Source organism: Neurospora hispaniola (genome assembly GCF_033458365.1).
Source record: "Neurospora hispaniola strain FGSC 10403 chromosome Unknown B0T23scaffold_7, whole genome shotgun sequence".
In the NCBI taxonomy this organism is placed as follows: domain Eukaryota; kingdom Fungi; phylum Ascomycota; class Sordariomycetes; order Sordariales; family Sordariaceae; genus Neurospora; species Neurospora hispaniola.
The window spans coordinates 2997984-3210728 of record NW_026944412.1 but is presented as its reverse complement, the minus strand read 5'-3'; the positions used below and the strand labels follow the sequence as shown (position 1 = coordinate 3210728).

General features: G+C 49.9%; 60 protein-coding genes and 2 non-coding genes across 62 annotated transcripts; 34 read left to right on the top strand and 28 right to left on the bottom strand.

Annotated features, from left to right (window-relative positions):
• The first annotated feature begins 25221 nt into the window (after positions 1 to 25221).
• B0T23DRAFT_447402 (phosphoribosylformylglycinamidine synthase) lies at positions 25222 to 29707 on the top strand. The gene is made up of 2 exons (XM_062841003.1): positions 25222 to 27155; positions 27219 to 29707. The coding sequence occupies exons 1-2, from the start codon at positions 25427 to 25429 to the stop codon at positions 29561 to 29563; spliced, it is 4074 nt and encodes a 1357-aa protein (XP_062690354.1). The 5' UTR covers positions 25222 to 25426; the 3' UTR covers positions 29564 to 29707.
• Positions 29708 to 30134: 427 nt separating this feature from the next.
• Positions 30135 to 31565, bottom strand: B0T23DRAFT_225053 (uncharacterized protein). The gene is made up of 2 exons (XM_062833800.1): positions 31336 to 31565; positions 30135 to 31261 (listed from the first exon to the last, which is right to left on the bottom strand). Exons 1-2 carry the CDS (start codon positions 31336 to 31338, stop codon positions 30227 to 30229), a joined length of 1038 nt encoding a protein of 345 aa, XP_062690353.1. The 5' UTR covers positions 31339 to 31565; the 3' UTR covers positions 30135 to 30226.
• A 308-nt stretch (positions 31566 to 31873) lies between these two features.
• Positions 31874 to 34249, top strand: B0T23DRAFT_225042 (uncharacterized protein). The gene is made up of 3 exons (XM_062833799.1): positions 31874 to 32007; positions 32071 to 32781; positions 32849 to 34249. The coding sequence occupies exons 2-3, from the start codon at positions 32173 to 32175 to the stop codon at positions 34112 to 34114; spliced, it is 1875 nt and encodes a 624-aa protein (XP_062690352.1). The 5' UTR covers positions 31874 to 32007; positions 32071 to 32172; the 3' UTR covers positions 34115 to 34249.
• Positions 34250 to 34614: 365 nt separating this feature from the next.
• On the bottom strand, positions 34615 to 36583 carry B0T23DRAFT_225038 (ribosomal protein S5 domain 2-type protein). Its single transcript, XM_062833798.1, has 2 exons — positions 35694 to 36583; positions 34615 to 35626 (listed from the first exon to the last, which is right to left on the bottom strand). Exons 1-2 carry the CDS (start codon positions 36323 to 36325, stop codon positions 34657 to 34659), a joined length of 1602 nt encoding a protein of 533 aa, XP_062690351.1. The 5' UTR covers positions 36326 to 36583; the 3' UTR covers positions 34615 to 34656.
• A 330-nt stretch (positions 36584 to 36913) lies between these two features.
• B0T23DRAFT_447392 (uncharacterized protein) lies at positions 36914 to 39861 on the top strand (the record flags this gene model as incomplete). Its single annotated transcript, XM_062841002.1, has 6 exons — positions 36914 to 37061; positions 37203 to 37267; positions 37507 to 37665; positions 37701 to 37850; positions 37911 to 39074; positions 39206 to 39861. The coding sequence occupies 6 exons, from the start codon at positions 36914 to 36916 to the stop codon at positions 39605 to 39607; spliced, it is 2088 nt and encodes a 695-aa protein (XP_062690350.1). The 3' UTR covers positions 39608 to 39861.
• On the bottom strand, positions 39479 to 43636 carry B0T23DRAFT_224996 (phosphatidylinositol-3,5-bisphosphate 5-phosphatase). The gene is made up of 2 exons (XM_062833797.1): positions 39792 to 43636; positions 39479 to 39561 (listed from the first exon to the last, which is right to left on the bottom strand). Exon 1 carries the CDS (start codon positions 43530 to 43532, stop codon positions 39951 to 39953), a length of 3582 nt encoding a protein of 1193 aa, XP_062690349.1. The 5' UTR covers positions 43533 to 43636; the 3' UTR covers positions 39479 to 39561; positions 39792 to 39950.
• A 1361-nt stretch (positions 43637 to 44997) lies between these two features.
• Positions 44998 to 46691, top strand: B0T23DRAFT_224977 (uncharacterized protein). Its single transcript, XM_062833796.1, has 3 exons — positions 44998 to 45230; positions 45287 to 45631; positions 45697 to 46691. The coding sequence occupies exons 1-3, from the start codon at positions 45220 to 45222 to the stop codon at positions 46640 to 46642; spliced, it is 1302 nt and encodes a 433-aa protein (XP_062690348.1). The 5' UTR covers positions 44998 to 45219; the 3' UTR covers positions 46643 to 46691.
• A 1308-nt stretch (positions 46692 to 47999) lies between these two features.
• On the top strand, positions 48000 to 49460 carry B0T23DRAFT_422944 (uncharacterized protein; the record flags this gene model as incomplete). The annotated part of the gene is made up of 2 exons (XM_062839813.1): positions 48000 to 48162; positions 48202 to 49460. 2 exons carry the CDS (start codon positions 48000 to 48002, stop codon positions 49458 to 49460), a joined length of 1422 nt encoding a protein of 473 aa, XP_062690347.1.
• Positions 49461 to 50409: 949 nt separating this feature from the next.
• B0T23DRAFT_224959 (serine hydrolase-domain-containing protein) lies at positions 50410 to 51687 on the top strand. Its single transcript, XM_062833795.1, has 2 exons — positions 50410 to 50750; positions 50841 to 51687. The coding sequence occupies exons 1-2, from the start codon at positions 50654 to 50656 to the stop codon at positions 51680 to 51682; spliced, it is 939 nt and encodes a 312-aa protein (XP_062690346.1). The 5' UTR covers positions 50410 to 50653; the 3' UTR covers positions 51683 to 51687.
• Positions 51688 to 51879: 192 nt separating this feature from the next.
• Positions 51880 to 55895, bottom strand: B0T23DRAFT_387572 (uncharacterized protein). Its single transcript, XM_062837691.1, has one exon. It carries the CDS (start codon positions 55630 to 55632, stop codon positions 52222 to 52224), a length of 3411 nt encoding a protein of 1136 aa, XP_062690345.1. The 5' UTR covers positions 55633 to 55895; the 3' UTR covers positions 51880 to 52221.
• Positions 55896 to 56071: 176 nt separating this feature from the next.
• Positions 56072 to 59035, top strand: B0T23DRAFT_344792 (uncharacterized protein). Its single transcript, XM_062835947.1, has 3 exons — positions 56072 to 56753; positions 56836 to 57981; positions 58061 to 59035. Exons 1-3 carry the CDS (start codon positions 56563 to 56565, stop codon positions 58617 to 58619), a joined length of 1896 nt encoding a protein of 631 aa, XP_062690344.1. The 5' UTR covers positions 56072 to 56562; the 3' UTR covers positions 58620 to 59035.
• Positions 59036 to 59539: 504 nt separating this feature from the next.
• Positions 59540 to 62035, bottom strand: B0T23DRAFT_224936 (heat shock 70 kDa protein, mitochondrial precursor). Its single transcript, XM_062833794.1, has 3 exons — positions 61902 to 62035; positions 61610 to 61739; positions 59540 to 61542 (listed from the first exon to the last, which is right to left on the bottom strand). The coding sequence occupies exons 1-3, from the start codon at positions 61926 to 61928 to the stop codon at positions 59693 to 59695; spliced, it is 2007 nt and encodes a 668-aa protein (XP_062690343.1). The 5' UTR covers positions 61929 to 62035; the 3' UTR covers positions 59540 to 59692.
• Positions 62036 to 63899: 1864 nt separating this feature from the next.
• On the top strand, positions 63900 to 66916 carry B0T23DRAFT_387567 (uncharacterized protein). Its single transcript, XM_062837690.1, has 3 exons — positions 63900 to 64800; positions 64864 to 66273; positions 66345 to 66916. The coding sequence occupies exons 1-3, from the start codon at positions 64016 to 64018 to the stop codon at positions 66427 to 66429; spliced, it is 2280 nt and encodes a 759-aa protein (XP_062690342.1). The 5' UTR covers positions 63900 to 64015; the 3' UTR covers positions 66430 to 66916.
• Positions 66917 to 67677: 761 nt separating this feature from the next.
• B0T23DRAFT_224890 (uncharacterized protein) lies at positions 67678 to 69216 on the bottom strand. Its single transcript, XM_062833793.1, has 3 exons — positions 68798 to 69216; positions 68073 to 68732; positions 67678 to 68000 (listed from the first exon to the last, which is right to left on the bottom strand). The coding sequence occupies exons 1-3, from the start codon at positions 69012 to 69014 to the stop codon at positions 67843 to 67845; spliced, it is 1035 nt and encodes a 344-aa protein (XP_062690341.1). The 5' UTR covers positions 69015 to 69216; the 3' UTR covers positions 67678 to 67842.
• Positions 69217 to 69759: 543 nt separating this feature from the next.
• On the top strand, positions 69760 to 72522 carry B0T23DRAFT_415079 (DAO-domain-containing protein). Its single transcript, XM_062839580.1, has 5 exons — positions 69760 to 69943; positions 70055 to 70120; positions 70603 to 70836; positions 70919 to 71704; positions 71785 to 72522. Exons 2-5 carry the CDS (start codon positions 70089 to 70091, stop codon positions 72104 to 72106), a joined length of 1374 nt encoding a protein of 457 aa, XP_062690340.1. The 5' UTR covers positions 69760 to 69943; positions 70055 to 70088; the 3' UTR covers positions 72107 to 72522.
• Positions 72523 to 77803: 5281 nt separating this feature from the next.
• Positions 77804 to 80155, top strand: B0T23DRAFT_407378 (uncharacterized protein; the record flags this gene model as incomplete). The annotated part of the gene is made up of 1 exon (XM_062839182.1): positions 77804 to 80155. One exon carries the CDS (start codon positions 77804 to 77806, stop codon positions 80153 to 80155), a length of 2352 nt encoding a protein of 783 aa, XP_062690339.1.
• A 939-nt stretch (positions 80156 to 81094) lies between these two features.
• Positions 81095 to 82850, top strand: B0T23DRAFT_224788 (translation initiation factor 3, RNA-binding subunit). The gene is made up of 4 exons (XM_062833792.1): positions 81095 to 81118; positions 81184 to 81430; positions 81578 to 82226; positions 82428 to 82850. The coding sequence occupies exons 2-4, from the start codon at positions 81411 to 81413 to the stop codon at positions 82650 to 82652; spliced, it is 894 nt and encodes a 297-aa protein (XP_062690338.1). The 5' UTR covers positions 81095 to 81118; positions 81184 to 81410; the 3' UTR covers positions 82653 to 82850.
• Positions 82851 to 85384: 2534 nt separating this feature from the next.
• B0T23DRAFT_224714 (phosphatidylethanolamine N-methyltransferase) lies at positions 85385 to 89136 on the top strand. The gene is made up of 4 exons (XM_062833791.1): positions 85385 to 85990; positions 86078 to 86677; positions 86733 to 88765; positions 88831 to 89136. The coding sequence occupies exons 1-4, from the start codon at positions 85798 to 85800 to the stop codon at positions 88894 to 88896; spliced, it is 2892 nt and encodes a 963-aa protein (XP_062690337.1). The 5' UTR covers positions 85385 to 85797; the 3' UTR covers positions 88897 to 89136.
• A 184-nt stretch (positions 89137 to 89320) lies between these two features.
• B0T23DRAFT_431812 (uncharacterized protein) lies at positions 89321 to 90424 on the bottom strand (the record flags this gene model as incomplete). Its single annotated transcript, XM_062840343.1, has 4 exons — positions 89321 to 89356; positions 89431 to 89891; positions 89975 to 89991; positions 90117 to 90424. 4 exons carry the CDS (start codon positions 90422 to 90424, stop codon positions 89321 to 89323), a joined length of 822 nt encoding a protein of 273 aa, XP_062690336.1.
• A 1180-nt stretch (positions 90425 to 91604) lies between these two features.
• Positions 91605 to 92667, top strand: B0T23DRAFT_224656 (uncharacterized protein). The gene is made up of 3 exons (XM_062833790.1): positions 91605 to 91796; positions 91910 to 92178; positions 92290 to 92667. Exons 1-3 carry the CDS (start codon positions 91760 to 91762, stop codon positions 92617 to 92619), a joined length of 636 nt encoding a protein of 211 aa, XP_062690335.1. The 5' UTR covers positions 91605 to 91759; the 3' UTR covers positions 92620 to 92667.
• Positions 92668 to 97688: 5021 nt separating this feature from the next.
• Positions 97689 to 100822, bottom strand: B0T23DRAFT_447342 (fungal-specific transcription factor domain-containing protein). Its single transcript, XM_062841001.1, has 3 exons — positions 100435 to 100822; positions 100256 to 100379; positions 97689 to 100201 (listed from the first exon to the last, which is right to left on the bottom strand). Exons 1-3 carry the CDS (start codon positions 100481 to 100483, stop codon positions 97951 to 97953), a joined length of 2424 nt encoding a protein of 807 aa, XP_062690334.1. The 5' UTR covers positions 100484 to 100822; the 3' UTR covers positions 97689 to 97950.
• A 2273-nt stretch (positions 100823 to 103095) lies between these two features.
• On the bottom strand, positions 103096 to 104363 carry B0T23DRAFT_415073 (uncharacterized protein; the record flags this gene model as incomplete). Its single annotated transcript, XM_062839579.1, has 3 exons — positions 103096 to 103982; positions 104184 to 104230; positions 104275 to 104363. 3 exons carry the CDS (start codon positions 104361 to 104363, stop codon positions 103495 to 103497), a joined length of 624 nt encoding a protein of 207 aa, XP_062690333.1. The 3' UTR covers positions 103096 to 103494.
• A 4405-nt stretch (positions 104364 to 108768) lies between these two features.
• Positions 108769 to 110933, bottom strand: B0T23DRAFT_387533 (uncharacterized protein). Its single transcript, XM_062837689.1, has 5 exons — positions 110648 to 110933; positions 110397 to 110566; positions 109761 to 110330; positions 109360 to 109693; positions 108769 to 109223 (listed from the first exon to the last, which is right to left on the bottom strand). The coding sequence occupies exons 1-5, from the start codon at positions 110838 to 110840 to the stop codon at positions 108847 to 108849; spliced, it is 1644 nt and encodes a 547-aa protein (XP_062690332.1). The 5' UTR covers positions 110841 to 110933; the 3' UTR covers positions 108769 to 108846.
• Positions 110934 to 111863: 930 nt separating this feature from the next.
• B0T23DRAFT_324065 (uncharacterized protein) lies at positions 111864 to 112269 on the top strand (the record flags this gene model as incomplete). Its single annotated transcript, XM_062835390.1, has 2 exons — positions 111864 to 111964; positions 111996 to 112269. 2 exons carry the CDS (start codon positions 111864 to 111866, stop codon positions 112267 to 112269), a joined length of 375 nt encoding a protein of 124 aa, XP_062690331.1.
• Positions 112270 to 112487: 218 nt separating this feature from the next.
• On the top strand, positions 112488 to 113138 carry B0T23DRAFT_323322 (uncharacterized protein; the record flags this gene model as incomplete). Its single annotated transcript, XM_062835349.1, has 2 exons — positions 112488 to 112809; positions 112864 to 113138. 2 exons carry the CDS (start codon positions 112488 to 112490, stop codon positions 113136 to 113138), a joined length of 597 nt encoding a protein of 198 aa, XP_062690330.1.
• A 628-nt stretch (positions 113139 to 113766) lies between these two features.
• On the top strand, positions 113767 to 113852 carry B0T23DRAFT_t311. Its single transcript has one exon. It is a non-coding gene; the product is annotated as a tRNA-Gln (tRNA).
• Positions 113853 to 116308: 2456 nt separating this feature from the next.
• B0T23DRAFT_224525 (uncharacterized protein) lies at positions 116309 to 117768 on the top strand. Its single transcript, XM_062833788.1, has 2 exons — positions 116309 to 116954; positions 117014 to 117768. Exons 1-2 carry the CDS (start codon positions 116508 to 116510, stop codon positions 117326 to 117328), a joined length of 762 nt encoding a protein of 253 aa, XP_062690329.1. The 5' UTR covers positions 116309 to 116507; the 3' UTR covers positions 117329 to 117768.
• A 650-nt stretch (positions 117769 to 118418) lies between these two features.
• Positions 118419 to 119818, top strand: B0T23DRAFT_224443 (uncharacterized protein). The gene is made up of 3 exons (XM_062833787.1): positions 118419 to 118895; positions 118960 to 119154; positions 119305 to 119818. The coding sequence occupies exons 1-3, from the start codon at positions 118889 to 118891 to the stop codon at positions 119451 to 119453; spliced, it is 351 nt and encodes a 116-aa protein (XP_062690328.1). The 5' UTR covers positions 118419 to 118888; the 3' UTR covers positions 119454 to 119818.
• A 443-nt stretch (positions 119819 to 120261) lies between these two features.
• Positions 120262 to 123382, bottom strand: B0T23DRAFT_422927 (uncharacterized protein). Its single transcript, XM_062839812.1, has 3 exons — positions 122916 to 123382; positions 122667 to 122837; positions 120262 to 122611 (listed from the first exon to the last, which is right to left on the bottom strand). Exons 1-3 carry the CDS (start codon positions 122964 to 122966, stop codon positions 120341 to 120343), a joined length of 2493 nt encoding a protein of 830 aa, XP_062690327.1. The 5' UTR covers positions 122967 to 123382; the 3' UTR covers positions 120262 to 120340.
• Positions 123383 to 123732: 350 nt separating this feature from the next.
• On the top strand, positions 123733 to 125155 carry B0T23DRAFT_447326 (vacuolar ATP synthase subunit D; the record flags this gene model as incomplete). The annotated part of the gene is made up of 6 exons (XM_062841000.1): positions 123733 to 123747; positions 123829 to 123941; positions 124023 to 124033; positions 124106 to 124490; positions 124556 to 124596; positions 124657 to 125155. 6 exons carry the CDS (start codon positions 123733 to 123735, stop codon positions 124884 to 124886), a joined length of 795 nt encoding a protein of 264 aa, XP_062690326.1. The 3' UTR covers positions 124887 to 125155.
• Positions 125156 to 125205: 50 nt separating this feature from the next.
• On the bottom strand, positions 125206 to 126141 carry B0T23DRAFT_407364 (uncharacterized protein; the record flags this gene model as incomplete). Its single annotated transcript, XM_062839181.1, has 3 exons — positions 125206 to 125603; positions 125675 to 125988; positions 126110 to 126141. 3 exons carry the CDS (start codon positions 126139 to 126141, stop codon positions 125206 to 125208), a joined length of 744 nt encoding a protein of 247 aa, XP_062690325.1.
• A 787-nt stretch (positions 126142 to 126928) lies between these two features.
• On the top strand, positions 126929 to 130371 carry B0T23DRAFT_224310 (uncharacterized protein). The gene has a single exon (XM_062833786.1). It carries the CDS (start codon positions 127036 to 127038, stop codon positions 130144 to 130146), a length of 3111 nt encoding a protein of 1036 aa, XP_062690324.1. The 5' UTR covers positions 126929 to 127035; the 3' UTR covers positions 130147 to 130371.
• A 224-nt stretch (positions 130372 to 130595) lies between these two features.
• B0T23DRAFT_407362 (uncharacterized protein) lies at positions 130596 to 131543 on the bottom strand (the record flags this gene model as incomplete). Its single annotated transcript, XM_062839180.1, has 1 exon — positions 130596 to 131543. One exon carries the CDS (start codon positions 131541 to 131543, stop codon positions 130596 to 130598), a length of 948 nt encoding a protein of 315 aa, XP_062690323.1.
• A 223-nt stretch (positions 131544 to 131766) lies between these two features.
• Positions 131767 to 133554, bottom strand: B0T23DRAFT_224305 (Elongator complex protein 4). The gene has a single exon (XM_062833785.1). The coding sequence runs from the start codon at positions 133323 to 133325 to the stop codon at positions 132156 to 132158; it is 1170 nt and encodes a 389-aa protein (XP_062690322.1). The 5' UTR covers positions 133326 to 133554; the 3' UTR covers positions 131767 to 132155.
• On the top strand, positions 133555 to 134488 carry B0T23DRAFT_224276 (uncharacterized protein). Its single transcript, XM_062833784.1, has 2 exons — positions 133555 to 134130; positions 134221 to 134488. Exons 1-2 carry the CDS (start codon positions 133784 to 133786, stop codon positions 134330 to 134332), a joined length of 459 nt encoding a protein of 152 aa, XP_062690321.1. The 5' UTR covers positions 133555 to 133783; the 3' UTR covers positions 134333 to 134488.
• On the bottom strand, positions 134389 to 135926 carry B0T23DRAFT_224264 (NUDIX hydrolase domain-like protein). Its single transcript, XM_062833783.1, has 2 exons — positions 135756 to 135926; positions 134389 to 135613 (listed from the first exon to the last, which is right to left on the bottom strand). The coding sequence occupies exons 1-2, from the start codon at positions 135800 to 135802 to the stop codon at positions 134644 to 134646; spliced, it is 1017 nt and encodes a 338-aa protein (XP_062690320.1). The 5' UTR covers positions 135803 to 135926; the 3' UTR covers positions 134389 to 134643.
• A 1341-nt stretch (positions 135927 to 137267) lies between these two features.
• Positions 137268 to 137948, top strand: B0T23DRAFT_323431 (uncharacterized protein; the record flags this gene model as incomplete). Its single annotated transcript, XM_062835355.1, has 1 exon — positions 137268 to 137948. One exon carries the CDS (start codon positions 137268 to 137270, stop codon positions 137946 to 137948), a length of 681 nt encoding a protein of 226 aa, XP_062690319.1.
• Positions 137949 to 138290: 342 nt separating this feature from the next.
• On the bottom strand, positions 138291 to 140981 carry B0T23DRAFT_387501 (nucleoside phosphatase family-domain-containing protein). The gene has a single exon (XM_062837688.1). It carries the CDS (start codon positions 140905 to 140907, stop codon positions 138652 to 138654), a length of 2256 nt encoding a protein of 751 aa, XP_062690318.1. The 5' UTR covers positions 140908 to 140981; the 3' UTR covers positions 138291 to 138651.
• A 1088-nt stretch (positions 140982 to 142069) lies between these two features.
• On the top strand, positions 142070 to 142405 carry B0T23DRAFT_322435 (uncharacterized protein; the record flags this gene model as incomplete). Its single annotated transcript, XM_062835295.1, has 1 exon — positions 142070 to 142405. The coding sequence occupies one exon, from the start codon at positions 142070 to 142072 to the stop codon at positions 142403 to 142405; it is 336 nt and encodes a 111-aa protein (XP_062690317.1).
• Positions 142406 to 142561: 156 nt separating this feature from the next.
• B0T23DRAFT_323193 (3' exoribonuclease family, domain 1-domain-containing protein) lies at positions 142562 to 143481 on the bottom strand (the record flags this gene model as incomplete). The annotated part of the gene is made up of 2 exons (XM_062835341.1): positions 142562 to 143289; positions 143349 to 143481. The coding sequence occupies 2 exons, from the start codon at positions 143479 to 143481 to the stop codon at positions 142562 to 142564; spliced, it is 861 nt and encodes a 286-aa protein (XP_062690316.1).
• Positions 143482 to 143839: 358 nt separating this feature from the next.
• Positions 143840 to 145188, top strand: B0T23DRAFT_387494 (uncharacterized protein; the record flags this gene model as incomplete). Its single annotated transcript, XM_062837687.1, has 4 exons — positions 143840 to 144157; positions 144325 to 144389; positions 144615 to 144671; positions 144983 to 145188. The coding sequence occupies exons 1-4, from the start codon at positions 144044 to 144046 to the stop codon at positions 144984 to 144986; spliced, it is 240 nt and encodes a 79-aa protein (XP_062690315.1). The 5' UTR covers positions 143840 to 144043.
• Positions 145189 to 146029: 841 nt separating this feature from the next.
• On the top strand, positions 146030 to 147831 carry B0T23DRAFT_447318 (Anp1-domain-containing protein; the record flags this gene model as incomplete). Its single annotated transcript, XM_062840999.1, has 5 exons — positions 146030 to 146107; positions 146140 to 146863; positions 146927 to 147246; positions 147303 to 147398; positions 147454 to 147831. 5 exons carry the CDS (start codon positions 146030 to 146032, stop codon positions 147700 to 147702), a joined length of 1467 nt encoding a protein of 488 aa, XP_062690314.1. The 3' UTR covers positions 147703 to 147831.
• Positions 147832 to 148610: 779 nt separating this feature from the next.
• Positions 148611 to 154355, top strand: B0T23DRAFT_387489 (uncharacterized protein). Its single transcript, XM_062837686.1, has 7 exons — positions 148611 to 149326; positions 149423 to 152007; positions 152060 to 152346; positions 152400 to 152751; positions 152813 to 153329; positions 153396 to 153778; positions 153856 to 154355. The coding sequence occupies exons 1-7, from the start codon at positions 148858 to 148860 to the stop codon at positions 154141 to 154143; spliced, it is 4881 nt and encodes a 1626-aa protein (XP_062690313.1). The 5' UTR covers positions 148611 to 148857; the 3' UTR covers positions 154144 to 154355.
• A 402-nt stretch (positions 154356 to 154757) lies between these two features.
• B0T23DRAFT_447314 (uncharacterized protein) lies at positions 154758 to 156787 on the top strand (the record flags this gene model as incomplete). The annotated part of the gene is made up of 2 exons (XM_062840998.1): positions 154758 to 155730; positions 155800 to 156787. The coding sequence occupies 2 exons, from the start codon at positions 154758 to 154760 to the stop codon at positions 156624 to 156626; spliced, it is 1800 nt and encodes a 599-aa protein (XP_062690312.1). The 3' UTR covers positions 156627 to 156787.
• Positions 156788 to 157120: 333 nt separating this feature from the next.
• B0T23DRAFT_t310 lies at positions 157121 to 157194 on the bottom strand. Its single transcript has one exon. It is a non-coding gene; the product is annotated as a tRNA-Val (tRNA).
• Positions 157195 to 157644: 450 nt separating this feature from the next.
• Positions 157645 to 161863, bottom strand: B0T23DRAFT_224114 (PGAP1-like protein-domain-containing protein). Its single transcript, XM_062833782.1, has 2 exons — positions 160871 to 161863; positions 157645 to 160809 (listed from the first exon to the last, which is right to left on the bottom strand). The coding sequence occupies exons 1-2, from the start codon at positions 161699 to 161701 to the stop codon at positions 157903 to 157905; spliced, it is 3738 nt and encodes a 1245-aa protein (XP_062690311.1). The 5' UTR covers positions 161702 to 161863; the 3' UTR covers positions 157645 to 157902.
• A 3109-nt stretch (positions 161864 to 164972) lies between these two features.
• B0T23DRAFT_344724 (uncharacterized protein) lies at positions 164973 to 168775 on the top strand. The gene is made up of 3 exons (XM_062835946.1): positions 164973 to 165173; positions 165243 to 165339; positions 165397 to 168775. The coding sequence occupies exons 1-3, from the start codon at positions 165132 to 165134 to the stop codon at positions 168729 to 168731; spliced, it is 3474 nt and encodes a 1157-aa protein (XP_062690310.1). The 5' UTR covers positions 164973 to 165131; the 3' UTR covers positions 168732 to 168775.
• Positions 168776 to 169640: 865 nt separating this feature from the next.
• Positions 169641 to 171456, top strand: B0T23DRAFT_387475 (uncharacterized protein). The gene is made up of 5 exons (XM_062837685.1): positions 169641 to 169750; positions 169994 to 170046; positions 170134 to 170372; positions 170496 to 170908; positions 171013 to 171456. Exons 2-5 carry the CDS (start codon positions 170034 to 170036, stop codon positions 171218 to 171220), a joined length of 873 nt encoding a protein of 290 aa, XP_062690309.1. The 5' UTR covers positions 169641 to 169750; positions 169994 to 170033; the 3' UTR covers positions 171221 to 171456.
• B0T23DRAFT_224065 (uncharacterized protein) lies at positions 171423 to 172445 on the bottom strand. The gene is made up of 2 exons (XM_062833781.1): positions 172132 to 172445; positions 171423 to 172048 (listed from the first exon to the last, which is right to left on the bottom strand). The coding sequence occupies exons 1-2, from the start codon at positions 172262 to 172264 to the stop codon at positions 171753 to 171755; spliced, it is 429 nt and encodes a 142-aa protein (XP_062690308.1). The 5' UTR covers positions 172265 to 172445; the 3' UTR covers positions 171423 to 171752.
• A 1664-nt stretch (positions 172446 to 174109) lies between these two features.
• On the bottom strand, positions 174110 to 175353 carry B0T23DRAFT_322668 (uncharacterized protein; the record flags this gene model as incomplete). The annotated part of the gene is made up of 5 exons (XM_062835311.1): positions 174110 to 174244; positions 174273 to 174282; positions 174496 to 174933; positions 174989 to 175134; positions 175240 to 175353. 5 exons carry the CDS (start codon positions 175351 to 175353, stop codon positions 174110 to 174112), a joined length of 843 nt encoding a protein of 280 aa, XP_062690307.1.
• Positions 175354 to 175377: 24 nt separating this feature from the next.
• On the bottom strand, positions 175378 to 176997 carry B0T23DRAFT_224005 (uncharacterized protein). Its single transcript, XM_062833780.1, has 4 exons — positions 176247 to 176997; positions 176051 to 176110; positions 175779 to 175956; positions 175378 to 175628 (listed from the first exon to the last, which is right to left on the bottom strand). Exons 1-4 carry the CDS (start codon positions 176505 to 176507, stop codon positions 175441 to 175443), a joined length of 687 nt encoding a protein of 228 aa, XP_062690306.1. The 5' UTR covers positions 176508 to 176997; the 3' UTR covers positions 175378 to 175440.
• Positions 176998 to 179608: 2611 nt separating this feature from the next.
• B0T23DRAFT_323841 (uncharacterized protein) lies at positions 179609 to 180022 on the bottom strand (the record flags this gene model as incomplete). The annotated part of the gene is made up of 1 exon (XM_062835377.1): positions 179609 to 180022. One exon carries the CDS (start codon positions 180020 to 180022, stop codon positions 179609 to 179611), a length of 414 nt encoding a protein of 137 aa, XP_062690305.1.
• Positions 180023 to 180722: 700 nt separating this feature from the next.
• On the top strand, positions 180723 to 180965 carry B0T23DRAFT_323842 (uncharacterized protein; the record flags this gene model as incomplete). The annotated part of the gene is made up of 1 exon (XM_062835378.1): positions 180723 to 180965. The coding sequence occupies one exon, from the start codon at positions 180723 to 180725 to the stop codon at positions 180963 to 180965; it is 243 nt and encodes an 80-aa protein (XP_062690304.1).
• A 3464-nt stretch (positions 180966 to 184429) lies between these two features.
• Positions 184430 to 186769, bottom strand: B0T23DRAFT_223939 (Cullin repeat-like-containing domain protein). Its single transcript, XM_062833778.1, has 2 exons — positions 186276 to 186769; positions 184430 to 186200 (listed from the first exon to the last, which is right to left on the bottom strand). Exons 1-2 carry the CDS (start codon positions 186484 to 186486, stop codon positions 184489 to 184491), a joined length of 1923 nt encoding a protein of 640 aa, XP_062690303.1. The 5' UTR covers positions 186487 to 186769; the 3' UTR covers positions 184430 to 184488.
• A 760-nt stretch (positions 186770 to 187529) lies between these two features.
• On the bottom strand, positions 187530 to 189104 carry B0T23DRAFT_431786 (pyridoxal phosphate-dependent transferase; the record flags this gene model as incomplete). The annotated part of the gene is made up of 4 exons (XM_062840342.1): positions 187530 to 187989; positions 188046 to 188299; positions 188359 to 188699; positions 188750 to 189104. 4 exons carry the CDS (start codon positions 189102 to 189104, stop codon positions 187530 to 187532), a joined length of 1410 nt encoding a protein of 469 aa, XP_062690302.1.
• Positions 189105 to 193127: 4023 nt separating this feature from the next.
• Positions 193128 to 196453, top strand: B0T23DRAFT_223851 (putative subunit of pre-replication complex). The gene is made up of 3 exons (XM_062833777.1): positions 193128 to 193409; positions 193493 to 196211; positions 196285 to 196453. Exons 1-3 carry the CDS (start codon positions 193337 to 193339, stop codon positions 196316 to 196318), a joined length of 2826 nt encoding a protein of 941 aa, XP_062690301.1. The 5' UTR covers positions 193128 to 193336; the 3' UTR covers positions 196319 to 196453.
• Positions 196454 to 196762: 309 nt separating this feature from the next.
• B0T23DRAFT_407342 (adenylate cyclase associated N terminal-domain-containing protein) lies at positions 196763 to 198755 on the bottom strand (the record flags this gene model as incomplete). Its single annotated transcript, XM_062839179.1, has 5 exons — positions 196763 to 197203; positions 197264 to 198079; positions 198116 to 198148; positions 198178 to 198415; positions 198712 to 198755. 5 exons carry the CDS (start codon positions 198753 to 198755, stop codon positions 196763 to 196765), a joined length of 1572 nt encoding a protein of 523 aa, XP_062690300.1.
• Positions 198756 to 199939: 1184 nt separating this feature from the next.
• Positions 199940 to 201846, top strand: B0T23DRAFT_387439 (Ribokinase-like protein). Its single transcript, XM_062837684.1, has one exon. The coding sequence runs from the start codon at positions 200158 to 200160 to the stop codon at positions 201634 to 201636; it is 1479 nt and encodes a 492-aa protein (XP_062690299.1). The 5' UTR covers positions 199940 to 200157; the 3' UTR covers positions 201637 to 201846.
• Positions 201847 to 204635, bottom strand: B0T23DRAFT_387437 (uncharacterized protein). The gene is made up of 3 exons (XM_062837683.1): positions 204113 to 204635; positions 203792 to 203987; positions 201847 to 203732 (listed from the first exon to the last, which is right to left on the bottom strand). The coding sequence occupies exons 1-3, from the start codon at positions 204286 to 204288 to the stop codon at positions 202059 to 202061; spliced, it is 2046 nt and encodes a 681-aa protein (XP_062690298.1). The 5' UTR covers positions 204289 to 204635; the 3' UTR covers positions 201847 to 202058.
• Positions 204636 to 205080: 445 nt separating this feature from the next.
• Positions 205081 to 206922, top strand: B0T23DRAFT_223775 (uncharacterized protein). The gene is made up of 2 exons (XM_062833776.1): positions 205081 to 205476; positions 205544 to 206922. The coding sequence occupies exons 1-2, from the start codon at positions 205192 to 205194 to the stop codon at positions 206840 to 206842; spliced, it is 1584 nt and encodes a 527-aa protein (XP_062690297.1). The 5' UTR covers positions 205081 to 205191; the 3' UTR covers positions 206843 to 206922.
• On the bottom strand, positions 206922 to 208277 carry B0T23DRAFT_223757 (putative electron transfer flavoprotein alpha chain precursor). The gene is made up of 2 exons (XM_062833775.1): positions 207827 to 208277; positions 206922 to 207748 (listed from the first exon to the last, which is right to left on the bottom strand). The coding sequence occupies exons 1-2, from the start codon at positions 208124 to 208126 to the stop codon at positions 207002 to 207004; spliced, it is 1047 nt and encodes a 348-aa protein (XP_062690296.1). The 5' UTR covers positions 208127 to 208277; the 3' UTR covers positions 206922 to 207001.
• Positions 208278 to 208797: 520 nt separating this feature from the next.
• On the top strand, positions 208798 to 211900 carry B0T23DRAFT_364768 (uncharacterized protein). Its single transcript, XM_062836353.1, has 3 exons — positions 208798 to 209288; positions 209390 to 209934; positions 209993 to 211900. Exons 1-3 carry the CDS (start codon positions 209174 to 209176, stop codon positions 211403 to 211405), a joined length of 2073 nt encoding a protein of 690 aa, XP_062690295.1. The 5' UTR covers positions 208798 to 209173; the 3' UTR covers positions 211406 to 211900.
• Positions 211901 to 212745: the final 845 nt, after the last annotated feature.

Here is a 212745-nt window from a genome sequence, read left to right as displayed (position 1 = left end):
ATTGTAATTAAATCCCTTACTAAGAAGAGAAAATTTACTTATATTACTATTAATATTTTTATAAACCTTACTATATTTTGTAATAATATTATTATAATTCGTCTTTATATTACGAAAGTTAAAGAATTTATTTACTTTCTTTTTAATAAGGTTAATATAACTATTATTAATATTATATATATTAGCAAAGGAATAATAGCGGTCCATACTAGGTAGGATAGCTTTAATACCCACTTTTCTACTATAGGTACCCTATATTACTTTTATATTAATATTTCTATTAACCTCCTTTATATAATTTATTAGTATCGAATAAATTATTTATAATATTTATGATTATATTTTAAATATAGGTCCGGTCGACAATTTAGCTTCTATCCGGCTCTATTATAGTATAAAGACGGTACTTATTAATATTATTATTAAGGATTTCGATAAGGATAATAATAGAGGTTCCGATTTAAAGGATAATTATAATTCTAAAGAGGTTGAAGCTTATAGTAATACCAATATAATATCGGATAGTAGCAACGCGGAATAATTAATTCCCTAATTCCCCTAATCTAATTGTAATTTAGTTTTCTTTTAAGGCTACCTTCGATACGTTTAGTATATATCTAGTCGGCTTCTTATCGGTTCTAATATAATTCCGTTCCAATTTAGTAGCTACCGGCTTCGGCCGGGTCTTTCATACACACAATTAAATACACTAGTCTATATCCCCGAACGTTTCTTCTACTTCCCTTGCCTTCTTAATTTTAATTGCTAATTTGTATTCTTATAGCCTCCTTAATTATAGGGCCTATTTTAGGATCCGTTCCGCGTTCGTCTTAAGCTCGTTGTAGAGTTCCTCCTCATTCGTCGGCTACGTAAGTATACCTTCGCCCTAAAGCCAGGTTTGTTCCGTCTCCCGGTATTCTAACGCTAGGTGCTCGAACGTCTCCTTCCCTACGCGATAATTAATATTATAATTAATCCGAGGCTATTTAATTAAAATACTAATATAAAAGAGTTTAGTAAATAAATTATAAGCTTTACGGGAGAAGTATCCTTCCCTAACCGTTTAATTAAGTAGCTACAGTAATTAGATATTATTAATAATAATACTACTATATTTAAAAATAATCTACCCCAACCCCCTTCCTTAGAAATTAATTAAATACTTCCGGTAAACCGGCCGATAAAGATCTTTAAACCGACTGTAAAAAATAAAGTAATTAATCTACTAACCCCCAATTTTAATAAGGAAAACATAAAATATAACATTTTATTTATAAAGCCTATTAAAGTAATTAATACCGATGCTATTACGAAGGAGGCTATTTAATAGGTAAAAGAATAATACCCTTTCGTCTCTAAAATTATCGATTATAATATTCCCTATCGAATTAGGGAATTATACCGTATAGATCGACGGTTTACAATTATACTTATTACTCTAATTTAATATAAAACTAGCCTAAATAAGGAGAATATTATTAGAATCTCCTATAAAGGTAGTACAATAATTAATCAATTTAAAGAAGCGAATTAAATTATTCCTTTAATTTAATACAAAATTAATAATATATTTATTATAAAAAACCTAAATAATAGTATAGAAAATCCAAATTCTACCGAAACTTCTATTTATTATTTGGATTAAAGATTAAATAGTACAATTGAACTTATTTAGGAGGATATATTAAAATCCGCTTTTAATTATATAATAGAAGTAATTACTTTTATATAATTATACGCCTACTTGTATAAACTCTCCTACCTATTGTATTTAGGGGATGTAATTAGAATATTTATTCTACTAATTTTATTTATTTCCCTATAATAAAAAGGGTTAAAGATTAAAACCCTCTTTAATACTAGCGTAGAAGTAAATACAATTACTTACAACTTAACTAAGGAATACGGATTAGCTATTATTAATATTAGAATATTAAATATAAATAGTAACGGCAATAAACGGGATTTCATTAGGGAAATATACAATTAAATATAATTAATTAATATTCTATAGGAAGTATATTTCTTTATTATTATTATTTATTTACCGTATTATAACGTTATATTTGGGTAGCCCTTCTTTAAAAATATTTAAATAAAATTAAATTATTTAATTAGCAGTATTAAATTAGTAGACATATTAATAAAGGAAATAATCGTTAAAGCCGCCCTAATTCTAAAAGAAAGAATAAAGTTAAGTATATAGGTATTATTGTATACCTAAGAATTCGCTAAGTAGCTATTTCCCCTAAATAAGCTCGCTAATTATTTAAGGATTAATTTTAAAATTAATATATTAGTTCTTACTTAGTATAATAGTAAAGCCTAAAACAATATCCTTAAATAGATAGAAGATTCGATAATTAATAAATTATTAAAATATTTGTAATATATTTAAAAAAAAACATTACTCATTAAGAAAGGCCGTTTTAAAATTCTTTTAAGAGTTTTTATAGGACGAATTATTCAATATTAAACGATTCGAAAGATTTTTATTTAGGGACTTTAATAATACCGACTATAACGAATTAAGTAATATACTTAGTATAACGATTATAGGGAATACTCCCTAATTTATAATTAAAGAAAAGAAGTTTATAGTAGAGTTTAGAAGGTAAATATATAACTTTATTCGGTATTAGGCGTCGGTACAACAATTGAAGCGTATAGACTAAAGGAAGAAAATTTATAAAAGTAATAAACTTATATCTACTAATAGGAAAATTAATGAATTGCTAATAAATAATATAATACCCTTTAAGAATTTCGCTATTTATACTATATATAAGCGAAAAAATTAGAAGGTATTACTAATCGACAACGCACCTTCTAATAAATTAAAATTAAAAAGAAACCTAGAATAGAAATTATAGCGTTTTATAACTTTAAAAGATAGATTAGAATAATAAAAGAAGACTTATCTATTATTATAGGATAAAGTTATTATACTACGTTTTTCAAAAATATTTAAAGGAGAATAGCTAACCCCTAAGCGCTTTCAAACTATATTTAATGATTTGTATAATAATTTAATTAAAGAGGAATAAGAGATGTTTATTTATATTCTTTATAATTGTAAAGTAGTTCTTACTTGGGATTTTAATTATATAGGGAAAATTAAATTTAATATTTTCCCTCCCTAAGAAATTAGAACGGTCCTATATTCAATATAGTAATATAAATTAATTTTAATACTAAAGGCTAACTATTAGAAAGTTTGCAAATTACTGAAGGATCGAGTCTAATAAGGAATATTAGAAGATAATTATACTATTTATTAGAATAATTGGTTTTTAGTATTTAAGAAAGATAGTAGCCTTCGATTAATTAATAACGCTCAACGGATTAACGCTATTACTTTACAGGATTCTAATATCCCTTTTAATTATAAAGAATTTAATAAAGAATTCAGAGAATTTAAAATACTTTCCCTCTTCGACCTTTTTTTTAGCTACAACTAAATTCCTCTTAATAAAAAGAGTAGGGATATAACTACCTTCTAAAGTATAATAGGAGTAAAAAGAATAATTATATTACTCTAAGGAGGAACGAACTCCGTTATTTAATTCTCTAGAATAATAATTAAGGTACTGTATAATCTAATCCTAATTGTCTATCGGCCCTACCTAGATGATATTTATATTAAATTAGCATGTATAGATTATAATAGACTTGAAGTTAGACTTGGAATACGAAAATATATTTTTGATTACTTAGTGAATATTAATAAGGTTTTAGTTAATATCGAGTTTAGTAACTATATTATTATAGCTAGGAAGTCCAAATGGTATTAGCCCGAAGTTAAACTTATAGGATACTTTTATTTAGAGAACGGTCGACGACCTTCTCCCTTTAAAGTATTTAAAATCCTTTAATAGGAAGATTGTAAATTTATTAAGTAGAAGGATAAAGAATTCTAATAATTAAGAGTTTTTTTAGGGATTATTGGGTATTATTAAATTTGGATTAAGAACTTTAGTACTATTGTTCAACCCTTATATATTCTATTTAAAAAAAATACTAAATAGTAATAAACTGAAAATAAATAGTTTGCTCTAGAATATTTATAGTATAAGGTTTTGTTTACTCTTTGCTTTATACTTATTATTTATAATAATACCTATTATAGCGAAATTTTCCTTATAATAAACGTATTATTAATCGATTGGGGCGCAGTCCTTAAATAAATTAATTTAAATGGCCGATACTACCCTTATCGGTTTGAGAGTAGTATTTGGTTAAATGTAGAGAAAAGATATAATGCTATTAAATAAGAATTTCGAAGGTTGCTTTATGCCTTGAAGCGGTTGAAGTATTATTTATTCGGTATTTACTTTATTATTAAAATTAATATATAGGTTATAGTGTATTAATTGAACGGTACAGCGTTTAATATCCTAATAGTAATAATTATGCGTTAGATTATTTAGATTCAATTATTTAATTTCGAAATTAAATATATCCTTAGGAAAAAGAATATTATTACTAATAACCTTTCCCATATACCTCCTTCGACAATAGATTAATAGGATAAAATTAATAAAAAAGATATTGATAATTATATGGACTAATAGATTTATATAGTTTAATTCAATAGAATACTAGATTAAGGGGAGAAAACCTAGGAACCTTTAAAGGGTTATTAGATTTATAATTTTCAATAGATTGTTAAATACCTTTAAATATTAAACCTACCTACTAATTTAATTACTAAATAGGAATAACAACACTTTAAAATAAAGGCTTTAAAGTTCTTCTTCCAAGAAGGAGCCCTATGGTTGCAGCCTGTATATATTAATCAAGCGCTACGTAAACTTATAGATAATAATATTAATTACAATATTATTTTCCGTAAATATTATAATAAAGTTAACTATAAGGGAAGAGAAATAATTTACTATTGTATTACTAATTTCTATTAGTGGAAGGGTATTTATTTTTATATAGAAAACTATATTAGGTCCTACCTAAATTATTAAAAATAGAATTCTAAACAATTTATTAATATCTTTTAATATATTAATCCATTATTATAACTATTTTATAAATAGACGTTAGATATCTAGTATATACCGGGTAAAAACGGAAAAAGGATAGGGATTATTAAAGCGCGAAATAATCTTACTAATTATATTAAAGTAGATATCTTCCCTATAGTGAATTCGAAATATATCGCTCGCTTTATTAAAGTATAAATCATTTATCGATAGGGCTTTCCTTTATTAGTTATTATTAATAGCAGATCCGAATTCCGTAAAAATTGCGAAGAATTATTAAAGAAATTCAATATTCCTTTTATTAGAATTTTACCCTATAATTCTAAAGTAAATAGAGTAAATAAAGTTGGGTATTTCCTAATTACAATAGTTCTAATAAAGATTATAGACGGTATAGGATTTAATTAGAAATTTTAATTATTTTACATCCTATTTATAAATCGGACTATAGTCCGGGGAAGTTATAGTTTTACTCCCTTCTATTTCGGTTACGGATATAATTCTATTTTATTAATTAAATTTAATTTACCTTCTTAAAGAATTATATAATGGGGTAATATACGGAACGATAAATTATTAGAAGCCCGGCTCAATTTAATATTTACTAGAACCCATTTACTTTAAAATAATAAATATATATATATATATTAGTCTTATACACACTAACTATATACATAGTCCGCCCAGTGGGCACGCGGTGCTACTTCGCTCGTAGTCGGTGGGAAAAACCGTACTGTAATGGCCGGGTGAAAACCCTCCGCTTCGCTATCGCAATAGTATTATATTGGCTCCGTACCTTCCCAATTTCCTTCCTCTCAATATAACCTTACCGTTATAACCGAGGCTATGAACTTGTATTGTGTACGTAGCCGACCCGGCTCCGGCCTATAGCCGTCCTTCCTTTATCCTCCTACCGTAGCTTCTCTACGGTTAGCAGTCTTTTATCCTATCTTTCCTTAATTATATTATTTTAAGCTATTTAAATATTTCTATAAAGGAAACCTCAACCCGGCTCTCTCCTTCCTTCCCTTCTTTCTTCCTTATACTACGTTACCGCCTTCGCTGTATTATATCCGTATTCTAACCGAATCCGCTGCTATTACCCGTTTGTACCTAATCCGAATTAATACTACTATTACTTTATAATATTGTATAAGAAACTTAATAGCGCCGTTAAGAAAACGCTTACTTTAAAAATGGTTAAGGCTATGAAGGTTGCGGCGTCCCCCGACAATTCGGAAGGTAGTACTACTTTAAATATAGTACTTCCTAATATTAGCCCTATTAATTCGCTATATAATAATACCCCTATTAAACCTATTATTTTTAAGAAAGTTCGAAAATATTTATTAAAAGAGATATTAGAGAAGAAAGGTACTATTATAGGGTATTTCTAAATTCTTATAAACTATAAATAATATAAGGTTTATACCCGTAGGCTCTAATATACCTTCCCTTTAATTTATTAGGATATAGCTACCTTTAAAATTATTTTTAATTAAGCTTAATATTTCTAAAATCTTTATAAATATTTGTACTATTACTATAGTATCTTTATTTCTAATTTATAAAATAGTCCGTCCCTTTATTCCTTATTATAAGTATTAGTCGTAGAAGAGGACCGAAGAATACCCGGACGTTAAATTTATTCTTTTAATATGTATTTTTATTAAGGCTATTACGGTTTTGTACGGTTATAATACTACTAAGGGCGATTTTAAGATTTTTATTAATAAAGTGGAAATTGCGATTATTATATAGGTTATAACGGATTATATTAGTACCAAACCCTCTTTTATCGGTAATTTCCTAATTTTTAATTTAATAATTATAATTAAATCCTTTATTAAGAAGAGAAAGTTTACCTATACTATTATCGATATTTTTATAAACCTTACTATACTTTATAATAATATTGTTATAATTTGTTTTTGTATTATGAAGGTTGAGGAATCCGTTTGCCTTCTTTCTAATAAAATTAATATAATTATTATCGATATTATATGTATTAGTAAGGGAATAATAGTAGTTTATACTAAGTAGAATAGCCTCGATATTTACTTCTCCGCCGTAAATACCCTGTATTACTCTTGTATTAGTATTTCTATTAACCTCCTTTATATAATTTACTAGTATTGAATAAATTATTTATAATATTTATAATTATATTTTAAATATAAGTTTGGTTAATAATTCGACTTCTATTTAGTTCCGCTATAATATAAAGATAGTATTTACTAGCGTTATTATTAAAGATTTTAATAAGGATAATAATAGAGGTTCCGATTTGGAAGATAATTATAATTTTGAGGAGGTTAAGGTTTATAGCGATATTAATATAATATTGGATAGTAGCGATATAAAATAATTAATTTTCCGATTTCCTTAATTTAATTATAATTTAATTTTTTTCCGGGGTTACCTTCGATATATTTAGTATATGTTTAGTCGGCTTCTTGTCGGTTCCAATACAGTTCCGTTCCAATTTAGTAACTACCGGCTTTAACCGGGTCTTTTATATATATAATTAAATATACTAATCTATATCCCCGAACGTTTCTTCTACTTCCCTCGCCTTTTTAATTTTAATTGCCAATTCGTATTTTTATAGCTTCCCTAACCGTAGGGCCTATTTTAAGATCCGTTCTACGTTCGTTTCGAGCTCGTTATAGAATTCCTCCTTATTCGTCGGTTATATAAGTATACCTTTACTCTAAAATTAAATTTATTCTATTTCCTAGTATTTTAATATTAAGTATTCGAATGTTTCCTTCCCTATGCTATATCGGTAATATAGCGTTATTACTTCTAGTACTTTTCTTTCGAAGAAGAATATTCGTAGGCCTATTTTCCCGGTTTTTACTTATATTAGTAGGGAGCTTATTACTTTCGATAGGTAGTATAATACGGGATTTTTATCTATATTAGGCCGTATATAGTACTGTAGTATAGTTTTATTAAATTATATTCGCGCTTCTATAGTATTAAGGCGTTTTCTCTTCCTTATAGTTTCTATTACTTTTATATATTACTTTACTACCTATTTCCTCTTTATTACTTTTTTTAATTATTTCTCTTTTTCCCTTAATGTAAGTTCTTTCACTTCTCCTTATAATATTAATATATTTTTAAGTAATATTTATTGTACGGTTTATTTAACCTTCGCTTTACTGTTAATTAATATTAGGTTTGGTAGATATTATATCTTTTAGTCCCGGACTTCGATTATTATTTATACTAGTATACCCCGTATAAAGGTTATAATTGGGGAGCGGGCTAGCCGTTCTTTAAATACCCGGACTCTCTTATTAAAGTAGAAATTAAAGAAGGGGTAGAAGGTCTCTGTCTTAAGGTTAAATATTAATATTACCTTATATATACCGGAAATTATTTGTAAATAATTATTTTAAGTTGCAATTAAGTCCCGTACTAATCTATAGGGTTCCCCTATTAGTTCTATTGGGGTATAGTAAATTAATACGCTATAAATTATTATTATTTTAATTACTTTAATATAAACTTCTTATATTCGTACGAAACTATACCCCTACGTTTTTATTATAATTCGCACTAGGGCGTATATTTATATCGATATTTTCTTCTTTACTATTTAGAAGTATATTCTATAAGTAAATTTATAGTTGAATTATACGTTTAGGAATTATACCGTCTCTATAAGTATTAATTAATAGCCTCCTAGGTTGATTATTTCTTGCTTAGGCTATTATATCCGTATAAAATAGATAAATTCCGATTTTACTATTTCGAATTCTATTCCCCTTTCCATTATTTATTCGTAGTAGATTCTTTATATAATTGCGAGTTTTTTATAATTCTCCCTTATTAATTTTAAAAAGGCTAGGATATTAATATTGTCGGCGAATCTTACTATAATAGTACTTTTAAACCTTTTTAGTACTTCATATAGCGTTGTAATAAAGAGGAGGAATAAGATTAGGGAGAGGGGGGAACTTTATAGTACTTCCGCGGCTATACGGAATTCCCTTAATATTATTTTATTGAAGTAAAGGTTACCTATTTTATTCAATAAGAAGTTTATTACCTAATATAAGAACTATATTGGTAATCCTTTTTCCTAGAGTGTATATAGGAGCTATTTGTAGTTTACCCGATCGAATACCCCTTTAAGGTCGAAGAGAAGTAGTAATATAATTGCTCCTAACTCTTATACTATATATATTATCTCTATTACGATCCTTATTATAAATTTAATTAACTTTTTTTTCTGGTTTCCTATTTAGCCCTTAAGTAGGAGCCTATATTCCTCCGCCGCGAACGTAAACTATTCTATAATTATAACCTCTAATATTTTACCTATATAGTTTAGTAGGGCGATAGGCCTCTATACGCTTATAATCTTTTATTATACCGCTATCTTACCGGATTTCTTTAGGATTATTACCTTAATATATCGCTATTATACTAGGAATAATCCGAGTATAAAGTTCCTTATTATTACTATTATTAGAGCTTCTACTAATTTATATTCGTATACTTTAAAAAGTTTATTAGAGATTTAGTCGCTTTTTAGCGTTTTATTAAGTACTATCCGCCGTATCGTCTTCGCTATATCGTTGGCGTTAACTATGTAGTTTATTATTAATTAGGTTTTTTATTCTATATACCAATCCGGTAGGTAATTTATCGGTATATTAACTGCTAGGAAGAACCTCTCTATTAGGATTTCTACTTTATTTTCGTAGCTTTTTAATTCCTTATTATTATTTTCGTAATGTAATGTTAGTATTTTAGGTAGTTCGGATAGTAAGTGGCTACGTATTTTTCCCTATTGTTTTAATATTTATAGTTTTTTCGAATCCTTAAATATATTTTCCGTAAATATATATTACTATTTTATTTGTGTAAATTATATAGCTTTATCCTATTTCCGTTTCGCCTTATTTAACTCTTATTTCTTTATTAATATTTTCCTTAGCCTCCACACGCAGACCGCCCTTTTCATATATTTAACCGCTTCCCTTATATCCCTATTCTACTAATCGGCTCTTCTATTAATGTTTCTCTTTTATTTCGGAACCGCTTCATTTACAATCTTAATTAACTAGGATATTAACTAATTCGCCGCTCCCTTTAATTCTTCTATTATTAAAATTATTTATAGGATTATAATATATTTATTAGTAAATTCTTTAATTTTCCTAGTATTTATAAATATTTAACTATATTCTATATCTCCCTCCTTCAATTCCTTTACAATTTTAATATAGATAATTACCGATTGTATTTAATAGTCCGACCTAATAAACGCTCCGTCTTTTATTATTTAATATATAGTATATAGCGATTCTGTAACTTAAATATAATTGATTATACTATAGAGCTCGCCTTTTATTATATTTCTTAGTCTTATTAATTCGCTATATAGTATTGCGAGAATTAATTAATAGTTAGTTGCTAACGTTAAGAATATTCTATTATTTTAATTCTCCTTCTTATAAATATCCTAATTCGGATAATAAAAATTTATATCGCTTACTATAATATCTCTTCCCTTTAGCCTCAACGCAATTTTTTTAAAAGGGGTCTACTAATACGCTTCGGGTCTAGTGTCCTAAATTAGTAAGTATATTAATTATACTTATATTTCCTCGGTACTTTTTCCTAACCGTATTATTATTTAATTATTTCCTTATTTGTAATTTTACTATTCGGTCGTAAATTATTTATTAATATATATTGCTATACGTTCCTAATTAGCACTATTTAATATTTAATAGTAAAATGTTTTAGTATTAGGTATATTACTTATAGTTATACTTCGGCCCGGCTCCTATATTATTATAATATTATAGTAGTCTTCTATTTCAAATATAATTTTTATTTTATTATATAACTTCGCTATATTCTAGTAGAGGATCTTCAAATTTATTAGGTAAATAGACGGAATTTAATAGATTTTTAATATAATTAGAAATTCGCTTTCTATACAATATTAATTATATTAGTAATTTACTATTACCGTTTTGCGCGCACTCTATTAAATTGGGCTTTAAATATCCTATACTCCTTTTTATAAGTACCGCGCCTCTTAAAAGAGCGAATCTTCTACTATTAAATTTTTAAATTTTTAAATAAAGCGTCGGGAATATTAATATTATTATTTTTTACGTCGGGGCGGGTTTATTAGAAAGTTATAGGGACGGTTTAAGTAGTTTCTTAATAATTCTAATTCGGGGCCGGTATATTATTAATAATAATCGGTATAGATTATAGGGTATATTTTCTTAATTACTCTATAAATACTATTAAGGCGTAGCTTTTTGTAATTCTTACGAATAGGTATTTATTCGATATTATAATATAGCTTTTATAATTATAAGGGAAGTATTTCCTAAATTCGGGTTGTTAATTAAAGGGGTAATTAATTTTGAATTCTACTATAATTACACTAGGGTATCTTTTTTTAGTATAGCGGGGATACTACGCCTTTTTCTTATTGGGGTAGAACCGGCCTAAGTAATTAAATTCCTAATAATTATAATATTATTAAGGAATTATATCTCGCTTAAAGGACTTATAATAGAAGGTATTACCTATTTAAAAGAGGGAGTCCTTTATTAAGTGTGCTCCTTCGTTTACTATTAGTATTTCGAATAGTAGGGAGCCCCTTTCGCTTTTATACTTCCTTTGCTATATTCTCGCCTAGATAATATTAATGCTATTCTTTTCGAATAAACCCTTTACTAATACTTTAGGCTTTAGGTTATTAATAAATACTTATAGTACGTTATAGGTTATTACTGAAATTATCCTAAAGGTAATTATAGTATTTTAATAGAAGATATATATTATTTAAATTTAATTCTTAAAATTCTAGTATTTACCTTCCTTATTAAATATTACTATATAGTCTCCGCTAAAACGTAATTTCATTATTACTTTAGCTTCGGCCTTAAAATATTTCTTATTAATTATATTAATAATTTTTATTATTATTTATCGTTCTTTATTAGCCGGTAGGGGTTTTCCATTTAATTTTATTATTAAGTACTATTCAACCTAGAGGGGAATAATAGTTTAAATACCTATTAATATAAAATAGGGTCTCTTTATATTCGTAGGGGGGGCGTTTAGGCCCGTAATAATTGCGGCCTAGGACTTCGGAGGGGGGGATTTCTAAATCTTTGCAATTTCGGCGACCATCTTTTTCAATTTATTAATATTATCCCGAAATTATTTTGTATCGTTATTAATAATCTAAGGGTTCTAGCTTTGGGTACGTAGGGTAGCTACCGCGATTTCGAAAAGTTTTTTAACCTATACCGTCCGGGTAATAGGCGGGCTATTAACGCTAGAAAAATTTATAACTTCCTTTATAAACTTCTCTTATTCTTCCTAAAATAAGCCTAAAGTTTCCGAAACTTCTACCAACGCTATACCGGCTCGGGGTATTATCGTTATTATAATAACTCCAGCCGCCCCGGGTACGTATTGGCTCGACGCCAACCCGCCCCCAACGTTTCCGGTCGCCCCGATACCCGCGCTTTCAATACGTAATTAATACGATATCGTAGAGGGGGGTAATCGGACGTCCTAAACACAATTCTAATGTCAAAAACGATTTTATCGCTGTCGTCGACTAAGTACCCGCGTTTCAACGTTTTCGCGAGCTTTTTTTTATACTTAATATAGACTTTTCGTTAATAATAATAAATATAGATTTACCCTTACGGCCGAGCGAGTTTCTATAGTACAATAGAAGGCTGTAGAATACTGTAATATAATAAATAAAGGAAAGATTAGACCCGATATTACAAAACTACAGGTAGGGGATCTTATATTAATTTACAATTATATTCAACGAATTAATATAAACTTAGTCCGAAAATTTATTTATTATTAGTTTAGCCCGTTTCGCATTAGAAAAATTACTTCCAAATATAAATATCTTTTAAAAACCTTGGATGGTATTAATATTACGAACCTTTACCCAATTAAGAGAATAAAAAAATACTTTTTATATATTAATATATAGCTAGAACTAGATTATAATATAATTAAATAGGAGATACTTCCTTTATTATATTCGAAGGAGACTTTAGAGGAACCTATAATTTACAAAGATACTATTAGAAAAATTATAGATTGTATAATTAAATAAGATAGTAGGAGGAAAATACGTTAAATAATATAATAGAATAATAGGAAATTTAAAATTATTTTACTTAAAGGGAAGCTTAAAAATTGGAAACCAATATATAGGCTAGGAAGTAAGGAATTTTAATTAGTTTACTATTTCGTACGAAAGGAACCGAATAAATATTATTATTCCTTTTGAAGGGAAGAGAAAAATAAAAAGGATTATATATTATTATAATACTAAGAAACATTCCCTATAGACTTTACTTACTATCTCCCTATATATTATTAAATTTACTTTATTCCTAATTAGTAATATACGAAAAATTAAAAAGAAAAATCAAAACGTTTAAAGACGTTTAAAATAACTGCCCTTATTACCCCTAGAAAAAAATTTTTTATATATTTCCTATATTAAAATTCCTATCCTAGAATACCGTATAAATATATTAATTACTTTATCGACCTTTATATACTAGAGGAATCTAACTCTAAACCCTTAATACGTAATTCCCTTTCCCATTAAAAATATTTAACCTAAGGCCTAATCTCACTCTTAAAGAATAATCTAGTACAAAACTATAAAAGAAGAATATTAACTATAGTCCAAACTTCCCAATTATTGTACTATCTAGCCTTAAATTTATTAGAATTATTTATTTTAGAAATAAATTCCAAAGAAATAGAACTTATAATATACTCTTTAGCTATTTTATAATACTATATATAATTACTATAAATACTATCCTTAAAATTAAATAATAAAAATAAACAATATTCTATAAAAAGATTTATAATTGTAGTCTATTTAAATTTATTGGAGGTACCGCAGAATATTAATATGTATTCTTTTTAGTATATTAAAATATAGTAATTATACTATAGCGAATTATTAATATTTAAAAAAGAAAATTAATAGAGAATTAATTAAGTAAATAAAAATATATACTTTTTACTAAAGATCTAAATAATTAGCGCCTTTAACCGTTTATTTCATTAAATTATATAATAGGTATAGCAATTAAAAGGTTAACCACCCTTAATATCAATTTAAATTAAATTTAATACTATATTAAGGGAAATTATTATTTATTTAATCTAATTTAAAAGTTATTCTTTAGCCCTAAAATTATTAAGTATTTATAAAAATATTTCTTAACGGTTAGGGAATCCCTATAAAAGAATAAAATACAATGTTTCAAGAGGGTAGAGTACAGTATAGATTTTTAAATAAGCGATAGCTAATTTTATACCCTCTATTAGCGTATAAATTCCCTAAATAGCGTTTATAAATAAAAGTCCTAGCCCAATCTATTATTAAACTTGTAAATAGAGAAATTTGTAAGTTTTAGGGCGGTCATTATATTGAATTTGGTAAGAAATAGAATAGGGATAAATTAATTTAGAAATATTATTACATTACGGCCGATAAATATTATTCTTATAGGCATTCTAACGAGTATTAATTAACTAATTAATAATAGCAGAAGGAAAAAATTATATAGGATTTGTACATCTTTAAAATTAATTAGAGCTATAAGTAGATATTTTAATAGTAAGTATTTAATGTAGAAAGAAGAAAATTAATAGAATAATAGGGAATTAATTAAAAAAGGAAGGAGGTAAGAAGGGAAATCCGATTAAGGGAAGTAGGTTTTTATACTCTAATAATAAATTATTATTAATATTTAATTGATTATTTACTATTTTAGGAAAAAGTAATTACTTAGAGAAAGTTTATTATTTTAAATAGTTATTAAAGTTATTACAACCATTAAAAATAAAAGAAATAAAAAATTCCTACTACTTTAAACTTTTATAGTTTACTACCTTTACTACTTAAGTATTTACTTTAAAAAAATAAATAAATCAATTATATTAGAGGTAAATACTATAAAGTTAGGTATTATACTACTAACTAAGCGAATAGTAACTTCGAAAAAATATTTTTAATATTTAAATTTAATAGTTAAATAATTTATGAACTATCTATATAATACCCTCTTCCCCTAACTTTTTCCCTACCTTCCTTTTCTTCTCCCTATAGTAACAATATTAAAAAGTCTAAAAACTTTTAAAATTTTTTCTTCTCTATTAAAGTAACTCTAATCCAGCCCGACCTATATTGTTAATTCTTTTACTATATATAATTCAATACGTTTTAAAATATTAAATATTAACTTTAATTTTTTCTTCCTTTAATGCCTATAGATTAATCATTTACAATATTACTTTATTAATATATCTTCTAATAACTATACTTTTTCTTATAATAAAGTTTAAACTACTTCAAATAATAATAATATAAATAAATCCAATAAAGTTAAAGGTAAAAAGCCTTAGACTACTTTAAACCCGACTAAAATAATAAAATTTAATAATATTAATAATAAACAACCCTAATAACCTACTCCTATTTATAGCCTTTAATTTTTATAAGGGTATAATAGAATGCCAATCCTTAACTAATTTAATAAGTAGGTAATTACACTATTATTAAATTTCCGATTTAAATAAATTTAAGAAACTTTTAAAATAACATTCAATTAGAATATTATTAATCGAATACTTCGGCTAAATACCAATATTGCGCCCGAACTATTAAAGACTGTATTCTAAGGCTTTACTAATTAGTACGTTTAGGACTATTAGGGATCCTTCCCTAGCTCATTGAAAATAATTAATAGATAGTTAAATATTATAAGAATAAATTAATTATATAATTGAATATTAAAGTATAATAATAAATATAAGGTTTATAAAGTATATTTTAGCCCTCCTCGAAATCCGAAATTAAAAAATAGGTATATATTTCTTAACTATCCCCAACTAAGCGGTATTTAGCCAAATTAGTACTTTAATCTTAACCTACCTTATAACGAATTAAACGCTAACGAACTATTTAGTAAGCTCTTCCGCTCTAAATTATAACTTAATTAAGTAGGCGCCTTCCTACTAAATAAGAATAGTTTTTATAATTAGAAGCGACTTACAATACGCCTAACCAACCTTTAATATAGTATTAATAAATATACCTTCACTTATATTAATAATCTAATTACCCTACTTTTATAAGTAATTAGAAAAGGGTTAAAAATAATCTTTATATTAAATAATAATACTTAATTAAATAATACTAATAAAATTCTAAAATATACAATTAATTCGAACGATATTAAATTACTTATAAAGGAAAAAAAGTTTTAAATAATCCTTATCTACCTATAAAATATATATTTCTCAATAACTATCTTTAATTAATTAGTAGGTCAATAGGATTATTACAATTCTAATCTACATAGTTCTATACTAAAAAATATAGAATTAACTTTAATTTCATTATTTTAAAAATTTAGCATTTAGAGGGTAATAAAGTCTAACCTAGGCCTTCTTATTCATCAAATTAACTTCGTTACCTAAAAATCCAATTAAATTTGTAGATTAATAGTAGTAGAAGTTGTATAAATAAAACTAATAGAATATAATCCAAACTTTTAGATATTTATACTTAAAATTTAAAAGTAGAGTATAATATTAAAGAAATATATAGTATTTAAATAAAAATAAAGAGAGAATATTATAGTATAATAATATTAAAGAATAATTTATAATACTTTATAAATAAAGTAATAATAATTTAAAGGCCTACTTAGGAATCCTTTAGGGGAAGTATTATTTATAATAAATAATAGATCTAACAATATCCTCTCCCAATAAAACAAATATATACACAGTATTAGAGAAAAACTTTGGCGTTTTATATAGCCTAAGGATTATATTACTTAGATTAAAGAGAACCGATTATAAAGGTTCGAAGGTATAAAGATCTTTCTTCGCTATTAATTATATAATAGCCTTAATACTATAATTAACCTTCCTCTATTCTAATATATATTAACTAAATTTATTAAGGAAAATAGTAGCGAAAATTCTTTATTATTTAACTCTTTATTATTTAATTCTTCCTCTCCTATTTTTATAGTATAACGAAAAGAGGTTAGAAGATTAATCTCTTCTTTAAATGATATTTATTTACCCCTAAATTCTTCCCGAAATTTAATTCCAACCCTAATTCTATTTTAATAAATTATAATTCGTTCTTAGAATTTAAAAATAATAAATTAGCCGGCCTTTATTCTAATTTTATTTTATTTAATAGTATCGTTACTTCTTAATCCTCACTCAATTAAGAAACGAAACATTTCTATTTAACTAATTATTAATAATCAAATACGCCGGAATTTAACACTAACTATATCCAACCCTCCTAGGGAAATTAGAACTCTTTCTATTAATATTCTAATAAATCGTATACAATTACAAACTCCTCTTCTATTTAGAAATATAAGAACTCTTAAACTATTATCAAAAAACAGAGTTCTATCGGTTCCGAGAAGTATTAACCTACTAAATACCTTAGAATTACCTATAAATTTAGTATAAATATTTATTTAAGTAAAGAGGATTAATTAATTATTAATCCCTTTAAATTTTAGGAGGCCTTCGAACCTATTTATTCCTTCTAATTCCTCTTAATATAGGTATATACTATTAAACCCTATACTTATATCGCAATAAGGATTATCCCTAGTATTCGAATCTAAGAACTTTTACTTAATTAGAAAAATTCTTATTATTAGCCAAAGCCCAGTAATTAATTAGTTATAAATAGTAGTACTATTTGATTTTAATTCTTATAAATTTATAATAAACTTTTTAATTTACTCTATTCGCTATATAGAGCGCAATTTAGATAACCTTTTTAAATATAATCTTAATAACCCTTCCTAAATTATAATAGAATTTAAGGAAAGATTTAATTTAAATATTTATTTAAAATTATAAAGACCTTTATAATTTATTAGAACAACCTAGGATAATATTATTCGGAGAATAAATAATTATCTCCTTACTAAAGGCGTTAAAAAAAGATATTTAATTACGAAAGGTAAGAAAGAATATAAGGGTAATAGAAATAATAGAGGAAGGTACTAATTATATATATATATGTATATAAAAGTAAATCTGCTTAGGGGACTTATTGTAGATTTAAAGGGAAGATTTGATTTAGGGTAGTATATAGGAACATATATATTGGTTTTTAATAGTGATTTTTTTTTTAAAAATTTTTAAAGTATATAGGATTAAGGAAGTACTTTCTAAATTAAACAAACCTAGACAATTAGTATAGAAAAAGAATAGAAAAAGAAGGAGATTGAATATAAGGAAATAGGATAGAAGATTAACGGAATATTAACCTTTCATTAAATTAAATAATTAATTTCTATCTCTTTAGCAATTCTTAGTTATATAAAATTAAATTTTAATAATCGTTAATTATTTATCTTTATTTATTTAGTATATTAAGTGATCCTTTATCCTTTTTAAGGAAATATTTATTTGTATCCCTATTTATATCCGAAAGAAAAATATAGAAAGATCCGATAATTACCCTCATTTTCCGGTGAAAACTAAATATTAAACTATTCAACAAATACGTAACTCCAATGAGTCGTATCTAATTTAATACCTCCTATCTCGACTATCCGAAAAGATTTAAAAATCATCTACTACTCTACCTAATTAGATAGTTAAGAATTACGGTCTTTATACATCGTACTGGTCGTGGTGGTGTTGGTGTTGTTGTTGTGGTTTTCTCGCCATTTCAGTAAATAGAAAAATAAGATAAAAGTAATAATTAGAAGGGGAAGGATAGGACGAATAAATAGTAGGGTAATTATAAAAAAGTAGGAGAAAAAGGCGGAAAATAGGAAAGTATATAATTCGGATAGTAGTAAGGAGAGTAGGGGAAAGTAATTAGGAATTATATTATTAAAACGGAAGGAATAATATAAGAAATAAAACGAAAGTAATAAAAGGGTAATTAAGAAGGAATAATATAAGTAAGGGAGGTTTATAGAGGAAGTAGTATATAGAATTAGAAGGCGGAGGAAGGAAATAAAGGTCCTAAAGACGGAATTTATAGGGAGGGGGATTATATTTAAATATTATAGTAGGTTATAATTACTTATTAATATTCTTAAATTTAACATAGTACTCCTCGGTGGGCAAAATGAAGCTTACTACCTTATACGCTTATGGGATAACGGTCTTGGTAATAGTTGGGAACCCGGCTAATTTTTTAAATCCGATGCTAATGTTCTAGCGGGCGGCTCGCCGTATTTAGAACTTATAAGAATAGATATTACAATGCTAATATTCTAGCGGCTAGCTTCGTGTTTGTATTTGGAATTTATAAGAATAGATACTATAATACCGATATTCTAGCGGACGGCTCGCCGCTTTAGGGGTTTATAAAAATGGATATTACAATGCTAATATTTTAACGGCCGGCTTCGTATCCGTATTTGGAGTTTGGGAGAATGGATATTACAATGCCGATATTCTAGCGGGCGGCTTCGTATTTGTATTTAGAATTTAGGAGAGGGGATATTATAAAGCTAATATTCTAGCGGTAGTTCGTTAGTAGCGAAGCGGTTATAATATTTGGGATACAGCATTAATAGCTATTATAAGTAATAGTTCGTCCGAATTAAAGGGCGAGGATATTATATTTTCGCTGGTAATATAGTCCGATAATATTATAATAGTATAATACTAATACCCTCCGCTACTTAATTGGGATTTATTGCGAATTGCGAAGGTTCCGAGGATAGAACTTATAAGGGGGGGGTTGTATTAGGAGGCTTAGAATTCGTATACGGAAGTACTTTAGCGGTTACTACTCCCCTTCGTTAACTAACGCGTAGGATTATTAATAATAATACCTATATTAAGTTAGGCTTACGGGAAGGATAATCCAGTACTACGCTAAAACGTTAAATTAATATAGGGCTCTATAATACTCGTTAACGGATGAATAGAGTTTATATAAGTATAAAAGAGGCTTAACGGAGCGTAATTTATTATAATCGGTAATTATTAATATATCTTTAGATTAACCCCTAATTTGCTATCCCTTATATATAGCTACAACCGTAGTCACCTTAGCCTACCTTTCGCCTACGTTCCTAACAGACCGCCTTCGCTATTTATTCGTACGCAATCTCCTTCCGCTCCGCCGTAAAAATCGCGTTAGTAAAATATCTAAAATTCTCGTTAATAATTTTGCTATTACTCTTCCTCTTCCTCTTCTTAGAGTCGGTTAATAAAATAGCTTTCCTCTTACCGTTGCGTATATAGGCAGGGACTACGAAATTACCTTCGATATTCTTATTATCCGAATTATAAGGTACATTTATAGGGGGGATCTCTCAGCGGGATAGGAATACACTTAATATTAAAATATAGGATCTAATAGTACCCTAATTATTAGAGAACGCCTCTTTTATAAGCTTATAGTACGGGAGCGATTTCGTTTTAAATTAGGTATACTCTTTATAATTCTATTATATTATTAGTATATATTTTACTAGTTTAAATTAATTAAAATATACTAAACTAACCTTTAAAAAGGAATCCTAGACAATTTCCTCTATTGTAAAGAGCCTACTTTTGTTATTGTAATTGAAGTTGGACTGGCTAACGAACCCGGTTAATATTTACTAAGTATACTATTTGCGTTTGAAATAATTAATTTTATTACGTATTTGAATAATATTAAGTTCGATACCGTATTTATTGTATAAAGTATCTATAAGATTATTATATACTATTTCTTTATACCCGCTTTAATTAATTAGACTATTATTAGCAATTATTTTGAATAAATAGAGTAGGGTCTTCTCCTAAGTATTAGTCTATTACTAGGCCTTCCTTTACGTTTTTCTCTTAGTAAGAGCCTAGGAGGCAATCGGCTAGGAGGCTTGATTAATTTAATTAGCCTAATTGGCCTAGCTTTAATTGGCCTATATAGATGGCGGTTGACTGGCTATTTCGCTGGTTGGTCGATATTAATAATAAGGGTAGTAAGAAGGTTACATTAATTATAGCATTAAAATTTCAGAGTCTACGGTTTTGGTGCGCCAAATGGCACTCTGAAATGGGGCTTTGAACTGGAATAGGGTGGGCCTCAAAATCTCGGCATTTACCGCCAAAATCCGGTTCAGAAGGGTCCGTGCAGTTCCTCTGAAAGGCCATTTCAGAATAACGTTTCAGAGCCCCATTTCAGAGTATCCAAACACGCCCCATTGGAAGGGTCGAGGCCGCCTTGACTAGCTGTTTTCCACGGTCAGAGTGTCCGGCGGCGTTTTCGAGATTCGACCGAATTGAGAACGGCGCGGACTCGGGAAATCTTCACAGACCCCACATGCGGTATGCTATGTGATTGGCTCCCAGTCTCTGGGAATCAAACAAATGTGGGGACGTACCTGCACCCTCTCACTTCCGCCAGCCTTGTAAGTCGATGTGCTACCTCTAGGCTTTGTGGGCATTTCGACATATTCTTGATGCCTGAGCTCGTCGACCATGGCATTAATCCTGCGCCGTCGCTCAGGTGATGGTATGTTTTCCCTATCAGGATGGTCAGCTCTGATCTAGCCGCATTACACTCCATTGACCATCACAACTAAAGAAAGAAAAAAATATCGGCATCAACTGTGCTGATCCTGCAAGTTCATTGTTTATACCAGCACGAAACTCTCAGTAAATCGGTCGAACAGCAAGGCCGAAACGTAGTAGACAGTAACATGCGACAGCTCCGTGAGAATCTGGAAAGGAGCGGAGAAGCAAGGAGCGCAGGTAGGATCAACACCAGTAAAATTGTCACGAGGGAACAAACACCATGATTGCTTCCTATATTGAGAACAGCAAAAAGCTCTACTGGATGTTGCGGCACTGAAAAGCATAGCTAACGCGATGCTGGCATGAGAAACAAAAGAACGATGGCAAGCCTTTGTTCACACGACGATGGCACCGAGTTGCTTTCTGCACTTGATAACTTTATGAAAGCAGGAGGATTATTCCAAACGGGACGAAGTTGAAGTGTGGACATCTCTACATTGTCAGAGGGGAGAAATAAAACAGGGAAAGATGATGAAAAGGAAAAAGGAAAAAGGGTTGAAAAAAAAAAAAAAAAAAAAAAAAAAAAAAAAAAAAAAAAAAAAAAACCGGACGTTGCAATTTACAGCTCTTGGTCCTGATTTTCTTCGCCTTGTTAGATATCACCCGGCTTTTGGCCGTGGTGATAGTCTTCGTCACCTTGTGAGAGACCTTTCGGTGCCTGATGGAGTTCTTTGCTGACATCGCCGACACCGGCTTCTTGGTTGCGGACACCATAATGTATGAGAAGATGTGCTTCAAAGCGTTGGTAGGTCGTTTTGACAAGTAAAGTTTGATGGTGTAGGTGTGATATGAGCAGGAATAGGGAAGTAGTTTCGGAAATGGAAAAGGAAAGACGGTCTGAGTGATGGAAGGTTTATCTGGCCTTGAGGTTGCCCTTATAGGTACACGCATGTAACGAGATCAGAACATGCAGGCGGGCTTGGATTACTTCGATCTAATTATTCTTTAACTGCAGTACCTCCGGCATATCAGCAGTCTCAGCGGCAGTGTTTGGAATCAGCCATTTCTTCTGCGACATTATGCCCGTATTAAAAAAATGGAACGGAGGGGCGCATGATGCAGTTCGGTGCAGTTTTGTCCCCGGAATTCGGTCTCCCAGCTTGCAACTGCTGAGTTACCCAACCAGATCGTGCCATATTTTCCTTCAACTGTAACCAGTTCAAGCCTTCAGGTCTTGCCAGGTTGTGGCTAAAGAATGCTGGGTTCCGGAAGTGATCCAGCGCGGAAAGAAATGGTCACCTTCGTTTCTGCTGGACTTTTACAGGCAAAGAAGGGAAAGGGTGCAAAAAAAGTCCCAGCAGGTTATACGGAGGAGTTGTTCGTGAAATTTTTGTTGATACAACACTGTGGAAGCACGCCTTTAATTTCTACCGAGCATGACACTAGAACGACATGCCGACTGCAGTATAATAGAATACGTTTCGCTCCAAACATGATAAGAAACATTGATGCCCGTCGGACTGACTTGACATCTCGTGGTTCCTCTTGCTTTGCCAACTTGTAGTTTCCATTTCTTGCATTCGGTATAACTATCATTCAACCCAATAGATGACCAGACCCCCAAAAAGCACATGTCGACAGCCTACTATGTCTAGATGCCTCTCACCTGTCCTCTCGGGCACCAGTTTTCGAGACTTTGACATCCAAATCTTACGACCTTGTTCTCAATGCATGGTATAAACAAAAATTGCGAATAATGATTGCTGTTAACTTGTATGCCCCTCGAGGTTACATACCTCCTTGAATCGGCGAGTAGGTTGAGGTATTGTGATGAACAAGACACCGTAACCGCGTTCTGGAAATTCTTCCGAGCCTCAAAACTATGCAAACAGACAGTCGCTTAAGCTTTCACAATAGGTGAGTTCGATTCTCAAATGATGGCGACATTGCATTTTGTGGAGAAAAACTAATTGCCTTGGAGGAAGGGGAGGGGGCGGGAGAGGGCCCATCATCCCCTGAGCTTCTGCAGGGACACTCGACAGCAGCAGTCCAGTTGTATTGAATACCTACCTATGAATGCATCTACACACTCGCTGTACAATCCAATTCCAAACTGATAATGTGATGGAATCTCGGATTGTGAACCATAGTCTACCAGAAGTATACCGAAGCCCCTTAGGATCGCGTCCTCTAAACGTGGATAGATTTCGGAAGACATATAACCAACAAGGAAGGGCTCTCTGACTACCCGTCACTAATCATGCTCGCAGGGGAACAGTGCAAATTCCAAGTGAAGCATGAGGGAACTGACGGCAGAAGGACGAGTGCTCTTCGTCCCGGCTTCTTGGAGGCGATAGAGGCTGTTCAAGTCGTAAGTAATGAGCAAGAGTATATCTTGGTGTCCTTCCACATCAAGCGAGTCCTCGAATACACCCGATACCTATTTGTTTGTAAAATTGTTGGGGTCGGCCTGGAATGTTGCCCGTCGTAAAAAGAGTCTTCTCCACGACGTATGATGAAGTCGCGAGTCGTGGAAAGAGTGAAGCATATCGCGGCAGATCCGCAACGTGATGTGGCCAGACGGGAAGCGGCCCAGCTACGCCGTACAATATTTCTTCCAGCAATTTTTCAAGATGATCGTCACACTTTGTTATCTTGCAACCAAAGGTAATGTGTCGCATCAGGGTTGAAGGTCTGGCGGCCCATTCTCCCAGCTGTCATAGTGCCGTGCCGCGGACACCTCTGGCACCACTAACCCTTGGGACAACTGGTGAGCAGACTTGAATTTCAGAAGATTACACATGATGTAATTCTCCTTCTGCAGAACTCAAAGGCAGCTTGATGCGCAGTCCTCGGTGCTTTGGTGGCAAGAAGCTGAACTGGAATCAGGGCAAACTTTCTCGAGGAGACGCGCGATGTGGAGGGTTAGGGTTGTGGCTCGGATGTCTTCCAGGTCGAATCGCTTGACACGCGCTTGCAAGCCTGTGTGCCTGCGCCCTTCGGAATGCCAAATATACTGGTTTTCCACGGACTGATTGGTGAGGCACTGGGAGGTCCGTATGATCAATAATGTGCTACATTAAGTACTTGTATTGTTCAGGCTGAGTTCAAGCCCCCGCCCTTGTTGTGAAATTCGGAAGACCGGCCCCAACGAGAGTGACGTCATCTGGGTTTGTTTGGATGAACGGACAGGATGAGCCCGAAGTCAATGTCATCGACGGGTCTGTTCTAGAACGACGTTGACGGAAGTGGTGTAAAGACTCGGTGCGGAGTGGCAGATGAAGCCGGACTCGGCCAGTCGAGCTCATCACTTGTCCGGTCCGGAGGCTAAGTAGATGGTGCGGTTAACGGCGGAGGACATCCCCGTCGACCGAGATGAACCGCGCAGGTCCAATGCCATACAAGGCGGCCAGATTCGCCGATCAGCGGACCACAAGCGGCCCCCCAAACGGAGCGCTCGCTCAGAGTGTTTCATCCAATCAGCAGCTCGGGATTCTGGTAAAACAGCCCCACCTAAAATTTTGAACCCAAGCATGATGGGATGATACTGTAACACCATCGCAACCCTGAAACTGGCTCCCATCACTTAGGTTTGTGAGTGTGACTCCCATTGTGTTTCCTTATCTTATCACCCCACCATCGTACCGTGACTCCTGTCTCGCCTCTCAGCCGACTCGCATCGAATTTTTGGAAGATCTTTTTCCTCCCGAACGCCTCTCCTCTTTTGGAGAAGCGTTTGGCTGTGTGCCAATCCAAAACACTCCAACTCACCAACCTCACCAACCCATATACCTACATTTCTCTTGGGTATTTTGCGCCGTTGCGCCTCCCCCCTCCATCCAACAATGGAGTTCCTTACTCTTACGGGCGGCTCCTGCTTCACGGCCTCCGAGGCCGTCAAGCTGATGGAGCAAATTAACAAGACCGCCCCCATCAAGGTCTCGTCCGTCTCGGGTGTCTGGGTCTATTATGCGCACATCGCTGGCGATGCCAGTGCCGCCCAGCAGAAGCTCGCCCAGCTTCTTCCTCTCTCTTCCGACCAGGCCGCTCCCCATCTTACACACATCGGCTATGGGCGCAAGTGGTATGTGACCCCTCGCTACCTGTCGCCATGGAGCTCCAAGGCCACCAGCATTGCCCAGGTCTGCGGCTTCGAGAAGGACATCCATCGCATTGAGCGCGGCCGTCTCGTCCACATTGAGTTTGAGCAGCCCTTCAACGACAAGAACATCACCTTCCGCGATGTTCTGCACGACCGCATGACCGAGACCTTCTCGGCCGACGCCCCCGACTTGGTCACCATGTTTGCCGAGGGCCAGCCCCAGACTCTGGAAGTCGTCGATATCTTCGCCCCTGGCAAGGACCCTATTCAGGTCCTCCAAGAATACAACAAGGAACGCGGTTTGGCGCTTGACCAGTCCGAGATCGAGTACCTGGTCGAGAAGTTCTCCCAGCTCGGTCGCCCGCCTCATGATGTTGAGCTCTTCATGTTCGCTCAGGTCAACTCTGAGCACTGCCGTCACAAGCAGTTCAATGCCAACTGGACCATTGATGGTATCTCCAAGGGCAAGAGCCTTTTTGAGATGATCAGAAACACCCATAAGGTCACCCCCGACTTCACTGTCTCGGCTTACAGCGACAATGCTGCCGTCATGGAGGGTGACCACGTCAACTTCTGGTCTCCCGACTATTCGACCGGCTCGTGGAAGTTGAACAAGGAGTTGATTCATGTTCTGGCCAAGGTCGAAACACACAACCACCCCACTGCTATTGCGCCCTTCCCCGGTGCCGCCACTGGCTCTGGTGGTGAGATCCGTGACGAAGGTGCCGTTGGCAGAGGCTCCACGCCCAAGGCTGGTCTTTGCGGCTTCTGGGTCTCTGACCTGCACATTCCTGATCACACTGCCCCGTGGGAGATTGACGTTGGCCGCCCGGCCCACTATGCCAGCGCTTTGGATATCATGCTGGAAGCTCCCATTGGTAGCGCCCGCTTCAACAACGAATTCGGCCGTCCCTGCCTTACTGGTACCTTCCGCACCCTCCTTACCGCCGATGACACCAAGGCAGAGGGCGAGTTCCGCGGTTACCACAAGCCCATTATGATTGCTGGTGGTGTTGGTACCGTTAGGGAGAACCATGCGCTCAAGAACCCATCCGACGTGCAAGAGGGCGCCCACGTTATCGTTCTCGGTGGCCCCGCTATGCTTATCGGCTTGGGCGGTGGTGCCGCTTCGAGCAACGACTCTGGCGAAGGCAACGCCGATCTTGATTTCGACAGTGTTCAGCGCGGCAATCCTGAAATGGAAAGACGCGCCCAGATGGTCATCAACACCTGCGTTGCTCTTGGTGTCCAGAACCCTATCGCCATGATCCACGATGTGGGTGCTGGTGGTCTTTCGAATGCCTTGCCTGAGCTGGTGAAGGATGCTGGCTTTGGTGGCAGATTCGAGTTGCGCGAGGTCGAGTGTGTCGACAAGAGCATGAGCCCTCTTCAGATCTGGTGTAACGAGGCTCAGGAGCGTTACGTCTTGCTCGTCAACCCTGATAGTATGGAGCGTTTCACTAGCATTTGCCGTAAGTTCACACCCATACCTCGAGTTGTTTGTATTTGCTGGTAGTTCTGACAAACCTATACAGAGAGGGAACGTTGCGGCTTCTCTGACGTCGGAACCGTCATCACCAAGGAGGCCGATGGCGTTTCTAAGCTCATCTTGAGCGACAAGCAGTCCAACGAGTACCCCCGTCCTATTGATGTCCCCATGGATGTCCTCTTCCCCAAGGGACGTAAGCTCGAGCGCATTGTCACTTCTAAGAAGCCCCAGTGGCCTGCTTTCAACCCTGTTGCCAGCCTGAAGGAGGCCTTTGGCGAGTCGACTAGCGACGAAGATCTCCTCAGACAAGCCGTTCAGCGTGTCTTCTGGCTGCCATCTGTTGGTTCCAAGTCCTTCCTGATCACCATCAGTGACCGTACAGTCGGTGGTCTTACCGTGCGTGATCAGATGGTTGGTCCTTGGCAGGTTCCCGTTGCCGATGTCGCTGTCACCCTCTCCTCATTTGGTCTTAACGGCGTCAAGGGTGGCGAGGCCATGGCTATGGGTGAGAAGCCCACTCTTGCTCTCATTTCTCCTGCTGCTTCTGCTAGAATGGCGGTCGCCGAAAGTTTGTTGAACCTTGGTGCTGCCGATATCAAGGCCGGGTCCCAGCGTGGTGATCTCAGGCGCGTCAAGCTCTCCGCCAACTGGATGGCCGCTGTAAACCATCCTGGTGAGGGTGCCGCTCTTTACGAGGCCGTCGAGGCCATTGGTATGGAGCTGTGCCCTGAGCTCGGCATCAGCATCCCCGTTGGAAAGGACTCGACCTCTATGAAGGCATCCTGGAAAGATGGCGAGGTCAAGAAGAGCGTCACTGCTCCTGTTTCCGTCGTTATCTCCGCCTTTACCACCGTTGAGGACGTTCGCACTACTTGGACCCCTCAGCTTCGTCGCGTGGAGGAAGTTGGCGAGACCGTTCTCCTGTTCGTCGACTTGGCCAAGGGCTTCAAGGCTCTGGGTGGCTCTGCTCTTGCTCAGTCCTTCGGCGCGATCGGCCACGAGGCGCCTGACGTGCGCGATGTGGATCTCCTCAAGGACTACTTCGATGCTCTTGCGCAGCTCCACGAGAGCGGCGTCGTCCTTGCCTACCATGACAGGTCCGATGGTGGCTTGATCACCACTGTTGCCGAGATGATGTTCGCCGGTCGCTGCGGCGTCGACTTGACCCTGGACGGCGTTTCTAAGTCCGGCAGCTTGGCCGATCTTACCGACGCGCTCTTCAACGAGGAGCTTGGTGCCGTCTTCCAGGTTCGTGCCGAGGATGAGACCAACTTCAAGCGCTGCTTCGCCACTTGCGGTCCTCCTGCTGGCCTGATTCGCAAGATTGGTGTCGTTCTGCCCACTACCAAGCAGACACTTGCTATTCGCTACGGCGAGGGCAAGCCCTTCGTGACCCTCGACCGGGCTGAGATGCAACAGTGGTGGGGCAAGACCTCGTACGAGATGCAGAAGTTGAGAGACACCCCGGCGTGTGCCGACTCTGAGTATGCTGCTATCCTCGACTCTCAAGACCCCGGTCTCTCCTACACCCTTACCTACTCTCCCGCCGAGAACATCGTTCCCTTCACTGCCTCCATCACTGGCTTCTTCGGCAAGACGCCTCGTGTTGCCATTCTCAGAGAGCAGGGTGTCAACGGCTACGCCGAAATGGCCTTCGCCTTCCGTGCCGCTGGCTTCGATGCGGTGGACGTCCACATGACCGACATCATCAACGGCCGCTCGCTCGCCGACTTCGTCGGTCTTGCCGCCTGCGGTGGCTTCTCGTACGGTGACGTCCTCGGCGCCGGCCAGGGTTGGGCCAAGTCCATTCTGCTGCACGAGAAGGCCCGTGCCGAGCTCGAGGCCTTCTTCAACCGCAAGGACACCTTCAGCTTGGGCGTCTGCAACGGCTGCCAGATGCTTTCCCGTCTCCGGTCGCTGATCCCCGGCGCCGAGCACTTCCCCACGTTTGTGCAGAACGCCTCGGCCCAGTTCGAGGCCCGCTACAGCATGGTCAAGATCGAGGAAGGAGAGGTAACCAAAAACTCGGTCTTCTTCAACGGCATGGGCGGATCCAGCCTTCCTATCGTCGTCTCCCACGGCGAGGGCCGCGCCGAGTTCGACTCGCAGGCTGACTTCCAGGCGCTTACTGAGCAGAACGGTATCCCCATCCGCTACGTCGATAACCGCCTGAACGTCACGGAGGAGTACCCCTTCAACCCCAACGGCAGCCCGGCTGGTATTGCCGGTGTGGCCAGCAGGGACGGCCGTGTCCTGGCCATGATGCCTCACCCTGAGAGAACCATCATGGCTGGTGTGACGAGCTATGCTCCTGAGGACCAGCTTGCTCAGTGGGGCGAGTTCGGCCCTTGGTTGAGGATGTTCAGGAGCGCTAGACGCTGGGTTGGTTAAGCCATGATCTGATGGGACGATGAAACCGGATAAGACAGAAACAGGTACACGTAGAAAACGTCAGCAGAGATGATCAAAATAGAGGGTCGGAAAGGGATAATCAAGGGTTAGGGACATTCAACATTTGCGAATTGCGGAGTATGTGGGATGGTTTAATCAGCTGGATGGTTGGCAGGGGAAAATGGGATTGTTTAGTATTTTGTTGGGAATTGTATATAAGGTATGGGTGGTAGATTCAATACTCAGAATAGGGGCTAGTAGCCTGACAGGCTCTTGAAAACATTGTGATGCATTCGAAGTTCATAATCGCAGACAAGTTGTGGGTTCTCGTGAAGCTCATGCATCAGCGCAGGGACCCTGTAGAGCACAAAAAGTATAGTTCAGTCTTTCAAAAAGGGGGCATGAAATCCAATCGTAGACTCCTGGTCTGCTTGTACACACTAGACTCATGCTATGCCAACTTGTTTTATTATACCTGAGCTAAGCGGGTAAAGAAATGCTGCAAGAATCATAAATCATCCCTCAACAGTTCTATCAGCTCGTTACCTTCCGCCAGCACCACCGGCACCGCCGGCACCACCACCACCCATGAACGAGCGCGCCCTATCAATCTTGTTAGTGTTCTCGAACTCCCAGAAGCTAAGAATAATCAAAGGAATAGACTTACAAATCGGCAATGTTGGGATCGTTCATGAGCGAAGACATGTCAGGCAGACCGCCGCCGCCCTGGAACTGGTTCGCCATTTCCCTGAGACGGGGGTTGTTCATAAGGTTGGACATCATATCAGGGTTGCTCATGAGGTTCTGGGCCATCTGGGCAAACATGGGGTTGTTCATGATGGAGCCGAAATCGGGCATGCCACCACCGCCACCACCAGCACCAGCACCGGCGCCAGCGCCCGCACCACCACCACCGCCGAACATGCTCGCCAAGCTGCTCAAATCAGGCATGCCACCGGCACCACCGGCACCGCCACGGGCGGCAGGCGCATCATTCTGAGCCTCGAGCTCCTCAACCCTCCTCTTGGCCGTCTCAAATCCCTTCTTCATCGCCTCACTACCGCCGTTGCCCTCGTACTCAATACCCTTCTGGTACGCCTCCATGGCGCCCTTGGCGTCGCCGAGCGCGAAGCGCGCAAGGCCCAGGCGGCTCCACGCCTTGGTGTACTTGGGGTCGATAGCGACGGCGGCCTCGGCATCGGCGCGAGCGGACTCGTGGTCGCGCGCGGCAGAGTGGGCGGCCGCGCGGTTGGACAGGTAGACGGCGTTGCCTGGGTTTAGAGTGAGCGCCTGGGTGTAGAGGTCGATGGCGGTTGGGTAGTCCTTTTGGGCCATGGCGGCGTTGCCTTTGGACTTGAGGGATTCGGCTTGCTTCTTGTCTTCTTCTGTGGGGCCATTGCTGCTGCTGCTGGCCGCAGCAGGGGCGGCGGACGAGGAAGCGGTGGTGGAGGAGGCAGAGGCGGCGGCAGGCTTGGTTTGCTTGAGCTTCTCGTAGACGGAGTAAATCTGGAGCAGGTTCTGGGAGCCGATGGCCTCGGTCACGGCGGCCTTATCGGAGGGGTCAACACCAAAGGCCTCGCCGATGCAGTTGACGGCAATGTCGATGTTGTCCTTGTCGTCGGCTTGGAGGGTGCCGTCGGTCAAGGAGGTGTTGAGGAAGTCGCAGATGGCGAGCGCGAGGCGCTGCTTTGTTGTCGTCTGTTTGAGAGGAGGAGGAGGAGGGTTAGCTTTCATCTAGTTCGAGGAAACGGAGGGAAGTTGATATGGCGTACCATCTTGTGTATGATGATGTGAGCGTTGTCGATCTAGGGGTATCTAAAAGAGAGAGAAAGAATGTCGTGAAGTTTGAGGCTTGGGTTATTTTGGTTGGGCCACGGGGTACCTTAAGAGAGATATGACCTGACAAGAAAGATGGATGCGGGCGGGCGGGCGGTCTGTACAATGGGGGAATGGGTAGGTAGGTACAGCACACTGGTCTGAATGGAGGGGATGGCAGAGGGGCTGCAACAGCGGGACGCTTCTAGAATTGGATGGGGCGGGCAATCAAACGCCCACCTGCAGTGTACAATATCCTTGCAGACGAGGGCAACTGCGGGGTCGGCGGCTAGCTTGAGCTGCTACAGAAAATAATGTGTAGCAGACGATGAAAGCCCCGGATAAGATCTCAGCACACGCTTAACTGTACAGATCCCCCCTCCAAAACCCGAACCCTTGGGGTTCCATTGCGATGCGCTCCCGGTGCCGTTGGGTGGAGCCTCGCTGATGTCACGCATGTGAAATGCACAACGCAACGCCCCGGTGACAGTCCGTCGCGGTCGCGATTGCGGTTCAAGACAGCGCCTTAGTTTTTTTAAAAACAGCCTTCACAGCTCGGGCTTCCCTCCCGCCCCTCATTAGGTTGACGGCGCTGCTTTCCATCGTCTGTCGTCCACTCCTTCTTTTAGGTACTACTACTTATGTTTCTCTCCGGATATAACAAGGCGGTCTGCTGACCTGAACCACACCAGATCAATCCATAACCATTTCTACAGCTTGTATTTTGTGGCGACGACGGCGACGACCACGACGGTCACCGAATCATTTATCCCCCGCATCCGATCAAGCACAAGATGGCGACGCCAGGCACCAGCTCACGAGCCGGCCCAGACCCCGTACCAAATAACCTCACACGTTCCAATACAGACAACTTCAAGCGATGCTGCATCTGTTACGAGGATGAAGGCGAACGCACTACCGAACCGGTCATCCATCCTTGTACATGCAGTTTGCCCGTCCACGAGACATGCCTTATACGATGGTACGAAGAGATCCAAAAGCGGAACAGCCGTGACGACGTGAGCTGTCCGCAGTGCAAGGCTCCCTTCAAGGTCGAGGAGCCCTTTGACTTTGTCGTGGCTCTGCGCGATACGATACATTCCCAGTTCAGCAAGGTGTCGCCCATTATCCTCGCGTCCATGGCCGTGAGCGGTACCTTTGCCAGCTCTGCTACATACGGTGTTGTCGCTGCCTCCTGGTTTGCTGGCTACGAGACTGCACTCGGGTGGGTCGGCCTTCAGATTACTTCTGGTCAAGCTGTTGCCGTACCCGTGGCAAGAAGTGCGGGAGTAGGGAGAATAATGATGAGGCTGTGGTCGCTATCTTCCATTGCTCCGGCCGTCGTCCTTAGTCGAGCTTTGCCGTTCCTGGCTAATTTCTTTTTTGTTCCATTTTCCGCCATGGTTTGTCAACCCTTTTCCTCATCCTATCTCCACGGTCGATACTGACTCTAATCTTTCACCTCATCAGTACGGCCTGGCACTCATAACCCAGGACGATCACCCAACATGGCCACCCTCACCCACGTGGGCAATGGTCATGATGCCTTATATACATATGAGTTATATCAGATTCTACGATTACTGGCTAAGGCCGATCGACGATCGCCTCAACCGGGCTCTACGGGGTCTCGAAACCAGCCTTCAGCCCATCGAGAGTGCCGCCGGCGAATCCGAGGCCGGAAACAACGACAACAATGGAAACCAAGACCGTGGAAGCCGCTTCAGCATGTCCGACCTCCTAGACCTGGGCCGCACCGCTTGGATTGTCCTCATCAACCCCCCAGACCAGAACGAAGCAAATCTAGATGATCCTTGGGGACTAGGCGCTAATGCCGTCAACGGTAACGATGGCTTCGACTTCGAAATAGGCGCCAATGCCGCCAACGGTAACGATGGCTTCGACTTCGAAATACGCGTTAATGCCGTCAACAATAATGCCGTCAACGGGAACGATGGCTTCGACTTCGATGATTTCCTATTTTCCGACCTTGACCGTCCGGGGCCTCACGATGAGGAGATTCCCACTGCCACCGACGGTGCATCAGGTGGGCTCTGGGATGTGCCTCCACTGCATCAAGGCGTACCAATTCGTATGGTTTGGGGAGGGGGTCTACAGTATCCAGAGTATATGCAACCACAACCACAACCAGCTCCACCCGAACCAGCACCAGCCCAAGCAGCACCAGCCCAAGCAGCAGAAGCCGAGGCTCGCACCCCGACCCCAGCAGTGCCAGCGCCCGCGCCCGCGCCAGCAGCAGTAGCAGCAGCAGCAGCTCCACCCCCACAGCCCGCAGCACGGGAAAGGAACGACGACGACCAAGACGGCGTGGAACTCCCCCCGGTTTCCTTCACAGATCTCACCAACAACGTAGTCACCTCTCTCCTCTTCCCCTTCATCTCGTACGGCATGGGCGAGCTTCTCCGCCTTTCACTGCCGAGGTCGTGGACTTCCCCACCCAGGCCCATTGGCACGTCAGGGTTCTTTAGGAGTGGAAAAATCATGCAAGGAGGGCCCGGCGGTCTGCTGCAACAGAGATGGGGACGCAGTCTGGCGGGTGGCTGTCTGTTCGTGGTAATCAGGGACGTGTTTGAGCTGTATGCCAAGTACAGGAATGTGCAAGCGAAGAAGGCGCGGAGAATTGTGAGAAAAAGGGGGGGAGAAGGAGGAGGAGGACAGAGGTCTAATCGGAGGGCTGCTGGCGCTGGCGCTGGCGCTGGCACTGGTAATCAGTAGGACTTTGCCAGTCTCATCTCGCGTTCGAGGCGGGGGTGGTTTTGGTCAGTACTTGACCAGACGTAAACTTTTGGAAGGGTAATAGTGTTGGGTGAGACGTGTTATTGATCCAGCGAGAATTGGGACAGGTTGGGCGATTGGCATTATGCAGCGAACTGGGTCGTGGTTTGGGTGTGCATTTACATGGGTTTTGGCGTTACAACTGCTTGTTGGTCTCCTTTCTGGCCTTTGTATATATATATATTCCTTTGGTTTTTTTTCATCCCCTCATGGTGAAATTGGTCAGGGGAATTCACATAGCGTTTTTCCGTGTACATAAAATTCTAGAACTGTATGGGATAACCGTGGTAGCGTTCATGGTTGTAAAGACACAGGTTGAGCGGTTAATTACTAGGAAAATTGACTGGATGAAGAACACAGCCTTCTCAACACTTTTCCTAACAGCCAGTGTATATTGAACTCTTGGTTTTTCCCCTCTGTATCATGCATGCTAAATCAACCACAGGCATCATAAGTAAACACAAACCCCTATTTAGCATCCATCAAGCCAACCCTTCCTTCCCACCCAAATAAAGCGCACTTCCAGATCCCGGCTTACTAACTACCACTGCCCCCTCCCTCTGCTCCTCCGTCAACTCCAACTTGCTATAATACTCCCTCTCTAGTGCCTCCTTGACATTGTTCACCTTGTCCGCCGGCACCAAATGCACGCTACATCCACCCCATCCCGCACCCGTCAACCGACTCCCGTAGCTGCCCGCCTGCCGAGCAATCGCGCAAATCCGATCAATCTCCTCGCATGAGCACTCGTACACCTCACGACACGAATCCTGCGTCTCGTTGAGTAGGGCACCTAGGCAGCTGTTGAGGTCTTCTGGCGTGCTTGTAGTTGATGATGATGATGATGATGATGACGAAGAAGAGGAAGTTTCAAGAAGGTTCATGAGCTTGAGTACCCGCAATGCTTCGCTGAAGACGTGGATCGCTCGTTGGCGCAGCTTAAAACGCTCGGCGCGCACGGGGAAACGGGAGGTGAATTTCTGGTCTAGTTCGGAGGTGGAAGGCAGGCCAAGGACGGCGGCGATTTCGGAGCGGGTGTAGCCCTCTTCCTTGGTGAGGGTTTGTTTGGTTAGCTCGAGCAGGTGTTCGAGCTGTTCAGTAATGGATTTGCTCGAGGTTGCGCCCGAGTTATGCTCGGAGAGGGCGAAATAGGTTTCGTGGAACCCGTGAAGGGAAATGCCCAGGGGAGAGGCGTCGCCGGGCAATAAAGTGCCGGGAGGGTTGAGCACGGCGTTGAGGTAGGCGGCTGCGAGCGTGCATTCGACGACGCGGAGGTTGTAGTGGATTGGACCGGTGACGAACTTGTCGGCTGTGACGAAGGATTGGGCGATCAGGAAGGTGAGTTCGGGGGTGGTGGGTGGAAAGGAGACGGGGCAGGCGAGGAGGGTGGGCGTGAAGGAGACGAACAGGGCGGAACCACGCTCGGAGAAGACGGAGGCTGATTGATCCATTCTGCGATATCGTGTCAGTTCTATGTCCTTGTATCAAATGAAATTTGATAGTTTGATGCTTGACATACCCTCCAGAGTTCACACCAACGGCTCTCTCACTGACAATAGCCAGCTCCGTCAACTCCTTCTTGTCAACCGTCTGCTCGCCATTGGCCGCCATGACAGCCAAAGCACTAGCCGTGACAAAAGCAGCACTTGAACTGAGTCCTCCACCAGCCGGGACGGTGCCGTCCATGAGAATCTGCATGCTCTTGGGTTTGAAGTCGGCCCCGTGCTTCTTGCGCAACAGCTCCAAAGCCCCGCGTAGGCCCGACTTGAAGTAGTTGGTCCATTCGTGAACGGTGGCGTCGATGTCGACGGAATCATAGGGAATGTCGAACTCGCGCGACTTGAACTTGGAGTCCTGCACGTTGGCGATCTGGATCCTAAAGGTGCCTTCCTTGGGAGCTGGTAGGTGTGTTGAGACGGCAACGATGGTGTCGGCAGTGATGGCCATAGGAAGCACAGAGTACAAAGAGTAGTCGATGTGTTCGCCGATGATGTTCACTCGGCCCGGAGAGCGAGATACGAACTCGGGCTGGTGGCCGTAGGTGGACTCAAACTTGGAGAGAAGGTTGTTCCATCGTTTTGTTTGCGTGTCAAGGGCATCACGGGTGTAGATGTCCTCGAGCGAGTTGGCGATGGGGACCGGTCCGGACATTGTGATGTTGAGTTTTTGGGGAAGTATCTTGAGAACTGGACCAGCTAATTGAGGACCGGAAAGGAGAAGGAAGGTGGAAGATGGGCTGGAATAATGGAAGAGGTAGAAAGAGGGTTAAGGTAATGAAAAGGGAGCTCTCATCAAGCTTGGAGTAGGTAGTTGCCCCACGAATCCCGGTACGAGCTGCCCCGCACTGCCGTCACTTACAAAGACCCCTAGAGGTAGGGTACAGCGACCAGGGTAGCGGGTAATTGAACTCGAATGGAGTTGCAAGATGGGGTTCGGTGGAGGTTACTCCGGGGTCACTGGCTGTTTCGGGTAGGTACCTCTAGTTTATCAGGTTCTTTGTAGACACTGCGTTTGTTTCACGATGAGTTAAGGAATCTGCTGAGAAGACCCAACTGCTTTCACCTGATCACTATTGAGTGTAAAGTCGTGGACTTGAGAGAGTGGATTTGAAACTCATAAAACAGCAGAGCAGATGATGAGCTTTCGGGGAACACAAATCGAACATGAATGATAGAAACTTGGGATGAACGCCACGAACAGCTCCAGTTCTCCTCAGTGATTTGTGCGGTTACAGACGGCATGTACACAGCATGGAGTGCTGCTTGGTCCCGCGGGGCCCCAGAAACTCTCCAGCTTTTTTACCCCGAGCAATTGGCCGATTGCGGGGCTGTCCAAGGTTCCAACTCTTGTCGTGATCTTGTTCGTTCTATTCTGTATCTTTCCCGAGGTTTGTTCAAGGATGCTCATCAAATCGTGCCCGATGGGATGCTTTCTACCCGCAAACCCTTTCTGTGTTTTGATGTTCAGCTCTTGGGGATTTGGGGTAGTGTACTGTGGTACTTAGCTATGTAGATACCTCTATGTACAGCGGTGCAGAACTACCTAGTACTGCTTGCTGAATCGGTGGGTATCCAAACTTGCACATACGATCTGGTAAGCAGTTTGTGTACCAACATGATATCCCATCGTATACGCCGAAAGAGAGAGTATCTGTGTCTCTATCCCAGTCTTAGACAAGCAGCAAAGGTGCAGAAAAGAAAAAGGACATTCGGTACATAGGTAGTAAAGATGGCACTTAGAGGTACACTACCGTCAGATAAGGTATCCACCTGAATGTCATCCATTAACAGAACCCACTATGTGGAGCTCTACGGCCGCACTGTACCTTGCAGCTTAGTTCACACATCCGTCTGCCAAGCAATCGAAAGCTCAACCTCGAACTCATCTCATCAGCACATGGATCCAAACTTCACAACACAACACGCACCAATCTCCGACAGAATGCCACACTACGACACGGAATGGTTCGATTCCCTAGTCACAGCAGCCGGGTCTGTACTTGATGAGAACCCGTCCATCTCGACAGACGAAGCCTGCCAAAAACCCCAATTCAGTGGGTCTTCCTCCCGCCCTCCGTCACTACCTCAGCAACGAATTAACTGATCTCAACGTAGAGGTTCCTGAATCATTCACTTTCAGGCAGTTAACAGGATTAGCTGGGAGGTACCTCAACAAGGTGAGCATCTAAGTTGCTGTAATAGCAAGCTGTCAAGTAGCAGCTAACCCAGAAAACCAGAACCTCACCACCAGCACCTCCGGAAGACCTACCCGACAGCAATTCACCCTAGCAGTTCTCACGTGCCTACTTCTCAAAGACCGAATCGCACCCGATCAAGATTCAACAAGTGCAGACGAGAACACTTCAGAAAACGAAGATGGCGAGGATAGCCTCTCACCAGGAACCCGCCTAGCTCGCTCCATAGCACGAGCAATCTCCCCCGTCTTCCCTCAAAAACCAAACAGCCACTCGAACGACCTCGACGACTCCAATACCCAACTCCGCGCTCACCTCACCACCCAATGCCTAGCAGCCGCCGACGCAGGCTTCAGAGTCCTCGAGCTCCTCGCCTCGCGTGGTCCAGAGAATCTTGACAACCCTGACGTCCTCGTCACGCTGATCGCCTACACCAATCCCACCGAGGAATGGACGACTCCCGAGCTAGCGGCTCGCGCCACCCTAATCCTTCAGCAACACCTCGATTCCGCCGAAAAGTCCAACTCTAAGAAACAAGACTTCATAACAACCCACATCCTCCCCACCTACCTCCGCCCCCTCTTCTCTCGCTCCTCCCCTTCCCAACCACTCATCACCCCCTCGGGCCGCCCATCCGCCTACGGTCAAAACCCCGACGCCCGACCTTCTGGCCTTCCCGATGACTCGAGCAAGACCAAACCGTGGAAATTCGTCGATCTGCGTGCCATTACTGTGTTTGACTGGACTGTTTCTGAAGCGGACGAGGAATCGACAATTACCAACTCTTGGCCGCTCTTCATTCCGGTGCTGCTGACGCTGGCGGATGATAACTCCACTTCCGTTCGAAGAAGAGGGCTGGTAATTCTGAAGAAATTCTTGGACAAGTTCCCGAATAGAATTTTGAATCAGACAGGGCTGAACAAAGTGTTTGAGGATACGGTTCTGCCTACTTTGAGTTATCTGCCTAGTATCACGCCGGAGGACGAGTCAGTGCAGTTGCTTGGGCCGGCGTATGCGGTGTTGAGGCGTTTGGCGGGGAAGCTGAGTGGAGAGAAGAAGAACAAGTTGCTGGATAGAGTGGTCAGGGAGGGAATATTGCTAGGGTATTTCCATGCTAAGGAGTATGTGAGGATCGTTGAGGTGTTGTGTCGGGAGATGGGAGAGGTACTGATGGAGATGGGGGTTAATGCGGTTAAGCATCTCAAGGTACGTGGTATTTATTCTGTGCTACTGATGCTGATGCGTGGACGCTCAAAGTTGAATTTGACAAGAGGGGAATGGGAAGACAAGAAAACGGAAACAATGCTAACCATTCGCGTCGTCAAATTTCGTAACAGGATATCATCCCCATGCTCTCGACAATCTTAACGGATCCATTCGCCTCCCTTCATCCCCCAACCCTACTATCAGCTATCAAAGCCCTTCAAGTTGTCCTCGCAACATGTTGGCCTCGGATCCCCAACTCGCCTTGGCAGGGTGAGATTATCAATTCCCTGGTGCTCTGCTGGCTCAATCTTCACGCCTCTGATTCCTTGGAAGACACCTTCCCGGCGATTAGACAGGCACTCGTTCACACAGCAGACGCCCTCGCAGCTGTCCTGGCTACGGAGGTGGAGGAGGGCAAGCCGGCCATCAGTCTCTCCGAAGTCGTCGAACCGCTAGTGGCGAAAGAACCTTGTCTTTCCCAGCTCTTCTCCGCGGCGTCGAACGAGGAACAAGATTCGGGGTTGGAGTGTTGACGTTGTCACAGAGGCCCTGGGTTCGGGTTCTCGCCCTGCCTCTGGATGGTGAGCGAATCTGTTGGTCATCTCCGGCTTGAGCCCCAAGGTCCCGTCTGCGTCTTCTGGAAGAACCCTCTCCGGGTCCGTAATCATCATCGTCCTCAGCAGCCCCGTCCATTCCATGATGAACACCGCGACTGGCCCCACACATAGTCAACACCCTCCTCGTCTCATTTGGCGAGACAACGACAAAGACCACCGACGAAGCCCGCCTGGTGCCATCCCTTTCCTTTTCATCCACGCCCTTGATCAGATACCCCGTAGTATCCTCGCCCTCTTCTGGCCCAACAACCACGGGCTCCTAGTCCACCGGCTGCTGCTTGAAAAGGCTCTTCCCCCTCAACCACTTCCTATAGGCTTTATACCTCTTCTTCTGCGCGTCTTCTTCCGTCACGGTGAGCGGGTTCTCGCTGATCCTGAGCATCTCAATGTAAAGCGCTTTGTCATCGTCCGCTAATCCACCACCACCACCACCAATAATTCCATTCCCACCACCAGGCGCACCTCCTCTATTGCCACCACCACCACCTCCCTCAGGAGTTCCATACCCACCATAACCACTATACACACTTGAAGCATACCCCGTAATCCCCAACCCATCCCCAACGCTACCATCCCCATAACTCCCCACCACCATACCCCCATTCACCTCCCCATCTTCTTCTTCCACAACAACAGAAGCAGGATACTGCCAACTTCCATTCACATACTCTTGGTACTCAGGCTCCACCTCCCCGGGCGCAATCTCGCTCGACACCACCAGCGGCAAGTGGTGCGGGTGGCTGACGTAGCGGGCGTAGTCTTCGGCCTCGGCAGCGCTGACGGTTGGGTTGAGCGAGGAGTGCACCACTTTGGTGAAGGTCGATTGGGCAGCCCGGGTTTTTTCTTGGGCGGAAAGGTGTTTGTTTTCTCCTAAAGGGGTGGTGGTGTAACCGTTGCTGTTTCGGTTGTTGGGGGTTTGTTGATACTGCTGGTGAAGGTTGGAGTGGTAGTTGTTGAAGGGGCGGTACGGGTAGTCGCCGAGTTCGGTGCTTTCGCTGGTGTTGTTGTTGTTACTTGAGGATTCGCGGCCGAGAGTTCGAGAAGGGTTGGTGGTAGTGTTGTTGTTGTTGTTGTTGGTGGGGTCCGAAGGGCCAGTGGCGGAGGTGGTGTTTGCGGCGGTGGCAGCTTCTTTGGTACCGCTGCCGGGGAGCCAGCGCTGGAGGGAGAGCCCACGGTGGTGACCTGGTGCGTTACCGCCGTTGTTGTCTGCGGCAGCAAGAGCGGCTTTCTCGTTCATCGCAGAGGCGTTATCCGCGGCATCTTCAGCTAGATGCTTCGTTCCCGAAAAGTGGTCGGCGCGGTTGGTGGCAAACGTCACCTCCTTCTTGACCTTCTTCCTGTCGTGCGTATGGTCGCTGTCACCGGTCCCGCCTACCTCGCCGCGCACGCGGAACGGGCTGAGGTCGTACCGGCCGTCCTGGGTGGACTTGAAGGGTATGTACCTGAGGGTCGAGTTCATACGGTACGCAAACATCTTGAGGAAGGACGAGAGCGTGGAAGGACGGTAGTACTCGAGCCAGTAATCGTCATAGCGGGACACGGGGATCTTGCTTTGGGGTGAATTGGGCTTGATGGCGGGATACGGCGGCAGGACGCGTGGTTTGAGAAACTCGGGCGTGTACCAGTTGATGTAGTGGCGCTTGCGCTTCTCCAGCCACTGCCGTGGATCTTCGTGGTGCAGGTAGTAGTCGGTGCCCAGATCCCAGAGCATTGGCTGTCCTTGGGCGAATATGTAGTTACCGAGGAACAGGTTGTAGGCCTCCTGGCGCTGACCGTCGAGAAAAGCGTTGTTGTAATACCGCTTGAAACTCTCAATCATGTCGCGCGAGTGACTGGTCCACTGATTGATCTTTCGGTATGTCTCCATGGTGTTAACGAGCTGTGAGCCGCCATACTGGACGGCAATGGTATCTCCATGGTCGTGGTACATGTGCGTGAACAGGTTGACGGCGTCGGTGTCGTAGTTGACGGTGGTGTCCTCCAAGATGCCGAGAGCATGGAGCTGGTGGCCAAGGGCACGCTTGCCAATCACGAACTGGGCCGCATTGGTTCGGTCCAGACAGTCGATACAGTTCGTCCGTGCGACTCCGTTCTGGACCCGGATCGGGGAAGTGTGGCCATCACCGTTGTGGAAGAAGCCGGTCGTCAGGACAACGTCCTCAGCGATACTTTCTAGTGTCCCGATGACATCCTGGTCCCGACTCTTAGCGGCTCGCGACATGTCCCAGGCACGGTAGATGATCTTGTTTTCCTTGGGCAAGAACTGGTTAAGATATTCTACGGCGCGGGTGTACTCGTCCAACAGTTTACTTTCGCGCGGAGTGCGCTCCCGCGCCTTCACCAGGTTCAGCACATAGATTGGTGCTCCGTACCGCTCAAACAGGTTATCAAAATGTAGAGCTGCTGCTGTGTAAAATGGGTCAACGAGGTTCAGCTCGATGGGTGGCTTGGGCGTCACGCCCGTGTTGTCTTGAGTCCAGTACAGTGGAATGGAGCCTCTGTGCTGTACATACGAGGTGTACGCTGGGCTGGCAAAGAACTTGGGGCCCGGGGCATGGAAAGAAGTTGTGAGTGACTCGGACACAATCTGCTCAGTCTCGACATCGTTTGCTACATATCCCAAGTCGTTGGCGCCGCGTTTAAGGAACCTTGCGCCGGCAAAGAATCTGCTTCTTCTGGCAATGACAGTAACGTGGACGGTTCGTCCGTAGATGGAGATGGCGGCTTGGTCAAAGTAGCCGTGAATAATGGGACGACACCAGTCATAGGGAGTGTTCAAAGCGTTGGCGACAGGTTGAAGCAGGTGGTTGTTCCAGACGAACATGGAGTTCAGGTCATCCTCCATAGGGCCAACCTGACCATTCAGCAACGCCTCTCGCTCTCTGGTGATGTTATACTGCAACGTGCGAGTGATATCATACGAGTAGCTGTAGTAGAAAGATCTGGTCAAGTCCAAGTTGTTGAGGATGCCCAAGAAGCGCGTCTCCTCGGTATTGCGCTGGTCTGTCTTGAAGCTGGGCGAGGTCAGGGGAATGAGATCGGTGCCATCGATTTGGTAGACATAGTGGCCGCCTATCATGGCAACTGTGCTCTTTTTGGTTATGAGCAGCATGTACCATGGGCCGGTGAACTTGATGAAACCAAGCAGACCCCAGGTAGTGCAGCGCAGCTTGAGACCACCAGTGCCCTTGTTGCCGTCGTCGATGGTGTCCAGCAGCTGGTTCATATCTTTCTGGGAGTAGATGGTCTTGTCATCCGTAATGCTAAGCTCAGAGGCGTCTTCTGCGGTACGGTCAATTTTGAGGATGCGGTAGCGTTTCTCAGTGACATCGCCGCCGACCATGTAGAAGCGACTAGCGGTTTCGTAAAGACTGAACTTGTGCATCTTGTGCTTCAGCCTGGACCGGGGTCGTTCGCCAGAAGTGCCATCCATCCTGCCCACATCTTCCTCTTCCTCCTCGGGGGCCAGGGCACCTGAACGTTGAGTCGGATCTGGACTGGTGGTGCGGTGGAAAGGCTTGGCGACAGCGGGCTCGTCATCGTCGTTGTCACCGACGCCAGCGCCGGCACGCGATGATTTGTCCTTTCTCGAGCCTTCGGCCTCGGCATCGGCACTGGCATTATTGTGAAGGAGAGGAAAAGGCGGTTTGGCCGACCCTTCGCTCTCGAAATCGGCCGGAATAGGGGGGGTCTTTGGGTTCTTTGGGTTGAGGTTGTTTGGGTCCCGATCGGAACCTGAAGGCGGCGGCGGCGGTGATATCGAGCTTGTAGCGCCCGGCTCGGGAGCGCCGCCGGCGAGGGCGCTGGCAACAGTAATGTCGCTTTCGGCTGCATCTGTCATCTTGTCCGCTATTTTCCCTGCCTGACAGGGAGTATACGGGCCGTCCTTTATGCAGCAATCGACATGGCTTGGTCAATGCCCAATGTTGATGATGATGATGCCGGTGATGACGTTGAGCAGAAGTTCGGATAAGATCTGGAGATGTACCCTGACGGCCACCTGGGGTCCCTGGCACCCAGGGCCTTCCCCGCTGTTTCCATTCAGGTAGCTTCAGTGACTTGACCACCTGCACAGACCTCTTCCAAGACTTATTCTAGATTAGGTAGCTCCACACCCTCCCGTTCATAGATTCCAACTCTTCCCGATTCTCTTACCGTTGGCACCTATCTCCATCACCTTCGTCACTCTTTAACTCGTTCCGATCTTTCTCTTGATTGATATCGGCACAAATGGGCTTGTGCCCTCTGTGTTCACGCAGTGTGATCCCAGCTCAAGCCACGTATAAATCACTGCTGGGAGACAATACGAGTTGTTTTTATTTTAATTCCTTTCTTCACATTTGGCCATCTGCTACATCGATCAGAGCTTCGCCTTGTCAAGTGGGCAATGGGAAGGAAGAGCCTCATGACGGTCATCACTTGTACACTTATGTTCGTATGCTTCTTTTCCCGTTTCACCCATTGCCCCAGTCTTCCAAACATGAATTATGAGGTACATATCCTCCTTTGAGAGGGATCATCATCTCAAGGAGGACTGTGTGCCTCCAACCCGTTCAAACGATCATAAGAATAAACCGACCACGTCACGGTCAGTAAATCACACCTTGGGTATACTCTTGGAAGCGCCCAAGCGTCTTGATTATACCCTTGAACCACAAATTCGAGGCATGACAGAATTTCTGGTGGACTCTGGCCGATATGTTTCCAAGTCGTTGTAATCCCTACCACAATTTCGTGATGGTCTTTTTCCAGCCACGACGAGCGGTACTGGGCTGTCCGTGTTTGTGTAATTCTGACCATCGCTCGCCGTCGTCGAGGTCGCCTGTTTCGGCAGAAGGCAAATCCGAAGAGCAAAGTCCTCAACATCTCACATGGGTATAGTAAACTCATGAGTCGCTCGAGACCTGGTATCATGAACCTGATTTTTAAGATGGCGTGCAAGGCTCGGGGTTCGACAGAGAGTACACTGACATTAACCTTCTTGACAGATCCAGGTCCCGAGATGCCATGCATCTGGGTATCCTCGGGTTGGGATGCTCCATCAAGGCCGCACGTCCGCTCGGCAAACATCAAGGCGGCCGTGATCTCGTAATGCAGCATCGATCAACAGATGGAACTCCAGGCATATCCTCACAGAAAGGAGCATGAAAACGAGATATTGGTCACGGCCCATGTTTGCCTTCACATTTTAGTTCCACCACAGCTTTGGAAGGAGGGGTTTATCAGTACCTGGGCGGCGTTCAGGTTCTCACGAGTGCTGCAGCATTGCAGTTTTTCATCCCAAATCATCCCAAGTCCCAACAGTTTTCGAAAATTTCTGCCGTTTCGTGGTCGTCTTCCTTTTCACAACCCCGCGTCACAGAGATCACCATTGCAAGATCCTCCTCCGTTGTTGCGCCAGACCCTAAAGATTCTGACCGTGAGCGTCTCGAGGAGGAGTGTAAAACAGCTTCTGATCGAGTTGAAGGAAACGAATTTTACCTCTGGCTTTTCCAGCGTCCCATCACTTTTCCACGGAGGATTACACCATGGCCAGCGTGTACGTCCCTGCCAAATTGACGCCAGTGTGATTCTTGAACTGACACCTCATTACAGATCACCAACCACTGTAGGGGCAACAGTGACGATGGAACAACCCTCAATTGTGGTCACCTCGTCTCCAGATGGTAGTGTCGCGGTCACGCATGAGCCTGGCGCAGGTTTGTTAACAGAGACATGCGCGACGCCCGAGTACACCTTACTTAATTTGGGACCATCTGCGGTTTACGCGCCCTTTGTTGGTTGCGTAAACACCAGGCAAGACTGCTGCCCGTTCCAGCCGCAATCATCGGTGGAAATAGGGTTCAATGACGTGTATCCTGAAACCTCCGATTCTGAACAGGCGGTCCTAGAACGCTGCCCCGCCGACTACTACTCGATCTCAGCCAGTTGCTGCCCCAGGTAGGCACCACCTGCATTTGAGAAACGTAACTCAGACTGGTATCATGCTGACCATGACTCCGTAGCGGTTACACCCCATGGACGACTGACCTAGGAGGCCAGACACCGTGCTTTAGTGTCCTCCAGGCAGCAATGACACCGCCTCCCATCACGAATGCGAATACAGTATCATCCAACGGGGCCAACCCCACCGTTGTCGTCTTCGACGTTGTCTATGCCATAGGTTACCCCGTTCAAGTGCCCGTCAACAGCTTTCCAGCGGAGGCCATCGCTGGTACTGTGTCGACCGTTCTTGGACTGCTAGCAATTGCAGGGCTGGCTTTGTTTTTTTACACACGGCGGCAGAGGCGGGAGTTTCTCAACCTGGGAAACGAGCTGAACGACCTCCATGGCCCTCAAAGAACTCTGGAGCCCACAAACACATTCCGGTCAGGAGTACAAATCAGCGGGTCCAGCAGTTTCAGGGATGACAGGACCATAGTCGAGGATGGAGCATATTCACGGAAGTCAAAGGAATCCGAACGGAGTCAGCAACGACACTCGCCCTTTGACGGACACCAATCCATGGCCCCACCGGTCAACACCCCTGAGAAGGATAGCCTCCACAGAACGTCAATCCGTGAACTGCAATCGGAGCAACAGGGACTAAATCAGAAATTCAACTTGCAGGTTGAAGAGCCCGACCAACAAATCCCTCAGCATGAAGAAAGCCTCTCGCACTTATATGCCAGCGAGCATGATCTTCCCATTCCCTCGCCATTCGAATTGGACAAGCCACAACTACCTGCACTCTCACATCAAGGGGAACTGAACGCAGACGACATAGTCATCGTGAGCAACTTTGGGGATGAAACGTTTGCTTCTGCTCACAGCAGCTATGACTCGAGCCTTTTTCAAGGTCTGACAGTTGGAACCGCCCGTCCAGAGCGTCTCTCACGTGCCTACCCAAAGGTTGTCTATGTAGAGCAGAAAGATGACGGAAAGTCTCTGTCGGGTGAGGCAGCGAAGTGAGCACTGCTCGTTTCCCTTCATCTGGGGGAAAATGGAAAGGAAATTGGAAATAGGCAGCGCTGTGAATGTTTTACAATTAGGTATCAGATGACGCAAGTTCACATTTGGCGCAAGTCGTACCTGTGGGTAGGTAAGATCCGGAAAAGAAAAAGGTTCTCGGTTGTGTTCAAGACCGGGGAAATCCGGGGTTCGGTCAAGATCACGAAGCGGGACTTGGGCCTTCTGGTGATGTCAATACGTCGCAAACATGTGTACTTACTGTTAGACAGACGAGACCACGGTGAACACATGTTACCAGTAGCTGCGCGTCTTTTGATTGAGGAAGAGAAACATTCGATTAATACGGTTGTGGAACCAGCCCTTATTCACATCATTCCATGTCCATGCCTTTCACCTCCTATTACGACGATCAAACACCTAGAGCGCACAAGAACAGAAAGTGGTTAGACACCTTGACTATTTTGTACAACAACCGGTAAAGATACGCTCGCTGGCAAGCCGAACCACATCGAGGTTCCTTGTTCTAGGCGCAATATCGAGTAAATCAATCACCTCCAACCGGTCTGTACCTCACGAGAGCTTCCAAAGATACGTACCACCACACTGCACAATAATATCGACCCCAACGGTCCATGCCATACAAAATCCAGCACACAGAGGTACAAACGACCAATACGAGGCATAATCACCAAGCTAGTGCCGTGGTGATGAGGTACAAGTACACAAGTGAGACTGTTACACGGGCTCGGTAGTCCGGGACTGGAGGAAAGGTCTAGAACCTACCGCGTTACCACACTTATACCAAACATCTGGGACAAGCCAATTGCCTCTCATATGACTTGATGCACTGTGACGTGCCGAGATACCAGCTCAGCAACGGGTCTGTTTGGTCAAAGGTTGTTTCTTGGTATGATGCTAATGTGCAAAGGAGCCCCATCTGAGTGGGAGGGACGGATGGGTAGTATGGTGGACGGAGGGATGGACGGATGGATGCCCGACTTGTGCTCAGCTACTGCAGGTACATAAAGCCATAGTCGGTCTCTGGGAGGGCTGCTTGGGTTAATGGGGGAAGGAAGAAGGGTAATTTGTTGTTGACCTCTGTGACCTGGCAAAGCTCTTCATAGAACAGATAACAACACGGTGATCCACAGACCTTAAACTTTGCACGAATCCGTCGTTGACTTGGTACGACAATACCTCAGCTACATCCTCGTTTTCTATTCATATCTAGGCTATTAGAGTGTTTTAACCAGAGCATTATTATTCTTGGACCAACTTGAAAATATACTCACCACTTTCATAATATCTACCGAGAACTGTATATCAACACGTCGTTCGGCTACAGTCACCCTTAAAGATGCATCGTCTCACAAGACGACCAAGCGAGTCTTGTCCTCCCGATCCCGCCCACCGTCCTCGTTCAGAGATAAGTTCTCGACACGATGACGGGAAGAGTTATCGAAGTCACCGGCGACAGTCCTCCCCGGCGTTGACACATCGCCGAAGAGAGAGCCAAAGAAGTACGTCAATCATCAGCGATTCACGCTTCTCGACCATAGATGAAGACCATAAAGATGATCCTGAATCGGAATTCGACCCCCGGGATGTTTATTACCTCACACACCCTCTTGATCCGAACAGGGACAAGGATGAAGAAAAGAGTCAATGGGATTTGGACCTGGAAGCAGGGGATGCCATGCCAATAAAACAAAAAGACGGGCATGATGAAGATGCACGCTCTACTCGTTCACGAGGCAGAACAAGACGACCATCTACCATTGGCACTCTCTCGCCGCGTACACGCTCACCAGTGGATCGAAGTCGTCGCCAGTCAGTGCGACCAGGCCACGGAACAGGTCATCACCGAAGAGAACCCATACGATCAAGACCGAGGCGAGAACCAGATCATGAAACATCAGACTCCGAAACAGCTATCTCTCCTCGCACCCGCCGACGCCGCGTCAACCGGTCACCAACACCTCCACATAGAGGTTCAGTTATTCACGACGTTTACTATCCCCGTCCACGTCGAAGATTCCGCACAACACCCTATCACCACCTCAACTACACCGACGACGAGCGGGAAGAAGACACATACCACAACAACTACCCCCGATCCTACCACCGCCGCGCACACTCCAACCCTCCGTCCACTTCTTACCATCACCAGTCCCGCCGTCCCTCGCTCAACCTCGCAACCCTCAAATCCTCCCCCAAGACCGCCTCCCTCCTCAAAGCCGCCTCCCGCGCTCTCGAAGCCGGCGCCGCCACCGCTCTCAAACTCCGCAAGGACTCGCCCTCCACCCCGCTTTTCTCCGCACAATCAGGCTCCAAAATCGCTGCAGCAGCTCTCGGCGCCGCGGTCGTGGACGGGTTGATTGAGCATGAGCAGAGGCGCCATCCGAAGCTGATGCGGAAGGGCGGGTTGAGGCATCATGTGGTTAAGCAGGTGGTGCAGAGGGGGGTGGCGGGGTTGGTGGGAGGGATCTTGGAGGAAGGTTTGGCTGGTGGTAATAATGGTGATGGTGGGGATGAAAAGGGGGAAGGGCGACAGAAAGGGGGACGGAGTGGGAGAAAGGAAAGTGTCAAGAGAGTTGCAAAGGGGATGGTGAGGGATTACGAAAAATGGGAGAAGGGGCAGGTCGATGATGGAAAGGGAACGGGTGGGAAGGAAGAAAAGGCGGGGAAGATTGAGAGGGGAAGAAGGGAGAGTCGTGAAGAGAGGGAGAGAGACACTGGTGGAGAGGAAAGAAGAAGGGAAAGGACGAGGGAGAGGGAGAGGGGGAGGGAGGAAACCGTTCGTGGAAGGAGAAGGTAGAAGAGAAGGAGTGATTGGTTAGGTTGTTCAACTGATAGCTCCCAACAATGCGGTTGATGTAGAGTATTCATCCGAGGAGATGAGTTTTCACCCAGATCTCGAAGACAACGAAAAATTCGGATTCCGATCGGACGGTCCAGGTATCAGATATGGTTCCGATCGGGATGCTTACCGATCAACATGACCGTGAGAAGATCAGCAATGCAGAATATGACAAGCCGGAGGGCTAACGTACCCGAAACATGTGAAAAGAAGTTGGTGACAAGGGCATTTGAGCATTTAACTGGGATTGAACTGCTGGGGAAAAGCGCCATCAAAAGTTTTCTGTCAGAACAATGTCAACATCTCAAATATGTATGTAATCATTCCTTGTTACACAACATCCAGCTGTAGACTGCAGCTTCCTGTCATCCAAGACTCAACTAACATGCGGAAGCAACCCTGGCATACAATCATGGCATGGGAAGTATGCATGGAATGGCGTGAAGTAGGAGCAATGTGCGTGTGTGCAATGGTTTTATTGGTGGCTTCTTTGTATCCAGCTGAAGTACCTCATAGCAGAGTCAGATCTGAGACAGAGTATAATAGCTTTACAGCTGCAGACATGCAACGAATCGGCTCAAGTACGCGATGCGGAATCGACATGTTGATGCAGAAGGACTAGAAACTTTAAAGTATCATCTCCCACTTTCCACCTCAACGTGACGACAAATCAAGGTGGACTGGAACTAATGAGCAGAGAAGGCGCCATTGACACTCGGAAATATTTCGGTCTGGACCAGCCGTGCCTCTTACACTCGGCTCGGAAACCGTTCCAGGCGAGCTTGATCTTACGCTCACCCATCGGACTTCCTCCAACGAATCCCCGGAGTACCGAGTTGTGATTGCCGGAACGTGGACCGCAGTACCCAAAGTAAACAGGAAAAAAGTTGGATGATACTTTCCCGTCAAAACATATTAAAAGCTGTGGTTATCAAGTTAGCTTGAGAAATACTTGTTCCTGCTTTGTCTTCTTAAGTGAAGGACTGCATCATCTCGCTTCTTTGGTTCTCACAACTCCTCTCTTCAGACATTTATTTCCACTTCTCCCATCTCGCCATTCAACTTGGATTTACAGCAATAAGAATTCAGCCCCGAAGCTAGAAACAAACCAACACAAGAAGACTTAGACGCAAGTTATAGCATTTGGCACTATGGGTTCCGTAATGCAAGAAGAAAAGCCTAAGATGACCCGGGTCTTAGCCCTCCACGGCTACGGCACCAGCGGTGAAATCTTTCGATCACAGACAGGTGAGTTTTCCTCCTCCTCCTCCCCCCTCCTCCCCATTCCCTTCCTCTTCACCACCTGTACCAACTCTAACACACAATCAACCCAAACAGCCGCATTCCGCTTCAAACTCCCCAAAGAAACATATACCTTCACCTTCCCCAACGCACCCCTGCCTTCGGCCCCGACCGTCGGCGTGGACAGCATTTGGAACCAAGTCCCCAAATTCTACGGCTGGTGGCCGGTCCAATCCTCCAACATCTCTGAGATCCGGACCTCGCACGACCATCTGGAAGAACTTCTTTCTTCCGAAGAAGGTCCCTTCGACCTAGTCATGGGTTTCTCCCAGGGCTGCACCTTGCTCATGTCCTACATCCTCTACCGCTACCAGGAACACAAGCTGACCCGACCAGCTGGTGAGAAATTCGAGTTGCCCTTCAAGGGGGCCATGTTCATCTGCGGGGGCCCTAGCCTCCATGTCCTGCAAGACCTGGGAGTGGACGTGACGGAAAAGGCGTGGAAGGTGCACAATGCCACTGCTGCCTTGCTTCACAAGCGTACGGAGCAATTGAAGTTCAAGGCGGATAATCCTGATACAATTAAACGCGGGGAGGGGCTGTGGGATGAGGTCGGGGACTTGATGCATGATCCGACTTCGAAGAAGGAGGTAGATCCGGAAGATGTGTTTGGGTTGGATTTTACCGACGAAAGAATGCGGATGGCGGTGGGGAATCTGGGAGAGATCGTGCCGACTGTGCATGTGTATGGTGGAAAGGATCCTAGGTGGCCGGCCAGTGTCCAGCTGGCGCAGATGTTTGAGGGCGGGATGAACGAGAGGTTTGATCATGGGGGCGGACATGAGTTGCCGAGGACGACGGAGTGTTCGATGAGGATGGCGGAATTGATGGAGAAGTTGAGGAGGAAGGTTGATGGGTTGGAGAGGGAGGAGCAGTAGAGAGGTTACCTTAATTACATGCTGTTTTGAACGGTCTCGTTTTCGTTTTAGGCCAGTCTCGCTTTTCATACTTTTGATAGACATGAGGAGGGGATGGCAGATGGTGGAACTAGACAAGAAACGAAGAGGGAAAAGCATATCATATCATAGATAGGAAGAACGAACCCCTAGTTAGCATGGTAGCATAAAATAACCATGTACCATATTGCCCATGTTCACTTTGCTTTACTTGTTCGCCATGTTATATCTTGTCTAGTTAGAAGACGACCTTCCAAGCACTTCACCCAGTGCCTCTACCTCAATAACGCGTCTGACTCCGTGCCCTACAAGAGGCTTTTTCTAGCCGACCATGCACTTTTCCTGCCCATCCCATTTTTTCTACCAGAGCCAATAGTCTATGTACTTCATCGCCCATATCCCAAACAACAAGATAACCATGCAGGCCAAGCAATTATGCAAAAAAAGTTCAAGCCCGTGATATCTAGACTCCGTCCCATGCTCAACTTCTTCAAAGATCTTTATACAAGGTAAGTGTCTGTTTATACTATACGTTTCGACATGAGCTGGTTCGCAAACGCCTGCTCTCTCTTCGCCGTCTCCCTCAACTCCCCCTTCGCCATCTCTGACCAGTTCTCCTCCTCCTCATATCTCTCAGCGTACCCCTCTTCCGTCGCCAGCACGTCCTCGGTCTCGTTGAAGACGCTCTTCTCCAAGTCCGAGTCCGCTCTGATCATGGTCTTGACGGCCTTGATGGTAAGCGGGCACTCCGCATTTACCCACTCCAGCTGATTGGCTGCCTCCTTCTGCCAGTTGGCCAAGTTCTCCAAGTCCATGTACTTCTTGGCCATGATGATCAAGGTGTGCGAGATGGGTCTTGGGCGTTGAGGGAACGAGCCGAGACGACGGAGCTCGAGCGGCAGCTGGTTCTTCGTGGCAGACCGCGCGCGAACCCGGTACCAGCCTGTCCAGTTGGGCATGAGACGCGCCTCGCACTCGCCGAAGGCCTCGCGGTAACGGTTCATGCGCGCAAGCGATTGGACGTAGTAGTTCCAGTTCTTGCTGTCGAGCTCGAAGCCACGGCTGCGGACGTCCTTGACGAATGCCATGAGCCCGTCGGCGTCGTTCTCGTCGTAAAAGACGCGTTGCATCGTCTTGATGGGGTCACACAGGATCCACTTGTAAGGGCCGACAAGATGTTGAGCTGGTGTTTCCGCGCCCTCAGCACCCATCTCCCGTGGCTCCTCGGCGACTTCACCGAAGGCTTGTAATGTCGTCTTCCTGAGAACGTGAGTCCAGATCTCTCTGACTCGGTCGAACTTGCGCTCATGGTAGTCGGCGAGCATCATATTGTTGAGCAGGCGGATGGGCAAGTTGCTGGGCTCCTTTGCAGATGGGAATTGAGTGGTGTATAGATCCATGATCTCTTCGAGGGTGCCGAAATCCCGGATCTGCGTCAAGATGAACAGGACGTGGGCGAATTGGTTCACCACGGGGCGAGGAGCCTCTTGCTGACCCTTTCCAGTCTTCTGCAGGGTCTGCTTGAATAGGTTGATGGCCTTTGTAATGTAGTACTTTTGATCCTTTTGCCACCTTTGGTGGCCGGGGAGCTGCTGCCATCTGCCCAAGGCGTCAATGACACGAGTGGTCCGCTCGGCCATCTCGGGTTCTTGACGCTTGGACAATATCTCGTTGAGTTTGAGGGCCATATGTGGTTCACGACTGTGAATGAAAGAGGCCATAAGGAGAACGTAGTGTTCAGGTGCGGGCTTGAAAAGATTGTCCTTCTCGGAAGCCCGCAAAAGGTTCAGAGCGTGGTGTGACTGTCTGCAGTACATCAAGCCGTACAAGAGATGGCTATAGGTCTCATTGTCGCTAGGAATCTTGTTCTCGTGCATGTATTCCACGAGGTTATACAACCCCTTGAGGTCTCGCCTCCTGGCGTGGTGACTGAGGAGGGTGTTAAAGAGAACAGTATACTTGCCGGGAAGTGTGCCCTTCTTCACCGTCTGCTTCACAATGACCTCGGCCTCACGGAATCGATCGTTCTGGCAGTAAGCTTCAATTAAGCTGTCCACCATTCCCACATCAGGCTTGATGCCGTCAGCCTTCGCGGCGTTGAAGAGCACCAAAGCAAACGAGAGGTCACCACGCACAGCGGCCATACCCATCACAGTTCCATAGGAATAGGAGTCCGGCTTTCCGACCTCGTCCAAACGCTCAAAGGCCTCGAGACAGCCACTGTAATCCGACGCTTTTGCGTAAGCATTGAGCAAGATATTCCAGTGAACCGTCTTTGGTTTGCCCATGCCCGTCTGCTCTAAACAGTTTTCCAGCACCTTGCGAGCCGCTTCAGGGTTGCCGTTGCGCGCGTGCACGTGCATCAGACTGGAGATGAGTGACATATCTCGCGCGGCTTCCGCTGGGAGGTGCTTACGGTACTCGTTGGCCAGACGTGTTACCGACTTTGTATCACCACGGCCAGCATAGAATGCCAGGAACTTTTGATAAACTCGCTTCTCAAGGGCGTCGTAGCGGCTGTACCAATCTTTCAGGACAAGCTCCATGCCGCCAGCGTCGGTAGGATAAAAGATGTCGAGCATGGCGCGCAACACCCAAATACGGACCTCGGCCTTGGGTAGTTGACGATACTTCTTGTAGGCCTCCGCCGCAGCTCTGGTCTTGCCCTGTTCGATAGCCAGCTTGATGAAAGCCTCGTATGCCGATGGATCCGCAGCATGGCGAAGAAGAACGACTGCGTCCGTTGGCGAGAATAAGGGTAGTGATTTGTTGGCAAGGACTCTGACGAAATCTGCGATCTCCGTATCGACTGCAAGTGCTGAGCTAGGCGCAGACTCTGTATCGGCCGGAGACTTTGTCTTGACCGACTTGGTCTTGGCGGACTTTTTGGCCTTCGTCGCTGGCACCTTGGGCGCAACAAATTCGACAAACTCGGCCAGCTTATCCCGAAAGCCGGGCACGGAAGCCAATGTCTTGAATTCGACAGTAAGCTTTTCAGAGCCCCTGAAGCTGCTAAATAACTTCCAAATGTCCAAGGCCAGCTGCCACGAAGAGGTGTTGAATGCGTGTGCCATGACATCGTCAAGTCCCTGATGAAGACCTTTCTTTTTGAGGGCATCGGAAAATAGCGCCTTTGCATTGTCCACGTCGTCCAAGGCAAGTCCGGCCTTGATAGCGGCTTTGATTATGGATTCCGTCCACTGCTCAACAGGCACGGTGGCGAACAGCTCGCGGATCCTCCAAGCATCAACCGACCGACCAGACTGCGCAAAGTTGACCATGACATCGCTCTTGAAATCCTCCTGCTCGTTGGGTTCGAGCTTGTTGTAAGCCGTCCATATCTGCTCGTACATGGGACCGAACTCTGACGGCTCGAGGAGCTCCCGAAGTACCCGAGGGCCAGATTTTTTGGAAACCTTCTGGGGTCTCCTGTCTTGGATGACACCACTCTCCTGCTCATTCCAGTACTGTTCGAAAAGGTCGGCGTTCATGAACGAGTCGTCCGCTTGCGGTTTCTCTTGCGGTTCTTGCGCAGCGCCGGAGTTGTTATTTATCGCTGAACTGTATAAACGTGTCGCATTTCTACGAGTCTTGTGCGCCGATTCGAGGGATGGTAGTCGAATGGGGAGAATATTCCGAAGAAGAGCGGCGGTTCCACTTGGGTATAGGAAGTCGAGCAAGAACATGGACGCCTTCATGGGCTCTATTCTGTTTTCGGTCTTGGTCGTCTGCGAGCTACCAAGGTTCTGCGTCGTTGTCGGTGTCGAGTCTCGCAGGAGGGTCTGGTAGACATCGAGGAGCTCAAGGTCGGAGGCGCCATGTTGCCAAAAGCCTGTGTGTAGCTGTCGCTGGCTCTTCAGCGAGGTTCTGGCGACGGGGAGAACTCTCTGGAGGCTGCATGTTTCGAGGCTCGCCGCCGTCCTCTCCAGCATCGCGTTGGAAGGCGGAGGCCCAGCCAGCTGGCGTAGTTAATGTGTGAGTCGTAGGTGTTGGTCGTCTCTCTCGGGCATGTTCCGCGCTCGTTTTGTTTGTCCCTCGCTCGTCTCGGCTTGTCTTCCTTGTTAGGGTAGTGTTCGACCTGGGATGGGCGTTCTGGAATAGAGTCTGGGGGCGTTTGGGAGGGAGGTGATAGCTTCGGAAAGCTACGTCGTATGAGAGCTAGGATTGCTTCCGAATCGGGGTAAGAGAAAACAACGCTGTCGGATTGCTCGGTCACAATTCGCCAAAAAAATACCTTGAAAGACGAGACTCTGGCTGTCGCAAGCACCAACCAAAATTTTTGAGCGCGATTCGACCATTTCACGGCGCGAAAGTGGGGCTCACCTACCTACGACATGGCCGCCCGCCCAGCCCGCCCGCGCCGCCGTCCACCAAAAAGCTTCGGTCCCAGCAACGTGCAGAGAGTGAGACGGCCGTGTGAGCTCTCCTGGTCCGGTGGATCCCCTAGGTACACACTATCTCAGATCTCGTCGGGGGTGCCAATCATTGAAATCCGACTGCTGCCAGCTGTTCCATGCTGGCCCGAAGCTCACTATCGATGATCAATCCCATGCGGGGCAATTGGGGGACAACACAAGTAACATGGACCTGGACACGGTGCTCCATGAGAGAGAGCTGCCCACGCGCCCCACACTTTCCAGGTTCAACCTCGACGTCGAGACTCACTGCAAGCCGCCAGACGTACAAAGAGGCCGTCTCCAACTGCTCTTTACATACTACCACGGCATTGATCGAAGCTACCGGCCCTACGCCAAGTTGCGCAACGGGTGCTTCATAACTCCTTTCTGTAGGACCCTCTAGTTGCGACCGGGGCGCATCACCTTGATTACACACACCCACTACACATAACCAACCTCAACACCATGGATATCACAAAGTTCGTGGTATCCCACCGGGAGAACGCCCTCCTCTACGGTGACTATGCGACATATCGCGCCCAACTCTCCAGGAAGCTTCTCAACTCCCGCAAGAAGCCCAACATTGCGACCAAGAGCCGAGGCAAATTCCACCCCAAGGCCCAGATTACCGCTGAGCAAATCTCGGACAACCATGAGTACGACTCCCTCTTGTGCCTGTCGTGGTGGCGCAATGCTTGCCGGCCGTCCTGCTAACCTCGTCTCGTGTGCTACTCTCAGATACCTCCACCTTGCGCTTCTCACCGCCGAGCGCACATGGGCTCATGCCATGTCCATGAAGGCTTCGCATGCTGCTGACACCAAGGGCATGACCGGCAAGACCAGGTCACACATTGTTTCTAGACTCGAAAAGGGTGCCCGCACGGCCGAGAAGCTCGCAGATGTGCTTTCCCAGGACGCAGTCAGCGGCGCCGGCCCTAACGACATCCTCGAAGCCCGCGCCTACGCCGCCTTGCTCAGGGGTGCCGCCAACTTTGAGAAGCAGAGCTGGGAGGATTGTATCGTCAGCTACGCCGTTGCCCGCATGATCTACAGTGCTCTCTCGACCTCTACCAAGGGCGACATCTACAAAGACCTCCTCACCGATACCATCGACCCGTCGATCCGCTATGCTGCGTACCAGGCCAAGATTCCTCGCACCCAACCGATTCCTTCGATTGCCAAAAAGGCGTTCGCCAAAGCCGACGATGACTTGGTGGACCGTGTCAAGGCTGTCAACCCTAGTGTTTTGGAGCAGGGCGATGTGACCATGACGGGCGTTACTAGCGCTGAGGGAGCACCGACTACCATCACATGGCGCTCACGGGGGGTCAAGATCGAGGACGCTTCTATTGCCGTCGCCTGGGCTTCGGTACAAACAGCAAAGGCCAAGCTGAACGAGAGGCTATCCTCTGCCAGCTCGCTGCCACCCAAGGACAAGGCCGCCGCCTACGATGACATTCTGGCCGCAACCCAGGATGCTGTCGATGCGACAAAGCAGGCCATTGACGAGCTCCGGGGAGAAGGTGTCACACAGAGCGATCCTCGCATGCAGAGCTTGCAGATCACAAGGACAGCCGTCAATTTTGAGATGATCAGCTGGCGAATTGGTCGTAACAGGGTGCTCGCTGGCGAGCTTGACGGTGCGCGCGCCACCTTTGATGACCTGTCCAAGAAAGGAAAGAAGGCTCAGGAAGCTGAGCAGGCGTCCGAGAGGCCCAAGGAGGAAGCCCCCGGCCGTCAGATTGCCAAGCTAAAAGAGAAGGTGGTTCTGTATGACGGTACTCTTCAGAGTCTGGAAACCATCACAGAGCTGCCTGGTGTTGCGAACGACCAGGAGCTCTTCACTCGTCTGCAAGCCACTTCGCAATACTTTACTGCTCTCAAGTATGTTCCCTTCCTTCCTTCCTCCATTCCCCATCTCCCAATTTTTTTCACCTGTAACTAACACGCGCCCACCCCCCAGGTCCCTAGCAATCGCCCGCTCCCACTCCCTAGCCCACAACGACGCCAACGCTCTCGCCCTCATCCGCCACGCCCTCAACCAAACCGAGTCCGCGCTGCCCATCCTTTCTTCTACCTCCTCCGAGGAATCTTCGCCAGCCCGCAACATCCTCGTCTCTGCCGCCGACTTCCAAACCCTGCACTCCCTCCTCAACGGCGAGCTCCAGCGTGCCCGCGCCCTGGTGGAGATTAGCGAGCACAACAAGAACAAGAAGCCTTCTGCCGGAAGCAGCAGCAGCAATGGAAAACCCCTAATCGGCCAACTAGCCAATTACCCCTCCAGCGGCCAGGTCAACCTGGAGAACATTGTTGTGTATCCGCCCCGCTTGGAGGCGATCCCTGTTAAGCCTATCTTCTTGGATGTGGCGTGGAATTATATTGATTATCCTGAGAAGATTCCTGCTGGTGGGGACAAGAAGCAGCAGCAGCAGCAGCAGCAAGTGACTGAGGAGGTTCAGGAGGAGCAGACTCAGGAGGAAGAGAAGCCCAAGAAGAGGGGATGGTTTGGGTTTGGCCGGTAGAGAATTGTCATTAGGGGGGCGGTGTACGAGATGTGTTTTGGAAGCAGCGCAGTTTTGTTGAAAATATAATGACGGCTGTTGTATGTGAAAGAAGACGGTCTGCTCGTGAACATGTTGCAAGCAATTGGGGTTGGGTATCTTGCCGCTATGACCATATTTACCTACAATATGTACCATCCACCCAGCGACAAGCTATGAACTCGGGGTCGTTGGCATGACGTATATACCACTAGAGGTAGTTACCGGCGTACTGATTGCCTCATTTCATCCGAGTGTTTCAAGTCTCGAAATTGTATGGTCGGCTTTTATATGTACATATATTGAGTACATCTGCATTTAAGCTGACTTGTGACTTGGGCAGCCCTTTGACCTGTTTTTTGTTTGTATTGGGATCACTTCAACCCTTTGATTGTGTATGGTACGAGTAGGTCCGATAACGGCTCCCGGATGTCGCTTTCGTATCACACTCGAGGCCGGCCGATTAACGGAATGGATAACAGCGGCATACTGTTATCACACAATCACATAGAACTACCACAGTAAATATGACACGATAGCCTGTTTGGTAGACGCTTACTATTCAATTTCATTTTTATCGTTAGGAGGGGAGGTTGATTACTTCGAACTTTGTCCCCTGTGGGTGGTGCATCGTGTACAATGAATATGATATATACACATACGCGCACCCCAGGCAGCCTCCCTTTTCCAGCACCTCCTGTTTGTCCTTCCCGTTGCCCATGCGAAAAACCGGTTAACCTATTTCGCATCTCATCGCATCATTTTTGTAGAATGGAAAGATGTCGTGAAGATAGATGAAGATTTTTTATTGTAACCCCCAAAAACGCAGGAAGTTTTGATGCTCAATAACGCCATCCGCCGCCCTCTGCGGTATTAAACACAAGATCCAGCATGATAGACCTCAAAGAGAAACATGACATATGAGTACAAGGGAGAAATACACAGTGGAGATCATTCCGCTCCAACCAAGCTACTTAGACACCGGGGAGAAAGAAGTATGTGGGTATAGTGAGAAAACGTGAAAAGGAAAACCTAAAAGCTGTTGGGCTTCAGATTTACTCCTTCTTCTCGCCCTCAGTGCTCTGCTGCTGCTGCTCGCCAGCCTCAGCACGGGCCTTGTGCATCTTGTCGAAGAGGTTCAAGCTGGCAACCTGGAGGTCGTCAATCTTCTCCTTGAGGGCATCGGCAGAGATGGCCTGCTCGCCAGACTGGCTCTTGGCGATGAACTCGCGGAGGCTGGCGATCTTCTCACGGATGGCATCAGCCTCGGTCTTGTCGAGACGGTCAGCGTACTCGTTGAGGGCCTTCTCGGTATCGTTGAGAACGCCATCAGCCTTGTTGGCGGCCTCAATGGCAGCCTTGCGCTCCTTGTCCTGCTCGGCATACTTCTCGGAGTCCTCAACCATCTTCTCAATCTCGGCCTCAGAAAGACCGGAGCCGGAGGCGATGGTGATGGACTGGTCCTTGTTGGTGGACTTGTCCTTGGCGTGGACGTGGACGATGGAATCGGCGTCAATGTCGAAGGTGACCTCGATCTGGGGAACACCACGGTGGGCAGGGGGGATACCGACAAGCTGGAAGTTGCCGAGCATCTTGTTGTCCTTAACGAGCTCACGCTCACCTTGGAAGACCTTAATCTCGACGGCGGTCTGGAAGTCGGCAGCGGTGGAGAAGACCTGGGACTTCTTGGTGGGGATGGTGGTGTTACGGTTGATCAGACGAGTGAAGACGCCGCCGAGGGTCTCGATACCGAGGGAGAGGGGAGTGACATCGAGGAGGAGAAGGTCCTTGACCTCACCGGAGAGGACGGCACCCTGGATGGCAGCACCGATGGCGACAGCCTCATCAGGGTTGACGGACTTGGCGGGGTCACGGCCGAAGATGCTCTTGACGGACTCGGCAACCTTGGGCATACGGGTCATACCACCAACGAGGATGACCTCCTGGATCTCCTTAGCCTGGAGGTTGGCATCCTTCAGGGCCTTACGGACGGGCTCAATGGTGCGCTGGATGAGGGGGTCAACCATGGCCTCGAGCTGAGCACGGGTGAGCTTCTGGTTGATGTGCTTGGGGCCAGAAGAGTCGGCAGTGATGAAGGGAAGGTTGATGTCGGTCTGGAGGGAAGAAGAAAGCTCGATCTTGGCCTTCTCGGCGGCCTCACGGATACGCTGGATGGCCATGCGGTCGCCAGAGAGATCGATACCGGTCTCCTTCTTGAACTGCTGGACGAGGTGGCGGACGAGGTGGATATCGAAATCCTCACCACCGAGATGGGTGTCACCGTTGGTGGACTTGACCTCGAAGACACCGTTCTGGATCTCAAGGACGGAGATATCGAAGGTACCACCACCAAGATCGTAGACGGCGACAATGCGGTCCTGCTCCTTCTCAAGACCGTAGGCAAGAGCGGCAGCAGTAGGCTCGTTGACGACACGGAGGACGTTAAGGCCGGCAATCTGACCGGCATCCTTGGTGGCCTGACGCTGAGAGTCGTTGAAGTAGGCAGGGACGGTAACGACAGCGTTCTTGACGGGCTTGCTGAGGAAAGACTCGGCAGTCTCCTTCATCTTCTGGAGGATGAAACCACCAATCTGGGAAGGAGAGTACCTCTGGCCACGGGCCTCAACCCAGGCATCACCGTTGGTGTGCTGGACGATCTTGTAGGGAACCTCCTTGATGTCGCGCTGGACCTCGGGGTCGGTGAACTTGCGGCCGATGAGACGCTTGGTGGCAAAGAGGGTGTTCTCGGGGTTGACGACAGCCTGACGCTTAGCGGCAACACCAACAAGGCGCTCACCGTCCTCAGTGAAGGCGACGACGGAGGGGGTGGTACGGGCACCCTCGGCGTTCTCAATGATGCGGGGGACCTTGCCCTCCATGATGGCAACGGCGGAGTTGGTGGTACCTGGAGGAGAGGAGACTTGAGTTAGCCATGTCGGAGCTCGTCTGTTGGTGGTAGTGATGCTACATACCAAGATCGATACCGATGACGGAACCAGTGACCTTTCCGTTCGTCTCCGTTGACTCGAAGCGCGCGAAGGCGGGGGTCATGGGCTTCCTGAGCATACCCGCGGCGCGGGTAGCAATGGAGGCCTTGGGCAGCTGTAATCAAGAGGGGAACATGTCAGCCATTGTCATTGTTGGAAAGTATTCACGAATATGAAACGCGCCATTATCGCGATCTTGAAGTGAGGGAAAAGTGGAAGCAGCGGATGCTGCAAAGTGCAGGTGCAAGTGCAAGTGCAAGCTCGGTTTATAACTTACAGCCCTGGTAAGCCTTGTGGACATCATCTTGTGTGTGTTTGTGACTCTAAATTAAAAACAAAAATAACCCCTTTGGAAAACAGACAGGGCCGGGAATCACCACAACGCAGACGGGAAAGAGGTGATGGTGGAAGAGGAGAGGGTGGTTATGAATGAGGATGCGTGAACGGAGAGCGGAGGCCGAGGGGGAGCTGGTGGTCAAGCTCTTTTGTACTGCGAGGGAAAAAATTCAACAACCTGGTCATCGAAGGCGTTGGAAATTTTGCTCGGCTCTGCTCTCAGCACTCACACGGCCCAGTGACTGGATCGACAGCGACTCCAGCGGGACCTCAGCTCCAGTTGGCACCGCGGGGGGGCCACTGCCCACCCACTGAGAGCAGCCGCATGCACGATAAGTGGGGCGCCGAGCAAGCTCCGCACGGGCCACTCCGTCAATTGTCGCAATGGCGGGCGAAGGCGGGGAGCCTGCCCTGGGGGCGGATTGAAGTCTTCCTCCTTCGACCCGTTTCCTCCGTCCACCGAGAACTCCGAGCTGCCGTCAACCTCGCCGTCTTCAAGGCGAGATCCAAAACATCCGGAAAGCCCATTCCCATCTTGGATTTTGCGACAGCACGTGACTCCACTTTGCCGTCCATGGACCCCTTTCTCTTGTTTTCCAGAGAGCAACTGATCCCTGCTCGGGCAGCCTGGGGTCGGTCCGGCTCAGCCTGGATGCTGGCCGGCCGAGGTTTGATAATGAGAATGGCCCGAATGGGTGAAGGGAGGAGGAGGGGAGAGGCGGGCTCGGGCGGGTATGCGTGCGTAACAAGCTACCTATGGATGGCCTGTGACGGCATCGGGGGAGAGTGGATGCGCTGCTTAAAGCGGCCTGTTACTACGGTCACGCCGGGTATTGCGCGCTACTATACACTATAGGTATATATCTCCATGCTTTGCTCCAGAAACACCCACGAGTGTTGGAGATGCGATGCCATGTCATTGATCTTGTCTATCTGTTACGGAGACTAGACTACAACTGACTGTGCGCCAAATCACCTCCGTTGTTGCGCGTAACTAGAGGTAAGTACATGTATCGATCAGCCAAACCTCAGACTCGTATGTGTCTGATGATGTGCCACGACGGAGGTACCTGCCTTGTGAAGTGGAGTGGAGGACCCCGGTTTTGGAAGGTTGAGGTACCTTTGACAGTCTCAAGCTTGGAGGTAGGTTAACTGTGTACCTGAAATAACCTCTTATTGTTGTCAACATTCCAAGATCTTTTCCCAGGAAATTTTAATTTGGGACTTTCTTTAGCTGCGCGGCAGAACGACTTCGCAAGCACTGCATTGTGTTGTCATTCCGTGGGTCAAAGTGGTGCGTCCAAGTGGGTGGCGAGCTTAGGATATTACGACTTAATGTAATGGGAAAAGGGACTTGACGTTTAACGCGGGTTTGCGACAACACTCAGAAAGCAATGACGAACTGGTCGGACGGGCCTCTCCTATTGTTTCCTCGACAACTAACATCACTTTCATTGAACTTTCTTATTCTAAAACTCACCAGCTTTCAACTATCCTACATTGTAATTCAATTCACCCGCATCAACCTTTGTCCCCAATCCCAACCAAGATAGCCCGGCATTTCGCAATCCGACGACATTCAGCATTCGACGTTCCACGCGATCCTTCTTCTAGTTGGTTCCTCCTTCTTTGACGGCATCGACTTCCCTCGACGATACCTAGCCATCAACAGCGCGGAATTGTGCATGGTCATCGCAAACTGATTTGGAACTGCCCGGTCAAAATAAACCCGCCAAGACTTTCCCACAATGACGGTCAAGGACGACGTGTAAGCTGATGCCCGAGTCCCAAGTCTATTCCGCGAGTTGCACCCGGTGCCCCCCCTCCACCCCAACTACCACCCCGAAAATTGAAATCACATTCCTTCAATGCTGACAGAAATCTTGCGTCTAGTTATCATGCAACCGACCACTTGATCCTCCCCAAGCCTCGACGCCGCTATGGCACCAGTGTCCATCCTAGGTACGTCCTTGGATCATACCCATTGCGACACACCTACGTGGCATTTGGTCGCTAACCCCTAATTTGTTTTGCAGTCACTGGCAGTTGCGTTCTATGGTAGGCGTCGAGGACAACAACGTGATTTATTTTCCCGGAGGAAGGGACAGCACCGAGGTCCAGAGACTCAACATCACAACCCAAGAGATCGAAACCATCAAGCGCCTTCCTTTTCAGCCTAGGTGTCTTGTCGCGCGGCATGGGTGGATCTGCTGTGGCGGCGAGACCGGCGAGTTCACGGCGATACATGTCCGCGAAAGGACCCCTCAGAACGATGCCAATGCGCAGCTCAATACGGATTCGGACGATCAGGTCCCTGGTCAGGAGTTACTGGACGAACTCAGCCGTGACTTGGACGACGAAGACTCGGTAGAGGTCGCGCGAGCGTTGGCCCGGGCCCAAATCATAACTGCTGCGCGAGGCAATACCAACAACGACAACAAGAACCTATCGGTCACAAGCAAAAAGTTTGGCAAACAGCGGGTGAACTGCATCACTTTGTGGTTTCCACCGACTTTGGTACCAGCCGCGGCAGGCGCATACAACGAACCAGTTGCCGTTCTTTCAAACAACGACAATTCCGTTTCGTGTGTAAGCTTATGGGAAGAGGAGGCCTTGGACGAGATCACATACCCGGACTGTGTCAACCGTGCTGTCATCTCGCCCGACGGCCGGCTCCTTATCGCCATCAGTGACGATCCCTATCTCTACGTGCACGAGAGGGTTGAGAAGGATGAGCCGTGGATGAATACGTACCGTTTGTCCCATCGAACACATCGATGGGTTCCGCTGCGTAAAGTTCCTTTGAAAAGTCAAAGCAAAGATGATCGGTCGGAAAACAGGTATGTGCATCGTCTTCTCTACGCATTTTCTCTTGTTTGCGCATTCTTCTAACACCGCAATAGGGGGAGTTTTGCGGCATGCTTTTCCACTACGGGGAGTTATCTTGCTGTCGGAACTCAGTATGGAATTATCTCTGTTTTCGATGTTGCGGCCTTCTCCATCCCTGGATTAGATCCCCTCGTGGCAACCTTCGGCTCGTCAAGGCCAAATGCTGAGCTAGGCGCCATCCGTGACATGGCTTTTGCTCCCGGGTCCACGGACCTCCTAGCATGGACTGAAGATCGCGGCCATGTCGGTGTTGCCGACCTCCGAACCGGTTTTCTATCGCGCCAAATCCTGGACCTAGACAAACGAGACGATTACGACCACATCACCATATCCGATAGGAGCGCTATCGACCCTGGCCTCCTTCTCCTCGCAGCCGCCCGCACCGATGACAATGAGGCATCAGCATCCGCCTCACCACCATCTCGTTTGCGGGGTATCGATCTTCTTGCAGCCCTGGAAGCTCGACGGGAACGCTCAAATAGAGAGCATTGGGATCCGCTAGAGTCATCTTCGTTTACTCCTCGTGAACTGGAGGTCCTTGACGCGATTCGGGCGGAACGAAGACAACGAGAAGCCGCTACCTCGGGCGGAGGACCAACCACGACCGAAAGAAGAACTAATACTTCGATCTGGCGTGATGATCCGTCATCCCGCTTAGGTGGAGCAGGAGCAGGAGGAGACACACAGCGGTCGCCTGGGAGTAGCGAGCAATCCCGCGAGCGCGGCAGTGGATTGAGAACCGCTCGCGATACCAGGGACTTATCTACCTACCGCGAGTACGCAGACTTACTCACCGGGATCCCGCCTCGCGCAGCTACATCGCTACGAGCTTCCGCCAGCACCGGCGGAGGTGCAGCTGGTAGTGGTAGCAGCGGTCGTGATGGACGAAACTTGCGAGCAAGCATAGCCGCATTACGGGAAGCAACGGACGAAGCTACCGCCGCGGACCATCTTCGCGTCATCACCGCCATTACTAGGTTAGACAGAGGAGGAGACCGAACGACGCACCCACCTACCCGACCCGCTGGCAGCGGTAGCGGTACCAGCAGTAACCCAGCCCAGACTGCTTCAGAAGCAGCAGCAGAGAGGCGAGCTCTCAACCTCTCCTCGCGCATCATAGCGAACCCAAGCTTATTGTCTCCCACCAGCGGAAATACCACATCAAACACTAGTGTCAATGCTGCAGCCACTCTGCAACAGCTCTACTACACCCTTCACCTCGAAGACACGCTCCCCTTTGACAGCTTCAGCAGGACACTGCCCGATCTCGACTCCACCCGCAGATTGCGGGGCGCCCATGCCTCGCTGCGCGAGTGGGATGATCATCCGACTAGACGGGCGTTTGGCGCGCTATATATGAGTAGACGGGAGCCCGATCCGCATGATACGGCGGGGTTGTGTTGGAGTGAGGACGGGAGGGTTTTGTAAGTTTTATCCCCTTTTTGTGGTTGTCACTTGTCGATTGCTAATATGTAATTTGGTTTTTTTTAAACAGGTTCGTCGGCGCCGAAGATGGGATTTACGAGTTCCATGTGAATCTTCTGCAGAGGAGTTTATTTCCTAGTACGGACTACCGCTAGGTTTGACGCTCTGGGATGGTCCTGACTTTTGTTTGTTTTTCCCCTTCTTCTTCTTTCGGGCGTTGTTTGCGGCTTGCTTGGTGAACTTGATGGGAAGGGAATAAGGCGTTTTCGGCACAACTTATTTCACCTTGACCCCCCCTTGAGGGTGAATATGGACATACTACCTTTCAATAATAACGAACGAACATGGGACGTGGGACCGTGGGCGCAGTGGAAGAGGGTCTCTTCAATTTGCTCTTGGCTAAAATGATGATGGACTATCAAGACGGCGCACACGTACAAAGAAACCTTGAAAAGGTAATAATGAGGATGTTTGAGGCTGGGCTTGGTTGATGGAGGGCGGCTACAAAATTGTTTGGGCAACAGATAACCTGGAAGCAGCAGTTCAACAAAAGGTTACCGAGTTGGGGAGAGATTGATATGTATGGTGTTATCTAAAATAGTTCTTAACTCCTAAACAAGTAATTGAATGCTTACAGTCACAGTCAAACTTCATCTATACTTATTGTGACATGAACGTGACCAACTTCCCTAACGAGCCAGTTCAGTTCCTATTATCATCTATCAATTTGTTGAACTTGATGTTATTCAAAGTCCCCTTAGACTGTATTTGTTCTAATGTGGTTTTCGTACAAAGAGCCTTACGTAACATCTTCTATACTCAAAAAGGCGCCCAATTCACCAAGTCTCCCGAATCAAGTTGCACCTCGCCTTGGGGGTCTCGAATTGAGATAAGTTGGATTGAGCCAAGTCGAGTTGGTTGAGTACTAAGTTGAGTTATTCCAAGTGTTACAAGAAAACCGTAGAGAACAAGCGCATTCTTGAACACCGACAGCTATCGAGTTCAAATGCCCAAAATTTTCATCGACAAGGTGATATGAACTGGCCCCAGCTTCGATGATTACCCATAACTTCAAGTGCACGTGTAGCAAAACAATAGTGATAATACGAATAACATTACGGGTTTGCGATGTCCCAACATATAAAAATGCTATGTATGTATCTCCCGTTCCTACTTCAATCTTTGCATTCCATTTCATTTACTTCAGCTTTCCACCAATAAATCCCGAACTGCAATAGAGGGAGGTATTATCCGCCAATAACGCCTGTAAGCCACCAACCTGTCCTGTCCTGTCCTGTCCCCGAAAACAACAAACTGGCTTGTCTCCCTATCTGTCGCGGGTACTCCGTAGGTTACTTTTCTGGAGTAGGAGACGGGGCCCTGATAAACAGGGTTCAGAAATACCTTACGACTGTCCGTGGTGCCAGCTTGAAACCCGAGGCCCGACATAATCTCGGAAACGCCGTTATCATAAAAGTATCGTTCCTTCCTTTGAAGCATACCCGTGAATGTGGAACTTTATATCTCACTCGAGCAAGCCAGAGCTCACTCTGAGTTCTTGTGTTCCATCACTCAACAATGGCTTCCTCCTGGTGCTGCTGGGCAGGGGCAGTCATCTTGGGACGTTCTACGTCTGAAATAGACGTCGACCGATGAAGACCTGACGCGTGAGTAGGTTCGTGAGTGTTGGCAACGTCTTTCCCTGATGACTCGACTAGTTGACGTTCTGCACGGGGAATTAGCAAGAATGATCCTTCCAATCACAAAGTTGTAATAGCGGTGCTAGCGCAGAACATACCCAATTCACGAATGCGATGCCTCAACATTTGGTTTTCCCTGATAAGCATCTGCGTCTCTGCCTGATAAAAGGCACTCTCATCCTTTCCGCCAAGGGGCCACTGGTCCATACTGTCTGCACTAATGGACGTGGCGCGCACCCTAGGCGAAGCGCCTCTGCTCGGCGTTCTGGACCGAGCCTTATTGAGGTCGTTGCTGCTGCGGGGGAAGTCGAAGGAGCCGCGGGGGTGGGGAAGGAAGCCCGGTGATTTGGGGATGGATGTTCCGGAAATTCCCCCCATCTGTGGTGTTGAGCTGCGATTGGGTGTGTCCCGCCCGGAGTTGTCATCGCTGATGGCTCCGGATGAGGACTGCTGGCGCTGAAGCTGTGACTGTAGCCTTCGAATTTCGCTGAGCAGGCGGTTCACCTGGTACTCCTGCTCGTTCTCTAGCTCCTGGTGAAGCTCTCCGAGGCTAGGAGCCCGGCTGTGCTGTTGCGGGCGGCCGGGGATAGGCTGGGGGGAACTGACGGATGAAGGCTTGGAGCTGTCCGAGATCATTTCCCCAGGAGCGGGTATCGATGGGTCGTTCATCTGGAGGTTCATGAGGACTTGTGATTGGCGACGACCGGCGCTGGGAACCTTGGGGGCCTGGGATGCAGGGAGAGGGCTGATGGAAGAGCCTAGATAGGTAGCAAGTGTCAGCAGGGTGATTTTGAGGTCAATAGTTGGGCGTGGAGTGACGAACTTCGTAGTGAATCCTTGCGCTGAAGACCAGCGTTGAGAGTAGCTGCGGCCTGGAGGGAAACAGAGCCCGACCTTGGGGACGGCGAGGGGGATGTCTCTCTGGTCTGGCCCAGAGAGGAATGGGTGCGAATGGACGACGACATGCCGATACTTTTAGGTATCTCGAGGTTTGGTGTTGATGAAGAGGGAGAAAGAGAAGCGTCTGGATTCAAGCCCATATTCGCTCCGGAGCTCGACTGGTAAATAGCTAGGCTAAGCTATTAAATGTCGTATATAGGTACGACCGGGTCGCGTCGGCAAACGGAGGCGGCCAGGTGCAAGCGTAAGGGCACTCTCTGAGCAATCGATGCGGTGTTCGGATCAAACAGATTGGCCGGTGAATAAGTTGTAAGATGCCGTTAACGGAGTTCAAGAGCAGGTCTCGACCGTGGAGGTGGCAGATGGCGACCGCAACAAGAGGTGGCCAGTTGTTGCACGTCACAAACACGAGACACAGACGAGACGGAAGATCGAGAACCAATGGGGAGATCTCTAGGTAATACGAGACGTTGCGAAATGTTGAAGTGGAGGATAAAGGACAATGGTTACCTTTGGTGGATGTGATAAGAAGATGGGCTAGAATCTCAATTGCACTCAACTGAAGGTTCCTTTTTAAAAAAAAAGTTCAGAACGGCCCATGATGGAACAATCTCAAAGCCGTTCATGTGTGGAAGGTACTGTACTATGTACGTACGACCTATGCTCCAGCGGTTTCGATGCAATACATGCTTGGCGTTGTCGAAGGTTCGCTGCAAGGAGCTGCTCGTCTTCCATGCCATCCCAGCATGCATCGCGGCTGGGCGCGGGATAGCAGTTGTGACCACCTGTAACTTTTGTTACACAGGCCACAGGACCCCTCTCAGGTCAGGATCCCCATTCAGGATCTGGGAGTCGAATTTGTTGGGATTCATGCAAAATGAAGCAATGGACCGGACTCTTTGCTGAGGTCAAGGTCAAGTTCGTGGCCTTCTCGAGACATCGGAGGCGTCTAATACAGCCGCGCTACTTGGCGAAACCCGCAGTTCTACCCAGCATCAACCCTTAACAAAAGGCGGTTATGCTCGGCCATTTGTAGAGTGACGTCGGTTCAAGGTCGCTCGATACTTAGGTACTTGATATAACTAAACTGGTCTCCGCGGAACCGGTTCGAATTCCTATGTTGAAAACATGTCCAGCATACCCTAACATACAAAGATTTTCTAACCAGACACTGAAACAGAAGGGCGAACGGGATATCCCATCAGGGTCCCAGCATGCGCTGGCTGTTTGAGACAAGGGCAACAGGGTATCACGAGATGACATGACTGGTATCGAGATCATGTGCTTGGAGAGAAACCGACGGTCGAGCCATGTATCCATAACAGGCAACCACAATCGTCACCGAGGTGGAACTTGGTTGGGTTCTCTTTCCACCTGAACAATGCTTGAGCAACGTCGGAACCCCGAAATTCTTCTTTTCCACAGTGCACCCCTGGAAATTTTGTTAATTGGTCACCTTGTCCAGGCGGTTCCAAATACAGCTGTTTGAGGTACCAGACTAACAAACAAACCAGCGTTAGATCGGTCAAAGCATCGACGTTGGCGAGAAAATGCGGAAGCAAGCTGACGTTGGAAGCTGATAGAAAAACATAACAAAACTTTTAGCATGTAAAGTCGAGGATTCTGACTTGATGTGAAGTTGCAGCCATGCCAAGTGAGGTCATGGTCTGATACTGGAATATGCCAGATGACAAAACTGCATTGAGCGGCATGGGTGGACGGGTGTAGATGCGGGAAAGGCCGTAACGCCGCATCCCGGATTCCCCACACTGTTGAACTTGCCCGGACAGACCCGACCTCCGATGGCGCCGCGGCAACCCGACTTCGGAGGACGGGATCATGCGCACGACCGGCCGCAACTTGTCTCCGCAAAGGGCCCGTGACGCGCTGCAACAAGCCTACAATACGTAGTAACAGCTATCGGCAAAACTTTCACCATGACACTCATCCTTACACCAAAAGGTCGACTCACAGCAGCGACAATACGGAATGCAGTTACGACATCGGTTCTCCCAATAATACGGACTGGTCATCACCATGGCAGGCTCCGTCCTTTTTCCCACACCTCCGCCTCGCACGCCGACTTCACCCACGCCGTGATAGGCGGCGGCGTAGTCGGCCTCGCCATCGCGCAGCAACTAGCCCGGCGCTCTTCCTCCCCTTCCACCCTCCTCTTGGAGCGTCACTCCGCCGTCGGCACCGAGACCTCCTCGCGCAATAGCGAAGTCATCCACGCCGGTATCTACTACGGCGCAGGCACTCTCAAGACGGAGCTTTGCATCCGGGGAAAGAATCTGCTGTACGAGCTCTGTGAGAAGCACGCGGTCCCCCACAAGCGCGTGGGCAAATGGATCGTCGCGCAGAATCAGGCCCAACGCGAGGCGCTGCAGCGCATCCATGACTTCTGCGTCAACGAAATCAACGTGCCTGTGCGCTGGGTGTCGCGTGAGGAAGCGCAACGTCGTGAGCCGGCGGTGCGCGCCGAAGCTGGGATCTTGGAGTCTCCGACGACGGGCATTGTGGATTCCCACTCGCTGATGGTCTGTCTCCAGGGCCGCTTCGAAGAAGCAGGCGGGACGGTGGCGCTCGCCAGCGCCGTCACGGCCATTCGGCCCCTTGGCGATGCCAATGCCAACGGAAAGGAGGGCTGGGAACTCACAGTCCGCGACACCACCACCGGCGAATCATCCACCATTACCACCTCAACGATCATCAACTCCGCCGGCCTCGGCGCCGTCGACATCCACAACATGATTGTCCCGCCCTCACAACACAAGCAAATGTTCTACGCAAAAGGAAACTACTTCTCCTACCCCCCTCCTCTCCCAAAGTCTCAACCCTCATCTACCCCGCTCCCGAACCCGGCGCGGGCGGGCTGGGCACGCACCTCACCCTCGACCTGGCGGGCAGGATCAAGTTCGGCCCGGATGTGGAATGGGTCGATTCCCCCGACGATTTGGCTGTAAACTCGGCGAGGTTGCCGGAGGCGATCGAAGCAGTTAAGAAGTACCTGCCGGACTTGGATGATACCCAGTTGCAGCCAGATTATGCTGGCATCAGGCCGAAGCTGGGGAAGGCGGGGGCGGTGGCGCAGGGGAAGGGATTTGTAGACTTTGTGATTAGGAGGGAAGAGGGGTATGAGGGGTGGGTGAACTTGTTGAATATTGAGAGTCCGGGGTTGACGAGCTCGTTGGCTATTGCGGAGAAGGTGGAGGGGTTGTTGTACGGGTGAGTTGGGGGAGTTGGGTAAGTGAGTTCAACAGTGTTATGTGACGGTGAGGAAGTGAGGACGAACCAGGCGTCCATCTCTCCTCATTGGATCCACGACAGTATCATCTCGCCGCTTGGATTACGTGGGCTCTTCTGACAATGTGTCTTGCTTTCCTTCCAATTCGCCGAGGTCTCTTATTTTCAAAGTACATATACTTTTTCGACATCCCAATTATCATATTATCGTGAATCCTTCAGCATAAACATCTCACGAAGTTTTCAGCTACATTCAACCTCATGGATGCATGGCTGCGTATGTAACATACCCCGCGAGCGAGCTTGTCCACTACACTACATGCTTCCTGATTACTCAATTTTCAACGGGGATGTTCTCCTTCTTGCATAAATCAGGCAGAACAGCGAACCAGATAAATCGACTGTGTAGTACCGCCGTAGCCAACCGGCGGTGTAGGGCTATACAGATTGATAGCCAAGCTCAAGCTAAGACCCTAAAGCTTAGTATGTATCAACTTTACGCGCTGGCAACTACCATCGAATCCTTACTCAACGTGGTTATTCCGAACAATGACAACAAGAACTCAGAATAACTCTTTATCTAACGTGCTTAGTTGTCACTCCATTAGGAATGAGGGGAGGTTTATTGATCTTGGAGCTACCGTTGCTATGCCTCCAACTATACATCTAACTATACCTCTAGCTGTGCCTACCTTTGTGTGAATTGACCTTCGAAACGCAGAGCTGTCTCCTACTTTGGCTTCGAATACTCTGTTTCCGCTTTGGTCTTCCGCTCCCTCTAGTCCTCTATCTTAGTATCGCCGCGGTCATCCTCTTCTTCTTGAAGAGTACCTTTGGGGACGCCTCACTTCATAAGAAAGAACATAGCCTGGCGGTTGAGCCGCCGGGGAATTCATGTCACTTTCTTGGCCAGGCGGCCCCCACGCCGCTGGTTTATCTAGGCACACACAGTCGATATATCCGGCTCACAGGAGAGCCTTCCCGTACTGGCATGTTCCGTACGTAGTTCTTACCAAGCCCTATTTTTTGAACATTTTGTCTTTGATCGAACAGAATCACTCTCGGACATATTTCAATCCGGACATCAAATTTAATGTGAACCGATGTGAACACCCGACTCTGATGCACCCGGCCGATCCCCCGGACCCTTGGCTCGCCCGATCCCTCCGATGAAGACGATCAATGCCAAGGCCATATCGGATGGGTTTCGGAGCTTTGCACCGGAACCTCCACTTTCAACGTTCTAGGTCGAAGAGTGCAGCAGAGACTACGGTTTCCTGCCTCACTCATGCGTGCGAAAGGCCATGCATGTTCCTTCGCTGTTGAGTACAAAAGAACAAACCTTTTGTGAGTTTCTCTATTTCGTCCAAAGTGCACCCGTTGCTTGTGCCGTGGCTGTGGTGACCTGTGGCTACCTGTGTGGCCCTGTGGACCCGAACGTGGCCCACTCCCGCCGGCACACGTGTAGCTGATGCTGATCATCGCCGCAAGCACCACGCTAGGAGATATGTACCGACGGAAAGTTCCAAGGGCCCACGAGCCCAAGAGACCCCAACGGATGAAGCTGAGCTGGAGCTAGAGCTGGGAAGGGGGTGAAAGTCATCAAACCTGACTAGTATGGATCTGTAGTAGTACGGCGTAAATAAATATGTGTGGAAAGTGGTGCTGAGGGCGGATAAATGCTCGTGCTTGTGTAAGGTAGTCATAAGGTGGGAATCAGATCACGCTCGCTCTCTCTTCGTCTCCGAAATTGTGTGTGATGGTTTTCTTCAGGGCTTGCGAGCGTGGCGGTCAGGTACATAACGTACCGTCCCAATGACACGGGACAGGTAATCATCAAATATGGCCTTTCCCACCTCGAGGCGCCGAGGAGTCTGACGGGAGAGATTGTGTATGACATAGGGTACTGGGGGATGGGGGGATCGGAGGACAAACCCCTCATTTATGGTGATACATATATTTCGGCCGTCATGCTCCCTTCTCTGCATTGCATGCAGCTGGCTTGGGCGAGTCGAAATTCTGGTAGGTCATCTTGACGGAACAGAGCGGAGTCATCGAATCGACGGGAGGTGCTGAGGGTTACCCGGAAACGGGAAGAACGCGCTAATGCAGGAACAGCGAGTTACGAGATGTGAAGAGGGGTGGCATCCCTAACGTGATTAAATGCTCAGTGTTGTCCGTTGATGGTGCTGGTGGTGTATTGATGAAATGTCAGTGTTGGCGATTTTGAACATTCTAGCATTCATGGAACTCTTTGACTGATGGTGTTGGAAGTTTGGAAACTCACAAACTACCTCTACGCGGGGTGTTTAGAGTGGCATCCGGTCAACTAAAGGATCTCTCTACCTGCGAAGCTCCCACCCGACCAGAGCTGCAGCCATCCGATGGAAAGCAGCAGAGAAGTTTCAACCAAGTGGGGAGAAGCCATGCCGTTATACATGATTTGCCCGCCCTGAACGCCTCCGTCGGCTTGCCACGAGGAGAGGGCCCCTGCTTGGCTTGGGAGGGAACTGCTATTTTCATCGCCTTTACGGACGTACTGCGTGCGCACGAAAACTTGAATGTCTCAAAAGCTGATGTGCAGCAGATGTTGGAAGGGTCGTGGCATCATCTGTGTAACTCGGGGGAAGGTGGTGGTCGAACCATGATGCGCCAAAGAAACGTGGAATGACTGTGTTTTCTCAGTTTGGTGGTACAGCGTTCAATAATCGGAAATTTTGGAAGATGCTTGTGTTGGCAAGATGATGCGTTGGTGGACCGGTGGTTTGGAGTTGGTGATGGTTGGTCTGGATGCGACTGCCATCACCAACGGCCCCCTTTTCACTTTCAGCAGCAGCTGTTCATCCGAACAATGTAGCGGATAGTTCAGTTGGTGTCTATTTTGCGTATTGTTCCATGCTTTTTGCAAACATGGCGAACAGCATTGTCAATTTCTGATCACCTCAGCCGATATTCTGCCTTGTGTCAAGGTGAAGATTAATGTTTGCTTGCGTAATGAGCGGCTGTAGTGGTGGTGAAATTGGTTGCGTTGAGGTTTTCGTTATTCGAGCCAGGGCTGGAGGTGAAGACTTTTAGAGATGGAAAAGGTGCCGTCGCAAGCCCTAACCTCACTAAGACGTGGTTACCCGAAACTCGTGTTTCCATCAGACGCAGCATGTTTTCTTTGTGCGATGACGGTGGTGAAGATGGGAGAGTGGGGGGACACGTTGAGAGCAGATGAGAACGTGAGGTGGACATGGGGGCAGCGGGAGGGCAGGAAATGAAATTTAATCTGGTGAACGACGTGCCCAGAAAACAGGCTGGGGCTGTTACTCGGCGGTTGCCGAGCTGCCGTTTTTTGCTTCTTCGACCGACTGACACATCAAACATGTCAAGTGGGTGGGGTATAGTGTACGTGTACAGAGCAGTAGATCTTCATCACCAGGGGGCCAGATCTGATGCCCAACGTGGTGTTTTGAGCATGCCCAGAAGGTATTCAGAATGGGTTCGATTCACTTCAGGTGTCCAACTTGCAACTTGGAGGACGATGATCGATATCATGATGATCCGTAGGGCGAGACCTCAGCTGGCCCCGCGCGAAACAGCAAGTTATGTAGAGGTACTATGTACTTGTACACTAGAACTGGCAGAATAATCGCAGGCGCGCACGCCGGTAACATCCATATTGGGTGCCGTGGATTTACGCTGTCAAAAAAACGTGAATCCACTTGAATGCCACCTTTGCACGCACTTGCACTCGCTGGGTGTCAGGGGCTTCCTCGCTCCTACCCTTGTCCATCAGTGGTTTCAGCTCCACTTTGAACAATGCTATTCCTCTTTCCATTTCCCAAAACCGAAGACGTTTTGGCAATGGAACCGTGTGGTCATGGTTTACGACTCCCTCGTTGCTTCTCTTCTGCAAGCCGAGGCTTTGATTGGCCTGCAGTATGAGAATATGTCAGCTGTGAAAATTCTTCACGCTGCCTGACGTTGTGTAGGTACGTAGTATGCAATATTATACCTATCATGTTTTGGTTCCGGGGCAAAGGGTGCGCAAAGTTATGTAGGTACGTACTGACCTCTATGTATGGTCCTTGAGGTAGGTCGGGATGAGTTGCGAACGGTCCTTCCACTTTGCGCCCTGTCAATCCTGTCATCTCAACGCCCAACGGCCCGTCCTGTTAGCGCGCTGAAATTAGACACACAACTACGCTTCCAATGCCCCAAGCCAGAATGGGAGGACAGCAGCTCACAAGACAGAGCTGTACAGACACAGAAACAGAGACAGAGACAGAGACAAGAGAGCGCCTACCTACCGTTCATTGTCTGTCTCTAGAGCACTGTGTGTCTGAGGAACTCGACCGGCCAGGGTAGCTGTTGGCTGGGCAGAACTCCCGAGATGGAGGTCACGATCACGACGGGACCCCTGGCCCGCATTTCAGCCTACCAAATGCGCCAATCCCCGGGCTGCATGTCTGGGACGGAAGTGAAATGTCGAGTCGTTCTGTGTCGTTCGCATTGTTGCACATGGCGGGAATGGACCCCCAGGCCATTAGTGTGGAATTTGGAACCCATCCAACATCCCAGGCGGAAAAGCCATTGGACTGTCTGCATGTGTAAAAAGGGTAACCTAAGGTACTTGGAGGTAATTAGCTTATACCCGAAACGCCCTGGAATAGCAGCACTACCAGTCGGTCCCTGTGGTTTTCCCTGTGGTCCCAGGAGGAATCTTTCAATTAATATACTGAACGGCCGTCTGAGGCGCGAATCCTCGTTGATCTCACGCGCCCACGTTCCGAACTGGGATTCACCTCAGGCCCTCACACGCCGAGCTGGTCGTTCCGATCTCCCTGACGTATAATTTGGCTGTTTGAGCCAGTCCTGTCAAATACAATTTCCGTCAATTTGTCCGTCCTGTCCAGTCTTGACTCTCGCTTCTACAGTCCCTAATGCTGCAAAGGGCATGATTGCCGGGGAACACGCCTGTCCCCAGTTCTCTTTGCCTGCTAACTGGTACCGTACCGAGCGTACTTGCTCTTTTTTTTTTTTTTTTTTTTTTTTTTCCTTTTTCTTTTGCTTTTGTTCCATGAGGCTATCGCTCCTCCCTGGAAGACGATCCATCCTCACACAAAAGTCCCGCCCCATTTCGGCCCATAGACACCCATCGAACTACACTTACAAACCAAAACTTTTCCCACTTAATTTCTAGTCTTGGCTTTCCGCTATTAGGATTGGGAAATCTTCTCGCGCCTGGATTTGACGCCCCGGATTTCCACTGCCCGTCCAGGTTCTCATTGTCGTATCCAGCACATCTCCATGTTTGTTATTACTACCACGGCTGCATACCCTCTTTGAATCTGACCGATCCCAGTCCCCCGTCATTCGTTCTCCGACCCGACCTTTTGGTTCTCCCATTTACACACCCAACCGCACAGCAATTTGCACTCGTTTTTTTTTTTTTTTTTTCTCCAAGCAACAGAGAAAAGAATTCAACAACCATCGACTCCCATCGCCCTGCATGGGTACATGCAACCCGCATTCTCTTCATTTCCAACTACCATCATCACATCACCGCAGCGCCAGAGTACCGTCTCTTGTGTGGCGGTGAGTACCAAAACCAGGAACTTTTCCGCCCTGATCGACACCGCATACCGAACCACATATCCAGGACTTGACACCGCCAGGGTTGGCTCCCTCCGAAGCCATGTCTGAGCCACATCATTATCATCATCATGACCAAGGGGAGGAAGTCGAAGGGGCACCCTCGCGACAGGAGGCTGGCAGGTTAAATAAGAGGGACTCGAAGCTTGCGTTGAGGAACTTGTTTCACAGAAACAGATCAGCTACCGAAGCCGAACGAATGTCGACTGTCGCTCCCAGAGATACGCCAACGAGGTCCGGAGGTCTGCGCGCCTCCATTGCTAGTGTCAGCCACTGGCCCTATGGACTGCATCACGATAATGGCCAAGCCCAGCGGTCCGACGTGACGTTACCCGGGTCCGCGGCCGGGTCTCCTCTCGCATCTACCTTCCCGGCCCAAACTTTGAAACACAAGAAATCAGCAAGTGCAGTGCGTGGGCACGCATCGCCTAGAGCATCAAGGGGATCCCTGGCTGCTTGGGATCCACCAACCCTTTGCCAAGTTTATCCCCAGGCCATCAAGCAAGCCCGTCTTCCTGCCTGTACCGCTTCAGCTGAGGCTATACTCAGGCTGCATCAACACAAGGGCATCTTCTCGATTAGCGACGCTTTCGGATCAAGCTCAACAACAGCCGCAGATGGGGCAGCTCCGTCGACAGCAGGAGCGGACAGGTCCGAGAGAGGGAAGAGGAAACACCGCCGCAATACCTCTGGATCGGTTGCCCTCAAGTTAGACTGGACGACCAAGTTTTTCGTGCTTATTTCGGGATACTTGCTCCAGTACACTGGGGATGGGCCCTTGGACCGTCTGCCGGAGAAGATCTTGCCGCTCGGAAAGGACTCAGCTGCCTTTGTGAGCGATGTTATTCCAGGCCGTCACTGGGTATTGCAGATAACCGCCACAGCCGATTCGGACTTTGCCGCCCCAGCATCTCACGCCAGCTCATTGCTTGCCCGACTGCCTTTTCGAGGTGACAAAAGGCAGGCCTCCAACCTTTTGATGGTATTCGAGAACGCGGCCGATATGGAGAGTTGGTTGGCCACGCTTAGACGCGAAATCGAAGGCCTCGGAGGAAAGAAGAAGGTCTCGGAGACAGGAAACACACATTTCGACAATGAGGCGTCAGAGCTTCGAAGCCAGACGAGCCAAAGAACTTTGGTAGTTGATGATTACGTCGGGGCCATGTCTGGTGATGCGTGGGATGGACGCCAAAGCACCTCCAATCTGGATATCAATATGGACTTCACTGAACGAGGTCAGTCCTTTGACGAGGCTGCGTCCACCGCTAGCGTAATCTCCCATGATGGCAGACAGCTCGACGGGCTTAGAGATAGTACTCAGCGGTTTTCATATCTGTCGTCCGGTCAGCGTACAGCCCTGACGTCAGCTGGGTCATCACCAGCATGTTCGCCTATTCACGATTCTTTTGCAAGCCTTCAGGACTCCATCCCAGAGCTCACCGCCCTTGATGACCAACCCCGACCGCGACCAAGACCGAATGCAGCAGCGATCAGTGACAGAAGACAGTCTCTGCAGACGTCCAATCATCTCCTCGAAATGCGTCTCGCCGCCTCTCATCCTCTCTCGAGTTTGAGTACGTGGAATTTCGATCCCAGCAGCCCTTCGAGCTCTAGCAAACGATCCAGTCAGCGTTATTCGCTCGCTAGGTCAACGAAATCCCTCCCGGAAGAGGAAGGTGAACCATCTTCTCCACCCCCTCCGCTACCTTGTCAGATGCGCGGGGGTTCACGGAGACCCCCGCCCTCGGCTCTATGCCTCAACTCACGCCCGCTCTCTTTTGTGGTGGATCAACCGTCGCCTGAATCGCCGTCGCTTGAGAAGAATGGTGTTTCAATCGAAGTAGCCGATGAAACAGCACCGGAACCGCAGTCCCTTTTCTCGTCTTGGGGATTGCCGGACGCAACCAAGCAACGTTGTGATAGCGGCGAGGACTGGGAGAATCTCTCTCCCACGCAACCTGTCACACATGGTAGCCCTGAAAAGAGGTCAGGCTGTGCTCCTCCGTCATCAATGGCTTTCCAAGACATGCTCAGATCCACTCCATCCATCGGCGATTACCCAGGTAGCCCATCGAAGCGCGCCGATAGAAGATTCAGTTTGCAGTCTCAGCTGTCAGAAAGGTCAAGCGAACCTGATCGCAGTTTCCTTGATCTGAGTGACCTCGGTGACGATCTCGGCGACCTTCCCCAGATATCTTCAACTTCACTTTCGAAGCAGGGTTCGAGACCAGCGCCACATTTTAGGTCGATGTCGGTTGCCAACGGCTTGGGTTCGCGACGGAATAAGACACAGCTGGCGGAAGGCCCCCCGCCTGCTCCCCCGCCGAATCGTGCCCTTCCTCCAATCCCGAGAAAATCGTCACTTCAAGTCTGTCACTCAGCATATTCACCTTGAGCTGTGATTTGCATTTACTCGTATCTGGCGCCATACCATCATTCAACGCATCGCCATTTCTGGACGTCTAGGCAACACGACCACTGAAGCTTCCGAGTATCTTTCAGCGACAAATACTTGCAGAGCAAAGGGCGCCTGGGGATTCAACTGATAGAGATAAACCGTCATCGAACCGCTGATTGATTCCGTCATCATCCATTTCCTTTGTCTCTCTTTTGTCAAGGTCGGGTTCAGTCGAAAAGCAAGATACCGGTTAGATGGATGGAATAAGGGTGCAGGAAGCAAGACACTGGATACCCAGGTGATGAGGGTACATTTATACCACCGGCGACGTCCGGAACGTAACGTGTGAACGATCTCCTTTGTCAGGTCGATTTGGTGCGGGATTTGTCTTTTTGCCATATACCTTGTATTATGTAATGTTGGGGTACCTACTGCGTATGTAGGTAATTAATTGAGGAGGTGAGTGTGGTGGGCATGAAGGGCGGGGTGGTTTTCGATTCTCAATCGGAGGAGGGGGGTCACAGAGTCAGAAGAAAGCTGGTGCCCGGCAGGCTCCGTGGCCAACTTAGATAGTAGTGAGTTTAGTGCGATCAGATATGGATGCTTGGAGAAATCCGAATCGAGTTCAAACTCTCAAACTCGGTGCCAACCATCAACTTGCAAACAAAGGTACCTACACACATGTCCTGGTGTCAAGAGAGTTGAGCTAGCTCCATGTTGCGGCGCCGCGCCCTGCCCCTGGAGGCCTGGAGGAGCAACGTTCGGGTTAGGGTTGTGACGCCTATGATGCCCCCACTATTGGATGCGAAGTGGAAGCAACCCAAAGCGGATAATGAAAGAAGGGGCAAAACACCTCAACGTCTACGTCTGGATGCGACCAGTCCTGCTTTGTCAAAGAACGAAGCTTCGTCTGTAGGGAGCCGTATTGGCTGTCATGTGTGAATCTGCTGCCTTGATATTGTACGTAGAATTGAGCACCCTTAGCTGCCAAACAGGGCTGATTTCCTGAGTGAAAGCCGAGTCAGCAAGACAATTTTTGCCCCACACTCAAATATCCAAAAATTCCCTACCTCCAAAAAATGGGGGGGAAAACTGCCCTGGCTTTTCAAACTTGAGCCCCACCAAAAATCGCCGCCAAACCAGCGCAACGTCAACCCATCGCGACGACAACCCACGGCCATTTCTGTCATCCACCGCACCCATCACCAGACGAGCTGAACCTGCGGAATCAAATCAACCACATACTGTCAAGATGGCTGCCGTTCAACAGAAGTCAGTACTCCTCCGCTTGCCTCGACAGCAATCGCCCGTCCGCATCCACGCCCCCGATTGCCATTTTTCCGGCGTGCTTCACAACCCAACACGTATGCATTTGATTTCTCGGAGAGTAAGAGTCTAACATAGTTCGCGACCATTCAGGCATGACTGGGCCGACGATGACGAGCTCGAGGAGACCTCCACCGAACTCCCGCCCCCTCAGAAGATCACCAACAAGGATGGCAGCACGACCATCATCGAGTACCGCCTGAACGACAACGGCCAGAAGGTCAAGACCACACGACGCATCCGCTACATCACCCACCGTGAGGTCGTCAACCCCCGCGTCGCTGAGCGCAAGTCGTGGACCAAGTTCGGCCTCAGCGTCAAGGACGGCGCCGGCCCGGCCCCCGACACCACCTCGGTCGGCGAGAACATCATCTTCAAGCCTTCCTTCAACTGGCGCCAGGACGCCAAGGACGAGAGCAAGGACCCCAACGCCCAGGCCATGAAGGACAAGTTGAAGGACAAGAAGGTCAAGTGCCGTATTTGCAACGGCGAGCATTTCACCGCCCGCTGTCCCTACAAGGACACCATGGCCCCCATCGGCGAGGCCGGCGCTGCCGCCGACGTCGCCGCCAGTGCTGCTGACGAGGCTGCTGCCGCTTCCCAGGGTGCGGCGGGCGCGGGCAAGAAGGGCTCGTACGTGCCACCTGCGCTGCGTGGTGCCGGTGGGGCCGCGGCTGCTGGAGAGAGGATGGGCGGCAAGTACGGCGAGCGCGACGATCTCGCCACTCTCAGAGTTACCAACGTACGTTTGCCCCTGGTTTCCCCAAGGAGGACGAGGAGGAGGAGGAAGAGGAGGAGGAGAAGAAGAAGAGGAAGAAGAAGAAGCAGAAGGAAAAGGGAAAGAGGGAGTAGGCGGCAGACTTGCAAAAGCTGTTCTGTTCTGCTCCTAAAGAGGGGTTATTATGACGGGACTGATTCGTGCTAACATGTTTTCTACCCTTAGGTCTCCGAGATGGCCGAGGAACAAGAGCTTCGCGATATGTTCGAACGGTTCGGTCGCGTCACTCGTGTCTTCCTTGCCAAGGATCGCGATACGGGTCTTGCCAAGGGCTTCGCCTTCATCAGTTTCGCGGATCGCAGCGACGCTGTCAAGGCTTGCGCCAAGATGGACGGTTTCGGTTTCAGGCATTTGATCCTTAGGGTTGAGTTCGCGAAGAAGGCTGCGTAAACGTTAATGGGTCTTCTAGACGGACGAAGAGGCGGAGGAGAGGGAGGAAGGGGTTAGAGGAACGAGGGAGGAAGCAGCGATGTTATGGATCCTAATGCGGTCTGCACAAGGAAGTGCATCATAAAAATGGGAAAGGACTCCTTGATACTACTATCACTTGATCTGGTTCCTGTCTCTTCTTGCTGTGGGAGTCCATACTAATGGGGAACAAGCGGCAAAATTTGTCACGATCGAGAGATTTCTTCCGCCTTTTAAGCATATCGGGCCAGGGTGGCCAGGTGGTTATAGTTGGCTTTTGTTACATGGATGACGGGCTAACTCCAGGTTGAACAAGGTCGGTGAAATAGACTGGCAACATGCCCGGACTACAGTAGCCCAAAACGCAACGAAGCTTTTCAGAATACAGTGTGGTCTTCTTGTTGATTCAGAGCGCATGCCAGTGTTAAAAACAGCTGACAGCCTTTTTGAACTCCTGAATCATGATCAGTGCATTTATCTATCCAGCTGAACGTCCCCGGCATCAAACATTGTATTATTTGGTGACAGAATCCGTCATGGTGTCCCATCATCAACTCAACCCACCAATCGCAAAGACCGTAAGTTCCTGAGCTCTCTCAAAGCAGCCGGCACGTCCCTTCATCCTCTTTATCTTCCTGTCTCATTTATCTCATTACCGTAAAAGTCATTCATCCCTCCGCCTTGCCCTCATAAATCATGAAATCTTGGAAGATGTCGACAAGGGAAAACGGCTGGTTGCCTATTAGAGAAATAAGAAACAATATCACTCGAGAATGAAATGGAAAAAGGGGGGGGGCAGGCATTCGGCGCAAAGAAACCTCAGCAACAACACCATGAACACCCAAGAACAATAGCCTCCCGCCCATCATAACCCCTACACCTTCTCATCTCTAGACCTCCTACCCGTCCCCTCCTCCTCCTCCTCCTCCTCCTCCTTCGGTCATGATCACTCTCTCCATCAGTATCATTCCCTTTCTGCCTTTCCTTCTCCTCCTCATCGTCATCCTTACTACCACTCTCGTGTAACTCTTGCACGCTCTCCCTACCTCCCATACCCTTCTCTCTCTCCGCCTTTTCCCCTCTTCCCAATCCCCCCATCTTTCCTCCCCCTCTTGTTCAATCAAATATACGGCACTCCCCTAACCTATCTCCAATCTAGCGCCACCGCCAACCTCAAGTGGCTCCGCGCTTGCTTGAAATGAGCGGCTGCTTTCGACCCTGTTGGCGCGCGCTAGAGTTGCCCGCTTGCGTGAGGTCTAGGAAATTTCGGCGCGTTGGAGCTGGAGCTGAAGGGATCACTTAGACGGGAGAGCATCATGATGGACAAGGACACTGCGAGAGAGAGAGAGAGAGAGAGGAATGGAAAGTTCAAGAGTTAGAAGAAACCACCCAAGTGAGTGCATATATAATTGAATGTGTAGTGAGGTTGTTGTTTCGACACTACCTGGACAGTTCTGAATCTCATGCGATGTCTTGGCGTCCTGGTCCTCTTTGACGCAGAGTGACTGTTGTCACCCTCTGAAGGCCGTTGATTGAAGTCTATCGCTTGATAGGCGGTGGGTATGAAAACATGTGGTTGTAGTGGTCAAAGAATTATGTCGACTGGTTCCCTCGATCCGTTCCACAAGACGACGCGTTCTTGCCATAAAATCGAGGATCGCCAGGCACCATGCATCACCATTGGCCCCCTTGCGCATACAGCTTCGGTCGGGTCCCAAGCCGGTAGTGCAGAGACGAAAGAGATTAATAGGAAAAAAAAACTTGTGTGATTCTAATTCTTTGACTGAATATTCCGGCGATGTTTGACGATGGCAGACTGACGTAGTGTAGTCCTCCCCCGGTTGTTTCGAAAGTTGTTGAGGTGGAACCTGGATGTGAAGACTGAAGAGAGTGTGGAGGGGCATACATGCTACACTGTAACAAAGATATGGGAAAGCTCGTCACTTTGATGACGTTCTGTTAGTAATATTAATGGCGTTCTACAGCTAAACTAGCCAATCATGTGAGCTATTACTAACAGACACTAATCCCAGATACACCAAGACGTTAGGGCGTCAATGGTGTGTAGATTAGCGTATCGACAATTGCGTATATTGGCAGCTGGTTGTCATCTCCAGGCCCGAATTTCCAGCCTCAAACCATGGAAACTATCCACCCTCAGATTCCCCTCCTCCTTCCTTTCCAATACAACCTAGCTCTTGGTGGGTTTTCTGACAAGGCGAAGACCGGATTCTCTTTCCGCACAATAAGCGGGTTCCAGGCCGTTTTTACACTACATAGGCTTTTTATATCTGCAGTTCTCCAGTTTTGCACCGCCATAGAGATGCTTCCCGAATCCTCTGGACAACGCGCGCTCGGCTCTATCATCCAATTGCAAAGACACAAGCCCGGGATCGCTCAACAACTGACTGCACGCCTTCGGGTCTCCGCGCACTGCGCATACCGTGTCCAGTGTCCTATTTCCCGAGTGGGCGATCCCCCGTTTCCCGGAAGAGCCGCGAGCCGTTGTTGGCGAAGAAGGCACAGAGGAGGGGAGCACGAGAGAAAAGAGGGGCATCGACACTCTAGCAAGACAAGGATCTTCCCTGAACCCACATGAGTTTGTTGACTTGAGAAGCACCATGAATTGCATGTGAAGATGGGCTTCCTACTCTGTTCATTTGTCTCGTCGACGGTATTCGTGAGGAGTGACTGACGTGACATTTCCCGACACTTTCTTTATCCATCTATCTGCCTTACTTATGCTTCAGTTAAGTTGATTGTCTTCGTGACGTCGTCTCCAGAAAACAACAACATAGAAAAGTCAATAACGAAAGGAACACCATTTCTGGCCAGTCCGTTTTTTGTCATCCCGCCCCTTGCCTTGTTTGGTTGTCTCATCGTCGGTTAACCAACAACAAAGCTTGGCACTTTCCTGAACTTTTCCGAGTCATTGTCGGGGATTCCTTGTGGTGGTCACGCTTCAGCGCCCAAGAATTCGGGCGAGCCAATTGAGTACAAGACTGCCGTTGATCCGATTTCGCCGTTCCCGTTCCTGTTTCCCTCTTGGGATGTTCAATACGTTACACAAGCTCGGCGCTTTTAACAAATCTACACGTCAATCCGGTTTTCAACACCGTGACCTAAAATGAGCTCCTCAGCAGCAGATCCCTCTGCCGCCAGGCTCAACAGTGATGTCCGCCAACGGCATCCTACCGCATCGGCGACCAGCGAGAATGTAGAGGACACTTCGCAGCAGAAGCAGCAGCAGCAGCAATCAGAGGCCAATGCCGCTGCGTCAAGGGTCAAAAAGACATACGGCAAAACTCCAGATGGCACAGGTGAGAAAATACTTCGGCGTCTTGTCTTCAATCTTTACAGCCGAGTTAGACCTGGGATGAACTAACACACCCCCTCCCAATGTTTAGTCTTCGTCGTCCCCACGACCCATGACATGGTCACCCAGCTGCTCGACCCTCGCGAGCCCAAGAACCTCTCAGATGTCGCCGTGCTCGCCATCATCGCTCTACACTTCCTCGCCGCTTACTACCTGCCGTGGGGTGTCAAGAGGCCTCTCTTTGCCGCCATCTTCATGTTCTGGAGATTGGCTTACAATGTCGGCATTGGTTACCTGTTGACGATTCAGTCCAAGTACAAGCTCCTAGTGACTTGGGCCAAGAGGTGGAAGCTGTTTGAGAACCCCGCGACTGGCAAGAACCCGCGCCCATGGCTTTACAATTTGCTCAAGAAGGAACTCGAGACCAAGATCCCTCAGGATTACAAGTTTGAAGAGGCTCCTATCGAGTACAACACTTGGCTTACCTTCCGCCGCGTCGTCGATTTGATTCTCATGTGCGACTTCATTTCCTACTGCCTGTTCGCTATCGTCTGCGCGCACAAGCCGGACGGAGAGGGTTTGTTCATGTGCACTGCCCGTTGGGCTGCTGGAATCACGCTCGTTGGCTTCAACCTATGGGTTAAGCTGGATGCTCATCGTGTTGTGAAGGACTATGCTTGGTACTGGGGTGGTAAGTTGAACTGCCTGGGCCGAATCTCACAGGACACGGGAACTGACCACACTAGACTTCTTTTACCTCATTGAGCAGGAACTTACCTTCGATGGTGTCTTCGAGCTGGCTCCTCACCCCATGTACTCCATCGGATACGCTGGGTACTACGGTATTTCCATGATGGCCGCGAGCTACGACGTCCTGTTTATCTCCATCATCGCCCATGCCGCCCAATTCGCCTTCTTGGTAATCGTCGAGAATCCTCATATCGAGAAGACCTATAACCCGCCTCAGCCCCGTGTGAGGTGCGAGTCGGAGGCTGGTAGTCAGTTGCAGGAGTTTGCTTCCGAGTACTCTGTCCCTTCCACAACCGGAAGACATGACAATACCCCGCTGCCCGTCCACAACCTCATCGGTCTCAAGAACCTCGACTTCTTCCGTATCACGGACGTTGCCATCGTGCTCCTCTGTGCTTACCTCGCTGTCGTCACTATGGTCACTCCCAACACCCGCTTTTACCAAGCCCTTTTCGTGTTGCATGCTTTGGCTTGGCGTTTGTGGTACTCTTTCGGTTTGGGAGTGATTTTGACCATGCAGTCTGAGGAGAAGATGTTCACTAGGCACTTCTTGAAGTACGGCGAGAGCGTGGGCGAGGCCTGGCGCCAGTGGAAGGGCATCTACCACCTGAGTAACTGCCTCTGCCACGCCTCCTTTATCGCTGCCTGTTACAAAATGTATGAATTCCCCGCCGATTGGACCTACGGCTGGGCGCTTCTCAAGCACGTCGTTGGCCTGAGTTTGATTGCCCTCCAGGTCTGGACCGCCACCAGCATCTACGAGTCGCTAGGCGAATTCGGATGGTTCTATGGCGATTTCTTCTTCGACAGCAAGAGGCAGCTGACTTATACTTCTATCTACCGCTTCCTCAACAACCCCGAGCGCGTCTTTGGTACTGCTGGCTTATGGGGCGCTGCCCTGATCACCTGGTCCCGCGCCATCTTCCTCATGGCTCTTGCCGGCCACTTCCTCACTCTTGCGTTCCTCGCGTATGTTGAGAAGCCTCACATGCAAAAGGTTTATGGCCGCAACCTGCGTGATGATGCCGGCGTCACCAAGTTCATCAAGCGTTCTCTACCTCCCCCTGTTACTGAGTGGCAGCAGAGTATCGACAAGGTCCTGGATGAGACAAAGCACTTCATCGATGAGTTCGTAGATGCTGCTCGCTCCAGACTCGCCACTGGATCATCCACCATTGTCAAGGATACTTCAGCTCTGTTCAACAAGTACCCCGCTCGTCTCACTCTCAGCAAGATTTCAGCCGACCTTGCGGGCTATGATCCCAAGCATTATGGTCTGTCTCTGGCTGGTACACGTGTTGTGGGTATGAATGAAAAGGCCACGGGCAAGGAAAGCCCCAACGCCCGCGTGCTGAAGGATGTCAAAACCCAGGCGTTCGAGTACGGTGCCCCGATTCGCGTCAAGTGGACTGCGCCCGCCAATCATAGCAAGAAGGACTGGGTCGGTCTCTACATGGTCACGGACAATCGCTCTAGGGAGGTCACCGAGGTTCCGTCTCTTGGCCGTTGGGTACCAACCAACCCTGGGGAGTACGACACCACCACCGACCAGGGCATTCTCGTCTGGGACCAGCCTGTCGAGAAGAAGTCTGAGGACACGGATCTCGTTGAGGGTGAGATGATCTTCGAGGGTGACAAGCTTTGGTGGACACAGGGTGTGTTCGAATTCCGTTACCACCACGGTGGCGGACACCACGTCATGTCCATCTCGGAGCCTTTCGAAATCCAGATTCCCAAGTTCGACGACGAGCACATGGGCGTCGATATCAGCGGAGAAGTTGGTGAGCGCGCCGTTGAGACAGCTCTCCTGCCAGTCATCCGTAACTGCCTGGACCGCGACCCCGATATTGCGCCCAGCAATGCGGAAGAGCGTTTCGGCGGCCATGTCGAAAGGGATGGCAAGTATGCCAGGCGTGTTGTGTACGCTATTCGTCATATGTTCGGTATCGACTTTGCCCCTGCGGTTGTGCTTGCGGACGGAAACGTCCGCAGGTTGGCTTGGAGGATATGTCACGCCAAGGAAGTTCTGGTATGTAACGGTCATATGTGTCCCTTCTTTCAGTTTACTAACTACTGATTACCTATGTTCTACAGGCTCCATTCAGCATGTCACATACCAACGGCCGGACAACACCAGTTGATAGCAAGTTCTCTGAGTGAAGGGATACTCATTCTTAAAGAGATCGGGCACGGCGAAAATGCACCAGTGTCCCAACTGTTCCCTGGGGATATTGCGTCCTTTAAGAATGAAATCGAGGGTCGGGAAACGCACTGAACTGTGGAGGAGGGGGCATTTAATGAGAATGAGGTGGATGGTGTTATACATTGTAAGATAATCAAGCATTGAACGAGATACCAAATCTGCATCTTTAGTTGGCGGATGAATGACTGGTAAAAAAAATAGTAAATTCAAAGAAGATCCAAGATCAGATCAGTGCTCAACCCAGTCGAAGACTGTATGCTGCAGTGGGGGTGTGGTAATCACGTTTGCGTTGAACTGACGTCTTATCCCTTTTTAGTATTCACACATCTCAGCTCTATATGTACGTCTATACGCTTATCAACAACCCTGTTGACTGTCTTTTCATGTCGACTTGCGGTGCATAACACCAGCACCAGCCTGCAACATCAGTCAATCAGTCAGTTATACACCTTCATAATCCCACAAACAGAATAATCACGAGTGAAACGTACCTGATGGCTCGGGAAAACCAGGGTATCAGCAACAACAACGTTCTCCCGTCGTGTTGCGACGAACACCACGATCTCTGCGATATCATCGGGCGTCAAGGGATCGACGCCGGCATAGACGGCATCAGCCTTGCTCTTATCACCATAGAACCTCACCACGCTGAACTCGGTCTCAACCTGGCCAGGGTCAATCTCCATGACACGGATGCGCGTGGCGATCAGCTCCTTGCGCAGCGCGTCGGTGAAGCTGCGCACAGCGGCCTTGGTGGCGCAGTAGATGGAGCCTCCTGCGTATGGTTCTCTCCCGGCAATAGAACCAATGTTCACAATGTCTCCTGAACCACCCTCGGAGCCGCGGGCCTTGAAGATGGGCAGGATGGCTTGGGTCATGTTGATCAGGCCGGTGACGTTGGTGGCAAACATGACGTTGATGTCTTCTTCGGCGATGGAGGGAGCTTGGGCGACTTTGTTGAATTGTTTCGGAGGGTTAGTACTAGCTTTTTAAGTGAGGTTTTGGAGGTTGGTTAGGTTAGGGAGCAGCACAAACCTCCTTTTACGAGACCACTGTACATGTATCATTTTCATTAGCTATTTTTGTCTCTTCTTTTTTTTTTAAAAAATTGTATTTTTGTTTCCCTTCTTCTCAATCTCCTTGATCATTCTCATCTGACGGGGTCACAGAAACTTACGCATTATTGACCAGCACATGGATATCCCTCCACTCCTCGGGCAAGTTCCCAACAAACCCCCTGACCTCCTCCGGCTGGCTCACGTCCAGCTTGACAGGCAGCACTTGCACGCCCTCGCCAACCTCTTGGCGGATCTCCTTGGCAATTTGCTCAAGGGCATCGACGCGGCGGGCCGTCAGGATCAGCTTGAGGCCGTGGTTGGGCGCGGTCCGCGCAAACTCGAAGGCTGTGCTACGCCCGATTCCTGATGACGCTCCGGTTATGACAATGGTCTTGCCCGCGAGGCGTTTGGCTACTGCTGAGGACATTGTTCTTTTTGTTTGGCGAAGAAAGTTCGCAAAAAGTTTGGTATTAGTAGAAGGAAAAGAAAAGATAGGGATGGTGAGTCCGCGCAAAGTTCTGGAATTGTAATGACCAAGTGTTGCCGGGAGAGTGTGAGTGGTGGTTCTAAATGCCGAGGAGATGGTAGTCAGATATCTAGCTGCAAGTCTTGATACTGCTACTGGCGGAGGTGTTGTTCTTATGGAAAACATGAGATAAACGACAAAAGGGAAATGAGCTTTGATAAGTGATGATACACAACGTTTCGAATGAACTTCCGAGCTTACCTCCGGGATCCGGGGTGGAGATAGCGATCATGACGACGGGCAGCTCCGGTCGTGTTCAGGGTCAAAGACGCTGCCTGCCCCGCAACGGGGAGCACGGCGCAAAGGCGTGTTAGTGATGGCGTAGGTGGTGCACCCTGAAAAATAACAGCTGGATGGTCCCCCGTGGCCCGGCCGCCCCCGTAGCTCCCCGAGCTCCCCATTAAGCTACCCCGCACTCACGATGATCGCGCCATATTGGTCAATTCAAGGACAATACAGCTCCTCACCACACTCACCCACCCATCGATCCTATTACATACATAGTGTACACAAGTAATGTTACACCATTTAAACCCAAAGGGTATAAAGAGATTGCGCCACATGTGGCGGCGGAGCGGATGGGGGCTGAATGACACATTCGGTTGAACGTCTGTCATGAGAGACTACTGGCGTCGACCTCAAAACCTACAATCACTATGAGGTCCTCTTAGCCTCCCTTTCTCAAAACCATCCCTCCTTCGCCCTCTATGCAGGACATCCCCTTGTTTAAACAAGGACAACGGACATCTAGTAGAGATCGATCGGCTTCATCTCCTTTGCGCTTCTGCATCATGAATTCGATAGGCAGTTGTCTCGAGCGGCGAGCACACAAGGCGCAAATTGTACCAAGTGCCGTCAATACACAACTAACGATCATGGAGGTCTCCAATGCCTTGTTATCATGTTCCAAAGACAACGCAGTGTGACATTGCGGCGGCTGCCGACAAAACGGTCTCAAACTGTCCTGGCCGAAGCAGTTGTCGACGATATCTAAAGTGCGTTCACTCGAATCGCTGCTGTCTCGAGTGACCTGCGGATCAGTCTGCGGTTGAACCTGTTGAGGCTCTGTGGAGGCCGGTGGTGTCAGTTGTTGTTGGGGCCCCTACCCTCGAGCTTCTTGACGCCCGATCCGTTGGTTGTACATGGTGGTGTAGTCGGGAACGACCATCAATCATCGATAATGAGTTGAGATATCTGGGAGATGAACAACAAGCGAGTGTCCGTTGGATTGATGATATGAAGGTATCCTCAAAACTGCCGGTTTTGGAGCGAAGTAAGTGGAAGAGGTCAAAAGGTTAAAAGAGATTTTAACCAGAATCTTCGAAGCCCAGTGATTTTCAAGAAGAGACAGAAGCAGGTACGATCACTGATTCATGTTGTTGTCAGGCCATGTTCGACCTTTGAATAATATTTCCGGAAGCCGAGATTTGTCGAGCACCAAGCCACATCATTCAATGTCATCGTCAGCCAATATCATCTCCCATCCGACACTCGAGTCATACATGCCAACGTTCCTTCTGCTGTTTTCCAGGTGTCAGAACTTCACTCCAACCCAACTTTCAAATGCTGAAAAGAATTGTTCTCGCAGCGTCCAGACCTTTCGACCTTCAAATCAAAGTGAACAGGCAGAGATATCAATATCCACGCGATACAAGGTATTTACTTCGCTTGCCATTGCTAGCACTTTACTTGTTGTACTTTACTCTGCCCACCCACTGCGCTTGCGTATCCTGTAAAAATCAGTTGAGCTCATTCTTTTGTCGTAGCGACCTCGAATCACCTATCCTCTCATGCTGTATTATAGTAACACGGCATTTTCTCCCTCCGTTTTCCAGCACAGTACCTATCTTATGCATGTGATGCGTTCAATGGGGCGAAACTCGAGTAACACAAACCTTCCACATCGTCCATGTCCCTCTGTCGTCCCGCACCATTCATGTCCCAATCCCGCGCCATGGGTGCCGTTGGTTGTGTGCTTACTGTACTACGACTGTCCTGCTGTCCTGTCGTACGTTGTTCGTCCCGTGTCTCTGGAACCGGTACTCGGTAGCGAAGCGAGCAAAACCGAGACGAGCGAACCACGGCACTGGACATGACCGCATCAAATTCGGTTCGGCTGTTGGGAGATGCAGGGAAAGCAAAGCACAGTTACACAGAATATAAATGGTAGAAGACCCTGACTGCTCCAGACTTCAGACTCTGAAATTCAAATGCCGATGGAGACCGCCGCCGATGGGGAGGGAATGGAGACGATCCCCGGGATTACAGTCCGGAGACTCGGATTTCCCAGGACGAGCTCCCAGGATATGGTACCGAACGCGCCCATTCCCAATGGACATGGACGGGCTTTGGGGAGATAGATGGTCGGGACATGGGAGTCGGTTGCGATAGGTAGTGACATCCTGATCCGGTAGTTGTGGTCTGATTACGAGATTGGGTGTTGGGCTTGTGAGGAAACTACCTAGGATTCCAATAATGAGAATATCAACTGATGTGATTGATACCTTACAGCGTTCAGGTAGGGATGAATGGTGAAACTCCACATAGTTGTTGAGTATAAAATGACTATGTAGGTTAACTATACCTTCTCCCAATTGCCACTCAAGGGGATGGGTTACTCCACCCGCTCAATCCTATAATCAGTAACATAGTTATGCTGCAAACCAAAATTTGATGAACAATGTCCAGTACCTATCTAAGATCCTCGAACATCGGGTGACAGAACACAGCCTAGACGCAGACCACCAAGATGTATATCCAATACACAACGCGTGATGGTGCTGGTAGATATTGGCATAAACCCGACGGCAGAGACAACCCGTTAGACGTATGCTGCCCACCTGAGTGGTTTTAACATTACCATTTGTATTGCCCGTGGCTATCATGATCCAGTTTGCCGTCTTTCTTGGCTAAGCCCTGGCCGTTGGTTCCATAGATCATTGGAGCGGTAGACTGGCACCTGTAGGTAGGGAAACATGGGAAAGAGGGACGGTCCCTGAGCGTCGTCTTGTGATACCTAACCACGCAGTGGAGCAATCTCATGTCCGGACACAACAGACTGCCTACATACACCCCTCGGCTGGCAGAACAAAAGTGACCAGGATTCTGGCTAATTTGTCACTGATGACGACCATTGGATTTTGGCAGCCCTAAGCCCAAAAAGTGGACGGCAAGATGGTAAAGGACCGATCGACAGCGATACGACGGACCGAACCAGACAAGGGCCAAGTTCGGGTCTGGTACTACTCTCTCCACTGCTATCCGATGTGGTCCGTGAATGGTCCTCTTTGGGGACTGGACGTTGAGGCGACATGGCTCCCGTTTCTTACCTCTTTCGTAAACCATTGCTTTCTTCGCTTTCCCACTCTCACAGTCCACAAGAGAATGGGTCAAGGGAGACACAAGCTTCACACGAGATTTGCAGACTTTCCTTCTAATGAACCAACTATTGACCAATGAGACTGGAGAAGTGTGCTAACGCGAGGGGAAAGGGCAAAAATCCGGGGCCCCGCCATGATTCCCGTCTTCCCGCCCGTGGCTCCCCGCAAACTGGCCGAAGCTCAAGTGGAACGACAACCCTGCTAGACTTGCTACTATGGAAATAGCCGGTGATGATTTGGCTGTGGTGACGAGGTTAGACTTGTCTCAAAGACTGTGTGGTGTGTGATGACTTGCTGCTGCATGTTGTAGTTGGCTTGCCATTGAGGAGTTTGTTGAAGAGATCTATCTCTTCCTGAAAGCTCAAGGAAAGCAAGAACCTTGGTTGATTGGCGCCAAACCGCTAGCTTGGCTACCTACTGCCATCGCCATCTTGCCAGTGCTGCTTTTCTTGCCCCATCCAGCTTTCTTTCATCTTTGTCCGGATGGAAGCGTCCAGATTCTGTCAGGTGCCTCGGCTGTTGTGGAGGCAGGTGCCGAGATGTTACCCAAGACCGGCAATGTTCGGCAGAGGTTAGACAGATATCTTTGGCACGACATGACAAGCTGCAGTAGGTACACTGCTTTGCGCGCGCTTGTAATGCGGAGACTGGGGGATTGGAAGCTCCAGCGATGAGAAAACGGAGGGGGGAAACGGAGGTCTCTCAGTGGCAGAAGTACTTCTACACTACATACCATACATGCCGGGCAACGGCCTTCTCGGCCTAGGCTGCACCCGTGACCACCAACATATACCAAGGAGCTAAAGTTTGCCCCTGCGTCAAGCCGTCGATGGCTTCAGCCATGGTGTGATCCCTGAGCAATGAATCGGGCCCTTTCCCCGCATCAGAAGGTCTGAAGACCTCGTCGGCGTCACGGGCCTGTGTGGCGCCGAGGGGAAATTACCAAGGGGTAATGGGGGAGGTAAGTCCTGGTTCAAGAACCCGTGATAGCTTCACATGGCACATGGCAGATGAGCTCGACTTCAAGAATATGATATCTTGATGAGCGATCATTCATCATGTGGAGGAGGGCACCGAGTTCACACACCACTACAAACCTCCACCTTGGTGAACCACTCGCAATCCTTCCGCCCTTCGTCTCCTCGTGCATCTGTTTCCCCAGGTTTTGTGTATCTGCCGGGTCTGAACTTTGCCATTCGCTTAGTTTACCCCGCATACCCCAGAATTTTGTCGAGTCTGGCTCCAGTGAACACAGTGAACAGTGGGAAAATGTGCAGTGAAAGAGCTGATGAGTGGAAGTTTGGATTCTCTAAAATAAAAACCGGGGGGTTCCACTGTGTACCCCACCGGATTCCCCTCTAAGAACGCGCGCGACGGGCCGTGAATCCAGATTGGCGCATGGAACCACTTCGGACAGGCCATTTGTTCTTCCAGCCAATCAGACTGCAACGTTCTGACTGTCTCGGAAGGGTTCCTTTGTCTTGCTTTTCTTTTTCTTCCTCCTACACTACACACGCTATCTCGAAATCTAACTGACCGATCTCCCGCCGCCGCCACACTTGATCATATTGGTCAGCCCAGTAATATGCGAAAGAGAAAATGATTCGATTCCTATCTGAGCCTCTTTCAGACCACATACTTTCAGTTCTCAGTCAGGACTCTGTCATTGCACAGCTGTGAATGCACACGTGCAATTGCAATTATAGAAAGACGGTGTCGATAATACCGCCACTGACGCAGTGATTGTCGTACACTAGCAGCCGGTCAGGAAACTAGTAGGTAGTGTACCGACTCACCTTGAGAAGACAGCCGAGGAGAGTCCGTGCAAACGTTCCAACAATCCTACACAAAGGACAACAAGGAAAGGTCAAGAAGTCGATCCCGGTCTGAGCTCCATAATTCACCTTATACTATAGTATATAACTCTTATCACTCAAGTCTAGGTTGTGGTCCAGCTTCCCCGGACTTCAAGGATGAAGAGATCATCAACACCAAACTAGTATAGTGTAGTGAAGGTAATGTGTGTAGATGGTGCACACTTCGGACTTTTCTCGTATAGTGTATATAATTCACATCTGAGCGCTGATCCTTCAACCCCTCAAGCACCTCGAAGGCTCGCACCCAACCCCTCCCTATCGCCGCCCTATTTCCTTTTCTGGAGTCCTTTGCAGCAAAAACAACCAAGTGTCGGCCTGTCCCTCACGCGGGATTAGACAAAGTGTAGCGCTCAGGCAACAACTGCGGTAGTCTACAGTACCCGAATCCCTTCTCCGCTTGAGAAGTCCAGAGGGGAAGGGAAAAAAAAAAAGGTGACATTGTCGTTGACGATGCCCTCTTTGTTTTCCAGGTTTGTGTCTTGGCGGTTACAGTTCCCTGGCAAGCTTTGGAAATTTCGGCCCTGACATCCATCTCTGGCTGCAACTCGGTGCAACTCTGTAGTGTACAACACCCCACTGTGTCACCATGCCATTGACGCCTGTTTTGTACGACACAGCATGGATAACAATCTATCATTCCCACGTGTTTCCCCAGAATGAATGTCCCCAGGCGGAGTAATGAATGGACCATGATGGTACTCGGAACGGGACTTCGCTTGTGCAAGTGCTGAATTCTGTAAACCGTCAAACCTTTTTCCCCGGACTTTTTTGCTCAGTATCCGAAGCTCACAAGTCGTGGTATCTCGTTTTGACTATACGTATTCTGTGTGTGTGTGGGTGTAATTTTTCGATAAAGATGTCAGGGGCAATCTTTATACAACTTGATATTTTGGGGATACTTTCCTTCGCATTCAAGACATTGACCGACGAATGTCAATGCTGAGCAATGTTACACCTAGAGGTACCTTACAAGTACTATCAGGTACACTCCAACAACAGTAAAGCCTCACAACGCCAAGAGATGACTAAATGCTGTCCAACACATGGCGAACTGTTCCAATACTCGTCAAGTCTTCAAGATGGCCCGCCCGCTAGTCAGAAGGTCGTTTTTCAAGATCTGACGAGTACCATCTTCACTCTTGCCTAAAGTCAAAAGCGTGCAACCTAAGCCTACCTACCTATAGTTAGCTATGTCTTGCACCGTACATCCAGTTATCTATCCCAGGTACAGTTGAGTAGGTACCCTTTCTTTCTGTGGAGCATGAAGTGCAATCTGCTGCTGCATGATGGTTCTTGATGGTTTGTGTGACACAACTTCAACGACATTGCTAAGCAGGTTGGTAACTACATATGTCTAGCAAATGAATAAGAGTTGTAAAAGCCAAGCTTTCACGTTGTTTTTCTCTATCATCATATTTTTCTTTTCCATTCTTCTACATTTTCTCATAACCGTCCCTTATCGGACAAAGTCTTAAAGATCGAAAAAGAAGAGGAAGGCCTCGTCAAAGGACCAAGAGGCACAGAGTGTACAACAGGATAAAACATAACCGCATGTAACGTCAGAACTAGTGTGCTGCAAGTGATGGAGAAAGGAAATGCCGTAGTGTAGGCACAAGAAGTGTTGATGATTGTGTTAAGAAGCTAAAGTGGAAATGAAATGTTAAAAGGGCTATAATAATACAATGAAAATGGTGGTGCCCTGAACTGGGCCCACATGACACGGCCTAGGTAAGGCCGGTGGCTGGTGAATGAATGGAAGGGAGGTGGGACACTACACCTAACAAGAGGAGAGTGTACCCGCGAAGGCGCCGTTGTACCATCCAAAATCAGCCAAAATCAAACCAACATTCCTTGAGAAATCAACCGCCACCAAAAAAAAGATAAAAAAAAAAAAAAAAAAAAAAAGAAGCTTCCTTTTCCTTTTGCCATGAGACCCTGATCCTTCCCCGTATATGATGTACCCCGCAAAAAGCAACCATTTGTAAGCCAAATTCGCACACCCGCATCCAGCCATCGTATGTGGTGGTATTTCGGTCCTTCAAGCCTGCGTCGCGCCAACTGTGCATAACCCCGGGCTACCAGCCCAACTATTTTTCGAGTGAAAAGAGGAAGAAAGAAAGAAAGAAAGAAATGAGCAGTAAACAAAAAAATGGACCACTGCGAGGGGCCTTCAGTAGGTGTACCCATCCACACCTCCAAACTGACCCTGGCCAGCATGTGCACCTGCATGGTGGTGGTGACCCATCATGTTCCCAAACTCCATAGCCGAGTGTTGTTGCAGAAACCCATCTACCAGATCAGCCGTCGGGAACGCTGCAGCGTACTCCGCCACCGTGGGTACCGCATCATCCGGGTGAGTCGAGTGGTGACCATGGTGAACCGACGGGCTTGGACTGGGACCCCAGAACATGCCGTCGAGATCCCACATCCCGCCGTGGTCCAGCACACCCGTCATGCCCAAGCCTTCGACGGGCTCCAGGTCGATGGGAGTCATGTAGAGCTCCGCCGAACCCGGTGACCCCATGAGCAAGTCGTTGTTGATGTGCATGCTGCCCAAGGATGCAGTAGTGCTGCTGAGAGAATGAGGGCTCTGCGATCCCCTCTGCTGTAGTTGGTGCGCTGCGGCACCCTGTGCCTGGATGACTCTGCTGGCCTCGTACATGCGAAGAACCACCTCCCGGCTCCTGCGAGCAGCAAGTGACCACTCTTCCATGGCCTCAAGGAGCTCCAATACCGCCTCAATCTGCTTGAGCCACTCAGGGACTCGAGGGTTGCCCCATTGCCAAAAAACGGAGACAAGAGGAACCATGGCAGCTTGGTAGAGAAACCACACTGCGTTCCAGCCGGACATCTGGTTACGTGTCCATTCACGACCAATGTCCTCAATGGTCGCCGCAGCAAGCTCTCGGCACGTCTCAATGGCGGCGAGATCCGAGTCACAGGCCTGAGTATGTGGGTTAAGACCTGATGAGGCCATGGAGAGGAGGACTGGGCGATGAAGAAGCATACGAAGGTTCTGATACCGCCACTTCATGATGCAGCGGGCCATGTAGAGCGGCTCAGCGCATGGGTCGGTCGTGCGCAGGAGCCAAGGTAGGTTTTCGTACCAGACAACGAGCTGCCCGTCCAGATTGCAGCGGTCCTCGGTACGCAGCAAAGGAGAAATGGCGAGCATGTCTTGGATCTGAGTGGCGATTTTGCAGAACTTGACGTTTTCAATCATGGGGAGAATACCCGCGTGTTGAGACGAGTCCCGACCGGCATTCACACCGAACTCGGGAGGCCGAATGTTGACGGCGGGTCCCCAACGGCCAAAAGAGGGACGCCCCATGGTTGTCGTGGCCCAGGTGTCGAGGCAGAAAAGAGCCCACCATGTGCGTCTCCTGGTCTCGGCAGCGACCATATCACTTCCTCCTTGGGCAAGGTTCTCACGGTGAAGACCGAGAGCGCTCGCCATGCGGATGGCGGCACCCAAAACAGCGTTGGCCATGTTGGGTCGGTTAATATAGTGAAGATAGTAACCGCCGATGAGTGCCAATGCTTGGACAGTCTCGATATGGCTGCTGCCAAAGGAATCCATGGGAAGATGCTCCATGGCGCGGTTGTAATAGTTGACGTGGTTGTAATCGTCCGACTTCATTGCCACAATGCTACCCATGGCGAATACCATGTTCAACAAGGCTAACCACGGTGCGTCAAATCGTTGACCTTCAAGGTAATCGGCACGGAAAGTTGTTTCGTCGAGCATTGGGATGAAGACGTGGACTCGCTTGAAGTAGGCATCGATAAGTGTCTGTCCCTTCCATGACCATGGGATCCGCTGGGGATCTTTCTGAGTCGATGATTTCTGTCTGATGGCCGGGAAGTTATGAGAAATCTCGATACTGTTGAGCGGGGCGGCCAAGGAGCTCCTCAAGCCTGGTTGAACCTTGAGCATAACCATAAGGGCAGCCTTGATGGACGAGGCTCCAAGATAAGAAGCTTGTCTGTCCACCGAGAGTGACAGCGCGTTGATATCGTCCGCCTCTACAGGGATGTGGTCCCTCTCCCGGCGTTCCTCGTCCCATTCTGTATCCCGAGTGGGAATCTGTTCCAATATGTTTTCAGACTTCGTTGGTGTCTCTGAGTCGGCCATCGGTGTTGTGTTTAGAGGAGGTGACGGTAGTCCGTTCGCTGTGCTGTCCGGGACGGGTCGATCTAGGAGGTTGAGGAGTTCTTGCCTGGACAAGGGAAGTAAGGCGTGGACTTCTTGGTGAGGATACAGTCGCTTCAAAATCGATCGGCATTCTTCGAGGGACTGGGAGAGGGCTTCTAGTGTCTTGCGCGATGGAATCACCCTTTGGCGGTGCTTGTCGTAGAAACAACGTTTCGGTGCTCGGCTTGAGAGACATTGGCCACATGGTTGTTGACCATCACATCGACTAGGGCACTCAAGTTAGATTGATGGTGAGGCTGATCGACACGCATTGACTTACATCTTCCGTCTTTTACACTCAGCACAAGCATGAGGAGTAGTTATCCTCTTGGCTGCCCCATTACCATTGGACTTAACACTATCTCGAGAGTCAACGGCCGGCTTTCGTGGTGTTACTCCTTGGACTGGATTTGCTCATTAGTAATGGACCCCTTGGTTGGAAAAGGTCATCAAACTTACATGTGTGAAACATGCCGCCTTGTGTAGGTATCGACATTGACGGTGCCATTATGGACGCTTTGCTGATCAGAGGCTGTCTGAATGGGAATACAACTTGCGGAAAGCTGGTAAGCCACTCGCAGCCACAGAGAAGGTATAAATGTATGGGTTGCCAAGCAAGGCCCGAATATCTACCGGCGAGTTCGTGACAGTGGCGAAACCTTGATCACAGGAAGCGAAAACCTTGTGTGGGCTTAAGGTTGATATTTTGTCCTCGCCAATAATAAACAAACTAAAGACAGACCCTGGGGGAACAATGAGGGGGTGGCCGAGACCGTGAGGAGCATATGCAAATTTATATATTTACATTGAACCGAGTTGGGAATTCATCCATTGCACTTCACCTCAGCCTCAGCCCCAGGTTGTGATAAAATGCCGAACTATTCCACCCGATGGTACACCTTTGTTCTGAAGAGTATCCAGAATCACCAGGGAATGAAACATACCATCACTGTTTCACGGGACGAAAGCTGATTGTGGGGTGAGGAAGATTGGAAAGGGACCGGTGGTATGCTACCGTTGTATGTGGAGAAACTCGGATGCGGCCCCGTCAATCTTGTTGACAGGGTGAAGGAGGTATAGGATCGGGGAGTACACAACTCCAGTACTTTGCCCTCGGGCGCCGGTATACCTTGTCAAGTGAGGTATCTCGATGCTAGACTACTTGTCTATCGTACTCGAGGGTGACATCAAGCTAAGGAAGAACAGGGGATCCAGGGGCAAGGCTTGTTGACCAGGCACGGCCTACCAGTCAGACACCACCAGGCCCTTGATGGCTTGAAAGAAAGAAGTACGTACTCTGACTCTGTCAAGAAGAACACCCAGGCATTCCTCAGTGGCATCATTTTAACGCCAAAGCCGGGGTCTGAGGGTATACAGAGGGTGGTACCGCAAAGTATGTACATACTGCTTTTCACAGCAACCTCTTTGACCCACAGACTGTAGGCGGGGGGCGTTGTCTCTAACACCTCTTCTCTACACTGGTTATGACGCAGGCACCGTATGCTTCCGAGTCAGGTTAGGTGAGTGGTGCTTTCAACAGTCCGTCGCTTGACCAAGAGTTGAACGATGCGCTAAGCTAAAGCCACTCGGCTGTGTCTGTAGGTGGTTTAGGGAAGGTTTCGTTACGAGAATCACGGCGATGCGAGATGAGGACCCAGAGGGGTCACAACCCTCCAAGCACTCACTCTTGCCCCTTTTTTGAAGCAAAGCATCAAGTCATCCGATTCGTCTTGACCCTGAACCGTTGACCAAGCTGTTGCGCGAAGTGGAAGTGAACGTGTGTGAAACGTGCTTTGTATGTACAGCGAAGATCTCTGTAGGGGGCCGTGTGGTGGTGTGGTGTGAAGGACGTTGGTGTTGGAGAGAGGGGAAGATGGGGCCGTCGGCACCAATATTGACTCGACGATTTGACTGGAGGTTGAGATGATGAAGGTAAATACGTAGAGAGGTAGGTGTGTAGCTATTGCCTTGGTGCCAGCCGCTTGTGGGGAAGAAAAGCTGTTCGTCACTCCAGTCCCCCTCCCCCCCTCCTTCTCCTTCCCCCCGTCTTCAGCGAACCTCAGCATGATGGTGGATCTCTGCTACGATTTCTGTCCCTACACGTCTACACGTTCCCGTCCGATCGGGCTAGACAGGGGTGGGGTCCGGGCTCGCCGGGGTGGATGAAGCTAGAGTGAGAGTGGGAACTTGGCAGTTACAGTAGAAGAGGAATCGTGAAAGGAACGGAGCCAGAAGACGGAGGAAACGCGCTAACAAAACGGAGGTAACAGCCTCCTCAAGCTAGTGTAAAAGATCCTTCCAACAGGTTTCGGGTTGCTGGTTAACCCTTCCAGCCTGGATTTAGCCAATCACTGCTGGAGGTCGGCACTCCGGTGTCGTTTGTCAATAAAGGCAAATGGAAGTAATGCTCAAGTTGTTACAGGAAAAGAGAGGTCACGGTGTTATTGTAAACTCTTTTGTGAAGAAACCGGCTCAACAGACTGTCTGAATGTCGTCTAGCATTGGGTAAGTCGAAGATGCGCGAGTATATTCTAGACGATTTAGGTTTTGAGAACTGAAGTTACTGTAGCAAGGTGAGTCTTTGTGCTCTGAGGCAAGTAGCGAGAAGAACATTGGACCAAGAACTGAACAATGGAAAAAGGGAACTTTGCCTACCTCACAACATCCTACAGGCCACTCTGCATATGGTTTATCTCGCAAGAGTCCATCTTGGTCGCCTCATGATTCTTTCCCAACTTGAAGGTCATCATGTTATGAACTATCAAAGGGCTCGCATGGGGGCTGAGAACCAAGCACATTGACAAGCGAGAGATGGGAAACAGCGCACCCGTAGACTATTGAGATGGAAAGCGCGTTCAGAAGTGTGCTCATGTAAAGATGATATGTAGTTTGTGAAGACAAGGTAAGGAGAGACTGAGTCTCTTGGCTACCGCCCGCGGCACCTTGGCGAGAGCAACGCAACCGTAGTCGTCATCATATTGCAACTTTGGAGACGACAAGGTCCGCAGGCGCTTGACTGGAGGACTTGCTCACCGCAAAGCGCCATGGGAACGGTGGGTAGATATCACGTCCACTGGACAAGCGTGAGGGTAAAGTCTATGGTAGTGTACAGCATAGTAGTCTACATCGATACTCGAACGTTTGTTAGCGCCGGACGCGCCTCATGTTTTCTTACAAGTACAAGGGGGGGGTGACAGGGGGGCTTGCAAGGCAGAACACGTCTATCTGCACAATCTGATTGGCTGGAATCAGCTGATTTCAAGGTGAGAAAGAGTTGATAGAAGGGATTCGAACACCTGTTGGTTGAGACCCCCTGTAAGTAGGTACCGAGCTAACAATGGACGGAGAGCATGGTGGTAATAAGATGGGAGTACATAGCAGGATAGATGTGGTTACCGGCTGTGCAGCTCGCCAGCAGCCGCTTGAAACGAAACAGTTGCGTAGCCGAGAGATGTCCGTCTAGCACCTCAAATGCCGTTTGGGTGGCAGAGGGGCAAGGCAAGGGCACATTTGGCTTGGTCAAGGCCCTAGGCGCCTGAGGGGAGCTGTCAACGGGTCGACGGGTGGGGCAACAGCAGGGGGAAAATGGAAGCTCTGTCCCCTCCATCGCAGTGTCAAACTTGGCGTGCTTGGTTTGAAAGGTGGCGTACTACCACATGTTGTAGCAGTTGGCGGTCGTGATAGTCCAGCGATTGTCATGACGATCCGGAAGAACTTGGAGTCTCGCCGTTTTGCGGTTGATGGCCAGGCGAGAGTCAACGCCGGCGGGTACACGAGAACCAGCGGTCTGATCGGATGTGACGTCTGTTGGTCGATGCCCTGGATGCCCTGGAGTTGCTGGGTATGAGTCCCGGGCGGAGATATGGATGTGGTAGAATGACTGATGGAATGCCGACTCTTGCAGACAAGCGAGATCACAAGGGACTCGATTTGTGGATGCGAGGAACTGGAGGGCCAGACCATGGGCGTCCAGATGAGCCTGCCGTCTTTTGACGCCTCGTGTCGAACTCGTGGAGCAGAGATTTTGACACGCCAAAAAAAAAAAAAAAAAAAAAAAAAAAAAAAAAAAAAAAAAAAAAAGCCTAAAAGTGGAAAGCCGAGAGGCCCAGGGAGGGAGGGTCACAGAGGGCAAGCGTTTCGAGTTTTCTTGGCTCTTTCCCCTTTGATATTAGAGTAGAGCGAGTAGTGTTAGAGCGGACGTACTGTACAAGATTTCCCCACACTTCCACCACCCAACCAGATGCGCATCGAAGCTCTGGAAAGACGGCAAGCGAGCCTGTAGTGTACAATGGAACCTACCGAGGCCCCGCCTTACGTTGCTCTCGGCTCGGCTTTTCCGAGACCATGGTCCTGGCCACGAATGGCAGGCAGTCTTCTGTGGTAGTCATCCAGTTGCATTCTGGCTGTCGTCTCGATACATAGCTGACGACGATTCTGAGGGTACGGCCTATCTTGATTGTTGATAAGCTGCAAAGTAACCTGGGGGCCTGGAGTGCGGCATGTCGTGATACTTGATATGTAACTGACGAGACTCTGGGGTTGAAGACGTGTACTGATCCCCTGGTCACCCGGCCAAAAGTCTACCATAGAGGTGGCCTACACTATGGCGCCGCCGGACTGCTGCCGAAAAGCCGCTGATGGAGGATGAAACTGTGGCTGTCCGATTACAAGTACATCAGTGCCGGTCCTCGGTCGAGGGTCACCGAACCGAGACGTTCATCCTGTCGTCTGGTGGTGCAGAGTCAGGTTATCCATCAGGTTAGCGTCCGCTTTTCCGTTTCGGCCCGCCTTGAATGCAGAACCTAAGGACTGCATCGACCCCTTGTAGGCTTTGCATTGATTCCATGAGGCGCGATTGCCGATCACGGGAGTCTGAAGATTAAAGGAATCGAAAAAGGAAGAGTGGTATGTTGACAGTTGCTTCTGAGGCGCGGCAAAGCGTCCACCCTTCCGAAAACCAATGAGTGCAGGTGCATGGAGGATGGTTGGCCTGCCACGAGGTCCGAGATGATGTTGATGCATTGGTCTGACAACGTTCACACGTTAACGCTAGTTGGATAGACTCAAACCTCTCCCTGGATAGACCAAAACCTACTTTTCTAGACATGCAGCTCATCACTAGTTCCCACTTGCGTCCGAACCTCACCAGGTACTAACTAAGTACATTCGTGCGTAGGTACGCTCTTTAAGTACTATCATTAACTTGAAACTATCACTTCTTCCATTGCTATTATCATTGCTGCTACTATCACCATCATCATTATTGTTACTGTCATTACCATTGTATACTTTTTTCATCACTAGAGCATCACTCCTCAAATACTTGATAGACTATAATAAGGTATAAGATGCAGAGGATAAATCCAATATTTCTCTAAAACTTCACACTGTATAGTATGTAAAACTTATACAGAGAGTAGCCTTTGAATTTAATTAAATAGATACAGCATTACCATTGTTTATAATCTTATAAGCTTTCTGGATAGCTTCTTAAATAATATAGATTTGATAGTATGTCCAGTAAAGTCTACACTTCGAAAGAGTATGTTTAGTCTATCCAGGAAGGGATTTGAGTTTAGGTATCCAGCTAGCGTGACATCCAATGATACGTTTTGTCTGATTGGTCCAGTTTTGCCAAGTCGCAAGACAAGCACATTCTGGGAAGAGAGTGGGTCATCCCCAAGGTATCTTTTCGCTGCACCGTTAGAGCGCAAGGTTTCGGGCGGCTCGGAACAGCAATTCAGCGCTGAAAGTCTCCGAATGGGGAGCGTTCAGTGGCTTATGCGAAGTTCCTATTAGCGTCTCGGCAGAGGTACTTCTCAAGCCGGCGATACCTAGGTACCTTCGTATCAGCCTGCTTTGGCAACTACACGTAGGTAACAAATATGTTACAAAGGTTCCATCCAAGCGCCTCACTCAAACCGCTGGATGGTTTGGACCGTTGAGCCCAGCGGTCTGTTCCCGATCGGCCTGGTGGGTCTCTTCTTAACCCTGCCCGTACCATGGACCTAGCCCAGTGTACACTAGTGCCCTGGGCTAGTGTAGGTAGTGTACCTTGGCGAATCAGGAGGTGCTTCTGGAAGCTCGCCCAGCTTTCCTTACTGCCAAGCTGCCTTGCCGACTCCTGTCTCACATTTGTGGAATGGGTAAGTGGGAAACAAACACACTCCTACACTACTATCGCTCCCGTTCATTTCAGGATCAGAGGTCCTCTATTGGTTGAAACAGCAGCGCTGAGTGAATATTCCTTCCTGTTGCAAGTCGGCGTGTTTCAAGCTTTTGTGATTCCTTCAGCCGCCGCCGGCTAGGTCCGCAACCCTCGTCCGCCGGGCGATCTGATGATATCCATCAAGCCCGCCCGCTCGGGGTGGATCGCATGGACGTTGACAGGCCAGGTCAGGTCACTTCCTCGACAGACTTCCATACATACTTCATTGCCTAGGTCTTTACCTTCACCTTGTTAGTTATCCTACACTGGGCTCGTACCGGTCCCGTTATAGGACTAGTGTGGTGTGGTTTCTGTATGGGGCTCTCGATGTTCCGTTCCTTTACCTTGGAGTGTTGGCTCAAAACCAGAAAGAAATGCACGGATAACATCCAGTCCACAGCTTACACCACGGTGTACCTTGATGAACAACACCTTTTATTCACACGCAACCACTTGTACACTACAGTACATTATTGTAAAGGGGTACGTATCGGAACAAAACTGTCAAAGTTCCGTGAGGGCTGTCTAGCATTGCAACGGTGATCCGCAAATATCGGGCGCCCAGCCCGACGATTCGCCGGCGTGTACCTTTGTACCTGATTCTTGAAGATGCAATCATGAGTGGAGTAGGTCGATGTGCAGCCTGATTTGTTCGTTAGCGCGGGACTTGTTCACCACCCACTCTGCAAACGATTCCATCAAGTTTCATGCAAGAAATCAGCATCAACCAGATGCGTCTCGGCCATTTTATACACACCCTCTGTCCCATCCGCCATGTCGAGCCTGGTCATCGTGTTCGTTTTCTGTGTACTTTTGCAGACCCCTGTCACAAGAATCGCGCTAACAAACAAATAAACAAACCATAGGCTGAACTACCATGCATATGTTCCTACATCATCCCAGCATGATGCTCCTTCCTAGTGAGAGGCTCATGTCATGTCGTAGACCATCTCGGAAGAATCACCTAGTGTAGTGTCTCCCCTCACCGTGCCTGTGTGTGACGAGATAGTGGAAAACAAAACAAAAGAGCCTCACATTAAACGTTGCCACATGGCAGCATATGAGATTGCACTAGCACAAAGTGAGCCTTGTGCGAGATGGTCCCTCCCACATACCTCCCCGGGTCCGAAGGCAAAAATGAGAACAAATGAGAGAGTAGAATTTGGATCACAGCTACACTACAATTTACAGAAAGAGATAAAACTTTCAGAGAACTCTTACGTTCACAAAATAACATTCACTCTCACCTACCCAAAGCAGTCTTCTCGTTATCGCCCAGCACACCGCAAGATCCACAGGCATAAGGTGTGTGCCTTTGTAGCCTTCACCTTATGCACCTTACGATGCCAATGAGACTGTGAGGTGGCATTGAGCGTTCGGGGGAGCATGACCCGCGGTCCGAAGCGCGAAATGAACAGCCTCCATTCGTCCATATAGTGTATCGTTCATCCATCCATCCAGGCCGAAATCTGCATGCTACCGTGCCTGAAATAGTTTCTAATGATAGATGATGGATGCTGATGACTTCATGTCGGAAACAGGGAAAAATTTTAAGAAGAAGAAAACATGTTGATCATGATCAAGGGGGGCATCTTGCAGACAAGGGCTAGTTGCTTGCCCGACCTGAAAGTGCATCCTATCCTAGGAACTCCCAATATTCATTGTCAACCATGTATTTGAATCATATCCAAAGACTTCTGTGTGAACGGCCTTGGGCATTACCTCATAGAATGACGCACAAGAACCGGATAACAATATGGTAAAGCACAGAAAGACACAGATTCACCGAGACCTGCCACAGTAGATGAAAACAGGGTTAAAAACGCCTGCAAAGAATCACATCAAGCCTTGATTAGACTTTGACCCAACAATGACACGAAGTCATTTGACAGGTGCGTTCGACGTTTCATCCCCCTTCATGTAGAAATGTAGGTACGTTATAGCCCAAAGCTTTTTCGCCTGTTCTGTTTCCTATTTCTCATTTTCCTGTCTGTTCTTTCTAGTTTGTCTACTTGTTGAACGCTACTTTCGAACTTTGCTTTTTCGCTATCAATTCTATTTCACTGTGCTTCCCGAGTAAGGGAAAGAGCCGAGTGGCATGAGGTCTGCAAGCTCCATCTCTTCTAGATCCCCTGACCATTATCCTGGTACCAACGCGCGATCATCTTCGAGTCGAGACTCGAGATCCCTATTGCCTTGGCAAGCACACCCCCAGCCAGCTTCCAAGCCCCCCGGCAGCGCGTGTTAGCCTTGCTTCGTCAACGCTCGTCTATTCCATAAATGTCCCTGATCATGTCCTGATTGTTTATTTTCGCCTCCTTCTAATGAGTCAGCAAGCAAGCGCTGGCTGCTACTGGCCAAGCGGGAAAAGGACTTGCATCCGCATCATGATTGTCGGCCTTCGTCGATGCTTCCATCAAGACAAGCGGATCAGGGATCGGAACTGGGCCTGGGCCCCAGCTGAATCCAGAGCCAATTCAAGTTTTCTGTTGATCTCCACCCACCCACCCATCCATTCCTAATTCCTTCAGGTCGCCGCCTTCGACACTGCCTCTTCCCCCCCCCCCCCCCCCCCCCCCTTGTTTTCAGAACTGAGAGGCGTATTGCTCGGCCACGGTCCCCTCTCATTTCCTCACTTGCCTCAACCCCCTCTTCCTCATTTCTCACACATGGAAGACCTGAGTTCGGCTCCTGATCCCGTCGAACACGCACGTGTTGTCGATGGGGATGTACTGCTTAGTGATGATCTTGATCATCTCCTGAGCCACCATACCACCCGTGAGTGCGGAGATGTTGTGTAGCTCGCCGTATTCGGCTCGGGCAAGATCCTCTGCAACATTCCCCAGCTTCTCGTTAAGGTCGCCGTACTCCTCGCTTGACAGATTGTCGGAGAGCAAGCTCTTGACGGCTTCGACGATCTGCGTCTTGTCGGATGATGCGTTGCCACAATGCGCCAGACCCCTCAGAGCCAGGTAAATGGGGAAGAGCGACATGGGCTGTAATGTCATTTCCGCGACTTGGTCGTTGGCCATTTCTTGTCCTGTTACAACGATTCAGTATACCATTCTGGTACCCCATCTTCTTCCCGGGGCTAGGAGCTCATGATGAAGTCCGCGGTTGCAGTGAGGGATACAACGGAATTCCACCCATTACCAAAAGAGGCGAGATGAACTTACGAAGCACCTGTTGAAGCCGCTCTTTACTACCAAGAGGGGCAGTGTCTCCTCCACCCTCTACATTAATCAGCTTGACGAATGCTGCGTTTTTGCAGAAGAGGTCCACTTCTGCAGGATCCACCTCTCGTCCCGTTCCCGCAATCGCTTGTGCCGTCTGCAAGACTTCGGCTGCGTCCTTACGAGCCTTGGCCTTGTAGATGTTCTGGAGTTGGACGTAGACCTTGGACTGGGCCTTCATGTCCGGAACATTGCCCGGAAGGGGCAGGGAGCCGTGGTTAGTATAGAAGACCTTGACCGCGTCCGCGATGATCCAGAATGTTGGCCTTTCTTGAATCTATAAGCATCGTGTCAGCAGACATGGTCTTTTCCAAGGAAAAACCTGCGGGAACGTCGCAACGTACAGGGCCCTTGTGCTCGTACTCAAACACCTCCTTTAGTCCGGATGGTAGAGAAAAGGGGGCGACCGTTTTGAGCACAGCAGCAGCAGCCTCGTCGAAGTTCTCTTCGCCACCCTCGGGGTTGTCTGTCCTTGCAGCGTCCCGAACTAGCTGCCTGAATTCCGTCTTCTCCTTGTAGGTTGAGGGGTAGGTGCCATTGTGTGTTGCCTTCCACTTATCCAAGTAATGAAGCAATATTACCACGTATGGCAGGTGGCCGTGTTCGAAATTGTCTAAGCTGTCGATGTCCTTGGTCATAGTTTTGGCAAACTCGACCAACTCAGGCCAGGGGCTGAGGAGTCGGAGGTCTGTTGTTGCCGTCTCGTCCGGGTGGGTGTCGACTATTGGAAATATTCCCGGAAGTCTGATAGTAAAATACGAATAGAAGCCAGTCGAGTGAATGGCTATCAGTGGTGTCTTGTGTTCTTTGCTGTATTGTTCGAGGGACTCCAACTCAACGTGGTTGATAGGATATGTGTACATGATGGCGGTAAATAAGGGGGACTTTTTAAGTAGTGACCCCAGTGAGTCGTTCTGCTTCCGTCAAGTTAGTAGTGAGCTTCGCAGCAGAGTTGGGCCATGCCCTCTTGGATCGTTTACCTTGGTCTTGGGCGACCAATCTCCATCCACTTCCGGGTTCAACTCCCCCAGCAGACTTGCCAGACATTGTGCTCGGGGTTTTCCATGACAACTATCGTCCAAGAAAAAGTTGACACCCAGATCGGCCTCGTCCACCAGCGCATTGTCGTGGATCACGAACCGCCCGATACCTGTAGTGTTCGTATCAGCATCGTGAAGTTCTATTCCTCTGATCGTGGCGATCTAGGGCGAAATTGAGAACAGCAAAGTACCTGGCAATATAAGGTTCTTGAGAGTTTCGACACCCACTGTACCGGCGCCAGAGTTCACAAGCAGGATGTTGGCCGACTCAAGGGCGGCCTGACCACTCGCTGCCCATAGGCGCAACTGGCGATCATATTTGCGTTCTTTATCCGAAGGACCCTGCAGAATGGGCGGCGTCTGGTCCATTACAATCTCAGTCATTTTGGGTTATAACTTTCTCCAGCTAATGGCACAGCTGGCGTGACCGAGGAAGAGCTGTCGGTTACGTAGGTCGTGGTTATGAGGTCCGTCGCGAAGCGGTGGGGTTTGAGAGCCTCTAGTGGATCACCACCTTGCTGACAGTGGTTGGAACAGCTGCAGCACCGCCACGAGGAGGCGTTCGGGGAGGTACTGTGCAGCTACAGTACGCGTGGCGTATGTGGCTGGTGAGGGAACCTTGATGGCTGCCAAGGAAAGTTGCCAGGGGTTGCGCATGCCGAGGTCGGTTGGTCCATAAGTAGCACTAGCAAGCATCGATACCATCAACGATGAGATACAGAGCGGGCGTTTGTGGTGCTGCTTGAATGTAGAGCTTGAACCAGCGACTACGTGTGCAATTTCCTTCACGTTCCGGTCCTTGTCGTAGTCGACTCATGCTGCAAACGCAACCAAGCCCGGTCCCCAACTGACATGCTCGCAAATTCAAAACAAACAAGATTCATCCGGACGCGTACTTACAGCAAATCATCTCGCTGTTTATCACCAAGCTTAAAGCCTCAATCTCTCTCGTCAATTGTTCATGCAAACTGAAGTGGGCTGAAATGGTTTCTTCCAGGAACTGACGTCTAGGTACCTACCTGTAGACTGGATATCTCAATTTGGGTTGGTCTTAATTGGTACTAGGTACCTCTATGACGGTGCCCGTCCCGCCTGTGATCATGGGTCGCTCCTTCCTATAAAGCAACACTTGGCAGGTGGTATGAGCAAGCGCTTGATGGTACAGATGGAAGGCGCGTTACAGATGCCATCACCCAGAAGTCACGCTCGTGCGATTTCCCCCCTCGAGTCTGTTGCAACTCCTCGACAAAGGTCATCCTGATCCGTTACTCTTCTTCCGGCTTCTAATTTTTCGTCTTAGAGTTCCTGCTGATAAAGTGAATTTAGTGTCCTTCTCGGGCTGATCCGTCCATTACCCCTTCTCGCTCTTTCATATCCAACTCACGATTTTGAAGTAGCTGAAAAGCGATGGAGCAAGACCTGGCTTGCAATGTTAACAAATGCGGCGCCCAGTTGACGGGTCAAGCCCTGGTGACCGCATGCAGGTCGGTTGGCAACTCGATATTATCGTTCCAGTCCAATCAACTGACAATTTCCTAGCCATGCAATATGTATGGACTGCGCAAGTCGCCACGGCTTCACTAGCCAAGGGCCCTATACCTGTCCTGTTTGTCGTCAGCCCCTGAATGAGAGCGAGACAGTTAGACAGCTTCTTCGTCCATCAGAAGAGTGGAAGTCCGTCATTTTGTGTGGTCTAAGTCCTACGGTGGTCATGGAATGCGCAGGAAGAGCCCTCAGTTTTTGGTCCTATCAGATGACAAACCAAATGTCCGTCTTGATACCTTTCTTCTTGCTCTTCATTCAATTGTTTTAGGGATCTTCAGATGCTGACATCCAGATGCTAGCCTACGTCAGTCTCAGATGAACCGAAATCTGCAACTTCATTGTGTCTCACTCGAGCGTGAAGTTGAGAGCGTGTGGAATCAAGGAAACACCAGGATCTCCACCTTGACGGCCAAGATCAAAGGTATATTCAGGCTTTCGATCTCTTGGGCATCTTGTGCACAACGGGCTCACATTTTTATGTCAGATATGGAACTTGAAGAGCAAGGGCTCCGTCGAAAATGTGAAGATCTTCGCCGCACACTCGCTGAAAAGAGCAAGAAGTTGGAGCAGGCTCAGGAGCTCTACAACAAATTGAAACAAAAGGTATTGCTAAGCCAACCAGCCAACGATCCGGCTGATGTCATGGGCTCGAGGTTAGGCTCGAATACGGATCGGTATGACCTCCAGGGGCAAAACGCTGGTGGGATCGGACCGACAACCAACTACTTCCCCGATGACTCGAGGTCATCAAGAAGGCATTCTGGTTCAGGAAGTGTGGATGGCTGGAACAAACCAATGGATCCCCAATGTGAATCTTCACTCTTACTCTGCTACACTGATAATAAGACTAACCTTTCTGCAGTTCTTGTGCCTGGAACACCAGCTAGCCACATGTCAATAGGCGAGCCCGGCTCTCGTTTCTCATCCATGCGAGATACTCTCAGTAACACGCTGCCGGCAATTCCTCGCTCTGGTCGTTATACCCAGTCTAGTAGAGCGAACAATCATGCAACGGCTAGTAACATTGGGCGAACAACGTCGGCATCACTCACCTCTACTGAACTGAGAGGCAGTCGGCGCCATGATGAGTCGGTTGTCCCCAGGACATCTACAATACGAAGAGTAGGAGGTGTGTGATCTTGACAATACGGTCGCTCCAACTCTTCAGGTATACATTCTAACTGTACGAATCACTGTTCAGACCCGATACTCAGAACCAGCTCCCATTCCTTTGACTCACTCCACAGTTTCATTGATCGGTAACCAAGTTGAGGACAACCACAAAGTGTTCCTTGTTAGGAGATCAGGATGGAGCATTACCCTGCCACACCTCCCGTGCTATATAGTGTAAATGGTTGACATATCGTGTAAAGTGCAGTCTAGAACCCGGGTGGATCTGGAGATACCAGCAAAACCGGTTTGAGAAAAGAAGGAATGTTAGCATAATCCATGGAAATACTTTGAAATATAATACTAACCGTATGAACGAGGTTACTATCGAACATCATTTGTATTTAGTGCAGCTTCATTCTCTCCGACGCAATGGCGCAATGAGGCGTCAAGACAGCGGCCATGACTTCATTACTGATTGCCTGAACACTTCTTCGGTATGTATATCAAAAGTTATGGAACATTTGCTGCGGATTATATCAAATGATTAATATGTACTCTGGTGGTTACGTCGAGAGGCGGACGGTGTGTTGGGGCCGTTGTCCAGCAGGAGTACATAGCTACTGCATTATGAAGCAAAAAACAACAAGTCAAAGGTTGTGTAGTGTAGTGGTTATCACTCTGGATTTTGAAACCCATCAAAACTTTCCAGTAACCCCGGTTCGAACCCGGGCACGACCTCAACTTTTGGCACTTTTTTCTTATTCAAATTCCATGAAACTGCGATCACCGTGATCGTATTTCTTCTGCTTCCTTTTTCTTACACCTTTCATCGTTTCGTCGCGCTTTCTCGGGTCGTCTTTCTGGAATGGCGACGACCATGTAACGGAAGGATGAGTGCAGTACTGATTGCCACACAAGCCTCAATTGCAGGAAGCACTTTCTGTTTGATTCAAACGCTACGCCACAGTCCAATGCTTAGGTTTGTTTCCTTTCAGCATTTCGGACGGATTTATCCCACCAACAATCCCACAAATGCGACTGGTCCATCAAAATCCCCCCCTCTGCTTCAACTTGCATCTGACGCTCCTGATTCCATATCTATCTGGTCTTCGGTAACCGGCTTGCACAGACAAAAGCCCGAAACAGGGTGGGGAGGATCAACGACTAGGCCAGGGGGTCGACCAGCCCGCTCAGGGGTAGAACGAACGGAGCGTCCCATTTCGCGTTTCACGCGATCGCCCATGGATCATAACATCTTTCCGAAAGTCTGGATTTGACGCCATTGCTGAAGCACTCACGGACTCGAGAAGCTCGCAAGCGCGATAATAGTTCGGGTATGGCGGCATCGGAACTTGTTGAAGCCGTGAGGCTGAGGCTGGACGAACAACAGGCGATGATTGAGGAGAAGGTCAGTCGGAAGGACCGGCCAATCTACGAAATCTGTCTACTGCACAATAGGCGGAACTGCTTGGCAGAGACGAGAGGGTGACCCACAGCGGCTGGACAGGCAAGAGTGTCAACAGAGCCTCAGTGATTGCGATAGGTCCGGCAGTGGTGTTGATAGGGCGATTGATGCACTCCGATCGATGGTATGCAAGGCTTGGTGATCAAACTTGTTGATGGTGAGCAGTCCGAGGTGTTTGGAACTCCTGAAAATAGCAGATCCCGAGGCTCTCGACATCGTCAAACCTTCAAGTCTTGGCTGGTCGTGCACTCGCAACACGAGCCCTAAATGGGCATCCCGCCTTGCCCAAGTGAGACGACCATCTGCGTCACGAGACTCCTGCTTGCCACTTCGAGTTTACGCTACCTCCAGAACTCCTACGCGAGACGAGGCTAGGAGGGAGTCCCGTTGACGCAGTTTATTGCGCGCAACTGTGATGAGTCTTTGACCGCTGGAGTTGAGGCTCAATTCCCCCTCTTCGTCCTCCATCCCGCATCCGTTTATCTTATAATACCACGATCTGATACTTCGCTTAGGAAGATCTTAAGCCAAGACACCAGCCACTACTTCCCCAACATACATCGTCGTATCCATCCTTTGATGGATCATACACGGTTCACGGCCCAAATCTGGCCCGGCTTGGCTTGACATGGTCTTTCGCGGCACGAAAACGCTTGTTTGGGTCGACACTTTGCTTGGTGGCTTAGTACCCGTTCAATGCGACTCCTGGTGCCGACGATGAGGCGCCAGGAAGCGAGAAGGAAAGAAGAGACGTCCATGGCTCCATTCCAAACGGAACTATCACCATGGCATTCGGCAAGTCAAATCGATCAAGGCTGATCTATCAAAGTCGTTGCCAAAAACAAGGGAAAGGGCAAATGCCACGTCTCTGAACTGGAAGTTTCTACAAATCGGCATGTCCAAGTGAAGGTCAAACATATATTTGAATAGGTCAGGTTTTCTCTATCTCGTGTCTGATCTGAGGATTTACGGCATAGAAGATGGAGAATGGTGGCTTTACCAGTTTTCGGTTCAAGAGGTTCTTCAACAGATTCGGACGGACAGCATGATCAGAATAAACCGACGACTTTGGTTGCATTGCCCAAAGAATCTCGAAGGATGTAAACGATGTTGAGTTGGGTGGCATTGGAATTAGCATTGGTCTTAAGGTTACCCAAGCCAAGCGGCATTAACACGAGTGAATCCGCCGATGCCTCGATGATACACACATCCCAAATATCGCAGGCGATTACACCAACTATCATTAATGATTATTTACCCGCAGAATCATTATGTGTTGCAAGACGGGCAGCTTGGAAGTTCTTCCCTGTCAGTGGAGATCATGTTGTTCGTTCGCAAGAAGTGCCGGAAGTGGAAGTCCGACCCCAAATAGCATCTCCTGCCACCCATTTTCCCCAACATCTCCCGCAACCCGATCCGATAACAATTTGCAATTGCCAATGTTGGCACTATTGTAGTCTCAAACGCCATGTTTCGTGCGAGAAATCAAGCGCCGAGCTACAGCGGACCCTGCGCAAGATCAGACATTGAAACTCAAAACTCGGCCCCGTGCGACCAGGGTGAGAAACGCCGGGGGACGGCAGTGCATTGTAAACACCACATGGCACCCTCGACGACGGCATCGGTATCACGAAAGGAAAATGTATAAAAACCGGCCTTGACTTCCTCTCTGCTGGATTTAGCTTTTGGCTTCAGCATCATCATCATCATCAGCATCAGCATCATCAACACTTCAGCAGGCAGGTCCAGCCCTCTCAGTCACACTCCGGCTTTCTCTCCAATCTTCCTTTCTCAACACCCTTAATCCTCTCTCCTGCCGGTTCAGGTCATATATTTACGACTTTTTTATTTTGTGCTGTGCACCCGTCAGTTTTGACTTTTCCAACACATAATCGACGAAAGACAACCTTCAAGACACCGCAGACAACATGGCATCTCTCAAGTCCATTCTCATGAGCTTCTTCGCTCTTGCTCCCTTGGTCGCCGGTCACGGCGCTATCATCGCCGCAGTAGGCGACGCCGGTGGTGCCGGTATGGCCCTGGGCATTGACCCCAGCACTCCCCGTACCGGATCGAGACGCAACCCCTTCCAGGTGGACACCACTCGATTCCGTGGTCAGGCGGCCAAGACGGTCGGCCAGACGATCCAAGGTGGCGCCAACAAGGTTGAGGAGGGCACCCAAGCCATCATGGCCGCTACCAAGGATTCGCTGCCCCAGGTGACGGCCGGTGGTACGGTCAAGATGACGCTTCACCAGATCAACCAGGACGGAGCTGGACCCTATTCTTGCATGATCAACTCGGATGGGCAGGCGACGGAGTGGACTGCGATTAAGGTCGCGACGAATGTCCCGGGCAGGTTCGGTCTCTCTAGAGTGAGTCTCTATCCGCCACCACTTGGATGTTAAGGCCATTAACTGACAACCCTCAACAGGCTACCACGACTGACTTTCCTTTGGTCGCTTCCATCCCTGCCGACCAAAAGTGCACCGGGACCGTCGCTGGTCAAGACAACGTGTGCTTGGTGCGGTGCCAGAACCCTATCGCCTTCGGTGGTGTCGTGCCCGTCCAGATGGCCGGCAGTGCTGGTGCTGGAACTGGTGGTGGCAACACCGACACCACTACTCCCGTCACTAACGCGACCAGCGCTGCCAAGACTAGCAAGCGCCCTCTTGCCAGGAGGTATTTTGCCAAGCGTTCCGACATTGAGAAGGATTCCGTGGAGGATGTGGAGCAGTGGCAGCACTAGAAGGGCACTGCTCTCTCAGGTAGTGTTCTCGACGGATGCTACGACGGGTATGAGCGAGAAGACAATGGGTTGGAAAGTGAAGTGAGTAATTACAAGCTGGGATGTCAATATAATGGAGTGTAGGATATTATTAGGAAGTAGGGATAGGGTGGCGAGGAAGCCGAGTGTGACTAGAATAGAGACAGACCGTTGAACGGTTGGCGTGTAAACTTTACGAAGCCCATGATGTTGTGCTTGTCAACATGTGAACCGCCAAAATATCTTCTCACCTTGAAGCTTTGTCGACAAGGAGAAACGGCTCGCGTGACAGAGTAATAGGTCGAGAGAGTATCGACGCAGCGCCTGGGCCTCTTTCTTTACCTTCAACCGCGCTCGAGCCGCTGGGGCGTCTGTCAGAAGACCAGGAGTCCGCCGCTATCTGGGCACAAAGATGGACGAGCTTGGACTTTACACGGTTCGGGACGTTTGTTAGCTGGCCTGGGTGGGTGTGTTTATGCTCCTCTTTCTCCTTCCCCGCATGACGTCAAGCAGGTAGCGTTGGGGGCCTCGCGTATGATGAATGAGTGGCGATCGGACTGCCGCTTTTGGGCTGCTTTGAGCTTATTCTAACCACCTTTATTGCGGAGGCAACGATCGAGATTGGACTGGCACGGCTGGGCGATACTGCAGCCGAAAATGGGGCTGCTATGTATCGATATGTTTCTGGCCACACAGAGACGGCTCTCTGTAGGTGGTCTAGTGTGGGTGGACGATTGGCATAAACAACCCCAACCAAGTGAGTGCTACTTGGACGGGCGACTGCAGCAAGATGGATGGATGCGTCGAGATTGAACGTACTGTACCGGTCAAGATCGTCAGGGCTGTCAAGTTCAGTTCCGTTTGTTTCGAGGGAAAGAAGAGAGGGGAGGATATCACTGGTCCGAGGATTGGGAATGATTGACGCTCTCCGTCACTTACACACCACCGGGCCAATCACATTGCCCGGATGTAGACTGGGATGCCTACACTACCGATATCAACGGACACGAATGGAGCGGTAGAAGGAGGAAAGAGCAACAGGCAATGACAGGGGAAGCCATCTTTCCACCCTTCAAGTCAGAGCACAGCACGGCCCCAGACCTTGTGCCTTCCCTTCCACTTGAGAACTACTGCACATCGATCACATTGGAAGGGTCAGGTGCCTTATTGCGTAGTTAGGCAGAGGAAAGGGTCCACGTACTGCCGGTTCCTTCGATTATTCCTTTTTTACAATGTCAATCCTTCCAACATCACCACCGTCTTCTCATCCGTCAAACATCCTGAAAACCCTTCACTCCGAGATACCCTAGCAGCCATCCTATCAGCAGGACACCTCTATCTTATAACCTAGAGACCACGTCAACCCGCTTTTCGACCAAACTACTTACTCTTCACATCTTTATCTCTCTGCCATCATCCATCTCGAATATTATAATCTCCACGTCCCATCTCCCGGACCCCTGATCTATTTGCTACCATACCAGTTACAACGTTTGTCGAACACTGAGCCCATCAGAGATTCTCACCAAAGACTTCGACACCATGTCTGGTAGGTAATACCATCTTGAGTTGCAGATGAGACCATGCACTGATGCGGTCGTGATACCTCACAGAACAACAGCAAAACAAAGCTCCCATCACCATCGACACCACCAGGGCGAACACCACCCACAGCGAACAACAACAACAACAACCGGTACAACATCGCAACTCAGAAACAGCAACCCCCACATTCACCAACTTCAGTCCCGTCTCGGCTGATTCCTCTCCCACCTCTCCGGCAGACCGTCGGATGAGTGCCGAATGGGGTATGTTTTTTTTTTTTTTTTTTTTTTTTTTTTTTTTTTTTTTTTTTTTTTTTCCCCTCTCGTCACTACTGTATCCTCACCACCTTTGCTATCCATCTTGTAATGATCACCCAAGTCAGTAACGAATCTAATTGGTGTGGGTTGCAACAGATGCCTCCAAAGTGCCACCAAGCCGCTTCCAAAAGCGCAAGGGATCCATCTACGCCGTGCCCAAGACGCGGGACGGCCATGTTGACAACAACTACGCCACTGCCTTCCATCAGAAACACATGGAGAAGGGATATCAGAATGTAAAGTAAGCGAGCGACTGAGTGGATTGGGTTGGGTAAACAACGGCGCGCGAAGGAAACAAGCGTATGAACATTGAAGGAGGATCTGCTACGATGATATCCGGTTGTCCATGAGGTTGAGCTGGGTTTTATTGACTGTGTGCGTGCTGGGATAGCTTGTTTATTGGATGGGGGATGCGTTATACGACATGGTTGATTGTTATCTTGCTGATGGGCTGTATTATCACCAATTCCGATTGATGGCATTTGTTTTCTGTTTTGAATCAGGAACTTCCCCTCACTAAGATATGAACCAAGATCTTCTTCACACGCAATGGGCAGCAGATGTGCTGGTTGCTATCGAGAGTGTTCTAATTTCGAAACGCATAGATGTAACTACCCAGGCCTGCTGTGTTGAGTTTATGAAAAGACGTGAAGGAGAAACTGGAAAAGTTGCTCAACTGTGCGAAATTCGTCTTGTTGAACAATTAGAGATAGGTTTGTTCTCATCGATGTCCGCCCATGCCCCAACCTTTATTTCCCCCTTTTCCGTTGTCAGCCTGTGTACAATCTAAAGCATTGGCAAGATCCACGAACCACCAACCCCCACCTAGTTCATGTGAAACCAAGAACAAAAACAAAAGAGAAATTTCCTCAGCTCCTTGTCCTTCAACCCCGTACAAGGAATAGGGATGTTCTGGTGATTTGTGTTTATGTAGTGGTAAATGTTTAAGGAACCGACCCTCTTCCCACTTAAGTGTTCCAGTCTATGTACAATAGAGGCCAACCTCGCCGTGAAAACTAGAAAAGACACAACGCAACAGCCCAACCCCAAGGAAAAAAAAAAAAAAAAAAAAAGAAAGAATAAGAAAACGACAAATGAGAGGCTCTTGACAAACAAAGAGAACCAATATAGATCATTCATCCATTTCATCAAGATCGATAGCATCCGGGTTATGAACCTGAACAGGCTGAACCGGCATGCTACCGCCCTTTGGTCCTTCCGAAGCCGCCACAAAGCCCACGGGCGCGCGCGCCTGTCTCTCCAGCTGCGCCATCGCATCCGCAACCTCGGCGTCCATCTCTTCTCCTCCTCCATTTCCTGCTGCCTCCTCCTCCATCCTCTTCTGCTGACTCCTCGCCAGCGCCTGCGAAGCAATAAAGTTGACATCCGTGTTGTACTGCGCCTGCACGCTTCTCTTGATGCGGAGCATCTCCTTGTAGGTGTCCTCGTTGCCGTGTTGCACCTCGAATTGATCCCACTTGGTCCAGAAGCCCGGGTTGGTGCGCGGGTCGCAAAACTGCGAGGCGTGACCGTAGATGGCACGGGCGCGGTCGATCTCGCCCAGCCGCTTCTCCATGTCGGCGAACTTGAGGCACATGTCGCGGGCCTCGGCGTCGGGTAAGGCCGCAATGGCGCGCTCGTAGATGGGCCGGGTCGAGGGCAGACCGAAGTTGGACGCCGACTTGGTGATGTAGAAGTTAAACATGTCAGCCCGGTCCTCGTCGGCGACGGCGCGCGTGGCCCGCTCGTAGATGCGCATGGCGTGGCGCGCGAGGCCGCGCTCCTCCTCGAGGTTGCCGTACATGAGATAGATGACCTTTGCGAATTTGGGTGGGCAGTCTTCGACGGCTTGCTCAAAGAGATCGCGGAGGCGCTCGATGCTGATCTTGCGGTCGACGGCTTTGGTGAGGTACAGGTTCCAGAGTTCGAAGGCCACGGGGTAGCTGAAGAGATCGAGACCGCGCTCGTAGATCTTAAACGACTCTTCAAAGTACTTGTGCTCCTCCAGCAGGTTGGCGTAGTTGACTACTGTTTGGGGAGTGGCGATGCGAAGCTCGAATATCCTCTCGTACACCTTGCGGGTCTCGTCCAGCGAGCTGACACTTTCCACGAGGTCGACGTAGAAACTCCACAGCTTCCAGCTCTTATGAACTCTTTGTTGTGGTGATAGGGTTTCGTCGAAATAGTCCACCGTGGACCTTTTGGGCGCCTGTACTGCCTTTGCCATGACTTTCATGGCCTCGTCGAAGCACTCGTTTCGAAGCTCCATCTCTGCCCACTCGATCCACATGTCTGCCAACTCTGCCACGGACTTGTAAGGAACCTTGACGGCCTTCTCCATGATTCTTCGGGCACTTGAAAGGTCTCCTCCGGCCTCGTAGAATTTGGCGTAATTGGTCCATAGCTGGTGAAGCGCACCCACTGCCTTCTTTGGTTGGATGGCTTCGATAGCATCAAGGTAAGTCTTGACAACTTCCTCCTTGTTGTCGCCCCATAGAGCCACACGCTTCTCCCATTCCGTGACATTGTTCGGATTCTGCCTCAGTAGGACATCATTCAAGAGGAAGGGCCGGCGGTCCATCAAGTGCTCAAACCGCATCATTCGGATATCCAAATCGAAATCAGCCACCTCGTCCACCTCTCCCTTCTCAGCCCGGGTCGATGCCATCTCCATCAGAGCGCTAATGATGGACTCCTCAAACTCCGTGTACGAATCGAAGACGAGGGTGAAGTCTCGAACGGTCATGACGGTTGTGATACCCTCCTCGAAAACGTCTCGTGCGCGTTCAAAGCTGCCTCGTCGAATCCAATAGGTCGCCAAGCCGCACCACAGCTTACCCCTCTGGTCGGCAAACCGCTCGATACCACTGCGGATGATCCGTTCGACGTCGATTCCCGTCTCATGCCCCGTTTCCACCGCCGTCGCATGCTCGACCAACAAATCTACCATCTCGCTCCACAGTTCGTAGTGTCCCTTGCTGTTCTTGCTTGTGAATCGCGGGTTGTTGAGAATTTCGATGTACTTGTGCACGGCTTCCGTATATAGCCCCACTGCTACCAACAACTCGATGAAGTCCTCGGCATCCTCTGGGTGAACCTGCATGTACCTGCGCCAGATCTTGACCGCCGTCTCGCCTTCGGCCGAGTTGGCGAAGGGTCGATACAGAGCCCATATCCTATTGTGTTGCGTGATGGGGAGAGCGCGAAGGGCCCGATCGAAGGTGCGACGTGTGTGTGTCACGAGCGGCTGCTGCATCAGAAACTTGAGGTACATCTCCCATATCCTAGGCATCTTGTTGAGGAGAATGAGTGCCCGCTCAAAGAGGCTGTTGACCTTTTGGTACTCCGAGGCAAAGATCGCGGCATTGAGCTTCGAAACGTGCTTCGTCCTAAACCGGAGGTACTGGCGACCAAGTCAGTTGGCATGTTGGACTTTGGGGAAAGTTTCCAGTACTCACCATCTTCCAAAGCTTATAGGATCGAGGAAGCTGCACACAGGCGCGCTCCATGATATATGCCTGCTCCTGAACCGTCCCTTTCTGAAGCTTGTACTCGATATAGGCAAGCCATGGCTTCGTGCTGCCGGGGTTACGGACAATGTCTTGTTCATAGGGAAAGTCCTCCTCGCTCTACCGGTACACAAGTCAGATCGTCAGTTTGTCTTTCTGCAGCAGAGACGACCGGAAAAGAAGGGGAGCAACACATACGACCAAGGAGAGGTCTGGGCGACGGTCGGAGACGCGTGAAAGGATAGACATGGCGAAGGAGTGGTCCGCGTTGGACTGCAGAAAGAAGACCGGGAGTGGCGTCACTGGAGGAAGGAGTAAAATCGATGTTCAAGGATCAAGAGATCCCTAGAGGCATTCCTGCCGTTCTCCCACGATTTTGGGCCAGCCTCTCGACAAGATGCGAAGAATGGGCGGACGACGACGGGGTTTCGTTTTCGCTGACTGTTGTCGCTGTATTTTGTCCGTGATTCTTTTTTTTCCTGGGAGCCCGGCACGTCTCGAAGTTCAACCTTGTTCAGAAGTGGAAGTGGAAGTTCGCGAAAGCTCAGACCACCGTAGCCTTCCAGGGGCATTGACGGAGTTAGTGTAGAGCGATCATTTGGCAGATGTCCCGCTAAACAAGAGCCAATTTCAGTGGGGTTAATTGCTGATAACCTCCAAGATCTTGGCAGCAGGATCCGCAGCAGGTGCCAGCCGCATCCCCGGGACGGAGGCCTGCCCTGCTGCTCTGGTGGTCCTGGATCCAGTTGTTACGTAGGTACCTCTAGGGCGGACTTGCAGTGGGCGGCGGCGGCCGTCTCAACCTCACATCCAAGCTCCAACCTAACATCGAGCTCCACCAACCACGGCCCGTCCCTCCTCCAAGTACCTAGATATCGAACCTAGAGTATCTGTCGTTGTCGCATGGAATAGCATCACGACTCCTCGAACCATCATTTACTTCCCCCAGGACCTACCGTCGCCTCAGTCTTATACCCTACCTCGAGTATACCTTGGCCATTGCCGGATCGCAAACATGTCTGGAGCTGCGGTAAGAGCCCATCCTAGCTGCTCCCCCGCAATTACCACAACCAGGTCCATGGCGTTGACTGACAATGAGTGGTGGTGATAGGATCGCGAGGCCGTCTTCCCCACACGGCAGTCCTTGGGTATTATGAAGGCCAAACTCAAGGGCGCCGAGACGGGTCACAGCTTGCTCAAGAGAAAAAGTGAAGCTCTCACCAAGTTCGTTGTTCCCCTCCCGGCCCATGTCCATCCATACACTTACACAGAGCTTGATACTAACATGTTGATTTTACTCAACAGGCGTTTCAGAGGTACTAGCCACTCTCGCACACACCCATATATCCGCGAAATGTAGACACTCTAACACACATGTCTCCTCACAGAGATTACCCGCCGAATCGACGAAGCCAAGCGCAAGATGGGCCGCGTCATGCAGATCGCTTCGCTCTCCCTCGCCGAAGTCACCTACGCCGTCGGCGGCAACATTGGATACCAGATCCAAGAGTCGGCCAAGTCGGCGCGATTCCGCATCCGGGCCAAGCAGGAGAACGTCTCGGGTGTGCTGCTTCCCGCCTTCGAAGCCTACCAGGCCGAGGGCAACGACGACTTCGCCATGACGGGTCTGGGCAAGGGTGGTCAGCAGGTACAGCGGTGTCGTGAGACGTACGCCAGAGCGGTGGAGGCCTTGGTTGAGCTGGCTAGTCTGCAGACAGCGTTCGTTATCCTTGATGAGGTCATCAAGGTCGTCAACCGGAGAGTCAATGCGATGTAAGGCCAACCCAACCCGTCTTCCCTGCAAGATAGAACGGGGGACACTAACACGGAGTTTCTAGTGAGCACGTCATTATTCCTCGAACTGAAAACACCATCAAGTGTAAGTAGATGTGAATCCCAAGGTTCCGGCACTAGGGTAGATTACTGACAGCTATGATAGATATCAACTCGGAACTCGACGAGCTTGACAGAGAGGAGTTCTACAGACTCAAGAAGGTTGCTGCCAAGAAGCAACGAGACAATGCCGAAACTGACGCTCAGATGAAAGCAAAGAAGGCAGAGCAGCAGCGGCTAGCCCTTGCAGACTCTGAGAATGCTGAAGGTGAACAAACCGAAAACACCCCTGCCGATATCTTGGCAGCTGAGGAGGACGAAGACGTCATCTTCTAGTTTGATGTCAACTTGTTAAGGCATGGCGAATCGCTGATGGCTCGACGGACTATCGATGACGATCAAGAATGTTTTGTTTGCATCAGAATTGTTGAGGCAAAGGGCATGGGCGCAATTAAGGAGTTTGTCTTGTTTTTATTCTTGTTGTAGCAATGGGTATCTGAAGAAGGCGCTTTGCGAACTGCCCGAGTGGTGCCCTCACGAAACGGAAAACTTCTAGCACACTCTGATAAACTGTGCAGTGCATGAAATCTGTATCGCACGATACTACTATTTCCTTTGTTGACTTTCCCCAGGCATGCATCCTTCAAAACATGCTCTACTGTCTCTGGTAGGTAACCTTCATGATCTTTTCGCCGTTCTTCAAGGCCATGCCGGCCGTGTTTTCCTTTGCGGTGATAGCACCAGCCTCGGCGTCGTATTCGACGAAAGCGATGCCGCTGCGACCAGGCACAGTACGGACTTCGCGGAAGCCATCGAAGCGGGAAAAGATGGTAGTGAGGTCGTCCTTGGTGAAGTCGTCGGGTAGGTTCTGGACGAATAGAATACGGTTGGGAGGCAGGTACTCGTCGGGTACAACAGCAGCAGGACCCTGGCCCGTAGCCTTGAGGCCGGCACCGCGCTGGTTCTTGGCAGGGCGCGCATCGGGGGCGGCACCCTGGAGAGGACGCTTGAGGCGGTTTTGTTGTTCGGCGACTTCGAGGGCTCTCTTCTTGTCTGTAGCGGATGATTGTCAGATCGAATACTCTCGCTGCTAAGTGGGGGTCGGGGAGGCGAAGGGACCATACCCTTCTCAGCAATGCGCCTGCGCTTGTGCTGGTCAAACTCCTCCTCGTTGCCAGTCTGAATAACCGTGGCGTCGCTCCTCGTCCGCGCCAGGGCCACCACCATGGGCTTCTCAAACAGCTCGAAGCCCTGGAGTTCATCGATGGCAGCCTGAGCCGACTCGGGTTTGTCAAAGACCACAAAGGCCTGGCCCTTGGCCTTGAGGTTGGTCTTGGCGACGATATCAATCACATTGCCGTATTCGGAGAAGATGGTGCGCAGGGCCTCCTTGAGGGGCTCTGGCTTGACGCGCTCCTCGAGATTGCGTACATAGACTCTACACAAACCGCAAACATGGGTCGGTTAGCTTGATCGTATTCCGGGATTACCTCTTGACTAGAGAAAAACACCCGACACCAGCCAGTGCTTTGTATGTGTCGGAGTGCAATGACACATACGTAGCGATGGGGGCCTGTCCAGCTGAAGCCATTGTTGGTGGCTATCGACGGTTTAAAAATAGCGATTGGAACGGTACGAAGGATCTATCCGCGTGATCGTGAAGATCGTAAAATGCTCGTGCGCAAGAATAGGACTAGTAGGTACTGTAGGTGTCGTCGTCGGTTATCACCGAGCAATCTTGAAGTGTAATGATGTCCAAGTGCAAGTTCTTAGTGGAGTTGCTTTTTTTGGTGGAGAGTTGGGGGATCCGCAATTCAACAAGGGACTCTAGCACAAGGAAGCGCTCAGGAGGCACCACCTGGGCTCAGCTGCGCTACGTGACGCTACTGTAGGAGGCTAGGCACTGTACACTACACACGAATGTAACAAGCCTGCCTGGGGCGTGGGGCCCCACCAGTTACCTCATCCCGCTCGGCTTTCATTCCATGCAACTTACCTATCGCAAGGCCCGCCTGTTGCTCGCTGTTGATTGCTCCGATGCAGTGTCGGGTAGTCTTCTCTCTCCGCTTTGCCCACTGTCGCAGGGTGTGTCTCGTCCCGCGGCAACAGCGGTCCCATCCTCTCCCCTCTTGTCTCTGGTCCTACTCAGTCTCCATGCTCTGGCCGTGTCAGCATCCTGAAATCCAGCCCAGCTTCTACTATATCAAACAACTTGGGAACCCAACAGCTATCCATACGCGTAACAACCGTCTCGGTTTGCCGCCCCTTTCTGTCATGCGAAGATGCTGGACGTTTTCCTGAGCGAAACCACCAGATGAGAGACAAGGACTCACGCAACCAGGAAGAGACAGAAGTGAAGATAGGCGGTTAGCCAGTTGCCGACGCAGCCGGCGATCGCCACCCAGCTCATTACGCAGTAAAAGAGGAATTTGCGAGCCCGAACCTCAGCGTGATAGATTCACCTTCCATTCCATAAGATCCCATTATGGACGATAGTGTTTTCCTGCCGGGTGCTGCAACGGCGGCAGCAGCCTTGGCCCCGACATCAGTACCCATCCCGGTGCTTAACAATGCCAGCGCATGGCACAACTTCACGCTCTGGACCGCCCAGCACCTGGGCTATGCGTTCAACGTGACGAAACTGGCGCCTTCGCTCGAGGATTTGGTCTGGGCGGGACCCAGGATGGTGAAGAAGCTGGGGAAGCTGGGCGGCTCCTATATCTTTTACCCCGATGCCATTGACGGCTTTGGCCAGCGCGTCATAGCTGAGTCGACCGATCCAGCCGCTTTCTTTGTCACGACTGCTCCCGACAGCACCACCGCCGCCGACGCCGCTCGAGCCATACTCGAATCCGCATCATCTTCGGCCGCGGCCACCGCTACGGGCCAAGAGTCAGCCGCCTTCGCATCACGATTTACAATGGAGGGCGCCAGAGGTCTAGGGAGCGTCTTCAGCTACGCAACAAGCAAGTGGGCTCTAGCATGCATTGTCATGGCTGTTGTCTTCAACCGAACACACATCTTCGCCGCTACTCGCCGCCGACTTGCACTACGCTGGACTGTTCGGCTTGCGCTCCGGCTACCTGTTATCTTGGTCCTCGCTTGGCAGGTCGAACGAATCCTTGAATCGATACAGTGTCAAACGTCTCCCGACTTTGCCAATCTGCGCTGGGGCAACGCCAGCAAGAGCTCCGACCTCATGTTCTCCGAAAAGAACAACTTTCTCCACGGCTTGAGCTCGACCCTGCTCTTCGGCGCAACCGATAAACAATCCTGCCAGGCTATAAGGATGGTGCCATGGGACAACAATTCAAACGAGCAGCCGGAACTAGTAGGATCCTTGTCCCGGCTCTGGCCCCTGTTCATGACATTCTGTGTTAGTCAGTTTATCGAGGTTCTCTCTGCGACGGTTCAAGGCCGTCCAGTAGCCGCGGAAACGGGGATGACGCTTTTCGAGCACTCGTTGGCCTTTGCCGAAGCTGATGCTGCCATCAGCAACCAGCTGGGCTGGGGTCTCTTTGCGGGCAAGGGCAATTCTTCCCAGGCATTAACAGGATCTGCCGTTGCCGTGACGCGCAGCATGATTCTAAGGAGAGTCAACACGTCGCCAGAAGTTCTGCTGGTTGCGTTTCTCTCTGCCATGAGCCATCTCACTAGCCAAATACTTGGTGTCTTCAACCTACAGTCTAAATTCCGCTTGATCAACACTGGTTTCTGGGGACTCTGCTTTATGGGCAGCATTGTCTGGGGCGCCGTGACTTTTTCCATTGAAGATAGCTCAGCTCAAGCACTCTTGAGATTTCCTACGGTCTGCATTATTGGATTTGTACCGCACGTTCTTATCATATGCGGCATCTTTATCTGTTCTGTGATTTACGCTCTAACGATGGCGCTCTCAGCCTTCGCTGTTGCTGAAGGCGCTCTCGATGCTGGACAACAACGCCCAACTCTCCGAGACCGCCTTGCTCGAGCCCACGCAAACATGCAAGCCAATGGATCTCTTTCCGACATCCGTATCCGGTGGGATATGGATTTCTATACTGCTCTCCTTCGAGCTGGCTTTGGGGCCATCACTATGGCTAGTGAGGCCGTCTACCTGAACGAAGACCACCGGGTGAATGTGAAACGCTATACCTGGTTGGAGGACGAACGGTTCCGCGAGATCGAGGAGTTGAGGATGCAATGGCTTGGAGGCGGAGTATCAGGTTCTCGTTTCGACTCCGTCGGTGTTATCGGTCTCGTACCTGTCAAGGAAGATCAAGCAAACGCCACGAGCGGTTACGCGAGGGAACGGGCAGCTCAAAAGATACCCCGGAATAGCGTTTCCGCCAGGCGACTGAGAGACGGGGTGGGCGCTACTGAACGCAGTGGTAGGTGGCTATTGGCGATCGAGTATGTTATGCACATCAGCCGCCTGATCATCACAACTTCGATGCTCGTCATCATCAAGTTACTCTCTTACTTTGGGATTCGGAACCCGCCACGTTGGCTCCGGGCATTGGCCCTTCAGCCACCAAAGTCGGAGACTACCACCACTGGCAGGAGGTCAGGGCGGAGAGGTGATCGCGGCACAACAGCCATCTGGGTAGACGCATCAGATCCCAACTCTTTCCCTGTTCCACGCAGTGAGCGTGTAGACGTGGAAGCCGAGTTCCGTCGGCGCCTCCAACAACCCCTCGGCAGTGAGCAACCCAACGCCAGCGAAGCCGACATCGACTCCAAGCTCTATAGCTGGTTTCTTAACGGCGGCTGGTGGGGAAGCACTGATACAAGCGGTGACTACGTTCCCCCTGACGGCGGTTCCGGCCTGGACGACCCTGACTTTGACACCACAAGCATCATCTCCACAACCGAGAGCACATCACTATCAGACCTAGACGCCTGGGAATCCGACAGCGACAACAACCATCTCCAAGACGGCCAACGAACACCCACTCAATCGTCCCCTTACCCAAACAACAACAATAACCAAAACCCGCTCCAACAATCCTGGGCCTTCTCCCGGGAATCCACTCCCTCGCAAGTAGCAGACCTCCCCCTAGCAGCCTCCGACCTCGCCCGCCTCCTCAACCCGCAGAGCCCGGAAGAGCGCGACGAAGCCATCACCCTCGCCGCCCACTTGTCCTTTGAAGAAGGGATCATGACCCGCTCCCGCTTTCGCCAGCACCAAGCGCGCCAGCGCGTCAAGGTACTACTATCTGGCGCCCAACACCGTAGTCTTTACGGATATGGAAGGGGGCAAAGCACACAAATGATGACGCCCGAGGAAGAGGCTAGACGGTTGGAACAGATATTGTTGTCGAGGCGGGCGACTGCTGCGCCCACGGAGGCAGGGGAGGATGGCAGCGGAAGTGGAAGTGGAAGTAATGGGGCGGCGGCAACGGCGGGCGACTGGGCAACGGGCGCGGATGGACTGGGTAGTGAAGGACCGCAGTGCGTGGTCTGTCAGTGCGCGCCGAGGACGATTATCGTGTGGCCGTGTCGGTGTCTGAGTCTCTGCGATGAGTGCAGGGTTAGTTTGGCCATGAATAATTTTGACAAGTGCGTGTGTTGTCGGAGGGAGGTTATTAGTTTTAGTAGGATTTATGTGCCTTGATACTTTGGGTTATGGACTTTATTGGGAAGAGGAAGATATTTTTCGTATTTCTAAATGGCTTTACACTACACACCTAGTCTAGCTGGTAATGATGAAGGAAATGAGAGGCATGTCTTAAGGAGAAAGCATCATGAGATGGAAGTTGCGTGTCAAACAGCATGATGGATGGTCATCGAGGTAAGTATCACGTTGTGAGGCATGCACAGGGGCAAATGGGAAGCGACTGAAAGGGTGTTTTGATGGTTCTTGATTTGATCGTGGTTGCCTTGGTTGCCTTGGGGCGAATAATTCCTATGGCTTTCCGACAACATCTCGAGGGACTACATATACGCAACAATATATTCATCGTTGAACAGGCTTAAATCCGATGCGATCTCACATGATACAGAATGTGAAAGTTTGTTGTAATGGGTATCATCTCTTCAGTCGAATGCTCAAGCTGCCTGAAACTACATGCCCGCCCACTCAATGCAGAACGCCCTCAACTCGCCAGCTTCACTGTTCTCTGTCGCCGGCTTCTGCCCTCCCATGAGGAAACTCTTCTTGACAGCCGTTCCCAAGCGACCACTGGTGACGAGATCCAACATGGGGATCTTCTCATCCCACCCATAGCTGTTTGCCATATAATGAGCATGATAGCGGAAGGGATCGCCGGGGTAGACGCTAAAGTCACCACCGAAGCGCAGACCTGGAGTGATGAAGTATCCTCTCTCGTTCAAGTACGAATACAATGGTAGCGCAGTGTGGTTTTCTACATCAGGATTACTTATCCCGTTAGAAATCATGGCATTGCTGGTGGTTGGAGTGATTGCAGGTAGTTTCTCCTTGACCAGCGGCTTCTGAGGCGGCGTCGACGAGTCCGTCTTGACTGGCTTGGATGATGACGACTCCAAGAGGGATTCTGCTCCTCCCTCTTCTTCCTGATCTACGGCGGCCGTGACGTCGTCAGCAGATGATGCTGGCAGCGGCAGTTCAGTGGGTACGACAACAGGGGGCTGTGGCTGTTTCGGCTTGCGCTTGTCCTTGTGCTTAGCCATAGACTGTGCCTTGGCCTCATTGAACACAAGCTGGGCAGTTCTGCGCTGCGTCTTGATAGACTGCAGGTACGACTTGCGCGTCGCGTCATCCATTGACTTCAACTGGGTTAAGTGTTCTAAAGGGTCATCGGCAATGTAGGCAACCTTCCTGTCCAAAAGCATCTTGGCATCCTCGGCATACAGCTCGAGCGGCAATCCTAGGAAGACATTCTGTGTGGGATTCTGCGGCATGGTGCCCGTGAAAACAGCGCAGATGCCATGCTGGCGGCGGATATACGCCACGTCATCAATATCAAAGACGAGGTACCGACCAGCGATCTTGGAGATCCGTACTTGTCTGTCATCCTCGGTTGATGCCATTGTGAGTGTGTGAAAACAATGAAGTGCCTAAGTTTCTCTTGGTTAGAAACGGTTCGTAAAACGAGCTCGCGTGTGTGGACAGGAGAGATAGATTGGCCAGAGGATCAGAAGCCTTGGACAGCCGTATTTATCATCACTATGAATCAGGGGATTGACAGATTGATACGTTTGTTGTTTCATCATAAAAGACCAACTGGAAAGTGTGCAAAAAGAGCTGTTTTGACTTACCAAAAATGCTGTTGTTGGACACGACGACACGAGGAGAGAAAGTGGGAAACTTCTGGGCGGAGGTGTGTGGGCTTTTATCGCGCCGTGGCAGAAAACGGCGGAAATTTGGGCGGTGAGTCGACGACCCCACACATTTTCCTTGAGCTCCACCTCAGGTGTTGCTGTACGCCCGTAGGTAGAGGTAGCTTCAGGCAGGTGTCGACCAATTGTTTCAGTGGCTCGAATGGACTTACAGCATGCCCAATACCTGGGCAGGTAAAGAGACGGAGTTTCAATGATGATCAAGAAGCTCACCTGAACATATGATGAGACTGCCGAAAGGGGGCCAAATACAGTCGGTTATTTGCAAAAACAAGCCGTTAAATTGCCAAACGGAAGGGGACTTTAGAAATCAAGCCCATCCTTCATTGGAGCAGCCGAGGGCTTCTCCTGCTCATCCTCGACCATAGGCGGGAGACTGTACGGTTTGATCACCAAGCCCTTGGATGCGCTCAAGCTGAATGACAGATTCTCTCGGAATTGGCCCGACTCTGCTCCTCCACCACCCTTCTCATGATACACAGGCAGTGTGTATACTTTGAACATACCCTGGGGTTGCTCGTTTGCCTTGGGATCGGACCCTGAGGGCGGCGGCGGCGCGGCACCTAGCCTGGCAGGTAAGGGGATGAGCTCGACGACGCCGTCACAAAGAATCTCTATCCACCGGACCAGGCCTGAACTGCGAGGGAATAAGGACGTCGGGAAGGTAATGATTGCTGTGAGCTGGGTGCTGTACAGTCGAAGGAGAGCCCGGAGCCCATGTAGAAACTGTAGAACCTCTGATGGTTGGGCGCATCCAGGAGGATAGAGGGTTGGTGAGAGGAGACTGGGCACCACCAGTCTATGAATGGTGCTTGATCCTGAGCTCTCCAACTTGGCCCGCAATTGCTTGAGAATCATCTTGAGAGGAGAAGCTGTCCCAACACTTTTCCGGTCTAGGCTCGGGGCACCGCCAACTGAAATCGGGTTCAGAGTACCCTTGGACTCGGAGCTTGCAAGCCTCTTGCTCAGATCGAAGGAGTGACAGAAAGGCGCTCCAGAATCCCCACGAGTAGAAGCTCCTGCATTGGCGTTGTTACCCAAAGACTCATATCTCCACGCAATCTTCATCTTCTCTTCGGGTGCCGGCGCCGGTGATGCACTCTTTGACTTCTTGTCAGGTGAAGCCAACCCTGGAAGCTGATGCCTCCATTCTGGCGGAAAGGCTACTGCGTGAACCTGATGCCCTTGGACGAGACCCTCGGCAGCATAGTACCGTAGAAGAATTCCAGAAAAATCGGTGGTCCCTTGCTCCTCAACCAGTAAGCATGTGCCCAAGGGGAGTCCACCGTGTCCTGCAAGAAGTTGGTCCAGGGAAGCAGTGCCAGTTGAAGTGGTCAACCTGCCATCGGTTGGTGATGGTCGAAGACCCGGCGCAAGCTGCGTTTCCTGTTTGGGTTGTTGCTGCTGGGGAGCGGACGGCGTGAGTCCGGCTCTCGGTGAGGATAGGACGGTGTTTCTTTTGACGAAGGACATAGTTCAGTCGGCAAGTTGCAGTCCTTATTTGAGTATCGAGTCCAAACTTGATGTTGAGGTATGCTTCAAATCCAAATAGTGTCAATTTGATCCCTGAAGAAATTCCATGGAAGCTTGGACGTCCCTGGAGTGTCTGAGAGCCCCGCCGTACTTTTGGCACACACTGGACGGGCGTGACAGGGATTCTCGATGGCGGTTGCCCCACTACTTGCCCCGGCATCCTGGTCCAGTTGCCGCAAGGCTGGAATTTTTTGGGACGGCAACTGCATGGCGGCATCTCCATCGCTCAGTCGCATCTCCAAAAGTTTCCCAAAACACCATCATTACCGCTCGTGACAATCCGTTTTACCCACCAATCAACACGCGTTTGATACTCGACCAAACTCTTACACCAGTATCCTTCCGATCGATCAATATCCAACATCCACTGTTTCATCGAATCCACACCAGCATTCACAATGTCCGCCCTCACGTCCGACGCCCAACTCTTCGAGGACGAGTTCAAGGTCGAGAGGATCAGCGATCCCAAGTACGACCGCGTCGACCGTCTGTACTGCACCTCTGTCGATGGCCAGACCAGCATGCAGCTCGATGTCAACAAAGAGCTCTTCCCTGTCAAGGTCGGCGAGTACCTTAGAATTGCATTGGCCACTTCCTTGTCCCTCGACGGCAGCAAGGACGACGAGAGAGGTTGGCGCGATGCTGCCAAGCTCGGCAGCGTTGAGCAGACCCTGGCCGACAGTTATGAATATGTCTGCCACGGCAAGGTCTACAAGTTCGAGGATGGAAAAGATGGCCAGACCATGTAAGTTGTTGCCTGGGAATTGGGAAAGAGTATCTTGATCTTGGAATTCGGGGGAAATGAGTGGCTGACTGGTTCGGTTGCAAAATCTAGCAAGGCGTATATGTCCTACGGTGGTCTTCTGATGGCCCTCGACGGTCCCTACAAGAAGCTCACGCCTCTGCGTGTCGACTATGTTTACCTCCTCGCCAACAGGAACGCTTGAGAGCTAAAATTTCCGGAGAATAAAAATAGAAAAAAAGCAAATGTTTTTTTTAGCGGCTGAACAGCATTAGACCGATCAAGAGTCTAAGGCGCGAGCAACATTCAGTGGACCTTTGGAGGGCGAACGGGCGTTTAAGGTTATGCGTAGACCCGAAAAGGCATATCCGAGGGAAAAGGGGTCTGGACTCTGGGGAAAGTAATGAATCAAACGATACCCGGAAGCAAGAACCTGTATTTATGCCCGCTACCGAGCCAAGGGTTGTCCATCTGCCTTTGAGAGAGCTAGTGCTCTGCGGAAGGTGCTCGATGGATTCAGGCCTGGTGAGGACCGGGAAAGGCGATATGTCGATGAGCCCGGTCGCGAAATGCGTCGTAATGCGGCTCGTTGTCAGGCGTGTAAATGCCGTGCCGAACGAAGAAATCGAGCATGACGACTGCACAGTTCGGCTTCCACATTCCCTGGGCGAGCTGTTCCTGGATCTCCTCCACTGTGCACAAGCTGAAGCTCTCGACCTCGCCGTCCTTTGGCTCGGGGACGACACTTCCATCCGCAGGTAGCTCTAGATCATAAATCCATTGGCATTCCGGGTAGATCAACCCCGCCTCGCCTCCCGCGCGCTCATCCGTGATGTAGATATAAGTGATGGTGCAGACCTCTTTGGCGTTGTTCCTCACGATATGCTCGGACAGCGAAGCCTCTTCGTCCGCCTCACGGATGACGCATTCGAAGGGGTCTTCGTTGGTCATCAAGCCGCCCGCTACCGCGTTGTCCAACATGCTCGGATAGGTCGACTTGGTCGCGGACCGCCTGGGAACCCAGATTCTCAAGTCATACTTGCTGCTGGCGTCCTGATGTCTGATGAAGGCGTTCATATGCACGCCGTAGCGTGTGGTTCCAAAGAGGCCCATAGCTGCCCGCTCTATGCTGAACACGAGCTCCTTGTTGCGACCGTAAACTGGCCACAGCTCGTTTCGCCAGCTCTTGAGGATGGCAAATGCCTCTTGTTCACGCCAAAGCGCAGTGAGCTCTCCGACAAGCCGAGTGCGTTCCTCGTAGGTTTTGTCCGGGGCATCACGGAAGAGCACCACAGTCCTATTAGAGACATCGATGTGCAACCCTAACTGCCCTTTGAGAGTTGCCGGGGCTTTGTTGAGTGCATCGACAACGTCCAACTTCACGTAGCCTATGGGTACCTGACCCTGCTGGTCTTCCCAGACGAACGTGTAGAAAGACTTCATGATCTGGGCATAAGCCTCGGGATCCCGGTCCGCGTAAGGGAAGCTTGATTTTTGGAGAAAATGTAAGCGCTCGTTCTGGTCATGTTCGGAATCTTGGTAAACCTTAGATCCATTTCACTGAGTTCCATCTATGTTCCCGGCCGTGATCACAGAGGATTCGGTTTCACAGAAAAATGAGTACGTACGCATCGACCTTAGCCACCAAGTCGAGGGTGGACAACCGAGGAGTCATGGTTAGGCAACGGGTTCGCGAGATCTTGGATAATAGGGCGTGGACACACGGGATCGAGTGATGCAAATGAAGTCGAAAGTCTGGATTTCTGATGGGGAAGGTCCTGAAAGTTGACTTGAGCTTGAGAGGCACAAGTGAGAGGATGTTGTCAAGGGAAGAGAGCGTGGGGAAGCAGATATTGGCGTGCGCTAATCTCCTGTCGTTCGGGAGCGCAATTGAAGACCGTCGGGAATTGGGAGGGGAGGAACATGAAGCATCTCGAATTAGAGAGACAGCATCAACCGGGCAATTCTTCACTTTCAATATATTTGAATCAATGGAACGAATTCGTCTTTGAGGTTACGAGCGCAAGTGGATTGATCTCATATCGTCTTTTCATTCAGATAGTTCAGATGACGAGACTCGGGACAGAACTTATGGAAGGATCGAAATCCAAGAAGCCCCTGTCGAGCGTTGAGGCGCTTTGTAGCGGGGAAAGAGCAGGTTTACCACAGGGGGTCACAATAGGGTAACGAACAATCCTCATTGAAAGTGGAAGTTACAGACAAGGACTTGACCTTTCCATCCATCCGTCATTGGCTCCCAAAATGGAGATTGCATCGAGGAACTGGCCGGGAGGGTCTCTCTAGTACTGAAGCTTCAATTTTTTGCAAGTCGAGGACTCTAGAATCATCTCTATGTTGGTTCCAAGACCCGGTGATTTTCTGAACTGCCCGGCTGCCCTGCCGTCACAAGGAAGCATCCGAGACGGTAGACCCACAGTAGCTTGATATCTCGCCATCACATCATCAGCTTCAATAAGAGTGTAGAAACAAATATATACCAGACGACTCTTCGGGGGAAACTATCAAGTATACTTGACTGCTATTCTTTTCAATGCGAAAAACCGTGAAATCCTCTTTCCCTCTTTATCGCCAGTGATGGTTGTGCGCAAAGAATACCTACCTGGCTGCCAGCTCATTGTTTGACCCCACATATTACGGCATCATAAACGCTTCGGCCGCTCCACGTCCGGACATCAACTGAGATTCGAGGACAAAGCGGCATCTTCGAGGAAACAACAAAGGGAATCGGTCATTCACCCCGAGTCCAGGTCTTTGTTTACATAAAGTTGACATCAACAACTTCACACGCCACGACCGCGAGTTCGAATTTGTGGTCTTTTGTCTTCCAAAACCGAAGCTCACCCCCGCGATCTTGCGAATACAAACTGTACATCTTGAAGGACCTCAGCCATAGATATCCTATCTCATCCGTTCGATATATCTATCGGAGGCAAAAACCAGCACAAGCTCCAACCAGAACGGGATACCGAATCAACTCCCCATACCGACAGCTGTGAGCTCTGTCAATTTCATCATCAACCACACCCGAGCAGTGCCCAACAGCAACAGGCGATCAACACCGCCACCAAACCCATTCTCTTATCACACCACATTATCACCAAACCACAAATCCAACGAAAATGTCCCAACCCCTCTTCGGCCTCATTCCCGCTGGTCAGCCCGTAATAATCTCCCCCACCGAAGCTCCCAGTCCCACCTCTTTCCTGTACGCCATCCCACCGACCAACCCGAACTCTCCCCCCGGTTCCGCCATCTCCAAGCCCTTCGGGCACGTCGTCGTCTTTCTTTTGCCTGGTGTAGTCCTCCCCCCGGGGACCGCAGCAGCAATTTACCTCGTCACTCCGCCGTCACCAGCCCTGGGGCAGACGGCGCCCAACTTCAAGTTTTTGGGTGGGATCGGGCCGGGGAAGGAGAGTGCTATCTTCAAGGTTGGACCTGGTGCAGGAGGGACAGGGGGTGGGAACGAGAATGTGGTGATTGGGGTCTCGGTTGAGGATGCGGAGAGTGTGGCCAGTAGGATGACTGCGACGGGGACAACAACACCAGCAGCAGCACCAACAAGTGGTAATGGAACAGAAGGGGCGTTGGTGCCGGTTTCGGCAGCGCGGCAGCAGCCGAGCACGCTGGTGCTGGCGCAGAGGATCATCAAGAATGCCTTCAACTTCTTGTCGAGCTATACCGGGTCCACGCCGGGGCAGATGGAGGTGGTGCCGCTTAAGGCGTTTGAGGAGTGGTGGAAGAAGTTTGAGAGTAAGGTGAGGACGGACCCGGGGTTTTTGGAGAGGGATGATGATCAATGATCAGTGAGCATATGGGGAAAGAGGAATGGTTACTTAGAAGAAGGCGTTCCATACATGTGTGACGAGGGCTGAATGTGTGGGAGAGGCTCCCGGATGGGCGTAGTTGGAAGAAAGCCTTCTTTCCTCCTGGCGGATGTGTACGTGGTCTTTGGCTTCGAGGACAAGAGGGGGGGGTTTCGTTGCAATTGGTGAAATTGGAGATGGCGAGACCATGAACTTGTCGTATTGATGATGAGGTCAGGCCAGCGCCATGTTTGTGCATCAGTTAGATCGTTCAGGACGCAAATATACCCAGTTAGAACAAAGGACAAGCAGAGATGGCACAGAGAGACGCTGGAAGAATTTGCGAATGAAAATGAGGTATCTTGTTCCAAAATTTTGTGATAAAGCCGTACTAGCTACCTGTTGGCAATGGAGAAGAATGAAGAATAGAAATATACTGAAAGCCCGTCGCTCAGATGGGTTTGAAGACCACCCGTATCGTTGTCATCATACAAAAATCGTTGGACGACATGGCCGTAAACCTCCTACAAGAACAATTATCCATCATCAAGAAAGTACCATATACAGAGGTAAAAGGTAGAAATGCAAAACCCATAAAACATCCGCCAACGCCGTTTCCCATGACAAATCGTTCAATCAAGCACAAGGCGACTGGTTGTCTTTTCGTAACAAAACTTTGAGGCACATGAGCCTCGACGCCTTAACCTTGCAAAGGCGACATCAAAGGACTTTTCAGCCTCGTGGGACTACCAGCCCGGCTCCTCCTCCCCTGCAAACTCATAGTCGTCGTTGTAGGCGTCAACCCCAGCCGCTCTCGACTATCAGTCCTGACCACTAAGCCCGCCCTATCGAGCGCCGAGCCGCCAGGCGTCATTACTCCGTTGCCGCAGCCGAGATCAGCAAACCGGCCATCCAGGTTCAGCTTGGGCGTTGCCAGCCCTGACGTAATTCCAAGCTTGGACCGTCCCCCTCCGCTAGAGCTGCTGTCGCTGGAGTCAGAGTAAAAGCCGTTGAGGTCGTTGTTGTGGTCAAAGTAGGAAGATGCTGAGGAGTTGCGGAAGTGGGAGTCGTTGAGCTCGAACTCGGCGGCTTCGCCTTCCTCCAGAACGCGCTCATAAGAGCCCGAAGAAAGGGAGCGACGGCCGAAGAGCTTGTTTGTCAGGCTGGAGAGGGGGCCGTTATTGTGGCCGGACGATGACATCTTGCCGAACAGGCCGGAACGGCGGGGCTTATGGAAGAGGTTGTTGACACGGCCATAGAACCGCATACGCCTATCTTTCTTGCGGAAAAAGAACAGCAGCGCGAGGAAGATGAAGAAAAAGATGAGAAGACTGTGAGTGGTCTTGGCCTTTGTCTTGCCAAGGAGATTCTCGGCTTCCAAATCCCAGTCACTGCCATCGTCTGTAGTCCCATTGACGGCCGGGCGGTAGGGGGAGTCGTTGCGGCTGGCTCCGCCGCTGAGTGGTGTCCATGTCGAACCTGCGTACTGGAAATCAGGTGGTAGCTCCGTTGCCCCGGCAGAAGGAATATTAGTACCGAAACCGACAGGAAATCGATCGTCACCTGTCTTGGGAGGTACTTGACCTGCTGCATAGAGAACCATCTTGCCAAGTGTCCAGCTAACTTCAATGCCATCGATCTTGTCCACCGGATGGAACGGGTCTAGGAAACCCTTCTGTTTGGCCGTCTCGATAGCGCCCTTCGAGGCGTTGAAGCCCGGAGCGGGAAGTTCTTCGACACCAATTCGAGGAACACCAATACCCTCATGCAGGATGTTTATAAGCCAGGAAGCTTTGAAACAAGCTTCTTGAGCATCCTTGACCGCAAACTTCTTGTGGGCATCCAGGCTTGGTTCGATGCTGTTCCAGTCTCGGCCGCAAAAATCCTTGACCCGCTTTTGGTAAGTAGTGAAGTCGTATGCCTCATTTTCCTTACCACCAAAGACACCGTGTGTGGTGTGCCAATATTCGGAGACTCCAACGAAGTGATTGACATCAAAGTCAATGGCTGGAACGTGCTGGCCATTGATCAAACAAGGGTCATCCGCACATGGTTTGTCCTTGCCAAGCAGGGGATAAGTCTTCCTAAGGCATTCGTCAAAAGCGCCTGTACCAATTAGAGTGGTCTCGCCCTTCTTCGGTTTCGAAACTGGAGTTCCATCCAGTGACAACCTGAGCCCCTTTGGTAGACACGGATCGGGGAGCTCTCCGGCATCGGAAGTGGTGTACAAGTCCGAGAGGCTTTGTACATACGCCTCCCGCGCCCGGTTGACGCCGAACCCTAGCCATGTCGTCGTAAACACTTTGTACTCAACTGGCGATCCATCGAGTGTGCGTAATCGTAAGAGCTTCAAGTCGTTCGCATGTTTTTGGGCTTCTGTTGAATTAGGTGCAAATGCGATTTGCGCTGATGCGCCTCCCATGTCCAAGAACCCATATGTGTGATGATCCTCTCCATGCGCATGTTGCTTTGGATGATCGAAACCCCCAAGAAGATAGTTAGACGCAATCCACCCATACAATCCTTCGGTTTCGCCCGGAATAACCTGAATATGTAGGTCGCAATCCGGGAGTGAGAATTTCGTATTCTTGCGTAGGTATGTGCAGACAGCGCCGGTTATGGCATTTTGTTGGACCTGGGGAAGAAGTCGCATGCCAGCCGTGGCCATTAAGAAAATAGGGGTGTCGTGGATCTTGTCTGCGGGTATGATGTCGAGCGCATGGTCGATGAGTTCCTTCAGATAATCTTCGCCGACTACCCCAGCCTTCTCCCCGAATGTCGATATTCCGGGTCTAATCTTCTTTGTCCACTTCTTTTTCGTCGTGATCTTGGGCAGACTGCGCAACTCCTCGGGCGACGCATCTTCAAGCGCCTTCTCGGGATCCTTCCAACGATATATGTGTAGTCGTGTCCCCGAGGAGCCGGCGTCCAAGATAACACCCCATCGCCCTGTCATTACTTCAGTGTCGCGATCTTAGAAGACCTGAGGGGGTTGCGGGTGGACGTACAGTTCTTGTCTTTCCCCATCGAGAAGAGATTAGAAGTAGTCGATAAAGCGGATAATAACTAATGCGAAATCAGGTCGGACAAGGCACAGTTGTCTCGGTCCCGCGGGGCTTGCTCGAGTTGTCGTCGGTAATAGCGTAATAGGGGAATTAATGTTGTATGGACGACCGCATCGGAATTATGGCATCAACAACCTGGAACTGTTGCAGAATCGCAGTGGAGACGGAACGAATTGATCGACGGCACAAGCAAGGCTAGAAGGAGGAATTACCGGCCGCAAAGCGAATGGATAAAACACTATGGAGGAATTAAAAGTGTACAGTATGGTATGTAGGTAGGCAGCCGGGACCGTCGGAAGAAACGAGAGTAGGGTGGTCTTGGGAAAAGTGAAATGACCAGGTGCGAAGCGAGAGAAAACTCGCCCGGGAGCTGGGTGAGGTGAGATTTTGGAGGATGACGGGAAAGATTGGATTGTCGTTTTACAATTCCTGAGTGGTCAATGTGGGCCGAACTGGAATGTCTGTGGTTTTTTGGAGGGACCGTGGGGGGGCAGATAAGGAGAAGTTCAGGGGAAAGAGGGGCCCGGGACCACGCCACGCCGGGGGGGCGCCCCGTCGCTGAACGCGGCACTGTGCCAATTATCGCAGTGGTACCACGTCCGCCTTCGGATGACTGACTTCCATTTCCTTGGTGGCGTTCGTAATGCTGAAAGTTACGAACCGGAACGCCGGTAATGACGCAACGTTACTCTACCTTTGTGCAGATTGTGTAGTTGATCATGTTATGTTACCTCCACCCAGACATGTTGATGAATTTACGAGCTATTCACAGCAGTTCCCTTTAGATAAAGTCATTAGATTGTACCGGACACGAAAAGAGAGAAGATTCAATGGTGCGTTCAGGTGTAGTGTATGTATGCGCTACGCAGTAATAGTTGAAACCTCGGTTCATGATCAGCAACCACCTTTGGCCATGTCTGCCCTGCTTCGAACATGCCGTGCTGCTTTGAACGAAACGATACGCGTAATCTCCCCACATCATGTTTCCAATTTCAGAAACAGACAATCATTGAGGCGAAGAACGTGGAAGCTTCTCATACCCCGCGGTTCAGAATGTTTCGGCAGTCAACCTCAGAGGGTAGCTCTGCATACCAGCCACAACGCTTCTTGGACGCCATTCGTCCATCACACTGCGATCTTCCAGCTGAGTTTCAGCAAAAGAGCGCTCGCTCAACCTGTCAAACCTTGACAGGCATCTCGAAACTGTTCCCGCCGGAAGTTGACCATTCCATTCTTGCAGTCAGCCGCCGACCCTCTGAACGCAGTTCTGTTGTCGTTGCTATCGATTGGCATCCTCCATTACTTCTGCCCTATGTATGGGCTATTGCGAAGAACCAAGTGGCTGGTAGCTCGACCTATTGCATCAGAACCCGGTCTTCGGGTCGATAAATCGACCAAAATCGTAGAGGTACTCAAAGACCATGAACCGTCAGACCATATAATTCCATGCGTTTTTCCCGTTGATGGACTTACAGGTTTCAATACGAGTATTTCCCATTCACGCATAGCTAAAACAAATAATACATTGCCGCGCCGAGCTCATGATCACCCAACGGTCTCGTTAAGGCAGTCCACGAGCACGCGGTTGGCGCTCTTGGAAGCCTGAATGCCCTTTTCAATCAGCTGCGTATAAACGTCCATATCGGACGCAGGTAGGTCACCCTTGAACCAGAGGTTGGTGACCTCTTGTCGTGTGGGCAGATATGCGATGCAGCACGCTGCAAGAACCTTCTCATGCTCAGAGGGAATCGGGTCGACAACTATGCTGGGAGCAGCGTCATCACCTGCGTCCTGTACCAACGCGGCAACACCTCCGGCAACAGTGTCGACGCAGTCAATACCAGCGTCAGCAAGTGCAGCCGAGGCAACGGTGATGCAGCCACTCAAGGCATTCATGGTGTCCCAAGCCTCAATGCCCTGGGCCTTGGAGGTCTCCCGATCTTGCTCTCCTTCAACGATGGAGATGATGATGTCCACTCCACTCTTTGGCCAACGGTCAGCAATGATAGATCCCCGAAGAGCCGTCTCAAGGTGAGTGCCGAGATCTCTCTCGATCGGGTCACGAATGTAACCACGCCTTTGCTTGGTTGCAAAGGGCGCAAACTTGACATGGGTGGACAAGATGATGTGAGGAGAAAAAGGTGTTGACCTGGGCAAAGCTCTAGGCCCATGAACGCTGCAACTGAGCTTCAAGCCAGAGCCGCCATTTCCAGACGACTCAATCTCTAGATAAGCAGAGCCAGAGGCCGACGGTGTCACTCCCGTCTTGAGATCTAAAGGTGAGGTTAGTCTGTGTCTGCGAAGCAGGAGGGTTTGTCCTTGACGTGCTTACACATTCTGCGAATTACGTTCGCCGGGCGTGACCTTGCGACCTTGACACCTTCGGATTGCTTCTCGGGTGCATCGTCATAGATGGGAGGGTTGGTGGTCCCAACTGGTCCGTTAATACGTCTTCTGTCGGCCATTTTGAAGCCAAGATACGAGGGCCGAAAATATGGTGGGCTTGGTGATGGCTGTGTTGTTTCCGATGCCCTTCTCTGGTCGAAGAATCCTGAGATAGGTGAAGAAAAAGGGACCTCGTCTGTGTATGGCTTTCCTTGTTTTACGGTTGGTAACTTCTGTTGGTACCTCTGTTGACTGTTGAAAACGAGACGTGAGAGTCGCCGTCTACACTGCAGTGGGGTCCACTCTCAAATTCAAGTAGTTGTGGCGCAACCTCACATTCACTGTCGATTTTGATCAGTCAGCCACATGCCCCACCCAGAATTCCATGTCAAAGCCACCAATGGAGGAATTTTTTGCGCAGCTACAAAACTCTGCCGACTTCAGTTCCAACCTCATCTTGAACTTACTCTTCCACCAACCCACACCGTTCGCAACGGCAGGAACGGCTTGCGATTGTCGGCATTGGATCAATGCCTTCACTTCATATGGCCACTGTCTTTGGGGAGCGTCCATGATACCATAGTCTTACCATGCTCATGGTCGCTTTGGTTGGGCAGCCTTCTGCGCTGGCGCAGCAATGGCATGGTCATGTTAGCTGCACAGGCATGCTCTTGGTTATTCTGCGATGGCGAACCCCATTGCTTGAGAGCATGTCCTGGCTGTCTGATATGGCCGACGTTGGTTCGCACGGATAGAGTAAGTTTATTTCCCCTTGCCTTTCACATCTCATGATGATCCCATAACCACAGTTCTCGCGATAATCTCTGAGCGATCGAACAAACATGCACTACCATCTGACTACTCCTTCAACACATTCTTCACTTGCAACTCATTTGGAGGAACCGTTGACTGACAATCAATAGTACAGACAAACTTGTTATTGTCACCGTTGCTGTTCCGCTCCGTTTTCTCAGTCTCTACCCACTAGGTAAGCATCACATTGTTTTTCTTTCTGTGTTTTCCCCCCCGCCTGACATCATCACCCACCCGATTGTCCATGATGAAACAAAATATTTTCAGTTCTGCTTCTGAACAATAATGAGCGATAACCAATTATACCAAAACCTTCTGATATGGCAATCACCCCAACTCTTTTTTACAACAACAGCCCTTACCACACATGCTGCGAGCACGCTGGCTGACAAACTTCAAGTCGTATAGGATCTGAAAATGGTTTTGCGTCTAGTGGGAGAGTCGACATGCCCATCTGGTAGGTACTTTGCCTTTTTTTCCTTTGTTCCATGCACAATGATGACAACAGTCTATCCATTCAACGATATGTACGGGCCGAGCCATCCATCCGCACTGGAGCGTCTTTCGGGGCGTGAGGACTAGTTGTGGTGTCTTCCTTCGGGGTGTCATTTGGCTTCCGTTGTCCGAGTCTCCTGCGCACCGTTTTGGGGCGTGGGAGGCTTGGGCCGGCTTTGTAGGGCTGAGTTAAAACGGCTTGTCTGATCTGTGTCGTCTTCGCCTTCTGCTTGATGCCGATTCGCGTATGACCATGAACTGACCGGTCAGTAGTTGATGGCGCGAACGTTTCATACGTTTTGTTGCAACGCATCTTTTGAAGAGGTAATATTTGTGTTGTTCATGACTCGACAACTCAATGACCCCAGTAAAATTGGATGTGGTTGAGGATCGACGGTGTGTCTGTCCTTGACATTTACACTAGGGCTTCAAGATATCAGAAGCAGAGATAGAACAATGAAAACAAGAGTTGCCAAATATTTGATTATTTCCAGTCAGACCTAAGATATTGCCCTTGATGTGCAGGATCAATTCCAGACCGAATGACCATTTTCCGCGATGTAAGCCCGGTTTCCTTTCAAATCGTCTGTGTCTCGAGGTTGAACCTCAATAAATTGAAAGACGCACCCTGATGTACCCATTTGTAGTCCACAGAGATGATAACTACGGCACAGACTCGACGGTACTTGAATTGCCACTGTTTCAGGTCGACTTCGCCGTCGATTCTGAAGCCTTGGCGACTTTAAATCCTGTACACTACGCTAGAACCCCTGGAACCCAGGCTTCAAGTCTGGGGTCATTTGTGGGTGGGTGCAAAATGCGGTACAATTGGCCGGACCCCGTCGAACAGCCGGGCCATTTTGCGACGCCATTGGTAAAGAAATCCATCCCAACCCGCCAATCTTATCTGGACTGGTACTTAGTACGTGTATCGATCCGTCAAGCTGCCCACAGCCCGGTGCGAACACCTCAGCTTTTTATCAAACGACTCGGTGCTACGGGAACGCGATCGTCTTGATCTTCCGCCCAAACTTCTCTCTGACCACGATGCATTGATCCCGAACCGGCCTGGTCCCTTCTCTACTCATTTCGACACAGTTTCGGCACCGCGTGCGTCGACAATATCCAGCGAGAGACCGCCCAGTCTGCAGCATCTGTTAGCATTTCCGGTTCGCAGGACTCAGGTACCCTGCGTGCGCAAAGGGGGGTTGAGGTGCTCGATAGGTAATATTGGCCGCCCCTGCAGCGACCATCTATCACCAAACAGCCCAATGCTGCCGTACGCATCTTCCTCCGGGTCCAAGGCGGTCCCTCGACACCATGCGAGCGGATATTCCAATGGGTACCCGCGGGGAAACACATTCGAGATTTCTCCTCACAGGTAAAGTGCCTTGGCGTGTTCGCGGCTCCCCCACCCCCTGAATCACCAGGCGAACGAACGAACGTTGGAAGCTGACGGGAGCCGTCCGCCATCACTCCACAGGTTCCAACCTCGAGGCGCGGCACCACCATTTCGAAGACGGAAGGGACTATTCGTGCGATTGGCAATAGCGCTGCTATCATTACTTCTCTTTGGGCTGTTCGTTTGGCCCGGCGATTCGGGGTCTTTCTCCTGGCTCGGCTCCGGTTCTGAAGATTTCCAACTCGAGACGGTGCGATACTACGACCTGTCTAACGTGCAGGGCACCGCGAAAGGATGGGAGAGAGAGGAGCGAATTTTGATCTGCGTGCCGCTGCGCGATGCCGAAGTGCATATGCCCATGTTCTTCGGTCACCTCCTCAACCTTACGTATCCTCACCATCTGATCGATCTCGCTTTCCTTGTTTCGGACTCGAAAGACAACACCTTGGCGGTTCTTGAACGGGAGCTTACGGCTATTCAAGCTAGCACCGACCCGTCCAAGCACTTTGGCGAAATCTCCATCATCGAGAAAGATTTTGGACAAAAGGTTAATCAGGATGTGGAAAGCCGCCACGGTTTCGCCGCGCAGGCGAGCAGAAGAAAGCTCATGGCCCAAGCTAGAAATTGGCTCCTCAGCGCTGCCCTTCGGCCGTATCATTCGTGGGTCTACTGGCGTGATGTCGACGTGGAGACTGCGCCGACTACGATCTTGGAGGATCTGATGCGCCACAACAAGGATGTGATTGTGCCAAGTAAGCCTCCTCAACCCTTAGCTGATATTGGAGAGAGAACTGGAAATGCTGACCGGACTTTAGATGTTTGGCGTCCGCTACCTGACTGGCTGGGCGGAGAACAGCCCTACGACCTTAACTCCTGGGCCGAGTCCGAAACCGCCCTCGCACTCGCGGATACTCTCGACGAAGATGCAGTTATCGTGGAGGGGTACGCAGAATATGCTACCTGGCGTCCCCATCTCGCATATCTCCGGGACCCCTATGGCGATCCCGACATGGAAATGGAGATCGATGGCGTTGGTGGAGTGAGTATTCTGGCAAAGGCCAAGGTTTTCCGTTACGGCGTCCACTTCCCGGCGTTCAGCTTCGAAAAACATGCCGAGACAGAAGCTTTTGGAAAGGTAAGCTCACCAGGCCTTCCCGCGGCTTTGGATCCGTCTAACCACTATGATAACAGATGTCGAGAAGGATGGGCTTCTCAGTTGTTGGCCTTCCTCATTATACTATCTGGCATTTGTACGAGCCTAGTGTAGACGATATCAAGCACATGGAGGTAAGCAATCACGCATCTGGTTATGCAAGTTTGACAGGTCGCTAACAGTGGGCAGCAAATGGAGCAGGAGAGACTCGCTCGCGAGAAGGAGGAAAAGGAGAAAGCGATGAAGGAGCAGAAGATGAAGGAGTCTTTTGGCGACGCCACTGGCCAATGGGAGAAGGACAAGAACGAAATACAGAACCTCGCCATGCAGGAGAACAAGAAGGCGGAAGAGCAACCAGCAGCAGGACAACAAGCCGGACCGGCTGATGGACCAGCCAATGCTGCTCCCAAGGAGGAGAAGAAGGAGGGTACTCAGTGAGCTGTGCTCGAGTGTCCACCCGGGCTTTTTTTTTTTTTCTATATTTTTTTCTATCTTTTTAATATTGCCTCTTTCGTTGTATTTCTGCATCCTCATCTCTGGTCTAACGCTGTGTTTCGCCAAGTGGACGCATACCAAAAAAAAAATGGGCAAAGCCGCCCACATATACATCTACCTATTGTGTACAATGGGCAGTTGGAGAGGGAGGGTTAGATATCAGGGATATGTAATTGGCGACGGTTCACACCGTATTCACCTCATGTCAGGAACGGACCGGAAAGACAAAATCTTTTTGGAGGGAAATCTAAGATCATGTATAATAGAAGCGTCTCGCGGCCAACGAGTTCAAAAAAATCATAGCAGAGGCGTTCCGGGAAATGTCTTTTTTGCTTTGCAATCTGCTATAGCGACCACGAATGGGGTGAGTTTCCAATACGCCTCTCTGGTCGCTTCGTCCTGTTGGCTGAGCGTAGCGGCCGGATGTCTCTCGAATGGCTACCGGGTGGTAGTTGCTGTCTGGCTTCGGGCCCGGGCCGCGAATGGAGACACGCTGCCTGGTGCCTTTGACATCAGACTGCGTCTCGGGAGGTACCTTGATGAGCGATCTCCAAATGTGCTCCCACTAGAGTTTGCATAGGTAGGCACATGCATAAAAGCTTGTGGTTAGCGATATCTGTTCTTGAAGAAAAAAAGAGAGAAAAAAAAAAGAAGAAAAAAGACAGGGGCAAGACTCAAAACCCTCCGTGTTGTCATAAGAGCACTGCCGTTGTCGAGGTACATCCTTTCTCTAGTATGGACACTACTTGCAGTCTAGTGTACACAGAGGTAGGTAACTTGGCGTAGTATTAGTTCGTTGTCAGCCGCGGCGGCCACTGATAGGTGTACACAGTACTGGATCTCCAAATGACATTTGTTACTACCTGCGCTAGAGGGTACCTTAGTTCTTGGCCACCGTCCACCTGTCACACCCAGGTAGCCCCCCCTTCCCACTCTGGCTGTTAACTTGACCACGACATTCTAGATAGTGTACAACTCCGAATTTCTACAAACACTCGACGCTGTCACTCTCTTTGAAGGCTCACCGAGGACGACGGCCGCCCGAACCCCCACGACCCCTCCAAATAGTACGCCAAAAGAAAGACCGGCAGTCGCAGCATGAGTCGAGATGCGGGTGACCACCCAGCTGCCCTCGCGGACTCGGCTGTCTTAGCAGCAGCACAAGCACCCGGCACGCCGATCTCCGTCTCCCGCAAAGGCCCGATGTTCTCGTCGTCGCGCATGCAATACCGCAGCCGCCCTGTCTCCGTGGCAGTCGACCCGGTCTCCCTCGTCATATCCGAGTGTATTGCGATCACGTCCGCTATTCAGAAACATGCCCGCTCGCCGCATTCGTCCGTGTCAGCCATCTTGGGGGGCAGCCCGAACCTGATCCAGCTTGTTCCCCCTTCAGGCCCGGCTCTGCGTCGCGATCAGAAGAAGATGGCTGGGTCCTCGGCCGCTGATGACTCCAGTGACTTGGCTACCAACCGATGGGGCTTAAGGGGGAAGAAAGGGAAGAGCATATTGGACAATCCGCTGATATCAGGCTTCGGAAGGCTTCGACAGGAGTTGACGGGCGTCAAAGGTAGCTATACAGACGACGCTGTTGCTCGCGTCATGTCAATGGAAAGGCAAAAAGGCCTCCCATGATTAAACTTTTGGGCTAATCGCATACTCGCAGATATCCACCAGTTTGATGCCCTGGTCCTACTCTACCCGTTCCTCCAGATTATACAAGCCAAGGGCACCGCCGCTCCGATCACGATTCTTGCGCTCCGTGCTATCCAAAAGTTTCTGTCCTATGGCTTCATCGCGCCCCAATCTCCTCGGTTCGCCCTGGCCATGCAGTCTCTCTCTGCAGCCATCACCCACTGCCAGTTCGACATTAGCGACTCGGCGCAAGAGGAGGTTGTCTTGCTCATGATATTACACTTGATGGAGAACATGCTGGCTGGGCCTGGTGGCGACATTCTGAGCGACGAGAGCGTCTGCGACATGATGGGCCGGGGTCTAACCATCTGCTCCCGGTCGAGGTTCTCGGCGGTGTTGAGGCAGACGGCGGAAGCGTCTATGGTTCGCATGTGTCAGATCATCTTTGAGGATCTGAAGCACTTGGAGGTGGAAGCTGGCGAGGAGAGCGAGGCACTAGACCGGCAGACCAGCGGCGACATGGACAGTGTGAAGCTGGACCCTGTCGCCAACGGAACGGACGTCCCGGTCACTCCAGTGGCTACTGAACTGCTAGCAGCGCAGGGGAACGAAAGGCCGGAAACGGCTACGTCTTCTGCTGATCCACGGCCTTCAACAGCTGTTGAGACGGAAAATGGGGATCGCAGCAGCACTGGGAGTGCAGCAGACGCTCGTCGCAGCAGCACCAGCTCGGGAACTGGGAGCACTGCGTCCATTGATCTCCGCCCTTACTCACTACCATCCGTTAGGGAACTGTTTCGCGTTCTCGTGAGCTTTCTCAACCCCCATGACCGTAAGCATCCTGATCAGATGCGGGTCATGGCGCTCCGCATCATCCATGTTGCTCTTGAGGTTGCTGGTCCATCCATTGCCAGACATCCCGCGCTCGCCACCATTGCAGAGGACCAGCTGTGCTCCTACCTTTTCCAGCTCGTACGGTCGGATAACATGGCTGTCTTGCAAGAGGCGCTGGTTGTTGCTGGTACTCTGCTCTCAACCTGCAGGGGGGTTCTCAAGCTCCAACAAGAGTTGTATCTGTCATACTTGGTCGCTTGCCTACATCCAGCCGTTGAGATCCCTCGGGAACCTGGCATCGACCCAAGTCTCTATTCGGGTATTCCTCAGGCACCCAAGCTTGTCAAGCCGCCACCATCACAGGCCGGTAGTGGCCGGTCGACGCCTGTTCCAGTCAAGGACCGCCAGAAACTGGGCCTCGAAGGAGGCGCGCGAAAACCAGATGCCAGACAGGCCATGGTGGAAAATATTGGTGTTCTTGTACGAATGCCAAGCTTCATGGTTGAACTGTTTGTCAACTACGACTGCGATGAAGATCGGGTGGACCTCTGTGAGGACCTGATCGGACTGCTAGCAAGAAATGCTCTCCCAGATTCGGCAACGTGGAGCACCACTAGTGTTCCACCGCTGTGTCTGGATGCGCTTCTTCGTTTTATCCAGTATATTGCCGAGAGGCTGGATCAGGCGCCGGAAACGGAGGGTCTTCCCGACCCAGAAGAACTGAGGGAAAGACGGGCGAGGAAAAAGGTGATCATCAAGGGGACGAACAAGTTTAATGAGAACCCCAAGGGAGGCTTGGCCTACCTGAAAGATAAAGGGATTATCGCCAGCGATACTGACCCTCTGTGCGTTGCGACGTTTCTGAAGGGGACTTCCAGGGTTAATAAGAAGATGCTCGGCGAGTTCATCTCAAAAAGAGGAAATGAGGCGATCCTGGACCACTTCATTGGTATGATGGATTTCACCGGCAAGCGTGTCGATGAGGCGCTGCGAGTTCTCTTGGAAACCTTCCGTTTGCCTGGTGAGGCACAGCTAATCGAGCGCATCGTCACCTCCTTCGCAGAAAAGTACTGCGCCGGTAGTACTCCTGAAGACGTGGCAGATAAGGACGCCGTCTACATTCTCACGTACGCGATCATCATGCTCAACACGGATCAGCACAACCCCAACTTTAGGGGGCATGCTCGCATGACTTATACAGACTTTGCCCGCAACCTGCGCGGGCAGAACGGCGGCAAGGATTTCGCACCCGAATACTTGCAAGACATATATGATGCCATCAAGTCCAACGAGATCATTTTGCCTGAAGAGCACGATAATCAACATGGGTTTGACTACGCATGGAAGGAGCTCCTTCTCAAGACGGAGTCGGCTGGCCCGCTGGTCCTCTGTGACACCAACATTTATGACGCCGATATTTTCAACACGACGTGGAATGCCATCATTTCTTGCCTGTTCTTTGTCTTCATGTCGGCAACCGACGACACGGTGTATGCCAGGGTTATCACCGGCTTCGATGAGTGCGCGCGGATTGCTACCAAGTACGGCAATTCAGAGGCGTTGGATGAGCTCGTCTACCGCCTGAGCTTGATCTCGACTCTGAGCAGCGAGTCGCTGTCCAACACACAACTCAACACCGAGGTTCAAGTCGGCGAGAACAGCGTCATGGTGAGCGAGCTGGCGGTCAAGTTCGGTAGAGACGTTCGGCCGCAGCTGGCTACGCTTGTCCTGTTCCGCGTGGTGACGGGTTCGGAGCATATCATTCGGAATAGCTGGAAATATGTGAGTGTTCCTGGCTCAGTGAGGGAAGTATTTTGATGCTAATCATAACCAGATTGTCCGGATATGGCTCAACCTATTTGTTAATTCACTAATACCGCCCTTCTTCTCGACGGAACCAGACCGACTTGCTTTGCCAGCGATACCGCTGCAGAGCCCCTCCAACGTAATCGACCGGCAGAAACAGAACGAAACCAGCTTTTTCTCCGCTTTCACCTCGTACATCTCGAGCTATGCGGCGGACGACCCGCCTGAGCCGTCGGATGAAGAGCTGGAGAGCACCCTTTGTACCGTTGACTGCGTCAATCAGTGCCACATTGGCGATGTTTTTGCCAACATCTCGTTAGTGCATCGAAGCTTACCCTGGCAAAACTGCAACTAACACTACTTCTCAGGACACTTCCACCGCAGGACCTTGAGGCGCTTGTGGATGCGCTGCTTGCTCAGATCCCTGATGACAACGGACCCGAAGGGGCGGTTATGACTGTGAAGGCAGAAAACATCCCCCCCTCCTCTCCGACAAACGGCCAGAAGGCGCGTCAGAATACGGCTGTCTATGACCCGACTCTTGTCTATGTCATTGAGTACTGCACAGTGTTGGCTCTTCGTGACCGCGAGACCATCGAGCTGCTGGGCAAGCGGGTCATTGGAGCTATCCACACCATTGTGCGCGACTTCAACAACTACCATCCCATTGTTATTGAGAGGGCGACGTACTACCTTTTTGCCTTGCTTCAAGCCAGCTATGTAAGTACTCGGCCGAAAGCTTATTGTTTGCTGCGAAAACGAGACACTGACGACTTGCCAGGACTTTGACCTCATCCGGGTTCCCATCCTGCTTCATACCGTATCCCTCTTTTCCAAGGAGATCCTGCTCAAGACATCGTCTCTTGTTCTTCGCGGATTAAAGGAGTGCACAGAAAAGCCATGCCCTCTGAAAAGCGAGATGATGACTTCACCCGACTTCTGGGTGATCTTGAGGACCTTGGCCACCAACTCCGACTCGGCGCCTGCGGTTTTCGAAATTCTTGAGAGCGGTGTATCGGGCACACCATCGGCGATCATCGCAGATAATTATGAGGCAGCGATTGGGCTGCTCAACGAGTTCGCATCCATGGCTAGCATTGGTGCGATCGAGGAGCAGAGGGCGGATAGTACTGCAAAGAAGAGCGGCAGGAAGGCGCCCGTCAGGCCGATCAAGCAGGACAAGAAGCCTAGCGAGAACGCGGTGGTGGCGCGGGGAATCAAGGCTATCCACATCATTTCGCAGATGACGGAGCGTATTCCGCATCTGATGAAGCAGTCACACCTGGAAAGCAACGAGGGTAAGTCCTCAAAGAGCAGTATCATTGAACGGGAATTTATGAGATGGAGTGCTAACGCGACAACAGCATGGTCCGCCTACTGGCTACCCATCTTCAAGTCGCTCACCACGCAGTGCACCAACCCTTGCCGTGAAGTACGACATCTGGCCTTTGCTTCCATGCAGAGGTCCCTCCTTTCGCCAGAGCTCACTTCGGAGGACCACTCGGAGTGGACAGCTATCTTTGGCGAAGTTTTGTTCCCCCTGATTCTCGTACTGTTGAAGCCAGAGGTGTTCTCGTCCGACCGCGACGGCATGAGCGAGACGCGCGTACAGGCGGCGTCGTTACTGTCCAAGGTCTTCTTGCAGTACCTCGTAATGCTGTCTCAGTGGGATGGCATGTTGGATCTGTGGTTGAAGATCATTGAAATCATGGATCGGTTGATGAACAGTGGACAGGGAGATAGCTTGGTAAGTTACACCCAACATGCGGCTTGAATTCCCGTGACGACGAATATCAGAAAATCTAACGATCTTGCGCGTTATAGGAGGAGGCTGTACCTGAGAACTTGAAAAATGTGCTGCTGATCATGTCGAGTAACGGCTATCTTGTACCACCAAGTAAGAACCCGGAGCGCAAGGAGCTATGGGATGAGACGTGGAAGAGGATCGATCGGTTCTTGCCCGAGTTGAGGAAGGATCTCGCTCTGGATGAGCCTGAACCTGAGCCTGCAACAGAGCCTGTCGCTGAGGCGGAACCCGGGAACTCTCTAGCTCCGGTAGAGGCGGCTACTGAGGCGCCGGCGCAGGAAAAGAATGAAGAGGCCACGGCTTGACGTGGATATATATAGAGAAATGGAGAAGCTTAATGTGGGTAATACGGGAGTTGCGTTTGCTCATTTTCATCACTATAGAAGGCGAGGCCAAGACGGGTCATTTCTGGTCGGATTTTCTGTTATCTATCAATGAACAAGTAGTAACTGTTGTCAAAAGAAGGCATTGACAACAGCTGAAGATGGACTCCAAAAGGGGGCCGGTATTGATTTCACCTGCACCGTAAATTGTACTGTGTGGGCACCGTGCCTGGACGTTGAACTAATTGCAGTGAGCTTCATCGATAATCGTACAACCTGCAGAGCACACAACCTTGAGCCTTCCTGTTCTCCAGATTATTTTGTCTATTACTGCTGATTTCGTGACTCGGACTGAGTCACCGGCGTGTTGGGAAGTAACAATCGAGTTGTCCCGTCCATCAAGCGGTCGGCCTCTCAGCAATTCAAAGCCTGCACTCCACATTTTCACTTTACACCTATCTCACTTACCTTGATAACAAGACAGCCTTGTAAAACGGGAAGTGACATCAACCCTCAATAAAACAACCAAACGGCGAATGCTTTCTCGTCTCTGCCGCTTACCACTGAGACGATCTTGTCATTCTCCCTTCTTCCTCATGAAGCGCAAATTTGGCGACTTCTCCTCACCCACCCCACCATCCGACAACAAGCCCGAACCACAAGCTCCCGCTCACCTTGAAGCTCAAGCGAGCGACTCAGCAAAGAGGCAGACTATAAGAGCCACCACTCCTCCTGCCATTGTTGCTGCTAGAACCAGACGGCAAGCAGTCATGGCTGACAGCGCAGTCTTCACGGACCAGAGCATCCCGCTCAACGCGGTCGAGGCCCAGCTCAAGGGTCTCCTTGTCGACGTCGCCAAGTACATCAACGAGTCCCAAGAAGCCGCCGAAGGAGAGAAGGAGGGCAAGAACGTCAACGAGCCGGTGATTCTCCGTTGGGCAGGCGGCTGGGTCCGCGACAAGCTCCTCGGGACCGAAAGCAACGACATCGATGTGGCTATCAACAACATGACAGGCGAAGCCTTCGCACTGCGCCTGCGCGACTACTGCGATGCCGACCCGGCCCATCGGGAGCGCCATTCCATCGGTCCCGCCGACGTAGGCAACCTGCACAAGATCGCGCGCAACCCGGACAAAAGCAAGCACCTGGAGACGACCACCATCAAGCTTTTCGGGTTGGACGTCGACCTTGTCAACCTGCGCAAGGAGACGTATACCGAGGATAGCAGACACCCACAGGTCGAATTCGGTACGGCCGAGGAGGACGCGCTGAGGAGAGATGCGACGGTTAACGCCTTGTTTTATAACTTGCACACCGGCAAGGTGGAGGATTTTACGGGTGGCATGAAGGATATGGAAAGGAAGCTGATCAGGACGCCGTTGGAGCCGCTTCAGACGTTCATGGACGACCCGCTGAGAGTGCTGAGGCTCATCAGATTTGCGTGCAGGCTCGGCTTCACGATTGACGAGGAGACAAAGGCGGTCATGGGTGACGAGAGGGTGTTGGAAGCTCTCAAGCTGAAGATTAGCAGAGAGCGAGTCGGTGTCGAGTTGGAGAAGATGCTCAAGGGTAAGTCTTTTCATTTCTTTTCCTCCAACTACAATCTTTCTATCAAATGTTAACACCACCTACTACCAGGCCCCGACCCCTTCTCCTCCCTAACCTACATCAACGACCTCTCCCTCTACCACACGCTCTTCACCGACTCCGCCCGCTCGGACTTCCCGCGCCCTCCGCTCACCTCCTGGCCCATCGCCTACCAAACCCTCCACTCTCTCTCCACCACCCTCGCTACCCCAGGCTCCATCTACTCCCTCCTTGTCACCTCTCCAGAATCCGCCTACTTCGCCTGGAACCTAGCCGCCCTCGTCCCCTTCGCCGCTCTGCCCGACGACCCTGACCTAAAGGGCGGCAAACCCGCCCCGCCGCTCGCCACCCAGGCGGCCCGCGAAGGCTACCGCGCGCCCAACAAACTAACGGACGTGATCACCGCGTCGCACAGAAATCGCACGAAGATCCTTGACATACGCGACTTGGTCGTTCGTCCTGCTGCTGGCGATGAGGGGAAGAAGATGGAGAGGGACACATTGGGCATGAAGATTCGGGAATGGGATTCGAGACCGGGCGCGGGCGCCAACTGGCGACTGCAGGTTTTGTATGCTGTGCTCGTGGATGTTGCTGACCGGACCACTGGTGAAGGTAAAGAGACGGTGGAGGACGTGCTCAAGGAGTGGCAGGCCTTTTTGGATCATCTGGTAGAGATGGACCTGATGGATGCGCCGAGCGTGAAACGGATCATTGATGGTAAGCAGCTGGCGAAGGCACTGGGGGTCAAGCCGGGGAAGTGGATGGGGCAGGCGCTGGAGGTGGTGATGGCGTGGCAGTTAAGGAATCCGACGGTTAGTGATCCGGAGGGGGCGGTGGAGGAGGTTAGGAAGAGGAAGGAGGAGTTGGGGATTGAATGAATTTGTTCAAATGAGGACCGGTTGTGGCTTGTGAGGGAGATGGCTGGCTGGTTTATAGATATCTCTACAGTTGCGCACGGGATAATGGACCATTCGACGTAGCATAACAAGAGGTTGAGAATACCAAAGAACACAAGAAAATTACCAAGGAGGCGTGGCTGAAAAATATGATTTTTTGAGAACGCAGTACCGAAGTAGATTGTCTGCAACATGTCCTTCATCGTGCTACCAGCCACCATAACCTCATTTGGGAAAGACATTAGCACTCCATGTTGATATTCGTCGTGTATCACTGCAACTAGCTGTTGGTGAAAAACGTCGCCAGTTGAAACCGCGGCAGAAAGATGAAGCAGGGCCTACCACCAAGAAACCGCTGCAAATCTTTTGGGCATGGTGACTGAGAAGTCGTGACTAACAAAAACTTGACATGGAAATGCAAAAAGTGACGCTGATATTGACATTGAAAGATGGAAAAAGAAAAAGTTATTTATCTTTGATCCGACCCAGGCTCGATCTGGGGACCTTCAGTGTGTTAGACTGACGTGATAACCAACTACACCATCGGACCGTATTTGTTGAAGTGGGGCTAATCACTAAGTTTCTATCAAGCCCTGAAAAGATTTGGATTTCCCTTCCATTGAAATATCACGAGTTCACGGTGTCTGGCGTCGGTGTTCTGACAAAGGTCCCTATGCCGTTTAGTACCGGTACGACTGGGAACATAATACCAGAAGTGTGGAATAACAGCAGGGAAACACATTGTACAGCCAAATGACGGGAAGAGACGAGCTAGCAATTAACATCCTTCATATTGTTCCCTTTGGAATGGATATTTATCCAACTCGAACAGTTATATGGATGTGTATATGTACAAGTGGTAGTTAATCCCCCCCTTGAGAGTTGAAGAGGAAGACAAATACGCGCGAGCAAAAGCCAAGTTGAAAAAGCCAGTCGATTGAGACTAATGATGAGGCGCGTGCTGAAACAAAATCAGCCACGGCCCGTCGTCTTGTGGGGGGTATCAAATGGAGTATGTATGTATGGATGTATGTATGGGATGTGTAGTATATAAGTCTATAACGGTCTTGCGTGTGTGGAACTCTCTGCTTGCTTGTTTGTTGTTTGACGCGTGGCGGAACAGGAGAACAGGAGACGGTAGACGGTAGGGAGACATTAATCCGTCATCGGTGATGGGATGGGATGTGATGTGATGAGTGATATCAAAGCCACGGTCTTCTTTCTTCTTCTTTTTCCACGTTTCCTCTTTCTCTCTCTGTCATGGCTCCTTTCTCATTTTACAGTCCTCGGCAAGCATTGTGTTATTAGTTCCGTTAACGCCGCCGACATTGTTGGTACTTCCCGCATCGAACAGGGTGCAGCTGATGTGTTTTATGCCAGAAAGTACCGACCAATTGTCCGATGTCGAGTGAACGATGGCCAACCAGGCGGCTACCAGGTTGACCAAATAGTGCAGCATGTAGGCGTATGAAACGCCGTAGATGGCGGCGTAGAGGGCGATACCGAATAGCAGGACACTAGTGAAGTGCTTGAATCGGCTATTTACTCTGGGGACCATTTTGCCCGTGGTCAACGTTTCCACGAGAATGATGAAGGGCATAATAGATAGGACATTATGATGAGAAGAGAAGGGGGTGAGCCAGTGAACCGCCAAGTTATGGATCCAGACCACCAAGATGGGTAGGTTGATGGGAAGGATCCAGAGCATAAGCAGAAGAATGGAGTGGACGTAGTTGTAAAAGTTGGAGTTGGCGGCTGATCTTAGGTCTGAGGCGAGTCTTTGTGCCCGGACCGTGGTGGTCAGCTGTACCAAGCAACACACCAAGTATGCAAACTGATAAGGGATCAGAGTCGAAACGAGGACTAGCAAGATGGCCGTGGTGACCATTCGCCGCCTTGGTGAAGTCGGATAGAACGCAGGGAGCGGCAGGGCTTTGCGTCTTTCGTCGTTACGAATCCACCCAGGCCGGAAGCTCAAGAGGCCGACAGCTGTGCTCAAAATGTGTACAAGGGTGAGAGTCATGTAGTTGAACACGGTGCAGATTCCAACACAGATGAGCCCAATTACCGGTACCAAGAACCAGAAGAAAGGATCTTGTGTTCCAATAAGGAGGTCGTTCTGGTGAAAGTCAATCGCGCCAGATGTGACATTGGCCCAGTTCCAAATGTTTGCAGTCGCCGACGATGATGAGTTCCAGATGAACAGGGATAGAAACGTGAGAAAGGCAAGAACCAAAGGAATCGACTGCCTCAAGCACAGATCTAAACTCTCAGAGAAAGAGATAAATACGCCAGTAGTGTCATAGATGCGGAACTGCTTGCGCAGGACAAGAGTAACCACCAGCAATGGGAACGCAGCAAATACCGTCCGGTATCGCATATAGAGTTTGCCCAGACTGCCCATGACATCAATGCTCATCTTGATATTGATATTGGAGGCGCAGGTCGGATCAGTCCAGAACTGGAAACTGAGGCCATCCTCCGTCGATCTGCTCTTCAGTGGCGGAGGCACGTACGGCGCCACACCATGAATGCTCACTGCAGCTTCCCTTGTGTTAACGAAGAACTTGGACTCGTACGGCTCCGTCAGATACTGTCGAATCAACGGGGCGAAGAGCTCCTGTTGTTTACCACAGTTTTGCTCGCTGATTTCCAGATTGTATGCCAACAGACTTGACTGCATAGTGGGAACCTTGAGTTCGGAGACCATCGGTCGCGAGGAGGGGAGGCGGAATTTCATGCCGAAAGCGAGGAGCCGCCGAAGACTGATATGCCTTGTACGATGTGACTGAGAAACATCGCTAAATTCGGCGATCACAAAGCCTGGGGTCGGAGTATGGGCCTTCTCGATTACAGCAACGTACTGATGCTCAGCGATATCCTCAACGTCATACTGAAGATATGAGAAATGCGTTTTCGGGGGCTCGCCTTCTTTAGAGAAGGGATACTGCGACGATCGAAGGGATGCTGGGAGAGTAACAACATCCGAGGCCGCATTGTTACACGCCAACCTTGTGGAAGCGCTACTGTCCCCAGCAAGGTTAATCTGAGCCGCAAAGCCTGCTACAGCCTGGCCAGGCTGCATTGGGAATACACTGCAGAACAAAACCTCCAGCCTCCCGCTTTCGCTGGAAACATCCAGTTTGTGGTCGGTCAAGAGGGTAAAGCGCTTTGCTTCAGGCGATCCTGACGGAGGGATGGGCAAGAGATGAGCGCGCACTGCGCCGCTCGCGCCCAAACTCCTCAACACCAAGCGCTCCCCTTGCGCAATCACGGAACTCAGGTTGTCCTCGAGAGTAAGCAGCGTCGAAGGATCCTTGGACGGCACGGTTTTCTCCGCCACCTCCTCCATTCCTGTAAGAAACCACTTCTTGAAGACCCTCATTCTGTCGGCCCTTGGCTTCGTCTGGGCAGCTCTGTTGACGTCCACGACGTCGAAAATTGACTTTACCAAAGCCTTGCGGAACTGATCGCACCATAAGATTGCCGCATGATCCATGCTCGTCCATACGTTTGGGATGCTCGTAGTGAACACGGTAAAGCCATGCGTATCGGGGACAAGTGATTCGACGCTGGCGTAATCCGATGGCACAACGGTATCCAAACCACCGCCCGCAATGGAAACCAAAGTGACGTGCCACAAAGGGTTGTTGTTGGCCCATTGTTGGGAGTATGCGCGCCTCCAGTAGTCATTGATATCCTTGTACGTCTTGACAATCTCACTGTCGAAAGAAACCGGGGGGCGAGCATGCGGGGCGGACATGGTAATGATGGTGTTGATGGAATTGGCCTGGTAATTGGGCATGATGAGCATGGTCCTGGCAACAACACCACCCATTGAGTGACCCAAGACTATAACTGATGTCGGATCTGGCAGGTTGGGGTCTCGGTCGGAGCGAGTTCGATCAAGGTAAAGCGAAAGGATATATCGTATCGCTTCATTCAGGTACTCGGCTTGGTCGAGCAGGGTCTGGCCATGGAAGGCAGTAATGTCCTCGTTGAAGTCGACTGTAAAGAAGTCGAGGCTTCGAGCACCAGCCTTGACAGCAGATTCGTCTTGTTGTAATACATCGTGAAAGTAATTGGCGGCTTCAGCGGCGATGGGTCGAACTTGCTTGTAGCTACCGGCGTTTCCGGGGATGAAGAGGACGGGAACACCCCTGACCTACAGAGGCAAAGTAAGCAAAAGGGGGAAGTGGTACACTAAAAGGTCTTTCATCCCATACCTTTGCATCATTCTCAATGCCCAGTTCGCGATAAAGGTATAGCGAGTATTTGCTTGCGAAACGAGTATGTTCCGTGTCGAAATCGTCAAATTTAGCGTAGCCAGGGCGCATGTACGACATGCGGCAACCCTTGGGATCAATGTGTCGCGTGAAAGACGAATTCAGGACGAGGGCCAGAAAGCCGATACCTAGAATCGAGATGAGCAGGGTCACGAATGTGATGGCCCATGGACTTCGTATCCTCGGTCGCTTGCCAACAAATTTTTGCTCCTCTTCCTTTTCCATCTCTTTTGAATGGGCGGCCCCGTTCGCAGGGGCTCCGAGGGAGAGCGGTGGAGTGGAGGGCGAGTGTGAAAAGGAGGAAGAGAAGAAGGAGGGGGGAGGCTTCTCTATTGATCCATTCCGAGAGTGTGACAGTTTCCAATTGAAGTTGCCGGACCGCCTACTTCGTGCGTAGAAAGACTGCTGTTGTTGTTGCTGTTGGTTTTGCGATTGTTGAGAAGGAGACTGGTGGTCGAGATTCAACGGACCGGCGCCGGAGATAGAGGAAGGGCCGGGATTACGATCGCGCTTGGTAGGGGACTGGCGCACAGAGGGCGACTCGGGACTAGTTCGTTCGGCGGCCGAGGACTGCTGCGAGGGTCGCGAGGGTCGCGGAAGGACTGATGTGGGCGCTATGGGCGGGGATGCGGTCGCGTTTGTTGTCGAGTTTGCGTACACGTCTTGCTCCTGTTGGAGTTGTTGGTGTAGTAGGAAGTCGACATTGGGAAAAGGAGCCTCGACAGGACATAGATGGCCGTCTTCTGAGGTTCCAGCTAGCCGAGTCCTCATTCCAGGGTTGGTGCCAGTGGCGGGCGGTCTTGGGTGTGCCACAACAGGTAACGAACGGGTCAGGGTAGGTTGGTCGGAAGCACAGAGCGCAGCCAGTGTCGCGGGTGGGTGGCTCTTAAGGTCTGACTTTTTTTGTTCCTCTGATCTTCGGGTAGTTTATTTGGTGTGATGTCGCCTCTGCTCCAGAGTCGTGGCATGCGGTTGGCTCCAGCAGGTGAGGCGTATGCAAGACAAAATGCTACTGCAGGCTGAGCCAAGTCGGGAGGAGATCGGATGTTTGACAGTGGCCCGGCCGTTCGGGAGTGGAGGGAGATAAGAGGTATGGATGGGCTCACGGACAAGAGCCTCAGCTCCGAGAGTCTCGAATCTCTACAATCTCGAAACGCGAATCTGCAAAGGCGGAAGTTGGAGTAAAGTTGAGGGAAGGGTGTTGCCAAGTACGGGGCCGACAGCCGATGGAAGTTCCCTACTCGTCAATGGAGGCGATTGCAAGCGCGAAGGGGAAATGGCGTTGGCCAGTTCCAGTCGCTGTCAGCTGCCCGTGCTTCCTGTGAGTGGGCAGGCTCTAGTTAGTGTACCTGTGTCGAGGTACCTGGGCTCTCTGCAGGTGTCAAATGGACCGATGTCAATGCGCCGAGTGACAATCTATCGGATCTCTGTCGTCTAGTCTTCCGCGCTCGAGGACAGGGCTAAGGCTCAGGTAGCACATTACCCCAATCTCATTTTCCAGAGGCGCGGGACCAGAAGCGATAGAAAAGAAGAAAAGGAGAGCAAAGGCGGGAGGCGGGAGTAGGAGTAAAAGAAGAGGAAGATGTTAGAGGTAGGTAGTTATCGGATGGGAACGCGACTGAAAGAAAAAGCCGAAGCTAAGGAAAACTAAGCATTTTGGGGTTGCGGGCTCAGTGGGCTCACAGTGGGCTCCCGTGGGATTTCGCAGCAAGATCCTTGGACACCCGCTCGTCTCCCCCTTGAGGAACTTGAGAGATTTGGGGGTTTCCAATCCTCACCAGCCAATCAGCAGTCTCCCAACTGTTTAATGGAGACCAGGGCCCGGACGATTGGGGTTCGTCATTCAGCCGTCTTTCGGTGCTTGCCCGCCCGCCCAGCCCGCCAGCCCCAGCCCTCCGCGTCCTCCGCGAGCCCACGACAATCTAGCCTCGCTGCGGGCCGAAATGTTTTGACGTGATTCGACACACTCTTTTCATTCGACAGATTGGAATCAGGGAGTTGCCTGTAGCAGCACAGTGGATGAATGGCAGTGGGTCGCAGCGGATTGCTCTTGCGTGATGCACCAATGTCCCGATCGACTGTACCGCAGAAAGAAACCATGGTCCAGGATCACGGTACAATAGAACTTGGATTATTACCAGGGCAATGTAATGATATATCGAAACATTCAAACACATCATATCCATTATAGGTAGGTGTATGAATGAGAGGGGGCACATGGTGGACCTTGTCACCTTGATCCCCCAGAAGTTGGCAAGGCCAATGCCGGGCTTTTTGAAACGGACAAAAACAACTTGTCTCCATATGCCTGATGCAGAGTGGGTTAGAAGTGATGCGATCTTCACCTTGTTAGGTACGTACAGACAAGGCAATTACGGTGCCATTGCGAGTTTCGGTCTTTGCAGCGGAGAGGGCCGGATGCGTTCTTTTTCTGGCCTTCTCTCTTTGCGGCGGCGAGCTGCTTCAAAGAAGAACAATGACATTCGACTGACCCGCCAAGACATCTTTCGTCATGACGAACGGACTGTATATGGCTGCGATATGCTTTACCCAGGCAGCAGGTGTGCCAGCCAAGGCCAGAACAGCTACGCGGGTGCCCGTTGTCGTCAGCCCGGTTTTCGACTGGGAGGATTGGGGGGTTGGATGACCGAAACTGCAACATTATAATGAACACCCTCCTCTATCTTGCAGCTCGTATGTGGAATTGCATATTAATTCCTGGTGATTGCGATTCAAAAACCGGTCAGCGTCGTACTTCTCACCGTCTGTGATTGTAATCCGTGATCATGTACTCATGAACCTCCAAGAAATGGGTTCTATTTCCACGGCCACTATGGTACCGCACGGCAACGCCCGCCCATTGTCTCGTGTTTTGTTGGCTGGCCTCGATCGGATGAATACGAAGCAGCCATCAGTCCATTCGCCGGTCTCCCAACGCCGGGTTGCCAAAAGCAACGATAGAGGCGCATCTGAAGCTGTTATCGTCCCGGATTTGCCTTACCTTATCTATTGAGCTTCAACTTCCAACCTTGTAGGGCGCTCTTGACGTCTCGACAACTTGGCACGCATCCTGGCACATATCGGTGCGACTGGTAGTTTGGCCACTCGGTTCTCGTGAACTGGTCGGCGGCCTGGGTTCTTTGTGGCGGCTAACCGTCAGAATTGACGGGACCTTATCTCCTTTCTCGGGCGCTTGTCAAGTTCAAGACAGTGGTGACGCCCACGTCTTTGTAAGGTTGAGAGTGCTGGGGTACGCAGAAGATGAACGGAAGTCAGCCGTCCTGCCAAGAACTGCACATAACGTCATCCAACCACTTCCACACGTTTCAGTTGATGGCTGCTGTTTAGCGAGTTTATTGCGGCACAGCTCTTTCTCAGTCCCTATCCGAACTTGTTGTTGTCACAGAGAATGATCCGTTCTCATGCAATGCAGTTGGCGAATCCGAGTTATCTACCCTGTAGCTCGTTAACATTACTGTGTAAGAAACTCAGATTGAAAAGCTTCAAAACGTGGAAAAGAACAAGAGGAAGTGATGTGCTGCCATTGCGCGGCATCGAACGGGCATGGGTGGAGGTTTTGCGATGACCCTGACGATCATGAGGCGTACCACCCACCCAGCCGGTCAAGATTGACAGCGAAAGTTGCTCGATTAGAAAACCGCAAGGTGAGGATGGGCAAAGGTGAGAGGCCTCCCATTCTAGTTGCTCGAATAATTGATGAGGATCATACACGAAGATGGATCCGCACGGCATTGAAGGACCAGAAATATGTCTGCTGGAACGACGACATCGACGAAGTCAAAGTTGAGAATTTGTAGACAGGAAACGGTTACCTAATTCTGACTAGCGCTTAGGGGCAGCTTTTGCATAGGTGGGGTTGATGCGTGGAATATGTATCCTACCTACCTACACAGTGGCACAGCATACTGAATGACATGGCGTAACTTTGGCGTATCTTACGCTGTGGATCCACCTCTAAAACGCGCCAAGCCGCAACCACTTTACGCGTGTGCATATCCTGGTTGGCAGCCGTCACGTCTCCCAAACAAAACTTCCATCACGCTATCTCCGACATATCCAACCATGACGACTGTAACTCCAACCTAAACTCGTCCCAAGCCTTGGATATTGAATTGTCCAACCATCCACCGACAAAGATCAATGAGCTTAGTATAGCATAAACATCAGGTTTGGGGATAGAATGGCCTCAGATGGCGCCATCAAGGCTATTGACCCGAGCACGGTTCGCCTACTTTCCAATGGTAGCCCGGCACAAAGAAAGTTCAACTGATCTTGTTTTCCCGTCCTCCAGATCCATCAGATCCAATCTGGTCAAGTCATCGTCGACCTTTGCTCCGTAGCCAAAGAACTCGTAGAAAACGCCCTAGATGCTGGAGCGACGACAATCGGTATGTCGCAAGATATCTGTCCATGCGAGATATGAACAAACACTAAAGAATCACCAGATGTCCGATTTAAGAACCAAGGCCTCGATTCGATCGAAGTCCAGGATAATGGCGGTGGAATATCATCCAGCAACTATGAATCCATCGCGCTAAAACACTACACTTCCAAACTATCCAACTACGATGATCTGTCAACCCTACAAACCTTCGGCTTCCGAGGCGAGGCTTTGTCCTCCCTTTGCGCCCTGTCACACTTCACCATCGTGACATGCACCCAGAAAGAGGCGCCAAAGGCCACCAAACTTGAGTTCGAGACATCCGGAAAGCTCAAGAGCACCAGTGTTGTTTCCGGTCAGCGAGGTACAACCGTCTCAGTCGAAAACCTGTTCAAGAGTCTGCCTGTCCGCCGCCGCGAGCTCGAAAGAAACATCAAGCGAGAATGGGGCAAGGTGGTCAACCTGCTTAACCAGTATGCCTGCATTCAAACCGGCGTCAAGTTCACAGTGTCGCAACAGCCTACCAAGGGAAAGCGGATGGTCTTATTTTCAACAAAGGGAAACCCCACCACCCGAGAGAATATCATCAACGTCTTTGGCATAAAGACAATGACTGCCCTGATCGCTATGGACCTCAGGCTGCAACTAAAACCTACCAATACTGGACTCCTGGCCAAGCTGACTGCTCAGGACGACGACGCCATGACAGAGGTTCGCATTTGTGGACACATCTCGCGCCCAGCTCACGGAGAAGGCCGCCAGACGCCAGATCGGCAAATGTTCTACGTCAATGGAAGACCGTGTGGGTTGCCTCAGTTCGCCAAGGTCTTCAATGAGGTCTATCGGTCCTATAACTCGACTCAATCGCCTTTCATATTTGCTGATATTCAGCTGGACACGCATCTTTATGATGTCAATGTCAGTCCAGACAAACGCACTATCCTGCTTCACGATCAAGGACAAATGTTGGATAACTTGAGGGAGTCCTTGATAGAGCTTTTTGAGTTGCAAGACGTCACAATTCCCGTCTCACACACGCAACCACTTAAAAGCTCAACCTTCAGGGGGCCATCAACAGTCCCCTTGGGGTCATTGACCCCGGCTCGAGGGAAAGACATCAGGGATGCATCGGAAGAACCGAGCAGTTCTCTGCCTTCAAATAGACCTGAAAACGGACCAGAGGGCAACAGGCCAACTAGGCGTGCTGTCAATGAGGACTCGGATAAGGCCGTCAGCGATGAAGATAACGCGCCAAATACTCTGTCTACTGGTTCGAAAACGAATGCCGGGCCATCCAGATCCACACCTGCTAACACACAAGCGTCAAATCTACTCGCCCGGTGGCTTGAGCGAAAGTCTGAGGCCCGGAAACAATCAGTTTCAGCTGCTATCAACGCGAATGACAACAGAAGGGAGAAATCGCCTGTCGAAAAGGAGCCACAATCTCCGAAAATGGCCAGAAGATATGACACAAAGGACGCCGACTCGGACGCCGAACAGGATACTGCAGAAGACAATGAACACGTGGAGAACAATTCAGTGACTCAGGACGTGGTTGATGATATGGAAATGGATAGGGAAGAACTGCCAATGTCATCCATTCCACCCCCATCTCAGCCACCTATTCCAAAAGGGAGCCTCTTATCAATATCACGTCCACCGAAAAGGTCAGCACAAGAGGAGGTGGCAACGATCACTATCGGCGGTCATTCCATCACCAGCGTCATTGGTTCGTCCAATAAAAGGTCCCGACTGTCGGAGGGCATGAGGTCAGTCAGTCTTGGGAGTTCCCCTACGAAAGGGGTTAGGACCGTGCCCGTGCCTTCTTTCGGTGGCCGTTTGACCCAGCTGTTTTCTGCTTCGGGTGGTGCATCTCGCGGGGTATCAAAGGACTTCGAAATGACGACCGAGGATGTGGAAATGGTCGATGAGGAAGAGAAAGGGGAGGAAAACGAAGAGGGTAACGAAACAGAGAAAGGAGTGGATTCCGATGAGGAAGCACTTTTCGTGAGCCAAACGAAAGATGTGCCCGCAGTCGAGTATGATGATATTGACGAAGAAGCTGAACACTCAGCTCGTGAAAATAGCCTAGCTGATGAAGAGGGCAATGGTCCCAGTAGTGGCCAGAGCAGTCAGAGTGTGGCGGAGGGCGATGATAATGGCCAAGTTAAACTTTCAGAAGATGCACCTTCCGAGTGTTGTCATCATGGCGACGATGACGAGGAGTACATTGATGAAGACGAGAAGAAGGCCAAAGAAGAGAAGAAGGTGCAAGAGATGATCAAAGCAGCTGAGAAAAAAGCAAATGAGCCCACTGAAGAGGGCGAAAAGCGATCTCACAGTTTTGTGAAAGGACGACTGAAACGGAAAGACTTGACTTTCAACCTTATCCAACGTCTAAAGACAAGCGAAGGCGACATCCGTTCTCGTATGGAAACCTGGGCAAAGTATCTACCGAGAGCGGGCACAGCTACCTCCTCTACACAAGAGAGCAGCGATGGGAAACCAACCATAGGTCTCGACGCCGCCGACGCCGAAGAGAAACTCTCCCTCAAAATATCCAAATCCGACTTTGCCAAAATGAAAATCGTCGGCCAGTTCAATCTCGGCTTCATCATTGCCGTCAGGGAAGCCTCCTCCTCTCATTCATTAGAACATTCCCCAACTCAACAAAGCCCCGCTGCCACCACCCAAGAAGATGATGAACTCTTCATCATCGACCAACATGCCTCAGACGAAAAGTACAACTTTGAGCGCCTCCAATCCACCACCACCGTGCAATCCCAGCGTCTCGTCCAGCCCAAACCGCTCACCCTCACCGCCGTCGAAGAAGAAATTATCCTCGAACACCTACCTGCGCTCGCGGCCAACGGGTTCCAAGTGCGCGTCGATACCTCAGGCGAGTCCGCTGTCGGTTCTCGCTGCCAGCTTTTATCTCTTCCCCTTTCGCGTGAGACGACCTTCGGCGTAGCAGATTTGGAGGAACTGATCTTCCTGCTGGGGGATAACCCGACTTCGAGCGCCACCACCGCGATACCGAGGCCTTCCAAAGTGAGAAAGATGTTTGCCATGAGAGCGTGCAGGAACAGCATCATGATCGGTCGGGCGTTGAGTCGGCCGCAGATGGAGAAGGTGGTTAGGCATATGGGCGAGATGGAGAAGCCGTGGAATTGTCCGCATGGGCGGCCGACGATGAGACATCTTTGTGGACTGGGGACGGCGTTTGGGGAAGGTACCAAAGAAAAGGAGAGGGGATGGGATGAGTGGGAAGGGGTGGAAAGGGAGAGGGTTGATTGGAAAGCGTGGGTTAGGGAGAAGAGGGAAGACGGAGAGGAGGATGAAGGAGAGGGACAAGAAGAGGAAGAGGAAGAGGAAGAGGAGGAAGAAATGAGTGAATAAGGACAAGTATTAAATGGTTTCTCATAGGAATGAATCACATCGTATCGTGAAGCATTCTACGAACTTGTGCTTGTGTGGTTGGAGACCTCGTGTTGTTAACTTGCAGCATTTTTTGGGGTTGAATGAAGTATATAAGACCATCCTTCTGGAACAAAATTTACATACGGCCATAGATAGTAGAAAACTCGGGATCCCGTCCGCTCTCCCATAGATAAACTACTAATCGCCTGACTAGTAGTTGGGTCGGTGACGACCAGCGAATCCCAGGTGCTGTATGTTTTTTTTCTTTCTTTTTGACATTTTGACCTCCGTTCACCTCCATTTCGGATCATGTTTATTCTTTTTTTCCAGTGGGCTGTAGCGTTGTTTACTTCGGCATTGGCATGTCCAACCACAGTTTACAGCGTCCGGATTTGGCAGAAGAACCTACGCCAGGGGGTCGGTCTCCATAGACAGGGCCAAGGGGGACCCTTCAGCGCTGACAAAAGCTTATGTGTTTCTTAATACAAACCGTATTTCTGGCGTCCGCTGGCGTCCCCTCCCGTTCCCCAAACTCAACGCCATGTGTTTCCCGCTTTGAGAGCAGATGGGGTAGGATTCCCGCACTTGCGGGGGAATATGGGGGTGCTCTACCCGGTTCCAGGTCCTCGAGGAATCCTCGCGGTGAAGAAATGGGGAACAAAACAAGGGAATTCATTATGTCGTTATTTTCTTCAATGATCGTTGTCTATGCTGTCTTTTCATGGCGTCTTCTATCCAGCCTGGGCTTCAGTCCATCCCGTTGCGAATATTGGTCTACGATACCACGATCCGGCACTTGTTACAGCCTGCAGCGCTGAAGAGCTACATATCAAGGATAGCATGCGGCTTCGGGGAAACCTCTCCAAATCTCCAACATTTCTACGCATGCAGCAAATCAGCCTGATCTGCGGATGGTACAGATTGTCCTACAATGACATGCTTAGTGCAGTACCTACCTACTACTGCCGGACACTGGCCAGAGGCATGATGAACAAGTGGTTAGTAAGCCTTATGCTAGCAGGTTAACTAACTGCACTCCTACACTACTATTAGCTTCGGCCATATTTCTGAGCTCCATTCACATGCTCTGGGGTGTGGCTGCTGCCCCTCATCGTGGTGCTGATCTCCTTCTCCGAATTGCGGCCCCGGACTGTTTTGACTTGACAAGCGGTGACTGAAAATTGAAGTACAAGTGTGCTCCTTGAAATTATCACTGTTCTTGTGCTGAACCAATGTTTTAGTCCATCGGTCTTTTGAAAGTTTAGAAGAAACACAGAAATCATGTCGTTTAGCCGTGAGTCCAACACCTTCTCCAGTCACCCTTCCTCCAGACGCCAAAATATCTAAACGGCAACAAAACTGACAGTCGAATCTTATCTAGGTCTCGTAAGATTCGTCCCCAAGGGCGATGACTCCAAGGTCCTCATTGGCGAGCCCGTCGACAGCCAAGTCGACGTCGGCGCCGCCGTCCGCAAGGGCGAAGATGTCGAAGTGAACGTCTACTCTGGCACCTCCGTTCTCGACGCCGGCTCTCCCACCGGCAACAAGGCCATCATCGGCCGAATTCTCTCTCCTGTCACTGCCCAAGAAGCCGGCACCATCCGCTGCATTGGCTTGAATGTAAGCTTTTGCCCCCTCACACCCCCAAAACCTCCTCTACGCCTACCTAGATGCCTGCAATTTAATTCCCCAACTTGGCTGCACAACTGAGCTAAACGTTCCCGCCTGAACCAAAATAAACAGTACAAAAAACACGCCGAAGAAGCCAAAATGTCCATCCCCGAGATCCCCACCCTCTTCCTTAAGCCCGCCACCGCCCTGGCCGACCCCTACCCGGCGCCCACGCCCATTCCCAAGCACACCATCGAGTCGGACTCGGCCGACTACGAGTCCGAGCTGGCCATCATTATCGGCAAGGACTGCAAGAACGTCAGCGAAGCAGAAGCGCTGGACTACGTCCTCGGCTACACCGCCAGCAACGACATTAGCAGCCGCGCGTCCCAGTTTGCGCAGACGCAGTGGTGTTACTCTAAGGGTTTCGATGGCAGTTGTCCTATTGGCCCCGTGTTGGTTAGCAAGGAGGTTATTGGGGATGTGGGCGGGCTGAAGGTCAGAGGGTTGAAGAATGGGAAGGTGGTGCAGGAGAGTCCCTTGACGTGAGTTTTTTTTTTTTTTTTTTCCTTTCTTTGTCTGTTTTGTCCAGTTTTGTTTTCTGTGCTTTGTTTGTGGTGTTGGATGGGATGCTGACAGGACTACACAGTGACCTCATCTTCTCGGTTCAAGAAATTATCAGCTTCTTGTCGCAGGGCACCACGCTGCCCAAGGGTACCGTTATCATAACCGGCACTCCGGCTGGTGTTGGCTTTGCTAAGAATCCTAAGGAGTTGTTGCATGATGGTGATGAGTTCGTGGTGGAGATCTTGCCGCATATTGGCAGTTTGTATAATGTCATGAAGAACGAGCAGTGAGAGGAGGATTAGGTATAATGGATTGATGTGAGATGGTTTGATTTAATGACTTCAGGCCGGAAAAGAACAGTTAGCAAGACAGCAAACCGGGAGTGCCAACGAATGTTATGAACAAGTACAATGTGCAAAACTTTTTACTCTCTTCGACGTTACAATCCGTTGTTCTGAAAGTGGGATATCGGCACGTTTCCTTAGACCCAATTTTCACTTTCATCGAAGATCTAGAGGAGAGGACTTGCCAGGTTTATAGAATTTGAACAAGATGACAAGGCAGATAAAATTTAGAAACCATTGACTGGACGGAACTCCGGCTGTTTAACGGACCCGCTGGAAACATATTCTGTCTGATCTTCAAGATAAATCTTGTCTAGACATTTCGATGCTCCATTTTATCTCCTCGCGTCTTCACATCTCCTGTCACCCAAGGTATTCGCGAATACACAAGCCACAGAACACAGTAAACCCTTTACTCGTTCTATCTCTCGCCTTTCAAAAAGAAGAGAAGAGCCTTGACAAGACCCCCCACCACTGTTTAACCCAACAAACTCGGCAAGTTCTCCTTGATATACTCCACCACCGTATCCGGTCCCTTATTCACCTGCAACCCCTGTGGCAAAGAAAAAGTCTTGAGGTCCTCGCCGACCACTTCCTTGGCAATGGTAATAATCTGATGAGCTTCTTCGGGAGTCCACATTGATGCCGTGAACTGCAGTTTTGTGTTAGCTATCTTTGTATATTCTCTACGTTGCTTGAGTATGCGGACTAAGGGGCGCCAAACCAGAATGTTGGGTCGGTGTTCTTCGACTACAGACTTTACTTCTTCGATTGCTGTTTGGTTTGAGCCAGTCAGTCAACGATTGGGAAGGTAAAGGAGGCGATAATCAACAGAAACCACGGGAGCGAACACTTACAGGCAGCGTTGCCGACATGGATAATGGTGTACTTGTCCTTGACGTCTTCGACAACACGGCCGATGAGACGCTTGGCGCGATCGGGAGCCGTGTTGACGGTGACGAGCTTGTAGGGGCCAGGGGAGGAGGACATTGTTGGTGTTGTTTATCTGTCTATTGTTTTCCTTCGACTGGACGGTGATTGATAGCTAGGTAATGGTGGGAGCTTGGAGAGGATGAAAAAGACTGATTAAGCGGTGTGATTGACAGAGGCAAGGGTCGTCATGATCCAGAGGAGCTTGCACAGAGGTTGATGATGCTGGGTAAAAGCTTTGCAGAAGAATCAAGCTTCAAAACAATCCGCCAGTCAACATCATCAATAGCTTCGGGATGACCTACCCGCGGCCCGACGCTTCAAGAACCAAAAAGTAAGCCCGCCCCCGGCCGCCTTTCAGTTCTCTTCTCGAAAGCATGCTCTTCATGTGACAGGCAGGCTTGACAGGCAGGCTGGGAGCCTCACAGTTGGTTGATCCTCTCGCCCATCAAGAGTCCAAGATGACGGGACGGGGACTGTTTGACGGAGTGAACTCCAAAAACGCGGGGAAGCGGGACATCATCACGCCCATCGTCACATCGCGCGCCCCGCATCCTCGATCGGGTAGTTGATGAAGTGCCGGCCGGTAACGGTGTCGGTGGTCTCGGCATTTGTGACCCCGATTCTTCATAATGGCGACGCATTCGACCTTTAGGGGTTCATAACAGTATATTTACTCGGATATAGAATCCTCCCCCCCGCGTACTTTCGTTTGCAAATCAACTGGATGGAAGTCATCTGCTCGTGCACTATAGTGTATGATGCAGGTGACGGACTCGATAGAGTCTCGAAATGTCATCATCAACGGTGCTGGAACAGAGGATAAACCGCATTCAAAGGACATTGTGCGAGTTCCAGGTTATTCACACGTATGATCTGAGCGTACATAGCACCAAGGGAAAGTGATGCTATTCCAGGGCCTTCAGGCCTGCGTAGCGCTGAAAGGAACGAGGTTTTAAGGGGGTTTTGTTAGCGTCTTGAGACAAACAATCCTTTCTCCGGCACACAACCGAAGTGCTTGGAAAAGGCAAGGGCGAATGGTTTGCTCACAAGTACAGGTCAGTTCCTCTTTCCCTTTCAACTCATGCGACACAAGCGAGGAAATTGGCGTTCAATGCTTAAGTTGTCTTTGCTGACAGGGAAAGGAGAAATTTTAAAGTTTCGGTTTCTCCTTTAACGCCCTTTTGCCACACCGTCACCATGTCTGGCAGTCACAGGGGTCGGTACCTCGATTCGCGAGAACGCCTGGAAAGACCCCTATGAAACACCCTAATCCTCTGGCCCCCCTTTTGCACGACTAGCAACGACGGGAGCCTGTGACGACACTAGACATGACGACATGTGAAATGATTAGTTAATGATGAATCGTGTTTTCTATTGTTGGTGGTGGAGTTCGCTTATGTGATTAAAGCCATTAGCTGCTATCCGAAGCTGTTCGGAGATTTGCAGAATCTCGATTCGATCATATACGCGGTAGCAATGGAGCCGAGAAATGGTTGGGTGAGTTGACGACATACCAGTATGCATCAGAACGAAAGATACGCTGGGGTAAGATGAAGGGTAACTCCAGATGTTGTCCTGTAGATAGGCGACAGAAAACTCATCCCGCGTAAGACGACGACCGACACTGCTGCGTCACGAGACCCCCAAGATATTTACTGGCACCGCAAAAGTCTCAATTTCGGCGGAGGTGCAAAACGTAGTGGCATTGCGGTGTGCTTGAGGTGAATTCGCTATTCGTCCCAGGGATCGCAGCATGATGTATGTTGCGACCTAAGAAAACCGGGAAAGTATCTCTTCCAGCATCGGAATCGAGGTCTCAAAACTGCTTAAAAGGATGTAATATCGGAAGACGATAGGGTTTGGATTAAGAAGAGATGACAGGCCAGGGGACCCCGGCCCGCATCATACTCTGAGGGAGTACATACCAAGTTGGTTATGCGAACAGGGGATCTGATCCATCTTTTGATGCTCACTCCTCGGCTTCCAAGGAGAGAAATGCCTGTGTTTCCCGTGATTCTCAGCTTTCAAAGACCAAGACTAGAGAAGGAAAAGAAAAGACAAACACATATCCAGTGCTTGCTCATCAACATAGACGAGCTGAGAACGACTGCGGCCCGAAGAATGAGAGCAGCACGCCACATTGTGCACTGAAACATTGGATCAATGGCCAATTGATGGCCGGATCGGAGCCATGGCGGACTCGTGCAGTACGCATCCATCCCCTTGGGTTCCCTAGGAAGCCGAACTCCGACTGGAGGTAGGGGTGTTTTGCTGGGATGGTGAATCACTAATCCCCGGTGTAAGTGGCCAGGAAGCCAGGCGTGCCAGGTACATAGTCAAGAATTGTCCCATTTGGCTGCTCATCAACAGCCTCGCCAAGCCAACTGTAACATATCCCATTCCGACTCGCCGAGTGATCGTCTGACTGGCTTCGGACACTGCAGCAAAACCCAACCTCCGTTTCTGCAGATACGGTGCGCATAATCTCTGAGGTGTTTTGTGGCTTTTGCTTCACACCTTGCCACAGTGCTTCGAAGCAGCGGACGCAAGCCCATCGGGAGAAGACAAAATGGGGCTGTAGGCAACCAAAGCACTGGGTTCGGTGGCATTGAAGCCCAATTCCTATGCCGATCATGCTCATTGCTCTCCCACATTGGATAAGCTTGGCAGGGCCAGCAGGGCCCAGCTGAGACCAGACACAGGAGGTCGAAATCTGTGCCGATCGTCTGTCTGGGTATGAGTAGGGCAACGGTACTTATGTAGTGTATCTCCAAGGCTTACGGCTGATCCGAATTTCTAAACGGACAGTGACTGTTATCCTCTCCAGAAGGGCCGTGAAAGCCAAAAAGGAAAGGCACCAAGCACGTCGAAGCAGATATTCCTATCAGTAGATGGAACGAAGCAAACTGCTCTTGGGGCGCTATCTGCTGGTGTTTGGATCTCGTGTTTTGGTCTGACACAATGTCTCAGGCAACTATCACATCAACTGAGTACGGTCAATGTTTGCCAAGGCGAAGAAGGAACAAGCTTACGCCAGATTTGAACCAGCTATGGAACTGTGGAAGACACATGATAATCTGCCAGGAGGAAGATACGCTACAAGCTTGAGGCCCCAAGCCACGCTGCTGGCAATACGGATTCTGCATGGTGATAGGTATATTGAACATCACCTGGTGAAGGAGACACACTTTGCCATTCATACCATTGACAAACTCGGCCTGCTCTGGAAGATCTCATTGCCAGCCTCTTGGAATACCTCTTGACCATTGGGATCTTGATGAGGACCTTTTCAGACTGCTGCCCAAATCCTCGATCATGACAAATGCGGCATAAGATTGGGGATATGCAGGTGGACTATCTGGTATCAGTTTCGGCTGGCAGTTGCGTGGTTCGCATGATCGGGCAAGGGAACACTGAACGGCTAAGACCAATAGACCCGGTCAAGGCATCATTAGCAGCGAAAGACACGATTTCAGCTTCTTTCATGAGGCTGGTTAAGCTGATAGGCCTCGTAGTTTCGGAAGACGCACCAGTGAAGGGGTGACAGGTAGAATTCACGGTAGCTACCTACATAGAGTATAATGTCGAGTGTTATCACACATGGTACTAGACAAAGTGCCGACTGCTATCGTGGCTATGTTAGGCCCATTTGGCGTCCTTGATACTTGCGTGGGATCGACACATTCTCGAGAGACCAGCATATGCCGAGATGCTGACACTGAGAGGCCGGTCTCCGCCAGTTGGATTTCCTGATGGTGCTATTGTGAGACTTGTCATTCAAGCTTGCGCAAAAAGTACCCTGGTACAATGAAAGGGTATGGAGCAGAGACTGGGCTATCGTACATAATCCCTCCCTTCGCCGGAGCAATGGCCGAAGAAGGTCGTGACGTCCTCTGCGAAACCCTTTGTGAGTTGAATTTCATGAGAACTGGTGGGTTGTGTGTGTGACTAACTACCGTGGGTACCACGGTGCGATGCTACATCAAGCGGAAGGTAGCATGTGTGTACGTAAAATACGCCATCGGGACAGCACACTCACAGTGCCGGTGCCTACAGTGGGCAGGTAGTCAAGCAGGCATTGGTAACCGGTCATGTATGGTACAAAGTTGGTAGTGCCATCCATCGCTGGCGTGAGGAGGAAGGAGGGCTTGCGACCAAGAGGAGTTCGGGAGAGTTTCCATGCAGAAATTGCTTGGCTCGAGTCCAAGAGGAATTGACCGCAATGATTGGCGGGGACTTCCAGGACTTTTGGTCGAGTAAGGCGTAGGTAGCGCTGACCTGGGAGCATCTTGAACAACATGTCTACCAGAAAGACTTCACTTCTTTTGGGAGGAGTCTAAACGAACGCAAACATCCTCAGTCCCGTCGATACCTTCACCATACTGGATCAGTTGGTTGGCGAAGCTGGTACACCGAAAGGAGGTGATTGAGGTGCCATGATGATTCCAGTCAAAGCGGTCCTATCGAGATGCGGGGATGTTGGGTAAGACGGGACGGATGGATGAAAGAAGGTCGCCGAAATGGCCTCGTCGGCGATTCTTGCGCCGGTGGGTGCACTTGCTGTCAGTAGGCGATAGCCGGGACAGGGACGGAGCGATAACATGCTTAGGGGAGGAAAGGACGATGAGTGATGACACCTTGTCTGGCCAGAGAGGTTCTCAAGCTGCCTGGAGGTGCAGGAGCGTAGCGAGCCATTGCGCGCCCTCCCGTCCCTCGCTTTGGAGGCTTTTACCATCTGATGTACGTTCCTTCCACTTTGCACACTACCGTCGCAATGGCGGGAGGAGAAGGTTGCAATCGCCAAGTTCTGGGGAAATCAGATCATCACGGAGCGCGACGGAAAGTGTTCATCCCATATCGTTAAAGGCAGGGCAAGGGCCCACGCTAGCACCAAGGGTACGTACCGTCGTTACCATGTTACAGTAGGAACCCCTATTGATACAATGACTGCCGGGCTGTAGCAAATCCCCCTCTCTTATAGAGGATTTCGACTGTCCGCATTTTTTTAGACGTGGGTATGGTGTATAGCAAGACGGAAACATGCAATTGCAACAATTGACGGCCCAGAAATTGTATTGATAGGGGTCTAATTCTAGCAGGAGGGTACACTTATACTTATGTATATACTGGGGCATAGATAATCGCTTGATCAGACCCACCTGTTCCTTCTTTTGCAAAACCCCATTTTCTACAAAAACCTTGAGCTGGCGACATTGATTGCAATAACAAGGGTTTCTAAATGTACACTATGCAGCGCATAAGGTTGCACCCACACTAGAGAGCGTTTGGGGTTTTATGCATTAGTGCAAACTGTAGCCCCCGCTTGGCCCTTCTCAGATGCGACATTGCTCACTTCACTTTGTCAACTCGCGTCTTCAGTTCGCTTTGACATTTACCTTCACGCATCTCTTATCCGGACAAGGGAGGGCACAAACGGGCCACCTATCAACAAATTTGATAGTCACTGGTACTCCGAGTATGAATATCACGCGCAAACACTTGCAAGTAAGTCACTGTTGCCAACGGTTTGTCCAGGTCAATATGTCGCTGTCGAAATGCGAGGGGTTGATAGGCAGTCTGCATCTAATGAGAAACAAATTGATGACTGCCGCGAGCCCCATAGTCCCGATCTTGTCTTCGTTTCATGTTGGCCTCCATACATTCCACTTTGGGCAGTCCCTGCTAAGCTTACAGCAGGGCCGGCTGGTGAGATGATTACCTAGGTAAAGTACTTCTACTTCTACCGATGGCATGAGTCCGCAGGTACCCTACCCAGACACGCCGTGACATCTGGGACATTCACGAATATCACGCTCGCGGAAATCCATTGGCACTGGTATCGTCATCAGTCTCCTGTCGTCTTCTTCCTGGCCATTTGAGCTCAGCTGGTCTGGGGATTACTGTAGGGGTCGATCTGTGCTTGACTCCAATTCACGAAAGTGCTTTGCACCGAAACACATCGCGTCCGTGATACTAACGTTCCGAAATATGGCATAAGGATAACGTTAACATACAATATCGATTATCACCCATCCATCGGCTGTGAACTGATAATCTGCTAGGACCAACGTGGTAACTCTGACGACAGTCTCTTCGGTGCAATTTACAACTACGGTATCTGAAACGCTCCTTGAGACTAGTCTCAGAACAGAGAATATTTGATGAGAGATGAAATGACACTGAAAGAAATGGGATGACGACTCGTAAGAGCAAAAGTTTGTATCGTAGGACATGATCGCACGCAAGACTGCAATTCCTGTCCTCGACGTCGAGCTTACTACCACTGGACCTATCGCGGCTCCGTCCGTACGACCCGATGCCGTCTTGCGGGAAAAATACACCAATTTTCTTTTTTTTATTAAACCGCATACTACCTTAAACAAACGACTCAGAGTACCAACCAATGTTTCCAATATGCGGCATAGGGCAAGAACCACACGTTTCTGCGCCACAAAAGTCTCTTGGGCTGCCACAGAAAGGCAGACTTGAGCGTATCTCTTCACACAAATGTAAAACTGGGTGTTTTCAGCTATGTACCTCGGATTCATCGTGTCGGACAGCCCAGGGTCCCCCAGACCTCATTCGGATCGAGTGTGATAAGAATAGGTACGTCTATCAGGTATATCTACTCATTAGCCGAGCAACCAGATCCTCCCGTGGCTTAAGCTTGTCATTGAAGGTTGGATATTCATATTGCACAAAGGTCAATCCGCTCCCGTTTTGCTATCTCGTGACCCTCCCGCCCCACAGTCACATTATCGACATGCGATGCGATCAACATGGTGGACTTTACTTGCTGAAAAGTCTGGTTCGGTTGAATGGATGCAGTTGCATTCACGATAAGCAGTCCTTTTTTGCGTTCATCTTTTTCTTTGTCAATGGCAAACACTGTTGTGATCTCCAACGGCACGGCTTGGCAAGCTAGCCGGGCTTCCACGCGTAACTGAACTTTATTTCAGGAATCGCTGTGGGAAATTTAGCGTCAACACCTCTCTGCAGCAGTTTCATTCGCCATCCGGAATGAGCTAGGGAATTTCCCCATTCATAATGACCCCCTTCCCCCCTTACATGCAAGGATCACGTTCGTCAAGATGAACAGGGCCCCTAGTGTATGTACATTCATCCAAAAAAACGTTCATCGGGGAATCGGACGATTAACAAGCTAGGGCTGACTGCGTATTTGGCCAACAAGTACATGTACGTATCGAGGAGGTCTACGTACCTGTTTTGGGGTCGCACAACACAAGAGGCAAAGGCACAGGCACAAACTCGTGTGCCCCAGATGCTGTGAAACACGCTTTCCATCAGGGCAGTAGTACTCTTCAAGTGATGAATGGGATAGAGGATATGGCAGGCTCTTTTCAGGCGTCCAGGTCTCAGACAAGATTTTCCTCTCCCGTCCTAGGCTACGGTACGTCCCGTGGTTCGTTGCCCATCATGACCTCGCGTCGTCTCATACGTCCATCCAAGTGGAAGACATCGATCCGGAGCCAGTCCCTCAATATCGCTGGAACTCAATGGACAATTCGACCTGGGTCTCCGTCTCCAGAAACCGTCATCATCCCCAATCGAAACAGCGGCGCCCTTGTCGTCCTTGTACCTGGATGTGTACTTGGCCTCTATCTCTCGCCTGTCCATCTTACCCACGGGCATCATGGTGCCCTTGCTGCTTCTTGCTACCGAGGAGATGGCCTCCAGGCTACCCAATCCTCGCCCGTCTTGGCCAACATCAAAGGTAACCTTGTCTAAGGTACCCGTACAAGCCAAGAGAGGCTCTTTCGTCGACCTCGTCAGTGCCTGTTCACAACAAATCATTTGCTTGCTCACCACGTCCAATACCACCGCCAACACAGACGCTTCCTCTTCTTCCAAAATTACTTAAGACTGCCTTCCGGTCGCTCTCAAGGTGCTTCTGACTTCAAGTGAAAGCAGCACCATCATCATCATCATCATCCTTTTTATACCTCCTCTCTTCTACTATATCAACCTCTATCAGTCTCTACCCTGTATAATCTCATACATACACTGCCACACATTTGAGCTTACACAGCGACAAAAGTTGTCTTCACACACATACAAGTCACCACCAACAACTATCTTCCTCAACCTCAACCATCAAAACAATATTCAACATGGCCGTCAAGGAGTACCAGCCTCTTGTCAACCACTGCTGCTCTTTCTGCTGCAAGGCAGTTGACTTTGGTACACACGACTACTGCCCTGTGGGCGCCGAGTGTGCTAGCTGCCCATACTAAGACTGGCATCTCATTCTGAAGCCTAAAAGTCCCAGCTGGGGCTGATTTACCCGATTGGGCTGGCTGCATCATGCCGCTCGGTCTGCAAGTCGTCTAAAGTCTGCAAATAATTCCACGCCAGCTCAAGTTCCACCTCCAACGAAAGTTCGTCATGGCCGATCCATGGCGTCCTTGCTTCGTTGATCTCGCTTCCTTCCCGTCAGCTTTAACCAGATCTCGGGCGGAATCCGCCTTCCAAGTCACTCATTGGATCACGACAAATGACAAAACCGGGCCTCAAGGCCTTTCGTCCAAACACCCACGTCTACTACAACCGTCCATCACATCTTTCACGACGCTGTTCCTCACCGGCGATGCATGGCGTCTGGGAAATCGAACAAACAAACATTTCCCACCTCATCCACTTTCAACTGCGGCCAATAAACAACAATCGTCCTGCAGAAGCAAGTCTGATCTACAGTACACCTCTTTCAACCGTACGACACTGCATATCAGATGCATGAAACTCGTGCATTTATATGCGGCTTGCTTCAATGCTTGACAACCACCGTGTATCTATCTTGTTTATGTCTCCTCTCATCTGATGGACGAGATCACCTCCACCCCCACAACATTTCCTCTATTCACCTGGTTCCGTTCTTTTCGACTTGGGGCGTTCGAGGAATTTTCTTCAATATTTGCATAACAGTTGCTTTTTTTTTTTGGTTGTGGTTGGGATCGAGATGGTGTTGTTGGGAATTTGCCTTTGTTTTTGGTTGTTTGGCGGAACGGGCCCTTGGCTTGCTTCTTTGAAATTTCCTTATCTCCTTTATCGTGCATAGCAGAGTGTTTGGTTTTTTGTTTTTTTTTGTTTTTTTTTTGGTTTTACCTGCTTGGAGTATGTTCGGATGGCGCTTGAGGAAGGGAATATCTATGCTCGGAAATTTGCAACTTTGGAAGGAGTCATGGAAATCGGAAAGGAGAACCTTTGGTACCTAGTTAATTCGCTGTTTGACTTTGTCAATGCATCATGACCACTCGACAATGTTAATATCTTCATAACTATGCTGATATCCAATTTATAGTTTAACTGGGGCCTCGTTCATTTGTTTACCTTAATTCACCCCAGCTTCCTCTCTTCGTTCCTACTGTACCTGACCCCAGTAGAGTCAGGACTAAAACCCTCGGTGAAGGTACGAATATAACGCAAACATGAAGAACACATCGGGAGAAGAGCAGAAAGAAGCATAGGTCAACTGAAACCACCAACCCAGTTCTATACTTTCCTACGCAAAACCATCACAAGTTTTCAATGTAATAATGATACGATAATCCTGTCGTCCAACATATTCTCCGCTGCTCTCTCCAGGCCCCCTTCCCCTACGGAGTTGACTCCCCCTTGCTTCTGACGTACATATTGCCATTATATGACCATGGTCCCCTGAACATGCACCATTCTCGACTCCTCCCGGACCGTAACCTAGCTCTCCGCGGATGGAGAGGGGAGGTAAAAGACTGTAGGAGACGATGAAGCGGGGAGTGTCCAAGCAAGTGAGCGGGCCAAGCTCGCTCGGTGGACGTTGGGTGTTTGGGAGATACTCCCAACAAACAAACATATCATGAACGTACGACTCTATGACAAACTAGAAACAAATAGCAAGCTTTTCTGATTTTGGAACCTTTCTGTTGCATCGAGCATAGAACCGTCATACATGACCCCTCAAGATTTAGGCTGGTATGATCATCGCCGAGTACTAAGTAATCAGGTCGCCTTTTCTCCCAGTCCGAACTGTGTCGCGACATTCCGATCTACTGTGCCTTTAGACGGCCTGGATTTAGAAACGCCACGATGAGGCTACATAAAAGATTTGGGAGAACTTAAACAAAAGAAACAACCTGATTTTGTCGACCGACTTCTCGATGCGTGCTTTTGGATGAGATGATAATGGTAGGTTTAACAGGAATGGAATGTACCAAGTACAGAGGAAAAGACAGAATGTTTGGGTGAAGAGTAACTGCCGTGTATGTATAGCGTACCTGCCCTTATTTTCTCCCAGTATTGCTCCTTCCTGAGAAGAACACACTCAGGTAGGTACCACGAGGCACCTTTTTTGAGGGAGTGAACTTTAATGTCCATCTCAGTCCCAATTTCAGAACAACCATCCATTCTTCCGAATTTGTGCTACTAAAACTTCATCGAGATCTCGGCAAGCGTAACATCTGACTGCTTTTATTCCAACCATTCGACCCCTCATCAATCAAAAGTGTCATCCAGCTTCGAGTTCTCAATGGTTAGTAGTTCGTTCGTATAGCGACACGTACCCAGACACTCGCTCTTTTGTTCACACAATCCGTTCCTCCGTTCCCCCCGCATCGATCATTCATCCCATCCACTCCCGCTCTTATATAGACAGTTACGGAATGACAAATGGACGAGCGGACGGCTCATGGCCGAGAAACTATACGCTAGCCACAGACGCGAGACAGACGAGATGAGCCCAGCGTAGAAGACGGCAGGACACGGCTGGCACAGAGTGGGTCGGTAAGACAGGTGATACTGGAGCTGTCCATTATGCTGAGAATTCATACAGCACGTGAGGATTGAGAGTAAGTAGGTAGGTACTGAAGTGATGAAAGTACCATCGATATGTGGATTTTCCCTCTTCCTCCGACTACAAAGGCGTGAGAGATGGGAATACTAGGTATAACTTTCATCCCATAACCGGCAACGGAGTGAAACCTAGCAGGAAGTTAAGGAAAAGGGTCGAGATAGAAGGGTTACCATATCCAAAAAGATATCCTGTTAGCAGCAGAAAAGGGCGACGACTTGCTCATCCCCAAAAGGGATCGCCGATGGAGCTTTTGTTGTTGTTGGAGAAGCTGTTGGTTCTACAAGTGATCGTGATCGTAGCGAGTCATGAGATTAGCGGATGTATATAGGGTACTACTTAGATATTGCTCATAGGCTGGTGGTAGGGGGGTGTGTATATGTTACATTCAATCAGCCAAAGATTGAACCAAGATGAGATGATATGACTGGCGACATTGCTTCCTATAAGATGGAACAAACCGGAATCACAGGTAGATTTATAACTTGTGAGAGAGTCTAGGGCGGAAAATGATATCTGATTTTCTGGTTAGCCAAGCCCTTATCCACTCTCTTCATGGTACTTTTATACCTGCCGGGTGCTTGTGCTAAGGTCCGTTGCGGGTGACTGGCTGGTGTTATGGTTAATGAACGGACTTAAATCGGTGGTGGAATCTCCTGATTGTGCATTACTATGACTTCTCTGGAGACGTCAAAAGTCACGATAGTATCATAATTAAGACATGATTATATGAATCTATATACAACGAAAGATGATGAGAACCGTGTTCTAGATAAGTCGGGCCGAATACCGTCCAAAAACATAACGCCATTCTCCGTGAATGTGGTATCTCTAGAAATCCTAGCATAAGCAATTTAGTTCAGTGATTTCGATCAAAGCCAAAGGGGGAAGGCAACCTTGACCCGCTCATGATCATTTTCATGCTTCCTTCCTCTTTCCCTCAACTTCTCAAGCCCCGTTCAATGGTCATGAAACATGCGAATCGTCCAAAACACCCATGCAAAATGCGCAGGCCAAAGCGAATCCGTAATCACAATCTCCCTTCACGCACATGCGTTTTCGATTGAGGTAATTCGTTGTGAGACCTCCTCTCTCATCCGCCCTATCCCCGTCACCAGTCACAGACAAGAGACAACGGCGCGGGCGCCGACGCCATTCGCCAATAGGCGATGGGTTAGTCTGCGAGATCCTATCAAAGGACAGGATGCACGCCTGAGACGCAATTATGGCCTGATGTCTTGCCGGTCTCCTATGCCGCACTCCACCTCCCTAAACCGTTCAGAAGTCCGGATGTGTATTCGTGCAAGCACGCGCGGGTAGCTTAGGGTTATTCTCATTCTCGCAGTTGCGTAGGAATTTCATATCCGGATACTAAAGTGCAATTGCACTGGACGTACGGATAGAGCCCTGATCCGAATGTACCGCGCAGAAAGTGCAATCAGTAAAGACTGCGGAAAACAGCAGCGATCGACCCTTTGTCGTACTTGACGTATTTTCCCTTTCCCTTGTCGATCTCGTGGTAACGATCCCAGAATCGATTGTAAAGCGGCTCGAGCATGTGCTGAACATCCTGTGCAAGCATCTGGCGCACCTCTTTCTCCATGGTGAACTGCTTGTGACGGGCAACCATGTCTTCGAAGCCGGAATTGAAGGCTGTGAACATGCCCTTGATTTTCTCCTTATCCTTGGAGCTGAGGCCCTTCATGATCGAAGCCGAGCTTACCATGCCCTGACCGGAACCCGGGCGTGCGGTGCGGTTGGTATGGACCGTGTCAAACAGATGGATACTGATTTCCTTGCAGGTCTCGGTGTAGAGAGCAGTGGCCTTCTTTCTCCATACGTCGAGCACTTGGAGGCGAGACTGGAGAAGGGTAACCAGGCCAGATTCGTTGATCATACGCTCAATGACGGTGACATTGTTAGCCAGGAACACACCAATGACTGCCTTCTTCTGCTGATATAGGACACGGGCACGGGCATCCAGCGAAGAAAGGAGGGTCTCGATGGTGTCGGCACAGTAGTGGGCAAAGATCTCTTGCCCGTCCGCACCGACATCGAACGAAACGAGGCTGGGGATGGTATCGGTAGCCCCTCCTTTGGATGCAGCGGCCGACTTCCAGCCGCCATCGCCAATGGAAATCATGATGCTGGATATGGGCCGCAAAAAGTTGACCATGGACTGCAACCGCTGCATGGTTTGTGTTGCGAGCGGGGTGGGCGCGCCATCCGCGGGCAGCGTCTGCAGGCTGTTGACTTGGCGCTTGGTCTCCTCGAGCAAGTCGACGAGCGATGATTTGGCCGTTTCCCGGATGGGCTTCAGGGCCGCAGCAAGAGAGCTCTTCAGCTCGCCCGTTCGGTTCTCAAGGTTATTGGACAGACTGGATATGATCTCGACGATCTCATATGCGAGGTAGCAGTCTGTGGTGATATGCGACTTGATGTGGCTGTTCAGTTCCCGAAGGGTCCTGCCCAGCTCCACCAGGGCTGGTTGGCATGTTGCCTGAAAGACAGGGCCCCAGTCCTCCCTCATGAAGATGCTGCAGATGTTGTCGTACTCGGCTAGGAATAGACCCTCCATGGCCTGGGCGTAGGTTCCCATACCGTTGGTGCCCGCCCTGTATACTGCCTCTGGAGTCTTTTTCTTGGCTGTGTTGGTGCTTGCTGTAGCCAGGTTGCCCAAAGTTGATAGCAGGTACTGAGCCCGGACTTCGGCATAGATCTTGATGACGGGCGACTCTTGCGAGCTTCCTGCCCCAGTGTTCTGTTGGTGCACCCCGGTAAGGTACGAGTTCATGAGACCTAGCCTGGTGATCTTTTCTTGGGAGAGCACCGGGAAGGGCATGTTCTTGGTGAGATAGTGTAGAGGCTCGATGGCTCGGGGTGTTTCGCTCCGTAGTAGTTTGTCGAATGAACTCTCGAGTTGGGAATTTCCGGTCTTGACTAGACGCTGAAGGTCGGCGACAGTTTGCTGCGTTGATCGAAGATTGGAAGCCTTCATGTCATTCAATGCCTTGTTCAGGCGCTTGATAGATGCCAGGTAGTTGGGGAGGCCGGCCTTTTCAGGGCCCATGCGGATGATTTGTTCTTCGTCATTCTTACTGTCGGCGGGGGATCGTAATTTTTCGATGGCGGCGATAACGGCGTCGATGTCTACATACAGTAATTCAACGGTCAGCCCCAATCGACGATGAACAAGATACGGGGATGAAGGGCCGGATGACTTGCTGTTGCCCAGAACCTGAAGCTTCTTAGTCTCGCCACTGAGAGGTCCGGCAACATCCCGAACACTCTTGCCGGTGGCATCCAGCCTGGCCAGGCAGGCCTGAATCTTCTTTGTGAGTTGGGATGTCTTTTCGAGGCGCGAGTTAAGGACGTCAACTTCTGCCCGGGCTTCCTCGTCGGCAGCGAGGCGGCCGTTGATGAGGCCGACAGCCATAGTTGCGATGTTGTGGCGCGATCCGAACCAAACTAAGACGCGCTCCGCGCTTCGATCGTCGGTGTGTGGTACGTGGATTCGGACGTCGGCAGCGGGACTCGGACACGGAGGACGGCAGGGTAACGACCTAGGATCGGAAGTCGGGAGTAGTCCGTTGATGTGGCAGCACGGCCCGGTACGTAAGGTAGGTAGGTCATCGTCAGGCCAGGCCTTTGACGCCCAGTTGGCCCCCTGGCGCCCCCTAAACGCTAGGCGCGAGCCGCTCGCTTAGCGGAGGACCCGGACCACCTCCAAGTCCACCAAGCACAGGCAGGGGGACAAACGCCAGGTTGCACCAAACAGTCCGGGGCGAGCAGGCGGGATCCGCCAATCCGCCCCGCTTCCCCCGTGAGCGCGGGGCCGGGCGGGCTGTGCCAAAGCTGCAGCAGTGCCCCACTATCTCGCAGCAGCTCCACTCATTGCACGATACGGACTTCTTCCCGACGGGAACCCCCCACAAGAGAAAGACGGGAGCTGAAGTCCCTTTTTTTTTTCTCTCAATCCTTCCATCCATTCAGCCTTCCAGAAGGACGGGACGCATTGCCAGATCTGAAGAGCTCATGCAACTTTCTCAATCTCCGTTTTCTCTGATGCACTCGCAGCCACACCGAGACGACCTCAGTCGATTTAACAGAAAAACGGCCAACAGACCTAGATAGTCACCGAAGAAACTCGGCCAGTTCAACCCAATTTCAACCTCTACAATAATGTGACGTATCTACAGAGTGGCCAGCCACGATCACTTTACGCACTCCACGATAGTCATGGGTCGTGAATAATCGTCAGATTCGAGCTCCGCATTTCTACAACTACCTCGTCCTCTTTTAGCCATGAAATTGCCTTCGCCCTGAACAGTTCCATCTGTCCCGGATAAGAAAAAGGCGCAAAACCCATCAGTAAACGCCAAAACCAACGTCATGTCCGTCAAGGACCTGAATGCTCCCAAGGACAACATGAACCGCGGGTCTAAATCCACAGAAGAAAACAAAAAAGAAATAGAAACATTATTGAGTCCCGGCCTTTGCTGCGAAATAGTCGGACACAAGCCGGCCTACTGTTGCCGCGATCCACTCGACATCTTCACGCGAGATATTGAAGGCTGGCGAGATGATAATGTGGTCGCCCGTAATTCCATCAACTGATCCGCCGCCTGGATACACGTTGATCCCATACTTGTCGGTCAGCCCCAGCTGACAGATTTCCATGCAAACGTGGTCCTCTGACGGGAAAGGGGCCATATTCTCCTTGTCCGCAACAAACTCGATGCCCCAGAAGAGGCCCCGGCCACGGATATCACCGACGTTCGGATGGCTTGCGAGTATTTCACGCAGCCTGCTCGAGAGAAGATCACCCATTGCGCGGACATTGCTCAAAAGGTTCTCCTCTCGAACAATCCGCTGCACCTCCAAGGCTGCGGCACATGCGGCAGGATGGCCTTGGTATGTGTGACCATGGACGAAGACACTGGTTGGCTTCAGTTAGTATATCGTCACTGTTTGACTCTCGAGGACATAACTCACGAGGAACCCTTTTCGAGTGCATTGACCACCCGGTGACCAGCAAGAAGGCCGGCTACGGGTTGGTAACCGCCCCCGAGGGCCTTCCCGATGGTCTGGATATCAGGTACAATACCCTCCTGCTCCCATGCGTGCAGAGTGCCGCTCCTCCCCATACCACACATCACCTCGTCAAGGATCAAGAGTGCGCCATACTTGTCACACACGTCCCTCACGGCTTGAAAGTAACCCTTGACCGCAGGCACACACCCAAGAGCCTGAAAAGCAACAGTCAGCATTCGCGCACGCTCAACTCCGATCACGTGAAGCAACTTACAGCTCCAACAATGGGCTCAGCAACAAAAGCGCAAACGTTCTCTGGTCCTACTCGCTGAAACTCCTCATCAAGTTCCTTGGCCAGCCTCTCGGCGTATTCCTCATCTGACTCACCAGGGGCTTTGCCGCGGAATGCGTTGCACGGCGACACTCTCGAGACATTCTTGATCAAGAGTGGCTCGAACTTGGCCCGCCGAACCTCGTGGCCTCCCACGGATAGTGCACCAAGAGTGATGCCGTGGTATGACTGCTTCCGAGAAATGAATCGAGTCCGCTGTGGCTGGTCAATCTCGAGGAAGTACTGCCTGGCGAGCTTCACAGCCGCCTCCATTGCCTCGGAGCCTGGCAAGTGTCAGTTGCTGTTGGGGAAAGTTGGGAGGTGATTGTCTTACCTGAGTTGACGATGTAGGCACGCGCCATGGCCCCGTTTGTCGATTGGACCAAATCGCGGCATAGCTCTTCCTGGACCCTGGTGGTGTAGAAAATGGTCGCACAGTACGGTGCGGCAAGTACCTGGTTGGTGACAGCTTGGGCAACTCTCTGGTTGCCCCAGCCAAGGCAACCGACCGCAGCGCCTCCCGAAGCATCAAATATCTTGCGGTCATTCTCGAGGATCAAAAAGTTTCCTTCAGACCTCGTCATGTTAAAAAACGTCGTGTCCAGATGCCTATGAAGAACTGCCGAGTGCTTGGAAGACGCCACGGCATCTGTGGCGTCCACCGTTGGATTGAGTTTGATCAGTACCATGTCGAAAGTATAAGCTTGACTTGGACGTTGGATTGATGAAGTTGTAAAGGACCAAGTGTGTGCGTCTGCAAGTGATGATGGGCACAAAGAGAAGGACATTTGCTCAAAGGCGAACTATCGCTTTATCTATATATACTCAAAGTCCTGCCGACCTTAGTGCTCGAACATCGGCCGATCAAACAGCATGGGCAGTCGGGACCCAGCCCAGCCCAACTCATCAACAACAAGCATCCACTGCATGACGGGTCCAGATATCAGATGGCTCGCGTGAAATGCCGGATACAGCAAGTGCTATTCTCGGTGCGAGCGTTTGCTGCTTGATACCGGACTGCATTCTCAACCAAGCCTTAGCTATGTGGATCAGCGGGTTCTAGCATGATTCGTGGACTTTACCGCGGCACCCCCGGCTAGGTGCCCATCATCCAGCGTACCAAAGTGTATCAGACTACGGCGGATGTAGGTGTTTTCTCGTGGCAAACGAGGGTTTGGGCAGACATAATGTGCATGGAGAGGCGTGTTTGATCCAGCATTGGTCAATCTGGTGCGCCCTATAGCTAACGTTCAAGCCGTGTCAACCTCTCCGCACGAACAAGAATCTTAACCGTTTGCCAATGGCATCACCGTTCCGAAGAAGATGTGTCCAAATCTCGAAGGGTATAAACCACGAGTTATACTTGTACCACGTGTAACAACCGGGCTGCGGTCTTCCGCCTTCAATGACTTTGAGTTGTTGTTGTGGTTGTGTAACAGAAGCTTCATCACTGTTCCCACTAATCATGGCAGAGGCCCCCTATCGTGCCTATCCTCAGAACCTACCTTAGAGCCCCGTTCGGCTTTACAAAAAAAGAGGGGTAGCGGCAACTCGACTCGGCGTCCCGATCTCGGCCAAATGTCGTGCGCGAAACCCTCTGCCGAAGGTGAGAAGACCGGGCATTCTATTTCGTGACACATAATCTAGTGTATGCATTATCTCGACCCAGCTTCAAGAACCAAACGTTGACACTTTACTAAGGTTCCCTAGACTAAGAAAGGAAGCAGCACCGCCTATCCACTGGGTAGACTAGAGATAGTTTAGCGTGTTAAACAAGCCAGGATCAGGCTTGGTGAGAACGGCGTACGTAGTGTATCTCTTATGATTGTCACACGTTTCCGCTTCCGCATTACACTATTCGAAAACGTGTTCTGCCGCTCATCCGAGTCTTTCTCAGCCCAGTCAATTTCACCTGATGTCCATTGGATCAACCTCACCTTTTCGGTTGCCCTATTCGGGCCTGTAGGTTTGCACGGACCATCGGCACGCCCATGTGTCGCCGCTGCCGATGCCTACCTCCTTCAATGGCGCCGACCGAGTGTTCCCAAAATAAGGACGGGGTGCGACTACATACTACAACTGCTAAGTACTACCTACTCTAGTGTATGGTCAAGGCTCCCCCCTAGACCGACACAAGCTTCCTGTGCGCGGACCCGAACTTGATATATTCTACAGAAACTCAAAAATCGCACCTGTTTACCTAGTGCTGAAGATGCTATCCTATGTGCTACGGATGCATTGCAATATCTACGATACTGGCTACCACCCTCACCAAAGCGAAAGTAGCTATGGAATCAGTGATCACTGAACGGATCGACATGGTATTGTGGATCCGGTGGCTGTTGGAAAATCGACTCCATCCCCAATTTTGAACACTGCCGTTCTTCACAGCCCTCGTCCTCGTGGGTTGTGCCTTGCATTAACGGTAGTCAGGCAGCGACCTTCCCCTTCGAGGTACCTCAGTTGTGCGACGAGGCCGCTCGCTTGGTGGTGTGACCGCCAGTGCCGATACCACGGCTATGTGCCTAGGCTGTCATTCGTCGGAGGCGTTGTTGAAGCCATCTAAGCTTGCACCCTTGTGTAACAAGGCTACTTGATATCATAGGACACTAGGTGCCGGATCGTGGTTTGTCTTACTTCAGCCTCCTCGTCTAACTGTGCGCGATACCAGCATATGCAATTGAAACATTGGGCTCTGTTTTCAAGGCTTGCGGATGCTTTTGCACTCAAGATCTTTCCTTCCTTTTCGCAAGGCTCGCAATACCGTCTTATTCTGTCCTGGTGCATTATCCAGATGCGAACCCGGGCACACCAAAAAAAAAAAGCTCTTGAATCTAGGCATCGTTGCTGGAGTAACCAACATTAATTTCTTGGCTGTTACGAACTTTAAGATCGGGTAGAGAACACGGTTACGTCTGACTCTGGAAATACTTGCTGATTACAGAGCAGGAGACATCACGACAGATCTATCACCTCAAAAGAGCGAAAATGTTGATTCTCGACCATTCTTTGAGGGTAGAGCGGGTGAAAGTCATCCCGTGCGTAGCTCCGGACGGTGACTTGCTCATGCAGACGAGATAAACCGCCGCTTACCGCTCCTTCTCCCAATGGCTGTTCGGCATGAGACGGGAACATCAAGCCAGACCTGTTCCGGGTTCAACAGAGGATCAGACGGCTACAAAGGCCGGGAAGCAACCGGACCTAGCCACCCGACAATTCGATTGGAGGACCGGCTGGGCTTGTGGCAGTCCTTCCCACGGCGCCTCACCAAAGTATGAGGCCCTTTCCCGTTTACGGCGGCAGTCACAGCACACTACTGTAACGAACCGCGTCATCCCGAAAGACGATCCAGTCTACCGGGAACCGATTACCGTGTCTACATGATGGAGCTGTACGACATGGACCACAACAGCACAGCTCGTTGACGATAAGGATGGTTTTCGTCCCGCCTTTGAAGAAATCGTACGACCAGAGCCACAGGAGAGAGTCGATGCAGTATGAGGGTAATGGCAAACGGCATAAAGTTGATGACCCTGACTTGCCATAGCCATCTCTGCAAGCGGGTAATGACGGCTCAAGTGAACAGTCGGGAAGTCGAAGCAACAAACACAAAACATTTTACGGTAGAATCCCGATAGTGATGGGCTTTAGTCGGGTACGAAAACCACGGGAAAATCAAGGAACCAAAGGATGCATTCAGCCGTTGCAGTTGTTGAGCGGAACCTCAAACATGACTGCCGTGAGAAGAACGGATGTGGGGCAGTAAACGCCGGCTAGGAGCAATGTCTATCGGACCGGTGAAAGTTGATGTAGCATGTGAACGACGCAGCAGGGGAGACAATGATCATGGGGAGCTCAGGATGGCACACTCTCGCTCGCGCTTGGAGCCGTCGAGAATCATCACCCGACTGGGGTCGGTCTTGCTCGAGTACTTGGACGCTTAGGCTCATAGTAACATTGATACCAGTGAAGCTGCGAAAGCCCTGCGTTGGCTTATGGGTTGGAGAATCCAAAGAGTGGATCAAGTAACATTGAGACACTCACGGCGTCTTTCCCATTTCACACTTGGTAACAATCATTTCGTTTCACCCATCTTGTCCACTTAACAGCACCAAACAGATGTTGTCCTATGGCCATACTTCAACTGCTAACACAAAGCATAGCACAACTACGAAGTATGAACTTGTAATTTAAAGGCTGGGAGGCACACATGTATGCGAGGTACACACGCTAGTGACCAACGACACTACACTACTGAGGTTTCCAGGCCACCTTGAAGTTGCTGTTCTTTCTCTTCTCGTTTTCGGGGCAACACAACATGGGCTTGCTCGCTGAGGATCAAAGGCCATGCGGAGAACCAAAGCCTTGAAGACACTCAGTCGAACCAGACATGGACGCTGGTCAAGTTCAAAAGGCCGAGACGTACAGTTAGAAGAGGTCAAGCATGTGCACATTGACCTGAAATGTACAATCTTCGTGGAGGTTTTGTTATCGATAGCAAATGTAACCTGGAAACTAAGTCTGAAGGGCCGAGGTCTGGTGTAGGTGGTTAGATACTGGAAATTACACGCTTCTTGATGGTAATTGTGGGTAATAACGGTATCAGGTACAGCCCCGCTTGTGTCAATTAAGCCCCCTGTCTGAAGCAAGGGGTTTAGCGCGACTCGCGTGTCGTCGACGCGTTTTCCACTTAAAATCGCATCGTTTCGTTTTGTCACTTTTCCGTGGCGGCTCCGCAAGGCGAAGCGCATGCGCCTAAACAAAACATCGCGACTCTTCCATTCCCCTCCAGCAACCTTTTTGGACGACAAGAACGGAGGCCACAACGACTACCCTTACTCCGCGTCCGAACCCGTGTTACCTTTGTTTCCCGTCTGTGACACTGGCTTGAAGAGTTGTTCTTTGGATTAATACTTTCAAGATGGATTACAACGCCCTCCGCGACGAGGCCGTACGCGACCGCGTGCGCCAGGCCCAGGAGTTCCTTGATCCTCGTACGTCGAAGCTTGACGCTGGCGCTGGCCCTTTGTTTACAGCCGAAGCATGGGACAAAACTAATGGCGAACCTTATCTACAGATGACCAGCATCAGCGAAGCTACAGACCAGACATTGTGTTGATGCTCCAGAAGAACCAAAGGAGACTCGTCGTCAACATCGATCATGTCCGCGATCACAGCTCTGAGATGGCCGAGGGTCTACTTACCGATCCCTTCAACTGGACCCTCGCCTTCAACCATGCGCTCAAGACCATCGTCAGCACCGTCCCCCAGGCCCGCCCCGATCAAATAGACGCCGACGTCTTATACTATTGTGCCTGGGCTGGAAGCTTTGGTCTACACACCTGCAACCCCAGGACACTGTCCTCCCAACACCTCAACAATATGGTCTCGATTGAGGGCATCGTAACAAGGACATCCCTGATCCGCCCCAAGGTTGTCAAGAGTGTACACTACAGCGAAGCCAAGAAGACCTTCCACTACCGCGAGTACCGCGACCAGACCATGACAAACGGCATTGTCACCAACAGCGTCTACCCGCGCGAAGACGAGGAGGGCAACCCGCTCGAGACCGAATACGGCTTTTCGACCTACCGCGATCACCAGACCATTTCCATCCAGGAAATGCCGGAGAGGGCACCTGCTGGTCAGCTGCCCCGAGGCGTCGATGTCATTCTCGACGATGACCTGGTAGACCGCGTCAAGCCTGGCGACCGTATCCAGCTCGTCGGCATTTTCCGGACGTTGGGCAACAGAAACACAAACCACAATAGCGCCCTGTTTAAGACGGTCATTCTCGCCAACAACATCGTCCTGCTTTCCTCCAAGTCGGGTGGTGGGGTGGCTACAGCTACCATTACCGACACCGATATCCGCAATATCAACAAGATTTCCAAGAAGCCAAAAGTTTTCGAGTTGCTTTCGCAGTCACTGGCTCCCAGTATCTACGGACATGATTACATCAAGAAGGCTATCCTGCTTATGCTGCTGGGCGGCATGGAGAAGAACTTGGAGAACGGTACACATTTGAGAGGTGACATCAACATCCTGATGGTCGGTGATCCTTCCACAGCCAAGTCGCAGCTCCTTCGTTTCGTCCTCAACACTGCTCCATTGGCAATCGCCACGACTGGTCGTGGTTCTTCCGGTGTTGGTTTGACTGCTGCTGTCACATCCGATAAGGAGACTGGCGAGCGTCGTCTGGAGGCTGGTGCCATGGTTATGGCTGACCGTGGCGTCGTCTGTATCGATGAGTTCGACAAGATGTCAGACATCGATCGTGTTGCCATCCACGAAGTCATGGAACAGCAAACTGTTACCATTGCCAAGGCCGGTATTCACACCTCCCTTAACGCCCGTTGCAGTGTTATCGCCGCGGCCAACCCTATCTTTGGACAGTACGACACACACAAGGACCCTCACAAGAACATCGCCTTGCCCGACTCCCTCCTGTCGCGTTTCGATCTTCTCTTCGTCGTCACCGACGACATCGAGGACACCCGTGACCGACAGGTATCCGAGCACGTCCTTCGCATGCACCGCTACCGCCAACCCGGCACCGAGGAGGGTGCTCCTGTGCGCGAGAACGCCGGTCAGGCCCTCAACGTCGCCCTCAACGGGCAATCCGAGTCCCAAAAGCCCACCGAGATGTGGGAAAAGTACGATGCCATGCTGCACGCCGGAATCAAGGTACCCAGCGGCCGCGGGTCTGCCAACAAGAAGCCCGAGATCCTTAGTATCCCCTTCATGAAGAAGTATATTCAATACGCCAAGACGCGCATCAAGCCGGTACTGACGCAGGAGGCTTCGGACCGCATTGCTGACATCTACGTCGGCCTGCGCAACGACGACATGGAGGGCAACCAGCGCAAGACGTCGCCCATGACGGTCCGTACGCTCGAGACGCTCATCCGTCTGGCCACCGCCCACGCCAAGGCACGCCTGTCCAACCGCGTCGAGGAGCGCGACGCCGCCGCTGCCGAGTCCATCCTCCGCTTCGCCCTTTTCAAGGAGGTGGTCCAGGACGAGTCGCGCAAGAAGCGCAGAAAGACCCGGCCCGCCGAGGGCGAGGATGGCATGTCCTCCGACTCTGACGACTCTGATGACGATGACGGCGACGTGGCAACTCAAACCACCACAGCCCGCTCCAGCGCTGCCAGAGCTTCTCGCGCTTCCCGCGCTTCCCAACGCGCCAGCCGACGCACTCCCGCCAATGGCGCTTCTTCCTCCTCCGCAAACGCCAACGGCACTCCCGGCGGAGAGGAAGAAGAAACCCAAGGAGCAGAAGAGGAAGAAGACATCTACGACGCCACCCCTCGCCGCTCAACAAGATCTTCTCGCACAACCGGCGACTCACAACCATCCTTCGCCTCTTCCCTTCCCGCCTCGCAACTTCGCTCCACTCGCTCCCAACGATCATCTCGTCGCACCGCTCATAACCAAGATGACGAAGAAGAAGAACTTGCCTCCGGAGCCGCCAACCTCAATGTCGATGAAGACGAAGAAATGGACGTCGACGGCGAAGCTGCCCCAGAAAACCAAGAGGAGGAAGAGGAGGAGGAAGAGGAAGAAGATGAAGAGCCAGCACCAATAAGCGAGCACCGTCTTGACGTTTTCCGTCGGGCGCTCGGTCCGTTGTTGAACTCGGGACTTTTCGAGGACGATGCGGCGGATGTGGATGAGCTGATCAAGGCTGTTAATGAGAAGATCCCTGGAGGCAGGAGAGGTGGTGAACAAAGGTTTGAGAAGGAGGAGGCGCTGCAGGCGCTGAGGGAGATGACGGAACGGAATCAGTTGATGTGAGTTACCCTTCGCTTGATATTGTGAAGTGTGATGATGTCGAGGAATGATGCTAACGCTGTTTGATGATAGGTATACCGATGGTCAGCTAGTGTACAAGATCTAGTCTGGCGGACCGGAAAGGTTAAAAAACCGAGTTGATGCTGTGTTTAGGAAACAGGTAGAAATGATTTTAGGTGGGTCATAGATATGGATGAGAAAAGTACTATGACGGATATGGTTTAGACAGAGAGGCATGCCATAAACAGCCAAGTTTTGTCATTGATAGGCAAAGGAGTTGGGCGTTTTTTCAATTGAAATAGGAACGTCATGAGATGATATAGTTCTTGGAAATGATGACGGGCACTGTCAAGTCGGCATACCTGCGGGATTGAAGATGATTTCACGCTCGCTTCAGAACATGCCATCCACCAATATTCAAACCAGGGCGTGCTATTATGTAAATTGGAGAATATGTGACAACAACGCTCACGATCAAAACCAAACGCCACCTCGCATCAAGCTACTCCCTTTTCCCGACAATCTCGACGAAGCAGCGACCAAACATGAATTAACCACAGTGAGAAACGATCTCGCTGATAAGCTCCTTCTTCTCGGGATCGTAGTACGAGCAGATTTGGGAAGGAAGAGGAAGCTCCTTGGAGTCGTCGTTCTCGTCCACAACCATGATGTTGACGTTGTCCGTCTTGCTCTGGAACACCCTTGTCGAGATGCTCTCCTTGCTCAGCCAGATTGTGGCTTGCTCGACTTGATCCAAAAGCACAGTGGGAATCGTCTCGTTGACCTGGAGCTGGAAGTTCTTGGACCTGACAACGTCGACAGTAGAGACAAGAGTGTCCACAATAAGCGACACCTTGTCGCAGTTGTCGATGTTGACAGCGTTGGCCTTGCCCTTGACGACGATGACGACTTCATTACACCTGCTGATGAGGATGGACTGGGAAATGGAGGCCTCGATCTCGACGTTGCCAGCGGCAGCATCGTAGTTTTCCTAAAGCACTGTCAAAAAAAACTTGAATTTACACCACAAATGTCCGGCTGGAGAACTTACAATAATCCACTTGTTGCCCTCGAGAGCCTTCTTTGCAGGTTTCTTGGCACGCATACTCTCAGGCTTGGGCGGCTTGGTTCCAGGGGGCGCAGGGCTCTTGGACCGTGCCGCTGGTCCGTCGGGAACGGTTGATCCTGCCCTGAGGGAAGGGTTCTTGTGTGTCATCTGCGACTTGTCGACCTTCTTGAGACCCTTTGTAACTGCTTCGCCCTTGTTGAGCTCAGACATGACGGAACTGAAACCACCCGGTTGGGCCGGTTCCGCCTTCTGCTCATTAATCTTGAGCACCGGAGGAGGTCCAGGAGGAGGAGGGGGCGGAGGAGGAGCTCCTCCGGATGGGGCTGGAGACGCGGCAGGTGCCGAGGGAGCGCTGCCGGAGTCAAGACACTGGACGACCTCCTTGTAAGACTTGCCGTTGGGGTTCCACACAATGCCGTTGTTGTAGTAATCCTTGGCATATTCCGACAAGTCTTTGAAGATCTGGTAGAAGGTCTTGACCCATTCTGTATGCTGGGGATCAGTGTTTTTGTTTGCCTGCATGACTCTGTTGCCCAGGTATTCGGCAGATGACAGGCTTTCATCAATGAGCTTGTCAGGCCTAGACTGAACAGTGATCCAAGCGAGGAGCATGATTCCATCGGCCACCATGCCGAGGTGGTTGAAGAAGGGAGAACCGCGGTTCTTGTCCTTGATTTCCTGAGTGGCCTGGATGGCCTCGCTGATAGGTTTGATAGCCTCCTGGAAATCGACCGAGTTCATGTCGAGCTTCTTAGACTGGGAGGCGGCGAGCAGGAACTTGCGCGTCTCGACAAATCCCTTGAGGACACTCGTAGCCTAATTAAAACGGTCAACTTCTCGCTCTCTGCCCACAAAATAGATCCAGAACTGTGCAGGATAGGTACCTGCTCAGCAACCAAGCCACCGATAAGATTGCTGGTCTTGACATATTTCTGAACAGTTTGGTTCAAGAACTCGTCGAACTTCTCGACAGGTTCGGGAATTGGTACTGCGGCAGCGGGTGCCGGAGTGGACACAGCAGTGGACGCGGGGGCGGAGGGGGCGGAGGAAGCCGGCTCAATGACGGCCTGGGAGCCAATAGGGGGGATGGTGGACGAAGCCATATCCTCCAGACGGAGGGTGGCCGCCTCAAGTCTGCGCAAGTACTTAGCAATGTGCCTTGACCACTATTCACTCGTAGTCTTTTTTTTTTTTTTTTTTTTTTTTTTTTTTTTTTTTTTTTTTTTTTTTTCGCTTTGCGCCGATCTTCCTGGCGCATTCCTTACTCGGGGATTGGCTCCTCGTCGTCCTAGCCGCAGAGCGGCTCCCATGGAATCGGCATGGCTAAGGAAGCGCCAGGTAAAATAATGGGCAATGCGGGTGTTGTAGAAGAAAGCAACTATTCGTACGTGTGGCGATATCAAGTTGCGGTAAAGAAAGCTGAAGCGTACCTCTTGATCAAGGTGACCAAGTTGTGCATATTGTTGGTCGCCATTGTGATTATGATGGTCCCTTAGACGGGACTTTGGAAACGTAGTAGGCTTCGCTGTCGAGTTATATAGAAGTTGGAAGGAGCAAGGTGTACTCTGTTATTAGAACTGTCGGTGCCAGCTTGCGGTATTAGCGATCCTGCCTTGATGATGATGTGAAGAGAGTGCCGTGGGTAGACCCGGATACCTCCGGTGGAAGAGGGCTCGTTGAAACAGAGGGAAGGTATCGTCCTGGATATCTTGATGAGAAGCACTTACCCTTTTCGCTGAACCGTATAATTTACAAGAAATAAGAAGATATCGCTAGATGGAGAAAGAGGAAGAAAAGAGTGCCGAAACTTGGACAAGGAGGAGGTCGGGGAAGGTGTAGTTAGGTGCCCCAAGATCTGCTGTGCTGGGACATGGGATGTCTGAAGGTTGACGGTCCGGGCTGACAACTCGTCGATTGGAACCCCTCGTCACACAACCCCTACCTAGCATCTGCCCCTGGCGCCTGCCATGCTTGTACACTACGGGCGGCCACAGTGTACGGGGCACACCTTCTGTAGACGCAGCACGCTAGACGTAGGTGATGAGCTGCTTCCCCACGATAGCTTCATAGTGGGGTCATGGTGGGTCGTCTCATCCATCGTTTAAAATTACGCGTTTCGGGACATCATCCTCCAACAAGAACGAACACCTTGCTGGCCGCTCTCACGACTCTGCACTAGTGTAGACTAGAGTGCACGGCCACTAAAAACCCGCTGGGCGTACAGGCACCATCCACGCCTCATATATGAGTTAGCACCCCACCGAGCATAAACAACAACAACAACTGAAGTCACATCGTGCTACTGCAACTGAATCAACAACAAGCACTCTCTTCGTTCAGAAGCTCGTTGCTTGTTTAGCTGTGTATATACGAGAACAGTCAAGCTGATGCTGAAGATTAGACATGAGTAGGTATCTGCACAAGCAGTCGTTCAAGGCATCAAGGATCGAGATGACAGGATCGATCCCATAAACTCCCGTCCCGCGGGTCCGTTCCCTTTCTCCATTCCTACGCCTCGCAGTGAAAAACCTACCCCAAATAGCTGATTCTAGCTAATAAGATGTCGAGTTATCAAAACATCAGGCTCCTTATGCTTTATGCCGCCTGATGGTCAGGCAGAAATAGCAGACTAGCAATAGAGGTAGCCTAGCCAGTAGCCACATCACTATCTACATTGATACGCGTCCATCTTTCCAATCTTCATCCCTCCATCTGTGTCTCACTCTCATAACCCCTTTCAGTGTCACTCACTTACATAGCCCATTCCCACTTGTTGTCTATCATCGCCTGGCCGTGTGCCGGGTCGTACTCGCATACATTCCTTTCAAGCGTCCCTTACAATTGATTGATCCTACACAATCACCACAGAGAACAATATGGGAGACAATAACGGCAACCCGGAAGTGTCCGGCCAGAGTCCAGACGATGTTGACAAAGCCTCGGACGAGAGCTCAGAATGGCAAGATATCAACGACACTCCCTCAATAATAGACTTTGTCACCCTCGGCATGTTCATCATTGGTAAGTGCCCAGGAACCACAACCAGGCACCAACTAAGCACCCCTTCAGATGAAATCGAATACCCTCCGCCCCGTCCTCCATCAACCAACGTCTTAGGAGGCGCCGGCTCCTACTCCGCCCTCGGCGCCCGCCTCTTCTCTCCAGCTCCGGACCTCTCCCGCACCGTGGGCTGGATCGTGGATCAGGGCTCCGACTTCCCCCAGGCCATCACTGATCTCATCACCGGCTGGTCCACCTCGGCCGTCTTCCGCCATGACCCGACCCGGCTCACCACCCGCGGCTGGAACGGCTACGTCGGCTCCTCGGAGCGCCGCGAATTCAAGTACACCACCCCCAAGAAACGACTAACGGCCGCCGACTTGGTCGGAACCCCCTTGTTGAAGGCTAAAGCTGTGCACATGGTCTGCAGCCCTAACCGCTGCAAAGAGTTGGTGGAGGAGATCATCACCCTTCGCAAGCGCGAAGCCCGACTTGCTGCTGCCGCCTCCAACAAGAACAACAACAATAACGACAACGACGACGATTGCGACGAAGTTGATGACGACACCAACGACCCCAACGCCTACACCCGCCCCTTAATAATCTGGGAACCAGTCCCCGATCTCTGCACCCCCTTTGAGTTACTAAACTGCACCAACGCCCTCCCCCTGGTCGACATCTGCAGCCCCAACCACGCCGAGCTAGCCGGGTTCATGGGCACCGACGGCCTCGACCCGGAAACGGGCGAGATCAGCGTCGAGCAAGTCGAGCGAAACTGCGAACAGCTGCTGGCTAGCATGCCGCTGACGACGTACACGCTGGTGGTCAGGGCCGGGGAGAAGGGGTGCTATGTTGCTAAGAATGGGGGGCGAAGGAGGAAACAGCCACCTATGAAAATTGGAAAGAAGAAGAAGATGAAGGTAGGGCTGGACGCCCGAAACTTCCACGGCGGTCTACAGCACGACACAGACATGATGTCTCTCTTCGCCGGACTTTTGCAAGATATGGAAGACCGGAATAATGAGGATGACCCGTTCGGTCGTTTCGATGTCGAGGAGGGGATCGAGGCCGATTCGGGGATCGAGAGGTGGCTACCCGCTTACCATACGGACGCCACAAAGGTCGTCGATCCCACGGGAGGTGGGAACACGTTCCTGGGTGGGCTGGCGGTGGCGTTGGCGAGGGGAAAGAGCATCGAGGAGGCGTGTGCGTGGGGCAGCGTGGCAGCGAGTTTTGCCATTGAGCAGGTGGGAGTACCGGAGCTGGGGATGGATGTGGAAGGGAGAGAGACGTGGAATGGGGAGAGGGTGAAGGAGAGGTTGAGTGGGTATATGGAGAGGGTTGGATTGTTATGAGAGCTTTTTGTGATGATGATGGAGTTAGAGACGTGACGGCGGGTTGACTCGATCATACCTAACGGCTAGAGAGGTTGTCACAAAGATAATGGGGATACGGGAAAGAGTGGATGGTTATGACCTTTAGGGAACGTATAGACATAGAACGACTATCTGGGTTGGAACTTTCGGAACTTTATAGACCTAACTACCAAGACACACAATGCGCCACGCTCAGCTTTTCGTAACAGTGATATCATGCCTTTGAAAATCGAAAACCCATCATCCCTTGAACTCCAGAACCTGCTAGCTATACGCAGAAAAACCGCTGGAATAATCCATCTTCATCAGGACATCATTCCAACAACGTAATCATTCGTTCATCATCCACAGAAATCATCCTTCTTGAATCCAAGTAGGCATCCAACTTACTATCATGCCCACTAAGCATTGGTAACTGTCAGCCTCTTCTTATCCTGCCTCCCTCCCTCCGTTATATCCTCCGAAAAGCCAAACCCACCAGCCATGCCCTCCTCAGCCACCTTCCCACTGACATGTCTCTGCCTACCTGCTCCTGCTCCGCTATAACTGAAATCGTAGTCATGGCCAGAAGAAACCACCCGGTAATTAGCAGGGTGGCCTGCAAGCAAAGTCGAAGGTATGTCAGAGGTACTAGGATCGTAGGGCTTTGCTCCTCCTCCTCCTCCTCCTCCTCCTCCGCCGCCGGACACGGCAGCAGTAGAAAACAAAGCCTCGGGTTGAATGGAGGAATCGCGGTTCCTCATTGGTTCCTGGCTGTCTGGTTGAAGATGTTGGGTTTTCGGAGGTTGGCGGACTTTTTTGATATTCAACGGGTTCAAATTCAACGGACGAAGAATGGACTCGCGCAAGCGGCTGAAGGGGGTGATCGACCTTTCTGGCCCCAGCTCCGAGTCGATAAGCAGAGTCGGCGAAGAAGGGTTGGAGCGCAAGGGGTTGGGGTGCAGGTCTGCGAGATCAATGTCGTCGTCGTCATGGCTGTTTCGGTAGCCCAATTTGTGGTTGTCTCGGGCTGCTGCCCCGGAACGAGGAGGAGAGTAGGGGCTCTGTTGCAGTTGCAAATGCTGATGATCGTCGTCGGAGTCGTGAGTGTCGTAGTAACTGGTTAGGGCTTCGTAGGCGCGGTTGCCGCGCTTGTTGTTATTGTTGGCGCCGCCGCCGCCGTTCTTTTGGGCCTCCTTCATGGTGCGGTTGCGCTCGTGGGTGCGGTTGAAGAGGGACTCGGTGGTATACCAGGTTTCTTGGAACTTGCCGCCGCGTGGCTTTTGTGACTGTGGGAGTGGTTTGGTTGGGGACATGGAGGTAGGGGAGGCGGTTAACTGCTCGCCCTTGTTGTACGAGGTGTTAGGTCGACTGGAAGCGAAGCTGTCGCGGGGGTTAGCAGCACCCCGGCTGGCGAATGGGACCTGGTCGGAATAGGAGCCGTGATAGGAGGACCGAGGAGGCATAGAACTGCGTGGTGAGTTGCCGGGTGTAATTTGGTATTGGCGGTGTGGGAGGTCTACCGTGACCCGAGACTCGCGCTTGCCAGAAGACCGCTCAGAAAAATCAGAGCTCTGCCTGGTATGCGTGAAGGGTATTGCGCGTGGGCGGACGAGCTCGTCACCGTTGTGAATGCTGGAGTCACGGTGACTACCAGCGACTGTGCCGGGTTGCTTGGCGTCGTCGAGATACGTCGAGATGGAAACGACCGAGGACTTGTTCCTCTTGTGTGCGCGCGAGGTGAGATGATCTTCTAAGGGGTTCATATCCGGCGGCATCTTGCAGATGCGCCAGAACTGGATGGCAAGGAAGATTGAGATACCGATGGAAACCACATGGAGTGCGCCGGTGCCGATCAGTCCGTACTGGACGGCCGGGATGAAGTACTGAAGCACCGACTTGTCGGAAAGAAGGGTACCCCACGTAGCGCCATCCTTGCGGATCGTATACACGCCATATGCATAAACTAGACAAGCGGCGATGTCGACAATAATGACACCAAAATGGTAGGCAGCTGTAGACATTGGCGCCCGCGCACCGGCAGGTCGCCGGAGGTGGTAAATGCCATAACCTGTGTGAAGTGTGGCGACACCAAGCTACATGCGAACTATGGTTAGTATGTTGTCTGTGGTGGACAAGATGACACTTTACATACCGCAATCCTGATGATCAAGCCGGGCACATCTTTCATGTTGTTCAACATGATCATAATCACCAGCAAGCCAGCCGCACCAATGAACTGAAGCAGCCTAAAGGCCAACTGAACCTTCCTCATACTGATGATCCATCTTTTGGACCTAGGGCCCATGGGCCGGAAACTCTTGATAGTGCGCTCTGAAGGAGGGAAGGCACTGGATCAATCGCAACTTATTGTCAGTCACCGGCACTTGAAGTATTTCACGACCGACAGCCACCATTTCTCCCTTGCAGTGAGACCCGGGTATGGAAGACTGCATGGAATTCTTCAGCTACATACTCTGGATGGACATTGAACGAGACAAGCGGGCCGTCCGGCTTTGGTTTGGGCTTGGGCTTGTCGAAGCTTGCTCTTGTAACGGCCTTGGGGTCGAACAGTTTTGGTGGAAGACGATCGTCAACACTGTACCTGACGGGGTCGTAATCGTACAGGAAGGGTTGGCTGGGGCCTCCCATTTTGGCGATGGCGCTGCTGTTGTTTTAGAGGTTGGATGCTGAAAACACCGAGTATTGGAAAGAAATGTGGTTCAGCAATGGAAAGACGAATTACCGGACAATCATTCCGGTTCCATGTGACGACATGTCTGTTGAAGAAATCGGGCTAGCTCAATGGGCCTCAGGGTAGGTTTCTCAAGTCAAAATCCATTCCGTGTCTCCCCCCCACCCTGCAGGAAGAAGTCGACGGAACTTGGCTCGCAGTTTTAGAGGGAGGCTGGAAGCTGAGTGAAACTTATCGGCGCCTTGTTGGCTCGGCAACCGCGCAGGTACGCGCTGCCGGGCGCCCGAATGGGCTTGGATGCCCCCAAAAAACCCCTGTCATCGCCCTGGTACAGACCCCGTTCAGCCCGTATCGTCGTTCGGTGGCTGGATGCGCCAGTCGCAACATGGACCGGATGGAAGCCGCAGCGACCAATGGCTTTTGATCATTTCCATTTCGTGGAACATGGTCGAGGGGGGAGGTTTTGAACTGCGGTAATCATCCATCAGTGTACAGATCTTGGGATACATTGCACAAATGGTGATGAAGGAATGGAGCCTCGTTGACTTGACGGGATTGAAAGAAGGGTGTCCTGGGACCCTGTGCAATGGAGCTGTCAGCGGGGGTGCGCAACTCCGGTCGGTGCCGTGAAATCCGCTAAAGATCTTGACGTTCCCCGGACTTGGAGACCCACAAAACCCGAACTCACGGGCGGTCGAGTCACCTCGTGCCTTCCCGCCGTGCCCGGCTATCCACCAAGATGATCTGCGCTGCAAGACACATGAGCCATTGATGACCAAACAGCTTGGGCTTTGACTCCTAACAGAAGTTCATCCGTCTCGTTACATCATTTGCCAACGAATTTGTCTGAATATTTGAACATGGCTTTTGTCGCGCGGGTCAAGCCCGGGGCACTTAGGTTGCGCGGAAGATGGCCGTCGCAAGTACATGCGCCGCGCCGAATGTACTCTCAGCATCCGGCTCACCATACCACTCCTGAACATCCCCTCCGGGTCGCCGTCATTGGTTCCGGCCCGGCCGGCTTTTATACTACTTACAAGCTTATGGCCAAGATCCAAGGGACAAAGGTGGACATGTACGAGTCTCTACCGGTGCCCTTCGGCCTAGTGAGATTTGGTGTTGCTCCGGATCACCCTGAAGTCAAAGTCTCTCTCCCTGCATCATCGTCTCATACCTGATTTAAAATAGGCAACACACTAACATACCTTCCAGAACTGTCAAGAAAAGTTTGAAGAAGTCGCCTCATCCCCAGATTTCAACTTCATTGGAAATGTCTCCGTCGGCACCAAGTCCGACCACCCCGATGGCCTCACTGTACCTCTCGCCAGTCTCTTCCGGCACTACAACGCCATCATCTTTGCCTACGGCGCCGCTCAGGACCGTAAGCTCGGCATCCCCGGCGAGGACCAGCTAAAGGGCGTCTACTCCGCCCGCGAGTTCGTCGGCTGGTACAACGGCCTTCCCCAGCACGCCAACCTCAACCCGGATCTCACCCAAGGTGAGGAAGCCGTCGTCATCGGCCAAGGCAACGTAGCTTTGGACGTGGCCCGCATGCTCCTCGAGGACGTCGACGTCCTCCGCAAGACCGACATCGCCGCACACGCGCTCGAAACCCTCTCCCAAAGCCGGGTAAAGCGGGTCCACGTCGTCGGCAGAAGAGGGCCTATGCAAGCGGCCTTCACCATCAAGGAGGTCCGCGAACTAATGAAGCTTTCCAACGTGTCCTTCCAGCCCGTCGACACCTCCCTCCTCCCACCCGACCTGAAATCCCTTCCCCGCGCCCCGCGCCGGCTGATGGAGATGCTAGCCAAGGGCACCACGGCCACTTCGCAATCACCCTCTGAAACCTCCAAGTCGTGGTCTCTCGACTTTTGCCTAACTCCCAAGGCCTTCTCCCCTTCTTCTTCTTCCTCTCCCGCATCAACCCAACTAGCATCGACAACCTTTGAACGTACCACCCTCTCACCATCCCCCTTCGACCCCAACGCTTACGCCCTACCCACTGGCGAGACCCTCACCCTCCCTTCGTCGATAGCCTTCCGATCCATCGGGTACAAATCCACCCCTCTGCCCGAGTTCTCAGACATCAACGTCCCCTTTGACGAGCGCCGGGGGATCATCAGCAATGACGGCCGCGGCCGCGTGCAGCACGAGGAGCGCACCCGCGGGGCGGAGATGTCTCACGGTAGTTTTCCCGGGCTGTACTGCGCGGGGTGGGTCAAGACAGGTCCGACGGGAGTGATTGCTTCGACGATGGAGAACGCATTTGCGACGGCCGATGCGATCATTGAGGACTGGGTGAGCAGGACGTCATTTTTAAATTTGGATCGGAAGGTGCATGGATGGGAAGGGGTGAAGAGTGAAGTGCTGAAGAGTGGGGATGACAAGAGGGTGGTTGATTGGCAGGGTTGGAGAAGGATTGATGAGGCGGAGAGGGATCGGGGGAGGGAAACGGGGAGGTCGAGGGAGAAGTTCACGAGGACGGGGGAGATGCTGAACGTTCTTGGGTAAGATACGAGAGGCTTAGCGCGTTGGGGTGAGATACCCTGAGCCTGGCTGGGATGGCTGTAGGATATCCAGTGTTTTTTTGTTGTATACTATTTAGCCAAACGGTTTGTACATATTCTTCTCATTTTTTTATTTCATACAACATACATATCACAGATATGACTACGCGCTTTTGAGCTTCTCGGTAAGCTCAGGCACCTTCTCGAACAAATCACCAACCAAGCCAACGTCTGCCACCTGGAAGATAGGTGCCTCGGGGTCCTTGTTAATGGCAGCAATGACCTTGCTGTCCTTCATACCCGCCAAGTGCTGGATGGCACCAGAGATACCAACAGCGAGGTAAAGCTGAGGAGCAACGACCTTGCCGGTCTGGCCGACCTGCAAGCTGTTGTCGGCATAACCGCTGTCGACAGCCGCACGGGAAGCACCAATGGCGGCGCCGAGAGAATCAGCAAGGGGGAGCATGATCTTGTCGAACTCCTCCTTGGACTTGAGACCGCGGCCACCAGAGACAACCTTCTCGGCGGTCGAGAGATCGGGGCGATCCGACTTGGCAAGGTCCTCGGAAACCCACTCAGTGGTGCTCTCAGCCTTGGGGTCGACACCATCCTCGACGGCAGCAGAGCCGGAACCGACAGCGGCAGGGGCGAAAGCGGTACCGCGGACGGTGATGATCTTGATGGGGTCGGTGGACTCGACGGTCGCAATGGCGTTACCGGCGTAAATGGGGCGCACAAAGGTGTTCTCGGACTCGACGGCGGTGACATCAGAGATCTGCTGGCTGTCGAGGAGAGCGGCGACGCGGGGCATCAGGTTCTTGCCGAAAGCGGTCGCGCTGGCGAGGATATGGGTGTAACCGCCCTTCTTGATGTTCTCAACCAGAAGAGGAGCGTAGTTCTCGGGGAGGCCCTGTTGGACAAAACGAGTTGCGCCGTGTTAAGTCAACCGATGCACAAACTGACGACAGCCGGGCGCATAACCACCAACCTTGTCGTAGGCGCCGTTCTCGACGGCAATGACCTTCTCGACACCCTCAACCTTGGCCGCCTCCTCGGCAACGGCCTTCACATTGCTGCTGGCGATGAAAGCATGGATGGGACCACCGAGCTTCTGGGCCGCGGTAACGGCGCTGAGGGATCCCGGGTTGAGCTTGCCATCTCTTTGCTCGAGGACGGCGAGGGCGGACAGTAACCTGCGGAGCGCGGCGGGGGATCTGAGGGTAGTGGAGGCGGTAGTGAACCGGGGACGAGTCAGGGCCGAGAACGCCCGAGCACCGGCCGACAACATTGTGTATGGATTTGGGTATGTGGATGGAACGGCGTCCGGAGGGCGGTTCAGTGGTCGGAGGAGCTGGAAAGTTGTATCGGAGTCGAATATAGATCTAGTTGATCTGATCTCGGCGACTGACTGTGGAGCGACGAAGGAACGGAGACGGGGGACGGAGGACGGGGAACGGGGATCGATCGGGGACCCGGTGACTGGGTGAGCAATGCGGGAATCGATGCCAATGACGCTTCAATGGATCGACGTGTAGGCCTGTGACGGCCCGAGGTATGGACAAAATGCAACTGAAAGTAGGTGGTCACGGCAATGGCGACCCCCAGGTCCGGGGCCGCTAAGGTAGCACACAGCGCTACAGCAGGTCAACCCCTTGTAGCTTCAGCAAAGAAACAGCGACTACCTATCGGCCAAAAGCGGGCGGGGTGGTGGGCAACTTCTTGGCGGGGAACAGCCCAGCTGAAATTCATTCTTCCATGCAGTCGGGTGCACCTAGACGAGAGGTACCTCTAGGCATGTGGAGAAACCATGGATATGTGGCTAACAAAAGAGTAAAATGTGGCTTGTGCCTCAGTCAAGACTGGGTGACGCCGTCTGAAACTCATCCGGAAGTGGCTGGTCTCTCGGATCTTCACGTGACCGGTCCCTTCTCACTGGCTCTGGCCTGCCAACTGAAGGGACGCATTGAGGTGAGCTGCGGCGGGCACACGCCTGCCTGCTGTCAACTCAGCAGCAGGGCCAATTCACTTCACCTTGCGTGGCCAGGCGCGAAATTCATTTGTTGCATTTTCTCCAACGCGACGACATCACGAACAGTCCCCCCTCCCCGGACAAGACACATCGCAACTACAAATACTTTTGCGGCCCAAACCATCGAGTTCGATTTCCTTGTAATACGAGATTGGCCCTTTGCAACTTCACTAGCAAACACAACGCCATACAAATCAATTGCGTCAATCTTCATCCGCTCCCTCACCATCGACCAAAGCCCAGAGCAGCCGCCGCGTGTTTGTTCGCTCACCTCGTCCTCCTGCTATCTTAGTCGCCGTCGCCGCCATGGAGGAGGGATCCGTTAACTACGGCACGCCCAACAATGGCGCGTCGCCAAGTGCGAATCCTATTCTAGCACAGCCACCTTTGCCAGACAGCACCGCTGGCAACCAGAGTGAAGGTAAAGCCCGTCTCTGCCCATTTCCCTTGAGACATCCCTGGCTACCGCATGTCGATCTCGCAGTTTAGCGCATTTTCTAACTGCGGTTGTGGCGCGTTCAGATGTACAGATGGGCGAAGGCTCCGAACCCACTATCAAACAAGATGAAAGCACGCCGGCGCCAGGTGCTGCATCCGCCACTCCTTTAGATGCCTCCGAAGGTGCCGTCGTCGCGGCAACTGCCCCCGAAGACGAAGAGATGGGTGATGCGCCCAAGGAAGAGACAGCTCAGAACGGTGATGGCGCCAGCGCCAACGAAGGCTCCGGCGATGTCGCCAAAACAAAAGAGCAGATCGGCAATGCTGCGCGAGAGCATGTCATATCACAGACGCACGCCATTATTCTTCCCAGCTACAGCACCTGGTTTGATCGGAACACAATTCACAATATCGAGAGGAAAGCGCTGCCAGAGTTCTTCAACAACAGAAACCGTAGCAAGACGCCTGCCGTATACAAGGACTATCGCGACTTCATGATCGACACCTACCGACTGGTGCCCTACGAGTACCTCACTGTCACGGCTTGCAGACGTAACTTGGCTGGTGATGTTTGCGCCATCATGCGCGTCCATGCTTTCCTTGAACAGTGGGGTCTCATCAACTACCAAGTGAGCTTTTACCGCTTCCCGCCATTAGCCTTGTGTCCATGCTGACCTTGTTGAACAGGTTGATGCCGACCAGCGGCCATCGCATGTCGGCCCCCCCTTTACCGGTCATTTCAAGATCATTGTCGACACCCCTCGTGGTCTTCAGCCATGGCAGCCCGCTGCGGACCCTGCCCTCGTCGAAGGGAAGCCCAGCAAGGACACCGAAGCGAAGGCTACCGCCACACCTGTACCCAAGAACGAACAGACTCTCGAGTTGGGACGCAACATCTACGAGGCCAATGCCAAGAACAACAAGTTGAACAAGACCAATGGAGAGACCCCGGCCGCTAACGGCGCGTCGGAAGCCGATGCCCTTACCAAGGCACCTATTGCCAAGGTGATTTGCTGCAACTGCGGCATTGACTGCACTCGGATCTACTACCACAGCTCACAGGCCGATGTTAATTCGAAGACGAAGTACGACATGTGCCCCAGCTGCTACCTGGAAGGCCGTCTTCCAGCCAACCAAACCAACGCCAGTTACACCAGGATGGAGAATCCGACATACACCTCGATCCTCGACCGAGATGCGCCCTGGAGCGATGCCGAGACTCTCAGGCTTTTGGAGGCGCTCGAAAGGTACGACGATGACTGGGGTGAGATCGCAGAGTACGTCGGAACGAGGACGCGCGAGGAGTGCGTGCTGCAGTTCCTGCAGCTGGATATTGAGGACAAGTATCTGGAATCCGAGAAGTTGGACGCTCCTGTTGGGCTACAAATGCTGGGCAGTCACGGAGGGCAGCTTCCGTTCAGCCAAGTTGACAACCCGGTCATGTCTGTTGTCGGATTTCTCGCCAGCCTTGCGGATCCGGCCAGCACAGCAGCCGCTGCCGGGAAGTCGGCAGAGCTTCTTAAACAAGGACTGCGCAACAAGCTTGAAGGTGGGGCTGAAAGTACAGAGTCGGAGGATAAGGGCAAGGAGAAGGAGAAGAGTGGCGACTCGATGGAGGTGGATATCAGGCAGGAGACTACCACAACTACAACTACCGTTTCCACAACCACCACAACAACCAAGACATCGGCTTTGGCGAACATCCCGCTTGCAACTATGGGAGCGAGAGCCGGTGGCCTTGCCTCGCACGAAGAGAGGGAAATGACCCGCCTTGTATCGGCAGCGGTGAACGTGACATTGGAGAAGATGGAGTTGAAGCTCAAGTACTTCAACGAGATGGAGGCGATCCTGCAAGCCGAGAGGCGAGAACTCGAGCGCGCGCGCCAGCAGTTGTTCTTGGACCGCCTATCATTCAAGAAGCGGGTACGGGAGGTTCAAGAAGGACTCAAGGCGGCCGCTGCGGTTGGTGGAGAGCAAGGCGTCAAGTTGGCCCAAGAGGCGTTGACGGACGGGCAGCGGATGAGCTTCCACGCGCCACCGGCGGTAGGATCAGTTCAACCCCTGAGCGCAGAAGGCCAGGTGAAGACATACGAGGCGTGAGTCGCCTCCAGAATCGGGTTTGTTTGAAAAACCTGTAACGGTTCTTCCAGCGGAAATTGGTACAAGTGTTGTATAATGTTACTACTAGAAGTATTACTTGCTGCTACCGCTCTCCGTGTGTTGGTGGGTGGATGGGTGGGTGGGTGGTCGTGGCAGTGCCTAGTCATCCATTCTGGATTTTGATGTTACAGAAGGGAATGACCACCGTCCAAATGTTAAACTTTCTCATTTTCCCTATTGGTTCTCGGTGTTACAGGTATTGACATTGGGTATTAGGAGTTATGTGTTTTTTTTTTGCTTGGTTATTCGGCTACACAAGATTGACATTGGGCTCTTCGGTTGTTGCATCGAGAGGCTGTCTGGGGCGAGAGATCAAGCTCATGTATGATGTAGCGTACGAGGAAAAGGAATCAGAAGTTATCTAGCCACGAATTGAAGTCTGAATCCAAAGCCACAATAACTCAACCCCATACGCCAGCTTTTTCACAATTCGTGATGTTCACAGATCAACATCAGGGATTCTCCAATACGAATGTTTAACACGTGCAAGTCAACGTGGAAGCGCGGCAAGTACTCAAAGAGGAAAAAATCCATAAGCTTTGGCGTCCACGTGCCGTTACATTGACACGCATCGAATCGAATTTCGCAGAATTTGGAAATTCTGCAGCCTTCTGTGACATCTCTGTGTGCTATTTCCATTCTGTGTGGTGTTGACCCTGCAGCCCGCTCCAACTGTTGTTGCCAAGTTGGATGACATGTGAAAGCCTCCCTTCCCCCAAGCGAAACCTCAGCTGACCAGTCATATGCCGAACGTCTCTCAGACGTTCTCATGTCAGGCATCCGCTAACCCGCAGAGACCCGGCGCAACCCTGAGGTGAAGTGGAAAAGTGCGTGGTGACGTGACTTGTTGGGGCTTCCATTTCACAGCACTGGACTGACTGATAATTTGGGGAGACAGTGAAAATAGACGCGGAAGTGGATAATTATGGATGAAGATGAATAGTAGGACAGCATGTCAGTCTGTCAGCAGCAAGCACCGTTCGTCGGCGGTCGGAAGGGAAGTCAAATGTGCATGTGACTTCCACTTGAAAAGTCAGCAGGAGAGAAAGGTTGAGTGAGGCACACTCTGTTTCTGCGAGCCGGACATATGGATGAGTTTCTTTGCTTTGGTGTTTGTGATACGCACCAATTCGATGAAGATCAACTTTGATTGAAACTCATTTGGGTTCAGTTGGGGAGGAAGACATCCACCCACCACCACCGGCAAAACGTGGGGTTGAAGTTTGGCGGCCCTCTTGGCTCTCTTTCCTGTTCTGGGCCGGGACTCAAGCTCACTGGGC

Coding starts and splice junctions, on each gene's coding strand:
- B0T23DRAFT_224114 (XM_062833782.1), bottom strand. CDS start 161,701: ATGAGGACTCGGCTAGCTGGAACCTCAGAAGACGGCCATCTATGTCCT. Junction 160,810..160,870: donor GCATTGAGAATGATGCAAAG/GTATGGGATGAA, acceptor TTGCCTCTGTAG/GTCAGGGGTGTTCCCGTCCT.
- B0T23DRAFT_224065 (XM_062833781.1), bottom strand. CDS start 172,264: ATGTCCTCCTCCCCTGGCCCCTACAAGCTCGTCACCGTCAACACGGCT. Junction 172,049..172,131: donor CCATGTCGGCAACGCTGCCT/GTAAGTGTTCGC, acceptor CAAACCAAACAG/CAATCGAAGAAGTAAAGTCT.
- B0T23DRAFT_387572 (XM_062837691.1), bottom strand. CDS start 55,632: ATGCTGGAGAGGACGGCGGCGAGCCTCGAAACATGCAGCCTCCAGAGA.
- B0T23DRAFT_224276 (XM_062833784.1), top strand. CDS start 133,784: ATGTCCGCCCTCACGTCCGACGCCCAACTCTTCGAGGACGAGTTCAAG. Junction 134,131..134,220: donor GGAAAAGATGGCCAGACCAT/GTAAGTTGTTGC, acceptor TGCAAAATCTAG/CAAGGCGTATATGTCCTACG.
- B0T23DRAFT_224936 (XM_062833794.1), bottom strand. CDS start 61,928: ATGATGTCCACAAGGCTTACCAGGGCT. Junction 61,740..61,901: donor CCACAAGGCTTACCAGGGCT/GTAAGTTATAAA, acceptor TCTTGATTACAG/CTGCCCAAGGCCTCCATTGC. Junction 61,543..61,609: donor CGTCATCGGTATCGATCTTG/GTATGTAGCATC, acceptor CCTCTCCTCCAG/GTACCACCAACTCCGCCGTT.
- B0T23DRAFT_224788 (XM_062833792.1), top strand. CDS start 81,411: ATGGCTGCCGTTCAACAGAA. Junction 81,431..81,577: donor ATGGCTGCCGTTCAACAGAA/GTCAGTACTCCT, acceptor GCGACCATTCAG/GCATGACTGGGCCGACGATG. Junction 82,227..82,427: donor CCACTCTCAGAGTTACCAAC/GTACGTTTGCCC, acceptor TTCTACCCTTAG/GTCTCCGAGATGGCCGAGGA.
- B0T23DRAFT_225038 (XM_062833798.1), bottom strand. CDS start 36,325: ATGTCCGGACCGGTCCCCATCGCCAACTCGCTCGAGGACATCTACACC. Junction 35,627..35,693: donor GTTGGTGTGAACTCTGGAGG/GTATGTCAAGCA, acceptor ACGATATCGCAG/AATGGATCAATCAGCCTCCG.
- B0T23DRAFT_224264 (XM_062833783.1), bottom strand. CDS start 135,802: ATGACTCCTCGGTTGTCCACCCTCGACTTGGTGGCTAAGGTCGATGC. Junction 135,614..135,755: donor TTGGTGGCTAAGGTCGATGC/GTACGTACTCAT, acceptor CCAAAAATCAAG/CTTCCCTTACGCGGACCGGG.
- B0T23DRAFT_344792 (XM_062835947.1), top strand. CDS start 56,563: ATGGATATCACAAAGTTCGTGGTATCCCACCGGGAGAACGCCCTCCTC. Junction 56,754..56,835: donor CAAATCTCGGACAACCATGA/GTACGACTCCCT, acceptor TGCTACTCTCAG/ATACCTCCACCTTGCGCTTC. Junction 57,982..58,060: donor CAATACTTTACTGCTCTCAA/GTATGTTCCCTT, acceptor CCCACCCCCCAG/GTCCCTAGCAATCGCCCGCT.
- B0T23DRAFT_224890 (XM_062833793.1), bottom strand. CDS start 69,014: ATGGGCTTGAATCCAGACGCTTCTCTTTCTCCCTCTTCATCAACACCA. Junction 68,733..68,797: donor GCGCAAGGATTCACTACGAA/GTTCGTCACTCC, acceptor CTACCTATCTAG/GCTCTTCCATCAGCCCTCTC. Junction 68,001..68,072: donor GCATCGCATTCGTGAATTGG/GTATGTTCTGCG, acceptor TTCCCCGTGCAG/AACGTCAACTAGTCGAGTCA.
- B0T23DRAFT_225042 (XM_062833799.1), top strand. CDS start 32,173: ATGGCGACGCCAGGCACCAGCTCACGAGCCGGCCCAGACCCCGTACCA. Junction 32,782..32,848: donor TTGTTCCATTTTCCGCCATG/GTTTGTCAACCC, acceptor TCACCTCATCAG/TACGGCCTGGCACTCATAAC.
- B0T23DRAFT_387533 (XM_062837689.1), bottom strand. CDS start 110,840: ATGACTGAGATTGTAATGGACCAGACGCCGCCCATTCTGCAGGGTCCT. Junction 109,694..109,760: donor AGTACGAGCACAAGGGCCCT/GTACGTTGCGAC, acceptor CGATGCTTATAG/ATTCAAGAAAGGCCAACATT. Junction 109,224..109,359: donor GCGGCTTCAACAGGTGCTTC/GTAAGTTCATCT, acceptor TCGTTGTAACAG/GACAAGAAATGGCCAACGAC.
- B0T23DRAFT_387439 (XM_062837684.1), top strand. CDS start 200,158: ATGGGAGACAATAACGGCAACCCGGAAGTGTCCGGCCAGAGTCCAGAC.
- B0T23DRAFT_422927 (XM_062839812.1), bottom strand. CDS start 122,966: ATGTCTATCCTTTCACGCGTCTCCGACCGTCGCCCAGACCTCTCCTTG. Junction 122,838..122,915: donor GCCCAGACCTCTCCTTGGTC/GTATGTGTTGCT, acceptor GTGTACCGGTAG/AGCGAGGAGGACTTTCCCTA. Junction 122,612..122,666: donor CCTATAAGCTTTGGAAGATG/GTGAGTACTGGA, acceptor CTTGGTCGCCAG/TACCTCCGGTTTAGGACGAA.
- B0T23DRAFT_387501 (XM_062837688.1), bottom strand. CDS start 140,907: ATGACAGGGCGATGGGGTGTTATCTTGGACGCCGGCTCCTCGGGGACA.
- B0T23DRAFT_447342 (XM_062841001.1), bottom strand. CDS start 100,483: ATGGCACCGTCAATGTCGATACCTACACAAGGCGGCATGTTTCACACA. Junction 100,380..100,434: donor AGGCGGCATGTTTCACACAT/GTAAGTTTGATG, acceptor GAGCAAATCCAG/TCCAAGGAGTAACACCACGA. Junction 100,202..100,255: donor GAGTGTAAAAGACGGAAGAT/GTAAGTCAATGC, acceptor TGAGTGCCCTAG/TCGATGTGATGGTCAACAAC.
- B0T23DRAFT_223939 (XM_062833778.1), bottom strand. CDS start 186,486: ATGGCTGTCGGCCTCATCAACGGCCGCCTCGCTGCCGACGAGGAAGCC. Junction 186,201..186,275: donor GCTTCAGGTTCTGGGCAACA/GCAAGTCATCCG, acceptor TACTGTATGTAG/ACATCGACGCCGTTATCGCC.
- B0T23DRAFT_387437 (XM_062837683.1), bottom strand. CDS start 204,288: ATGGGAGGCCCCAGCCAACCCTTCCTGTACGATTACGACCCCGTCAGG. Junction 203,988..204,112: donor TCGTTCAATGTCCATCCAGA/GTATGTAGCTGA, acceptor CGATTGATCCAG/TGCCTTCCCTCCTTCAGAGC. Junction 203,733..203,791: donor GCTTGATCATCAGGATTGCG/GTATGTAAAGTG, acceptor GTTCGCATGTAG/CTTGGTGTCGCCACACTTCA.
- B0T23DRAFT_224959 (XM_062833795.1), top strand. CDS start 50,654: ATGGGTTCCGTAATGCAAGAAGAAAAGCCTAAGATGACCCGGGTCTTA. Junction 50,751..50,840: donor AATCTTTCGATCACAGACAG/GTGAGTTTTCCT, acceptor CAACCCAAACAG/CCGCATTCCGCTTCAAACTC.
- B0T23DRAFT_224525 (XM_062833788.1), top strand. CDS start 116,508: ATGGCATCTCTCAAGTCCATTCTCATGAGCTTCTTCGCTCTTGCTCCC. Junction 116,955..117,013: donor GCAGGTTCGGTCTCTCTAGA/GTGAGTCTCTAT, acceptor AACCCTCAACAG/GCTACCACGACTGACTTTCC.
- B0T23DRAFT_224656 (XM_062833790.1), top strand. CDS start 91,760: ATGAAGGTATCCTCAAAACTGCCGGTTTTGGAGCGAA. Junction 91,797..91,909: donor ACTGCCGGTTTTGGAGCGAA/GTAAGTGGAAGA, acceptor TGTTGTTGTCAG/GCCATGTTCGACCTTTGAAT. Junction 92,179..92,289: donor CAATATCCACGCGATACAAG/GTATTTACTTCG, acceptor CTTTTGTCGTAG/CGACCTCGAATCACCTATCC.
- B0T23DRAFT_447402 (XM_062841003.1), top strand. CDS start 25,427: ATGGAGTTCCTTACTCTTACGGGCGGCTCCTGCTTCACGGCCTCCGAG. Junction 27,156..27,218: donor GCGTTTCACTAGCATTTGCC/GTAAGTTCACAC, acceptor AAACCTATACAG/AGAGGGAACGTTGCGGCTTC.
- B0T23DRAFT_224310 (XM_062833786.1), top strand. CDS start 127,036: ATGGACGATAGTGTTTTCCTGCCGGGTGCTGCAACGGCGGCAGCAGCC.
- B0T23DRAFT_224996 (XM_062833797.1), bottom strand. CDS start 43,532: ATGACAGATGCAGCCGAAAGCGACATTACTGTTGCCAGCGCCCTCGCC.
- B0T23DRAFT_224977 (XM_062833796.1), top strand. Junction 45,632..45,696: donor TCAGCCAGTTGCTGCCCCAG/GTAGGCACCACC, acceptor ATGACTCCGTAG/CGGTTACACCCCATGGACGA.
- B0T23DRAFT_224305 (XM_062833785.1), bottom strand. CDS start 133,325: ATGTCCTTCGTCAAAAGAAACACCGTCCTATCCTCACCGAGAGCCGGA.
- B0T23DRAFT_387567 (XM_062837690.1), top strand. CDS start 64,016: ATGGTAGGCGTCGAGGACAACAACGTGATTTATTTTCCCGGAGGAAGG. Junction 64,801..64,863: donor GATGATCGGTCGGAAAACAG/GTATGTGCATCG, acceptor ACACCGCAATAG/GGGGAGTTTTGCGGCATGCT. Junction 66,274..66,344: donor AGTGAGGACGGGAGGGTTTT/GTAAGTTTTATC, acceptor TTTTTTAAACAG/GTTCGTCGGCGCCGAAGATG.
- B0T23DRAFT_387475 (XM_062837685.1), top strand. Junction 170,373..170,495: donor TCCGCTGCATTGGCTTGAAT/GTAAGCTTTTGC, acceptor CAAAATAAACAG/TACAAAAAACACGCCGAAGA. Junction 170,909..171,012: donor GTGCAGGAGAGTCCCTTGAC/GTGAGTTTTTTT, acceptor AGGACTACACAG/TGACCTCATCTTCTCGGTTC.
- B0T23DRAFT_387489 (XM_062837686.1), top strand. CDS start 148,858: ATGAGTCGAGATGCGGGTGACCACCCAGCTGCCCTCGCGGACTCGGCT. Junction 152,008..152,059: donor TTCGGAATAGCTGGAAATAT/GTGAGTGTTCCT, acceptor AATCATAACCAG/ATTGTCCGGATATGGCTCAA. Junction 153,330..153,395: donor ACACCTGGAAAGCAACGAGG/GTAAGTCCTCAA, acceptor ACGCGACAACAG/CATGGTCCGCCTACTGGCTA.
- B0T23DRAFT_364768 (XM_062836353.1), top strand. CDS start 209,174: ATGGAGGAGGGATCCGTTAACTACGGCACGCCCAACAATGGCGCGTCG. Junction 209,289..209,389: donor CGCTGGCAACCAGAGTGAAG/GTAAAGCCCGTC, acceptor TGGCGCGTTCAG/ATGTACAGATGGGCGAAGGC. Junction 209,935..209,992: donor GGGGTCTCATCAACTACCAA/GTGAGCTTTTAC, acceptor CTTGTTGAACAG/GTTGATGCCGACCAGCGGCC.
- B0T23DRAFT_224443 (XM_062833787.1), top strand. Junction 119,155..119,304: donor TCGGATGAGTGCCGAATGGG/GTATGTTTTTTT, acceptor GGGTTGCAACAG/ATGCCTCCAAAGTGCCACCA.
- B0T23DRAFT_223775 (XM_062833776.1), top strand. CDS start 205,192: ATGGCTTTTGTCGCGCGGGTCAAGCCCGGGGCACTTAGGTTGCGCGGA. Junction 205,477..205,543: donor CGGATCACCCTGAAGTCAAA/GTCTCTCTCCCT, acceptor CATACCTTCCAG/AACTGTCAAGAAAAGTTTGA.
- B0T23DRAFT_344724 (XM_062835946.1), top strand. CDS start 165,132: ATGGCCTCAGATGGCGCCATCAAGGCTATTGACCCGAGCACG. Junction 165,174..165,242: donor AGGCTATTGACCCGAGCACG/GTTCGCCTACTT, acceptor CCCGTCCTCCAG/ATCCATCAGATCCAATCTGG. Junction 165,340..165,396: donor TGCTGGAGCGACGACAATCG/GTATGTCGCAAG, acceptor AAGAATCACCAG/ATGTCCGATTTAAGAACCAA.
- B0T23DRAFT_223757 (XM_062833775.1), bottom strand. CDS start 208,126: ATGTTGTCGGCCGGTGCTCGGGCGTTCTCGGCCCTGACTCGTCCCCGG. Junction 207,749..207,826: donor AGAACGGCGCCTACGACAAG/GTTGGTGGTTAT, acceptor TTTGTCCAACAG/GGCCTCCCCGAGAACTACGC.
- B0T23DRAFT_415079 (XM_062839580.1), top strand. CDS start 70,089: ATGCGCTGGCTGTTTGAGACAAGGGCAACAGG. Junction 70,121..70,602: donor TTTGAGACAAGGGCAACAGG/GTATCACGAGAT, acceptor GGACGGGTGTAG/ATGCGGGAAAGGCCGTAACG. Junction 70,837..70,918: donor ACTCATCCTTACACCAAAAG/GTCGACTCACAG, acceptor TCACCATGGCAG/GCTCCGTCCTTTTTCCCACA.
- B0T23DRAFT_223851 (XM_062833777.1), top strand. CDS start 193,337: ATGGATTACAACGCCCTCCGCGACGAGGCCGTACGCGACCGCGTGCGC. Junction 193,410..193,492: donor CCAGGAGTTCCTTGATCCTC/GTACGTCGAAGC, acceptor CCTTATCTACAG/ATGACCAGCATCAGCGAAGC. Junction 196,212..196,284: donor ACGGAACGGAATCAGTTGAT/GTGAGTTACCCT, acceptor GTTTGATGATAG/GTATACCGATGGTCAGCTAG.
- B0T23DRAFT_224005 (XM_062833780.1), bottom strand. CDS start 176,507: ATGTTGTTCAAGATGCTCCCAGGTCAGCGCTACCTACGCCTTACTCGA. Junction 176,111..176,246: donor CCACTGTAGGCACCGGCACT/GTGAGTGTGCTG, acceptor CAACTCACAAAG/GGTTTCGCAGAGGACGTCAC. Junction 175,629..175,778: donor CACTCGACATTATACTCTAT/GTAGGTAGCTAC, acceptor TATTGGTCTTAG/CCGTTCAGTGTTCCCTTGCC.
- B0T23DRAFT_224714 (XM_062833791.1), top strand. CDS start 85,798: ATGAGCTCCTCAGCAGCAGATCCCTCTGCCGCCAGGCTCAACAGTGAT. Junction 86,678..86,732: donor CTATGCTTGGTACTGGGGTG/GTAAGTTGAACT, acceptor TGACCACACTAG/ACTTCTTTTACCTCATTGAG. Junction 88,766..88,830: donor GTCACGCCAAGGAAGTTCTG/GTATGTAACGGT, acceptor TATGTTCTACAG/GCTCCATTCAGCATGTCACA.